At 31.5% G+C, this 239,118-nt stretch overlaps 4 protein-coding genes and 3 long non-coding RNA genes across 9 annotated transcripts; 2 read left to right on the top strand and 5 right to left on the bottom strand.

Annotated features, from left to right (window-relative positions):
- Nucleotides 1–24,243: 24,243 nt before the first annotated feature.
- On the bottom strand, nucleotides 24,244–27,008 carry LOC127703197 (uncharacterized). Its single transcript, XR_007982752.1, has 3 exons — nucleotides 26,065–27,008; nucleotides 24,554–24,623; nucleotides 24,244–24,302 (listed from the first exon to the last, which is right to left on the bottom strand). It is a non-coding gene; the product is annotated as an uncharacterized LOC127703197 (long non-coding RNA).
- A 527-nt stretch (nucleotides 27,009–27,535) lies between these two features.
- Nucleotides 27,536–30,057, bottom strand: LOC127703199 (uncharacterized). The gene is made up of 3 exons (XR_007982755.1): nucleotides 29,990–30,057; nucleotides 29,205–29,268; nucleotides 27,536–27,635 (listed from the first exon to the last, which is right to left on the bottom strand). It is a non-coding gene; the product is annotated as an uncharacterized LOC127703199 (long non-coding RNA).
- Nucleotides 30,058–30,713: 656 nt separating this feature from the next.
- On the bottom strand, nucleotides 30,714–32,079 carry LOC127703198 (uncharacterized). Its single transcript, XR_007982753.1, has 3 exons — nucleotides 32,011–32,079; nucleotides 31,589–31,652; nucleotides 30,714–31,331 (listed from the first exon to the last, which is right to left on the bottom strand). It is a non-coding gene; the product is annotated as an uncharacterized LOC127703198 (long non-coding RNA).
- A 26,569-nt stretch (nucleotides 32,080–58,648) lies between these two features.
- Nucleotides 58,649–89,234, bottom strand: LOC127703189 (CBY1-interacting BAR domain-containing protein 1-A-like). 2 transcript variants are annotated; one of them, XM_052207719.1, is made up of 8 exons: nucleotides 89,131–89,234; nucleotides 83,696–83,731; nucleotides 78,006–78,121; nucleotides 69,536–69,660; nucleotides 68,601–68,882; nucleotides 67,880–67,993; nucleotides 66,923–67,285; nucleotides 58,649–63,688 (listed from the first exon to the last, which is right to left on the bottom strand). In XM_052207719.1, the coding sequence occupies exons 1-8, from the start codon at nucleotides 89,160–89,162 to the stop codon at nucleotides 63,476–63,478; spliced, it is 1,281 nt and encodes a 426-aa protein (XP_052063679.1). In that variant the 5' UTR covers nucleotides 89,163–89,234; the 3' UTR covers nucleotides 58,649–63,475. The 2 variants fall into 2 exon arrangements, with proteins under 2 accessions (XP_052063679.1, XP_052063680.1); XM_052207720.1 differs by lacking the exon at nucleotides 83,696–83,731.
- A 44-nt stretch (nucleotides 89,235–89,278) lies between these two features.
- On the top strand, nucleotides 89,279–104,973 carry LOC127703186 (zinc finger protein 711-like). Its single transcript, XM_052207715.1, has 9 exons — nucleotides 89,279–89,409; nucleotides 92,593–93,855; nucleotides 94,516–94,737; nucleotides 97,426–97,568; nucleotides 98,201–98,274; nucleotides 99,628–99,717; nucleotides 100,246–100,343; nucleotides 100,848–101,084; nucleotides 101,771–104,973. The coding sequence occupies exons 2-9, from the start codon at nucleotides 92,608–92,610 to the stop codon at nucleotides 102,767–102,769; spliced, it is 3,111 nt and encodes a 1,036-aa protein (XP_052063675.1). The 5' UTR covers nucleotides 89,279–89,409; nucleotides 92,593–92,607; the 3' UTR covers nucleotides 102,770–104,973.
- A 2,997-nt stretch (nucleotides 104,974–107,970) lies between these two features.
- On the bottom strand, nucleotides 107,971–216,138 carry LOC127703184 (rotatin-like). The gene is made up of 47 exons (XM_052207713.1): nucleotides 216,039–216,138; nucleotides 213,824–214,011; nucleotides 213,301–213,490; nucleotides 212,333–212,494; nucleotides 211,418–211,502; nucleotides 210,814–210,928; nucleotides 209,915–210,059; nucleotides 209,173–209,323; nucleotides 207,792–208,065; nucleotides 207,275–207,448; nucleotides 206,376–206,588; nucleotides 205,025–205,137; nucleotides 204,045–204,171; nucleotides 202,106–202,231; nucleotides 200,580–200,696; nucleotides 199,791–199,930; nucleotides 196,857–197,025; nucleotides 196,364–196,463; nucleotides 195,539–195,636; nucleotides 194,157–194,277; nucleotides 193,881–193,977; nucleotides 139,822–139,875; nucleotides 138,524–138,727; nucleotides 135,991–136,212; nucleotides 135,211–135,435; nucleotides 134,388–134,459; nucleotides 133,510–133,644; nucleotides 132,717–132,792; nucleotides 131,040–131,168; nucleotides 130,274–130,378; nucleotides 129,810–129,968; nucleotides 129,114–129,221; nucleotides 128,235–128,409; nucleotides 127,635–127,675; nucleotides 126,988–127,048; nucleotides 126,380–126,563; nucleotides 125,499–125,719; nucleotides 123,489–123,629; nucleotides 122,909–123,085; nucleotides 122,303–122,488; nucleotides 121,472–121,644; nucleotides 120,542–120,668; nucleotides 117,431–117,636; nucleotides 116,915–117,062; nucleotides 113,641–113,763; nucleotides 110,326–110,429; nucleotides 107,971–109,321 (listed from the first exon to the last, which is right to left on the bottom strand). Exons 1-47 carry the CDS (start codon nucleotides 216,091–216,093, stop codon nucleotides 109,187–109,189), a joined length of 6,651 nt encoding a protein of 2,216 aa, XP_052063673.1. The 5' UTR covers nucleotides 216,094–216,138; the 3' UTR covers nucleotides 107,971–109,186.
- A 5,058-nt stretch (nucleotides 216,139–221,196) lies between these two features.
- On the top strand, nucleotides 221,197–234,195 carry LOC127703195 (glycine cleavage system H protein-like). 2 transcript variants are annotated; one of them, XM_052207729.1, is made up of 5 exons: nucleotides 221,197–221,351; nucleotides 227,450–227,529; nucleotides 229,719–229,801; nucleotides 230,472–230,603; nucleotides 232,162–234,195. In XM_052207729.1, exons 2-5 carry the CDS (start codon nucleotides 227,522–227,524, stop codon nucleotides 232,254–232,256), a joined length of 318 nt encoding a protein of 105 aa, XP_052063689.1. In that variant the 5' UTR covers nucleotides 221,197–221,351; nucleotides 227,450–227,521; the 3' UTR covers nucleotides 232,257–234,195. The 2 variants fall into 2 exon arrangements, with proteins under 2 accessions (XP_052063689.1, XP_052063688.1); XM_052207728.1 differs by having other exon boundaries at nucleotides 229,738–229,801.
- The last annotated feature ends 4,923 nt before the right edge of the window (nucleotides 234,196–239,118 follow it).

A 239,118-nucleotide genomic window follows, 5' to 3' on the forward strand; every position in this document is an offset into this window, starting at 1 on the left:
TGAGAAAAATTTGGTATGCCCAAGGAATAGAAATGTAAAAAAAATATTTTTTTTAGTAAATATCTAAACTTTCTACCCAATTTTCCTCTTAAAGTAGCACATGAAGGTTTATTCTTTATTACATTATTTTAATTGATCAGGGTAAACCATATTTTGTATACAATTTTTTTGTCAAAAAGTAACCGTGGGATTTAAATTGTATCGTATGCCCTTTATTTTAGGTGTACAATTATTACTTTATACTTTACGGTGGATACGTAACTGACGTCATTAAAATGCAATATCTATTTTTTTTTTTTGGGGGGGGGGGGGGGGAGTTAAAACTATTTATGCTGCGATTGAAGGGATAATATACAGCATGGATTTTCGTATGCCATGATCATTTAGTATGAACGTTGATATTTTCTTCAAATGTCAACAATAGGGGTATGGGGCAAAATATAGTTTTGGCACGCCACTGTTGAAAGTGGGAGGAGGTCCGGGGGGTAATTGCCGTGCATTCAAGCTTTTAAACTAGTATTGTGTATCTTTTCTTTTAATCTATCGAGTGAGCTTTATGCCTAACAATTCCTTAAAAAATGCATCTGTAATAAACCTTTTTATATCTGCATATTCTTAAAGGCAATAGAAATAAGATCTATATACAGGTTGTCTATTAGTTATAATTATCAACACTGGTTAGGGAATTTAATTAGTGGTGCATAGGGTATTGTATGGTTGTACTACAGGTATTCATTAAACATCAGATAGTTGTACCTGTATTACTGTAACAATATTATATTCCAATCTCACCTGTGCCCTCGGCAAAACCAACATCAAGGATGTACACAAAGATCTCATGAAGTAATATTACGTAATAACTATGTCAATCCCCCATGTGGCGTGACACCTGAAGCTTACAAGTTCAAACGAGACATGAAATTGCGAAATTCAATCACCTGGTACCGCACACCTGTGACCTATGATGAACTTATGGCATGGCACCCGAGACCCCAACTCTGGATTCCTTACTATATGAAAGTGGGTGGAAAGAAGTGTAGTTTGGGGTTAAAAAGTCCCATCTTTACACCTAAGTCTGCGTGCCATTCGAAGAAAAAAAGAAAATATCATTTCATTATTCTTTTTAATCATATTGTTGAATCCATCGGCATCACACGTAATCATTGTTTATCACTGACATGCGTTTTGTTGGATAATAATCGAAACTAAATTTGCGCTGTATTACCCATATGTCAATATGAATGAAAGTAACCAGTGACGTAGTAGCCTCGTTCTGAGTGACTTCCGGGATGGAACTATGCATATTTGACAGGTCGATCAATCGTTGCTTTCAAATACATATTTTTTATAAAATATTTGACACTTATATCCTTTCGATGTATTTTTGGGGGACGTTATGTATAAATAAGCATTTTGAAAAAAAAAAAAACTGAAAATCGTGTCATGTCTCCTTTAAACTGTTCTAAAAGTATTTTCCGATTGAAAGCGGAGCACGAGTAAAACAGGTAATAACGATGAAGCGACCAGGTTTCACATAATGTTTAACAAAATAATGTAGACAAGTGTAGACATAGAATATTTTATTGTTGAAATGTGCCAAGTTTATCGAGATTTATAAAAAGGATATTTACTTTCAAGTATTTTAGGTTTACAATATTCAATGATCTAATTACAGTGTTGAATTGGTAACCTTTTAGAATAAGTTTATTTAAAGGATCGACTAGTACTTAGAAGCAAACGATTCTCTCTTTATGAAAAGCCCGAGATACTTCGCAGTCTTAAAAGGAGTTTTTACAACAAGTATACAAATGTTTATGTAAATTAAAAGGGTTGTTTTTTCTTTGTGTGCATAAATGGAAATGTTGGATATACAATAAAACAGCAAATAGCCAATTAACGACACACAAAACCAAAGACATTTATATAACACGTGACTAATGCTGAATGGACGAGTATTTTTCAAATGCTAATTTGTAGTTTTAGTGAAGATTCGTTGGTCCCTTGAATTGGAAAGTTAATAAGTATATTTAGTATGGCAAGTATTAAATCTATCAAATTATAACATCACATGTTCACAACAAAAGTCAGATTTTAACTATAACAGCAACATATTTCAGTCTCCTAGTACGTATTTGTTAGTCTTTAAAATTCTTGTATTGTAGGAGAAAACTCAATCGCTTATGAAATAATGAGATGTGGTATGGTTGCCAATTAGACAACTTTCCATCAAAGACCATATGACGTAGACGTTAGCTTGCTTACGTTGCTACATTTGAGATCTCCATATTACCATTCCACTATGAACTGCTTATTCAACAAGATATTTTGTAACCAAATGATTTATAAAATAGAACATCATCATATATGCTAATATATATTTTGCTCCCTTGACAAAATGCTGGGAGCATATTGTTTTACCCGTGTCCTTCGACAGTCCGTCCCTTACTTGGTATATAGAGTTTATACGGCTGATTTTTTTAGGATTACAGTTTTAAAGCTTTAACTTTTAAATTATGTACTTGGTGTTAGTACATATACAATACGCGCATCTTGTCAGATTTTAATTTTTTTATTACAGGTTGCTGAATTTGGCATTTTGATAATATATTGCACCAAGTTTGTTTTTACCTATATTGCATGTACATTCTCAGGATCACTTTTTTATAATAATTTTCCACGAATGACAGAATGTTGAACTTTGCCTATTCAAGTGAAATTTTGCATACAGTTTGCAAGGTTTGTCTGACTAACTACGCACACAACCCACACGTTTACATCATACAGAGTATATAAGCATAATCACAATCTAAAATTTATTAAATTCCAACCAGGAGAATCACACAAGCAATTTGAAAAATCACGTGAGGTTCGCGAATTATTTTGGATAAAAAGACTTCAAACAGCTTATCCTCTCGGTCTTAATGACAAAATATTAGGACAGGGGAACATAACTAAAACTTCAATCGATGTCATTAATATTGTCGATAAACGACTTAGAAATAAAAGGTCTCATGGCAAACGCAAAAACCGTAATCAACGTATTAAACATCGTATAAATTATTCACTTGCTGATCTGTTATCTATAATAAAAAATAATGGCAGACATCAAGTATTATGCAAACTGGGTCAGATACCAATAAGTAAATTATATGCTATTTTTCTGGAGTGTGATACAATTTCTTTTTTTAGCCCAATGTATGAATACACCCGTATTATTACAGCCTTTTGTTATCATAGGCTATTTCCTAGTATCGATAAACCTGAAAATCATAAACGGCATTTTCTTAAATTAAAATATATAAATAGAGGTATTGATTTTATTAACTTATCTAGTATATTCAATGACTCTACCATCCAAAGCCAAATACCTCCATATTTTGATAATATAGAACCACCTATTATTTCGTATTCTTATAAAAAAAAAACCAGCAGAAGTTTGATTTTTAATTATACGTCAGTTACATCAGACGTCAATATAGAAAATAATGTTCCTTCCACTTGAGATTGTGAAACATCTAGTTTTAGATATGTTCCCTATGGTCATGTCCTTACAGGAGACCTCAACATCGTCGAAGACCGTGAGGTCATAACTTTTCTAAAGAAAGGACCGAAATATCGTCCTCCATCTAAACAAGATTGGAAACAGTGTCGTCAGATCATTAAAGACGCTCTGTCTGTCTACTGTAAAAATTGGTGTAAACGTGAAAAATCTTATAAAAAAATCTCTAGACAGTTATTTGAATAAAATTATGAATACTGTTAATATTCGTATATCTTATTTTGAAAACAATTCTGAAATTAGTAATAGGGTCCATGATATTCCCATTTCCAGAATAAAAAATAAACTCCAAGTACTCGCAAAGCGGTTTGTGTTCGTACCGGCAGACAAAGCAGCAAATAATGTAGTGGTGGTGTGACGCATATACTACACGGAAGTTCTCCAAAACGAAATTACAAATTCATCTACATTCAGGTCCGTACGCTCCACAGAGAGTCAAATTGTAAACAAGCATATCACTGCCACTACCCAGCTTAAAGCCTCTTCCGAACATTTGAAAGTCCCTACTATGTACTGGTTACCTAAATTGCACAAAAAACCATTTAAATTCCGTTTCATCTCCGCATCTAGTAAGTGTTCTACTACTAATCTATCAGTGCTTTTAAGTACCTCCCTTACTACTATCAAAGAACTTGTTATTAACTTTTGTAATAAAGCTTATGAAAATAATGGTATTAATTATTTTTGGAGTGTTAAAAATTCTTTAGAGGTTTTAGATACAATACATGCTTTTGATGGTCCTTTTAATTCTGTTGACAGTTATGATTTTTCTACTCTCTATACTACACTTCCACACAATCTTATCAAGAAAAAGTTTTCATATTTAATTAAATGGTCTTTTGAAAAATATCATTACAAATTTATTTGCTGTAACTCGTTTAAAGCCTTTTTCTGTAACGAAAAAGGAAAGTATGCTAGATACACTTACTGGAAATGTGAAGATATGATTGAAGATTTCAATTTTCTCCTGGACAACATATATGTACGTTTCGGCGATAGAGTGTATCGACAAGTAGTAGGTATTCCTATGAGCACTAACTGCGCCCCTTTAATAGCAGATTTATTCCTGTATTGCTATGAATCTCAGTTTATGACCAAACTCAGTAAAGACACGTCATTGTTACATTTGGTTGATACATTCAACAATACCTTCCGTTATCTAGATGATATTTTTCGTTAAATAATCCAGAGTTCTCTAAATATACTACCGAAATTTACCCAATAGAACTTACTTTAACTAAATCTAACATAAACAGCAGTAGTTGTCCTTTTCTGGATTTGGACATTTCAATCTCTAAAGGAAAACTCCATACGAAAATTTACGACAAAAGAGACGATTTTTCATTCCTATTGTTAATTTTCCTTGTTTAGACGGCGATGTTCCTTTGGCTCCATCATACGGTGTTTATATATCCCAACTCGTTCGTTATGCCCGTGTGTGTAGTGATGTCATAGATTTTAACGAACGTAATCAATGCATCACTGGTAAATTATTAAATCAAGGATTTCGTTACCATAAATTACGTAAAACTTTTGCTAAGTTCTTTCATAGATACAAAGATTTGATTAGTAAATTTGGCTGTACTTGTAGAAAACTGATTAAAAACGGTATTTCACATCCTAAATTTTACGGTAATATTGTACTTAAAGCGCGGAAATCACTATGTGACCCGTGTAAACTCATCGAACCTTTAAACAAACTTATAATTAAAGGTTATCTTACCAATAAAATTGAGAATGGAAATGGGGAATGTGTCAAAGAGACAACAACACGACCATAGAACAGACAACAGCAGAAGGTCACCAATAGGTCTTCAATGCAGCGAGAAATTCCCGCACCCGGAGGCGTCCTTCAGCTGGCCCCTAAACAAATATATATACTAGTTCAGTGATAATGAACGCCATACTAAACTCCAAATTGTACACAAGAAACTAAAATTAAAAATAATACAAGACTAACAAAGGCTAGAGGCTCCTGACTTGGGACAGGCGCAAAAATGCGGCTGGGTTAAACATGTTTATGAGATCTCAACCCTCCCCCTATACCTCTAGCCAATGTAGAAAAGTAAACGCATAACAATACGCACATTAAAAATTCAGTTCAAGAGAAGTCCGAGTCTGATGTCAGAAGATGTAACCAAAGAAAATAAACAAAATGACAATAATACATAAATAACAACAGACTACTAGTAGTTAACTGACATGCCATCTCCAGACTTCAATTAAACTGATTGAAAGATTATGTCTTCATCATATGAATATCAGGCACAATCCTTCCCGTTAGGGGTTGTAATTAGATCTTTGAATATAGTTTACATTGGCACTAATATCGATTTTGTCATCAGCAAATTAAAACATAACTAAATTTGTATTTTTTTTCAAGCGGGATGTATAAAGACACACCCACGTTCGTTTAGATCTATAAAGAGGTTAAACTCATAACTATCCTACTGTCTGTCGATACATTTATTTTTGGCATTGCACTAGTCATGTCTTCTTTGACTGTCCATGAAGTTAAAATACTAAATCCCTGGAATGTGTTTTAGTTGATTTTAGTCTCTGGTGCATGATTTTTTATTATTAATTGTTTTGTCTTTAAACTAGCTGTCAGTAACTGCGAGTACTCTCAACTCGTACTTTCTTGTTTATTTGACCTGTTGATACTAATTGTATTGCTTTTTTGTTATTTAATGTTCTTCAGGGTTATATCTGGTCTATATTATTACTGAACTAGTAAACATATTTTTTAGGGGCCAGCTGAAGGACGCCTCCGGGTGCGGGAGTTTCTCGCTGCATTGAAGACCCGTTGGTGGCCTTCGGCTGTTGTCTGCTCTATGGTCGGGTTGTTGTCTCTTTGACACATTCCCCATTTCCATTCTCAATTTTATATACCAGCTTTGATTTTTTTGTTTGGTATAACTAAAAAATTTTCACTTCGTACTATGAACATCAAAATTATTTATTTTGTAAAAATATTTCCTTTCTCTATTGGTACTGTACACGTATACCTAACAAAAAAATTATTTTCATTTACCTGTGTTTAAAGTTTTTGCAAATGACTGATATTTTTGTTCGAGCATATTGTTTTTCTTTAATTGTTTAACATTTCTTACCGATATAACATGTTACTTTTATTATTCTTCCCTTAGTTTATTTATTTTGTATTAACATTGTGTCATAGGTCAAATTTATTTGTTCAGTGTATGTTCAATGGTGTTAATATGTCCTTTGATTGAGTTAAGCTATTTCAGTTGATATTTTATAGTGTGTCTTTCTATGTTGTGATGTTACACTATTGTTTCAGAAAAAGGGTGAAGGTTTGGTACCATTAAAACGTTTAAACCCGCTGCATTTGTTTGCACCTGTCCTAAGTCAGGAATCTGATGTTCAGTAGTTGTCGTTTGTTGATGTGGTTCATAAGTGTTTCTCGTTTCTCGTTTTTTATATAGATTAGACCGTTGGTTTTCCCGTTTAAATGATTTTACACTAGTAATTTTTGGGGCCCTTTATAGCTTACTGTTCGGTGTGAGCCAAGGCTCCGTTTTGAAGACCGTACTGTGACCTATAATAGTTTACTTTTATAAATTGACTTGGATGGAGAGTTGTCTCATTGGCACTCATACCACATCTTCTTATATCTATATACTATATTTATAGAATACGTATTTTATCAGGATATTGATTTTCTTTATAATTTTAACAACTAACAGAATGTGTAATCTTTTTTGACGGCTGCATCAAATGTGTCTTTTATACATAACTTTTCAAATTGTATTGTATCGTCCTGAATATCCATGAAATGTTTGCCACTGGACGTTAAGCAACCATCAATCAATCAATTCAAATTGTACTTCAATATCACTGTTTACATAAAATTTTTGAAGCACTTTATTTTATTCATGCATGGATACATCGGTGTCATCAGCATTGTCTAGTTTGGTAGGGTTAAGTAAAGTTGAAGATTCAGTTTCGAAAGCTAAAAGTGCACCCAGTTAGGACGAAATAAGATTAACTCATTAGAATGTTATATTGAATTATTAGGAAATTTCCGACAGGGGAATGAAAATAAAATAACAAACACCATTCAGATCCCGTTACATATTTTTTTTCAATCCCTCTGAATAAAAATAACGTTATTCTGTATTCCGTAACGTCACATATTTTTGTCAATTTCTAAGCGTATCGGTCATCTTTGAAGCGATTTATCTAAAAAACAAGGATGGTGACATATGTTTTTTTTTATACATGTATGGATTTGGTGTACAATCCTGGATATTATGTTAGTTTTTAGTCTTTCTCCGTATATGAGAAAATAGCCATCCATTGAAAAATCTAGAAAAGTAAGTCGAAAAAAAGGCATTTTCCCTATATATCTATGTAAATTTGGCGCCAAAATTGACATTTACTTATCAAAATTAAAAAAAAACAAGAATGGTGACCCCCATTTTTTATTTCATATTCCGATGTTAATCGATTCAAAGTACCAGTGTGCCAAAAATTTTAGAAATCGGGAGATATGCAATTCGGTATCGTGTTACCTTAACTGAAAAAATATTTATTATTGACTTACCGTTAGTGGTAGTCCCTTTAAAGTTTTTCAATGACTTAATCTTGGGGAAGATTTATGCTAAAAGTCATCAATGAAAATGAGGTCAAATACAAATGACTTATACCAGATGGACACCCCAGAGCACTGAACAAAAAAACAAACACCTGAATCGTTCACCTGGTAAAATTTTTTCATTATAATTGATATATCGTGGTTACTAAACGTCAAGTGGCATATATTTCATGCATGTTCAAGACCAGTTAATTTTTAGATTCATTTTAAATCTATTGGGATCCGTCATGTTGGCTTTTTTAACTTCTTATTTTGCAGCATTTTAGTAGATTTCCTATTAGTGATAGTGAATTCTGTTTCTACCTATCTTTTAACGTTTTTTTTTATTGTTTTCAAGATAGTTGATAAAATCATACTTCCTGAAAGGAACCTGACGATTTCAACCATATCGTCTTTCTTGTAGATTTCACTATGCTGACTATTTTTGCTCTATAAAGTTTCTCTCTATCTACTTTATATTTTTTTCAAATGCCCCAAAATGTGTTAAAATTGCAATATAAATATGTAAATAGTTTGTTGACAATTTAGGCCAGTCAGTCTTATTTGAAGATCTTACTGTGCTGAAAACTCTCTCATTCTATTTTGGTTTCCACGTGAATACAAAAATTGGTAAAAATCTTCTTACGAGAGCAAAAACCTCTCTGCAGGGTCAATTAATTATTTCGGTCATGTTGACTTAATTATACACCATATTAAAGTAAAAAAATGTTATTGTAGACAGAACTTGTCCTACTTATCCTTTTCAGCAAGTCAGATATGCTCAAACTGTACCTTTCTTGGTCCCATACTGTGCATGCATATTCAACTGAAAGTCTTACTATTGTTGAATATGCTGCTGCTTTAACTGGTTTAGTGCAATCTTTTAAGTTTCATTTTCTTCGTATGAAGCCTAGTGTTTTGTTGCCTTTACCCACTATGTTGTCAATATGTCTGTCCAAGGTTAGTCTCGGCCTTTATATATGTTATGTATTATCACCCAAATACAACATATATTTGAATATTTAGAATGAACACGAATGTGGCCACTTCCATTTTAGCAAAAAACGTCTTAAAATTAGCACAAATGGTCAAATTGTGAAGATTTCAGTAATATTGCATGAATTTATGATGCTTTTACCTAATGCATGTGCATTGTTTTGTAAAAACAGCCCATATTTATGGATCATAAGTATTCTAATTTCCAATAAATAGCTAAGAATAACATTTTGACAAAGAGGTAGGGCCAATTTCCCCTGAATTTTTTTCACAGAAGGGCCAATTTCAAAAAGTGCTGAAAGAATAAAATTTACGATAAAAACATGAAATAAAAATGTTTTTTGGTCAACATCTCGATTTTTATGTATTATGTTATGTCTGGAAAATAGTTAATTTAACCTCCAAAAAAGGATGAAAGTCAAATATGCGGAATTTACCGTGTTTTTAGGTTGGAAAAACAGGGAATCCCCCTAGAAGGACACTTCAAACCAAAACAAAGTTATGTTTTTTGTTGCTGTTGTAATGTTTACAACTTTTCCCCTCAAAAATGAAATTGGTTTAGTGTGTCCTTGATACCTAAAAACAACTTTTTTTAATAAAAAGTGGAACATCACTAAATTTTACCTATATAGCTGCTTAATATCGACAATGTTTTCAAGAGTCGCCGTAGCTCCATCGGTAGCGCTTAAAACTGTAAGTAATGGATTGTTTTTAAGATGGGGTTCAAATCTCACGCTAATTTTTCTCATTTTTTTATGTTGAAATATTAAAATGTTATGTTTCTATCACATTTTTTCGGATGTTTGTTTAATTCAAAGAGTCACACTGAAGTAGGTACTTGTACATAACCAATAACACGAGAATTGATTATATAGCAATGAAGCCCAAATGTTGTGTGTGTTATACACATAACGAAAAAAGGCCATAGCAGAAAAATTTCAAAACAACAAAAATATTTTTTCTAAATCTTGAACAGGAACGTTTTAGAAAATGATATGATATGTAACAAATGCAGACAGTAATTTTATCGCCAATCCACCAACTGTGTAGATACTAGTACTGGCATTGTTACATTGTACCACTGTCCCTACACCGAAACCTAAGTCATCAGAAAATGAAACAACACCAAAGAAAAAATCAATTACACTACTAATCGTGACTGTAGGTAAAACATCAAGAAAGTGTTGAATCTGTATCACAACATAGGGTCGATCCATTTGGTACAATGCCATGCAGAAAAGACCAGATTACATGTGTTTGTTACGCAAGCCGTTCTAGTACCAACTGGTGTAAGCTGTTGTCCGGTTCATATAGACGGTAAACCTTAAAAGCTGGAACAGTGTATAGATATAGATACATCTAGATTGAGGAAAACAACATCCCAGTTAAATGCGTCCGATATTTTTTGGCTTCTTGGCATTAAAACAGAGACCGATCTTGAATCAGATTAGCTGATTTATATCAGATAATTAGATTATTAAATGTTTCTTGTATTTATATTTAACCCCCTTTTTATTCGCCACTTAGGGGCATTCAGTTTTTCGGTCTGTGCGTCCGTTCGTTCGTTTGTCCTTCGTTCGTCCGTCTGTTCATTCGTCCGTCTGTCCCGTTTCAGGTTAAAGTTTTTGGTCAAGGTAGTTTTTGATGAAGTGGAAGTCCAACCAACTTGAAACTTAGTACACTTGATCCCTATGATATGATCTTTCTCATTTTAATGCTAAATTACAGCTTTTATCCCAATTTCATGGTTCACTGATCATAGAAAATGATAGTACGAGTGGGGCATCCGTGTACTATGGACACATTCTTGTTAAATATTTTGTTAGTTTTAAATTAAACAAAGCTGTGAAATACATGTACGCTACAAATCACCTACCAACATTAACACGCTAACTGAAGCACCATCTTTTTTTTAATACAAAACCAATTTTGAATATCTATTAGTTGATAATTCATATTATAATGCTTCTCAGGGGCATTTACAAACAAAAGCAATATTGGTTTTGATAAACAAAAAAAAATCAATAGTCTTGGCCTTGATTATTGTAGGAATACCTGTTCAAGGTATGAAAATAGATGATGTGACGTGTTTTCATATACTATAATTAGTATCTATCGGGCTATTTAAAAACATAATTTACCTAGCTAATCAAATGAAAAAAAACTCACGGGAAAATGGCCCTACCTCTTTGTAAAAATGCTATATTTTGGGGCCAAAAACGGGTCTTACCGGGCCTACTCCTTTGCAAACATTCTAACCTCATGAATACTCATTCAGAAAATATCCACCCACCCACACCCTCTCCCCACATAGATGCCTTATTTTTATTTTGAAGAAATTAATATTATGAAAATTTAGTCTTAGACTTGAGTAAATGATGACTGCAAAAAAACTGTGTCCAATTTTTAGTAAAATACTGTAAGATGGAGAAAAAAAAAGCATTACATTTTTTTGTATTTGATTGAGATGCGTTTTTTTTTATAACTTAATCAGTGCTTTAATATATTCATATACCATTATCAAGTTTTCGTCCTGAATATGCATATAATTTCCTACTGCTTATTGAATAGTCTTTCCTCCAGTCAACCAATTTTTAATCTTGTTTATTACTCATCACCCGACAAAGATTGCCACTGAAATTAAAATTACACAGAAACACACACTGGAAGATAAACGTATTATATTCAAAATAATCATGTTACATGAAAACTTTTTGTCCTATAATATATTATTGGTGACAAGAAAAGAGAAATGTTTTCTCAGATATGTATGAATACCTTTAGGTCGGTACAAATGTAGCTATTACAAATAGTAGTACAAGAATACAGTAATGCAATGAAGTAACTGGACAGTCAATTTCTTACCTGCAATGAATTGAATGTACAATACTTTAGCTTAAGAAAGAACTTTGTGCTGCCATGGTACCTGGCCTATATTTGTGAAATATTCTTTGTATTCTTCCCGAATATCACGAGCCTTAGATGAGCTGTGGTATCCCTTGCCATTGGTGGCATTAAATTGTTAATTTCAATATTTTCAGTTTCTTGTAATCCCAGGAAACTTTCAGGTCTTAAATAAGCACAACATGCCATGGCCACATGTGTTACTTTTTTCAGATGATAATAAAATAGGGGCACGCATTACCCTGAAACGGTTGCAAAGAATACCGAATGCGTTTTCCACAATGCGTCGAGCTCTGGACAAACGATAATTAAAAAATCCTCCGCGAATAATCAAGTCCTCCTCGTTGGGGATAAGGCCTCATGATATTTTCTTTTAGTGGGAATGCCTCATCAGCAACAAAAACATATGGTGTTGGTTTATTTCGGCTTGGTAATGGTGTGGGTTCAGGAATGTTCAAGTCATTGCACTCTAAAGCCTGGTTCAATGAACAATTTTGGAAAGTACCCCCATCACTGGTTCTGCCATTGGTTCTAACATAAACGTAAATAAACCTGTAGCTTGCGTAAACAGCTGCCATAAGTACTACACTGTGTGTATTCTTATAGTTGTAGAAGTACGACCCACTATTATTTGGGGCTTGGATAACCACATGTTTTCCATCAACCGCACCAAAGCAGATAGGAAAATTTCATTTCTCATTGAAATCTTTTGCACTAGTTAACCATTCATGTGCATGCAGATGATGGAACCTATAAAACAAAACAAAAACAAGTATTTACCATGTGGAGAGTGGTCTCATTGGCAGTCACAACACATTTTTTTTATATATATAAATGACATTTATCCTAACCCCTGGTATACAAAAATGGTACAAAACATATGACGCCAAGTGACTTTTTTCCCATAAATCTGTAATTTTGTATATAAATTAATTATTTCATGAAACAGTAAAATCCGGTAGCGCCACGCATTATATATTTTTTTCTATGTTTGCTTTATATCGCAACAGTTTGCGTTAATGCAAACATAGGAAGAAATACCAAAAACTTGAATTAATGTGTGTAGCTAATACGCTTAAGTATTTATCTTTTAGATTGGTATTAATTTTTAGTCAGGTTTCATCAACTGTCTGAGAGTTAACAACAAATGTAGTTAACTATACCCCTTAATTTAGTTTATAAGATATATCTTATTTCGTTTATTAGATATCTTATTTAGCTTGAAAGATATCTCTATTAAATTAAACGATATGTTATCAATACAAGAGTGCACACGCTGAAATGTCTCGCCTTCTTTACTAATCATTGATATTATGTTGATAGTCCTAAATATAAAGCTTTATTATAACTGTCACATAAACTTAACATTAACCAAGAAAACTAAACATTGACCAATGAACCATGAAAATGAGGTCAAGGTCAGATGAACCATGCCAGGCAGACATGTACAGCTAACAATTCTTCAATACAACAAATATAGTTGACCTATTGCTTATAGTTTAAGAAAAACAGACCAAAACACAAAAACTTAACACTGAGCAATGAACCGTGAAAATGAGTTCAAGGTCAAATAAAACCTGCGCGACTGACGTATAGATCATAAAATATTTCCATACACCAAATATAGTTGACCTTTTGCATATAGTATTAAAAAAACAGACCAAAACTTAAAAACTTAACTTTGACCACTGAACCATGAAAATGAGGTCAAGGTCAGATGACACCTGCCAGCTAGACATGAGCACCTTACAATTATTCCATACACCAAATATAGAGACCTATTGCATACGGTACAAGAAAAACAGACCAAAACACAAAAACTTAACTTTAACCACTCGACCATGAAAATGAGGTCAAGGTCAGATGACACCTGCAAGCTGGACATGTACACCTTACAGTCCTTCCATACACCGAATATACGAGACCTATTGCTTATAGTATCTGAGATATGGACTTGACCACCAAAACTTAACCTTGTTCACTGATCCATGGAATGAGGTCGAGGTCAAGTGAAAACTGTCTGACGGGCATGAGGACCATGCAAGGTACGCACATACCAAATATAGTTATCCTATTACTTATAATAAGAGAGATTTTAACATTACAAAAAATCTGAACTTTTTTTTCAAGTAGTCACTGAACCATGAAAATGAGGTCAAGGACATTGGACATGTGATTGACGGAAACTTCGTAACATGAGGCATCCATATACAAAGTATGAAGCATCCAGACGTTCCACCTTCTAAAATATAAAGCTTTTAAGAAGTAAGCTAACGCCACCGTCGCCGCCGCCGCCGCCGCCGGATCACTATCCCTATGTCGAGCTTTCTGCGACAAAAGTCGCAGGCTCGACAAAAAATCTTATTATCATTCAAACGAATGTTTTTGTGTTGATTATTTAATTTAACGCGATCAACGTGCAGTGAAAATAAATTTTGTTAACGTCGGTGTTTTAATCGCCGCCATCTTGTTTACATTGGTTACGAAAACTGAGAAGTTCGGTCAACGTCGTCTATCGAAAAATAAACAACTTCAAGATCAACTACCGGAAGTCGTCTCGACCAATCATATCATCGTATTCCTTATATGCAAATCATATAAGAATTATTCAAATATAAACAGCAATTAAGTCTAAATATACATTCAGAAGTTAGTTAAAAGCAAAGGTTTATGTCCGTGTAAAATTTGAAGTGCTGTGTACTTAAATAAACAAATGCTATAAATTCTAATATCAATGCGATACTTTTAAAATATGGTAGCAGTGTTTTTCTTATGTCAATATTAGTAGTATTGTATGTTAATAAGCAGTTTTAAGGCCATTGCTTAAATTCAAATTGTTTTTGGTAACATCTTTCAAGTTTCTTAATTGGTTTTGGAAGCAAAAGTAATCAAATAAGGGTTTCATAAACAATGTCGTGATTGAATAGCTAAGTATCAAAATTATTGTTCACATATATAACATCTATTAAATTTCTTAATGAACGCATCAAAACAATATATATTCGCTATTCTCCCAACACACGCATGGAAGACTTCCTTTATTGGTAACAATGAAACTAACTTGTGCCAAAGATGAACCATACTGTACTCGTAAATCTAACCTGTACTTTTGAATCTCGTTTTTTATACAAATTAGACCGTTGGCTTTCCTGTTTGAATGGTTTAACACTAGTATTTTTGGGGGTTCTATATAGCGTGTTGTTCGGTGTGAGCCAAGGCTCCGTGTTTAAGGCCGTACTTTGATCTATAATGGTTTACTTTTAACAAATTGTTACTTTGATTGAAAGTTGTCTCATTCGAACTCATAGCCCATTTTCTTATATCTATAAATCTTTAAAATTTCTCCTTAGATAACTGCTTTCCAGTCCTCCAAAACCGTCTGACTACTTCATTGTTTCGCATTGCACATCCATTTTCAGTAGTAAACCTGCAGGTAACTACATCTAGAAATAAGTGATACGATATGTTGTTAAAATGAAAAAGTTTATTGGCAAGGCTTCTGAAAATTGAAGTACTGAAGTTCACACCGGATGACCGCAAGTTCTTGTGGATGGTCACAAGCACTTGTCTCAGAAAAAAATCATACCGCTATACCTGAAAGTGAGGTTAATGTACCGAGATATATTTTTTTCTGAGACAAGTTCGAGCGTAAATGGTGAATAAATGACAGGCAATTCAACCTCGCCGTAATAACTATTATATTGTAGTGATGCAAATCAGTATACTCTGGTTTGTTGTTATATACTAAAGTATTAATTTATATTAATATTCGTATATAATAGTTACATGTATATATAATTTTCATCCATTTGTATATCATTCTATTCTACTATTTGTCGATATTTTACACGGAGTGTTGACGTTAACTGTTGACGAAGCTACAGCTTCAATGACAAAATGTTGCAGACTTGAAAAAAATATCTAAGGAATAATATCATATGCAGTGGAAGGCAGACAAACCAATACTTTTTTTGTAGTTTAATCATATTCCAGATGTCATTTGCCGAAATATTTATCAATTGTGGACTTTTGACGAGGTCAATACGTTATATATGGACCTGTTCAGATTATTTTGACCGAGGACGAAGTCTGATTGTCAATATAATCTAACAAGGCCATATATATAACGTATTGACTGAGTGAAAGTTCTCAGTTAATTTCTATCATATTACATATGTAAATAATGTATTAGGACAAGAGTGCACACGCTGAAATGTCTCGCCTTCTTTACTAATCATTGATATTATGTTGATAGTCCTAAATATAACGCTTTATTACAACTGTCACATAAACTTAACATTAACCAAGTAAACAAAACATTGACCAATGAACCATGAAAATGAGGTCAAGGTCAGATGAACCATGCTAGGCAGGCATGTACAGCTAACAATTCTTCCATACAAGTTGACCTATTGCTTATAGTTTAAGAAAAACAGACCAAAACACAAAAACTTAACACTGAGCAATGAACCTTGAAAATGAGGTCAAGGTCAAATAAAACCTGCGTGACTGACATATAGATCATAAAATATTTCCATACACCAAATATAGTTGAACTATTGCATATAGTATTAGAAAAAAGACCAAAACTCAAAAACTTAACTTTGACCACTGAACCATGAAAATGAGGTCAAGGTCAGATGACACCTGCTAGCTAGACATGTTCACCTTATAATCATTCCATACACCAAATATAGTAGACCTATTGCATACAGTATAAGAAAAACAGACCAAAATACAAAAACTTAACCATAACTACTGAACCATGAAAATGAGGTCAAGGTCAGATGACACCTGCAAGTTGGCCATGTACACCTTACAGTCCTTCCATACACCGAATATACGAGACCTATTGCTTATAGCATCTGAGATATGGACTTGACCACCAAAACTTAACCTTGTTCTCTGATCCATGAAATGAGGTCGAGGTCAAGTGAAAACTGTCTGACGGGCATGAGGACCATGCAAGGTACGCACATACCAAATATAGTTATCCTATTACTCATCATTAGAGAGAATTTAACATTACAAAAAATCTTAACTTTTTTTTCAAGTAGTCACTGAACCATGAAAATGAGGTCAAGGACATTGGACATGTGACTGACGGAAACTTCGTAACATGAGGCATCCATATACAAAGTATGAAGCATCCAGATCTTCCACCTTCTAAAATATAAAGCTTTTAAGAAGTTAGCTAACGCCGCCGCCGCCGCCGGATCACTATCCTATGTCGAGCTTTCTGCGAAAAAAGTCGCATGCTCGACAAAAATGACGTTCAGTGTTCTTTCTGTGGATTTTTTAATTGTATTTTGCAAGACTTTTAACATGATACCGAAAACAAGGATTTGTATAGTACTATAAAAATCCTTGCTGAAAATATCATTTTTTTTATTTTTAAACTTCATAGCTTGTTGCATTAGCATTGATTCTTGTATTCTTATCGTCTGCATTTAACATAAAATTCTTGAAATCTCCTGATAAACTTGCAACTTTTCTTTTCTGATGTGGGGCTTCCTCCGTGGTTATGTGTGACGTCATGAAGTCATAAATCTAAATTGAGTAACATTTTTTTCATATTGACCACCAATATACGTATAAGGCAGCAACCCCATGATTTGATTTTCTGTTGGAAAGGGGGGGGGGGGAGGCTATGGATTTTTTTTCTGGACAAACTTTGGCGAAAAACAATATATTTTTTTGGCGACAAGTCGAAACCAATTTTTTTCTTTCAATTTTAGCATTACATATAGTGGCAGCTGAGGGTGAAACAAAAATTTTGTTTTCAAGGTCATTAACAAATTATTTTTTTTCTCCAAAATCTGGAAACAAAACTTTTTTTTCCACAAAATGGCTTTATGACTTGGTCAGAAATGATCAGGAATGTTCACAGGGAAATGTCTTGCCTGTGTAACTGATGATGGATGGGCATTATCTGCTTAAGTTCAACTGCAAATTAATATGCATATTCTAAGAATGAGAACATGTGAATCTTATATGAATATTAACCCTGCTTTGTACTAAACAGACAGGCTGAAAACTGATGAAAATTGAATTCAATGTTGAAAGACCAAAAATGCAGGTTTTAATCTAGGTATAACAGAACATTTACATTATCATTGACCCATGAATATAAGGTCAATTTCAGATAAACCCTATCAGATGCAAATATAAACCATACTACACCTTACAATCATTTTATACACTCACTATAGTTGATCATAGTTCTGACCTAATCATAATAAAATGCACTGCAGAGCACAGTTTGTTACAACCACAGAGGTTGAACCATGAACAATTGGGGCAAGTATAACACAATATTCAAGCTTGATACAGCTCTTAATTTGGATTGTGATAAAATATTTGACACAGCATAGGTTTCGGACTCCAAATGACTGTGGTCTAAGAATTCAAAAATACATTTACCTATACCCTAATATCTAAAATCTAAAATAAGTTAGAATCAGCATTTCAAAGAACTCAAAAAATTTAATTTTTAATTTTTTGATTTTGGACCCTTTGGACCTCAATTTGAACTAGTTTGTTAACAGGGCTAAAAATCCAAAATCTAAATACAGATCACAGTTACCAGTAGATTCAGCATATCAAAGAACCACAAGAATTAAAATTTTGGTTTAAATCAAACAAAGTTTAATTTTGGACCATTTGGACCTCAATGTGAACCAATTTGATAATGGGCCCAGTATCTAAATACACAGTTTGATTATATAAAAAAAAACCAAAGAATTCAATTTTGGGTTTAAATCAAACTTAGATTAATTTTGACCCTTTGGACCTGAATGTGAACCAATTCGAAAACAGAAATACACAAACATGGTAACAGATTCAGCATATTAAAAGAACCCAAAGAATACATGATTCTCATCAAAATTGAAATTGGTCAAGAAACAAATAATGTATACAAAGTATTGGTGTTTGCTTGGTTCCTAATTCATAAACAGTTTGGGCCATAATCACCAAAATCAATTCCAACTTTCCCTTTTTGGTTTGAAATCTTGTATAATAATTAATAATAAAGTATAGAAATCCATGGATTGATTCTCAAGTTATGGTCTGGAAACCCCGGAAAATCTTTTTTTTTAACCTTTATTCCTAAACTGTTAGGGCAATAACCTCAAATTCAATTCACACCTTCCTTTTGTGTAATGGGACCTTGTGGTTTTATTTCTTTGAGATCTATACACTTATACTCAAGTTATTGTCTGGAAAACATATGTCTACAGACCACAATGACGACATATCCACACCATTATAAAATGGCAAAAGTTTTGCAGTCTATAAAAACTTTATGTTGACCACACTTCAAAAAAGGGCCAAGGTCAGATGTATCTCATCAGACAATCATATTCACATTACAATCATTTGTACGCCATACATTGTTGACCTAGAGAATCTGACCGAGAACAGACCAAATCATGGAACCTAAATGATGACCAAATGGTGCAGGATAAGCTGCTCAAATTAACAAATTTTTCGTAAACCTTTTTCCTATCCCAATCCATGCAATGTGATACAAAATATATCTCTGCATGTGAGAAATAGATCACAGGCAATAACCATAAGAGAATTAAATTGTCCTTATTACACATAAAAACTGTCAAATTAATTTGAAAACAAATAATGTACACATACCCTTAAAAATGTTCATATGCCAGATTAAACCAGACCATAAGGCAACTGTATACAAGATTTGGATTAACTCATTCTTCTTCAGTCTTGATTATGAAGTTTTATATCAGGAGCATCCACTGCTAGATCTGTATCCCTGTGTTTTGTATCTGATGAGCCTTTATATAAACTAGATCATTTTAGAATTCTAGATCTATTTAAAGACTTGGCAGCCAATCAGGTAATCAGCAAGTCAAATGAACATTTCTGTCATGTAATTCCTAAGTATCATTTGTGTCAAGTCTTGTTTAAACTAGCAAAGAAGTTTCTGTGACATTTAAAACTCAAAACATGATGTTGAAAGATACCAAGAAATGGAAATATAAACTGTTGACACAGAGATATGTCTTGCGTTTTTTGGTGGTATAATGCAAATGTTGAGATTAAATTGCAATATTTAAACTTGTTATCTATGCAATGAACCATGACTGACGGTTTAGGGCAAAATAAAAACACCATGGAAATGCTAATGCTTATAAAACTGCATACCCAACACCATTGACTTATCAATTGGTTTCTTGTTAAACTGTGAAGGTTTCAAAGTCCTTGAACCATGATAAGGAAGTAGGACCAAATAATCTCTATGAAAATGAGACTTGCAAATGCCAATACAACTGCATATCAAATATCAGATATTAGTCACTCATCTTAAACTGATCTAATCACAAATCACATGTAAATAATGCAAAACATTCAGTCATTAAACCATGACTGAGGCTGGAGCTGAACAATCTCTATGGAACTGAGATTTGTCAATGCTTATACATCTGTATACCAAATATCATTGACATACCACTTATAGTTCACTTTCAATTGACCTAATCACAAACTTATACATGTAAACTAATTAAAAGTTTTAAGTCGACTATGACTGAGGAAGAGAAGCAAAATAATCTCCTTAGAAATAAGATGTTTCAATGCTTATATAACTGCAAACCAAATATCATTGATCTACCACTAGTTGTTTTCTTTAACTTGAACTTATCACAATCAAATACATTGTTGAAGCTGCTGCTTATTGAAAAAGCATGCCCAAGTCTCGCTTTTTCAACTTCGTCCATACCATACAATAAATCAGCTGTGTGTTACCCTTGACCACAGAAACCTCTTCCCCCTTTATTTGTCATTTAGACTCAAATAAAATATAAGATAGGTTTCCTCAATTAAATTTTTATTTACCTATTTATTTATATCATTATCAAGCATCATAATATAAAATACCCAAATGAAACCAGACCCATTCTGCTCCATCAAGTGTGTACAAATACCAAAGAAATTGTAATAATTATAAGTGTTTAGTCCCTTTATAAGTAAAAGGAGGAAAAGGATCTGCATCATGGGTAAGGTATCATTGGTTAAATATTACAATTATACAAAATATCTGACAGCGCTGAGGATTCTTTTTAGTTTCTTGATTCCAGTTCCCAGACTAGCTGTTTAAATAGAATTTAGAAAATCAATTCTGTTCTGAGATACATGTCTTAAATTTTAATATCCTTAGGTCTTAAAGGAATATTTTTTTTGCTCAATATTAAACTTGGTGCTTTCCAATACTTTTAAATACCAAACTTAAAATAAATTTATATAATTCCATAAAATATATGAATCCTCAGTTTGTCACATACGGCATTTACAAATAAAACAAGGAATACAATGGTAAATACTAAGATAAAAAATGCATAAAAATACATGAATCAAATTCATTTACGAGGTGTACTCAAATTTATTTACTGGGTTATTTAAATAAACTAATATCGTGATCTGTGCAAAAATTATTAGATCACCAAGGAAATAGTTAACTGCATTTCATTAAACATTTATAACCCCAAGCTCTTATATTGTATATAAAGTTTCTATATAATTCCTTCCAATTTCTAACCAAAGTCAATTCTTTATATCAAAGTACTAGTAGGATAGTTAACAATACATGTATGATATAAATATTTTTTTTTATTACTTTCTTGGAACCAGAACTTTTTGCCCAGGAAGTAATAAGTAATTATTTCATATAAAATAAAAAGAGGAGATATGATTGCCAACGAGACAACTCTCCACCAGAGACCAAATGACATAGAATTTAACAACTATCAGTCACCTACAGCCTTCAACCATGAGCAAAACCCATACCCATAGTCCATATCCTTTTGAAATGTGCCATAGTCAGAAGTATATCATCTGTTTGCTCATCCGTCTACAACTTCCAATCACAATTAAAAGGATTGAATTGTTTTTGCCTAAACTTTCAAATAATCTTCAGTATCTGTTGGCATTGTGCATATTTTTTTCACATCCAAAGGTTCCCCAATCGAAGAATGGACTTTTCCATTTATAAAATTTTATTACTCATATTGAAGGATAGGTTGGTTCAGCTGATAAGAACATAGATTTAGTTAGAGCAAGATTCTGCATTTATAAATCTTGTAATTTGGTCAATCTTCAACGATCTTCAACGACCACTTCAATATTTATGTTCATTCATTTTTCTATTTTATCCACTAAGAAGAGTTAAAAGCATAATAAATGTCTGATCTCATTATGTAAATTTATATTTTGAATAGCATGTATAAACAAAATATATAAACTCAATCATACTAAGGCTTGGTATAACAAGATATGATAGTAAAAACAAATAAAATCACATAAAAACCACTAAAATCAGATAAAACATTATAAAACACAAATCTTGTTATAGCAAAGCCTTATAAAATTTACATTTAAGCTACAGTGGTAATATATATCAGTGTGAACCCCAAATCTATTTTGAATTTAAGTCATTAAAATTTTGTCATAATGAGATCCAACTACTAAAAACATGATTAAAAATAAATATATTTGAACCAACCTATCCTTCACATGATAAAATGGTGGTATGAGAAGCTTCTTTCCCTTTTTTCAAATACTTAGGAGGTCCATTCATTACAATTGAAAACCCCAAAATTTCATTATAATAAAATAAAATACACACAGCCATTAGATACAAAAGATAATCTGAAAGTTTAAATGAAAACTTTCCAATAGTTTATAAGCTGTGGATGAGAGATGATGATGGACAAACAGACAGACAAATCTTCTTTAATAACCTTTTTATGCTCAACATGAGTGCAGATGGGCATGGGATTTGGTCCTGCCCTGGGTCATATCAAAGAATTGAAAATTGGTATTTGATGCTCCCCTGCTAAGCATTCAGCAATTAGGAGTAGGAGCAAAGACTGGTCAGCTGGAAGTCGGAATAATGTGTTCAGGTAGGGTTAGATGTCTTGTGCAGACTTTTACATTATGAACTAGCACATTAAAAAAATCTTGCATTTTTAATTATCCATCAGTCCTTCAAAATCAAAACTTCTTTTACAGGATCCTGGTTATACATGTGGAGGTGGGAGGTAATTGTTTAGAAGCTGAGTACAAGCCTCAAAAATCAAACATTAAAATATAAATAATCATAAATGAGAAAAAATATAGAAATCAATCACACAAAAATGAGAAAATATGACAAACTGCAAAAACTATGTAATTATTTTCACTTGAGTGGTCTCAGATGCTGAATAATGCATTTATAATATATAAACAAAACCAATAAATAAAACTGACAGCCATTAATTTGTATGAATGTAAAGAATGCAGAGTCAAAACAAACCATCTAACTAAACATTTTTATTTCTAGTTCATATTGCACCAAAAACTCAGTACTTAATTGTTTAATAGGGGATTTGTTTTATTCCCTTTTAGTGTTTGGCCATCAAAGTCCTACTTAATAGGTTACTAACCAGAAAAAAATCATTTCACAAAGGACTTATAATTTTTAACCAGTGTACATAACTTAAAAAATATATGTAAACTGAAGCAAGTCTTATGGGTATCTTTTGAAACCATACATCATACCCTTGGGACCTCTCAAATAACAATAATTTCAGGTTTTTTTTATATTTCTTCAATCACAAAACAATAATTGAATGCAAGAAAAAATAATGAAATAAATATTTATAATTTGAATAATAAAGCATTAAAAATTAATTGCATTTATAATTCATTCTGCTTATAAGACAAATATCTGCTGATTTTTTTTACAAAAGATAGCAACAGTTCATCCAATGGTTTGCAGGATTGTAGTCTGAGGATTTTACCATACAAGGAAGGCAGCAGAACAGCAACTCTTTGGACTGAAAAAGAAACAAAGTTAAATTTCAATTGTTGATTCTTAATTTTAAAATAATCTAATGGGAATAAAGAAAGAGACATCAGTGTATGTTAAACAATTTATTACTTATATTGATCTCAAAAATATATAGTATCAAAAATATCCGATTTTATTGTTATCTCCCCTTCATATATCTTCTTCAGATCTAGTATCTGCTTTAAAGGGTACATTATTTTAAAATGAAAAGATTGAATACTGTTTTTTTTAATTGTAAATTAAAAAAATATATATATATTGAAATCTATTTAGTGACATTCATCACACTATAACATAAACACATTAAAGTTGTATGTTGATGAATAAGTTCTCACCTTATAACAGCTTTATCCCAGCAAGTAACCCAATGGAAACCTGATGCTAACCTGGAATATAAAAGTAGTCATACTAAACTTTCCTAAAAAAAATTATTACACATGTACTAAATTTAAAATTGCACTAGGATAACAAAAAATCATGGAAAAAACATTTGGTATTTTGAATTATAAACTGTTTTATATTTACCAAAAAAATTCAACTGGTATCTCATCAGTGTAAAATTATTGTTTTGGTACTAAAGAACCTTATGAAATTGATTTCAAATATTATATTACTTAAAAGATGCTTGATTACCTACCAACATGTTAACAATATCAGACATCCAAGTCTTACTCCCAACACCATGAAAACATCATCATTATAACAACCTAAATATAAAAAAAATAAAAAAATAATTACTTATTTTACAGATCAATCTGTCTCTAAGAAGACTAACAAAATATTGCTATGTTTCATTTATTAAAACCTGTTATACATTATCATCTTCACTATATAAACTTTAAACTGCTAGAGATAGAAATTGACCTTGTGCAAGTGCACGTATATGTATAAGATAATGATTTTGGAATATTCAATTACAAAATCGGATGGTTTTGTTCTCTTTTGATGGTTCTTAAAATCATTTTCATAACAGCGTAGACAATCCCAATACTTACGTTGGTAATAATACTAACTCAATTACTGTAAATTCAGAAACTATTGCAATGTTTTTATTATTGCGAAAAATACAACATGGTTGTATTGGCAATAATTTAAACTAGCATTTTGAAATTTTTTATATGAATTAAACAGGATTTTTCTCAATATCGCAAAAATTAAAATTGCATTTTAGTCTAAAATTACAAAATCGCAATTAATGAATGGTTATTATTTATTTTGAATTTATTGAACCATAAAATTAATTTTTGACTCTTCACATTGAATAATCCACGTAGCGGATTATGTAAAATGTGAAGAGTCAAAAATTAATTTTATGGTTCAATAAATTCAAAATAAATTATAGCCATTCATTATAAATAAATTTCTATCAAAAATAAGGCTCAAAGGACTTTTTATATTATTTATATTAACCATAACGTACATGGATGTTGGCGTATGAATATACAACGTCTGAGTGGGTGTCTCGCCATAAAAATTGACAACATTGAAAATAAAAGTAATACTTTTAACCAATCAGAAGACAGTAAATACACCAAATTTATTTATTAATAATTGCACGCAATAATTTCTGAATTTACAGTACCTTTAACTTGTTTGCCATTGGCTATTGATAACAGTGATTTTACGCTCACTCAGTCTGTCAGAGGCCTTCCAATAGGGATTTAAATAGAATAAAAGAGCAAAGTACATGTAGGCACAAGAGAAGAAAAAAAGAAAATAATTATTCAACATTTAAATCAACACACAAGGCTTAGTCCTCTGCTAGTAATTCGTACTATTTGATGTAGGCATTTAGAACATTTGGCGACCCGAGTTTAAATGTCTATAATTAACACATTCTATGTGACAAGTGGGCGTTACAAACTTTCACCTTATCTGACCCAGTCAATAGATAACATAAGAGCGCCAAGAAATCGTCTTGTCCACGCTTTTATGAAAATGATTCTATATCAATTCAATATTCAAACAGTTACAGACTTTGCATAAAAATTTGTTCGACCCAAATAAGTTTACAAATTCATTGATAATAACTTGCATACAGTTGGTTTCTATCCAACACAGCTCACTTATAAGAAAAGAACCCTTAAAAAATAATGTTAAATGCCTATATATATATTACCATAAAATTTGTGGAATATATAAACTTACCACATATTTTTCATGGTAAAGCCTCAGACTTGGTGAAGATTAAATTGACCATCTCCCTTAGAGCTGCTCTCCTGGCTGACAAGGTGGCTCTCCTCATCATATTAACATCTTTTTTTTCAATATAGTTTTATACATTAAATATATCAGATGCATTTCCAATAAATCCCCTTTCTTGAAAATTTCAGCAAATCAATTGTTAATGACCCAAGATTTCTCCCACCCTGCATACTTATTATCTAGAGCTCTGCTTACATTTATTTTTTTTTATTACAGAGCTCTAAATAATAGTCAATATTAGCTAGTATACATCTGATATTAAAAAAAATGTACAAACATGAATATCCAAGTAGATGAAAATCCTAACATTGAGGGAATTTCAAGTATGTGGAGTTAAACAGGGGTATAATAAATTGCCTCCCTTTGACCCAAATTTCATCCTGTTCGGACTCCACATCGTTGTTATATTAAACAAAATAAATAAAATAGTACAATTAAAATTAAAAAAATAGAATGATAACAAAAATCTAACACATTTCAATAAAATATTTCGTACTGATCGACTTATGGTGGCAGAGTGGTCCTATAAGTAGTTCAACTACTGTATCACTAGCCTGTCAACACTGAGAACTCTCACATGAAATGTGCAACTTCATTCTTAATTTGACTAGGGTTTGCCCGTTTCCCTGATGAAGGTGATGTTTTCACCAGGCACTCTGGCTGTCTCCACAAATAAAAATTTACAGCCAAAATTATAGTAAATCATGTTAAAGTGGTGTTTAACACCAAAAATCAACCAATCCAATTTCAACAAGATGTTCTTCAACTATGCCTTTTGTAAAATTATTCTTTAAAAAATATCACCTTGGTTACAAACCAAAATCAGCTAAAAATGACAAAAAAAGTGCAAAAAATATATTTCTAACTTCTCAACTTCGTAAATTCCTCTGCACCCTTGTCACATATCTTAAAGATATTAAAATTAACATGAAAGAAAAGGTTGTAAGGGGATATATTTACTGCAGACCATTATTCATCTTTTTAGTTTACACTAGAGACGCATTTGCTATGGTAAGGTATTTTGAAACGTTGCTAAAAAAAACAAAAATAATTAAAATTTTTGCTAAGAAATTTAGTGGGAATATTCACATCGGCAGATTTAATTGCATTAACTACATGTATAAAGTAACTTGTAAAATTTGAAAGTATCTCAAATCCTAAAATAACAAAAAGATGGCAAAAATATATACATTACAATTTGCAAAAAAAAAATACATTTCAATAATTGAACATTTTTTTTCTTTTTCTTTTAGATTATCCATTCTTAAACTGCTCGAAGTGTTTTGACTAGACATGAGTATAAAAGGAAAATAGAAAGAATTTTTGTAATGTCAAATACAAGTTAACCTACAACTTCCAATCTTGTTGAAAATGGGTAATCTTTACATATTTTTTTTTTTTTTTTTTTGTAAAAAAATTATAAACATTTTCTCAAGCATACACAAAAATAGTCTGAATTACATTCTTTACTGTTGCAGTTATATCACACAACCATTTTATGCAGCCACAGTTATCTGAAAAAGAAATATACATTACTCATGAACATTGAAATAATGTTTAATGCAAAACAATTATAATTAACTGAGCATTACAATTATAATGTATAGAACATTTCTTTTTCTTTGTTATAAAGTGATTTTTTGACATAAATTTTAAAGTACCAGTAAAAATCTTAGCAATAAAAGCATGAAAAACAAGCCATTGGCTGATGTCTTGACAAATATCTTTGTAACATTGTTTTATAGCTATATATAGTATATCAGGCTATTAACATACCGTAGAAAGGCTTGTATAGTCCACGGTTTTATTCTCCAAAATTGGACCTTCCAGACGGGGTGCGGACTATAGAGTACAATAAGCAAGAAATAAGAGAAAAATTTCAATTTCGCGGTCGAGGTGGTTTGTTTACGTTCCGCCATCTTTGTTATTTCTATGGTAGAGGGCGCTCTTATCATTTTTCAAACTAATAATTTTAACTCATCCATATTAATAAGTTATTTCTATTCAATATCAAATTAATACTGATAAATATAAAAACTAAACCTTTCATTACAAATTTCTCGTTTCTTTTCAATGCATTGGTTGAAATAAACTGGTATCTGCTTGATTGAAACGATACAAACATAGTGAAAAAGACAACCATAAACCAGCTCAGAATTTGTAAACTACAAAACGTAATCGGTTATTGTTCGTTCCGTTTTGGTGTTTCATACTGACTAATATGGTTTGTATTAGCTTAAGACCCTTCATACATTAATGTGATAGATATATTAAAGACTGTTTTACAAAAGGATGGAACTGTTTTACTTTCAAAGTCGTATTATAGTGATATCTGTTATGTACGGATTTCGACTCCCACCGGTTAATTTCTTCTTTTACACGTGCTTTTTAAACTTCCTGTTTAAACATACACAAGTTTCTAAATTGTTTTTTAAGTGAATTAAACTTATTTTAACAATCATGAAGCGTTCTAGAATCATTTACAAGCAGTTTCAGCTTCTGTTTGATGATGGAAAACAGGTTTTTCCAAGAAAATACTGCAAACGACCGCACAGGATTTGAAATTACCGGAGTTTCATTAGACCTTTTCTAACAGTTACAAAAAGTTTTTTTACCTAAAATTTCGTTGGGAGAAGGGGGTGCGGACTATGTACCACTGCGAACTATACAAGCCTTTCTACGGTACTTGATTGAATTTTTAACATTTAGTCATGTTGAACCTTTATAGCTAACTATACAATATAGGTTTTGCTCATTGTTAAAGGCATAGGGTGACATTTAGTTGCATCCACATCATTTGGTCTCTTGTTGATAGCTGTCTCATTGGCATACATACCACACTTACATATTTTCATATATGGGGACAACTATAGATAAAAAAAACTTGAAATCCCAAGATTTCGCATTATACATTATACTTTTTGACTACCCTTATATATCTTTATATCTCCTTCTAAATTGTTTATTCAACTATAAGTAAAGAAGACATTAATATGTAAGATTTACATCTGTGCCTAACAAAAATCTTGGGCTTTAAAATGCTCTTGGATGAAAAGTTCATAAATCTATGTATTGATTCTTACCATAAAAGTCAGCTCCAATGCCCACTCCCAGCTTCAATCCTTACAGACAAGCTGTGATGCTAACCTGAAATATAAAATGATAATTCATTAATAAAACCCTGTAACTCGGAAACGTAAAATCTAAAATTTATAAAAATCGAAAGGGAGCTCATGTCAATAGATATAAATAATTCACCACAATTTCTTGCAAGTTGGTGAAAGCATTCTTGAGTTATTGTTCGAAAACTGGAAAACTCCCCTTTTTTTAATGAATAAAACCCCATAACTTGGAAACGTAAAATCTAAAATTTATAAAAAACAAAAGGGAGCTCACGTCAATCGATATAAACAATTCACCAAAGTTTTATGCAAATTGGTTAAAGCGTTTTTGAGTTAATGTCCAACATGTTGACGACGGACGGGCAGACAACAGTATACCATAATACGTCCCGTAAACGGGCGTATAAAAACTGTTTAAAAGGTTCTTTGTTGGTATTATGTATGTATATTGAATAGATTGAATGATTGGTTGTTGGTTGCTTAAGGTCCAGTGGCAAATCATTAAATAGAAATAGTCTTAAAATGTGTTATATATGTCAACAACATATGGATGAGACAGCAATCCAACAAGCCAACACATTTTTATGTAAACAATTCAGATCCTAAACTTTACTCTTATTTGGTTACTGATATAATAAGAGTAGATTCCTGTAAAAAATCTTTTAAGCGTTCAAATCTTGTTTTTCCATAAAATATTTATAATACATTTGAGTTTTCCAAAACAGGACTAACATACTGGTACATACCTTTGTATTAGCTATATAAGACCACCAAGTCTTATTCCCACACCATGAAAACATCTCAGAAAGAACCTGAAATGAAATTATAATCAACACATTATACATTTTGTAAATCAATTTATGTGTTACCATAACCTAAAATTTACTAAATATTATTCTGATTTCTTATTGCAGGTAGACAATTGTATAAAATCATTTTTTTTAATCAATATAAAAGATAGAAAAGTAGAAAAACGTCAGATTTAAATTTAACTGCACAAAAAATATCTGAATATTTTACAAAGTTATCTCCCATTTAATGCAAAATTGTGTTTTAAATTGTACTGGTCTTTTCTTGAAGTTTAATGACTATTTTTAGGATTTACTATTAATATTTCAATAGAAAATCTAGTTCATGTATCTTGTATCTTTAAATACTAAACTGGTAAATTAATTCATCAATGGTGTTTTAAATGCAATATTTCAGAAGGGTCTGTTATCTTAAAAGATCTGGCTAAAAAAAACTTGCCTTTTTTATTTTCATGGTAAAAAGTCAGACTTGGTTGAAGATTTAATTGACCATCTTCCTAAGAGCTGCTATCCTGGCTGACAAGGTGGTTCTTCTCAATATCTTATTGTCAATCTATGTTGTGTCCATTTGTTTTTAGAAAATAAAGTAACATACATAAAAAATATCAGATTCACTTTCAATTAATAAACATTTTGAAAAATTTCACGTAAACTAGCCTGTCAACACTCTGAACCCTCACATTGTAGGTGTGTTTAACATCAATCTTAATTGACTAGCGTTGCCAGTTTCTCTGTTGAAGGGGATGTTTTCACCAGGCTGACTCCACAAATAAAAACTGGCAGCCCAGATATAGCAAATCATGCTGAAAGTGGTGTTAAATACCAAAAATCAATCAATCTACTTTCATCAAGATATTCTTCAACTATGCTTCTTGTAAAATATTCTTAAAATAATATACCCTTCGTTATAAACTCAGCTAAAAATGACACAAAGGTGAAAAAACATTACAATTTGCAAAAATAAAAAACATTTCAATAATTGAACATTTTTTTTTTTTTTTTTTCTTTTCTTTTTTTTTTAGATTCTCCATTCTTAAACTACTGGAAGTGTTTTGCCTAGACATGAGTATGAACAGAAAATAGAAAGTAATTTTTGAAATTTCAAAGACCTATTAACCTACAACTTCCAATCTTGTTGAAAATGGAGAACCTGTACATAATTTTTTTTTTCTTTTTGTAAAAATTATAAACATTTTCTCAAACATACACAAAAATAGTCTGAATTACATTCTTTACTTTACAGTAAAATCACATAGCCCTTTTATGCAGCCACAGTTACCTGAAAAAGAAATATACAGAATTAAATGTAATTGTCAAAATCTGAAAATTGAAACAATATCAAATGCAAAATAATAAATAACTGGTCATTATAATCATGATTCATAAAACCTTTCTCTTACTTTGTTTAAAAGTGATTTGCTGATATATTTGTTGAACTACCAGTCTTATTAGCAGAAAAGGATGAAAAACAAGTCAATGGTAGATGTCTAACATATTTCTTTTTTTACATATTGTTTTTTTTGTATTGGCTCTTACCATAAAAGTCAGCTCCAATGCCCACTCCCAGCTTCAATCTTTACAGACAAGCTGTGATGCTAACCTGAAAAATAAAATGATTAGTCATTGAAGATTGTTTATAAGTATCATTTTTGATATACTGTATGTATATTCCATATTTTGAATGATTCATTTGATTGTTGGTTGCTAAATGTCCAGTGGCAAATGAAATAAGTCTATAAATTTATAATAGAAGTTGAGAACAGCAAATCAGCATCCCAACAAACTTTTACATAATCAAATCAGATAATTAAATTCACTCCTTTAAAGGCAACTAAAGAAAGCAAAGACTTCTTACCAAACTCCTACAAACCTTCACGATTAGAGCACATGCTATTTCCAAATACATTTTATAATACTTTTTCTTTTTTTCAAAACAGGACTAACATACTGGTACATACCTTCATATTAGCTGTATTAGACCACCAAGTCTTATTCCCACACCATGAAAACATATCACAGAAGAACCTAAAAAGAATTAAAAAAGACACATTATATATTTTACAAATCCATTTCTCTATAAATATAAAGTCACTATATAATGTTCTGATTTCTTACAAAATGTACATAATAGTATCAACACAAGTTTGTAAGATAAACTGTTGACAGAGATGTCTCGCCTAGCAGCGGAAAATGAAAAACATCTGATGATTAGCAACATTGCTAATTAATTTGATAATTTGTTAGTAATGCAAATAAATACAAAATGTCATTGATCTATAGCAAGGAGTAACTATTAACCTGACTAAACAGAAAACTTGACATAATAAAAATAAAACAAGTCAAAGGTTTTTGTTTGGAATTTAACTGCACAAAAGTGATGTGCAAATTTAACAGTTATATCCTATTGAATGAACAAATCTTGCTGTTAATTGTACTTGTCTCCCCTTGAAGTTTTAAATATTTTGATCGAAAATCTTGTTCAAGAAAATGGTAACTTAAATTATAAAACTCATTAAAATTAATACATCAATGGTGTTTTGCATGCAGAAGATCAGAAGGGTGCTGGCGTGTTGTCTTAATATGCACTTTTTGTCGAATATTTCTAGAAAATGTATACAAATATTTGGCTTAAATAAACTTGCCTTCTTAATTTCTTGGTAAAGCCTCAGACTTGGTTGAAGATTTATTTGACCATCTCCCTTGGAGCTGCTATCCTGGCTGATTTCAAAGGTTTTCCATCATAGTTTTTTATGCTAATCAGTCCACTGAATCCATTTTATCTAATCTTTTCCATTGTAGATTATAAAATGTACAATAGTCACCAGAATGTTCCAAGGCATCTCACATTATTTTTCCAATCATGGAAACTGAAGAAATTCTCAATTTAAAATACAAATAATTTATTAAATTCATTTAAAAAGTACTGTAAAAATACCAGACATGCTTTTAAACAGGTAACTTGTATTTTGATAATTTATGAAATGTATTCTGTACCCCACAATTTCTTCCACTCATTAAAAGTATATTTTAGAACTACATGTATGTTTACATTTTTTTTATTTACAGAGCCCTAGATAATAGCTTTTATATAAGTTACCAGACATCTGATATGAAAATACTTATACAAATGTAAGAAAAAAAGTGCAGTGTAGTAATAGTATAATAAACACATATAAATCAACATTTTAAAAATATTTTGAAGCATAGTTTAATCAAAAATATCTCATTTTCAAGGTTTACTTGAACATAGTAGTCATGTATAGTCCCAAAATTTGTAAAAGCCTCTATAGATTTGCAAACTCTCTGTAAATTCCAAAAGATATGGGTTAAAACTATTTATTTTACCTTTGATGAAAAATTACTTAGTTCCCAAGTCAGGAAAAAAATTATCAAACAATTCCATAGTACCAAGTGGACAACTTAAATATTTGTACAATCATTGTGTGAAGTTAAAAAGATTGAGATTGAAAACTTCAGGAGTTGATTACACAAAATCAGTACTATCTTTGAAAATTTTGGAAAACAATCATCAAGATCAGAATTAAGGGAAAAATGGGGGGAAATTCCTCAAACAATTTCATATAAGCAGGTACACAACTTCAAAATGTACGCAATTATTCTGTGAAGTTTCAGTGGTACAAGAAAAAGAAGCTGAAATGAAAAAATACAAATATGATGCAAAATGATATTACATGTATCAAGTATGAAATCTTTAGATTTAATATAAAAAATTTAGAAAGAAAAAATTAAGAACTCAAAGAAATGATATAAATACTGATTCTTTATAATAAAAATTAATTTCAATACTTTATAATTTAAATTAATTTCAAAACTCAAATGGCACGTAATACTTCAATAAAATAGATTTTTACTTTTTACTTTAGTTTTATACTTGAAAGAAAAATAGTAGCAAAATTTACAATTGAAAAAGTAAAATTGTTTGTTCCCAGATTATTTTTATGAAAGCATTTTTGATTGGTTATATCAAAATTTGTTTTATGTAAGATTACTTCCAATGACTTTTGTCAGAAAAAAAGGAAAATCACTGATATCTTGACAATAATGGACTGAGGCAAGGTTACTGCACTCTCCGGAATCATTGGTTCCTTAAATGGATAAGAACCAGAAGCAGTCAATATACAGACTTACAGGAATCAGCTGGGAAAAGAAAACAGATTACCAGTTAAATCTAAAATAGTCTGGTTATCTTTAACTTTTTTAGTGATTAAATCCCCAAACTCTGAAACAGGGTCTAATATAAATCTACAACTGCTTGGCTAACAGAACTGATTGTAAGCTATCGCTCAGGCAAAAATAATCACGTATATAATGCCTACCCATGTTAAAACTACAATAAAGTATAGCTTGCAACAATTATTTCTTAATCATTATGGACTAATGGAAAACTCCTTTGAACTTAATGAGGCTAAAGTTGGATCCCTGTTAAAGAGTCAAGCTCTTAGATTACTCTTTGTCTGGCCATGAGTTTCAAAAAGGATCCAATGAAGAATAGCTGCAGTCAGTTATTGATAATTGGGTTTTACTTATTTTATTTTTTTAAAGTATTTTATGATGGCAAGTGCTTTACCTATATTGTAATTACCAAATTTGAAAAAGATAGAATGTTTTGATACCAAGGAGCAAATTAATTTATGTTGTAATTCAAACGGTATGATAGGGTTAAGATCAGTCTAATACCTTTTTCAATAAAAGATCTAAATTGTATAAAATGAGCTATATTTCAACAAACTTATGATTTGAAATTTGAAAATTTTGTGTTGTATAATCTACTCCTTTTCATGTCCACATGATAAATAGAATAAAATAGACCAGTTTTCAGCTCCTTTTTTGTGATCTTGAAATGATCCTGCTCACTGTCAATACTTTTGATTGCAAAAAAGAAAAATTGTTTCAAGAAGCTGGACAAAATTATCCTTTAATATATTGATCACAGAATGGCTTGGGAAAAGATTAATTTTCTATTAAACAGGAAATTTTTACAAAGAAATGCTTAAACTCAAGACAATTTAATTTAAATTACAAATTACGATGAGCAATTGTTAAATGGGACTAACAAAGTAAAATTAAAACATTAATACCAGTTGTCAATTATGGTCTCATAATAATGAAGTTATCATTAAATGTCTGGAATCTGTGATGAAAACCTAGTGTTGAAGGCGAGAGTTGAAAATTAACCCAAGGTTGAGAAGCTTGAAGCAAAGGGAGATAACTACTGTAAGATATCAGTATTGATAAGTTAGATAACTCTTCACTTGGAGATGATGATAGTTTCAGATATCTCAAAATGAAATTTTTAGGGTATTGGAAATCATTATAAATTTCGTTGGTCATCTCAACAAGATTGATTTTCTCCCTTGAGCCGGTACCACGAAAGGGAGAAAAACAATCAAGTTGAGATGACCAATGATAATCTGTTTATCGCTATTTTGCTTATGACGACGTTGAAATTTACATTGACAATGGCATGTGCAGCTTTAGTTTCTAGAGATACTTTCCATATCTTTCTACTAGATTATGATTATAACTCTATAATAAATGTAGATTAAACATCCAAATTCTTTTTTGTATGGCTGAATTTTCGTTATGGCTTAACTGTTATAAAAATGTATTTTTACTTCTTTATTATCTTAATAGCGATCAGTGCTTTAAAGATGTAGATACCCAGAAACAATTTTGAAGAAGATAAAGTATATCTAAAAAACTTTTGGGATCATTTTCCACTGCCCCTGAATTCAACTTAATTTAGGAGAATATATTATCTAGTTTTCCATTTCCAATACATCATAATATGTCAAATACAATTTAGATTTTGATTTTGATTGAAGATATTCATTTTTAATTTTGAAAATACGAAATTAAAGAAAGTATGAAAATCGTACAGATTCAAAGTTCCAAGCAGCTTTATGCTCAAACATTTGATTATTTTTTTTACGACTAGAAATATCAAATATTTTTCATTTCAGAATTACATATATAGATTCCTTCGAATGGTAAACACCACACCCTAAATACCTCAAAACCAAAGAACCATCCAAAGAACAACTGAAACAAACAGAAGATATAACCAACCCTGCTACTTAAACACCAATAAACAACTTTGTTATATGTTAGTAAAGACACGCAGCGCTCCAAGCATAATGTATTTCTGAAATGATCATTTGATATTTGTTAAGTCTACACCAAAACTCTGAAGATAAAGAATGTATTGCTTCGGAACTTTGCATGCACTAGACTACGAGTTTAAATCAATTTCAAGTACTATGTTATTCTATAATCTGACAACTACAATGCTTTGAAAATGTAAAAATTTTAGGAAAATTATTATTTCACTATAAATCTTAAATTTTAATTTAAATGTCTTAGGAAAATTTTCATCATAAATCTGAAATTTTAATTTAAATGACATCTTTTTTTTTTTAACGAACAACCAAAAAAAATGCAATTACTCATTATCTTTTGATTTTGCCATTTGATTAGGGACTTTCCGTTTTGACTTTTCCTCAGCGTTCAGTATTTTTGTGATTTTACTTTTTTTTTCACCACAAAAAAAGCACTGATAGACCTTTAAGACAATGTTAAAAAAAACTTTCAATCATTGGATCAAATGACAGTCTGTAGTGGTGAAAATACAGAGAAATTAATCATAACCAGGATAAACCTCATCTGAAGTTATTGCAACTATCATCATCTCTGTATTGATAACTTTTAATATTAAATTAACACCCCAAATATAAAGAAGGCGTTATACCCTGGGTTAATCTCCAACTTCTATATTTTGCTTCTTATGTTGTTGCACATTAATAGATGCATAATTTAACTATTGAAAATTATGGACAAATCTTTTACTGCATTCAAGAAGAAAAGATAGACATGTTTTGCGTACAGGTACTTGGCTATCATGGATCAAATGATCATTTGGCTACTGTTGTAATAAATAACATGAAAACTTTCACAATTAAAAATTGCTCATCATAATCCTTCAGAAATATTATAAATTTAATGGTGAATATTTATAACAAATGTAAAAGAAGACTTTTTTATATAAAAATAACTAATTCAGAATTAAAGTATTTTTAACTTGGGGTGTACTGGATGACACACACAGCACATCTGTGTTAAAGAAATTTCGCCTGCAGATTAACCACATAGGAGTAGTAGTAGAAGTAAATGTGTGCATTTTCAAATCATCAAAAGTTGAGATATTTAAAAAATTACTGCATTCAAATTTTGTTCTAAATACCGGTACATATTAAGAGTAAAACTATGAAATTTAAATAATCTGAACCCAGTCATATTTTTTCAATTGATAAATACTTCACATAAATATCTAAATTTTGAGTCTGGGGGTTGGAATCCCTCCTTTTATTCTGATTCCTCTTTTTTTTTAATATGTGAAAGTTTCATGGTGTTCCTAGGTTTGGAACCCCCCTTTTTAAAATGGCTGTATCCACACATTGTACTGACTCAACTTCCCTAATGTAAAATAATATACATAAATGACTTCTCTTAGCATGGTCCCTGGGTCTTACTTTACAAATGTATAGCTCAATTGGATCATGTAGTTTAAATTCTTTCAAATTTGAGTTACCTCCCCTTCACTCAGTGAAATTTTAAAATTTTCTATCATCATAGAGGGGCATAAGGATTTTTTTACAGACTTCAAGGTTATTTATTTTTGAAGCCAAAGGGAATTCAGTATAAGGGCTTTATTTTTCGTGGGAATTTGATTCACCCTTATCAGAACTCTGGAATTAATGAGTAATTTTTCTGACTCAGTGAGTGAAAGCTTTATTCTTTTACACAAATTTTGGTTGCACCCCTTGCTAAAGCCCCTCATAATGCAAGATACCATGGTTTTCATGGAGTAAGTATGAGTCATCATTATCTTAACTTGACTCACATGAATGTTAAAATAGATAACCAATATTTTCTGTGAAAAAAAGGGTGTATCAATTTAATAAATTTTGGAGCATATTTTTTTGAAGTTAAATTGAAGTTAAAACTTTGTCAAACATGAAGATACTTCAAAATAACAAACAAAGAATAATAATTCTAAAAAACTTTATTTGAAAATTATGTGCCATCTTTATCTTGTCACATTTAAAATTTAGAACTGAAGAAATGAATGAATGAAAAAAACACCCTTGACTTTGTCAATTTGAAAATTTGTTAACATATCAATTACTTACCCACTTCTGTCCTGTCCTGGTAGTAAAAAACCCATCCTAGTAGTACTTCTGTCCTGGGTCACCTGAGTTCATCCCCTGGTCTCTGGTTGGCTTGATGTTGTACATTTTTAGTTTTCAGTTTAGTGTTTTGTAGACTTTTGTCTGTCATTTCTTTTGGTTCCAACTTCCTGGATCACCTGAGTTCATCCTTGGTCTTTGGTTGGGTTGTTGTACATTTTTAAGTTTGTGTATTGTTTTGTATATTTTTGTGTGTCCTTTCTTTTGGTTATGGGGTAGTCTGTTTTTCTTCATCCATACTTATAAAGGTATTTAACTTATTTTCTTCTGTGTGTTTTATCCCATTGACAATAATACCACATACTATTTCTTTATGACAAACTTACAAACATAGGACCAAAAAAAAATTAAAAATACGGTATACCTATATTCTCTGTATAAACTCTGTAATGGAAACAGATAATAAAGATTAGTGATGTGTTTGAGAAAATTGTTGTCAAATCCATCGAAGCAGATCTCTAATAAGCCATATTCAAGGTTTATGACTGAATCTGCCTCTGGTCCCCATCTGTAACAAACATTAAATTTACAAATTAGTAGTGTTGGGGAATGTTGGCGTCACTTCTATCAAACAGGCCCTTTAACAATCTCAGAGTAGAATGATCTTGTTACTATTGTATAGCGTTACGAGAACTATATGCTACTCTCCCTAGTCTGCTACAACGGAGTCTATCCAAGGTCTATGACTGAAACATCCTCCCAGCTGCATCTGTAACAAAAATAAAATTCATAAATTAGTAGTGTTGGAGAACGTTGGCGTCACTTCTATCAAACAGGCCCTTTAACAATCTCAGAGTAGAATGATCTTGTTACTATTGTATAGCGTTACGAGAACTATATGCTACTCTCCCTAGTCTGCTACAACGGAGTCTATCCAAGGTCTATGACTGAAACATCCTCCCAGCTGCATCTGTAACAAAAATAAAATTCATAAATTAAATGTCTGTGGTAAACCCTAAAATGAAATAAAAATACATATAAAACATTACATATAAAAACATAAAATAAAATGGATCAACCAACCTTATTTCAATTCTTTGAAGTAACTTTGCCCCCTGAAATGAAATATAAATATTTATTTTACCTCAATTATCATTTTCTATATAAAATAAGTACACAATATTTTGACTTACAAGCTTTGAACTATTGGACCGGTCAATAGTTTCCAACTATTGGACCTCGTTGAAACTACTTGACTGCAAGTTTCATTATATTTCGCAGGCTTTCCAATGCAGCTATAATGGAGGATTTTGAAAATACCGGGGAGAGTAATTTTTACCTAATGTATCTAGGGTTGACGTCTGAGTGCAAGATGTAGCCTTAGCATTTCAGAATATTTATGAAGTAAACATTATGGTTGGGTTTCTGCTTTATATATTACGATAGTTGATTTATCACAGCCATTTATTGTCTGTTATCTTTTTTTGATATAATAAAACACTTACGGACTGGATATTTGTGGAAAAGTAAGTTTATTGTCCCCTCGGATACAACTATTGCCCTCGGCTACGCCTCAGGACAATAGTTGCACCATGAGGGACAATAAACTTACTACTACATTCATACAGAGTCAATAAGTATACAATATGCATTACACATAAACATATTAAAAAAAAGAAGATTATTATATATGTAGGACTCAAATCTATGGTGGGTTCCAGATCTATGGCAGATTCCTAATCTATGGTAAATATGACATCATGCCATCCCAGATCTATGGCAGATTTGTTAAAATCCTAATCTATGGCAAGTTTTGTAATTTCCTAATCAATGAGGGATTTTTGTTGTTTCCAAATCTATGGCAGATTGTGTGCAAATGTAGAGCAAGGCAGTACATGATACAGTCACTAACTTGTCTTAAATAAGTTGAAATGTACGACAACGGGAGCATGTCTATAAACATTTGTGAAATAAAAATTTCATAATGGTCAATCAAAGCGTGATGTCAACCATAAAAAAGTGTAGAAGTGATATACCATAATACAGAAATCTGGATTAAAATTATCTTCCCTGGAAAAATAAGCATATCCTAATCTGTGCATGGTACCTGTTTAATCCATTAATTTAAACAACTAGAAAAATGGAAGTCCCTTAACAAACAAGAAAGCAGTTTTTTTTATAAAAAACAATTTAAACAGTTTGACTTTTTACATAATATTTATTTCAGCGTTAATCAATCTTTTTTAACTGGTGACGATTTAAGTCAAGGTGGTATCCTGTAATTTCATTTTCTCACTTTAAATACTTTGCCAGCCGTAGACGCTAAAATATTTACTATAACTCCATTCCAAAATATCCACTACTAAAAACAGCTGTGCCTTTCTTGATCGCGGGATTCGGACGGTACAACAATGAGTGTCCCTCCTATAGATAAAACATCACATCTTCATTTAAACCATCGGCAAATTGTTCTAGAGGGAAAGCGGAAAGTGTTTTCCTGAGTATTTTAAACTCAGGACTTCAGGAAAGTTTGGAGAGCCCACATTTTTACTGTCAGCGACAACTTATATGGCGTTATTTTATTGTGACGTTACATGTTACTCTTTTTCCCGGAAAATTACGTACTTCCTAAATCTGCCATAGATTTGGAGAAAACAAAAATCTGCCATAGATTTGATTTGTTTGGCGTTTGTAACGTCATATTTGCCATGGATTAGGAATCTGCCATAGATTTGGAACCCGCCATAGATTTGAGTCCTACATATATAAAACAACCTTTTTTTAAGTTCTTTTAAGTAACTTTAAACCTTTAAAGAAACTTGAATTATTTTTTTCAAAGTTTTTTTTATCTCACTTTACCATAAAATTTGCAGGGAATAAGACTGCTGTCAAAAAACAATATAAGATTTTTACTTTTGAAAAAAATTTCTCTCAAGCTAGTCAAAAATGGAAGCATAAAAATTTTAGTTTTACCTGTGAAAGAATATTTTATGGGGACCAAATTAGTCAGGGATGCTGTTTTTTGTGGTTGCTTCCTTTTTATTAAATTTTGACATTTTTTACTTTAAAGATCTGACCATGCTGTACATATGTGCAACCATCCACTACTATTGGTCAAATTAAATGTTGCATGCAATACAGACCAAAATGAGGTTCAATTTTCGTCTTGGAAAACAATAATATATCAGCTATGTTTTTAAGCTCAACTTTACAAAATTTACCCAAGTGGCTGCTTAAATCAAATTATTACTTCATTATTTCATTTTAATTAATGTTTAAAAAAAATCCTGTTACCCTTTAAGGGATAAATATCTTAAATGTTTTTTTTTCAAACTTTAAAAAAAGAGTGGAAGCTGGCTAAAATACACAATATAGTTAAACGCTTTTTATAACTATTTCAACCTCAAAGAAAAAGATAGTCTTTCCTAAGTGTGTCTCTAGCTTAGCTTTATAAATTTGTTTGTTAATTTTTTGTTGAGGAACAGTGACAACCTCTTGGTCCAAAAAAGTTTACTCTAGTGCATAAACCCTCAGCCTTGCTATCAAAAGTAAAAAATATAAATTAATGGAATACTGAAATCAAATCTTCTCAACACATGGAATAGATAAGCTGGGTTTTAATCAAACTCATTTAAACTCTGCAGACACTAAAAATAAGTCTACAGTCAAAGTCAATCAGATGTCAGGCAGTTGTAATGCACTGAACATTTATATGAAACTAAGGAACATATGTTTCTATGTGAGACCTCATCTAAGAGATCAAAGCACTTAAAACTACCAACAATGATAGAGTGCTTTCCACGTCCTCAAACCCGGTCGCCAATAGTGCATTCAACTCTATTGAGTACCGGTACTTATTTGTCAGAAGTCTCTGTGCATCAGTCAAAGTGCTGGTGAAATAGTCTCTACAGAGTAGAAATGAGTAAAATCTTTTAAATAAAAATTCTTTTTCACAAACTTGTATATTAACATTATTAAATAATATTTGCATTATGAAGTAGGATACACTTTTGACATGTTAGTGCGATGATGTGGGTCTCCATGCTGTGATGTTTTGTTAGAATGACATCCTACATCACTGCCTTATTTTGGTGGAAAATGAAAAAAAAATATGTGTTGATGTAAGCATGGCAAAGGGTTATGTTATATAACCAATTTCTGTAATTCTTTATCTTCAGTTATCAATTATGAATATAAAAGACATTACAAATAGGAACAATTGAGAGAAGAAATTCAGTTTCTTTGTAAAATTAAATTTTGCTTCATTTAAAAACACATAAGAAAAAGCTATCAAAGTTACCTCCCATTGATAAAAGGTGATTTTCATCAAAACAACTTCCATTCACATGTAAAAATTTGAATAAAATAAAGTACCAGAGCAATTGATAAATTAACAATGCTAAAGGCCAATGATAAAGTATTTAAAAAAATAACAGGATTGAATTTTTTCTCTTGGTGTCATCTCATAGATTTTCAAAAATGTTAGTTGCATCTGGTAGTTTTGTTTAAAAGAACATAAATTAGCAAATCTAAACTTTGAAGCCGTTCAAAAAAATAATTCTGCTTGAAATCATGTAGTTTGATTTAGGCATTGCACAAGTTTTCATATCAACAGGTCTAAAAATTTGAGCATTCTTCAATTCATTTCTAAGGGTGGGCTTTGAGATATGAAAAAAATACTTTCTTTGGGTTGCTGCTTCATTGATGTATACCTGCATCCCCTTTTTTCCTAATGAGGATCTAAGAAAAAAATTATAGTGTCCTGATGCATAATTTTTAACCAACAAAATTACTTACCATGTATAATTATAGACGAGGTTCTTACCACACTCTTTGGTAACTACAAAGATGGATATCTTACTGTACACATTGCTTACTCTTCTTCAAGGTCATTGCTCAATTTTTGGGTTCCTGAAAAATATCGGTTTTGTATATAATATTTGTAAGTGTGGTAACTTATATTATTTCTGATTCTTTAAAAAATTTCAATCTAAGACAGTCATCATGGTCATATGTTTTCTTTGATGCATCTCCTTTAATCATTGCTATCTTTCACTTAAATTCTAATACTGTAAATTTAGAAATTATTGCAATGTTTTTATTATACAGGATTTTCTCAATACCACAAATAATAAAATTGCATTTTAGTCTAAAATGACAAATTCACAATAATAAATGCACGCAACAATTTCTGAATTTACAGTACATGTATATTTATCTCAAAAAGGTATTAATATTGTCCTGTAAAAATAACCGATCAAAATTTTTTTTGCATGCAAGTATCATTAACTTTGATTATGGTTATTGTTCCATGACCTATGGCTGTTTATAAACAGAAATTGTCTCAATAGCAATTATACCACATCATCTTATTAATACCAGTATTATTAATACTGTCAAACCCTGCAGTCATTTGTTTTTTTTCTTTCTGTTCAGATTTGTTAGCTTATAGGTTGAACCTCTGTAAATATAGACAATGCAATTTCCAAAAGGAACTCCTTTTAAGGATAAAAAAAAATTACTATAAAGTTTCGTAAATAAACTGTTATCACAGAGAAATGTCTTGCTTTTTTGTAATTTCAATAATGCAAATGTTGAAATTAAAATAGCAACACTTTAACATGTAAGTTTTGCAATTATTCAAAGTAAATAAACCATGACTGAAGGTACATGGCAAAGCAATTTCCATGGAAATGAGATGTACCAAAGCTAATACAACTGCATACCAAATACCATTGACTTATCATAAGTAGTTTCCTTTAAACAAACTTAACAAAAACTAATACATGTAAACTAAGCATAATTTCAAAGTCAATAAACCATAAATGAGGGGGTGGGGTCAAATAATCTCCATGGTAATGAGATGTGCCAATGCTAGTACAACTGCATACCAAATATCATTGACCTACCACTAGTGGTTCCCCATAAACAGACCTAATAACAAACTAATACATGAAATCTAAGCAAAAGTTTAAAAGTCAATAGACCATGACTGAGGGGGCAGGGCCAAATAATCTCCATGGAAATGAGATATGCCATTGCTTATATAACTGCAGACCTATTATCATTAACCTACCACTAGTGGTTCCCCATAAACTAACCTAATCACAAACTAATACATGAAAACTAAGCAAAAATTACAAAGTCAATAGACCATAACTAAGGGGGCAGGGCCAAATAGTCTCCATGGAAATGAAATATGCCAATGCTTATACAACTGCAGACCTATTATCATTAACCTACCACTAGTGGTTCCCCATAAACTAGACCTTATCACAAACTAATACATTGTTGACGTCGCTGCAGCCGAAAACAGCATACCTGTGTCTCGCTTTTTTACTCTGTCAAGCGAGACAAAAATCATATCCTGGAATCTTAAGTTCATATGCACTATTATTCTTTACAAAGTTCAAAACACAGGGCTGTGCAGCATATTTTCAACATGTTTATGCCTTTCAAAGCCTTTTTAATAAGCAAGGTAATTAATATTGTACTTTAAAAAAAAATCATTTTAATGTTGAAAATTGATGAAGGGAAATGTAATATTCAACCAATACAAACCTTATAGATGATCACAACTTGCCGATATTCTTTTATATTGTTGTATATACTATACAGCATAGGTTTTCTGTAGGTCTTCTTTAAGTTTCTGTGGTTTAACAATTCATCAAAATGAGAATGTTGTGGATTATAGTCTTTTAAATTCTCTGAAATACAAAATTCAATTTACTTTTCCATATATATATATGCCTTTTTCAGCTGCACTGGTTTTCTTGTGATCAATTTGCTGTAATATTTTCAAAAGCATACACAAAAATATTATGATTGGTTTAAAAAAATCTTAAAAATGGAAACCAATCAATGATATAACGTTTTTTTTTTTTGTGTACAACCAATGAGATTACCCATAGTCCTTAAATTTTGAAAAGGAAAATTACATTTGTTGCGTAAACACAGCCAACTTTGCCAAATGATTATGATGAACTAAAACCAAAGGAAATTACATATAATAAGCTTTCCAAATAGATACCATGGTCCCAATTTATTATATTAGTAAACTCAAGGAGATGGTGTTTATAACCTCCTTGTTTAATTAAATGTCTTTTACTGACCTTTGTGGCATTTTAAATAACTACTGAAAGTACAATTTCTTTGAAAAATATTGATTTTAGTTGAAATGATAGGACGTTTTTTCAGTGGGAACTCACTTTTGTCCTGACTGTATATACTCTGAGTCTAGCATTGTTGAAAATCTATATAATGGCGTATAGTGTCTGGTTTTCCTATCTATTACCAATTTAGATGACTTTAAGTTCCTAGAATCCAAGAACTGAAAAGAATATTTTAATATTAAAACAAGTCAATGAAAAAATGTTATACTTCTCAAATAAATAAACCAACATGAAGAAATGGTTAAGAGTTATCATTGTGTTTCCCATCCAACCTTAATATGTATGAAAAATTTGTGAAATCTTTAATTCTTTAAAAGTAATTTTCTGGAACTAAAAGTTTGAAATCCAGAACAGAATACATTAAGGTTTATGACCCCTTCTGCAGCCATCTGAATTCGAAATTTTCAAACTGCAATAATATCAAAACAGCAAAGATAATGTACAGTAGAGATTGGCCATTTTGTACATATACCAAGGGGAAACTTCGAACAAAGCATTATTAGGTCTTTCCACTTTTCCGTGGAAAGACCTTTTGATTTTATTCTGATTATTATTATTAGGTCTTTCCACTTTTCTGTGGAAAGACCTATTGTATTTGTTCTGATTATTATTATTATTTGCTTCCGCCAAATTTTGTTCCCTTGTAAAATTTTTGTTTCGAAATATGTCGCTAAGATATTTCTTATATAGTATCATACAGTTTATGCGCTTTTTATTTTTACCCATTCTAAGCCAAACAATTTTCTTTGTAAGAGTTATCTCCCCGAACACTGTTTTCCTTGTGACTACATCTACTCCGTAACCGCAAAAGAAAGCGACAAATTTATTTTATAAAATTGCTCGTTATATCCTTCGCATGATTTGTCCTATTTTGACCGAAGCGATATGAACACTCCATATGAGAGTTATTTCCCCTTATGCATGTGATATAAGTAATATGCATTTCTAATTGGTTAACCATAAGTGATAGAGACCTAGGGTCATTTGATTTGAGGTCCTTGGTCCAAAAAAAATGAAAATTAGGTCAAGGTCAAAGGTCAAGGTCATATTCTAAATTTTGATTTTGGCTTATTTTCACTTACTTCCAAAAACCGTACAAGATATCGATAAAATATTTTTTACTAAATTGTAAGTTTCGACATGTCGTAACACATGAATTTTGGTTGAAAGGGTACGTTGACCGTAAAAGGGAGTTTTCTCCCTTTTTATATTTGAAATTACATGTATGGTGGTATAACTCATTTACCAAGTATAATAAAGACCTAGAGTAATATGATTAAAGGTCCTTGGTGTATGACCTTGAAATTGAGCTCAAGGTCAAAGTAAAATTTGATGTTCTAGATTTTGACCTTTGCTTTAACTTCATAAACACAATAAAGCCATGGGACTCTTTTTTATTAGGTTGCAATTTACATGACATTGAAAAGCCAACCGGAAGTGACCTTTTGTAAACCGGAAATAGCTTTGTTTTGTACTTATTTGATGTAAAGTGTATTGAACAATATATTTTTGGAATCAGTGTCAAGTAAACTATCAAATAAAATCCGGAAGTGACATATTTCAAACCTGAAGTAACAATGTATCTCCCTTATTTAGAAAAAAATTTATAGAAACCATATATTTTTGGAATCAGTTTACAATAAGCTATCGTTGGCGCTGGATATGATATTTCAAACTGAATTTTCATAGTTCTATATCAAAATTGATCTTTATGGGTGGAAAGACCTTTAATTGTTCTCTGAACAATTGGTTTTTAATTTTTTTTTTTTTCTTCCGCCTAATTTTTTTCTTGCGTAGTATTGTTGTTTCATAAGATGTCGCTTAGATATTTGGTATATGATATCCAACAGTTTATACGCTTTTGAAACTGACAACCGCTTAACCAAATACCTTACGATGTAAGAGTTATCTCCCATAACACTGTTTTTCTTGTGGCCACTACTCCTTCGCAACCGTAAATGATTACGACAAATTTTTTTACCAAATTGCTTGCTATATCTTCAGGATGTTGAGTTTGGTTTTCACCGAAGCGTTCTGGAGACTCCATATGAGAGTTATTTCCCCTTATGCATTTGATATAAGTGATATGCATTTCTAACTGGTAAACCATAAGTGATAGAGACCTAGGGTCTTTTGATTTGAGGTTCTTGGTCCAAAAAAAAGAAAATTTGGTCAAGGTCAAAGGTCAAGGTCATTTTCTAAATTTTGATTTGGGCTTATTTTCACTTCTTTTCAAAAACCGTATGAGATATCAACAACATATTATTACTAAATTGTTAGTTGCGACATGTTGTAACACATAAATTTTGGTTTAAAGGGTGTGCTAACATTAAATTAGTGTTTTCTCCCCTCTTGTATTTAAAAATACGTGTATGGTGATATAACTCATTATCCATATATAACTAAGACCTAGGGTCTTTTGATTTGAGGTCCTTGGTTTATGACCTTGAAATTGAGCTCAAGGTCATAGGTAATATTGACGTTCTAGATTTTGACCTTTGCTTTTACCTCATATGTATACATGATAAAGCCATGGGACTTTTTGCATTAGGTTGCAAGCCATTTGACCTTGAAAAATCCATCGGGAAGTGACCTTGTGTAAACCAGAAGTAGCTATTTTTTGTACTTATTTAATATAAAAGTATATAGAACCATATGTTTTTGGAATCAGTGTCAAGTAAACATGCAAATTATACTGGAAGAAACATTTTTCAAACCGGAAGTAACAAATTATCTCCCTTATTTAATTTTTTTTTTATAGAAACCATATATTTTTGGAATCAGCGTACAATAAGCTATCATTTAACGCTAGAAATGACATTTAAACCGAATTTTGATATTTTCATATCAAAATAGATCGTTATGGGTGGAAAGACCTTCAATTGTTCTCTGAACAATTGGTTTTTAATTATTTATAGTTTCATTGCATTCGATAGAAATGGGAATTTTGAGACAAATAAAACCAGATTTTTGTAGAAAATCCACAAACTTTAATACTGAGATTTTCGTTATAAAATTCTAAACATAGATTACTTACTTGTTTGTCCATGGTGTGCTAGCTTTTTTTGTTTACAAAAAGTCCTAAATAACCTTTTAATTCCAAAAAAACTTGTGGTGAGTGATTAAAGTCTAGCGCACCCGGGAGCGTCTTTTTACCACAGAACACACAGAATACCACAGAACACCACAGAACACCCAAAATTTACCACAGAACTTCGAAATAATAATACTTCAGACATTATTATTTTCTTTTTTATAATTTGACATTTATTATTCAAATAAATTTAATTTTTCTATTTAGGGTCGACTCACTAACGCTACGCCCCCAACTGAATGGCCAATATAAATTGGGATCATACCGAAAACCCCTAGCTATTAAAACCATAATATATTTATATTTGTGACATTTATATTTTAAATACATTTTAACCTTTTTTATAATTTTAATTCATTTTTGAAAATGTTTAGATGCATTACGTAATTATTTGTTAAATTTATTTTGTTTTACCAGGTGTTTTTTTTTGTCACTTTTTAATGAATTCTATGTTAAGAGTTGTTACAATAAATAATCAAAATGGAAAATGTGACATTTTATTGAATTTGTTGTCAACAAATAATTAAACTTTATTAAAGTGATTAATGAAGTAATTTGTTAAGCTGATATCTAGAGTTGTTCAAACAATTGGCTAATATTTGTACATCAAAGTTTTCTTCATTTATAGAGTTATATATAAAACTTCAAAACGATATGTAAAGTTGTTGTAGGACAGTAATATTTGAGTTGACTTATAACATATTATAAATGTGTCTTTTTAATTGACAATTAAAAGTTCAAGCTCGATGACTGTTTTTGAATCTTATGTTGTGTGTGTATCTTCTCCAATCATTTAACAATATTTCAAATTTTTACAAAATTTTGTATGCATTTAGAAATCGTTGAACTGAAACTTTATATCGGAAAAAAACTGGTATATGCAGCATTTACATATATATTCTATATTTTTTAGTCCAAAATTAATGTTGACCATAGCAAGTTCACCGACACAATTAAAGTACCAAAAATTTAATTAGATTAACCAATTTTGACACTTGTGGAAATCACCAATCAAGCCAATTAACATGTCATTTAAATTATCACACCTGAGACATCAAATACATTTAATTGGATTACCTTATATAATCAGGTGGCAACTAGAATCCAAACAATGAAGAATTTTGTAAATATTCAATTATTAATGATATATATATTATATTAAATAGAATGTTGAAAGCAGTCTTCCAGTTCTAATTATTGTCAAGTCATTTCAAGAATACAATTTTTATATGATAATAAAAATTCAAGATTAAAATGTGAACCGATGATCACGATCATTTTAGTTGAAAAATTAAAATTATTGTCTTATAGGTTTATTAATTTCACAGAATAAATAGTTACATATGAGAAATATTAACTCTTTCTTAATTTCACGAAAAAATATTGTAAAACAAAAGAGATATCAACACTTTTTATCGATCAGTTCAATATATTCAAAGCGTATATTGATCAGCGACTGAGAAAACCGTACTGTAATTTTAACAAAAAACTATTTTTTTAAATGTTTATTTTAGATTTTCATTATTACAATGCATTAGTTAAGTGTCTCAAAGCTCTCCAAATGTAAACAAAATATGCCAAATAACAAAAAAGTTATGATCATTTTTATCTCATCCAGTCAATCATGATGTCATTGGTGTAACCCGAATTAAAGAAATAATATAATTTGGAATTATTAGATTTGCGTTTTATAAAGTAATTTTACTGTTCTGTGGCATATTTCAGTAGTTTTGTTGTAAATTGTGTAGTTCTGTGGTACATTTTGAGTGTTCTGTGGTATTCTGTGGTGTTCTGTGGTAAAAAGACGCTCCGTAGCGCACCCTAGAAGGTGTACTTGAATAGGTCCGTATTTACATTTGTTTTAACCAATATCTTAATTTATAATTTTGTTTTAAGGAAATCATTGCTAGCACTGCATGCAATTATCGTTTATCAATCAAGCACCGAATTGTCAAATATTAGATTACAAGGGGAAAGGCTGTGGGTTTTCTATAAAATTTCCATGTTTAGCATTGAACATGTTGAATCAACAGAAGGGTACATAATCCTTAAAGTAAATAATTATTACTACATTAAATACCTTAAACTCGTTATGAAACTTTAAACTTTTTCATGTCTTCAAAAATTTTCAGGAAATAATGCAAGTCTTTGTCCAAGTAAAGATCAAACTAATTTGAATTCAAATCTTAACCTGTAAGTCACATGATCATACGTACAGGTAAAAATCTTTTCACTTGAAATCTACTCACTTCATACTTGAGTAACTGGCTGGGTAGAAAAATATAATAAATGAAACCTGACACAAGGTGTTTCACAAAATATGTAACAGAATTTTGTTCAGATAATAAAGCATTCCCCTAAAGGAAAAATGAACAGTAAAACCTAAAAACATGAGCTGTATAATTTTTGAAAGTTTTGCATGATATTGTCTAAAGCATTTAAATGAGTACATTAAAAAAGTTTTTACAATATGAACAAAGTTAATTTTGGACCCTTTGGGCCCTTATGTTGACCCATAGTAAAATGTGGCTAAAATAAAAAAAATCCAAATACACAGTTAAATTCAGCATATCAAAGAACCTCAACAATGCAATTTTTGATGACACTTTAGACCCCAATGTGGACCAAATTAAAACGGGGCCCAAAATCTGAATACAAGAGTAGATTCAGCATATTTTAAAAAGTTTGATTGATTGATTTTTGGTGTTTTGGTGTAAATATCAAGATCAGAATAATGTGATAAAGAAGAATAGTTATACACCAAACACAAATCAGAAAACGTTTTACTATCATGGGAGTCATAAGACAACTTCAAAGTCAGAGTGACCTTACTTTGGTAAATGATACACCCCAATCTACATGTTGTATCAGCATAACAAAATTGGTCTACCTAAGTTCTATGGTACAAAAATTATGAGTGACCTGACTTTTGGATATGACACATCCTTGAAGCCCATGATGCAACTGCATACCAAGTTTGGTTAACGTAAGTTGAATAGTATAAAAGTAACCTGACACAGACGGACAGACACATATTACTATATTAGATACGTGTAAGCTGTTCATCTACAGTAGAGACATTATGATCCATTATAATATCCACCAAATCTGTGACTGTTGTGTGGGACCATAATCAGTTCTTTGAATAGTTATTTCCAATATAGAAACAAAGTTGTTATTGGTTGCTTGCAGAAAAAAATCTTATATAAACTTGATGCACCTCATGATAGTGTTGGTCAATTTTTAATTCATCCCACAGTTTAGAATAAAAGTAGATGTTTGGGATGTGTTATAGAGAAAGATCATGTATTTTTAAAACCTATGGTTTCTTCTTTTAAACAAAATTCTTATTTTCATCCGTAAATGGTGTAAAGTAAAAGATAAAAAGAGTAAGACTCTTGAATGAAGATCTCTGTTACAGTCATTTCCATTGCAGTCTTGGATACAGGTTTTTTGTAATAATCTTGGAATGTCACCGACTTTATTTCTAATATTTGAGTAACAGACTCAGTTGAAATCAATTTGAAGAATTTTTTTCTCTTATAGTCACATTAATGATTTTGACATTATATAGGCATCTGTTGAAGATCATATCAAGATCTCTTCCTATTTTTTTTGTTTTGTTATGATGTGTCTCATTGGCATATACTCCACATCTCTTTTTAAACTTATTCCTTCAAGCTGTTATTTCAATATTGAAACTTAAAGGATCGTAGCAAGCATGCTCATGTACCCCATGCCCCCACATTGTCACTGGACAAACAAAATCTCACCAGAATCCTAAGTTCAAAGACTCATAACTCCTACAAAAGATAAGTTCTTGTAGATATACACATCTACATATTATGTCCTATTTAACTACAAAGTTTCATGAAATTCTGTTATGTGGATTCAGATGAGTTGCTACAACTAACTGTTGCAGTAGTATATTTAGACCAAAATTCTAAGTTCAAAGGGGCATAACTCTAAGAAGAATAAAAATTGAATCATAATTTCCTGTCATTTTGCTCATCTATTTACTATGTCCTTAACAGTAACTTACAAAGTTTGATTTTGATATGGTTTCAGAGGGGTGGGATGGCAAGAACAGGACTGATGAATAGACAGACAGACTGACAGACAGATCTACTTTCAATATTATTATTTTCTTTACACTTTCACCTCAGCATCACTTGTGCCTATCATCATCATCATCATCATCATCATCATCATCATCATCATCATCATCATCATCATCATCATCATCATCATCATCATCATCATCATCATCATCATCATCATCATCATCATCATCATCATCATCATCATCATCATCATCATCATCATCATCATCATCATCATCATCATCATCATCATCATCATCATCATCATCATCATCATCATCATCATCATCATCATCATCATCATCATCATCATCATCATCATCATCATCATCATCATCATCATCATCATCATCATCATCATCATCATCAAAAAATTAAATTGTACAGGAGACTGTTTTTATGTTTTTTCAGTTAAAATTAAGCCCCCAAGTCAAATCAAAGACTTAAAAACTGGTACTCCAAAAGGAAAAGATAGGTGTCTTACTGTGGGCATTTGTCTTGGTGAACCAGCACCTTATAGTCCAGCTTACCCATAGGCCGGCTGGCTAGTACAAGCAGACAGGTATTTTTTTTAAATACTATTTGGCATTTTTTTCATTTGGCTTTTTGCTTTTAATATTAACAATTTGGAATTTTATACCATTTGGCATTTTTCATTTACTTTTTTTCATTTTCTTCAATACACCCAAAACACTTCAAAATTAAGAGTAAAATATACACTTTTGGCATTCATAATGATTATCAATCAAAATATTATTCTATTTTCAAATTTATATTACACAATTTGACTTTCTGTAACCTTGACTGTTAATCTTTTGTATGAATGCTATGATGACCCTTATGTGTAGAAAATAAAAAAACTACATTTTTCAAAAGTGGCTCAGTATCATATATCTATATTTCATGTCAGTTACTTTTAAATTTCATTCATATTTCTAAAATCTTCTTCCATTTCTGGTACATCTTATAAAAATTGTATTCATCTACTAACCAACTTTTCTGATAGGGACTTAAGACCAAGCAGAAGGGGTATAGGTGATAGGTAGCTAAGGTTGTTATGAAAGGGTGAAAGGGTGAGGAAAGGAGGGAGAAAAAGAGTGATTGAGAGGGTGAGGGTATATGATTGAGAGTGGTATGTAGAGAGGGAGAAAAGGTGTGAGAGAATGTGATTTCATAGTAGGGGCAGGATGTACTGGTCTAATGGAAGTGCAGTTTTCTCTTTAGTCTCATTTAGTTTCTGTTTTCTTCAGTAATCTGTTAATTTTAAATAATGAAATTACTGCGGTCTAAAATTTCACAGGTTAACAGCCTTTCTTGTTACTGTTTATGTGCTGCTTATATATAAACATTGTAGCACTTCTCAGTGACTAGATAGAGTTGTAGCTTTTCATCAATTTTAGCAGCAGCTTCTGTATATATATATATCTGAATTGGAATTCATATTTAGCTGTTAGGTTTCTCTTTTAATCCTGTTTAGGCTGATCATGATTTTGAGGATGATTTACAAATTTGAGGATATCAATATACTGTTGTTCAATCACTGACAACTGTCCACCAGATTTCAAATGAAGTGGATGTAAGCAATCATAGGCCACTGTACAGCCTTCAACAATGTGAAAAATACACACTGTATAGTCAGCTATAAAAGGCCCCATCATGAAAAACAATTCAAACAAGAAAAATAACAGCCTATTTTAATATTAAGTTTCATGTTTATGTTGAGCATGCGGGTATATTATGGCTCAAACGAATGCGAAGGGTCCCTGCTACATGCCTAAATCCATACTTATTCTTAATTATGCGAATGTAAGACAAAAACAACTTTAATCAACCCCTACACCCATTCGGACAGCCAGACGCTAATATTGACCATGCCAACACTGCATCTTTTTACCCTATGGACCGCGAAGCATGTTATAGGTTAAAGGTGCCATTCTCATTGCAAAGGCCTTGGCTAACTATGAGACGCCTTTTCTTAATTAAGTAGTCGCGTCCTAAAGCTAACAACACGATAAAACAACCTAAACGGCCAGAAAACCAACCTAAAGGCAATTACACATAAGAGTGAAAATATTTTCCCAGCACCGCCAAGGCATGCCATAGGGATTTATTACGGCTCAAACGAACGCTAAGGGTCCCTGCTACATGCCTGAATCCTTACTCATTCTTAATTATGCGAACGTAAGCCAAAAGCAATTTTAATCGACCCCCATCCCCCATTCGGATAGCCAGACGCCAATATTGACGATACCAACCCCGAATCTTTTTACCCTATGGACCCAGCGGAGCATGTTATAGGTCTATACAACGTGCCATTCCAATTGCAAAGGCCTTGACTAACTATGAGACGCCTTTTCCTTATTCAGTAGGAGCGTCCTAAAGCTGACAACAGGATAAACCAACCTAATAGGGCAGAAAACCAACATGAAGGCAATTACCCATAGAGTGAAAATCTTCCCCCAGCACCGCCAAGGCATGCCATATGGGGTATATTATGGCTCAAACGAATGCTAATTGCTAAATGCCTGAATCCTTACTTACTCGTATTCTTAATTATGTGAACGTAAGCCAATAACAACTTTTATCGACCCCTATCCCCATTCGGATAGCCAGATGCCAATGTTGACCATGCCAACCCCGCATCTTTTTACCATATGGACCGATCGGAGCATGTTATAGGTCTATACAAGGTGCCATTCTCATTGCAAAGGCCTTGACTAACTATGAGACGCCTTTTCCTAATTAAACAGGTGCATCCTAAAGCTAATAACACGATAAAACAACCTAAAAGGCCAGAGAACCAACATAAAGGCAATTACCCACAAGAGTAAAAATCTTCCCCCAGTACCGCCAAGGCATGCCATAGTGGTATATTATGGCTCAAAAGAACGCTAAGGGTTCCTGCTAAATGCCTGAATCCTAATGTATTCTTAATTATGCGAACCTAAGGTAAAAACAACTTTAATCAACCCCTACCCCCATTCGGATAGCCAGACGCCAATATTGACCATGCCAACCCAGCATTGCATGCCATATGAGGTATGTTATGGCTCAAATGAACGATAAGGGTCCCTGCTAAATGCCTGAATCCTTACGTATTCTTAATTATGGGAACGTAAGCCAAAAACAACTTTAATCGACCCCTACCCCAATTCGGATAGCCAGACGCCAATATTGACCATGCCAACCCAGCATCTTTTTACCATATGGACCGAGTGGAGTATGTTATAGGTCTATACAAGGTGCCATTCTCATTGCAAAGGCCTCGGTTAACTATTAGACGCCTTTTCCTAATTAGATAGGCACGTCCTTAAGCAGAAAACACGATAAACCAACCTAAAAGGCCAGAGAACCAACATAAAGGCAATTACCCACAAGAATAAAAATCTTCCCCCAGTACCGCCAAGGCATGCCATAGTGGTATATTATGGCTCAAACGAATGCTAAGGGTCCCTGCTATATGCCTGAATGCTTACTTATTCTAAACTATGCGAACATAAGCCAAAAACAATTTTAATGGATCCCTACCCCACCTTTCGGATGGCCAGACGCCAATATTGACCATACCAACCCCGGATCTTTTTGCCCTATCAGTGGATGTGTAGACTGATAGGTACTCCAGTAACATGGGAAAGTTTTATACAGACCAGCTATCAGTGGATGTGCGGACAGATAGGTACTCCAATATCATTGGAAAGTTTTCCTGGTACAACTATTTATACCACTGGGTCGATGCCACTGCTGGTGGACGATTTGTCCCCGAGGGTATCACCAGCCCAGTAGTCAGCACTTCGGTGTTGACATGAATATCAATTATATGGTCATTTTAGTAATTTTCCTGTTGACAAAACTTTTAATTTTTCGTAAATCTAAGGATTTTCTTATCCCAGGAATAGATTACCTTAGCCGTACTTGGCACAACATTTTGGAATTTTCGGTCCTCAATGCTCTTCAACTTTGTACTGGTTTGGCTTTATAAAAGAGGGACGAAAGATACTAGAGGGACAGTCAAACTCATAGATCGAAAACAAACTGAAAACGCCATGGCCAAAAATAAAAAGACAAACAGACAAATAATAGTACAGATGACACAACATAGAAAACTAAAGACTAAGCAACACGAACCCCACAAAAAACTGGGGGTGATATCAGGTGCTCCGGAAGGGTAAGCAGATCCTGCTCCACATGTGGCACCCGTTGTGTTGCTTATGTTATTACAAATCAGGTAAATCGTCTAATTCGGTAGGTCACATTCATGAAAAGGGAAGGGTATTGTAGTTAAGACATAAGTAACATATCCGATATCATATGTGAAACGGTTATTCCATAATGGTCAACCAACTCCTGATGGCGTCCGTAAAATTTACGAAGGGATGATTTCAACTTCACCATTTGGAACTCTTGGTTTAATAACTTCCTTGTGAGCAGCAATCCTCTATCAAGGAAATCATAATAGGAAATACAAACCAGGGAATATCGTATCAATTGGGAGATATATACTCCATATGCAGGCGCTGCTGGAATATTGCTACATAGAAATGGAAAGTTCACAATTGGGACGCTGAAATCATCTCTTTTGTCGTAAAGTTTTGTTTTCAACCGACCCTCATTGTCAATTTCTAGATGTAAGTCAAGATATGAGGAAGAGTTAACTGTATCTGTAGTATCCTTTATCTCTAGTTCGATGGGATAGATTCGTTCAACATAGTTACCAAATTTTGTATTATTTAGTGAGAGAACAACATCTATATAGCGGAACGTAAAGTTAAAGGATATTGCTAACTTCTTATCGTTCTTCCTAAGAAGTTCCTGTATGAAGTCAGCCTCATAATAATAAAGGAACAAGTCGGCAATAAGAGGGGCACAATTGGTTCCCATTGGAATTCCGACAGTCTGTTGAAAAACATGTCCTCCAAATGTAACAAATATGTTGTCAATCAAGAAATCAATCATCTTGATAATGTCAGTTTCAGAAAATTTTTTGTTTGAATCAGAGTGATTCTTTACAAGGTAGGATTTATCCCTCCCCAAGACAAGATACTTGTATCTACGTTCGCCATTCTTTTTAATGAAACAAAGTAATACCAACTCTTTCAATTTGTCTTTTAGTCTGGAATGGGGAATACTTGTGTAAAGTGTAGAAAAATCAAATATTTTAATACTATTGCATGATGAGAGAGTCTTAGATTGTATGTAATTTAAAAGATCTTTGGAATTTTTTAGTATCCACATCTGATTCACGCCAACTCTAGAATAGGCAGTTTCACAATAACTTTGGAGCCCGGCTTTGATTGCTGATAAAATAGATGTTAATAATTGAAAAAAGGTTTCGTGGAAAGTTTTATACAGACCAGCTCTCAGTGGATGTTTGGACAGATAGGTATTCAAATGACATTGGAAAGTTTTTTTACAGACCAGCAATCAGTGAAGGAACTTTTAGGTAGAGATGAGGCTTGGAAAAATAGTATTAACAAAAATACCTAACTCCAAGATAAATTAAAAAAGGGGGGAGTCCAGAAAACAAGACAAAATCAAATGTTAAGACTACATCAACCAATATATAGCTACTGTAAATTCAGAATTATTGCGTGCATTTATTATTGCGATTTTGTTATTTTAGACTAAAATGCGATTTTAATTTTTGCGATATTGAGAAAAATCCTGTTTAATTTTATAAAAAATTTCAAAATGCGAGTTTAAATTATTGCGATTATAACCCTGTCGCATTTTTCGCAATAATAAAAACATTGCAATAATTTCTGAATTTACAGTATCAAGCCAATGATATAGGGTTTTGATTGCATTTTATTAAATGTTTATCTACAGAAAATCCAATGCAATTTTTTTTTATCTTTTTATTTTTAAAATGCAAACGATAACATATAAATAACCAATGTAATTACATATATATTTTGTAAGCATAGATGTCAACTTTTCAAACTTTCATAAGTAAAGATTCCCTCCAAGAAAGATATTTTAGTCTATGGAACCTATTTCATATTTTTTTTATCTTTTATATATTTTTCATATCTAACTCACTAATGTCTTAAACATTTCTTATGATCAAAATGACTCAAATTACAATGTAAACCAATCGCTAACCAGTTAAATTAGCTGAAAGAATATCAATGATACATAATAAATATTGTTTACAAAAAAAATATTTTCAAATGTTGAAAAACAACTTCTATTTAGAGAGATTGATCAGATGTGCACATGAACAAATATCTTGCATGTGCTTGTGCATTGATTGCTTTTTTTTCTTGAGGCCTTCATCATGGAACAAAATCTTGCAACTCACTGCAAATACAAGACATCCCCTAGCACTGTGTGAAATTCTTTGCTAAGATGTTGATCAGGCTACATCTGTGCTCTTAAGAATCAAATTTTGTAAATAAATCAAATGTAAAAAAAAAAGTTATCATTATAGTTTTCTGCCGGCAACTTAATGCAAAAATGTGTAATTATTAATTTGTAAGATGTGAAAAAAAAATAACAAGATGATCAATTGATTTGCTCCTCTTTCCTGCAGGGACCTTTGCTATCATTTCAATATTCCCCTGGAGTTTTTCAAATGAGATGATTTTAAAAAAGGCTATTTATTAAGGGACGGCTCCTGGAATCATGATGCCAATTAAACCATTACCAGGTTTTTCATTTTCAGTGATTTGTATGAGAGATATGATTGGAGGGATTCTTCTGTAACACTAATAAACTACTTCATCTTTTACCAACTAGAGTACATATAGCTATTTTAAAGATGACTACACGCTGCTTATGCATTTTTTGTTTCAGTCAACTATGTTTTACTGTAATTAAATTTACAGGTTTAAGAAAAAGCTACAATGCATGAAAGGTGGTATTGTGTATTCATTATTTTTGTGGGATACCAAATTTTGCGGGTATAGGTGAACTACAAATTTAAATGTTTAACATAATAAATTTTTTTCTTAAGCTTGTACACAGACTTTTGCATGTTTTGCAAAACCAGAAAATCAAATATCCACGAAAATGCACGTTTTCATCAATCTACGAAATTTGCTAGCCAAGATTGTAAATGATTCCACATTATATGGTTTTCAGAACTTGTAAAAAAAAAAAAGGCTGTACATTTTAGTGAACTTTATATGTTAACAATATAAGATAAATAACAGATCTAGATAAAAATATATAAAAATAGATATATTTTATGAATCAGATGAAAGAAAAAAACAAGATGCATACCAGTTATCATATCAAGAAATTAATGCCTAATGGGATAATATATATATATAAATGCATATAATCTGTTTTTTTGTGTGTTTTTTCATTAAACTTGTACATGAAACTTATATTATCATTAAAATAAGGATGTGGTAGGTTTGCTATAGAGACAACTAACAACCAAAGACCAAAGTACAAGGATGTGTAAGAATGTCCCTTCAAAAAAGAAAACTTTGAGAAAAATGGTGTAAATTGTGATCCAAATTTAGCTGAACAGCATTGTACCATATAAGAAAACTGTAATAAAAAAATATAATTGATATATGACAATACATTTCTTGGAAATGGACCTATTCAAAATTTAACAAAAGTCTAAAAGTGCATTACATCGTGCACCACATGTTGCTGAACAGTGCTAAACTAACTCACTAATGTCTTAAACATATCTTATGATCAAAATGACTCAAATAACGATGTAAACCAATCACTTACCAGTTAAATTAGCTAAAACAAAATCATCAATGACACATAATAAATATTGTTTACAAAAAAAAAAAAATGTTCAAATGTTGAAAAAAACCTTCTTACAACTAGTATTTAGAGAGATTGATCAGATGTGCACATGAACAAATATCTTGCATGTGCTTGTGCATTGATTGTTTTTTTTTTCTTGAAAGAAAAGTCAGAGTGAGGCCTTCATCATGGAACAAAATCTTGCAACTCACTGCAAATACAAGACATACCCTAGCACTGTGTGAAATTTCAAACAAAACTACTAAGACGTGAAGTTTGATTGATACAGTAGAATAACAACAGGTATTCTAGATATAGACTATAAGGCAAAACTTTACATCCATCATTGAAGCTCAACATTTTGGCCAAAAGTTACCCAAATTTGGCTGAAAAACTAGATGACTAGATAAAATACATCCCACAGTAAATCTATATTCCTTCACTGCATATATAGAGACCATAATAAACATAAATGTAATCTCTCAAAGAAATCTAAAAAAGTATTTTATATTTAGTAATACTCAGGAATATATATGTTTATCCAGTTTAACAAAACTAGCTTGTGGAAATTTGGATTTCAACTGCATATTCATGATTTACAAGAATAAGTATTGGTGCAAACGCTACATACAACCTACATTTTTTTTTCTTTAACAAGAAAAATTTAAAATTTGAGGAATAAATAATTCTAACTACAAATATTCACGAATGGCACAATATGGACGGATTCATAAAATTACCACATAACTGAACAATTCAACAAAAAAAACACCTGACACTGCATTTTGAAAATGTTTATAACAAACATTTATTACAATTCACCATTTTCAACAATACTGTTTGTTTAATTGTTTGGGCTTAATGCAACTCTCTAGACATACACACAATTTTATTGGTGAAGGACTCTCCATGGCCAAGATTAAGGATGTTTACTTTTCCTTTAACCTCTCTGTGTTTTTTCTTGGAAAAAATTTCCAAGCAACCATTAAAATCTCCATAATTTGATGAAATATTATCCAAAACAAACTTATAGTAAAATATTTTGAACTTCTTGTTATTTCCCTTTTTATTTGAAACATTTTAACATTCATTGCTACTGAAACATTTCATATGACAAATCAAGGCCCATCCTTCATGCCAAAAAAAATCTATTTTTCTTTAATGCTTTTATCTCAAAAACAAGCACTGATACAATTATTTCTCAAAAATCTAGATGCATTGTACATGTACATGTATTCAAAAAGATGAAATAAAATAACCAATTGAACATGTTTTGATAATGATTCAAACTTAAAGGACTCACATAATATCCTGAAACTTATCATGTACTAGGCAAAGTATGATTTAAACATACATGGAACAAAGGAAACGCATTTCGAAATCTCATCTAAGGGTGGGTGTCAAGTACAATGAAAATGTAAGTGTAAATCTAAATTTGCCTCTATAAGTGGTTACTCCATTTTGAAGTGCATTCCCTGGTACCATGTATGTTTAATGATATAGCTCTAATCAAAACATGAAACTCACAGCATAAATCATACATGTATTAAAACAATTTCTTGCAACTGATCATTCTATTCAGAATTTTTTTTGATATTGGGTTTTTAAAATTGCAGATCAATAACTTTGGCAACCGAAAGATAATATTACATCATACATGTAAAAAGCTACTGAAAAATTCTAAAATAAATTGAACATCTGCAGAAAAATTGGTTAATACATGAATGTAACAGTTTATGCTGTAAATTCACTTTTAAAGTAATACTTCTTCCTTAGCTGCATCGAAAAATATATAAAAATAATATTTTAATTTCTCAATTGCATAAGAAAAATGACATCTTCTATACATGCAAATTATCATGAAAATTTTATTAACACACACAGTAAAAAATTACTAATATCATGTGTAGTAAAATGCACTTACTCAAAAAAAGTGTGTAGAATGTGTGCCTGACATATGCAAATCGTGTTGATTATTTACTGTGTAACCATAAGTGTAAAAATATCCAACGATAATGAATCAACAAAAGACAATAATTTCATTTACACATGAACAAATAGTGAATATTTTATTTTTAATGCATTCATATAAAAATGAAAGTACCAGTATTTAGAATTTCCCATTTACTTATAAAAATAAATGAAAATAAAGATATAAAATTAAGAAAAAATTCCAAAAATAAAATGTCCATTGTATGAATTCTGAAATATTACCATGAAAAAATAGCTCATACCATCAACAATTTAATCATGCTTAATTTATAAATAACTTACATTCAACAAGGCAACAAATAATACTGTCCTTAATCTATTGTGAGGTAAATGCAAAGCATTACAACAGAATAATTCAGAAACTATGTAATTGTAGTAGAGGATTTTAATTTGAACATATAAACATCAGACAAATATGATATTCGAGGGCCAGCAGTGAAACATTCATATTGCAATGCATGATAGAAATTGTTGAAAGACTTCAAACAGTTTATGCCACTGATTGATTATTGCAGCATATGTACATTTAAAGCCATATTATCTATTAAAGAGTGCTGCTGAAGTCCAGGCTAGCGGCCAACTTGGTGCTGATCTCATGTGGGATTTGTATTGTTCATCATTAAGCCCCCCCCTCCCTCCCCAAATTTTTTTTTCTTCAAAACTATGAAGAATAAAAAATGCTCTTCCTTATACATATATACCGGTATTGGTCATTTACTACCTTAATGGGATTGTTATCTAATGAACCACCAAGATTCCAATAAACATAAAGGTATGAAAGTATTAAATATATTCATATAAACTGCACCCAACATATATAAAAGGATTGCAGCTGAGATAACAAATATATAGCTCCAACTCCTACAAAAATCACTCTTAAAGGAGGTCGTCATTTTCAATGCATCCTTAACTAAACTTTTTAGTACCATAAACTTATCTTATGTGATTGGTATTAAAACATAAAAGGGGAACTTTTCATCATAACTCCTACCCTAAATCTCTGCAGAAACAGAATGGTGTATGTCAATGCTTTGTTTTTGAATCACTCCATGTAGAGTTCATATGTAACATTTATTTACTAACTAACTATAGTTTGAACTAAATCCCTACCAGAATTACATAGTTTCTGAAATCATTCATTATTTTTTAGAATCAAATCTAGTTTTAGCATTAGGATCGTATTGTTGAACTTGTCGTACACCAGGTATAGGTTTTTCTGAACGTTCTGTTGTAGCTTCAGTTGTTTCATCATCATATTCATCATCATCGTCATCATCGTCATCTTCATCATCATCATCATCATCGTCATCATCATCATCATCATCATCTTCATCGTCGTCGTCATCTTCAATCTTAAAATAGAATGGAAAAATAAAGTATATGTCATAATAGGCAATTTAATATCCATTTAAATTTATATCTACGAATTATGTCTTATAATATTTATTGTAAATGTTGTATCTTGCTGTATAACCCTAAATGGTTTTGGTTGTTAAATATTTGGTCCTTTCTTGTTTGATGGTCCCAATTTTTTGTTTTTTTTTTTTGGGGGGGGGGGGGGGGCTTTTAGTTCCCCTTTCTTTTGGCCTGTAGCTTTCCTAACGAGGATAATTCCAGAGATATGTGTGGTGCATACCTAAATTGGAATCATTTCTCTACATGACTACTGTAAACCAATTTGCTTTCGAAGATATTTTATTTCCCATTTAGGCCTCTTAAGCCAATTTTGCAGTGATTTATATTCAGCATTTTCTAAATTTTATGATATATTCATTTAAGGGTTGATCAAAGTTTTACATACTTGCAACAATTTATTTTCTACTCACGAAAGTTGCGAAAATTAATCGCTCTCAAAAATAAGATGGTTTACAGTATTGACTCTCACCCAGTATTGCAGTTTCTTCATTATATATGTAACACTCAGAAACAAAATATATCAAAAAATACATCAAAGATTATTGTGATTTGAACTTAGAAAATTTTGTTCCTTTTGATGCATTTTCTAAAAGGATCTTGGAAAATAAGAAGTTAAAATTTGTATACAGAGATCTTGTAGATTAAATATGCATACTCCCATATGAGAAATTTTTGAAATGGGAGGATGTAACAAATTCTGAAATCTCAGAATGGTCGAAGTATTTTTCTCTTTTGAAAAGATGTTGTAGTAATACATATTTAAAGAATTTTCAATATAAAATATTACATAGAATTATACCTACTAATACATTTTTATATAGAATTAAGCAAAAGGAAACAAGTCTATGTACCTTCTGTAATGAGGAAGAGGTAACAATAGAACATTTATTTTATGATTGTAATGTTACATACAATTTTTGGTTGTCATTTTTACAGAAAATCAAATTATTTGATGAGCAATTCAGCATCAGTAAGATGGAAATTTTACTGGGATTTATTACTAAGAGTTTTGTTTATAAATTTGTTAATTATTATAGCTAAAAACTACATCTTTAGATGTAAGTTAAGAAATATAGCTCCTAGTTTTGTAGGACTTAAATCCAGAATAAAACAATACCAATCAAATGAATTTTATATTGCAAACAAAAATAATAGAGCAGCATCTTATGAAAGATTCTGGTCCCCACTACATACAATTTTTTCATGATTTATTATCGTTTATACTTTAAATTATACTATAGTGAGCAGTTGATATTTGATTTTTACTTTATATATAGACATACATGCATACTAATGGTAAGATCGCAAGGACTGTGTGTAAGTAGTGAGAGAAAGTGTGAGTGTGAGCAGCTATATTTATTTATTTATTTTTTTTTTTTTTCTTTAATAACTATATTCTTGAATTATGATAATGAATATAAATTTAAAAAAAAAATGGATAGTCTTGTATATAACTTTCAATGTTTGCCCCAAAAACCATAGTCAGGTGGTGATTGTAGGGGTATTGTAAAATCCTGACTATTGAAAACAAATAAAAGATAAAAAAAAACACTCAGAAACGTGTCCTTCCCCCCAAACGTGTCCGATTCCCCTAAACGTGTCCACATGACGTCACTGAACTGCAAAACATGTCTAAATGTAAAAGGGCGCCAAAGCGTGTCATTTGTCTAAACGCCCAAACGTGTCCATTTTTAATGAACACCCAAACGTGCCCAATCCTCAAAACGTGTCCATATCAAGCTGAATTTTTTTCTTTTACTGGAACTATCATTCGTGTCCATATTATTAATACGTCGGTTATTTGGTTATTGTTTTTTCAATAACGTATACTCATTTTACTATTTCATTAAAAAATAGAAATAAATTACTTTACTATAGTCTGGCTCAAGGGGTCCTGTCCGCCTAAAAAACAATACAACTTTTTTACTGCTATCATTTAATGTATTTGACCAAGAAATTACATTCAATAACTGTCCATCCATTCATTTTAACCTTATTTATTTATAGGTCTTTTTTTAACCGGCAGTATAACCTGGTTTAAAAGTGGGGGCGTCCGTTCGGCTATATTGGATGTAAATGTAACCAGCCATGCTCAGTTAAATTGAAGATCTTAAATCAGATACCTCGTGTAGGGAGAATGTCCCATTCTCTGCGCATTAATAAAATACTTTTGTAGCAATTCACTCTTTGATGGTGCCTTCTGTTGTATTTTGGAAGGCAACATTTTTTTTAATTTCCGCAACTTTTATTTAAAACGGCCTCTATTACATAACGGAGATTGCAGTAGTTTCTTACTGAAGTCATTAAAAAATCGGTCTTCACACGCTCTTATTTTTTTTAAGATTATAATCCCAACTAGTGTTAATCCCGAATAACCGTCAAAATTTATGCCCAATCCGAAATTCCCGGTATGATAATAGAACCTATATACAGTATTTATTGTTAACATGATGTCGTTCGAATAATGCATGAAATATTTGGCAAAGGACGTTATTTCTCTTGTTCGTGTGTCTTTAGTGATGCTCGAAACCTAAAATTTATTAGAAACCCGGAAAACCAGTATTTGATTTGAAGAGCTTTTAGAATATCAGAACTGTTGAAAAAAAGGGAAGTCAATTCTATTGAAAGCCCGCCGTCGGATTAATATAAAAGGCATCATCAGAGTTTATTAGTAAGACATAATTTACATAGTAAGCAATTAATTCAACTGCACTAGAATTATTTGTATGTTCGCTCTAAATGAGCATGAAATACTTGCAACTGGACAATATGCAATTTCAGTCAAAAATTAATTCATATGTTACATATTAAATTTGCGATTATGATAATCATTAACAACTGGCATTGAACAAACTAATGCTAATAAATGACCACTTCATCAACTGTTTCCCCCATCATAGAATTGCCGTAAACGTTATTGATTTCATTTAGGACATACATGTATTGGCGCTAAAAGATGTGAGACGTTCTGGCGTTAAATAGTAGACACGTTTTGGCGAATAACAATTATTGGACACGTTTGGGGGTTATAAAATCGGACACGTTTGGGGAATATTGAATATTACGGACACGTTTGGGGAGAATAGACACGTTTGGGGGAATCGGACACGTTTGGGGGGATGGACACGTTTGGGAGTGTTACATATATACCACAAATAAATTAAAATTACCTGTCCTCTTAAACCATTGGACACTGGAATCAGTTTTTTAGGTTGAGCATTTGGTAGTGAATTGCTTCTGGACGGAGTTGAGTGTGTTGAGGACCCATATTGTGCTGACTGTGACCTTGATGGTGACCGTAAACTAGCAGGTGATGCATGAACATGTGGTTTTGTTGGTGTCGTCTGCTGTTGCACTGGGGCAGATTGTTGCCTTTGGAGACCTCTTGGTTGTGTGGATGGTGTACCAACAACAGGAGGGGTAACTCCACCACCAGAATTATTTGTATTAGAATTCAGAGAATTGTAAGAATTAGATCTAACTAAATTCATCCTGATTGCTGAATTAGGAGGTATCAATTTGTCTCTAAATTCCTGCAATAATATATCCTTCATCATTAATAAATATTACACAATTATCAAAATACTTTCAAAATTTACATAACTGATTTAATGACGTCTATTTTTCCGTGAATTTTGAATGCTTGCCATTAGCAACTTTGTGAAAACAATGCGTTAAATTGGGATGCACTATTATCTGCCCTTGCTACTGTATCCTTTGCCCTTAAGGAGATCAACATATTGAAGGGGCATTTTACATGTATTAATTACTTTGATAACTGTCTCTTCTAAACCCTCTCCTGAATAGTTTAAATAAGTTATTAAACTAAGCTGTTGTTTATATGAGTATACAACAATCATTTTATGAACTTAAGTTATGAACTTAAAGTAATCAGAAACAGGAACTATATTTGTTCAGACTGAACTATAGCAGAGAAGATGGCTAAATTCTGTATCAGACCAATGACATCTTTCCATAAATGAAGTTAATATACCTGTGTTCTAGATATTTGCCAATAGTGTAAAGTGGTTTGATTTGCAGAAATATTTTGGATTATCTCCCCTGACAAAACCCATTCAAAGGGAACAACTTTTGAAAAGGGGTAAAATCTTTACAGCACAACATACCTCTATATCTTCATCTATGTCTATTGCAGCAACATTATTAAAGCACTGTGAATATACTTCTAACGCCTTTGCATGAAATGTCATCTCAATATTTACAAAATCCATCATTATTTTCTGAAAAAAAAAGAAAGAATTTAAAACTTGTGACCCGAGTGCTAAAACTAAAATGTTAACAGTTCAAAAATTACCTTTTTCTTTAAAACTATTTTTTTTCATTTCTCCATTGTAAAAATTTTTTTTTGCTTAAATTCTGTGTAAATTTGAGAAAATTCTTCTTTATGATTAGGCAGATAATACTTCATATCTAAAAAACAAATCAGTTTCGAATAAACTGAATATCTTACTTCTTTTGTAAAGAGTGGTATATTTAAACTGTGTAATTGTAAAAAATTCTTATACAGAATAAACAAAATTGCTAAGCCATAGCAAATTGTCCCTGCTGCTGTTTAAATGAGGAAATAAATTGTGTCACAACGTGTCATTACACATCATTACATAGCACCCACGGCAATGCCCTGATGGCAACAAAAAAAATGCAAAGCAAATTTATTGTAAAATTTGTGTATATTTTGTGTATATAATAGGTGTTTTGAAAAAAAAAATTGTGTCAATTAAATCAATATGCAGCATATTTATGGGCATTTGCCCTGATTCTTATGCTTAAGGAAAACTATTATAAACATTGTACAAAAAATTCTGTCCTGACAAAGAAAAGTCCAACCTTTATATCTCTTAACTTTTCCATTTCAAATTTATCCATTTGTTCTTGTAAAGCTTTTGATATTCTGGATGCTTCAACACTGGCTTTCTGTAAATCTGTTTCAGCAAGAGATAGTTTATTTCTGTCTCCTGGACTTTTCTGTCTTAATTGTTCTAATTTTTTCTTCTGGGATTGTTCACGATCCTGGGCAGCAAATGCAGATTTTAAGTCATTTTTTGTTTGTTTACATTTTATTCCATAGTTCATAAGGGGCTGTATAACCTTTGTGTCTAACCTCATCACCTGGAAATAAAAAAAGATAAACTGTGAACCTTGGCGAATTGTTTACTGGTTAAAATCAATTATCTTACATCAGTTATAGCTGTTTGATTTCAATTTAGAATAGACAGAATTAAATGACGCCACATTACAGATATCATAATTCATAACTCATTCCAAGATATAATTGATGAGTTGCATGAAAATAAGAAATGAATTATTTAAAAAAGTCCTTAGACTACCAAGAAAAGTATATGTAAAGAGGTTCTCTACCTCTTCACAGATACTTTAGAGCTCATTACATTTCTAATGGACACTTTTTTTTTTAAAGCCTCTAGTTAATTCAGTCCTAATATGTATTTCAAGATAAGAAATTACATTTGGTATATATGAAAATTAATATCAAGTTTTTAAAGAATTAATTTCCCTGTTTTTAGCTTCTTCAAATGTACTATAAATGTGTTCATAAAATAATCAACAATATTTACACCGCAATGAAATTCTTACATTTCAAACAATAATAAATGAATATTATAAAAAGAATTATGTTTTAAAAAATATCTGCTGATATGAAAAAAACAGTAGAAAGAAATGAATTACAGGAAATTAATTTTTTACAGTATTTCATGCTCTGTAACTTCACTCATAGGTTATCATTAAGTAAATAGTACACTTACTTCTGCCTGTCTATAATCCTGTATAGTAGATATATTTGAAGCAAATTCACTAATATTTCTAACAATACTGGGATTCATTGACTCTGCCTCAGTGTAGTCCACTAAATTCTTTGCTAACTCGTCACCTTCAAAAATTGTATATATAGCAAATAAATTTATCACAATAAACTAATACTATATTTATAAATATAAGAGAAATTTGACAGGATATATATTTAGTTTTAGTACGTCTTACTTTCCCTGCAATAAATAAATATTAAATCTTTGACAGGCGGTGTTCTCCCCAGACCCTTATAGCACCAAAAACACACAGTCCTATAATTTCTGAGCATGGTCCTATCAGTCTAAGCATGGTTATATATTTCTGGCTTGTGGTGCTATAAATTCGTGTCAAAAAATCGTCAAGTGTGGAAAATTCACATAATAAATGAAATAAATGCTGTCAGATGATCACACAAATTAAAATGTAAGCCCATATCTGTTACTTACAAAAAAACATCTTTTATTAAATATCGGACGAAATTTTGTTATAATGTGATAAACAAGTAGGAGAAGATGAACACTTTATTTTGCAATGACCTAATAACCAAAAGGTTATAAATATTCATACTGTCATAATAAAGACCATCTTATTCATGCAGGAGGTTTTGTTTCTCAAGGTTATCATACAAAATCTTGATAATCCAACCTGTTTTTCTAAGGAACCTGATATCAACGAATTTAAGAATCCACAAACATGAAACTTTTCTTCAAACCACAAAAAAATAGATATCCATGAATAAAAGTACTTTCATAGCACTAAGTTCTAACATGACTTAGATTCATGCAGATATGATACACCATGTATGAGGAGTTGAGAGGACCTTGAGAGGACAAGGTCCTCTCTGAAAAGGAAAACAGAATAAAAAATCATTCACATTGAAATGTTTGCATATAACGATCAATTATTCTATAATTTTATAGTGAATCTCAACTAGAGGCTCTCAAGAGCCTGTGTCGCTCACCTTGGTCTTTATGCATATTCAACAGAGGACACTCTCCAACATTGTAGACGAGAATAGAATTAATAAACAGCTGCGCCATGAGCGCATGATACGCCCGTCGTCTTGTGTGTGAATTTTTATGCAATAAGAATAAATAGTTTCTGACATACGGCATGACATGCGAAAACCTCCTTTTTTTTTTACAAAAAACTCAATATCTCTAAAATAAAATTTTGAATCATCACCAAAAAGTATACAGATCTTAAGGTTAATATAACTAAGAAGTGTGTAAAGTTTTAAGCAATAATCATAAACTGTTTTTGAGATATGGCACGACCTGTGAAAAACCCCTCCCCCTTTTTTAACAAATAATCAAAATCTCTAAAATAAAATTTTGAATCATCACCAAAAAGTATACAGATCTTAAGATTAATATAAATAAGAAGTGTGTAAAGTTTTAAGCAATAATCATAAATTGTTTTTGAGATACGGCGCGACATGTGAAAAAAAACACACACCTGTTTTAGTTACTTTGTCCCGTAACTCAAAAAGTTTTAATCTTATATTCACCAAAAAGTATACAGATCGTTTGACCATCATAAAAACAACTATGTTAAGTTTCATGAAATTTGGATAAGTCATTCTCAAGTTACGGTGCGACATGTTTACGCCGGACAGACAGACATACAGACGGACAGACAGACGGACGGATTTGTATACCATAATACGTCCCCATCAAAAATTGACGGGGGCGTATAATGACAAAAATCTCTGTTTTTTTTTGTATCTTATATTGCTGATCATTGAAGTCTGTTTAGTTTCTCTCTATCTTCATGATCTTATTCAGCTTTTGCTCTAAACACAAAAGAGGGTAAAAAAAACTCCTATAAAGAGCAACCAACAGTCTACTTATTATACCAGCGAAATTTGACTTGTTAGTAGGTCTCGTCTACCTTATCATTTTTGATTATTTAAGTTTCTATCTATCTATTATAATTAATATCATACAAGGAAAAATGCCAAAAAAATGGTAAAAATCATAATTAAAGGGCAATAACTGCAATAAGGAGTCGTTGGACAATTTCTGCCCTTTGTCTTAATTGTAGATTTTGTCTTGCTGATCATTTTTGTATATTTAAGTTTCTTTCTATCTATTATAAGTTTTAAGATATAAGACAAAAACGCAAAAAAAATTGTACAAATCGGCTTCAAAGGGAAATAACTCTAATAAGGAGTCAACTGATGATTTCAACCATAAGACTTAATTGAAGAACTTGTCATTCTGATCATTTTTGCAATTTAAAGTTTCTCTCTATCTTTTATAGTTTTCAAGATATGATAATAGGCAAAAATCGAAAAAAATAGTAAAATTTGTCATTTAAGGGCAATAACTCCTACAGGAAATTGTCTTACAGTTTTGACGTATATGGATAATTGGTAGAGCTCAACATTCTGAACAATTTTACCCGCATCAGATTTCCTCTTTTTATAACGGTTATCAGAATAATAGACAAAACTTGCATTTTACCCCATATGTTCTATTTTTTGCCATGTCGGCCATCTTTGTTGGCAGGCAGGGTCATCAGTAACATTTTTTAAACTGATTACCCTAATGATGATTGTGGCTAAGTTTGATTCTATTTGGCCCAGTAGTTTCAGAGGAGAAGATTTTTGTAAAAGGTTACAAAAATTTACGAAAATTGTAAAAAATTGACTATAAAGGGCAATAACTCCTTAAGGGGTCAATTGACAATTTTGGTCATGTTGCCTTATTTGTAGATCTTACTTTGCTGTACATAATTGCTGTTTACAGTTTATCTCTATCTATAATAATATTCAAGATAATAACCAAAAGCTGCAAAACTTTCTTAAAATTACCAATTCAGGGGCAGCAACCCAACAACGTTTTGCCTGATTGGTCTGAAAATTTCAGGGCAGATAGATCTTGACCTGATTAACAATTTTACCCTGTCAGATTTGCTCTAAATGCTTTGGTTTCACAGATATAAGCCAAAATCTACATTTTACCCCCAATGTTCTATTTTTAGCCATGGCGGCCATCTTGGTTGGATGGCCAGGTCACCGGACACATCTTTTAAACTAGATACCCCAATGATGATTGTGGCCAAGTTTGGTTAAATTTGGCCAAGAAGTTTCAGAGGAGAAGATTTTTGTAAAAGTTAAGGGATGACGGACGACGGACGCCAAGTGATGAGAAAAGCTCACTTGGCCCTTTGGGCCAGGTGAGCTAAAAATGGAAACAGAAGTTTGGTGCTGGACAGGGTAAAAATTTCTCAATTGAAAGGGCATATTTGTAATAAATAAATGGAGAATGTGTCCATGGGACACAGGTGATGCCCCCGCTTGCATATAACATTATAAAGGGATATTACTCCAGAACTGTAAAAGTGACGCTACCCAAATTTGTACTTGATCTGAGTTTTGTGGTAATAAGTATTGTTTATAAGTTTCATAACAATTAGTTGGGGCAAACTCAAGTTAGAGAACAGAAACAAAAATGCAGCAATTTTTCCATTTGTAAAGGTGCATAACTCTAGAACGGTAAAAGTGACGCCACCAAAATTCAAACTTGATCTGTGTTTTGTGGTAATAAACATTGTGTATAAGTTTCATAACATTTGGTTGAGGCAAACTAAAGTTAGAGAACAGAAATCAATTTTGGGACGTACGTAGGTACAGACGGACAAGGGTAAAACTTAATGCCCCCCCCCAAACTTTTTGCTACGGCGGGGGCATATAAAAACTCCTCTTTGGACCAGAACATTCAACCATTAGTGCATCTGTGAAAAAGGATCTTACAAGATGTAAGATGAGTTGCCATGAATAAGTCTGTTCTGAATAAGTCGAAATTTCTAAGGTGAAAGGGACATAATTCTGGATAAACTAAACAGAATAAAAAATTCTTCACATAGAAATGTTTGCATATAATGATTCATTATTCTACAAAGTTGAAAGTGAATCAAACAAAAATTTAGAAGTTGGGTTCTAGACAGGGTCAAAATTCTTAAAAATAGTTTAAAGGGCATAACCCTAAAAAATAAAAAAACTCTTTAGACAAGAACATCTTACGCATATGCACATCAGGATTTAACAACATATTAAGTTTCATGTAGAAATGATATACAATTGGTTGGTTCCGTCAAAATTTCTAAGATTCATGTACATGTGTAGCTCTAAAAATAAATGGAGAATGTGTCCATGGGACACAATTGATGCCCCACTTGCATATAATGTTATAAAGGCCATCGTTTCACAAAAGATCGTACGACAATTTAAGATCGTACGTCGGTTGTACGTCAAATCGTAAGTTTTTGGGCGTTTCATAAATAATTGTAAGTAGAATTTTATCGTAAGTTTGATCGTAAACTTACGAGTGTTCACAGGCAGTCGTAAGTCAAATCGTAGTGATTTAACCTGTTGACATTTTATTATAATCAACAACAATACATTATCGTACAGAAAATTAAGTTCCATTGGATGATCAGAATAAATGTGTTCATGTTATTTTGTCCCAATCATAAGTAACTGAAATTTTAAATTCCTGAAATAATCGTGGATTTACCATTTCTACGTTTGAGTTTATTTTAATTTAAATAAAACGAGCACCTTGCTTCCAAAAGTCCAAATATTAGACCATAAAAACTTAGAAGTGATTGAGCTAGCACTGCACTTAAACTTAAAGTGACATCTGCTTTTAATTCACAAAGGGGGGTCAGTACGTCTTGCATGCACCTAACTTTGTTCTAAATATTCTCAAAAAAGAAAATTATAAACGCTTATTTACTAGTTCTTAAATCTGTCATACCCTGCATTTATAACTCTCGTTTTACACAGACTTTATGAAGTTAACAATAAATATTTATGTCAAGCCAAAATTGTACCATCATCCCGTATCAATTAATGCATGTCCTGCGGTTACACACTATGTACAACGGAGGACGATGCTCTTTACTGATAGACATTTTTGTATAACTATAGTATATAATACACTACGATTATTTTAAAATAAATAACGGTCAAGAAATTGAGAAAACAATAATTTATATACATGAATGGAATGGTATGAATCCATAGTGTCAATGTAATTACACCAGTTGCCATGCGCTCTATCAGGTTCATGTTTTATTAAAGGTATAAAACATATGCTTCAACCCCGTACTCAATACCTACTTGGCCAGTCCTTTTGATTTAAAACATTTCTATAATTCTAGGTTATTTTGAAAACTATGATAATTCACTTTGCCATGATATGATTGTTTATGTTCATACTTAGTGTATAAAGTAAGAATGTTGTAGCCTGCTAAAAAACTTCAAATTTTCAAATCTTAAATATATATTCTTCATTTTCAATTTTTTTTAAGGTGACAAGATTCTTATTTTTTAAGCATTTGAGTGGATGGAAGGAAACATTAGAATTTCTCTATATTTTCAAGCTCCCCACTAGATGAACGAAAAAAAATTCAAGACCCCACTTTCAAAGGCATAAAAATTTCACAAAATATTTATATAGTATTACTAGGCAATAAATTGTACAATCATGGCAATATCTAATGCAATCATGAAAAAAATGTCAATTCTGCAAGGTATGTCGGCAAGAATAAATGCATTTTTTTTGAAATATGGTATATTGGATAGGGCAAAAATTTTGCCTTGCCATCGACCAATAACCGGCAGACCAAAAATGATGTTAAAATAAGGAATATGGAATTCGTATGCAGGAATCATCGTTTTCAATATCAAGCGGACGATGCTGTGTATTTATACATCCAGCACATTTGAACTGACGACCACTTCAACGAGGGTTTTACTTCGTGAATAGAGAGGACCAGGCAGTACAATTTTTAATTGATACCAGTCAATTCATTTGGGGTTGAAAGACATAACGTGTAGTAGTTCATATACATAAATGTAAAAGTACAAAAGTACAAAAGTATACTCCTCATGTTTGAAAAAAAAATGTTTACGGACTCCACCTATAGCACGAGACAAAATGTGTGAATATCATTCAAAGAATTTATGAGATTATGAAACAAATATAATGATGAGCTATTTCAACATAAAACCAAAGGATATATCTCGTATTCTAAAAAAGATTCTTGATGTTCGTTATGTTATATTGAGATTGATTTATTGCTGATGTTTAACAACATTTTATTAATTCAGGTCAATTAGGGTCAGAATACTGTCACGAGCAAAGTCAAAAGACTAGTCATCCTAGGCCCCTATTACGTTACATAATTCTCTTGAATACTAGTTATTTATCAATAGTTTTGTTTGCTGATAATAATGAGATTTTTGTATATCTTTGACATTTTCCTTAGAGTTTAGTATATTTACCTCATTTATCTGATAGCACCCAAATTTTAGAAAATTCTAACAATTAGAATATAAAACAATTGCCAAAAAGTATACACTTAAGTTTGTGTAATAGTTAAAAGCATATTGATGTTTAAAATTTAATGTCCTATTCATCTTTACCCCACCCACCTTATACATATTGCTACGAAAAGAATACCATTTCAATTCTCAATTTTATATAAAATAAATACTAAAGTGTCGATCATGATTTTCCATCAGTTACAACACGAAAAATTAAATGAAAATGGTGACGGGTCTTTAAAAAAACTACCATTATCGCCACTTGTCCTTATGGTTTGGACAAAGATTTCAATGGTAATTTTTCAATGAAATGTCAATTAAAGCATGTGTGAGGTTAAATTTTTGTTTCAGGTACTTTGAGATCCCAGCAAAATGAAACTTGGTGCGCATGTTCATTATACAGAGAACTGTTTAACAAATATGCAAAATTAACATGGATACGTAATAGTGCGAGCTGGGATTGGTGTCCTATGGACACATATCCATGCACCGATTCTTGTTAATGCATGATCGATTTATTTATTTAACAAATGATTAGCAACAAATTTCTGACTGGTCCTGTAACTAAAAACAAAGTTATACAAGAGTCTGAATGGAGTTTAGATAATATTATAGAATATAATAATATCAAGGGCAAACATTACAGAAAATGGATTAAAAAATGGAAGAACTGAGATAAATAGGCCAAAATAAAAAGGATAAAGATTAATTTACAGAATAAAGAATAATGTGCAAAATTTATAAAGAATATAGAAAAATGATTAAAAAAATTAAAGAAAACAGATTAGAAGGGAACCCCGCCAAGACGCTCTTATATTCTTGATATCTCTTTTTATAGTTACATATTGAATTCACGACCATAGCGCATCCATAAAGAAATAGAGGAAAAGGGGAGCATGTGAATCAGCGGGACTTAAGAATCGCCCTTTATAGATACACAAATAAAAAATTCAAATGGATTCTCGTCATTAACATGACTCAAATGACTCAAATGAAAAGAAATTTGGGAAAACTACAACCCCCAGATACCCCTCCCCCCCCAAAAAAAATTAAATAAATAAAAAATATGTAGACATTTATGCATCTATTTTTTCAATCTCCCGATGACCATTATGATTTTGGTTGACACAGTAGCAAATGCATAGCATAGCATTAAAAAATATAAAATGAAAATATGCATATACTTTTTACATGTCCAAGTCTTAATGTTGTCTTGCCATGCTCTTAAGAAAAGAAACCTGCCTAGACACACATCAGAAACTATCACAATTTATGCTTGACGAATTTTTTACCAGTTCATATTTAACATTTAAAGATACGTAAAATTTTATGTAAACAATTTATAAATTCATTTCGATTTGGATTTAAGAAATGTCAAAGTCCCAATGAATTTGCCTTTTTATTATGACTTCATCATTCTTCAACAATACTAACAAAAACAGACTACGCTTGAAAAAAAAATTCCACCACCAGCCCATATTTTTTAATAAAACCAAAGCAGAAAAATATTTTAAAACTAGACGGGACACTTACCATGCTACCTCACAAAACCTATTTGACATACAAACAAAAAACAACTGATAACCATTTCAAACTACGATGATATAAATTTTCTTCCTGATTTTGAAAGAAAGATTCTTTTTTTAGACATGAACGTACGTTTACGTTATGTTTGCGATCACCTTTGTGAAACACTCCCAGGTAAAATCTTAAGCCCAACGTAAGTTTAATCGTAAACGTAAATTGTACAATTTTTTGTGAAACGCTAGCCAGGATCTAACAATGTACCAACTTTTAAGTAGATAAGAAACAAACCATGTAAGAGGAATTGGGATGACGAGGTCAGTTCTATAAAGTCTAAAATGATAGGGGCATAATTCTGGATAAACTTAACAGAATAGAAAAAAATACACATGTTGATGTTTGCATATAACAATCAATTTTTCTACAAAGTTTAAAGTGAATCAAACAAAGGATACAGAAGTTGCAATTGTTGTAGCAGATACTGACTAGCTGTGTGAGTGAAGCTGATCCTACATAACCCTTTAACTTTGTTAGTGGGGTATATAAAGATATCATATAATTACCTTTATCCCTAAGTCTGGCACACTTTCTAGTTATTGATGACATTGTGTCACACAAATGTCCAAAATGTTTTTCTACAAAGCTTACTCGGTCTTGGATCATTTTGGACTGTTGTTCACTGAAAAATCAAAGTTCATAATAAAAATGGTTCATTGAAATCAAATTGATTGTTTTCAATATCTGTTCTGAAAGCATGAATCAAATAAGACAAAAAGTATAAATGTTATAAACTTATAATTATCGAGAAAAAAAAATCTTTTAATGTCAAGCATTTGCATTTAAATTAAAAAAAATTTAAAAACAAAATGGTTTTTCATTTATTCAAGATATTACAAAGCCAATAAACCGTGTTTAACTAGATGAAAGATAAATGCACACAATGACATAGTTTGAATTACATAATTCGACAATTTTGAACCAATCTGGATAAATATTAATCTTAATATATTTGTTTAATTCCCCATGAACAAAAACAACATGCATCTAATTTAAAATAAGATGTAAAACATAAATGTAACCGTGTTTACAGAAACTTTCTCTGCATAAGCAACATCTGTGTGTTAATCCTTCTTTTCACAGGTAGCTTTTGAATCGACTTGACGGCCCATGGTGTTTAATATGACAAGTATAAAGTCATTATCTCCATAAATGGTATGATGTCCATTATCAGGCATAGATCCATCAAATTAGAAAAATGGATACCACACTTTTTGACATACTTTTTGTAGTAATGAGCTTTGTCCAGTGCAAAATAATGGATTACTGCTTATCTTATACATTTGCACAACACAATGAATAACAGTTACTTTTTTGTGAAATAGAAGGTGTGAATGTGATAATAATAATTTTTGAATTTTTTAAGACCTCACATCATTATCAGTCAGAAATAGATCGTTTTATCTATGGAAAATGATATGTGTCATTTATTATAGAACAGGTCTTTTTGGCCCCTTTATCTCCTAATTCTTTGTCTAGTCCTTAACTACAAAATTCACAACTAACCTCAAACTTATAGTTTACTAGAATGAATTTTTAACTTGAATAATTCAGCCACAAAACTAGGCAATTTAAATTTGGGGCTCTAATTTTTAAATGTTAGTACAGTTAATCAGGTTATTCGAATTCCATATTAGTAATTATTTAGCACAAATGCTGTCTTTTCTATATGAATTGGATTTTGCATAAAAGTTATTCACCTGAAGAAAACATTTAAAATTGATATTCATAGAACAAAATGACATATGCAATGTCAAGAAAAGACTAAAATTGATATTCACTGTGCTAAATGACACATGCAACCTGAAGAAAAGTTTGCTAATTGGTATTCACCACTCTAAATGCCACGTGTTTTACACATGTAATAATGGCAATGTATTTGATGCAGAATTAGTTTTGGTAAATAGTTGTCAGTTAATACATATGTGGTTTAATTGACTTTTGAAAAACTGATACACATTTTGGCAGCATTGGCCTTATGATCAGTAAATAGAAAATGTAAAATAGAAGATGAGAATGTGATAATAATAATTTAAAAAATTTTGAAAACCTCACATCCTTATCAGTCGGAGCGAGATCATTTTAACCATGGAAGTTAAATGTCAATACTTCCATGTTTTAACTATGAAAAAAAGATATTTGTCATTATTCTAGAAAGGTCGTTTTCAAATTCTTTGTCTAGTCGGAAGTCCTTAACTACATATTGATATAATTCACAGTTTACCCTTCATCTGATATCTTACAAGTATAAATTTTAAACTTTTATTATTCAGCCACAAAACTATGCAATTTAAATTTGGGGTTCTTTATTTTTTTTAAATGTTATTTCTGTAAAACGAATTATTCCATATCAGTAATATTTTATTACAAATGCTGTCTTTTCTGTATGAATTGGAATTTGCATAAAAACAGATTCAGCAGAAGAAAACATCAAAATTTAATATTCATAGAACAAAATGACATATGCAATCTCCAGAAAAGACTAAAATTGATATTCACTATGCTAAATGACATGTGCAACCTGAAGAAAGTTTGCTAATTGGTATTCACCACTCTAAATGCCATGTGTTTTACACGTGTAATGATGGCAAAGTATTTAATACACAATTAGGTTTGATAAATAACTTGTCAGTTTACACATATTTTGGAATATATTAGTATCATGTAAATAATGCCTAAGTTTCTAAGTCAATAGACCATGACTGAGGGGACATTGCCAAATACTCTACATGGTGCCAATGCTTATACAACTGCATACCAAATATCATTTAACATTAGTGGTTCTCCTAATTCTGACAAAATTACACACTTTAACAAACTGTTGAAACTGCCGCCGCATACCTATAACTCTCGCTTTTCAAAACATTCCATGATGACTAATTTGAAAAAGGCAAACATTTAACTCAATTTTAATAGATTTAATAATTTACACAAAACATATCTAGAAGTTCCAAACAAGAATTCCTATTTATGTCCAAACAAATTAATTTTTAATTTTGTATGGCCTTATAAGCCAGAAATTAAATTTTACATTAATACCAACACCGAGCTTTGATTTAAGTATTATCTATATCAGTATCTTTATAATAGAAAATTCCTTTTTAAGATGAAACTATAATGCTACAAGATAAAACAGCCATTTATATGAAAATATAGTTCAGAAACTAAAATTCAAATGCCTTACAATCTTTATTTTACAAATCAATAATAAACAGTGAAATCAAACTTTCACCTAATCATGTGATATAAAAAAAAAAAAAACTGATTGAAAGTTTCAAGAGTACACAATTTTTTTTTAACTCAGAACAAAGAATATCTATAAATAAAACACTACTTAGTATGCAGAGCATAATTTTGACACTGTTTATAAGTACACCACAAAGACATATGTCTTGGGTCAATTGTAACTGAACTGGTCCAGCTGTTCCCAATTTTGATTTTTACAGTACCAAGTCACATCTCATGTTCAGTGATGTTGAACTTGCTATACATTTGTAGGTGTACAAGTAATCTATACTAATCATTAAATTTAAGAATTAATTAACATCTTTTTGTGGAAGTCGCAAACAAAGCCTTACGTCCACATATTTCACTGTAATTGACAGTAATTTCTTAAAATTAAAGAAAATTATTTATTTATTTTCAATTTGTATTTTGGCTTCAATTTTAAAGTCATAAGTTGCACTGTATTGTATTATTGTGGAGCTTGCTGCAACAATTTGAAGCTGCTTGATATTGGATAGACTAACTTGAATAAACTTGAACTTTGAAACTTTTAAAAATAGTGCAGGTAAGTAATTTGACAATATATTTTGGACTTTGGGTACTAATGATATAAGTAATACTGTATTTTAACAACTGTTACAGGCGTTAGAAATTTAATCAATTTTCAAACGAAATATATTTTATATACTTAAAACTTCCCCAATTCATTAACCGATTTTAGACTATATTTTGTATAATGTATTTTATTACTGTAACAGTGAATTTTCAAAACTTAAATGGTTTACACCCAATTTTAGACAATATTTCATATAAATTGATAATAACTGCAAACTTCTCTGATTATTTTTTACCTTGTGTTTCAATTCACAGTTTTCAAAAAAGGATTTTTTTTCTGCATAAAATATTTTATAAAAAAAAATTAACATGTATACTAATTTTTTAATATTTGTAAAGGCAATTTTTACAAATGAAAAAAAAAAATGAATAAGTAAAGATTGAATGAGCGGAGCAGTCTGAAATATCAAAATTTATTTACTGACTTTTAAACTTTAAAATAACAAATAGCTTCCACCTGTAAGATACTTTAAAAATTTGTTTTATCAGCGATTTATTTAACAAACAAAAATTGCTAAATCCCCCCATAAAATTAAAATATATGTAAATTTAATTAACATATGTTCAAATTTCATGCAAAGGTAGACAGAACAGTTAATCTGAAAAGAATTAAAAAAAAAAAATGGTCAAATTCATACAAACCGCTTTTTAAAATTTAAAGTACTGCTAAAAGAATATATGTAAATTAAACTCAAATTATTTTTGCTACGCATACACCAGTACAAAAATATTCATAAATAGTTATTTAAAGAAATCAGAAATAATTTATGGAAATTTTGTAGACTTTATTTACAACTTTCAAAGATCCCGGACAATTAAAAGATAGACATTTTGTTTAGACACCTGTCTATTAATAGGGAATGTAAGTTGCCTCTTGACGTCTTTTTGGTTATTTTTGTTGTCGTGTTACTGTCTTATTGAGGTATACTCAAAATCTCCATTTATTCATATTAAAAATGAAAATAAGTTGGATGATTTTTCTAATTTTCTGATAGGACATGAAATTTGTACTTACATACATATATATATATATACGGGGTATATGTAAGTCTGAATTGAAAACAACATTCAAACCTATGATTGCGTTGGATAAAAACCGCAATTTTTATACGTGTGCATATATATAAATTATATAATTCAATACATACACACTCAGTAGAATTAATACATGTATGAAAATATATTCTGTAACATGTAACGAATAAAATAAATTTTTGAAACATATTTTCTTTAAGTTCATGAAATTTAAAACAAAATTAGCTGATAAGTACATGAAGGATAAATAAAAATTAAGCTGATAGTACATATGAATATTTCAAAGCAACAATTACATACATAAATACTCAACTAAAAGCAGCTACAAGACAACGATTCTATGCAGAATTGCATGGTTATGCCTTTAATCAATATATATAATCAAATGAATGCACAAAAATGTAAAAGTAAAAAAGGATTAAAGAATGAAAAATGACTAAATAATTAGAATAAGCAGCTGATATTTCAAATGCCTATAAAGACTAAATTTGACTTAAAATCTGAGAAAAGAAAAGGTGCTTAATTCTATTTTCCATATGATTATATTGAAGAACATGACTGCTTAGAATTATTATTCCAAATGAAAAAATATGTAAAAGGTTAACTTATTTACTAATTCATACCATGCCTACTGTAATGATTAACCTGATTTTTTTTTAAAAAGAAAATACATTTTTACCAATGATAAAGAATGATAGAAGAAAATATTTATTTCCAAATTAAACTTTGAAGAAGAAAAAATGCATTTGAAATGAGAAAGCAGTATTTGTACCAGAGGTGGAAAATAATTGTAGTCAAATCAAAGGAATCTTTTATGAATCAATATTTTCGGAAGATTGGTTGTTCTCTCCATGCAATCAGGGTTCCTCCGCCAATAAAAACTGACTGCCACGAAATAGCCAATAGTGCTAAAAATGGTGTTAAACACCAATCAATTAATCAGAGACCTTATCCTTTTGTACATTTAAGTATCCTGTCTTTTTCAAAATTTAATATCCCATATTCCAATCATGGCAATTCCGATATTAATAATAATTTTTTGGCAAATATTCACAGCAATCGGATTTCAAAACAGACATGCAATTCATAGTCACATGGTCTTGATAATTGTTAGTAAAATAGTTGTTTTCAAAACACTCTTATAATTCAGAATAATAGTTAATATTACTGTAATATTTTTCTCTGCAATTCAAGTTGTCTTTCTGAGAATAACAGTATTAGAACCAAAGGAACTACAGATAATAATTTTCCACCTCTGTTGGTACATAGATAAAAAAAAAATATATACATTTAGCTTCCAACAAACCGACATGCATCATACCTCATTCTGACATTCTGAATAACTTGTGGTTGTGGCCTATATCATAACGGAAATTTTTTTATTATTTTGATGCGGTGAAACTTGAAATTCTTAAAATTTGGATGTGTTTTATTACTACTATTTGACTTAAGACATGCTAGATTAGAAACTTAAACTAAAATTTTCATTTTTTTTACAGATTACATTTCCGTATTATTACATCAAGGCTGTACAAATTGTACATACAATACATAATACATTTTTTTGTACCACTGTTTGTCCACCAATCTGCACATCAGGCATTCCTTTAAATTAAGAAAATCGCAGATACAACAGTTCAAAATGATTGATGCATGACATTAAGTTTTGCAAAACATGCAAAATGTTACAAAATTTCAAGTTAAGCCTCTAGAATTCTTCCAAATCCTAATATAGACTATATTCAATAATTTATCTAATCTTTTGAGATTCTTACTCATGTATAATCAACCAAAGGTGTTGGTTACATTTTGTACCTTATCGTTTTTTCGTTTATGCATTTGGAGAAAAAAATATTAAGCAGGATAAAAAAAAATATATATGAATATTTTATGTACAAATATATAACATTTGTAAAGTGGACCATGATAATTGATTCATATAAAATTTACAAATATTGATTCATAATAAAGTTTAAAATCTGGAAAATTAGTTTGTGTACCTTTAAATTTCTAAAAAATATTCTGTTCAATTGATTTTTTTGAAATTACTTATTTTCTTAAACTTTTTATTTGGCCCATCACAACATTCTTATAAAAATAACAACACACTAAGCTTTTCCAGTCAAAATAAAAATTTCTCATTCTGACAACAGGAGTGTTTGGTGTAATTATATATGTATAAGAAGTTTTTGCCCATTTCATAATCTAGATAAGACCCTGCTTAATTTATTTCTAAATTTCCCAGAACATTAGAAAAAATTTATCTAATACTCACAACAGACGCAGAAAGCAACTATAAATATCTAATAACTATCATCATGACCATAGGGTCTGTGATCATAACATAATATGGGAGTGGGTTTTAATGGTATTATATAATAGAATATTTGCATGCAGCTGTATATTTCAGTTGCATACACTATACATATATAAATCTATTGGCACATGCGTTCACTGTTATGAAACGAAAGGAGATTAATGTGAACACAGTCTGCATCAATTTTTCTTTTACAATCTAAATATATATGCATTGTATATGAACATATCCAGAGAAGCTAAATCAGAAAATCTTTTTTATTTGGCCAAACATATACATCCTGTTCATGTAAATTCTTAAACATTAAAACCTCTTCCTATACATGCAATAAATATCTAAATTTGCCATTCGACATTAAAAATACCAATCAAAAGACCAATCTTATTTAACCCCTGTGCAAAGGTCAATTGATTAACAAAATGATTAAAGCTGCAGACTGTGTGCATGAATTGTGTTCTCTATCTTTTCTTCATTCTTAAAATTTAACAAAGTAAGATATATCTTTTCTGACATTTGTCTTACCATAGAAAAATTCCAAACAGAACACCAGAACAAATAATTAAAATTCAACAGAAATTCCTAGCTAAAGAGGTTTACATTTAAAAAATTAACACATTTTCAAATATTTCTCAAAGAAAGAGTTAATTTCTGTAATAATTTCCTTTCAAATCATATCATCTTTCCATCAATTTAATTTTATCATTTCATTTAGCATGTTTAGTATGCAAAAAGAATTATAAGTCAATTGAACAAAATTATTCAGGCATGTACATAACTGGTAATCTAATGGCATGCTTAACTGACTTTTACCTTTGCTTCCTGTTTTCAAAATAAATAATATCCATAATTAAACACATAAGCATGTTCTATTTATAAGACAATATCAGATAATCACGGCACAATTACAACCCTTGGGTTAACTGACTGTGGTTAGAAAAATGTTTTTCTGCACTTATATATATAATCCAATCATACAGTTAAACCAATGCTTAAAGTTTTATATTGTTAGGCTGATACATTTGTAGCTAGGGATGCATAAATGTGCAGCCATGTAAGAGGACAGTAAATTTGATGCCTAATGCATTCTTCATGATAAACTTTTGAATCTACAGGCCCAACGCTAAATTTTACCAAAATTTTAGTTAGATTCTATTGGCCTGTAGAGATGATTTTTACAGGCCTGACAGCATATTATATATTTCCTGCCCTTAATCCTAGTCAACTCAATTTGCACAACCTATCTATTGGATTTATTTTTTGTTTATTCTCCTCCAGAATATTCATAAAATATTTGACACTGGGCATTAAGCAGCAAAAATTAATCAATCTAATAATAAGAGAGAACTGGATTATTTTGGATAACACTGGAATGACTAGATAGCTCTCAGACAATTTGGATAAACAAGAATAAAAACAGACAACTTTCAAATAATTGCTGATAATAACCTCCAGTAAAACCACTGAATGATTCCCAGGTACATGTAGTTACTGATATATTTGAATTTCAGATAAAACTGTTAGTTAATACAAGTTCCCCATACAAACACCTTCAGTTTGTCCCTGACAAAGATAGAAACTGGGAATGGATTGGGTTAGGCTAATTTGTTAAAAACAGGCCTTATCTACTCCTAGACAGAGGAGAACAATGTATTTGTTCATTAGTAACCATGCTATTGAAAAAATATTTTAACTAAGCTAGAATGCATAAAGAAATATAATTTGTATAATTCTTTTAATCGCTTGATTAAAAGTCAGGCTGCACAGGATCTCTCAGTAATAACATCATGTTCATAGATATAGGAAGATGTGGTATGAGTGCCAATGAGACAACTCTCCATCCAAGTAACAATTTATAAAAGTAAACTATTATAGGTTAAGGTACGGCCTTCAACACGGAGCATTGGCTCACACCGAACAGCAAAGCTATAAAGGGCCCCAAAAATTACTAGTGTAAAACCATTCAAATGGGAAAACCAACAGTCTAATCTATATAAAAACGTGAAACACGTATGAACTACATAAACAGACGACAACTACTGTACATCAGATTCCTGACTTAGGACAGGTGCAAAAATTTGCAGCGGGATTAAACGTTTTAATAGTACCAAACCTTCTCCTGTATATTTGTATTACCAAACACTGAAACTCAGTTTTAATACAATAAACAAATTATTATTCAAACAGATAAATCATTGTTTTCTTGTGTCACATTTGCACTGCAACTAATTATAATAGTGCAGTAATTTTCAGTTAACATCCATGTGGCTTTCTTTGTTTCTAAATGCATATTGTTTGTCCATTTAGGGATCATGAAAGCAGAAGTTAAAAAATCTTTAGTGAATTATTTTGTAACCTACAATGTATATAGAATAGAGTAGATTCAGAGCTTGACATACATGTACAATTACTATATAGACAATGTATATACATGTATATTGTTAAATATCACATGTTGACAAGCAAATGATTTAATTGTATTTCGTAAGTGTTGTACATCTACATTTGTTGCTGTTTCATTAACATAAACCAAAATCTACTTTTTTTTAAATTATAATCAATAGCTAGGGGAATTAAATATTACAATGTATAAGGAAGTACATGTAATACACTGTAACATCAGGTGTAATGATGTTGCACATGCATATGGCACACACCAACATTATCTGTTATAAGTGGTAGAAAATTGATTTTTCAAATAATTTTTTTGGGGAAAAACTACTTTTAAACAATTGTGACAATGAACATCATAAAAGTTTATCTAGCTAGAAACATAATAAATGTATAATGCATTTTCAAGAGAAAATCCAAAAAGGAAGTACGAAGTGGACACAAAGTACTTTTACCAGTTTCTTTATTGAAATACTATAGGCATTCTTCTTTTCGTTATTCAAATAAATAACAAACTTGACAACATTTGCTTCAGTGCCGATTTCAGGACCTGAACACACCAATCTAATCAGGGAAACTTATCGACCAATAAAAGTTTAGCAGTATTTGATTATTTTTATTTGATAACTCATATGCATTCATTTTAGGGAACTCTACCAAAATGAAAATTAGGAAATGTTAACACGATTTTCAAAACCCGGACCACTCCTTTACCCAGTAAGCCACACCTCTTCTAACAACTTATACATTGTAATATTTAATTCCCCTTTGGGTCAGTTTAAAAGTTTGGTTGGTAATTGGGAGGGCAGTTCGTGTCAGTGTTCCTCCTGCAGATCTCAGTGAGTTGTAGATCATTCATTTATTTATTTATTTATCTTATATACTCTGGCTTTTATATTTTGATGCACAACTTTTTATTTGTGTTTTAAATGCTTGAATTACTTTTAGTACTTTATATAATAGCTATTGCATGAATGTTAGTTTATCTGCATTTTATGTTTGCTTTATATGCTTTAATTTTGCTTACAAATTGCTGTGCTTGAAAACATTATAAGGGGACGAAGTCCCCTATTACAGTAGAAAAATCAATATAAAAAAAAAAAAAAAAAAAAATCGGGAAAATTTCCCGAAATTTTCATTGTACTAATGAACTCAAAATCGTTAACTTTTTTTTTGTAACTTTTTTTAATTTCCCGCATTTGCGCAGAAATCTACTTCCTTCTTTCGGTCTCGTTTGACATGAGACTTTGAGTGAAATATATATTTATCAGTCCAGTAAAATATAGGATGGAACACAATAACAATTTCATTTCTAATTATTCTTTGATATGAAAAAACGTTACCTGATGATAGCGTTTCTTTGTTTACATTGAATATGACGTCATAACTAAAATAAAGTCACAACTAAAATCCCTAACAACAGAACCAAAATCGGAAACGTTACGGTATTTCCGTTTCTTTTTTAACAGATTTAGAACTTAAAATATGTTTGAATTAAAAAAAATAATTTATATAGACTTCGTCCCCTTTCACAGGTAATGCCTGCCTTATATTATTTATGCTTTGCATGATGACATTGATGTGCTTACTGTTTGATGTGTTTTATGTATTGTGCTTGTCATATATGTATGTCGGATAAAAGCTCCACAGAGCTCATGTTGTATTGTTATATGTATAACCGACTCTAAATAAATCTTTTATGCTCTTTTATGCTTATGCTAACTGGGCTAACAACAAACTTCTCTAGCACATTGACTGGAGAGCCTTCATTCAAAGGGAATGGGTTTTCAAAATGATCCAAAGAAAGATTTATAGAGCATATTGACTGAAAATGAAGCATATAAAATTAAGGTTAAAAAATCTTACATTTACTTTTGGAGATACATAGAAGACAGCACTGTGACACCAAAGGAAAAAATGTGGACATCGAAAAGTTTGAAGTGTAAACAGCAAAGATGCAAGTTTGGTCATGTTGCATCGGTATTTTCAACATTTTCAATATCTTATCGATTCGTGATTTTGCCTTATTTAAAGCTTTGTTAAATACACACCTTGCTCGTATTTCTGCCCCCGATCGATTCATTTTAGGGTAAAAAAAACTGGGTGAAATATTCACATTCTAGATTATTTTTTTTTTCACTTTGAACCTTTTCTGTTTTCAACACAAAAGAGTAAGTGATATTCTAAATTCGGACCAATGCCGGAAATGTCATTTGGAAGATAAACATCATGAACATGAAGTTTATAATGATAGTTATATTGTTGCTGTTGAATTCTTTCTGTAACGATTGAATTTGATACAATATCAAACTATTCTATTTTATATCCAGGTTCGTACTGAATATTTGAATATTGTACATAATCCCTTGTAAACAGAAAAGACACGAACACTAAAAGTAACACTAACAGACAAACTGCTGTAACTTATTGACAATAAACATTACATAAAACTATGACAGAGATAGAACTTGGATATATGTTACAGCTACCACTAACATATGTAATGAAACTAGCAAAGAAATAAAGTTTGATCTGTCATTTCTAGACCAATAATGAATGTAGAACTTGATTAGGGTTAAACAGCTAGTAACAAGCATCTGTCCAATTGTTTTACAACCTGAACATGGCCATTATTAAACAGTCATTAATTATGTAGCGGTCTGGCTAAAATGATTTGACAGGCACAACTGTCTGCAAGAGTGCAAGATGGCGGCATAGAGATTCCTGGAAATGTATTTTTTGCTTCATTAAAATACAATTTAAGCTTAATTTCATAGCCCTAATTAATATATTTATATTTGGCAATCACCATTGGCAGTCAGCAGGGTTTAAGAACATTTGTTGTTCGACCTGTTAGTCAAATGCGTTTTGTTAAAATATACTTTTTCACTTTTTTGGTCTTTTGGAAAATGTTGTTTGAGCTGTATTTAGACCCCTTTAACAAGAAATTTGTTTTGCATGCACACATATAAAAATTGCGGTTTTTATCCAGCGCAATCATAGGTTTGAACTTTTTGAACTTTGTTTTCAATTTAAACTTGATATATATATATACAAGTCTAAATTGACAACAATGTTCAAACCTATGATTGCGTTGGATATATATATATATATAGATTCTTACATTGATACCAGTTGATTTAGCGCATTTATCCAATCGAGATAGTTAAATTATCAATTTTAAAGTTTGAGCCTTGGTGAGGACTTTAAAATTTATAGTTAAACTATAGTGATTGGATAAATCCGATAATTCACGAGTAACTATGTACATGATGTAAGAATCGGTTTCTCTAATGATTAAAAAATACATTTTCATTTTTGTCGAGCCTTCGACTTTTGTCGAAAAAGCGAGACATAGCGATCCTACATTCCGTCGTCGTCGTTGGCGGCGTCCACAAATATTCACTCTGTGGTTAAAGTTTTTGAAAATTTAATAACTTTCTTAAACTATCCTGGATTTCTACCAAACTTGGACAGAAGCTTGTTTATGATCATAAGATAATATTCAAAAGTAAATTTTGTAAAAAAAAAATTCCATTTTTTCCTTATTTTACTTATAAATGGACTTAGTTTTTCTGCCAGGAAACATTACATTCACTCTGTGGTTAAAGTTTTTGAAAATTTAATAACTTTCTTAAACTATCCTGGATTTCTACCAAACTTGGACAGAAGCTTGTTTATGATCATAAGATAGTATCCAGAAGTAAATTTTGTAAAAAAAAAATTCCATTTTTTCCGTATTTAACTTATAAATGGACTTAGTTTTTCTGCCAGTTAACATTACATTCACTCTGTGGTTAAAAGTTTTTAAATTATAACAACTTTCTTAAACTATCCAGGATTTGAACCATACTTGGACAGAAGCTTGTTTATGATTAAAAGCTAGTATCTAGAAGGGAATTTTTCAAAATTTTGTTCCATTTTTTCCGTATTTTACTTATAAATGGACTTAGTTTTTCTTCCAGTTAACATTACATACAGTCTGCAGTTTAAGTTTTTTAAACATTTTATTAGATTCATAAACAATCCTGGATTTTTACCAAAATTGGACAATAGCTACTTACAATCAAACGATAGTATATAGAGGAATATTTTTTTTCGGAAATTTCCTCATTTTTGTTGAGCCTGCGATTAACAGCAAAAGTAGGCGAGACACTGAGTTCCGCTGAACCTTTACAAATTTTTTGTTATACCAAAACCCCCTTCGAGTGCCTTCCACATTTCACAAAGTTGTCAATTTCATTAACACCTGTTAGAATATTTTGAGCTGATAAAGGTTATGACCCTTAAATTCATCCAATCATCTTCTGAGATCACCGGCAACCACACGTTGATTAAATTTTTTTATACAATGAATGCAGAAAGGTATAAATTGTCAAAGAATTAGAGAAATATATATATATATATAAACAAGTCTAAATTGAAAACAAGGTTCAAACCAATGATTGCATTGGATAAAAACCGCAATTTTTGCCCTTGCAAACCCTAACATAACAAATTGAAAGCCAGAAATGTATAAATATGTCGACACATTAGGAGCTTTATGACCAAAAGGGACCCAAAAAGAATAGCTAAATTCATCTAAGGGCAAATTTTCCTGAGGGAGTACTTTCTTCAGGGGTAGACCTTTTGAAAAGGGGGAGGGGCATAATTCCTTAAAACAGAATATATGCTGAACATTTTTTTGGACAATTTTATGCTAAAATATATAAATTGTGAAAAACATGATTATTTTTTTGGCAATCAAAGGTGGGCTTATTGTTAATAATTTCCTAAGTTATAAACATGCCTTTTACAGATGATAATGTTCTCATAAAGACTGATCCATCTGTTAATACCTTCTGGACAACAGTATTGAACAGTTTCATGATTGAAATATGTACAATGTATGAGGGCCATTTAAATATATTTACAGCTTTTTTATTTTGCCCCTTTCCTACATACTTTCATTTTCCATTGGCAGTCCGAATATCCCACCCTTCAACCCTGTCAACTGAACCATCAGAAATTATCAAATGTATAACATTTTTGTAGTAGCTGATTTGTTCTTGTCTTGAACATATATGAAATATTGGCCACTGGAAGTGAAACAAGCAACTATTGATCAATCATTCAGGATTGCATACTTTTCATGGATTACTGCCCTTGGAATTTGGCAGCAGACATGGTCATTTGTGTGTATTCTAAGCACATCAAGAATCAATTATTTTGATATGTATATAAAATTTTTCATTTTTGTATTACATGCACCTCTTCAATTATTTTATTTATACTAATGATACATAAAACTAACAATTGTATATGATTATTTATTAACTATGTGTAAACATTAGTTTTTGACTGTATCATATAGCTGAGGGCCTCATTGTAACTAATTGTGTTTGCCATTTGAAATAAGTAATGTATTGTTATTATTATTATAATCATGATTGAAACAAAAAAATTATGGCGACAACATCTTTTGTCAAAACATTTTCTTACTTCATGTTTGAAATAAAATAAAATCTTTGCAGATAACATCCAAGAAAATGGCATTGACAACCTTAAGTGTTCCGTCCATGATGTGTGGTGTATCTGAGACTTTATATCAGTTCCAGCAAGAGCGTTACTTATGTGATGTGCTGATTTTCACATCAGATGGATACATCCCTGCACACAGAGTTGTACTAGTAGCTGCTAGCAAACACTTCAGGGAGATTGAGTCCAGCAGAAACATTCATACAACTCCGGAAGCTAATTTTTATCTTACAAAGGAGAAAAGTGAAGATATGCTAAAAATTGTTCAGTTGATATACACGGGGGAACTGAGCATATCAGGTGATAATATGAAACGAATTCATAACCTGTGTCTGACCCTTGCTTTGGATGATGCAGTTAAAGAATGTGAAACTTTTATAATTGAAAACAGAGACCATATATGTATTGAACAAAATAAAGACGAACATGACACACAAGAATCAAAAACTGCAGAAAGTGATTTAAGTTTAAAGCAGTTAGAAGCAGCAGTTATTGATCAGCTAGAACAGTCAAGGTCAAATAATAATAATGTTGCTATGGATACAAAGGTCGATGCTGCTAATGAAAAAGAAAAAGATAGTACTAGCATCTCAGATGCATCAACCAACTGTCACATTGATATTGCTATGGTAACAAATGATATAAACATTGACAAAAAATCAAAATCTAAAGGACAGAAGAGTAAAAATAAAAAGGCTGAAGTTTCTGAAAATAACAGTCAAGAACAAAAAATTGAAGAGACTAGTATAAATGAAAAAATGATTAATTGTGCCTTATGCAAAGAGAAATTTCAAGACAAGAAACAGTTGTTAGAACACAGAAGGAAAAAACACCAAAATAAGAGAAAACCCATGCATACCAAAAGATATATTCCAAGTACAAATGACTCTTTAACTGATAACGAAGACCAAGACCAATTAGAGGAAACTATATCTAACGATACTTTGTCTGAAAAAACTGACGATGACGAGGTTTTGTCAACAAGACAGGGTACAAAGAGGAGAGCAGCAGACAGGTTAACTAAACAGAAGAAGGCAGGGAAATTTGTTTGTAGACTCTGTAAAGACGAATTTTCAAAAAATGAGTTGTTACAAGAACATCGTAAATTGATTCATCCTGGTGGTAAACGAGAAAATTTAACATGTACATTATGTGACAAAGTTTTGAGCACATGGCTTAATCTGATAGAACATAAATATAAGAAACATAATATTGGATATGATGTAGAAAAGTACCAGGTTCTTATGTGTGATATGCCAGTAAGTATATAGACATAGGTAATTTATATATACATAAATTTGTACTTTGAAAGAATTTTTATTCTGTGGAACCAATATTAGTAATTTTATATAATTTCTTACATATATTTACAAGTATCATGAGAATTGTACTACTTAAATTGCCATTTAAAGACATTTAATATTCGGATGGACTTCATACTTGTAGCACAAAAAACAGTGATCATGGTAATGATAACAGCAATGTATGTGGGCCAAACATGGTCAAATCCAACCTGCTACCTTTGGGGGGTTTTGTGGGCGACATTGCTTGCTGACTTTTCATTTAGAATGACATGTAACCTGTGACCTTTAAAATTGTTCAAATCTTAAATTTGCTGAAAAATTGACCTGGTTACCTGAGGCAATTTTAAACACAAACCTTATGACTTAAAGGAGGGTACCCTACTGGACTGGAGCCTGCTACATATTTAATTGAAGAGGCAAGTACCATGTGTAGAATATAAGAGATTAAAAAAGTTCACTACCCTGTGAAATCCACAAAAAATGCAAAATATGAAGATGTTAACTTTTCTTGTTTATTTTTACCAATGAATGCTTATATGTTTTTATATTACTTATGTAAATGTATTCTATATATGAGTAAGGAAATGTGGAGTAAATTTTAATGATAATTTTCAGAATTGTGATTTTTCAACAATCGTTGAATACAAGATGAGGACCCATTACAGTGATGTACATGGAGAAGTTGGATCATATGTGTGTGACTTGTGTAATAAAGGTTGTAAATCTGCACCTCAGCTCAAATACCACATGAAAACAGTTCATCCTGATGATAAAACACAAATGCATTACAAGTGTACTGAATGTAGTAAAACATTCAGACATTCATGTAATTTGAAGGTAAGTTTTATATATTTATATGCATACAAATTTGGTTTACATGTCATTCATGGATACATAAGGTGACCTATAGTTGTTTACTTCTATGTCATTTGGTCTCTGGTGGAAAGTTGCATCATTGGAAATCATGCCACATCTTCTTAATTTTATATAGATAAAGAAAAAGAGAAAATGCATTAAAAGTAGCTCTGACAGGGCCATAACTACATTGAGGCAAATGAGGCAAATGCCTCCTGTTGGAAATTTAAAAAAAAAAAAGAAGTTGAAACAAGAGCTTGTCTTCATATCAAATTGATTTCACGGCATGTGTCTTGTAAGAAGCAAGTTTTGTTCACCCTCTGACGTCGCCCCTGTTTTTTCGGGATCCAGGTTTCTCATTTAATTTTTAGTTTTCATTGTTGATTGTCTATTGTTTGTCTTTATGTGTCTTATCTGTTCCAGGGTTTGTCTTTTGTTGATTGATTGCCATTCTTTATGACTATTCTCTTTGTGTTGAATTTCATTTGTAAATTAGTAATTTTGTTTTAAACTTTGTTTTATTTATTTGAGGACCTTTTGTCTAATTTTAAAAACTACTTTAAATGGAAAAAATATTTGAAATTAGCTCTCGCCTTTTTGTTCTGAGGCGGCGTTAAATGAACACCAATCAATCAATTAATCTTTATGACTAAGGCTTCAGTTGTCTATTATTCCTTTGATAATTGTATATGGCAGATTATAGTGTTGATAATTTTAAATAATAGTTTGTTGCAATGTATGGCTAACATTGTCCATATTTACACAGTCAATAGCCCAAGCCTATTCACTTGCGCAAGCCCCGATTATGATTTATTTCATCTCATATATATATATTTTTTCTCGTAAACCAAAGTACAACGGTATAGAGACATATACAAATAAATTAACATACAAAGTATAAAATTTATGTACAAATGTAAAAGAGGGACGAAAGAGACCAGAGGGACTGTCAAACACATAGATCGAAAACAAACTGACAATGCCATGGCCAAAAATAAAAAGACAAACAGACAAATAATAGTACAGACGACACAACATAGAAAACTAAAACCTAAGCAACACGAACCCCACCAAAAATTGGGGGTGATCTCAGGTGCTCCGAAAGGGTAAGCAGATCCTGCTCCACATGTGGCACCCGTCGTGTTGCTTATTTTATTACAAATCCGGTAAATAGTCTAATTTGGTAAAGTAGTGACTTAGTTTTAACGGTTTGAACACAGACAAGATGTCATTGGAAAATTGGTTAAAGACTGGTTCTTGGTTCTTCCCGTAACATCTGTATATTGTGAACGTTCATTCTCTGCTTTGCATAGACTTAAGATTTGGGAAAGATCTACGATGATGGGTTAACTGTTGTGTGGTTTGGCAATATGACATGTCTACCGATGTCCAGATATTGTTCAAGAAAGTGTTTTGAGAAGATACAATGCTACCGGACATAGAAAATTGGTAGTTTTTTTCAAGGAAAATTAAAACTTTATATTAAAGAATATAAAACTGGCTCTGTTTTCTGTAAATAAAACTAAAAGGCTGACATGGGTTAAGTTAAAGTGAGACAACCAATCTCCCGGAATCAAATTATTCAAAGAGAAAAATTAAGTTATTGCCATATGACCTTTTACATAGAAGGGCTAAACTTGCATTAAGCCATGTTCAGGCCCTTGTATAGAAAATAAACGGATATGGAGTAAATGTGCAAGGGTCAAAATCGCACACAATACATAGAATAAAATACAAATTATCAATGAACAGGGCTTTTATTCCTGTTCTTCATCTTGACAGTCTCTGAAGGGTCTTCAACAATGAATGAATCATTCATACCCTACAACAAGGTCAAGACGATCCCTAGCGTTGACTTAAGCAGCACTTAACATGCTTAAAGTATTGTACTATGAATAAATTTCAAAGTCACAAAAAAATTACACCAAAGTCTAAACACAATACAAGACCAGAACAGCAAGATCTGACATTAATCAGCCAGTCTAATATTAAAACAGCACAAAAATGTAGCAATGAGGTCTAAGAACAGGTTTCCTGAGTGTACCCTTTTATCCCAGTTAGGAACTACATCAAGTTGTAATTGAAATGTGTTATAAAAACCGAATTGACATAGTTATACATGTATCAATGATAATCAGCCCCATCTTAACTTAATTTGAAAAAACTGAATTGACAGGTATAATACGTTTTTCTGCAAGCCGAAACACAATAACAAAAAAAAACATAAAAAACAGCAGCCACACACGTAACTATGTGAATTACAATTTTTGCTTTATCCTACATATCGGTCTTTTGATGTCGTCCCTAAAAACTAAAAGTCTTACACTGGATCTATATATTTTGCTTTGAGACCAGAATATTAATTGTTGAAAAAATAATTAAAACAAAAGTTGCGTTTCAGATTAAGAAAGGGTCAGGGAAACACTCAGAATGCACAATTTTGCATCATTTTTTCCAGACCTCTCTGCGAATAAATTTTGCCTCACTTTTAAAAGAGGCTAGATGTTTGTCGACTATATATACATGTATATGTAAATTTTCAACTAAAGATATCGAAACATCATAAAACAGTTATTTAAGAAATATGACTGTATCTTAGATTTAATCAAACAATATTGTCTTTGATTTAATCTTTAAAACGATAAATTATTATTTTTTTGTTTGTTTCAGAAACACATAGATTATGTACATTTGAAGATATCAGATAAGAAGTACTTATGTCATTTGTGTACTTATAAATGTATGAGTAAAACTGACTTAAACAATCACCTGCTGAAGATACACGATATACCATTACCAAAATCTTGTAAAGTGTAAGTATGCCAATTTCTAACAAAATAAACTTTGCATTACATATTTTTTTTTAGAACCTCTAGACTGTTTAATTATGTCCAATTCTTTGTAAAGTAAAGATTTAAAATGACTGCTCAAACCTCAACTTTTTTTTTTAAGAATCTCTAGACTGTTTAATGATGTTCAATTCTTTGTAAAGTAAACTCAACTTATGAATGAACTAAGTGAAAAATGTTTTCTAGATTAAAGTTTCCTGGTACAATGTAGTTAACTTGTATTCTATTGAACATTTAAATTTGTGGTTAACCTTTAACCTGTAACAACAAAATCCACTTAATTAGTAGTAATCCTAGAATAATAATATATTTGCAGAATAACATTGCCAAAATTTATATTAACAGTATATGCTTTCTTGCTTATTCTAAATATGCATGAAATATTTGCTATTGGGTGTAAAACAAGCAAAAATCAATCTTTACCTTGCAACTCATGAACTGCTTGAATCTGTTAAGAATGTTCCAGGGCCTTTAAAAAAAAGTGTTGAAATGATTGGTTTGTAAGGTTAAAATTTTTTAAAACTTGAAGTGTTATTAAAATAAAAACATTTATTAATGGTATTTCTATAATGTTCTTTTAAATATTTTTTGTGCAGGTATAAATGTGAGAAATGTGATTACTTCACACTGACTAGATCTTGTTATGACAGACATCAACAGTTGCATCAAGGTATAGTATCCTGGCAGATAGATTGTTCCTATTTAAATGTTACAAGAAAGTACAGGTTTGAATTCCTGCCTGACAATTCTTACTGAATACCATAGCCCTTTCAAGAAACTCTTTTCCAGAATCATTAATTTAACTGTAGGGGCCTTGGTGGTCGAGTGGTCTAAGTAGTCAAACTACTGTATCACTAGCCTGTCAACACTGAAGTTGTGAATTTGAATCCAGCACGTGGCAGGTGCACTCGATTCCAATCTTAATTGACTAGGATTGTCAGTTTTCCTACTGAAGGTCGGTGGTTCCCACTAGACACACCAGCTACCTCCATCAATACAAACTGACCACCATAAAATAGCACAATAGTGCTGAAAGAGGCGTTAATCAACAACCAATTAATCAGTCAATTTAACTCTAAAATTATAATTTGAAGCAGTTTATTTTCCTTGTTGGAAAGTAGAACTGCTTTGCAGCAATGAAGCTCAATGAAGAGTCAATGATAGGCAGTTTTTAATCCCTGTTGATTAAAAGATAACATTTGGTTTATACAAATAAAAAAAAAATATCAAGGGTCTTTTACCTTTCCAACATAACTGGATATTAAAGCTGAAAATGGTTGTCAATTAAAGTAACAGATTGTTTTCTCACAATAAATTGTATTCAATTGTAATTTTAAAATCAGATTTTGGCTTTTGGAAAGTTTCTTGAAAGTCCAATAAACATTGAACTAATCGGTAATAACAAAGGAAAAAGATTTAAAAGGCAATATCCTAAATATAAATAAGAAGATGTGGTATGAGTGCCAATGAGACAACACTCCATCCAAGTCACAATGTGTAAAAAGTTAACAATTATAGGTCAAAGTACGGCCGTCAACATGGGGCCTTTGCTACCTTAAAAAATATTAAAGTTTGCTACAAGTCTTCAATGAGCTAGGTACTACACCCATAATATAGTAAGCGTTGAGCTGTTTTTATTATGCCCTGCCTACATCAGTAGGGGGGGGGGGCAATATGTTTTCTGGTCGATGTGGTTGTCCTTCTGTCTATTAGACCATCCTGTTTCAAGTTATGGTTTTAAGGTAGATTTGAATGTTTGGTCACAAAAACTAAAAATATTGAACATTTTTGTTATGATGTGAACTTTTTAAAATGTATGCTAAATTAGGGTATCGACACAGCCTTTGTGGTTCACTTAGCAAAACAGGAAATCACATTATGGAAGAGTTATAGAATAACAAAAACAAAATGTTTTTAACAATTTATTTTTAATTTTCTGAGCTGTCAGGGAACTTATTATTAGGATTACTATAGTAATTATACCAATAACAAGAGGTAAAATCAGAAATATTCTTTTTTCCAGAGGATGGTTTACAGAAAAGTTTTATGTGTTCAACTTGTGGTAAAGGTTTTTACAACATACAGAATGTTAAAGCTCATGAGAAAAGACACAGTAAGTAAAAAAAATATGGACTGAAATGGTTAGAAATCTATCTAGATACTGCGAATTCATTATTATTCTGATACCAATTTTCGTTAATTTCGTGGGTTCAGGTGAACCACTAATTTAGAGTTCAATGTAATATGAATTTTGTATAGGCGTCTATGTAGACTTTGGCAAAACCATGAAATTAAAATATTCACATGATCCATGAAAATGTAAGTTTTCCTAAAATCATGAAAATTGGTGCCCATGAAAATAAATGAATCCACATTATAAATTAATATAATTTTGAATCTGTAGAGATATGTTTGTAGAAAATTGCTTAAAGTAGATATTTATAAGTAATTTGTTGAATTGTAATTTTTTTTTGATTAAAATAGAAATTACAAAAATGAATATTTCTATGAAATTTATAGGTTCTTTTTTCTCCTCATAATAGTAAAGAAATTTTACAAATTTGTAGAAAAAATGTTAAACCTAGTCAAACTTGAAATAAGACAATCAGAAAGTATGTAATATGATTTATATTTTATTCAGAATCAGAAATTATAGTGTGTCCATTTGAGGGATGTGGATATTCTACCAAGTTTAAACACACCATGAAGAACCATATAGCAGGCATGCATACACATAAGGTAAGATTACTTAACAATGTAACAGGAAATACAAATCAGGCCTGTAGGTAAGATGTCTTGTGGGGGTGGGGGCTATGATGCTCTGACTTGAATAGTCAATCTCCAATCTGATTCTTGATTTTAAAAGTCCTTACTTCCTTTGAGACCTTTGTAATTTTCTATTCATTTTGTAGCATAAACTTTTATGCATTATAACCAGCTGTTTCTTAAAAAAATATTGAGTGATTTTTATTAAGGTGAATAATGGGACTGGGTGAGTATCCCAATAATAAGAACTTGAATTCTGGTATCTGATACAAATATCTTCATGCAGATTTTTCTGAAATCGTAAAAAATGATCTTGCATTTTTGTCTATTCTTCAAAAAAGGTGATAATAAAAGCATGCAATATTTCTGAATTTACAGTAGTATACGTATTGTGAAAACAGTTGCTGACCATATGATTAAAGCATGTAACTGTTTGTAGCATATTCATTTTAGTTAATGTATCTTATTTTTTTGTAGAATTTGAGACCGTATCAGTGCCATCTTTGTGAATATTCTTGCAAGTTGAAAGGAAATTTAGACAAACATTTAAGAGGCAAACATGGTGTTGAAGTCATGACTATACCTAAACTTCGACAAAAAGCGATAGAAACTGGAAAAGGATTCAGTGATATTGTATTCCCACCTCGAAACTGTAATGAACTACCAGCTAAGATTGCTGACAAACATCACCTCCAGATTACTCAGAAATCACAGGTAGAAAATACAAAGATGTCCAGACAGGGATTAATTGGTTATGATTTATTGAATTGGAATTATTCCTGTTAAAGTTTAAGGAAGTTGAATATAGGATTTGACGAAATATTTCTGAGCCTTTTTTTGCTAGATTTATTTTTCTGCTTTTTTTCTCGTCCTAAATATGCATGAAATAATTACCACTTGAGGTTTAGTAAGCCTCAATCAGTCGATTGTTTTTGTAGATTTTCCATGGGCAACATGATGGGTGTCACTCATTGGTGGAGCAGGATCTGCTTACCTTTTAATAGAAACTGAGTCCCCCTGGTTTTAAGTGGGGTTTATGTTGTCAAGTCTAGTTTATTGTGTTGTGTTTTGTTGATTGATGTTTAACTATTTGTCTTTTTCATTTTGGCCATGGTGGTGTATTATGGTTTGGTTGCCCCCTAGGTATCTTCTTTGCCCAGTTTTAAAGTACCCTTAGTTAATATAAGCAATATATTTCAACTATATATTTAATCTGTAAATTCATTTTAAAGGGTAAAGTTATTAAACTGCTATGGGAAAGACCAAAATTTCATAAACTGTCAATAAGATTGAAACAGATGCATTATTTGTTGAGACATTCTGTGTGTCCACACTAATATATGTGAACAACTTTTTTATGTTACCTCAAAGAAGTGGTTAAAACTTGTGTTTTTTTGCAGGAATTGCAGGATGTAAGTTTTCCAGAACTGTTGGAAATGGCTAAGCAAGCATCCAGAGAAGCACAGTTAGAAAAATCACGCAATGGTGAAATGATTGATTTGAGTTCAGCAGGAAACCAGTCATCACATAAAGACAATGAATTATCATACCAAACATCACAAAATCCTGCAATTATTGTTGAAATGCAACAGTATCAGGAACCAGTCACACCCATTGCTATGGAAACAGAAGGATCAAGTTATCAACAAGAACAAGAAGTTGCCTTATCAAATCTTAACCCAGTACCAATAACTCTCCATGCAAATAAACATTCTAAAGATATCTTATTTTCTAATCCTAACGATTTACTAACTTCCTATGCAGAACAGAATTCATTATATTTAAATGATCATGCCGATTATTCATCAAGACCATTACCGGCACACTTATCACAATTTAATTCAGCAGAATCTTATGCAGCTATGTTGTCATCATTTCTAAGCAACTCCAAAAATGGAGGTCAACAGTCATTGCCAAGCTTGTTGCCACTCACTGTGCAAAATTATCAGTCACATGGCCAGAACCGTCCAATATTGAATCATTTATTGACACATATGGACGAAGCTGGATGTTCAACAAATCAAAGACCAACATCTGTTCCAGCTGAAGAATCAATAAATTTTACAGCACAGTTGCGACCTCATTCAGTGCATTCAGTTGACAATGTGTCCTATAGGAACACAGCTTATCAAGGTCAAGGTCATTATGATACAAATTTGTCACCTTCTGATAATTCTGTACCATATCAACAGGACATAAGATATTCATCTTCCTTACAACATCATTCTCCTGATATCATTATAGAGGGTGCCACAAGACATTCTGGGTCAAGGTCACAAAATAATGGACATTCTCCAGAATTAAACAGCTCTCCAGATAAATTATCAGACAGGGAAAATCATAACAGAAATCAAGAGAATTATCAAGACATTGGTCAACTATCATATAATCAGTCATGATAATATTTATATGATAACTATATCTACTGTGGATTTATTTATTTTCGTGGTTACCAATTTTCGTAGACTGAGGAAAATTTTGCATTTTTGTGGATATTTGATTTCATGGTTTTGCAAAAGTCTGCATACAACCCTATAGAAAATTTGTCTTTCTTTGAACATTTAAATGTGGTTAATATGTACTCATGAAATCCACCAAAATTGGTATCCCATGAATAATAATGAATCCACAGTATATTTGATATTATACTGTTCTATTTAGAGGAATAATGGGTCTTTAAAATTCAGAAATGAAACTAGTCAGTAACAAAAACATTATAAATGATTTTTTTCTGTCTTAAACACACATAGAAAGAATTGGAATTTGAAAAGCAATACCTATAAGTTGTTAGTTCATATGAATAGGATTTCTGTATATGTAGGTGGCTAAGTAGTCGAGGTAGTTAATTTACAGTGATCACTAGCCTGCCAACACTAAGGTTATGCTTTCAAATTTGCTCATGGCAAGGTGCTTTAAATACTAGTCCTAATTGACTACGATTGACAGTTTTCCTGCTGAGAGTTGTGGTTCTCTCCAGGCACTCTTGCCTCCACAACAAAATAGCCTAGCATGCTGAAAATGGTGTATAACACCAACACTCAATCAATTTTTTTGTGATATGGGAAATCAATCAGTTATATGTCTTTAGAATACTTCAAAGTGAATTGTTATTTTATGAGATTGGGTCTACTTCATATTTATCTTCTACAACGACACTAAAAGAGCATCTGCATTTAGTTTCTTTCAATGTTCTAGTCCTTGTAAGATGTTCTATTTTAGCAAGATTATTGTTTTAATTATGTTTGACCCTAAACTGATCTGCTGAAGTGTCTGTCTGGTAGTTTTTATGTGAAATATTTTAATATTATATAAGAGTTTTTTTTATATCTTTGTTTAAATTGTTTGTTGATGTCTTTGTTAAGTTATACACCACTAATATTTTATGCATGTTATTAGATGTGGCAGATCTAGGTGATAGGGGGCGTACCCTTTGATTGCCATGTTTTCACAATTTATATGATTTTTTTAGCATAAAATCCTTTGTCGAATATATTCTGTTTTCTGGAACAATGCCACCCCCTTCTTCCTAAAATCCTTGATCTGCCCCTACATAGTGAACCACTAGTTTTTATGCATATTAATAGACACAGGGGACCAGTCATCAAATACCTTGGATTGATTGATTGATGTTTAACGCCACTTTCAACACTACTGTGCTATTTCGTGGCGGTCAGTTTTTATTGGTGGAGGAAGCCGGAGAGAACCATCGACCTTCGGTAGAAAAACTGACAATCCTAGTCAATTAAGATTGGAGTCGAGTGCACCTGCCCCCTGCGGGATTCGAACTCAAATCCTTAGTGTTGACTGGCTAGTGATACAGTATTTCGACTACTTAGACCACTCGGCCACCAAGGCCTCCCAAATACCTTGGATAAAGGTGATGAAATGGAAGTAACTTCCTTGTTATACCCAACAAGTAAAAATAGGGTGTTTAGAAATCATAATCACAGCAATAAAAGTACTGTTCCTTTGCTTATGGTCTTGTGTGCACAGAGGCAGATTTAGGGAGTGGGAGTGGGTCTCATGGGGCTACCCCCCTTTTTCAAAATACTGGATCCACATATTGTGTATGTAGTCATTCGTTAATACACCTTATCTATTCTATTCCATGAAGGATGATAATTCTTGTTTAATATATTAAGTGAAGTTAAAGAGACTTTGTAGTGCTTGATCAGGCATACCTTTCAAATGAAATCTTATCATGAAAGCTACTTGTTATTCGTAAAGAATTTATATAAATTAACATTCAATTTTATTCAAGATTTTTTGTGTGAAATATTGGCTATAAATGGAGGGAGAGAAAGTAAACTTGGCATATCAATTCCTGGCAACAGAACATTGCAGCTTTCAGTTGAAAAGGCATTAAGATACCATCCAAACAGGAATATAATCAATAAGATTGGTAAATTGTGTCATAAGTAGTGAAAGAGTTTAGTATCTGTATATTTGAATATAAACAATCTGATTGGTAAACTGTGTTATGAATAGTGTTATAGAGTTTGTCACCTGTATATTTAATTACAACTGAAAGTTATGTTACAAATTGATTATTGATGTAATGTAGATAAGGAGCATGAAATCAAAATAAAATATAAGTAATAATTATTCAAACTTTTTTTAAGGAATATATATGGATATATATATATATAAATGATCTTCCAACTGATGCTTAATCCTGAAAAAAAATGACGTCACAAAACAAAACAGTAAATATTTTAACATCACAATATCCTACAACTCGTTTTCCCCGTAATTGACCCAGTTCAATAGTGGCTGTTCATTTTAAAATCGAAAATTGGAAACTCATCTATTATAAACAAATGTCCAACCTTCACCAAAATTTGTTGGAAAATATCCTTTGGGATGAACAAGACCCCCATTGAAATTTGGGTCAGTATTTCAAAGGTCATCATCACAGATCTTATAAAAGCTTGAAAACACTTTTATGCCTTCTCAAACTTTGTTGTATGATATGACTTAAGGTGAATAAGACCCTATTGATTTTGAGGTCAATGTTCAGCAGCAATTGATATGTTGAAATTAGGCAAATTATTTATTGTTTTCCATCATTTGATATAAAAAGTCAACATACTTTACATTCTCGATCAAGTCCTTCTCCACCACCCCCTGGCAAAAAAAAAAAAAATCCGGTAAAAATATTAATTTCTTCTTCCACAAATTCATTAAAAATATTACTTGTTTAATACATTCATGGTGCTCCTGCTGTTTTTATATGACCGCAAAAAACTTTGATTGCTCTGAAATTGTACCACAATGTTCAATACCACTAGTAGAAGGTTGGGATTCATTTTGGGGGTAATTGCCCAAACCGTTCAGGAATTAGGGGTCTAAAAGGGTCTAAAACAAGCAGTTTTCTAGTTTTCAGACAATAACTTGTGTTTAAGTGTATGGATGTCTCTTAATTTGTACATTTTACAAAAATAAATTTCTTCAAAATTATTTTTTTTGGAAAGGGGGGGGGGGGGGCAATTTTTTTTCCTAAAAAGAAAATTCTCTTCAAATATTATTTTTTTTTCCTCAAGATTTAAGAAATTGTCAATTTTCCAAAGAAAAAATTGGGGGTCACAATTTATTTTTCTAATTCGTTTGTATATAGTCTGAAAACAGATTTACTAAGTATTGCACAATAGCACAGTGTATTGCATAAAAGCAAGAAATCTTCAATTGAATATAAATTCAAATCATACAACCAATTTCAAGTTCTTTGACTACATTTATTCTGTGTCAGAAACCTATATTTAATTACAATCCAAATTCAAATATTATTTTTTTTTCCTCAAGATTTAAGAAATTGTCAATTTTCCAAAGAAAAAATTGGGGGTCACAATTTATTTTTCTAATTCGTTTGTATATAGTCTGAAAACAGATTTACTAAGTATTGCACAATAGCACAGTGTATTGCATAAAAGCAAGAAATCTTCAATTGAATATAAATTCAAATCATACAACCAATTTCAAGTTCTTTGACTACATTTATTCTGTGTCAGAAACCTATATTTAATTACAATCCAAATTCAGACCTGTATCAAGCTTGAATATTGTGTCTATTTTTGCCCAAACTGTTCAGGGTTGGACCTCTGCAGTCGTATCCAGCTGCGCTCAGCAAAGCAGTTTATTTTTTTAACTTTTGTCATAAAATGTAAAGACAAATTATGAAATAGTCTTAATAATGCATGCAGAACTGATATTTGCATGCTTTTACAATTACTTTGTGATCATTTTTTTTTTTTATCATTAATTCAATATTAAGTAACCATATTTGTATATATTAGAATTTTTAGTGTACTTGCAGCATTATTTCTTCCCATCTAAGATATATACTTTTCACTGTAATTTTATTTTAGTTTTCTGTTTTATATTATATATCTTTAAATCTAATTGCTTTTTAATAAAATGTGTCATGACCAATGACTATTGTTATATACAAAACTGATTGTGCATGTTTTATGATGTACATTTAGTAATAAACAAATAAACTGTGTATTGATGTTACCTCTTTTTTTACCCGCCTCCTTATGGTAGAAATCTTTTCTTTTGTTTGGTACATTTTTAGCCATGCGTAGGGGTCATAAAGGTTTACCTTTGTACATCCATACATATGTCCGGAAATTGGTTTCTGTTCTCTTCACTTTAATTTGCCTCAACCAAATGTCATGAAACTTTCACCGTTCTCAAGTTATGTCCTTTCATAAATGGAAAAATTACTGAATTTGCAGTTTCTGCATTCTAACCTTACTTTGCCACAACCCAATGTTCTAAACCTTCTACACAATGCTTATTACCACTAACACCCATCTTGTGTTATGCCCCTTTATAACAGACGATCAAGGTGAATGTATTAAATCACGGAGTGTGTGAGTGGGTGTATGGAAAAGTTGATAAAAATATACAACTAGACAACTATAGCATGAGAATGCATTTGTTCCGGTTGATTGGCTCATTAATTACAGAAAACATGCCTAATAAGGTCATAGATAGAAACAAGAATACATGCATTGTCATGCTGAGCATCCCCCACTAGTTATTCTTAGTATCAGAAAATAGAACTGTGTGTCTGACAGATCAAAAAATTACTCGCACAATACAACTCAAGCTGCTGACCAAATATGAAGTCATTATGTTCATTCAGTAGTAACTGAAAAAAGTGTGACGGACATACTTGCTCGGCTAAAGGACAAACTGATGGATAGACAAAAGGATGAATGGAAGGACAGACATGTTGAATTCAATATAGCCCCTCTCCCTCTTAGAGTTGGGGTATAATATTTTCAGTAGTGGCGTACCTTTTTGATTATTGGAGGATGTAAATTAGGAATACAGCCATCTGAAAAACATACCATCCTAAAACTAGCGATAATAGATGACAGCAATATTTAATCAAATATTTGCCCATTTTTTTCTAGAAATATCCACTTATTATTAAAAGTTGGAATCATTTGTGGAGGTCCTCTGAGTGGAAGGGAAACATAATAGGCTATACTGGAGGAAATAAAATAAGTTAAATATGTATTTTGTTTTATTTTAATGTTACTGAAAAACATCATATTTATAATAAATATGCGTCTTTAGGCTCTTTTATACATATATAATATACAAATAAATATAAAATAATTCTATAACATTACAAAAGTTTATAAATAAGTAATTGGACGGTATAGTTAACATAAGTGATACAGAAATAGTTTAATTCAATTAATTTCATATGCTGAACAACACAACATAAAACGTTCTTGGGAGAGAAAAAAAAATCCTTATTCTCAATAATTCAAAACAACTGGACAAAATCAAAAAGCCTGGTTTCAAAATATTTGTTGATTGTATGCATCATTGATAAATGAAAATGCTTAATCAGACTTTATTGATTATTTGGTGTTTAATGCCACTTTCAGCACTATTGGTGATTTCGTTGCAGACAGTTTTTATTGGTGGAGGAAGCTGGAGTGCCCGTAGAGAACCATGACAAAACTAGTCAATTTAGATTGGAGTCGTACCCACCTGCCATCAGACTTGACATTTATCACTTATGAATATTCATAAATCAGTAGGCAGCACCATCCTCTATAATATATAGATAATAGAAGATTAGCTGACTTTAAAATCTACTAGTATGAAAAAGAAATCCTAGTGAGGAACCAATCTTTGAAGACAATTCAAAAAATTAATTCAACAACTAAAACACTTATGTGTTATTCCAATTTTTGTGCAAATGGTCAGTTAAATTTAATTCCCATCCAAAGCTATTTCTTAAACAACTAAGAGATATTGAAATCAATGTTCTCAAGTGAAACAGCTAATTTGGTATGATTTTATCTTCAGATTAACTCAGTCCCACTTTCTAATTTGTTTAAATTTATATAAAACCAATACCCTGTTTTGACCTGCATTGCTGCATGCAATTTATTGAGGTAACATGTATACTGAAGCATAACTGATCATTCCCTAAAGTCATTGAAGCCAAGAAAATTTTGATGGAAGTTTTCCTTGTACAACAAGTAGTGTAAAATTTTAAACTATTGACAAACAGGAAGTGGCTGAATGGCAGATGTGAAAATTGCTTATACACCTCAGCTACACATTATCATGATGAAGACCAAATATAAAATCATTCCTTTTTCATAGAAAACTTTGAGGAACATTTTTTACCCAAAGTCTTTCGTAGAGTCCAAATCTAGCAGTTACTAGACCAACTACTTAGATAAACTGAAACTGAAAATAACCACTTGCATAAAAATAGGTTAACACATCAATATTTCTGTTGTAATGAATATTTTTAAAAACATAAAGTTGTCCCAATGTTATTCTGACACAGCTTCTATGACACACTGTAAGTCTGTTAAACATTTTTCTGGTAATGCCTGTTGGTTATACATATTATTCATCTTCTCCTGAAGTTTGGGTAACAAATTGGCATTCTTCATCATAACTTTGGCCTGGAAAAGAGTAATATAACATTACAAAAACTATTATAAAAACATAGTTATAAAACTACTGTAGACCGGGAAATTTTTACGATTTACCAACTGAATTTTATTTCACGTCGTTTTGAATTTATGATTTGTAGGAGGCCTGTACAAAATTTAGTATATGATCTTGAAACAGCACATTTGTACATGTATCTTAAAGCAATTGTTTAAAATCGATCAAAAAACCTTTGTGTCTAAACAAAGTGAACAGTTTTCGTCGGATCATTAATGATCATCATACCACATCACCTTATTTTTATAATGTAGATTTCATGTTAATTATAAGTTGACTTATATTAAGTATAATTAAACTGCTGCATTTATGTTTACTTGTAAAAACACATACACGATTAACATAAAAGAATAGCTTTAGTAAGAGTAAATTAGAAGCTGCAAGGTTTACGACTAATTAATTAATTAATCTTTAGATCATATTTTAAAATCAGTGTTGCAGATACAATGTGGTAATCAAATTCAAAAATGATTGAAGATGTTAGGAGTGTTGTTTATTTAACAATATCAATAATTTCCGCTTGATAGAAATAGATTTTATTTTAATTCGACTGTCATGAGTTGAAAGTTTTGGTTTCTAACACTGCCTTTCATTTAGAAAATAAAGTTTGAATTTGTGAAATAGATCTGTTGTCTGGAAAATTGTTGTTATAAATTGGCCCTGTACATAATTCTATTGGTATATTTAAAAAAATGGTCATCTTTCTTTGAATCAGTATTCCTTGAAATATCCGCGGAAGTTTTATTTCTTGCGTTTCCACTCCTACTACTTTTCTGAAACTTTTTGTTTTTGATTGCAATTTTCCACATTTTTAAAACCTAAACGAAAGCTTTGTTCTATAAAAGTCAAAAAAGTAAATATTTATTTCAAAACATTAAAACCTGTGATGACTTAGATAGTAAAGATAAGGTAATCTTCAGTGTAAAGTTTTCTATATAAAACTTATATACAAACTAACCTTTTGGTTATTGTACACAAGTGCCCAGAGGGCTGAAATGGCAACTCTCTGTAAGGGATCTATTCCACCATCTACACATTTCATTATTTCTGGTAATAATTTATCTGCAAGGATAAAAGGTATATAATTGTGAAATAGAATATATTATATAAAAATAAGATGTGGTATGGTTGCCAATGGGACAACTATCCATCAGAGTTCAAATGATGTGGATATTAGCAATTATAGGTCACCATACTTCAACAATGAGAAAAACACTCTCTGTATAGTAAGCTATAAAATGCCCTGACATAAAAAATTTGAAACAATTCAAACGAGTAAACTAACCGCCTAATTTACAACAGTACAATTTACGAAAAACAACTGTTGTGTTGACTTTTTGGAGCATTTTAAGGTATTTTTCCTCTTTTCTCTTTCATTACTGAGGGAATTATTGTAGAGGATTGTATTGGTATCAGGAATTCATGATCTATCATAAAAAAACAAGAATGTGTCCATAGTACACGGATGCCACACTCGCACTATCATTTTCTATGTTCAGTGGATCGTGAAATTGGGGTCAAAACTCTAATTTGGCATTAAAATTAAAAAGATCATATCATTGGGAACATGTGTACTAAGTGTCAAAATGATTGGACTTCAACTTAATCAAAAACTACCTTGACCAAAAACTTTAACCTGAAGCGGGACAGACGGACAAATGGATGAACAGATCGAAAAACATAATGCCCCTAGGTGGGGCATAAAAAACAATGATAAAGTATACTGAATTGATCATTATTAATGAAAGATGTTTTTAATATTATTTTCAATGTAAAATTTCTTCAGGATCTGAATGAAACAATTTGAACCCCATTTAAATGGCAATTTTTACATTTGTTTATTTTACTTCTGTCTAACATTTGCTTTAATTTTAAACCATACATTCATAACAACACTTTGAAAGTGAAATTTTAGATTATTTTCTATAAAATTGACCAAGAATCTGCAGGAAACCACATTTACATTGTTATTTTAATATTTCTATTGTAACTTTTGTTGAAACATTTTTTTTAATGTTAAACAACATATAACAACAATCCTTTAAAGCTTCTGAGTGATACAAAAAACATATTCTATTTTAGTATAACAAATGTTTCAACATACATGACATAAAAAAAATATGATGTTAACAGTGAAAGAAGGATTACCGTTGAAATATCTCACTATTGATTAAAAAAAACACAATTTAAGTAACAAATGTTTCAACATTAAACAAGGTATTTAGTTCCAACAGTGAGAAAATGATTACCTTTAAAAATTTCACTTTCATAACATTACAATATTATTGATTTGTCTAGTTGTAAATGATTTTAATGTATACAGTAGGATTTTATATCCATGTTTTATGTTTTTAAGTCAAATTGTACATCTAGAATTGTATTTAGTTTTAATTTCTAATAAAATCTGATATGAAACTTGCCTACATGTAAAGATTTGTGTGAATTCTGTCCTCAATTGAAGTTTTACGAGAGATTTGGAACATTCTACTGCTGTATTGTCAATTTGGTGATTTTTTTTAGGTCTTGAGTGGTAGTATTCATCCAACATTAGTGGCTATCGTAGAAGAAATATAGATTCCACCACTGCATCAAGTGTGTTACGATGTTTCTCCACTTGAGACAGTTAAATTTTAATGTTTAAAGCGCGAGGCTTGCCAAGCTTTTAAATGATTAAAATTTAACTGTTGAGAGTGGAGAAATATCGTAATACACGAGTTATAGTGGTGGAATCTGTTTCTCTAATGATTTCTTAGACAATATCTAAACAAAGTTTATCCTTCCTTTTCAAAGATTTGCAGAAAGATGTGTTCTTTTTATGTGACGTCATCAGGCATGGTCGCCTTTTTTCATGACGTCACAATAGGAAATTCAGAAGAAACCAAGAAAATTCGACGTCATAATTAAATTTCGACCAATCATTTGCTGAGAACAAAGTTTTCTGTAGAGATGAGAAATGTTTTTCTTACACCGATCGAGAAATGTGAAAAAAACTTGAAATTAGGGGAAAAAAACAACACATTTTGACCCTACATTCCAAATTACATGGCATCTTTTGTTCAAATTAAGTGGTTAACCAGTTATGAACTTAAGAATGGACATATGGATGGAAAAGGTGATTGCAGTGTACTCCCCCACTCTCAGTGGGTGTGTAGTACTGATGGCAGAATATGGTTCGCAATAATGAAAACTTGTATTCATACTTTTACTAGCACTTTTCCTTCACATAAATATTTGCAATCACATTAATCAGATCTTGCATTTTTATCAGTAATCAGTGATTAGTGATAAAAAATGCACGCATTAATTTCTGAATTTACAGTAAAATATTATATGTAGTTTATGGGGATTATAAGCTCATTTCCTTTTTCTCTCTTATTACTGAGTGGTATTAGTATATGGATCTCCTTTCACAAAAATATCCTTCAGGTTGGGATCCAATAGGAATACTTTTTATCATTTTACTATGAAAATGACTTCAGAATCTGACAAAAACCATTTAAACTTCACTTTAATGGCTATTTTTATATTGTGTTGTAACTTCTGCATTTCATTTATTTACATTTTAAACCATACATTTGTAACAATCTGTTGCCTGCAATTGCAAAAAAAAAAAAAAACTTATTCAAGACTTTCATAATTAGGTTAATTTTATAGATAAATAAACAGGTTAATATAATCTTGACACTTTAGTGCAGAAAGGTCACTTGGTGATTTCACGCTTAGTTTTTGGTCAAAATGTATATGAGGAACAGCTTTACCCCAAAACTTATTTTACACACTTTAACCTCTTTTTAAGAATACATGTTGTAGAAAACTATCTTTTTTGGTAAAGCTGTTGCACATATCTAAATATTAATGACAAGATCTCAAAAAGAGGCTATTTATGGCAGTTTTTGCTGTTTTGTACTAAATGACAGACGTTTGAAGCTCTACTGCTAATCGGAAAGACAAAATTCAAAAATATAAATACGGATATATATCTGACACACTCATGTCTTATGAACATTGGAAGGATATCATTTGGTAGATTTTATAATACTTTTTGATTTTCTATTCAATAGGCCAGAAAAGTGGCCTTATACATTTTCCTATCTTTATTATTTTCTGATTCTGATGATCAATGAAGCACTTACCCTAGTTGAAAGTTGAAAGTTTTAGTTTATAACTGGACTAACCAAACAATTGTCTAGTCATCAATCGTGCGCTTACCATTGGCTAACAGTTTGGGTCTGGAATGACGAAACAAGTTTCTGATGACCAATATTGTACTTACCATTGGCTAAAAGTTTTGGTTTATTACTGGAATGACAACACAAGTTTCTGATAATAAGTGTTGATACTTCTGCTGGTTTTCCCTGACTACATTCCATAAAGTCTAGTAATAAATCTACTGATTCTAAAAATTAAAAAGGATATTATGAGTTTAAAGGTCCCACTTATATCAGCTAAAAAAAATTGGCATATTTTTTTAAAAGAATTTTAAGATCGTTAACTAGTACACTGGTCAAAAAGGCAAATTTTGTTGGAAAAAGCCTTGATTCCCCGAATCTTCTTTAAAGTCATTCTTTTTTTAAAATAAAATGCATGTACTCATGTGTATGCTCTTTTATAATTTGTGTATTTCATGAATATAAAGGACAATAACAATTTACACAATAAATCAATACATTAGGTTCTGCATACATGGCTGTTTGAGAGGAAAGCAAACAAGAGGCACACATGTTCCTGTATTGCTTACCTTGTGAAAAAATCTTTAGTTTTTTAATTAGGACTTTAAACAAGGAATTATCTTAATTTGTTCATAATTGTACATTTGTAGTTGAATCTATTTTTATAACAGATTCATACACTGTAAAGAATTAGAGGATTATGACCATTTCTTTCTAAAATGCTCATATTTTGAATCCTTTTGGAAGTAAGTACAACAAATTCTTGAAAATTTATACATTGGAAGACATGCTATTAATCCGAAAAGTATAGTTTTTGGATATAAAGTATATGATAAAGAATATTATGAACTCAATTTACTTCTAACCTTAACTAGTTACACTATATATAAAGTATACTATATGTCAGACAAAAAAATCAAAAATATACAGTCACTCAAGATATTTAGACACGAAATCAGAAATTATATTGAGACAAGAAACTTTTTAGGATACAAGATTGGTAAGTTATTAAGGAGGGTAAGTTATTTAATCAACTAAAAAAAACAAAGTAATTTAAAATAAAAATATGAGGAAAGTGGTATGAACTTGATTTATATAATGAGATAAACTTGCTATTTTGATAAAATAACATTTCTTTCAGATATAGATTGTATTACTGTAATATCTATATATTTACTTACTTAATAATTTTTGTATAGAGCTTTGATTATATTTTTCTACAACTAGTTTTATTCTTGTTATGTTATATTACTAGTTTCCTTTTTTTGTTGTCAACTAACCATTCACTGGTACAATGATATTCAAGATAAGCTATCTAATATGACAAGAAAACTTAGTAAATGAATATTACCTTCAATTGAATCATCTGATAAAATACTATCCAATTTTACCGTGGATAATATATTTTTAAAACACATATGAATTTCAATCAAACAATTAACACAGAATAACATGACGTTATAACAGAATTTCTGCAAAACAAATATGTAGAAAAATTCCATCGTTAATCCACTTGATCAGATATATTCCATAGCACTACACATGTTCATCAAGCTAATTGTAAACAAAACAATTAATAATATAAAAGAACAAAGTTCCAATGTCCCCCGCGCAGCACATATTCTATTTATCCAAGATACAAGGGCAGTAACTAGAAAGAAGCACTTTTTTTTGTTCTTTAAAACTTTTTATTAATATCTTAGAGAAATAAAGGCTTCAGAGCAAATGCAATATGATTTTCATTATAATTAATATTTCCAAGGGGCATATCTCTTTAAAAATATTTGATCAGCACTTATTTTCAAAAGTGTCAAAGACATTGCTGATATAAACCTATGATTAAAGTGCTATAAAATTCTAGCAATAATTGTACACATGAGAACGCTGACAATGTAATTTTTCATATAATCAATATTTCCAAGGGGCCTAACTCTTTTAAAAATAATTGATCTGCACTGATTTTTAAACTCGTCAAAGACATTGATGATATAAACCTATAACATAAATTTCATAACAATCTGGCAAGAATTGTACAAATTAGAGCGTTGCGCGCGGAATGAAAAAAATCATTCAGGGGTAGACGCAAGTTATATCCGAATTAATGAAAATTTGTGTACTTACACAACTAACCATAACATATGCTCTGTACTAATGTTAACAAGGCCAGATAAGGTAACGGCACTTGATGTATCTATTAACATATGTAAATGTTTATAAAATTTTGTTTTAAGAAAAAAAAAGAAAAAGAAAGAAAAAAAAACATTTCAGGGGCAAAAATGGTGGGCCGATTTTTCCAAAATTTCATGGTAGACCTTGTTGTGTGAACAGCCAAACCCCTATGTTCTATTTGTAAATAATGCGACCCTGTTGGCATTCTTCCGACCAGTCATCAGTTTTAACATTCAAATTTTGTAGTATTCCCCTATTTCACAACCTTATCAAAGGAAGCAATTCAACTTATAAGGACAGTTTCATCTTAGAATAAATTTGTAATTCAACACACTCAAATAACACCTTTTTTTCATTAGGCTAAATTTCTTCTTTGTTGATTAAGGATGTACACCTCTGAGGAGCCAAAAATTTGTAGAATTAAACTTTTTTTCTTAAACTGAGCTTTGGTTTTATATGACTGTAAAAAAATAATTGGTGAAGAAAAAATCATATGGTGGTGCACTTCTTTTTTTGCTACAGCCATTTGAAAGTACCCAATTTTGATGATTTTCCAATTTTTCATCAATTTTTACCCATTTTTGGGCTATTATCATGAAAAAAATCACAGTTTCACAATTTCATACTTTCGCTTAAGATGAAGTGGACCAATCTGAATAAATTTAACTTAAAAAAACTATGGGTAGGTGTTAATATAAGAAAGTTTTATAAAATTTTGTTGCTTTTTCGTGTCAAATTTACCATGTTGTCAATTGTCAAAATTTGGGATTTTTCTCTTTTTTGAGAACAAAAAGCATATTATTGCAACTTCTTTGTTATAAATGATTGTAAAAATACATATCTAAGAAATTTGAAAAGAAAAAATTGATATGGGATGTACATGTATCTGGTAAAATCATTTCTTGTACCCCTTACCCATTTTTTCAACATTTTGGCTAATGAGACTGACTTGATTGGTTATAAAATTTGAAAATTTTATTACTCAAAAACTACTTATTGTAAATACACAATTTTTTCACAGAATTAAGTTTAATTGTAATATTTTTTAAATTCATTGATATTTTCCACTTGTATCACATTTTTCGGAAATAATTCCAGAACGAGATTTCAACGAAACTGAAACGTCAGAAGAATACATCCTTAAACTTTAAGAAGTGTAAGGGAGACTACTGAGATGTCTACTGTGTATATTTTACTGTATAAAATTACCTTTTATTTTCAAGATCATTTGTTGTCCTTCAACGGAAAAAGATAAATTAAGAAGCAGTTCTAACCAACAGACTTCTAGAAACTGTTGTTTTTTGGTTTTCTTGGTCTTTCTAGGGTTCATCTCAGCAAATTCACTTAAGAAATTACTCTAAAAGAAAAAAAAACATATTTTATATATTACTGAAAAGAGATGTAGGCGAAAACCAACAACAGCAACTTAATCACAAAAAAAAAAAAAAAAAACATAGAAAATGAAGCTGTTTTCATATTTGGTATTTAAAACTGACTGCTTTTTTAAAATTTCTATCTAAGCCATTCTAATAAAATGGACGTCATGTTAATAACTAATGTTCCTTTCTTGTAAAAAAAAATTAATGTGAGTTCTTAATTCTAACAAATGTACCATTATTTGAGCAAAATCTGCTTCCTAGCATTAGCAACAAATTTACAGCTGTCAAGAATTATTCCTTAAGAAATATGCCTCAATATGTCTTTAAAGCACTTCAAGAAACATACCTTAAACATGATATTCCTACACTCTGATGACAAAGTCAGCGTGGCCAGTAAGGAGAAGACCATTTTGAGTTGCGATTCCTTCATGTTATCTTTAGATACTAGTTTGATCAGACAATGGACCAATGAGTTTGTACTTAGTTGTTGTGTCTTAGGAGCTGTAGTAACTGTAGTTGCAGAAGGACTAGAGTATGCCAATGAACTTGTGGCTGAAAAAAAGAAAACCAAGATTTACTGTGGATTCGTGGGTATCATTTTTTGTAGATTTAGGAAAAATTGTATTTTTGTGGATATTTGATTTCCTGGTTTTGCCGAAGTCTACACACAAGCCTAGACTTTTTTTGGCTTTTTGTCTGATCTCTTTGTCCAGAAAATTTTCTGTATTTTACATTAAAAGGGTAAAATGGTTCTGTACAATTTCTACACAGGGAATGAATTCTGTCACAAATAGGTTATTCGTCATTATCATATAATGTTAGTAGATGATTTTCATTTACTTTCTGCACTCAGTATATAAATGATTTTCATTCTCTACATGTTTTTGGCATTTTTTTTTTAAAATACATACATTTTCTGAACTGTACTTATTGCCATGTAATAAAAATATGCTTTTCATAAAATCAACTTTTTGGGGGAATGTGGGACACATGGTTTAGTAAATACTGTAATAAAATGTTAGATGAAAAAAATAAAAAATAAGGCAACATCTTACATAGTACAAATATGATAATTTATTAAAGTTAAATATTTTTAGGTTGACCTATTAAGTACATTTTTTGGCTTGGTGTGTTCTTATATGCCTTGTTATCACCATCTGTCATACAAAATGTTACTTTCAAAAACATATCTATATTGTATTGTACTACATGAAATGACATAAATTATAGGACAGAATGTGTACCTGGCCTCGAGGTCATCAAAATTTGGAATTAAGTTTATCGAATGTTGACTCAGAATTCAACTAATCAAACTATTGTATATTTGGTGTTTCGATCACGAACTTTGTAATCCAATTACTGATAAGTTTTATGACCGTAGGCCTGGTATACCCATAAAATAACTAGCACTGTATGCACATTTCCAGCCATTTGACCAAATCAAAAAAAAGTTATAGTAAACAAGCATTCTGAGAGTATTGCATGGCAATACATAGTCCCCTACCGGTTAAAAAGTCATTGTATTGGAACAAAATGCTAACTTGATCTATAACTTGTCATGGTGTAAACTATTGTGGATCCACGAATTTAAATGTTCAACGAATTACAAATGTTTTATTGCTTTGTACACTGACATTGGCAAATCCACGAAATCAAATATCCACGAAAATGCTAGTTTCCCTCAATCCACGAAAATTGGTACCCACGATAATAAATGAATCCACAGTATATAACAAATATCAAGTCAATATCTTCAAGCATGATGAAAAAAAGTGAGGAAAACTGATTATTTGAGTGAATTTTCTAAGTCCAAGGACCATAACTCTGCACAAAATCATCACACCGGAACAAAATTCGAACTTGATCTGTAACTTGTCATGATAAAATTATATACCAAATATCAAATCAATATCTTCAAGCATGAAGAAAAAAAATGCGGAAAACTGATTATTTGAGTGAATTTTCTAAGTCCAAGGACCATAACTCTGCACAAAATCATCACACCGGAACAAAATTCGAACTTGATCTTTAACTTGTCATGATAAAATTATATACCAAATATCAAATCAATATCTTCTAGCATGAAGAAAAAAAATGCGGAAAACTGATTATTTGAGTGAATTTTCTAAGTCCCAGGACCATAACTCTGCACAAAATCATCACACCGGAACAAAATTTGAACTTGATCTGTAACTTGTCATGATAAAACAATATACCAAATGTCAAATCTATATCTTCAAGCATGACGAAAAAAAGAGCAGAAAACTGATTATTTGAGTGAATTGAGTATTAACATTTAATAAAGATGCCAAATCTAGTGTTGTGAAACTGAAATGATATTTGAACAAACCTCGATCATTCCTTTCATATTATCTAAGTTTGCCCAATTTGTGTAAAGGTATGACAGACCTGATAAAGCACATTTTAGTCTCGTTTCATTTATTAATCAACGTTTTCAGTAGAATTTACTGTGTTGACACATTTTCCGCCAAACCGTAGTTCCATGTTTTGTGCAAGAGTTGTCGTTCTTATCACAACAAAGAAGTTATTTCTGAAAAATGGGATTTAATTCCGGGTGTGCTTATTGAAGTATTGTTATTATGGAATAAAACTTTTAATTGTATATAATTTATGGTCATGCATATTTGTCAGTGTAATGATCGCGTATACGAGATCCGAGAAATGTAAGTAATTACAGGAAATATTCCATGATAATGACATCTTGGTTTCGAACGTAAACAACTTGGTAAGTTGAAATTTAACTGTCCCAGAGAAAGGCTGCTTTTCGTTCTCCTAACCTATTTATTTCACGTTTGGCTTTGTGAATTTATGTAAGAAGTTAAGTTAAGCTATTTTAGCATGTAATTACACATCTTCAGGTATTATTTGTGTAAAAAGACAGTGAATTCCGTTACACATTGTACTTGACGGTGGTGTTTTTGCTGTGAAACATTTTTAGCCCAACCCTGGCCTAAATTTGGAATTGTTCGATTTTTATTGAAACATATATTTATTGATATTCGTTATTTTTGTCTAAACACTGACATTATGCAGGTTCTTTGACTTGATTTAAATTGTGTGAATTAGTTGTATCTGAACGTATTGAAATTAATAATCCTGCATAATAAATTATTTTATTTAGAACTCTTTGTTAATTTGCAGCTTTTCTACTATTCCGCTCGGTAGTTAACATTTTTACAATACTTACAATAAAAGTGCACGTTATGAAACTAATATATTTTTTCTATTCTTTTCTAAAATTAACTTGGGTTGAGACCTATATAATATCAGTAAGTTTTGGTAGTAAAAAATGATATCCTGCTGCACGTTTTCAGCAGTGCCTTTAATATTAAGGGTTGCAGTCTACTGTTAAACATGAGAGGGACCCTTGATTAACAGTCTCATGGACATGCCTGTTAGTCAAGGACTGACTGGATAAGTTTTAAAAAATACCAACCCGTTGGACACTTAGCGACAAAAGTTGTCAGCAGTGCTAAAGATGATGACAAAAGATTGGAGTCCAATAAGCACCAGGTCCATAATCTGTGCACCATGTTGTGTAGTCCACTGTAAAAACAGGCCATCTGCATGAGAAAAGAACAATGTTATGTTTACTAAATGAACAAAATATGATATAAGGGAGGCAACTCTGTAAATATATTTCTTTTTTAATTTCAGACACAAATTAAAGTTATTACATACTTACTAACTTACTTTTAAATAACTTTTTTTTATAGAATTCGATACATACAAATAGGCAAGAATAAATATAAAAGCATATTCTGTGTTAAAAATCTGTCATTGGACAATTTCTATTTTAATAAAAAATAAATCATTTCTTGAATCAAGAAAGTTTAGATTGATATAATATTTTAAGGAACAGAAGGGCCCATTTACCTTTAATTGCAGTCTAATTTAAACCTAAAATTTCATATGATAAAAATCACTTATTACATTGGTTGCAATGGAATACAGTGGTTTCCTAAGTAAATGAAAACCGATAATTTTACATGTGAAATAAATCCGATAATTTCACTCCTCTAGATTATACAACTATGGGTGTTCTCATGACACTGTCAAAGACGTTGCATCAAAACAAATTGGGAATGAGTAGAAAAAGATATAGTTCCTTGTATTTTATATACTATTTCCATTAAAAAGCCCACGGTAAATGTAATAAAAAGAATAACCAATCCAGGAATTTAAATACCAAAAAATCTTCAGTTTGTCACAGAAAAACACTGATAATTAACTGATGCGCTACACAGCTTAGTGAATTAATGTGTTGTTTGATCACTCATTGAATATTATTCTTTATTTGAATTTTTCAATCAGTTATTCTATATGAGAGCCAATTACATACACTTTAAAAAGATAATACACAAACCTTAGCATCTAAACTCTTGAATATAAAGTTGCGTAGCAGGTCAAAGGTCAAAATTAGTTCCTGTACATGAGATTCTTCCTTCTTTTTGTTCGCTTTATTAATTTGTAGAGATTCTAGGTTTAATTTGGCATGTGTCTGTTTTACATGTTCTATAATGTTCTCTACCAAACCCACTGAAAATAGATACATAATCATGATTAGAAATATCTTTCTGTAAGCATATAAATTATGCTGAGTTTTGATTTGAAAAACTATTAAGCATTGAAGTACAAACATGTTTTATGAAAAAAGTAATGAATGTAAAATTTTGATTACTGGTAATTGATTGATCTTCGGTGATTAACATCACTTTCAGCACTATTGGCTATTTCTTGGCAGCCATTTTTTTATTTGTGGACGAAGCAGGTGAGCCTGTAGAGAACAAGGACCTTCTGTAGGAAAACTGACACCTGTAAATTCAGAAATTATTACGAGGTTTTTAAGGCGAATAAGGCAACTAGTCGAGTATCGCAATAATAAGAACTCGCATTCTGATATCTGATACATATATCTGTGTGCAGATTTTCATGAAATCGCAATAATTAATCTCTCATTTTTGTCCTTTCTTCAAAAATCACATTAATAAATAAATGCACGCAATAATTTCTGAATTTACAGTATCTTAATTAATTAAGATTAGAGTACAACGCACCTACCACTTGCGGGGTTCCCACTGACAGCCCCAATTTTGATAGGCTAGTGATACAGTAGTTGAAGTACATAGACGACTAGGCCAGCGATACATAATGTAAACTTAAAACTTTTGTTAGCACAAGCATAAAATCAACTTACTATCAAGAGCAGTACTTTTGGCGGTGACACATATAGCCAGAAGGTTCCGGAGAGCTGTCGCAGAATGTATTCTATCTGGACTTTTGTAATCGTTAGATTTCAGTATAGAATAGTCAAACACTTTAGTCAAAGCTTTACAGAGACGACACCCTGTTGTTATAGAAACTTCATCCTTATCTTCAGAATCTGGAAAAAAGATTACATAAGTATATGTAGTAAATAACAGATGAAATTAATTCAATGTTAAAATATATAATACAGCAATATACCATGTAACTGTGGAAATAAAGTAAAATAAGCTTAGTAGCTAATAGATTATTATTAAATATTATAAAACATTTATAATACCAAATAAATTACAGATAAACAACCCTATCAGGATAAAGCATTAAAATTCAGAGAACATTCTGAAAAAAATTAGCCCAAATGTAAAACTAAGCCCTACCTGATGGTCTTTGTTGACTAAGAATGGATTAACAACACTTTTATCTATACAACAATTTAACAAATGTGAATTGAATTGAATTGGAAACCAGCAAATTAAGACATGAGTTTTTCATAATTTCAATGATATTTTATTATTCCAACATGAATCCGATGTTTTACCTGGATTAACTTTTTCATTTAACAGTTGAGTAATAGTTAGTGTTGACTTGGACAACTCTGGTTGTCTCCCCTGAAGTTTTCCCTCTTCACTGAAGAGAACAGAAAGAAACTGTAAACATGTGATGTACAAATTCCTGCTGTAGTCCAGTCTCTCATCTAATATCTTCTGAACATTCTCTGAAAAATCACACAGATATAAAATATTACATAAAATATTTAAATGAGTTTATAGATCTAACAGCTAAAGCAGATTTCATTTAGAGGTGCTGAGATTTGATAAATCAGAAAACTGAATTAATTGCTGAAACATTGGTTTTAGCCATATGGACAACACAATTTACATGAGAAAAGACCAAATAACTACACAGAGTCTTTGTAATGGAAAAGTAAGTGTCCAAAAGTTCAGTAGCCTCAACATAATACTGACCTGTACCGGTAAGTTGACTAAAAAAATCAAGCCTTTCAGTCATAAAACTTCACTCAGTACTTGGAGAACAAAATTTAAGCTTGAACCATCAAATCCAGTATTTTAATTGGTTGATTTATGAGTCTGAGTACCACAATGGTACTAGAAATTTACCTGAAAGTGGATCCCATACATTAGGTACAGCCTGTGTAATGGACTCCAGCGCTGAGGCTCCCTGGACCTGTAACAGCATAGACAGGAATTGGAAAACTGATATCCACAATTCATGACAAGTGGAAGTCACATCTGTAGATCCTGCAAAATAAATATAAAATATCAACTGTAAGATAAATCAGGAATTAATAAAAGATTTATAGATACAATAAGTGTACAAAAACAAGGTTATTTATATCAGAAATATAATTTTATATTTATATATATAGAATTTCAAAGTAAGCCATACTAACATTAAATTGTCAAATATACTATGTAGAGTGTAAACAAAAGCAATGTTTTAACAAAAAGAAAACGTTGATTTATATTATTTTGAAGAAGTCCTGGGCTAGTACAGTGTTCTCCCCAGACCTTTTTAGCGTCGCGGTACCGAGACGCTATATTTTTTTCCCGTGATGCTATAATAATTTCCTCGACGCTATAATTATTTTGAGGATGCTATTTTACTTGTCTCTATATCGCAAAACAATGTCCTAAATTTTGAACTTTCATCTAATTACCGCTTGTGATCATAAAAATTATATCACCTTTAATTGTAATCCCTTCAAGTCGGACAAAAGAGGCAATTTAGAGTGATTAAATAGGTGTTAATTGCCCTTTGGGTGATAACTGTTTGGATACGAATACCCCAAGCTGACACTTGTGACATGACTTATACCATGTGGTCCAATCACAAATTTCGACATGGAGAAAATGTAATCAGAAAATCATAAAACAATTCCGAAACTTACGTTTGCATAGTGGAAATTCATAGATACAAACGATTTACCTCTTCAGAAATGAGGTTTGGTCGTATATTTTTACAATTTTCAAAAAAATTACTTTCTTTCCCTTCTGGTTCTTCTTGTTCATCGAGAGCGTATATTAAACATTTTTATTTTGAGCTAAATAAGTTTGATACTTCTTTAGAAAGTGATCATAATTGGCTTTAGTTAATTGATCATCCATTTAATGCATTAAAAGCGTCATATTCAATCCCAATCTATTGTCAAACATTGTTTTTTTTTATGTTAATTTTGCTTCGGCCGCCATTGAAATATTTATGTAAAATACGGATCGGAACTGGACCAGATATGACAAAAATCCACATTTTTATGATAATAACTACAGATGCACAAATGGCACAGTAGACAGAAAAAATGATTCCAAAAGAGAAAACTACGCATTCTACAAGCATTAACAGACTATTTGTTAGATCTCCTTGCTAAATGTAACCTTTTTGAAAATGCATTGTTTCAATATACTGATTAAAGTAGCTTAACTTCGTTAAAAATATTCATCATTTTGAAATAAAGAAACAACTGGGACTAATTCATTGAATACCATGAAACAATGAATTTCATAGCCATGATAAAGAAAAAAGTTTTTTAATTGAAATTTTATTGCTATATGTCATACTTTCTTCTCCTTTTTTGAATAAAAAAACAGTTCTTTTTTTTTTTACTAGATATTTAGTATTGTATATTTACAGGTTGCACTATAATAAACCATTCATTCATTCATTTAGTTTGGTAGATAGGGTGGCTGGAACCACACATATATTTTTATTTGGCCCAAGAGGAAAAAAATAATACTGTAACTGTAAATGAATATAGAAAACATAAACTGAAACAACTGTTATCATGGTTATAGTTTAATTGTATTCTCAGGTATGAATTGAACAATATAAACATATATATCATAAAGGAAATAGAGCATCCATCGCCGCATCACGACAAATGACATTGAAAAAAATACAGTTTATTTTTATTACGCCAAATGTGATGCTATCCAAAATTTCTGGGGAGAGCACAGCTAGTATCTCAGAGTGGTTAGTATGAATAAAACAAGGCAAGGTAAAAATTACATCTAATTTCAATTTAGAAAATGTAAAAAAAAACTGTAATATTTTCATCAAGGCCAGGTTCCCAAAAGTCTGTAGCTCACAATTCTGAACACTGCTATACTAACCTGAGTATGTAATGGTCAGCAATGACAGGGTAGCCAGTAGAAAATTGTTGTTACTGAGTATATCTTGTCTAATGGGTGTGTCATAGATAACACATGCTCTGAGCAAGTCTAATACACTGGCATACATTTGAAGTAGGTCACAGAATACTAATTCATACTGATCTAAACAACTCTCCTCCATCTCTTTCATGTAGGCCTCTAAAAGGTTGGTATTTATTAAGCTGAAATGGTAATATACTTTTAAATTTCATTTTTAAAAATAAAGCATATACTTCATTTCCTACCTTTGGGATTTTTTTCAGTTAAATTTAAGAGATGTAGGAATTTATTATTTACAGGCTTCAATTTCCAAAATATTCAGTTAGCAAAGTGCAAAATTCTGATGAAAGTGCACTAATGCCTGCATAAGCAGTTGTAAGAGTTGAGGCTCCATCATAAGATAATTTATAAAAGGTCTATCATATTTTTATAAGCTCTAATAACAAATATTGTAATGTCTGATTTCACACATATCTATGTTTTGAGCTGCCTTATTCTTATATCATGCTTTGGATCTTATTTTTTTTTGTCTTCCTTTGATCACAGTTGATAAGGTAATTTTTCTTTACTTTAAGAAAAGGTAGTTCTTAAATGAAGGAAACCTAACCAAAAAGACATATAATCAATGCACACGTCACCCCCTCAAAAATAATTCCACATGTCTGATTCTCTAATGATCAAACACATCCAATATTTTGATAATAGTAACCTTTTTCAATATGTAGAGAATATGGCAGGACACAATATTGATATGCATGCAATAACAATGTGTTAGACACACTGACAGTCAGACAAGTAAAAAACAAACCAGTTCAACCTCAAGATGTATATATTGAACTTACTTAGTAAATATCTGTATAAAATTGTCTTTCTTTAAACAGGTAAAAGTATCCTGTGGCGCCAATACTACAATGTTTTTGATGAATTGACACACAGATGACACAAGAGATGGTGTAACAATGATTGGATATTCTACATCTCCCTGAACTATTGAACTGGCAGTACTGTCACCCTGTTGAACATGAGCTGTAAAAAAGATAAATTTTTCTCAAGAAAATATGTAGGTTCTACACTGACTGAAACTGTGATGTATTTCATTTGTAAGGTATTTTGCATTTATGGCATATCTGAAAAATTACAGAGTTAAAATTGAATTTCAAAACACATAAAAATTTTCAAGAATGTTTCATTACCTTTATAATTTTTATACTTATAAAGTTTGTCTTGCTAAAGAAGAGCTATCATATCAATTTAAATGGAACCATAACATATTTATCATATTACTTTTGAACCATTGTTTCCTTATTACAATGAAATGTTTTAAAATTACACTGGAATGTATAGATACCAATAATTCAGAACAACTTTTAAAAAAAGACCATAAGAGACAGAAAATGAGGGCAGAAGTCTTCTTTAAGTGAGAGTAATGTTGAACAAATATATTTATTACCACTATGTTGAGTTCTGCTACTACTTGTTGTTGACATGGTGAGTTGTCTTCTGTCTGTGAACTATTTAATAAAGATTTTTATGTTTAAAAGCTAATAAATCATTGACTGTTACAAACATCTTGCTCTATAGTACTACTACTTCCATCAATTCTGTTTTATCACCTATTGAATGACAATAACAATAAAAGGATGTATAGAAATTCTTTGTGTCATTTTCATAATATCAATGAAGTGGAGTTAAAGTCTAATAGGATTGTAAGTATGCTTTATATTATCACCTTACACTTTAACATCATCGACTGTGGTTTTCTACAGCAGTTCGTTAAAATCTCTGACCAGTTGAACAGTTTGGTTTGATAAAACATTTGCAATTTAGTCAGAATTTTGAATAAACTGCAATAAGTGGAGGCAACACTTACAGTCAAGTCACAGTAATATAATAAAAAAAATATTCTAATGAATTTGTTTAACATATAATTTGTGATTTCTGTCATTCATACAATAAATGCATAACCATAGTTACTGTGCAAATGTTTTTTTTTTAAAGATATTTCAATTCATTTGGATATTAAATGTTATATTTTATTTTTCTAAGATCCACTTTCAAAAATGAGTATTATAAAACTTACATTGTTAACCCACCTACCTGTGTACTACTGTGTTGTTGACTGTCAGACAAAACATCACCTGTAAATAATAATCAGATCGTAAGTTACTGTAGATCTTTTTTAAATCAAAGTTTACAACTTCATGTATATTCCCTGCATAGGTGTCTCATGGCAGCATATTGCCTGGAGTTCGGAAAATCATGGTTTCGAACCGCAGCCGGGTCAAACCAAGGACTTTAAAATAGGTATTTTCTGCTTTTCCACTACGCATGCAGCATTGAGGAGTAAGAGCAAAGACTGGTCGACTCAGAGTTGGATTAATGTGTGAGGGTAGGGTGACATGTCTTTCTGTGGACTGTTACCTTGTAAACTAACACATCAAAAATCCTACTCAGCTTGTTGGTCAAGTACAAAGAAGGGTTAATATTCATATCTTGTTAACATGTTCTTGTCCAGAATTCCAGAATATGCATTTAATTTGTCACTGGACATCCATCCATCATCTATAGTTTGTCTCATATTCTTTATGAACACAGTATGATACATTTCAGTGCTTTTGGAATACTTTGGATATATTCATAACTTACAATTCCTAGGTGCCAATTTTTGCAAATTTACCACATGAAAATGAAACTTACCAACAGAGGAAAAAGTGGATTCAGAACTTCTTGGACTTTGTTGAGATGTCTGCATCCAAATATCTGGCTGGATGACTGGTTGTGCATAGAAGTTAGATAACATCACTAACACTTCAGAATAAAACTGACTATGGTGAAGTAGGGCTAACAGTGCACTCAGTCCTACCAATGATACCTGAAATTACATTCAAGTGTTGTTCATCTTTTAAATATAAAAAAAAGATCAGTGTTTCACCAATAGTTTTGTACAGGTTTTATAGCTAGTCTGTTTCTCTTCTTTAGAAATAAACAGGTAACTTTACCATGTAATTTAATTTAAACATATTTTGTTGGTCAGAAACTAAACAAATGGATGAAACACAAGTTTTATTACTGGGAATCTTGAAACAATTCCTTTTCAGAATACTATTACACAAATTTCCAGAAACTCTGTTTTAAATTTAATAATGCTACTACTATAGGGGGTGTTTAACAACCTTGACTTCCCGTGAGGGTCTATAAAATAATGCAAGAAATTATTTTAAAAACATAACTATGTCACAGTTTTTATTGAGGTTTTAGTTGTGTTTTAAAGTGAGAAGGAAACATCTGGTAATTACATGAAATCAAACATATAGAAAAGGTGGCCTAGTCTAAATTTATAAATATTTGGTAAAAATATCTCTAGCACATAATATAGACATTTATTTAATTATTAAGATTATTAATGAATTGTATCATCATATGTTAAATTTACAACTGCACCACCACAGAGTATGGATATATTGTTAATGACATACAAAAAATATATATCTATTTACTTTTATGACTTTTAAGGCACTGATTTCCTTCAAAAATACACCATAACCTGGACTGTACAGACACAGAGGTAATACTAACCTCAAATTCAGTATCAGTAACAATAGGTCCCTGCCATGCATCACTTTGTAATTCTACTGTCCCACAAGGCATACTCTGTGAAGTCAAGTTCACCAACAGTAATGCTGCCTGTAAAAATAAAAAATACCACATGTTTTTTATCATTAACTAAATAAGGTACAAAATACTTTTAATTCAGAAATCATTGTGAGGTTTTTATCAGTGCGACTGGAAAAGTATCGCAATAAAAAGAACTGGCATTCTGATATCTGATATATGAAGCTGTTTGCAGATATTCCTGAAATCGAAATAATTATTCTTACATTTTTGTCCATACTTCAAAAATCACAATAATAAATGCATACAATAATTCCTTAATTCACAGTATTTTAAATGTAAAGCACTTTGTGATCATTATATAGTTTATATTTGTTTCAAAGTTGACCATTCAGAAACTACTAAAAGGTCATACATATGAAATTTTATTCCACCTGGTTGGTAATAACAGACTATTATAATGTTATTTGTATATTGTTGAAGACTATATGTCAACCTCAAGTTGTCTTTTGATTTTTGTGTTGTTGGACTGCTGTCTCATTAATGTATACCATACCGAAATTTACTTATATTTGTGTGCTTAATTTCCAGCAAGCAGGAATTGATTTACTTGCTTTACAACCTTATATTTTTTTTCAAATTATAACAAAATCTTCTGACCTGTTGTCTGACCATGCTGCATTCTGTATGGTCCAGGAGTATACTTAAAGCTGCTCCCCAGATGCCTCCTGGGATATGTTTACAGTTCAAGGTCATCATTATTCTTCCTGCTTCTGTAGAGGTCAAAGCCACAGCTATACCAAGACCTGCTGTCCTCACCTGATAAAATATCAACAATCAAAATGATTTTCCTTAGAAAATAAAAAAACAATGGTGTCTTTAAAGGATAAAAAACGTTTTGCTGAAATCCAGATTTTGTTTTAAAATTTCAGAAATAAACAGTTTCACTAATAAAATCACCATCAATTTCGATATACATTACACAATGTTTGTCTATTTCCTACATTTGTAATGGTATTTGATGAATACAAATTTAAAAAAAAATATTTTGCACTCAAGTATAGAATTTTGAAACAATCATTCTGTTGCTGAAAACAGCCAATATACTATAAAATTCAATTTACCTCAGGGTCTCTATATGCCCAGAGTGTTAACATCCAGTTAAGTCCATTCTCTAAACCACTTGATCCTGTTCGGTTTTGTTTGTGACCCCACTGTTTAGGCCAATCCTAAAATGATATGAAAACAAATATTAAATTTAAATTGCTTCCTACATGGTACATGTGTCTCTCATAAGTCAATAATTTTGTCTGGTTGTCTATAGTTAAATCTTTATTCGTTTTTCTTGATAAAGAGAATTCAATATTTATGGAAGATCTTAGTCTTTGTTAAATTTATATACAACTTTTCTAGACTGGGCATTGTAGAGCTCCACACTTTGAGTAGACACTTCTCTATTGTGGCAGACCTTTGTTACATTTTTGTGTGTGGTTTGAGTGCTTTTCATCTATCCACTTTTTTAAAACTAGTATTGTGTACAGACATTTAGTAAAACTTCAATTGATTTCATGTACCAACCAATTAATTCATGGGTTATTTCCCTTAGATAAGAACAGTAATCTTCATCACAATAATTTCTACAATAACTAATAAAATTGAGAATGGAAATGGGGAATGTGTCAAAGAGACAACAACCCGACCATAGAGCAGACAACAGCCGAAGGCCACCAATGGGTCTTCAATGCAGCGAGAAACTTCCGCACCTGGAGGCGTCCTTCAGCTGGCCCCTTAACAAATATGTATACTAGTTCAGTGATAATGGACGTCATACTAAACTCCAAATTATACACAAGAAACTAAAATTAAAAATGATAAGAACATTAAGATTACCTTATCCTCTGAGAGTGTAGCCATTTCATATGACAAATGTCTCAAACATAGTGTAGCTGCTTTGGTAACACCTTTCCCCATGTATGACATAGATGTACCACCACGACCAATGTGGAATGCTGATACTACCTTCATTAAGTAAATAAAATAAACTAAACATCAGAGATTATGCAAAACTAAAAGGTGAAATCTATAATTTACTCTTTTCATACCTATTCATCCTGACTATTAAATGGATCTTTTATTTTTGAAAAAGGGCAAAGTACCCATCATTGAAAAATATGCCTTATAATGCCCCTTAATCTCCAAATACTTTTATACATGTATTTATCTATATCTGCAGGTGAAGGAAGTTAGCATAAAGTACCTTTTTCTACAAAGAAAGTAGTGTAAAAAAGTAACATAAACCATTAGACATCATGTATTGTGAATAAAGGTTGTGTACTGGTACATAAAAAGGTCATAGAGATCCATTAGGCCATTAGGCATTAGGCAAGTTTTTGATGTTCATAGTTGAATAATTACATTACTTGTATGTTTCATAAATTTATAATACATTATTTTGATTGGCTAACTGCATCATTCTGAAATCAACCTTCATTTCAAAATGAAATGTAATATTCATGATCACACGAGCTTCCACAACAAAGTGCACAGGTAAATAAAAGAAAAACTTGATAGCAATCATGTTTTCATGATCCTAGCAAAAAAAATGTAATTATAAGTATTGAATGCTTCTTTTAGTAATTTTATAGGGTTGTAAAAGCCACACTTCATACAAAATGTACTTCGGTCAACGCTTTTATACCACAATAAATTTACCCAAAGAAGCATTTAATTCTTAATTGAATAAAATGTTCCTCTCAACCACAAATATAAAATTTCAACAGTGTAACTTTTATCTAGGGTTGTATGCAGACTAGGCAGACTATGAATCAAATATCTAAGAAAATACATAAATTCCTCAATCCACGAAAATTAGTACCCACTAAAACAAATGAATCCAGTACTTGAAATGGATGTCATGCAAAACAAAGTTAAAAGGGGAGATCTCCACAAAACACTTCCAAAAGGTTAATAGGTATGTAACTTATCTGCAAAATTTTAAACCTTAACCATAATCAGTACTAGATAACACCCGCGACATCGCGGATCCGTGACTCAATTAAAGTACCTAAGCCTTATTTATAGCCTTGATTATAATTCACTTGCACTAATAGGTGTAAATAGTATTCAATTACGGTTTTTACATTTCTGTAAATTTTTAGGACAATAATATTTTATTGTTTTAGTATTTTAATTCTTAATTTTTGATTTTTTAATAAGTAGTATTAAAATTAAGGGCTTTTAATACCATGTGACACAGGTCACGTCACCGTCACTCACAGCCCCGATAACAGAGGAATTTACTAAGACGACCCAGAACTTGTTAATTATTGGTAATATTTATTATGTGGAAAACAAAAAGGCCTGGAATGGTGTAATTTTTAATCAACACCATTGTCATATATTAGTTATATATAAAGTTGAATTCTTTGATTCTGCGTTATTACGTAATGCCAGCTAACAAATTGGACCTCGTTATTCGAGATGTATAGATTTGCAAATGGAATAAAAATCACTCAATGATGTTTTTTTTTTTGTCTCAATTTTATAATGATTTATGTTATAAATTACCTCCAATAAACAGTTCAGTACTCTAACACACAATGTGTAACTCTCTAAATCTGTACTTTCTTGGCTCCAACCAGGTCTAAATATTTTAATAAAAAACCAGTATATAAAATTTTATCATCAAACCTGTATTTTAAATAATTTGTTTGATGACTTTTCTTCAGATTCTGAGAATGAAATATTCATTTATTGATACACCCATTATGTTCTCCAACAAAAAGAAATTTATAACCATTTTTAAGTAAACAATATTTTTCAATTAAAACATAGTTCATTCTATATGTGCTTGTCCCAAGTCAGGAGCCTGTAATAGATTGGTAGCCATTTATCATATTTATTTTTTGTTTATTGTTTTGTATAGTTATTTTTCGTTTACTTTTTTTTACAGTTTGTTTGTGTGTTGTGTTGTTGCATTACTGTCCAAGGTTAGGTGGAAGGGTTGGGCGCCCACTAACATGTTTAACAATGCCACATTATGTATGTGCATGTCACAAGTTAGGAGCCTGTAATTCAGTGGTTGTCATTTGTTACTGTATACCATATTTGTTTTTCGTTTATTGTTTTGTACATAAATCAGGCTGTTAGTTTCTGGTTTGAATTGTTTTACATTTGTCATTTCGGGGCTTTTTAGCTTGCTATGATTTATGGGTATTGCTTATTGTTGAAGGCCTTACGGCGGTTTATAGTTGCTTACTTATACACCATTTGGTCTCTGGTGCAGAGTTGTCTCATTGTCAATCATACCACATATTCTCATTCTAGTATTAAAGTAAAATCACTGTTTAAATGTTCATACCTTGCAGTGATATGCATTAAACACTGAAGAGTTCCTTCAAGGGAGGCAAGATTGTAAAAATGTGGAGCATCTGTAACATTTAACCTCTGTACTAACTGATTCACTAGGTCTCCTCTTAACTGTTGGATTTTTAACCTGAAAAATATATTTACAAATTTTGGTATTATAATTGTCATATTTCTTCATTCACTCTTACAATTACAACTTTTTATTGAGAATTTTCATGAATGTAAACATTACCAATGTAGCTAACATATTTTCTACAAAACAAATGTTTTCTGAAAGTTTCAATGACTGAATACAACACATAAGGTAAAATCTTCATTCAAACTCTGAATTTATCATTTATAAATATGGATAACAATTCCCATTGATTTTAAGTGGAATAAATTTATCTTTTTTCGATATAAAATCAATCATAGAAAGGAAAATTTTAGTTACTTAAGAAATGGCTACAAATTTTTAAGAAACATCAAAGTTTGTTCCATTTAATTTTGTTAAAACAAAGTCTGTGATTTGAGTCAGCGAGGAAATTGAGCAAACAACTTCAACCCATTATGATTAGCAAACTAAAGCAGTATTCAGTATTCCAACCAAAAAACCATGTATCCATTAGACTATTCAAATAAAGTCAATAACAAAGTGTCATTTTTGGTTTGGACATAGGTTCAGGGTTATAAATGGTTGATGCCCATTTGATGTCTTTAAAATCAAAGAAACTCAAAATGTTGGGTTTTGTTTGTCTTTTTTTTGGGGGGGGGGGGGGGGGGGGGGCATTGGAAGTCAGTCCCTTCCTACCCTCCCACGTCCATTTATTAAATGGAATAGACCTTATATTCATTTTTAATTTTTTAGTTTCTTCAAATTCAGTACCTTACCTTCTACATAACAAATATGGTAGTTTGCTGTTGTATGTTGATATGAATGAGAGAAGTTCTTTGTCAAGGGTTCTGGAATAAAAATAAAAAGTACATTTTCATCAATCAATTAAGAACCAATAAATCAAGAAATTACTATTCATTATATGTACTATAACCATCCAATGATATGTTCCTGGTCTCATATTAGTCCTAAATCTACTGATTCATTTGAATAAGTCATTAACTTTTAAGCCTTAGGTAGTTATATGCAGTCAAGAAATTTAGATGACAATCTATATTTTGAGCTATAGTCATATCCTGTCTTTCTATGAAATCAGGTGTAACTGTTAGTGACGTAAATGCATATTTGTTTGAAGTCTAAATATTCCAGATATGAATTCTAATAAATACTCAATATCATTTGTTGTGTGTGCATCCATGATGCAACAGTTTGTGTCCATAAACAGTGAAAATTTGCGAAATGAGGTTTTAATTTCTTGTTACTAATTAACATAATTGAAACAAGCCCTTCTGTAAGCATGATTTTAACATATAAAGTTACTATGTTTTTAAAATATAAACTCATGACTTGTGACTTTGTACAATTTTCAGGATAAATTTTGCAGCCACAAACTCTACGCTATATTAAAAAAAAAATTTGTACAGATTTTATTGGTTTGTAGAAAAAATTCATACAGGCCTGAAATAAGCCAGAGTGTGAAGACTGTAAATTTTTTTCTAAAAGTGATTCAGGAGCAAAGTAACATACAGGTTGCAGTAGTGTTTGAGTAAGAACAGTAAGTTTAATGTACCAAAACTTTTCTTTAAACATCTCAAATACCTCTTAATGTTGACATTTTCAGGAACATCTCTAGTTTCTCCTCTGACTGCTGCTCTGTGTAACAACCCAATCAGAGGGCCTGATGTTTGATACAACAATTCTCCTATCAACTGTAAAGTGTTATCTGGTATCTGATTGGCCATTCTTAACGCCATGGAAACAAAGCTTAAAACTTCTTGCAACAAGGATTCATCAGTAGTATTTGAAGGTGTGACTTTCAAAAACCTGAAGTGAAAAGTAACTGAATTAGAATAGTTCATTTGAAAAAGCTATCATTTGGAATAGCTATCATTTTGTCTATAATATTAAATGATGTAAGAATTAAAACTATAGTGGTCTTTCAACACTCCAGAACAAGTACCAAGCTAGTGTAAAGATAAAAATCGAACTACTAATATATAATTATCAACTAAAGAGTACTGCATCTCCAACTGGCATGTCTGTCCCACACCAGATGATTTCAATTACATCTATCAAGAACAGTTCATTATAAACATATATTCAAGACCATAAACATCTGTTTGTTACTGTATCTAATAGCAACAGACAATGTTGACTGTTAAGGACTGTTCTTCATGGATTGTTCAAACAGTAGAATTTTTGACAGTCCTAAAGTGGACATTTTGTTTTCAATGTTTTATTCATAATCTTAGAGAAACCAGGTATAAGTGGCATTCATAGTTGACAACAGATATATTTCAATAAAAGATGACAGCCTTTCAGCAGAAGGTTAATATCTTGATTTCTATTGTCAATGCTTAAATAAAATGTTACAATTACCTTCCAATACTATTGAACCATTCCATGGAAAAGAACATGTCTGATCCACCAAAACCAAATGCTGCCATTATATAGCTGAGCAGACGATGTAACGACTGACTGACACCACTGTGGGATGTGGCATTGCATACAGTGTATATTGCCTGCTGTAGTCCTTCTTTCAGATGACTGGCTTGCAATAACATTTTGTCTTTATAACTTAGATGCAGTTTTGCAGAAAACCTTAAAAGAAATGATAAATGTAGTGATTAAATAATTTATCACATAATTTGTTTATTTTACTAACCAACTTATATTACCAAGCCATTAATTTCTATAACCTTCTCAAGTAGAAATATGACGCAATTATAAATAGTCGCAAATATGTTGATTGTCTCTTATACAAACAAGAGGCTCTCAAGAGCCTGAATCGCTCACCTGTATTTTAGAGGAGAAGATTTTTAAATGTTAGCAAACTTGATGAACAAATTGTGTAAAATTATCTTTAAAGGGCAATAACTCCTTAAGGGGTCAATTGACAATTTTGGTCAGATTAACTTTTTTGTAGATCTTACTTTGCTGAACATTATTGCAGCTTACAGTTTATATCTATCTATAATAATATTCAAGATAATAACAAAAAACTGCAAAATTTTGTTAAAACTACCAATTTGGTGGCAGAAACCCAACAATGGGTTGTTCGATTCGTCTGATAATTTCAGGGCCGATAGATCTTGACCAATTGAACAATTTTACCCTATGTCAGATTTGCTCTAAAAGCTTTAGTTTTTGAGATATAAGCCAAAAACTGCATTTGACCCTTATGTTCTATTTTTAGCCATGGCGGCCATGTTTGTCTATGGATCAAAACTTCGGATACATATTATAAACAAGATACCCTAAGTAACATTTAGTTAAAGTTTGAAGGTAATTGGCCAAGTAGTTTCAGAGGAGGAGATTTTTAAATGTTAGCAAACTTCATGAACAAATTGTGTAAAATTGTCTTTAAAGGGCAATAACTCCTTAAGGGGTCAATTGACAATTATGGTCTTATTAACATTTTTGTAGATCTTACTTTGCTGAACATTATTGCTGTTTACAGTTTATATCTATCTATAATAATATTCAAGATAACAAAAAACTGCAAAATTTCCTTAAAACTACCAATTTAGATAAAATTGAAAATGGAAATAGGGAATGTGTCAAAGAGACAACAACCCGACCATAGAGCAGACAACAGCCGAAGGCCACCAATGGGTCTTCAATGCAGCGAGAAACTCCCGCACCCAGAGGCGTCCTTCAGCTGGCCCCTAAACAAATATGTATACTAGTTCAGTGATAATGGACGTCATACTAAACTCCAAATTATACACAAGAAACTAAAATTAAAAATGATACAAGACTAACAAAGGCCAGAGGCTCCCGACTTGGGACAGGCGCAAAAATGCGGCGGGGTTAAACATGTTTTTTGAGATCTCAACCCTCCCCCTATACCTCTAGCCAATGTAGAAAAAACAAACGTACAACAGTACGCACAGTAAAACTCAGTTTAAGAGAAGTCCCAGTCCGATGTCAGAATAGGAAACAAAAGAAAATAAACAAAATGACAATAATACATAAATAACAACAGACTACTAGCAGTTACTGACATGCCAGCTCCAGATACTTAGATACCCTAAGGAACATTTAGTTAAAGTTTGAAGGTATTTGGCCCAGTAGTTTCAGAGGAGAAGATTTTTGAAATAGTTTACGACGATAGACGACGACGGACGCCAAGTGATGGCATAAGCTCACATGGGGCCCTTCGGGCCTCGGTGAGCTAAAAATTAGAAAGTCTCAAAAATAAAATGAAATCTGCTAAATTCAAATAAGTTTTAACAGAAATTTTGCAAAATCAACTCTTTGTAAAATTTTTTTTAGTTACAAACCTGTTAAATCTGATGAACTACTTCGAAAGAATAGATTGATGAGTTAAGGAATCCATACTATAATTGATCATGTGATCACTAAAAAGACCAGGATGATAAGAATAAAATTTTATAACACAATTTCCATTAACTACCAATTTCCTAAATGAACTTCAGAAACACCATACAATTAGTATATGTAGGCGTAGAATGTTTACAAATGCATCTATTTAGTTTATTGAAAGTGATGAGAGATGTTCAAACATTGAAGATATTTAAGATAATTTTCAATGTGAATAGGATATAAAAGAGAGCAAGAATATTTTGAAATTTTTAACTGATCTGGGATTACTGTGGATTCATTTATTTTCGTGGTACCAAATTTGATGGATTAAGGAAAAATAGTATATTCGTGGATATTTGATTTCATGGTTTTAAAAAAGTCTGCATACAGGCCTATAGAAAATTTGTACATTAATCAACATTTGAATTCATGGTTCACCTATACTCACGAAATCCACAAAAACTGGTACCCCACCAATAATAATGAATCCACAGTAGTTGTAATCTGGTTTACCAAATTTCCTGGCTTAGGTTATAAAATCTCAGACTATATAGTGACCTTGTACAGTATAAAACAAACTTACTCTGGTAAATTTCCATCAGATTTATTTTTGTTTTGCCTCAAATTTTTAAGCAGATTTTCCATCCCATTGTGCCATGATACATGCCATGCTACTTTCAACATTTCTGCAGGAGCATCACTCAGTAAAGGATCTGGTTCTGAAGCAAGAGGAGTTACATTGGGACTTGTTTCATGATGGCAGTTTGGTCTGAATGGCTGTCTAAATCTGAAATCAATAAAATGATTAGATCAATTCAGGCAAATCACTGACACCAAGGATAATAATAGATTGATGAATCATATCCAGTGGGTTATTACTCTCAACCATATTGATAATGAAACCTGCTTTGTACAACGCAGACAAAAAGTGCTAGAACAGATGGAAAGAGTCCACAAGAAGACATGCCAACCACTTAGAGATCTTATTCTTTAATAGAATAAACCATTTATTATTTTTGATTACGCAACTTGATTAGCAGAAAAGTAGCAAATGACAATTTGTCTTGTTTAAGTAGGCCAGTGATCAAGATTTTGACCTCTAGCTGTCTGCATATCCATTTTTTTGTATATTGGTATCTATGATGAGTTTATTCCATAATATTAATCTAAATTTTGTGATTTAACAATTATACCCGTGTCTTTTTTTTTTAGAACCTTTCTTCCCTATTATTACAGCTAACATTTAAATGTCTTTTCATATAACAATACCTAAGGTAAACAATTGGTATGAAAAAGCTTCGTGGCTTACGTTATTGAAATAAGTTATTTTACTAGTGCCTTACAGGCTTACTGATTATTATGTATTTTCTCATCATCTTTTGTTATTCCAATGATTTAGATAAAAGGGCAAGTCAACTTTTTAAACCCTATCAAAGGCTAATTGATTGATTGATTGGTGTTTTAACACCACTTTCAGCACTATTGTGCTATTTTTTGGCAGTCAGTTTTTATTGGTGGAGGAAACCAGAGTCCCCGGAGAGAACCACTGACCGTCGGTAGGAAAACTGACAATCCTAGCACAGGCTAATTTGCCTAGTCCAAAAAAGCTTCCTTAATTTATCAGTGTTTATTTTAAAGTCTTACAGAGCTTTGTTCATTAAGAAATGTTGAGTTATGTCAAAGCTTTGAAAGTCTCTACTGAATTCATTCTAAACTTGTCTATAGGCTTCTAGTGATTGATACTTGGACATATGGTACTGATACTGTTATCAAAGACTAGAAAGTGACATTAAAATATTAATGTTATTGCTATCTTATTGAAGAATACACAGCATTTCATTTTTATTCATATTACTTATACATGTAGTAAGAAACACATACCTTTTCTTAAGCACATGTGGAATAGAAAATGTTACCACTGGAGTTTGGCCACCTCTACAATAAAAATAATGGAATATTTAAATGAAATTGTACGAATAAATGAAGTATCCTTACTTGGTCAACAGCTATTAAATAATAAATAAAGTTTACAAAATATGTATTTCTTTATCCTAGCCCCCATTTGTTCAAGTTTTATTTTTTCTCCCTTCAAAAGAAAAAAAAATCATTTTCAACTGAATCCAGTTCAATTTGTACACATGAAAAATATTTGCCTCACTTACCAGCTCACTAAAGGACAGAAAAAGGTTGAACAAAAGAAACAAGTTAAAATTTATAGAAATATATGTCCTGAGAGCTGCATTATAGAAAGAGTTACAAAAGTATTCCCCTTAATTACTGGTAATATATATGTAATGGAAGAAATAAATTTGTGTATAGAATATCACAAGTAATTTATGCCGTACAATTGTGTTACTGATATATGAGGATGTGGACAGGGGGTCCCTGATTCCCACTTCCTTACCCTCAGCTCCCACTTTCCTCCCTCCTTACTCCCAGACAAAAATAGGTCAAAAAAATGTTCCCAGAATATCCTCCACCCATTCTCATGTTCTTTCACCCCCGTCAACCTCTCATATATATACACCTCAATACTTATGTAATATGTTTACTACATGTGCTCATTTTATGAAATACCCTTTAAGATCATCTGACAATGGAAACCTATTTGTTCAGATAGTTCAGTTAAGTTTTATGAAGAAATCTCTTTTATACAGAAACTTACATGAAGTTGTAGTTAGCAGCAATGGGTAATGAAGATGATTTTGAGTAGAAGAAACGGGCCAAGAATTATTCAGATCTAGAATTATTTTGTGATTCTGAAGAAAACAAAACCTTTCATTCTAAATTTCACTGCAAATGACTATTTATAACTCTTTATTAAACAGATAACACTTGTTTGTGCACATTTGTACTGATAGATTAATTAACAATAGATAAACACTGACAAAAAGGAAGTAAACATAGATAAACACCAATGAAAATTATAGTTATTTAAGTATGGTTGACTCATGGTTTGACATTTTGCTGAAAATTTCAAAAGATTGCTGAATCTTGTAGTGTGCAAGGCTATTTTTTATTACAGCAATGTGATGGCTGAATACAATGAAAACAATTACCAGTACTTAGGAGCACAAGAACACATCAATCTGCCGTCACATAAGCTTCAGACTATCGCCTGCCTAAGTCACCCAACTTATAATTTGATACTATTTTGTCGTGAGTGCAATGGCTTAATTTGTTCAAAATGTCTAACCAATTCCCACCAGTGTCATTCTATGTGTAATATAGATCTTATTCATCATGAAAAGCTTGAAATTTTAAGCAATCAAAGAGAAATAATAAACAACAAATATTTTCCATTTGTTTTGTCAGAAAAGTCAAAGTTTGAAGACATGCTTTCCTTGCATACAGTGAGTTATAAAATTGAAAGGGAGAAAATAATCGAAAAAGATAGGAAACTGAAGGATGAAATTTCTAAACTGACTAATATACTTCTCAGTGAAAAGGAAAAAGAATACTTGAAGATTAAAGAAAATATAGAAAAAAACATCACCAAAATAGAGCAAGAAAGTAACGATTTGAAAAGCAGTGCTACTCTCGTAGAAGAATTTATAAAAAGCAACAATATTAAAGATGTATGTCATATATCTGATGCAGTCCAGAATTATGTTGAAGGATTTGTAATTGAAAGACGTCCATTACCATTTCAAACTTTGATATTTATAGAAGAAAGTGACAATGCTTATGAATTACAAAAAATAGTTGGAAAACTAGAGCTAGATTTTCTCAGAGATGCAGACCATGTTGAATTTGCCTCAGAAAAATCAAGTTATACAACAAATCTAAATCTCATAGGAAAAATATCAACTGGAGAAAATACAATTTGGATAAAGAACAATAAAAACAGCATTTTACAAGAGATTAAACTAGCATATGAAATTGCCATCGAAGAGAAAGTCAAAGATATACAAGTAAGAGATATGGTAGCCTCAAAATCAGGTGAACTACTGCTTGTACTAAAAAACGATCCTACCATCAAGATCATTAAAAAAGGAGAAGAGAAAATGGAGAATTTTCATAAATTTAACAAATTTTGGCTTTCTGCAAAAGTGCTTCCAACAGCAATACATGTCCTTCATAACAACAAAGTGGTTGTGGGTACAGCAGGAGTCAAGGACGAATTGGAGAGAGAAATACCAGGTCAGGTTGTGGTCCTGACAGAAAATGGCAAAACATATCAGATTTATGAATTTGATTCAAATAAAGAGGCCCTTTTCACTGTTCCTCATAGAATAACATCAAATACAAACAGAGATATAATTGTCCTTGATAGGCCGCCTAATAGAAGTGTTAGACTTAGATCACTAGACAATGAAGGAAACATTAAGTGGGATTATACAGGCTTGCCAATTCTGAACCAAAATCATTATTTTGATCCCTGGGATCTAGTAACTACATCACATGACAGTTTAATTACATGTGACTTTTCAAATGACAACCTACATATACTGAATTCCAAGGGTGATCTCATTAACTGCATCAGGCTCAAAACTTTTGATATTAGCAGGCCAGTTAGTATGGCTATAATCAAGAATGAGACATTGCTTATTGGATGTGGGTCGACCACAGATAATGCAAAGATTCATAAACTACAAATTAAATCTAAAGAACGACAATCCTAATTCAATTTGTGTGTACAGTTGTAATTATTTCTCATTTGCTTTCAGCTATAAAGAGCCTGAAGCTCTTATCACAAAAAATCTTAAGATTGATCGTAAATTATACTGAATTGTTCATGACTTATGAGTACTTTTTCTAGTAAGAGTCGCAGTTATCTGATGATTCAAATAAAAATTGTACTGTACAAAATGGTTTTACTGTTTCTCTTTTATACATTTTCCATTACTTGTAGTTTGGTGAAACTCTTGCTTTTATATTGCATGATATATAAAAAATACAGAGTAGAGTTTTATGTAAGCTATTTTAAAATACAAATGTAATACATTACAAAACGAAAAAGCTTACAGAAAAAAATTGGGTGTTTTTTCACACAGTCAAATCATGCATATAACTAAGAAATGGTAAAAGTGAACTAGACCATCAATATAGCCTCTGATCACCTTTTTTACTATGCTTTCCTTGTACGTATAAATACTCATGCATAATCATTGTCGAGCCTTCGACTTTTGTCGAGAAAGCGAGACATAGCGATCCTACATTCCGTCGGCGTCGGCGTCGTCGTCGTCATCGTCATCGTCGGCGGCGTCCACAAATATTCACTCTGTGGTTAAAGTTTTTGAAATTTTAATAACTTTCTTAAACTATCCTGGATTTCTACCAAACTTTGACAGAAGCTTGTTTATGATCATAAGATAATATTCAAAAGTAAATTTTGTAAAAAAAAAATTCCATTTCTTCTGTATTTTACTTATAAATGGACTTAGTTTTTCTGCCAAGAAACATTACATTCACTCTGTGGTTAAAGTTTTTGAAATTTTAATAACTTTCTTAAACTATCCTGGATTTCTACCAAACATGGAAAGAAGCTTGTTTATGATCATAAGATAGTATCCAGAGGTAAATTTTGTGAAAAAAAAAATCCATTTTTTCCGTATTTTACTTATAAATGGACTTAGTTTTTCTGCCAGTTAACATTACATTCACTCAGTGGTTAAAGTTTTTAAAATTTTAACAACTTTCTTAAACTATCCTGGATTTGTACCAAACTTGGACAGAAACTTGTTTATGATTAAAAGCTAGTATCTAGAAGGAAATTTTGTTAAAATTTTGTTTGATTTTTTCCAGATTTTACTTATAAATGGACTTTGTTTTTCTTCCAGTTAACATTACATACAGTCTGCAGTTTAAGTTTTTAAAACATTTATTAGATTCATAAACTATCCTGGATTTTTACCAAACTTGGACAGAAGCTACTTACAATCAAAAGATAGTATAGAGAGGAATATTTTTATTTATTTTTTTCCTCATTTTTGTTGAGCCTGCGATTAACAGCAAAAGTAGGCGAGACACTGGGTTCCGCGGAACCCTTACGAATTTTTTTTTAATACTGAACTAATGTGATATAAATTTTGTAAAAAAAATATGAACTCTGACATGGCTAAAAAAGAGATATAATCAATCTCATCAAAGATACCAGTCTTATAGTTTTGTAAGCCAGACACATGTTTTGTCTACAAAAGACTTATCAGTGATGCTCTAATAAAACTAGAGGCTCTCAAGAGCCTGTGTCGCTCACCTGTATTTACTGATGCTTTGGAAATCATGTAAAATAAGGTTAAAATCATAATTAATAGTATTAGATATTATAATGATATCTAAGATAATAACAAAAAACTGCAAAATTTCTGTAAAATTATTAACTCAGGGTCAGCAACCCAACAACGGGTTGTCGGATTCGTCTGAAAATTTTAGGGCAGATAAATCTAAATCTGATGAACATTTTTGCCACCTGTCAGATTTGCTCTAAATGCTTTAGTTTCAGAGATATAAACCAATCAAAGAGCTGAAAGCTCTAAGTAAAAATGACGCCATTGTCTCTCATATTGGGATATTTTTGATACAAGTCTTGATTTTTGTCGAGCCTTCGACTTTTGTCGAAAAAGCGAGACATAGCGATCCTACATTCCGTCGGCGTTGTCGTCGGCGGCGTCCACAAATATTCACTCTGAGGTTAAAGTTTTTAAAATTTAAATAACTTTCTTAAACTATCCTGGATTTCTACCAAACTTGGACAGAAGCTTGTTTATGATCATAAGATAGTATCCAGAAGTAAATTTTGTAAAAAAAAAATTCCTGTTTTTCCGTATTTTACTTATAAATGGACTTAGTTTTTCTGCCAGGAAACATTACATTCACTCTGTGGTTAAAGTTTTTAAAATTTTAATAACTTTCTCAAACTATCCTGGATTTCTACCAAACTTGGACAGAAGCTTGTTTATGATCATTAGATAGTATAAAGAAGTAAATTTTGAAAAATAAAAAATCCTGTTTTTCTGTATTTTACTTATAAATGGACTTAGTTTTTCTACCAGGAAACATTACATTCACTCTGTGGTTAAAGCTTTTAAAATTTTAATAACTTTCTCAAACTATCCTGGATTTCTACCAAACTTGGACAGAAGCTTGTTTATGATCATAAGATAGTATCCAGAAGTAAATTTTGTGAAAAAAAAAATCCTGTTTTTCCGTATTTTACTTATAAATGGACTTAGTTTTTCTACCAGGAAACATTACATTCACTCTGTGGTTAAAGTTTTGAAAATTTTATTAACTTTCTTAAACTATCCTGGATTTGTACCAAACATGGACAGAAGTTTGTTTATGATCAAAAGCTAGTATCTAGAAGGAAATTTTTATTAAAATTTTGTACTTGTTTATCCATATTTTACTTATAAATGGACTTAGTTTTTCTTCCAGTTAACATTACATACAGTCTGCAGTTAAATTTTTTAAAACATTTATTAGATTTATAAACTATCCTAGATTTTTACCAAACTTGGACAGAAGCTTCTTACAATAAAAAAATTGTATCGAGAGGAATATTTTTATTAAATTTTATCCTCATCTCATTTTTGTTGAGCCTGCGATTAACAGCAAAAGTAGGCGAGACACTGGGTTCTGTGGAACCTATGAATTTTTACTTAATTTACCTACTGAATCTTAGGCGACGTTTCAATTTATGGTAGGTAGGGTGACTGATAGAATAGATATGAATTGTTTCCACAATCTATAGCGTTTTTATTTGTTTGTCAAGATATATATATATGTGTGTGAAGTGAAAATAACTACTAGTTGTTCTGCTGTACAAAGAAATAGCTCAAGACTACATGAACAATCTACAATATTCAAAGTAATATGTGAATGTGTTTCCCTTATTTGTAGAATTATTCAACAAAATGATTATAAAGAGCCTGTAGTAAGAAAGCTCTTATACCCAACATAGTCCTTATTCAAGAGATAAGTTACAGGTGACCTAGTGACAAAATCACATTGTTATTTCAGTTACCTAAACATGATCAATTTCTGTAGATTTAGACAATAGTATTGTTATACTAGTTTCACAATTATAAACAAAGTGACACCATCTATACAACTTAATTTCATTGTGAAGAGGCTGTAGTAAGCAAGCTTACACTGAAATCTTAAAATGACAACATAAATTATTGCAAAATTATTTTTTTTCAAATGATTTAATGTTGAGTACCGTAGTCATTTATTTCAAATAATTGACCCTTAATATAATAAGGAGATGGGGTGTGATTGCCAATGAGATAACAGTCTGATGTACTATCTACCAGAGTCCAAATAATGTGGCTGTTGGCAGTTATAAGTCACTTTCAGACCTCAACAAAGTACCAAACCGGTTTATTGTTTTCAGGTACCACAGGAAAAAGAGGAGTTGTGGCCAGGTGCTGCCAGGATTTAAAACTATTAGAATTACAGTATTGTCTGCATTCAGAGAAAATTTCATGCTGTAAACACAGCCATTTTTGTTGGTGTATATTACTATTAGATGAACCTTAAAGGTGGATTATCAGATTATTGGTCACAGGAATATTAAAGTGATTGTTGACTTTTCAAATATAAAAATATGCACAAAGAAGGAAATATATCTGATTCCTTGTGAAAATTAAAAGATAAAACATTGTACTTTAATTGATTTGGTAATTTAATTTCAAGAATGACAACATGTATGATCTGTTACCATAAGTGTAAAATTTGTCCATTAGCTACTGTTTATTATGTTTATGGTTGAACTGTATATTTGAACTTTGTCAATCAGTCATGATTTACTTCTTAAGCTGTGTAAGAACCTTCTTGTAATTGAAATTGGTCTGCCATGATCACGATTTCTACAATATTCTGAGTTCCTAACAAGTTCAAAATTTAGCGCATTTGCAGTTTACAATACCCAAAGATCAGGAGAAACAACGATTTTGATTGGCTGATCACAGCTGTCTCCCTTGGGAAAAGTTTGAGGAAAGTTCGAAATATTTAACATAATCGTGGTTTAGAGGGTTTTACACGATCACAATCGTGCAATCGTAACAAGGGGTCAAAATCAAGTATTTCACGCCTGAATCGTGCAAGTTGGCAGGTATGACAGGTTAAGAAATTAAAGAATGAAAATTACAAATTTAATTCTGTTCCAGTTGTATTTCCAATAATATGATTGAAAATTGTCCGACGGTCACGAAGGTTAATGACCTCCATTTTGTACACAACAAGACATATTGAAGGGAGACAACACCATCTGTTATTTTAAAATGTACATTTGCAACACTGGAGTTGTCTTTCTTTTACCAATGTATGAGCATACTAACATTCACTTTAAGTATGTAAAATACGGAACCGAGTTCGGAATGCGGGTTGGAAGTCTGGTCAATGGTAAAAGAAAATTGACTGTGTCATTTTCTAAAAACTGCATTTTACCCCTATGTTATATTTTTAACCATGTCGGCCATGATGGTTGGAAGGCGGGGTCATCGGACAAATTTTTTAAACTAGATACCCTAATAATGATTAAGGCCAAGTATGGTTTAATTTGTCTCAGTAGTTTCAGAGAAGAAGTTTTTTGTAAAAGATTACAAAAATTTACAAAAAATTGTTAAAAATTGACTATAAAGGGCAATAACTCCTAAAGGGGTCGACTGACAATTTTGGTCATGACGACTTATTTGTAGATCTTACTTTGCTGAACATTATTGCTGTTTACAGTTTATCTCTATCTATAATAATATTCTAGATAATAACCAAAAACTGCAAAATTTCCTTAAAATTACCAGTTCAAGGGCAGCAACCAACAACGGGTTGTTAGATTTGTCTGAAAGTTTCAGGGCAGATAGATCTTGACCTGATAATCAGTTTACCCTATGTCTGATTTACTCTAAATGCTTTGGTTTCAGAGATATAAGCCAAAATCTACATTTTACCCCTATGTTCTATTTTTAGCCATGGTGGCCATCTTGATTGGTTGGCGGGGTCATCAGACACTTTTTTTTTAAACTAGATACCTTAATGATGATTGTGGCCAAGTTTGGTTAAATTAGGCCCAGTGGTTTCAGAGGAGAAGATTTTTGTAAAAGCTAACGACGACGACGGACGACGGACGCCAAGTGATGAGAAAAGCTCACTTGACCCTTCGGGCCAGGTGAGCTAAAAAGTAATAAAAGGCCAAGTATGTAGTTGAACAGCATTAAGGACCAAAATTTCTGAAAGGTTTTGCCAAATAAAGCAATTAAGGTAATCTTTTCCTGGGATAGAAAATCCTTAGTGATTTATTAATATTACCATATCAATGATATTTAATGTCAACACAGAAGTGAAGCAACTTTGCAGTTTGGTTATTGTTTTTTTGTAAAATGTATGTGGGTTACTTCTGCAAGAATTAAACCACAGACCAAATGGAAATTAGACTGACGTGAATGCAATGAAAACAGAAATACAAAGATGAAAATTAAAAAAAAAATAAAAACGTAAACTATTGCACAAAATTTATTCAAATGTTAACAAACTCAGTATATACATATGGACTTTGTTTTTATCTTTTCCTGTACAACCATTTGATTTAGGTATATGTATTTACTGATATGAAAGTCAGTTCAGCATGTTTTAATTACATAACCTAAATGTACATCAGGAACAGTGCTCAAGTAGTCATAGTATTGCAGAAGGTCTTGGTTTTCTCCTGGCACTCTGGCTTTCTCAACCAATAAAAACAGACAGTCACAATATGGCCAATAGTACTGAAAGTGGTGTTCAACACCAACAATCAATCAATCAAAATAACGTTACTATATATAAAGCCTGAATTCACATTCAAAACTCTAATCCTTATTTCATTTAAATCATACAAAATTTGCTAATCAAAATGATAATAAAAGATAAGTTAAATCTACAAACAGGTACAAAACGTTTTCAGATACCATATTAGTGATTTAATATAATTTGAATTTGATGACAGTTGATAAATCAAGGTACAAAAATCACAGTAAACATTTAATTGTCATCAGAAGTTCAATAACAATGCAAAGATAAGTTTTGGTTAGAGTGATAGCAAATTATAGAATTATCTCCCCTTAAATGTTAATTTATAGTGCATTTTAACCAAATTGTATCTTCTATTACTAGAACAGGAAACGGAAACCGAAAAAAAAGTTATTTTCGTGCATTACTACCTATTATGAACTTTATCTTAGATAATCCATATTTGCCATATTAGCAACCCATTTTGGTTTAAAAGCCTTTTCACTTATTAAATAGCACCTGGTAAAATTAAAAGAAAATAAACCAATCACAAGAAACATGGTCAACACATGCCCTGATTTAGTTTTAGTATATATTTTTCTGTGTAAGGTCAAGTGAAGCATTTCAATACCATATTCTTTAATTCTTTCTGTACAAGGTGTGAATGTTTTAGATTCCTCTTTTTGTTGGATATTTTCTCTCCCACTGTTATACATGTTTAATGTCAAATGATATCCTTTGTTCATTATTTAATTAATGCAAATTTTTCTAATTTTTTTTTAATTTCTCTCCAAGATACAAGTTTGAAATGTTCTTAGACAGAATTCATCTATTTTTGACACACAATACAATACAACAGTATCATACAGAACCATATTAGTTCCTGATGCTTTTCTCCTAATTCATCTTTCTGTTTTCAAATGAAATGCTATGATGATTTGGTTCTGGTGAATTTAATATGATGCAATCTTGAAAGTTGTGATGATTTTATATGAAACTGTTGCTAGGCTAAAAAGTATATTCATCAGTTAAAAACTATTTCATTTGGTTTCCACTTGTACAAGACAATGGCAGATGTGTAATTTATACACCACACTGTCAAAATATGGTAAATAAAATAAATTCATATACATTTAAACCAGGGTTGGCAAAGTATTACCCGGGCGGGAAAACCCAGGTGGGAAAATCCGGGTTTTCCCGGGCTGGGCAATACTCCCAGATATGGGTAATACTGGGCAATACTAGGTAATATGATTTTTCAAGCTTATTTTTACACAAAATAGTAAAGACTTGTTGTAGTTTAATAGTATTATAGCTAAATATATACATTTTATACAGATAACCATTGAGAGTCATTCCTGAAGATTGAAAATTCAATTTCTTCCTTTTCTTCCTTCAATAATTCTATGTAGGCAGAATATAAGTTTTGCACATTTCAGGATACCTTGTTAATTAATTTCCAAGCTTTGTTTCAATAATCCAATTTCAAACTTTGAAAAAATGCATTTTATTGTAGTGTTTCAGTGAATTGTAAATTTGAATTGTTATACAATCCTATTGCTAAATAAACACCCTAAGGGGACAGGTCATGAACACTTATAGAAATCAAAAGGCTGATTATTATTATATAAACAAATCTGTGTTTGAATAATTACTTATCAATTAGTGATGTACATAAGCATATATATGCTAAAACTTAGTCAACATTTTTAGTAATGATCAAAAAATGTTTAAAAGTAATTTTCCTTACATATAATTGTTAATTCTTAATATTAGTTATATTTATTTCTAAAAAGAATTGAGTTCTTCGACTTTAAGCCAACACTTTGTCCAATCTGGACAGAATGGCGATTAGATAGATATATAGGAGGATTATTAAGAAAAGCTTGTCTTATGTGTCTTCCTGTACATTTGTCTTCGAGTTCCTGGACAATTAATATTTTCTCAGATTTATACACTTTACATTAAGAGCCTCAAAGAAGTGAAAATACTGTATCTTATTTTTTATAAAAATCTTTAATGTATTGCATTTGTGATTAATCCTCTTCAAAATTTAGGCCAGTATTTCAAATTACCCAGTATTGCCCAGTATTACCCGGTAAGACCCAGTAAAACCCGGGTTTTCCCAGTATTTCCCACTGGGCTGGGCAATACTCATAAAATTCTGGTTTTTGCCAACCCTGTTTTAAACAAATCTCATTTTTCAGTCATGCTTTTTTTCAACAATATCACTGCCACCTCCTTCAAATGTGAACTACAGAAGATTTTAAAATAAAGAAAAAAAATCCAACCACGAGTCAGAAGTTTTATTTAATAAACATTAAACTCATGTAATATGGCTTTTTAATTTATTCACATACTTTTTCTTGCAATTTGTAATATTTTTCATAAACATGCACCAGCTTTCCTGGCTATTTATTGATATGCATGTATATACCTATCAGTGTAAACAAATAAATTCTTATAAACTGTTAACTAGGGATGTCAACTCCGTGAAGATTTACTAATTGATTACTCGTTGGATTTACCGAGCGATACTCGAGTACTCGCTTGGTAAAACATTTACAAAATGGAAACACAAAATTATACCATTTTATGTATTGTAGGTCGTTGTTTTATTATCGTAAAATCCTTAAAATCATTACCTAGGGCTAGATAACAGTCCAAGGAATTTTATACCATAATTAATAGCTCATTTACTACATGTACTAATTATGTAAACGGTAATAATCTAATCAAGTAATTAATTAATATCTATAGAAAAATTATTACTCAAACAACAGTACTAGTATTTGGAAACCGCAAAAAAACACATGTAATGATCAACAAAGGGGTGATAATTATTACTTAATGATGGCATTAATCATTAATTTTTCTGAGGGTCGATACAGGGTGCAACAAATTTGTTCTTATTTAAAAATATTATCTTGTCAACTTTTCTGGAACGTAGCGATTTCTCAAATTTGTTAGGTAACTAACAGTCCTGCTGATGAAAATATGTGCTCTGACGGTACAGAGGTGGGGGAGTGACTAAGATTAGCTAAAAGTGTCAGCCATGGAAAAATGCTCGTGTTCATATATCCTACATATACCTCTGTTTTGAGGAATTTAAATGACAAACATTCGAATCGTTAACTTTCATTAATTCTAAATAATATATAATGTCCCGGGAGGTGCTCTCAATAAAAACATTTTTTGTTTATACTTAAGAAAGCAACAACAATCTAACAGGAAACCGAGCAGTCGAGTATCATTTTGGTAATCGATACTCGGTACTACCAAGCGATACTCGAGTACTTGAGTACTCGTTGACATCCCTACTGTTAACAAAAGAGATATGTCTACCCGTTTTGTTATTTAGATACCGTAAGTAAAATACAAATGTTGAAATCAAAATAGCAATACTTTAACTTGTAAGTTATGCAAAATATTCAAAGTCAATGAACCATTAATGAAGGTACAGGGCCAAACAATCTCCATGGAAATGAAATGTGCCAATGCCTATACCACTGCATATCAAATATCATTGACCTACAACTAGTTATTCCCCATAAAATGACCTAATCACAAACTAATACATGTAAACCAAGCAAAAGTTTCAAAGTCAATAGACCATGACAAAGGGGGTGGGGCCAAATAATCTCCATGGAAATGAGATGTGCCAATGTAATACATCTGCATACCAAATATCATTGATCTACCACAAGTGGTTCCCCATAAACTGATCTAATCACAAACAAATACATTGTTAACAACGACAACGCCGCCAAAAAAACTATGTCTCGCTTTTTGACTCCATCAGATATTTTCTATCTTTAACAGTTTTCAAGATAATAGACAAACATTGCATTTTACCCCTATGTTCTATTTTTAGCCATGTCGGCCATGTTGGTTTGGCAGCAGAGTCATCGGACGCATTTTTTAAACTACATACCCCAATGAAGATTGGTTCTATTTGGTCCAGTAGTTTCAGAGAAGATTTTTGTAAAAAATAACAGAGCAGACGGATAACAGATGCCAAGTGATGAGAAAAGCTCAGTTGATCTAAAAAGCAAAAAACAACACACATACAATATGTACAATATATGCTCAGCTGGGGCAATACACAATTAAAAATATAATGTTATAAATTTAGACCTATATGTAATCATGTAAGTCATGGTTATATAAAAACTCATCAAAGATACCAAGCTTATAACTGGGTATGCTTCATTGTACATATTGCTGAACAATAAAACAAGCATCACAAGCAAAACGAATTAATAAAGTACAAAAACTTTTATTTCTCAAGTTGATATTTAATTGTGAGTATGTCTAATAAATAGAACTATCTGATTAAAAACATATATGGCATACAACAGATTGAAAAATTTGATTGGTTGATAAATAATATCATGTCAGGTCCAGTACTAAACAACACTTTAAACTTAATATAGGTTATTAAATAGATACAAAGTACAGAAAATTTAAAATGTGCATGATAACGCTTAAAAACTATTAAGCATGGCAGAGTTTGATGAACAAGTAAACATGTCACAGGAAACAAGCCAAGAACTTGGTGCTCAAGATATTGTGGAAAAGAAGCAAGATGTTGTTGGAAAGAAGTTGGCAACACATAGGTGTTCCATTCACCCTAGTATAGACTTAAGTATTTTTTGTCGTCAGTGTAATAGACTAATCTGTCCAGTTTGTTTAACACAAGAACATCAGCAACACATGATGTGTGATATTGAGACAATTCACCATGAAAAGCTTGGAATACTTAACGATAAGAACCATATAATTACAAATGAATTTATGCCATTCTTTAGAGAAGAAAATTCAAAATTGGATAAGATTTTAGTTACTCATCAAAAACATTGTGAGAAAATGAAACTTGAAATTGTGGAACAGGATCGGCAGCTTAAAGAAGAAATAACAAAACAGACAAATGCTCTCTTGCAAACATTTGAAAATTATTTACATACAACTGATGAGGAAATAAAAAACCGAAAATCCAAACTAGAGGACAAACTATCTATTTTGAAGATTAATCATGAAATTATCAATCAAATTAAGGAAAGTGATGATATTCGAAAAATCTGCAAAACTGCTGATGATATGTTTGAATATGTCAACAATGTCAATATTTCATCTTTTCCCTTGCCGCGCAAAAACAAGGAATACAAAGAAGGGAACATAAACACAGGAATAATTTCTTCACTGATTGGATTGCTACAACCTATAACATTACCAGATACTGCTAAAGTCATATTCAAAGTCTTGAAATCTTATGTGACTGACTTGAATGCCATTGGAAAAGTAACATCTGGGGATAAAACTTGGATAAAGAATAGTACCAGCTCAGTTTTGCGAGAAATTGATTTGAATGATGAACTGTTGGTTTTAGGAGAAACAAACAATATAAAAGTCAGGGACATGGCTGCTAACAAGTCTGGAGATATTTTTCTAGCAATAGACAATAAACCAAAAATAAAAATGGTTAGGAATGGAGAAAAAGAAATGACTGATTTTCATCAGTTTCCCATACCCTGGATTGACAAACCACAAGTCCCTGTGGCCTTGCACTGGTACAAGGCTGATCAAATAATTGCAGGTACAGTTGAAAAAGGTATAAGTATGGACACAGTTCCAGACAATGTTAAAAGACAATTAGTTTGTTTATCAGAAGATAAGCAACAACTTAAAGTTTATGAGCATGATCAAGATGGAAAGCCACTGTTCATGTATCCACACAGGATCACTTCCGACACTGATGGTAACATTATTATCCTTGACAAATTCAGTAACAAATCTGGAAGAATAATAACCATTACAACAGAAGGAACTATAAAATGGACCTATGATGGCCCTAAAGACACAAAACAAAACCAACTGTTTGATCCATGGGATATAGTTGTAACTTCTCATGACAATGTAATAATATGTGATATGAGAAATAATGCATTACATGTCCTGGACTGTGATGGACAAATCATGACATGTCAGAAGACAGATTCATTAGGGATTAAATATCCTGCTAGTATGGACATAAATAAAAATGGACAACTGATACTAGGCTGTGGAACAGAATATGAACAGAGAGCAAAACTTCATACCGTGGAATTTAAAGGATGTTGACAAGTGAAACTGATTCATTTATAAATAATATGTACATTCTCAACTCATGAGCAAAACATGGATTACAAAAACAAAAAAAATTCACATCTTGACTTCAGTTATTTAGTATGTACTGAATTTTACAAGAATAAAAGTTCACACTGATGACTTTTAAATACAATTATCAGAACAGATATATGGCTCGTTTTATATGAATCATTGATCATTTGAGTTTTGAGAACAGTTTTTATAGTTATTATACACAGTATTGGGTCACCTTCCAAGATAATTTGGCTGCAGAAAAGGTTATAGCTGCAGAATCATGGCTCTTAGATCCTGTGCTGAAATACAAGCCTCACATTTATAAAATATATTGCACAGACTAATAATAAGAGCTTAGGTACTGCATCTTAGTATACATGTGGCAGGTTTAAATGAAATCAAATCAAAACGATTTTGATTTAGATTAGAAGAGTTAATTATTAAGTACTTTTTTTGTAGAAATACTATATTTTCAACTGATTACATCAGGTGTTTTTATAAGGAGCTCACTCTTTATATCAGGTCGAAGTTCTATTGTAACAGTGGTTTGATTCCGCCAGTGTACTTTATCTGGAGGAAGAAAATCCCAAGTGATTTTTATCCACCAACAAAAATTCACTAGGTGTTTCTATCCGGGTCCAGTGTAAAACATCCACCAGTCATTATAAGGTTCTAAAAAGGGTTTTTTGAAGGGGAACTATATATAAAATGTGGCTTAATAGTTTTCAGTGTATTTGAAACTTAGCTGATTTATATAAAAAGTGGAGAGTTTTCATCCATGGATGTTCACACTAGTGTTTCTGAACCAGAAATGATTACACTAGTGATTTTGTACTGGAATGATTGCACTAGTTATTTTATACCGGGATTAATTACACAAGTGCTTTAGATCCATACATTGATCAGAGACATATATACACATATGTATATATGTCTCTGCATTGATGAAGCGATTAGTACTCATTTTGAACAATCGATAACACAATAAAGCTTATTAACGAATAAGATTTAAATAATTTTTCTATGCAAATCTATAAAATCATATGCTTTTAAATTGTCACTAATTGTAATATTTATATTGTTTTGGATGCCGAAGTTTTTCTGTGTATTTGCTCTTCGGTCTACTTGGGATATAAAATCATATCTTCTTTGTCAATATCAAAGGATGCTTCTATAATTGAAACTTTATGTAAGAGCAAATCTGCTCTTTAAATTTGGTTTATATCAAGTTCAATGTCCTGATCATTGATAAAGTATTTTGAGTTATAAAAATATCCTCCTCGTCATCATCGATATTATTTACTAGATTGACTCAGATTAATTAAACTGGTTCCTTGAAAATTATTTTAATTTTAACCCATTTATTTATGTAAACAATAAACCGGTCTAATATAAACAAAACAACAATATCAAGTCGACGCTTTCACACTATTACATCCAATATTCTCTAGTGAAAAACAGTACCCGGAATAAATACACGACAGAATGAAAGTACGCTAACACTATGACCTGTAAAGTTACCAATTGTGTCGTATTCCTTGTTGTGACATTTTTGACAAAGTCTGGATTGGGATGTGATTTTATACAAGCATCACAGGAGATGTCTACCTTTGATGGATGTACCAAATTTTGCTCAGTTTGGAATTTATGCAATTCCATTATGTAATTCTCTTGGTTTGTGCAACTAAAATGTCTTGTCAGTGTTAAACACAGCAAATTGTAGGTCCATAATGATTAACACCAAAATCTGGCAATCGTTGTCCCTGAACACATGATAACAATAAATAATAATGAAGTTGTGAAGTGTCATACTAAAACCAAACTTTCTGAGGAGAATATATGGTCTATTACATACAAGGTGTCTCATACACAAAACTGCCAAAAATAGATTAAAGAAAAAGTCAATAAAGTCTATTACAAGTGTACAAGACTTATCTAGCTACCCTTAGTGGATCACCTTCAACTAGATGCATGCTGATACTAATTGACATTCAAATAGTATTGGAGAACTATACACCCCAATACTTAGTTACACTACTATGTTAAGGGCCTAATTGTAACAATTAATACTATCAAGCAGTTGCAAGACCAAAATTCATGTTATCAATGTCCAAGGTTCCTTCCTGTAAAGATGTATTTTTAGATTCTGAGGTAAACCTATCACATGTGCATGAAGGTGTCAGAAGATAAAAACCTTATCAACAAGGAAGCAGATATACAGATAAACTCTTGTCATTACCAAATCATGTTAAAAGTTCTACAATATTGGCTTACACTTAGAACTTTTAATACAGTGTCTGAAATTTACTGCTTTCTTAGTTTTATGGAAGTCATTTAACTAACAATAAAAATCCAGAAAATTTGACCTAGAATGGTTTCGTCTGTTCTTTCAGAGCTGTGTTAATTCAGTTCACCCAAGTGCACTCAGTATCTGTGTAAGTACTTTATTTGTTGATAGTAATTTTCATGTATAGCTGGCATACCTTTAATTATCAAAAATACAATGTGTGTAATGTTAACCCCGCCACATTCTGTATGTGCCTGTCCCAAGTCAGGAGCCTGTAATTCAGTGGTTGTCTTTTTTTGCTGTGTTACTTATTTGTATTTTGCTTATTATTTTGTACATAAATTGGCCATTAGTTTTCTCGTTTGAAATGTTTTACTTTTGTCATTTTGGGGCTGCATGACTATGCGGTACTAGCCTTGCTCATTGTTGAAGTCCGTACAGCGACCTATAGTTTCTGTGTCACTTGGTCTCTTGTGGAGAATTGTCTCATTGGCAATCGTACCACATCTTCTTATTTTTATATGGAATAGTGTAAACCATTATGAAGTTTCCTTTCTGTTGGGTATTTAGTTTATTGGTTTAGTGAAACCATCCCATCTAAGGAAAATAGTACTTATACACAGCAATATAAAAATAATATGAGTTTATAGTAATAAGATTTCACCAAGCATAAACCTAGGTATAATTGTCCTTGATAGACCAATTTATGTAAGCGGTAAACTTAAATCATCAAACACATCAAAAGGGTTTATACTTGCAAACCAATTCTGAATCTAAACAAATATTTGTTTGATCCATGGCATTTACTCCTTTACATCAAAAAAGAAAAAGATACAGTTGGGGCAAACAAGAACTAAAAGTCAATGCTTAACAGACACAATATGCTTCTAGCCTATAAAGCTTTTTATAATTTGTAGGTTACACAACCTTCTGTAGAGCATTAAGGTGATGTTTATTCATTATAAATGGGATCATGCTTAACTGCTTAACTGACCATTGTATCAGTAATTATAAATATCTAAATAAAATTAATGTACAAACAAAGCTGCTGTAAAAAATATATCAAAAAAGAAAAGTGTGTTCTACTACACAAAATTTCTTTTGATGCTAACAGACTTAATGCAGACACTAGGACTTTGATTTTGTCTGATTCAGCTTTGTTTGTACATCCATTTTATTTAGGGTAACACAAACTTCACAAATCTGGAAACCTGGTGTGGAAATCTTGCTTGGTGAGACCTGATCTGTAATTTGATTTTTTAAGGACAATAGGGACTGAACTGAGCCATGGGTAGCACTGTAAAGAAGAAGAATGAAATAGATATATCTAAATTAGACCATAACTTAGTTTTAACCACATAATGAGCATATCGTCAGGCTATGGTAATCTACAAGTTTCTGAATTACTTTACTATCATCAAAATAAAGGTAAGGGAATACAGTACAGAAAATTTAATGACTCCAATGATAACAAATTGTACTCCTGTCCTATCATATATACTGTTAATATAGTGAACACAAATTTTATTGGTTGATAAATAATACTTCTCTGGGACATAACTAAATATATCTGATATACTAACACTTTTAGATTACTAGTAGTATATATGTTGTATAATAGATAAAGGCAACAGTAGTATACCACTGTTCAATAGTCACAAATCGATTTAACTGAAACAAATCCGGGATAATAGGTTATCTTATAGATGCAAAATACGGGTGGGGGGTGGGGGGCGGGGGGCTTAAGGTGATAACAGAAAACAAATTGTGTATGATAGAATTTTAAATATTATAAATCAGGACAGAGACTGTTGAACATATAAAAATGTCACAAGAAACAATTATATATAACAGAGTCAACACAGAGACTGTTGAACATATGAAGATGTCACAGGAAACAATCATATATAACAGAGTCAACAGAGGAGCTCAAGATGAAGTTGAAAAGATTAAGGCAGTGACAACTGCTGAATGTTCCATGCACCCTAGTATTGACTTAAGTATTTTTTGTCGTCAGTGTAATAAATTCATATGTCCCGTTTGTTTAACACAAGAACATCAGCAACACATGATGGGTGATATTCAGACCATTCACCATGAAAAGCTTGGAATACTTGGAATACTTGCCAATAAGGATCATGCAATCACAAATGAATTCTCTACAGAAGAAAACTGGATAAGATTTTAGTTACTCATTAGTAACACTGTGAGAAAATGAAACTTAAAATTGAGGAACATGACAGAAAGCTAAAAGGAGAAATAACAAAACAAACAAATGCTCTTCGGCAAAAATTTGATAATTATTTACATACAACAAATGAGAAGTGAAAAACAGAAAATCCAAACTTGAGGACAAACTTTTTATTTTGAAGAAAAATCATGACATTATTGATCAATCAAGGAAAGTGATGATATTCGAAAAATCTGCAAAACTGCTGATGATATGCTTGATTATGTCAACAATGAAAATATTTCATCTTCTCCATTGCCACGCAAAAACAAGGAATACAAAGAAGGAAACATAAACACAGGAACAATTTCTTCACTGATTGGATCACTACAACCTATAACATTACCAGATACTACTGAAGTCCAATTCAAAGTCTTGCAATTTTATGTGACTGACTTGAATGTCATTGGGAAAGTAACATCAGGGGAGAAAACATGGATAAAGAATAGTTCCAGCTCAGTTTTGCGGGAAATTGATTTAAGTGATGAATTGTTGGTTTTAGGAGAAACAAACAATGTAAAAGTCAGGGACATGACTGTTAACAGTTCTGGAGATCTTTTTCCTGCAATAGAAAATAAAGAAAAAAGATGGTTAAGCATGGAGAAAAAGAAATGAATAATTTTCATCAGTTTTCTGTAAAATGGATTGACAAACGACAAGTCCCTGTGGCCCTGCACTGGTACAAGACAAGTTAAATAATTTCAGGAACAGTTGAAAAGGGACAATGATGGTAACATCATCATCCTTGACAATTCAGTAACAAATCTGGGAGAATCATATTCATATCAACAGAAGGAACTATAAAATGAACTTATAATGGCCATAATGACACTAAACAAAACCAACTTTTTGATCCTTGGGATATAGTTGTGACTTCTCATGACAATGTAATAATATGTGATATGAGAAATAATGCATTACATGTCCTGGACTCTGATTAACAAATCATGACGTGTCAGAAGACAGATTCATTAGGGATTAAATATCCTGCTAGTATGGACATAAATAAATATGGACAACTGATACTAGGCTGTGGAACAGAATATGAACAGACAGCAAAACTTCATACTGTGGAATTTAAAGGATGCTGACAAAAAAACTGATTCATTTATAAATATAATGAACATTCTCAACTCAAAAGCAAAACATGGATTACAAAAACAAAATAATTCACATTTTGTCTTTGGTAGGAATAACAAAAATTAGTGTATGTACTGAATTTAACATGAGTAAAAGCTCACAATAATGGTTTTTCAGTATAACTATCAGTACAGATATAAGCATTGACCAAAATTGTTTTTCAGAACAATTTTTTTTGTAATTACAGGGTTTCTGGTCACAATCCAAAATAATATGGCTGCAAAAAGCATTATAGCTGCAGAATCATTGCTAAAAGGTTCTGCACATTTATAAAATACATCACAAGGACTTAAAATAAGAGCTCAAGTAAGAAATCAAATAAGAATATTTTGGTATTTATATTAAAAGTTGACCATGTATTAGGAAATTCTCGTTCACTACTTTCCTTGCAGAAATACTACAATATTTTCTACAGCTCTTTTCACGTGTTTGGCATTTAATTTTTTTTTCATAAGGAGCTCATTATAAGTATTAAATTTTAATCCCTCCGATCTGTAAAGTTACCAACATTGTCTTATTCCCTTAAAGGACATGTTTGCCTTAGTCTTGATTCAGAGGTAAGGTGGCAAGCATCACAGGAGATGCCGACCCTGTAGATGTACCAAATCTTGCTCATATTGGAGTTCATGTAATTCTCTTGGTTTGAATATTCAAAATGGTTAACAACTGTTGTTTCTAATTTATACTTTCTGATGACTAGAGGTATTCCACAGTATTCCTCAAATTTTCATTTATCTATCTTTATCTTACAAATGAACAGCTGATTGAATTGAGTGTTTAGTATGGTTAATTTTCATGTTTTTATTTGAACTGCAATAAATTCAAATAAATAGTTTTGGTTTGAGGTGTCAAATTAAAGTATAAAAACAAAAACAAAAATGTGCTGTCAGTGTTGACACAGCAAATCCAGGACCATACTTATTTCATACCAAAAGCTTGACTCATCATTGGAAGAAGACAATCATCATTGGTCTGAACATCACAATAAAGTTTGGGAATTTGCACACTAAAACCAGATCTTCACAGGAGAAGGGGGAATTACATGTACAAAAGTATTACAAAAATACAGAACTCCAAGGTAAATTAAAAAAAAATGAGAACTTCATAAAAAAGAACAAAATCAAACGTTAGACTTTATCAACTAACAGAATGAATGGAGAACTACTGTCATATTCCTGACTCAGTACAGGTGTTTTCTTCAGGATTAAACCTGGTTTCATAGCTAGCTTAACCTCTCACTTGTATGACAGTTGTTTAAAGTTCTGTTATACCGACATCTCCATACCATATATATAATATGGTCTATTACATACAAAGTGGTCTAATGCAAAAAATCTGCCACATAAAAAAGTCAATGAAGTCAAATACAAGTGTACAAGATTTATCTAACTACACTTGAACTCATAGTGGAACAACTTCAACTAGATGCATGCTGATACTAAGTGACATTCAAATAGTATTGGAGAACTCTGCACCCAAATACTCAGTTACACTACTATGTTCAGACCCAAACTGTAACAATACTATCGAGCAGTTGCAAGACCACTTTATCAATGTCCAAGGTTCCTTGCTATAAATGTTTTCAGTCCCTTAATAGGTGTATTTTTAGATTCTGAGGCAAAATAATATAATATATGTAAGCCTCAAATCTATGTCCGGCCTCAAATCTATGTCCTTTCCTCAAATATGTGTTCTTTTTTATTTTGCGTCATAGACCTCCCAAATCTATGTCCCCCGTTTCTTTCTTCACATTGGTGTCTTTTAAAAAAACTATTGACTTAAGAATTAACAACACATCTTTAAGTTCAAGTATATTTGTTGCTATTGCGGAAAACCAATGATGGCGGAGCAGGAAACTATCGTAGACAAGGGATACATTATATCACTCACCAGTAAAAAAGAAGTGTAATAAAGTCCTGTTTTTGGAAACACCCACATTAATAAAGAAATCATCTGCAAAGGAAGAGGGTGGTAACATGCTTGTTGGTAAAAATATATATTTAATTTCCTGGCAGTGTATGCTTACAGGTTTCTGACATTTAATAAATATTATAGCACAAGAATTAGGGACACATTAGGACAGATAATTGAATTGTGGGTAAGGCGGTTAGAGGACATAGATTTGAGGCCAAACTTTTTACACGAACATAAATTTGTGAATGACATAACTACGATATACACTGACTTAAGAATGGAAGACAGATTTGAGGCCGTACTTTTTTAGACGGACATAGATTTGTGAATGACATAACAATTGGAAACAGATTTGAGAAAAGGACATAGATTTGAGATTTACATATATACCTATCACATGTGCATCAACGTGTCATATATATGATAAAGATGTCTTAGATAAAAATCCTTATCAAGAAGGAAGTACAACTAAAGCAGATATACAGATAGACTCTTTTCATTACCAACTCCTACAATATTGGCCTACTATTAGAACTTTCAATACATTAAGACTAAAATATTCTGCATAGTATCATTGAAGTCATTTTACTAACAATAAGGATCCAGAAAATTTGACCTTCAATGGTTTTAGTTTTTTTTTTTGGTGTTGGGGGGGGGGGGGGGGGGGGGGAGATGGTGTTAATTCAGTTCTCATAATTGCACTCAATACCTGTGTAAGTACTTTATTTGTTGATAGTACAGTACAGGTATTTAATTATCAAAAATACAATGCTTGTATTTTGTTGGATATTTAGTTTATTGATTTAGTCAAACCTTAATATCAAAGGAAAACAGTTCTCATACACAGCTGAGTAATAGAAAAATAGTAATAGGATTACACCAAGCCTGAACAGAGATATAATTGTCCTTTGACCACCTTAGGTTAATGGAAAACTTACATCATTAGACAACTAAGGACACACCAAATGGGATTATACTTGAAAACCAATTCTGAATCTAAAAAAAATATTGCTTTGATCGATGAAATCTAGTTCTCCACATAGAAAAAGGAAAAGATACAATTGAGGCAAATAAAATGTCAAGGCTAAATAGACACACACAGTTTTTAGTCCATAAAGCTTTATTTACCCCTGTTAATTAAGTAAAATGCTGTCCAGCCACTTTAGTTCTATATAACCCCCATTTAATGCATGATATACTTTAAGTTTTTCATTTAGGTCCATTTTTGTAAATTCTTCAGTATATTTGAAAATTTATCTGCATAGTCCTCTAAAACAGTAAAGATATAGCCTGCAACATTAAGGGCAATTTAATTAGAACATGTACATTTTCTGTTTCAGAGGTTTCTGTTAAGGTTTATGTTTCGTTCTCTGCAACCTACAGTATATAAACAGCTACATAAAATAGATGTACAAACAAAGCTAATGAAAAAAAAAACAACAACAAATTGGAAAAGTGTGTATAACTACACACACTTTATTTTGATGCAAACAGATTGAGTGCAGAGACAGGGACTTTGATTTTTTTAATTAGTCAGCTTTGTTTGTACATCAATTTTATTTAGGGAACACAAACTTTGCTTTGATGCATTTTTATATTAAAATAAAAATCTTAGGGTGAAAACATGCTCATTTTGCCTGGTTTGGTGAGCTCTAATCTTTAATTTGATTTCATCAGGAAATAGGGACCAAATTGAAACATGGGAAGCATTTTAAAGAAGAATGAAATTAGTATCTAAATTAGACCTCAGCTAAATTTTAACCACAAAATGAACATAATTATGATAGCTATGGTAATCTACAAGATTAGAATTACTGTACAATCATCATAATTAAGATATAGGAATACAGTACAGAAAGTTTAGCTAATGCGATGATACCAAATTGTATACCTCTCCTTTAAGATATACTTATAACATATTGAAAACAAGAATGTGTCCATAGTACATGGATGCCCCACTCGCACTATCATTTTCTATGTTCAGTGGACCGTGAAATTGGGGTCAAAACTCTAATTTTGCATTAAAATTAGAAGGATCATATCATAGGGTACATGTGTACTAAGTTTCAAGTTGATTGGACTTCAACTTCATCAAAAACTATCTGATCAAAAAATTTAACCTGAAGCGGGACGGACAGAGGAACGGACGCACAGACAGAAAAACATAATGCCCCTTGGTGGGGCATAAATAAATTGATTTGTTGATAAATAATACTGATAATACTCTGGTACATTACTTAATATATCTGATAAACTAACACCTTTAGATAATTATGTTGTTTAATCGGTTATCATGCATATAGGCGCAAAGTAGAGAAGCTTAATGTGAAAACAAAAAATGTGTATGATAAAGAGTTTTTAAAAATATTTTATGCATGACAGAAACTGATGAACATATGAAGATGTCACAGGGGTGGGGGGGGGGATCATATATAATAGAGGTGCACTAGAATTCATTAAAAAGGTATTGACAATTCATAAATGTTCTTCTTACCATCAAAGTAACTCACTATTTTTTGTAAAAGCTGAAACAAACTGATCTGTCCTGAATGCTGAACACAAAATATCATATCATAGGGTACATGTGTACTAAGTTTCAAGTTGATTGGACTTCAACTTCATCAAAAACTATCTGATCAAAAACTTTAACCTGAAGCGGGACAGACAGACAGACAAATGGACGGACAGACGAACGGACGCACAGACAGAAAAACATAATGCCCCTTGGTGGGGCATAAAAAAATTGATTTGTTGATAAATAATACTGATAATACTCTGGTACATTACTTAATATATCTGATAAACTAACACCTTTAGATAATTATGTTGTTTAATCGGTTATCATGCATATAGACGCAAAGTAGAGAAGCTTAATGTGAAAACAAAAAATATGTATGATAAAGAGTTTTTAAAAATATTTTATGCATGACAGAAACTGATGAACATATGAAGATGTCACAGGGGGGGAAATCATATATAATAGAGGTGCACTAGAATTCATTAAAAAGGTATTGACAATTCATAAATGTTCTTCTTACCATCAAAGTAACTCACTATTTTTTGTAAAAGCTGAAACAAACTGATCTGTCCTGAATGCTGAACACAAAAACATCAGCAATACATCATGTGTGATATTCAGACAATACACAAAGAAAAGCTGATAATGCTTTCTGATAATAATTGTATCAGCACAAATGAAATTGAACCATTCTTTACAGTACAAAAAAAAAACCACAAAATGTACTAATGTAAGTCATGGTTATATACATTTAGCTGAACAATAACATAGCATTACAAGAAAAATGAAAGAATAAAAGTAAAAATTACTATGGTGGATATATAATTGGGATAATGTGTAATAAATAGAACTATCTAGATGAAAATATATATGACTTACAATAGATAAATTGACAAACTTGATTGGTTGATAATTTATATCTTTTCTAATAAAGTACTAAACAACACTTCAATTTAATATGCGTTGTTAAATAATTGCAAAGTACAGACTACTAAACATGTGAATGATAAAGTTTGATATACTCTGAAGCATGACAGAATCTGAAGAACCAGTAACCATGTCACTTGAAACAAACCAAAACCAAAGTTACATTGGTGCTCAAGATGTTTTTGGAAAGAAGTTGGCAACACATAGATGTTCCATTCACCCTAGTATTGACTTAAGTATTTTTTGTCGTCAATGTAATAAACTAATCTGTCCGGTTTGTATAACACACGAACACCAGCAACACATAATGTGTGATGTGGAGACCATTCATCATGAAAAGCTTGGAATACTTGCCGATAAGGATCATATAATCACAAACGAATTTATACCATTCTATACAGAGGAAAATTCCAAACTGGATAAGATTTTAGTTACTCATCAGAAACACTGTGAAAAAATGAAACTAAAAATTGAGGAACATGATCGAAAGTTTAAAGAAGAAATAACAAAACGGACAAATGCTCTTCTGCAAACATTTGAAAATTATTTACATACAACAAATGAGGAAGTAAAAAACCGAAAATCCAAACTTGAGAACAAACTATCAATTTTAAAGAAAAATCATGAAATTATTGATCAAATTAAAGAAAGTGATGATATTCGAAAAATATGCAAAACTGCTGATGATATGTTTGATTATGTCAGCAATGTAAATATTTCATCTGCTCCTTTGCCACGCAAAAACAAGGAATACAAAGAAGGAAACATAAACTCAGGAATCATTTCTTCCCTGATTGGATCATTACAATCTATAACATTACCTGATACAGCTGAAGTCCACTTCAAAGTCTTGAAAACTTATGTGACTGACTTGGATGCCATTGGAAAAGTCATATCTGGGGAGAAAACTTGGATAAAGACTAGTACCAGCTCAGTTTTGAGAAAAATTGATTTACAAGATGAACTTAGGCCTCTATGGGAAAATGAAATAAAAGTAAGTGACATGGCCATAAATAGCTTTGGAGATGTTTTTCTTGCGATAGAAAACAATCCACAACTTAAAATTGTTAGGAATGGAGAAAATGAAATCAAGGATTTTTATAAGTTCCCAAAACCTAGATTTTTTGGAAAACGTCAAGTGCCTGTGGCTCTGCATTGGTACAAGGAAAACCAAATACTAGCAGGTACAATTGATAAAGAGGCAAATACAGAAAAACTTGCAGATAATGTTCAAAGACAACTAGTCTGTTTATCAGAAGAAAAGCAACAACTTAAAGTTTATGAGTATGATCAAGATGGAAAAAAGGCTGTTTAACATTCCTTTCAGAATTACTTCTGACTCAAACGGTGACATTGTTTTTCTTGACAAATTAAGTAACCAGTCTGGAAGAATTGTATCCATGACAACAGAAGGAACTATAAAATGGGCTTATAATCCCATTAATGGCACAAGATCAGGCTATCTCTTCGATCCGTGGGACATTGTTGTAACTTCTCATGACAATGTAATTATATGTGACACAAGAAATAATGCATTTCATGTGCTAAACTGTGATGGACAAATCATGATATGTCAGAAGACAGATTCATTAGGGATTAAATATCTTGCTAGTATGGATATAAATAAAAATGGACTTCTGATACTAGGCTGTGGAACAGAATATGAACAGACAGCAAAACTTCATACCTTGGAATTTAAAGGATGTTAACAAGAAACTGATACATTTAATAAATAACAAGAGGCTCTCAAGAGCCTGAATCGCTCACCTGTAATTTTTTACTTTAATCTTTCATCAATGATTATTTTTGCTTTTTAATATATATTAATGAGTGGCTTAAAAATTCCATTGAGATGTTCTTTGTATCTGTCATATTTTCTTCAAAAGCAAAGAAATACATTTTACCCCTATGTTCCATTTTAGCCATAGTGGCTATGTTTCTTGACATAAAAGAAAATAAAATACAAAATTTATACTAGATACTCTGAAACTCATTCAGCCCAAGTCTGGCTGAAATTGATTCAGCAGATTCAAAGGAGAAGATTTTTTTAAAGTAAGCAAACTAGATGAACAAATTGTGAAAAATTGTCTTTAAAGGGCAATAACTCCTTAAGAACGCATTTGACAATTTTGGTCATTTTAACTTATTTGTAGATCTTACTTTGCTGAACATTTTTGCTGTTCACAGTTCATCTTTATCATTAATAATATTTAAGATAATAACCAAAAACTGCAAAATTCCTTAAAATTACCAATTTAGTGGCAGCAACCCAACAATGGACTATTAGATTCGTCTGAAAATTTCATGGCTGATAGAACTTGGCCTAATGAACATTTTAACCTCTCATCAGATTTGCTCTAATTGCTTAAGTGTTTGAGATATATTAGCCAAAAACTGCATTTCTAATTTGTTCTAATTTTAACCATGGCGGCCATGTTTTTTGACGAAACAGAAAATAAAACACTAACTTTATTCTAGATACCCTAAGGATCATTCAGCTTAAGTTTGGTTGGAATTGGTTAAGTAGTTTCAGAGGAGAAGATTTTTTAAAGTTAGAAAACATGATAAACAAATTTTGTAAAATTGTCCTCAAAGGGCAATACTCCTTAAGGAGTCAATTGACAATTTTGGTCATATAAAACTTATTTGTAGATCTTACTTTGCTGAACATATTTGCTGTTTACAGTTTATCTTTATCATTAATACTATTCAAGATAATAACCAAAAACTGAAAAATTTCCTTAAAATTACCAATTTAGTGGCAGCAACCCAACAATGGGTTCTTAGATTCATCTGAAAATTTCAGGGCTGATAGAACTTCACCTAATGAACACTTTTACCCTATGTCAGATTTGTTCTAACTCCTTTGGTTTTTTAGATATAAGCCAAAAACTGCATTTTACCCTATATGTTCTATTTTTAGCCATTTAGGCCATGTTTTTTGACGAAACAGAAAACTAAAGGCTCTCCAGAGCCTGTGTCGCTCACCTGACTCTACTTTGGTTTTAGAAATCATGTAAAGATAGATAAAAATCATAACAGATACCCAAATAATGATTGAGGCCAAATTTGGATTAATATTGGTCCCGTTATTTAATAAAATATCCTGGTGGCCATCTTGAACAGTAAATCGGCAACAAAGTAGCAACACTTGGTCAGCACCTCATAAGGAACATTCATGCCATATTTGGTTTCATTCCATTCAGTAAACTCTAAAAGAAGACATTTGTATGTATTTCCCATAGGGTCCTATGTTAAACTAAGCTCCCCTCCCCCCCCCACTAGCGGCCATCTTGGATGATGGATCGGCTGCAAAGTAACAACACTTGGTCAGCACCTCATAAGGAACATTCATGCCATGTTTGGTTCCATTCTATTCAGTGGTTTTCTAAAAGAAGACATTTGTATGTATTTCCCATAGGGTCCTATGTTAAACTAAGCTCCCCCCCCCCCCCCCCCCCCCCCCACTAGCGTCCATCTTGGATGAAGGACCGACTGCAAAGTAACGACCATCTTGGATGAAGGACCGACTGCAAAGTAACAACACTTGGTCAGCACCTCATAAGGAACATTCATGCCATGTTTGGTTTCATTCCATTCAGTGGTTCTCTGAAAGAAGACATTTGTATGTATTTCCCATAGGGTCCTATGTTAAACTAAGTCCCCCGCTGGCGGCCATCTTGGATGATGGATCGGCTGCAAAGAAACAACACTTGGTCAACACCTCATAAGAAACATTCATGCCATGTTTGGTTCCATTCCATTCAGTGGTTCTCTAAAAGAAGACATTTTGTATGTATTTACCGTAGGGTCCTATGTTAAACTAAGTCACCCACTGGCAGCCATCTTGGATGATGGATCGGCTGCAAAGTAACAACACTTGGTCAGCACCTTATAAGGAACATTCATGCCATGTTTGGTTTCATTCCATTCACTGGTTCTCTAAGAGAAGACATTTGTATGTATTTCCCATAGGGTCCTATGTTAAACTAAGTCCCCAGCTTTTGGCCATCTTGGATGATGGACTGACTGCAAAGTTACAACACTTGGTCAGCACCTTATAAGGAACATTCTTGCCATGTTTGGTTTCATTCCATTCAGTGGTTCTCTAAAAGAAGACATTTTTATGTATTTCCCATAGGGTTCTATGTTAAACTAAGTCCCCCGCTGGCGGCCATCTTGGATGATGGATCGGCTGCAAAGTAACAACACTTGGTCAGCACCTCATAAGGAACATTCATGCCATGTTTGGTTTCATTCCTTTCAGTGGTTCTCTAAAAGAAAACATTTGTATGTATTCCCATAGGGTCCTATCACTACAAACCAGTAAAAGTCTGAAATGGCCTATATCTGTACTCGACTGTACTGATTTTTACTCGACCAGTCTGAATTGGTCTGAATTTTACTCGACATTACTCGACCCCAGTCTTAACCATACTCGACCGTACTGATTTGTACTTGACCCTTATCTTTGCCATTGAAAATAGTCTGAACTATTACTCGACCAGTCTGAAACAGTCTTATCCCATTCTCGACCTGTACTCGACCAATTTTTTTCAGTCTTAACCATACTCAACCAAAAGTCTGAACAATACTGGACCAGTCTGAACTATACTTGACCAAAAAACCTATACTTTTTTTTTTAAAATTTTAGCTGTTAAAATTAATTTCTTTTTATCTGACATGACAACTACAATAAAATAAAGATATATATCAAAACATATTTTTACATCCTTACATGATTCTCAGATTTATCAAATAGAGATAGTTAAATAAAATTATCTGATATAATAATTTATTATATTAATTTTAAAGTTTTAGAGTTTTGTTAAAAAAAAAAGTTTTTTTTAACTAAAAACCACACCTTTACTGAGGGTAATAAAACCTTATTAAGGTGCTTCTTGTTTGGCATGTGTGTGTTTTTTTGTTTATTTTAAACTTAATTTTCCCAAATTCCTAAAGAAAAACTACATAGGTTTCATGGTTACATACAATAGTTATATAATTATCTTTTTAATGAGGTAACAACAGCCAAAAAATTCGTAAGGGTTCCGCGGAACCCAGTGTCTCACTTACTTTTGCTGTTAATCGCAGGCTCAACAAAAATGAGGAAAAAAATCAATAAAAATATTCCTTTAGATACTATCTTTTGATTGTTAGAAGCTTCTGTCAAAATTTGGTATAAATCCAGGATAGTTTATGAATCTAATAAATGTTTTAAAAACTTTAACTGCAGACTGTATTTAATGTTAACTGGAAGAAATCAAAGCACTGTAAGCGCTGTAGGCAGTTAACCAAAAACCAAGGCAAACGTAATTATGAAAACTGTGGCAGTGTTGCTTCAATTTTTTTTTTAAGACTTGAAAGAACAAACATTAAACATTCGTATATTGTACATTTATGTTCATTAAATGAATTGATTATTAAGGCAAATCAATTAATATTTCATCAAGGTTTTCAAAAGCAACTCATATATCAATGTAAATGACCCCCATCTTCACCCCCAAGTGCATGATGTTACTCCATACCAAGTTTGGAATAAAATGACAGGTGATTATAAAACAGTTGGTCAAACATTCTCGGGCTTTACACTGCTTGAAAGATTTATGTTTTCTTTAAAATGAGCCATAAATGAAAATTATTATAGGCCCAGAAATAATTTAATAAATAATTAAAGTAAATTCAATTAACCTAGACTCATTGTTTGCATCAATAAAATTTTATAATAAACAAGAATTAATTGTAACAGGATGCCGTTACGAAGTCTCCCAAACAAAGCCCCCATAATTCGTCATTCCCATGGTCTCCTGATATTGGGCAAAGTCCAGTTCATATTGGTTTGGTCTAGTAAAGTGATATGCATATGTGACACCTAGGATATTGACCCTGTATGTCATTCAAATCTTTTTGAAATGATTAACAGGAATAAATATGGTTTAGGTGTGGGTATCTCGACCGTTTACAAGTTCTCAAACAGGAGGGGGTGGGGTGACACCAGGGACTCCCCCTATATTTCATTTGATTTGTTATATTGTCCCATACATGAATACATATGGTTTAGGGGTGGGGATCTCGACCATTTCCAAGTTTTCAAACAAGAGGGGGTGGGGTGACCCCAGGGACTCCCCAAATATTTCATTTGATTTGTTATATTGTCCCATACATGAATATATATGGTTTAGGGGTGGGGATCTTGACTGTTTACAAGTTCTCAAACAGGAGGGGATGGGTGTCCCCAGGGACTCCCCCTATATTTCATTTGATTTGTTTTATTGTCCCATACATGAATGTATATGGTTTAGGGGTGGGGATCTTAACCATTTCCAAGTTCTCAAACAGGAGGGGTTGGGGTGACTCCAGGGACTCCCCATATATTTCATTTGATTTGTTAAATTGTCCCATACATGAATATTTATGGTTTAGGGGTGGGGATCTCGACCGTTTACAAGTTCTCAAATAACAGGGGGTGGGGTGACCCCAGGGACTCCCCCTATATTTCATTTGATTTCTTTTATTGTCCCATACAAGTATATATATTGTTTAGGGGTGGGGATCGCGACGGTTTACAAGATAAAAGTACATTTTCAAATTGAAGAGGGTTGTGATGACCCCTAGGGACTCGTCCTATATTTTGGTTGATTTTTTTCATTGTCCTGTTCTCATTACTGAAGACTGCATGTGTCTATCACTTACTGTTTTCGAGAAATAGTCATTTGAAAATTTAAAAAAATAAAATTCCATAGGGTTCTATAGTAAACTCCTCCCTTCTTCAGGCCCCTCCCAATACCCCTAAATAGACCCGAATGCACAAACAAAAGATTAATGGCTCCGCTAGACATGTTAGTCTAATATTTTATGAAACCCTAAGTAAATTTGACAAACGGTCAAAGTTGTTTTCTTAGACGATTTGAGTGGATTCGGTCCGACTTGTCTCGGGGACGAGTTGTCCACATTACTTAAAACATCCCATCAACATCGATTTCCACATCTGTTTCATGACGCCGTTTCATGACCTCGTTTCATTCATAAAATAACAACAACCTTATTTGGCAAGATAGGTTAAAAATTACCGCCCACTTATATAACTTTATTTCCTCTATCATAGAGATTTGTTGTACATGAACAATATTCCTGCGCATTTTGCGCTTTGGGAAATATAAACGACTTGTAATTACCAATTTTCGGCGATGAAATATTTCATACAATTGTTCTGTGACATCGTAGCCAAAAGCACAGGGGATAATAAACTACGTACGGATTTCTATTGAGCACTACTTCCTATGTGCAACTTCAAAAGTTTTGGGTAGTTCGACGATCATTTAAGGTTTTTCTGGTCATATTTTTTGTATTCCAGAAATAAAAGTATTAAAAAAATGTTCAATTAGTTATAAATAACATAATAGCCAGCTAGATAATAACAAATGCACGTATTTCAGCATTTATTGGGTAGAACACAAATCTAGGGTGCTCACATAAGGCAGCTTAACTGCCTAAAAACTAAGTCCATTTATAAGTAAAATATGGAAAAAATGAAATTTTTTTTTAACAAATTTACTTCTGGATACTATCTTATGAACAAACAAGCTTCTGTCCAAGTTTGGTACAAATCCAGGATAGTTTAAGAAAGTTATTAAAATTTTAAAAACTTTAACCACAGAGTGAATGTAATGTTTCCTAGCAGAAAAACTAAGTCCATTTACAAGTAAAATACGGATAAACAGGAATTTTATTTTTACAAAATTTACTTCTGGATACTATTTTATGATCATAAACAAGCTTCTGTCCAAGTTTGGTACAAATCCAGGATAGTTTAAGAAAGTTATTAAAATTTTAAAAACTTTAACCACAGAGTGAATGTAATGTTTCCTGGCAGAAAAACTAAGTCCATTTACAAGTAAAATACGGAAAAACAGGAATTTTATTTTTACAAAATTTACTTCTGGATACTATCTTATGATCATAAACAAGCTTCTGTCTAAGTTTGGTACAAATCCAGGATAGTTTAAGAAAGTTATTAAAATTTCAAAAACTTTAACCACAGAGTGAATATTTGTGGACGCCGCCGACGACGGAATGTAGGATCGCTATGTCTCGCTTTTTCGACTAAAGTCGAAGGCTCGACAAAAATCACTGAAATTGTTTAACCTTATATTAGAAATATATCTATTCTTATTATTATTTGGGATATATTATATATATCAATAAAATGCTTCGCTGGACGCAGCTTGATACGACCGCAGAGGTCGAACCCTGAACAGTTGGGGCAAGTATGGACACAACATTCAAGCTTGATACAGCTCTGAATTTGGATTGTGATTAAATATTTGACACAGCATAGGTTTCTGACACAGAAAGAATGTGGTCTAAGAACTTCAATTTTTTTAATTTACCTATTATGGTCCAATGTCCAAAATCAAAATACATGGTTAGATTCAGCATATCAAAGAACCCCATATATTCAATTTTTGTTGAAATCAAACAAAGTTTAATTTTGGACCCCAACTTGGACAAACTTGAAAACTGGTCCCATAATCAAAAATCTAAACACATGTTTAGATTCAGCATATCAAAGTACCCGAAGAATTCAATTTTTGTTAAAATCAAACTAAGTTTAATTTTGGACCCTTTGGACCTTAATGTAGACAAATTTAAAAAACGGGACCCTAAATTAAAAATCTAAAAACACAGTTAGATTTGGCACATCAAAGAACCCCATATATTCAATTTTTGATGAAATCAAACAAAGTTTAATTTTGGACCCTTTTGACCTCAATATGAACCAATTTGATAGTGGGCCCACAAATAAAAAATCTAAATACATGGTAAGATTCAGCATATCAAAGAACCCCATATATTCAATTTTTGTTGAAATCAAACAAAGTTTAATTTTGGACCCCAATTTGGACCAACTTGAAAACTGGGCCAAAAATCTAAAATCTAAATACATGTTTAGATTCAGCATATCAAAGAACCCCATATATTCAATTTTTGTTGAAATCAAACAAAGTTTAATTTTGGACCCCAACTTGGACCAACTTGAAAACTGGTCCCATAATCAAAAATCTAAACACATGTTTAGATTCAGCATATCAAAGAACCCCAAAAATTCAATTTTTGTTAAAATCAAACTAAGTTTAATTTTAGACCCTTTGGACCTTAATGTAGACCAATTTAAAAAACAGGACCCAAAATTAAAAATCTAAATACACGGTTAGATTTGGCATATCAAAGAACCCCAATAATTCAATTTTTGATGAAATCAAACAAAGTTTAATTTTGGACCCTTTTGACCTCAATATGAACCAATTTGATAGCGAGCCCACAAATAAAAAATCTAAATACATGGTAAGATTCAGCATATCAAAGAACCCCATATATTCAATTTTTGTTGAAATCAAACAAAGTTTAATTTTGGACCCCAATTTGGACCAACTTGAAAACTGGGCCAAAAATCTAAAATCTAAATACATGTTTAGATTCAGCATATCAAAGAACCCCATATATTCAATTTTTGTTGAAATCAAACAAAGTTTAATTTTGGACCCCAACTTGGACCAACTTGAAAACTGGGCCCATAATCAAAAATCTAAACACATGTTTAGATTCAGCATATCAAAGTACCCTAAGAATTCAATTTTTGTTAAAATCAAACTAAGTTTAATTTTGGACCCTTTGGACCTTAATGTAGACAAATTTAAAAAACGGGACCCAAAATTAAAAATCTAAATACACGGTTAGATTCGGCATATCAAAGAACCCCAATAATTCAATTTTTGATGAAATCAAACAAAGTTTAATTTTGGACCCTTTGGACCTCAATGTGGACCAATTTAAAAACGGGGCCCAAAATCCAAAAACTTAATACACGGTTAGATTCAGCATATTAAAGAACCCCAAGAATTCAAGAATAAAACCCCATTGAAATTGATCAAGAAATAAGCAATTTATACGAAGTATCTTCTTTTGCACAAAACTGTGCAATTGAATATTTCTTGCTATTGCGCAATACTGTACAATTGACAATTTCTTGCTATTGCGCAATATTGTGCTATTGGATATTTCTTGCTATTGCGCAATACTGTTAAATTGTATTGTGCTATTGGATATTTCTTGCTATTGCGCAATACTGTTAAATTGAAGATTTCTTGCTATTGCGCAATACTGTGCAATTGAAGATTTCTTGCTATTGTGCAATACTGTGCAATTGAAAATTTCTTGCTATTGCACAATACTTATTATATAATAATTTACACATCCTGTTTGGTGTGTATCTCCTACCATATCATTATTATTTGCTTTTAAATATAAATCAGAAATAACCAACTTAAAATGGAAAATTTTAAAAGAAAAAAAAAAGGAAAAAAAGAAAAAAAAAAAAAAAAAAAATCCCCCCCCCCAATTTTTTGAACCCCCTTATGATTCATCACCCCCAATCTCAATCCCAGCCTTCCCTTTGTGGTATGGTACCTTGCAGTACAATTTCAGAGAGATCCATACACTTGAACATAAGTTATTGTCTGGAAACTAGAAAAATGCTTATTTTTGGCCCCTTTTTGGCCCCCAATTCCTAAACGTTTCGGGCAATTACCCCCAAACTCAATTCCAGCTTTCCCTTTGTGATATGGAACCTTGTAGTACAATTTCATAAATATCCAAACACTTACACACAAGTTATTGTCATGAAACTAGAAAAATGCTTGTTTTTTGCCCCTTTTTTGGCCCCTAATTCCTAAAATTTTGAGGCAATTACCCCCAAAATCAATTACAGCCTTCCCTTTGTGATATGGAACCTTGTGGTACAATGTCAGAGAGATCCATACACTTACACACAAGTTATTGTCTGAAAGTTACAAAAATGCTTATTTTTGGCCCCTTTTTGGCCCCTAATTCCTTAACTGTTGGTACCATAACCCCCAAAATCAATCCCAACCTTTCTTTTGTGGTATTGAACCGTATGGTGAAATTTCATGGAGATCCATTCACTTAAACTAAAGTTAGAGTGCGAAAACCAATGTGTCTTCGGACGACGCCGGACGACGCCGGACGACGACGACGACGACGACGACGACAACGACGACGACGACGACGACGACGACGCCAACGTCATACCAATATACGACCAAAAAATTTTTAATTTTTGCGGTCGTATAAAAAGGGATAAAAAAAATGAAAAAATTGATAAAATTTTTCTTCTGATTAGTGGTTAAGTATAAAGTAATACCTCCTGCTTGGGGCAAACTCATTAAAAAGATCACACCTGGTCAGAGAGTATTAATTTCTAATTAACATTCATTAAAAATTGCAACATCCTGTAAAACTTGAATCACAAGGCCTTTTGAATTCACTAGATAAGTAATACACGAGTTTAAGAAAAAAAGGGCTTTCTTTTTACCTGTAAAATAAAGATAAAAACCAAAAACTGCAAAATTTCCTCAAAATTACCAATTTAGTGGCTGCAACCCAACAATGGGTTATTAGATTCATCTGAAAATTTCAGGGCTGATAGAACTTTACCTTATGAATACTTTTACCCCAAGTCAGATTTGCTCCAACTGCTTTGGTTTTTGAGATATAAGCCAATAACTGCATTTTACCCCTATGTTCTATTTTCAGCCATGGTGGCCATGTTTTTTGACGAAATAGAAAATAAAACACAAACTTTATTCTAGATACCCTAAGGATCATTCAGCTTAAGTTTGGTTGGAATTGGTTCAGTAATTTCAGAGGAGACAATTTTACAAATAGTTTACACCAGACAGACAACGACGACGGACGACGATGGACACCAAGTGATGGCTAAAGCTCACCGTTCCTTGGGATTCTACCAGGTGTTTGGTATTTTTATATTTTTTTTTTTTATTAGGAGCTCACTCTCAATATCAGATTTAAAGTCCTCTGATCTGTATAGTTACAAATTTAAACTAAGTCTGGATTCTATGTGAGTTGATGTATCACAGGAGATGCCCAACCGGTAGAGGCACCACATTTTTGCGCAGTTTCGAGTTCATGCCCTTCCTTCATGTTAATAACCTTGGTTTGTGTATTCAAAATGAATTTACAAATTTTGAACATTGGTTAAAAACTGTTGCCTCTGATTTGAGCTTCCTAATGATTACAGATATGATATAGTATTCTTCAAATTTTTGTTTATACCTGTTTTTATCTTGCAAATGTACAGGTGATTGGATTGGGTGTTAAGTGTGGTTAATTTTCATGCTTTCATTTGTACATTTGTACTGTAAAAAAAAAGTCTGCAATTGATACAACTGAATAGTTGTTTTGTGGAGATTAACCTTTCAAAAACAAAAACAAATGCTGTCTGTGTAAACACATCAAGTTGCAGGTCCATACAGATTAAAACTGAAAGCTGCAAATCATTATCCCTTAACTCATCATAGAAAGATGACAATCATAATTTGTCTGAACAGCATAATAAAGTTGTGAAATTTGAACGCTGAAACCAGACCTTCATAGGAGAATAGAATTTCTAGTTAATCTCTATACCAAATATGGTATACGTATACCTGACAACAAAATTATTTTCATTTACCTGTGTTTAAAGTTATTGCAAATGGATTGTATTTTTGTTCGAGCATATTGTTTTTCTTTAATTGTTTAACATTTCTTACTGATATAACATGTTACTTTTATTATTCTTCCCTTAGTTTATTTATTTTGTATTCAAAATTATTTATTTTGTAAAAATATTTCCTTTCTCTATTGGTACTGTACAGGTATACCTAACAACAAAATTATTTTCATTAACCTGTGTTTAAAGTTATTGCAAATGGATGGTATTTTTGTTCGAGCATATTGTTTTTATTTAATTGTTTAACATTTCTTACCGATATAACATGTTACTTTTATTATTCTTCCCTTAGTTTATTTATTTTGTATTTACATTGTGTCATAGGTCAAATTTATTTGTTCAGTGTATGTTCAATGGTGTAAATATGTCCTTTGATTGAGTTAAGCTATTTCAGTTGATATTTTATAGTGTGTCTTTCTATGTTGTGATGTTACACTATTGTTTCAGAAAAAGGGTGAAGGTTTGGTACCATTAAAACGTTTAAACCCACTGCATTTGTTTGCACCTGTCCTAAGTCAGGAATCTGATGTTCAGTAGTTGTCGTTTGTTTATGTGGTTCATAAGTGTTTCTTGTTTCTCGTTTTTTATATAGATTAGACTGTTGGTTTTCCGGTTTGAATGGTTTTACACTAGTAATTTTTTGGGGCCCTTTATAGCTTACTGTTCGGTGTGAGCCAAGGCTCAGTGTTGAAGACCGTACTGTGACCTATAATGGATTACTTTTATAAATTTTGACTTGGATGGAGAGTTGTCTCATTGGCCCTCATACCACATCTTCTTATATCTATATAAGCCAAAAACTGCATTTTACCTCTATGTTCTATTTTTAGCCATGTTGGCCATGTGGGTTGGCAGGCAGGGTCATCGGACACATTTTTTAAACTAGATACCCTAATGATGATTGTGGCCAAGTTTGGTTAAATTTGTCTCAGTAGTTTCAGAGAAGAAGATTTTTGTAAAAGATTACAAAAATTTACAAAAATTGGTTAAAAATTGACTTTCAAGGGCAATAACTCCTTAAGGGGTAAACTGACCATTTTGGTTATGTTGACTTATTTGTAAATCTTACTTTGCTGAACATTATTGCTGTTTACAGTTTATCTGTATCTATAATAATATTAAATAACAAATAAATTGCTCCTCTGGGCGCAGCTTGATACGACCACAGAGGTCGAACCCTGAACAGTTGGGGCAAGTATGGACACAACATTCAAGCTTGATACAGCACTGAATTAGGATTGTGATTAAATATTTGACACAGCATAGGTTTCTGACACAGAATGAATGTGGTCTAAGAAATTTTCTTTTAAATTTACCTATTGAAACCATATCATTATTATTTGCTTTTATATATAAATCAGAAATAACCAATTTAAAATGGAAAATTTTAAAGAAAAAAAAAGAAAAAAGGAAAAAAAAATCCCCCCCCCCCCAAATTTTTTGAACTCCCTTATGATTCATCACCCCAAAACTCAATCCCAGCCTTCCCTTTGTGGTATGGTATCTTGCAGTACAATTTCAGAGAGATCCATACACTTGAACACAAGTTATTGTCTGGAAACTAGAAAAATGCTTGTTTTTGGCCCCTTTTTGGACCCAAATTCCTAAACGTTTAGGACAATTACCCCCAAACTCAAACCAAGCTTTCCCTTTGTGATATGGAACCTTGTAGCACAATTTCATAAAGATCCATACACTTACATACAAGTTATTGTCTGGAAACTAGAAAAATGCTTATTTTTGGCCCTTTTTGGCCCCTAATTCCTAAAATTTTGAGGCAATTACCCCAAAATCAATCCCAGCCTTCCCTTTGTGGAATGGTACCTTGCAGTACAATTTCAGAGAGATCCATACACTTGAATACAAGTTATTGTCTGGAAACTAGAAAAATGCTTATTTTTGGCCCCTTATTCCTAAACGTTTTGGGCGATTACCCCCAAACTCAATTCCAGCTTTTCCTTTGTGAAATGGAACCTTGTAGTACAATTTCAGAAAGATCCATACACTTACACACAAGTTATTGTCATGAAACTAGAAAAATGCTTTACCCTTTTTTGGCCCCTAATTCCTAAAATTTGGAGGTAATTAACCCCAAAATCAATCCCAGCATTCCCTTTGTGATATGGAACCTTGTGGTACAATGTCAGAGAGATCCATACACTAACACACAAGTTATGTTTGCAAGTAACAAAAATGCTTATTTTTGGCCCCTAATTCCTTTACTGTTGGTACCATAACCCCCAAAATCAATCCCAACCTTCCTTTTGTGGTATTGAACCTTATGGTAAAATTTCATAGAGATCCATTCACTTAAACTAAAGTTAGAGTGCAAAAACCAATGTGTCTTCAGACAACGACGATGAAGACAAAGACGCCAACGTCATACCAATATACGACCGCAAAAATTTTTTGCAGTCGTATAAAAACTGCAAAATTTCGTTAAAATTACCAATTCAGGAGCAGCAACCCAACAATGCGGTCTGATTCGTCTGAAAATTTCAGGGCAGATAGATCTTGACCTGATGAACAATTTTACGCCATATCAGATTTGCTCTAAATGCTTAGGTTTCAGAGATAATAGCCGAAATCTACATTTTACCCTCCTGTTCTATTTTTCACTATGGCTGCCATTTTGGTTAGCAGGCTGGGTCATCAGACACATATTTTAAACTAGATACCCCAATGATGATTGTGGCCAAGTGTGGTTAAATTTGGCCAAGTAGTTTCAGAGGAGAAGATTTTTGTAAAAGTTAACGACGACGGAGGCCAGACGCCAAGTGATGTGAAAAGCTCACTTGGCCCTGTGGGCCAGGTGAGCAAAAAATTTAAAGGTGACTATCTGAATTTAGTCCAAACTGAAAATTCTAGCTTATTTTAACCTATCAATTAAATCCTTTAATTTAACAGCAATACACCAAACTACCAAACAACATGGCATTCTGTAAGATCAATATATAATTGAGATAACTGTAAAGTTTGATGAAAATCCAAGTTGATTTGAAAAAGTTATAAAAAAATTTAAAGGTGACTATCTGAATTAAGTCAAAACTGAAAATTCTAGCTTTTTTTATCTATTAATTAAATCCTTAATTTTGACAGCAATAAATCAAAACTACCAAACAACCTGGCATTCTCTAAGCTCAATGTATAATTGAGATAGCTGTAAAGTTTGATGAAAATCTAAGTTGATTTGAAAAAGTTATAGAAATAATCAAAAGTGACTATCTGAATTCAATCAAAACTGAAAATTCTACCTTTTTTTTCCTATTAATTAAATCCTTTAATGAACCAAACTACCAAATAACCTGGAATTTTGTAAGATCAATATATAATTGAGTTAGATGGGCTGATTTAGACCAGTCTAAACTAAATTTAAAGGTCAAGACTCGTCGAGACATGTCGAGACATGTCGAGACTGAGTCAAGACTGGTAGAGACAGGTTGAGACTCTGTGCTGTTTGTAGTGCTATGTTTTGCATTTAGATCCATTTTTGTAAATTTTTCAGTGTGTTTAAAAATTTATCTGCATAGTCCTCTTGTATAGAAATGCTATCGTCAACAACATTAAGGTCACTATGTCCAATAAATATAAATTTTCTGTTTATTAGGTTTTTGTTACTTTTTATGTTAGGTTCCTTTCTCTGGACCTATAGTATATAAATAGCTAAATTAAATGGATGTACCAACAAAGCTAAGGAAAAAATACAAAAAAGTAGAAAAAGTGTGTATAACTGCACACAATTTATTTTGATGATAACAGACTGATTGCAGAGACTAGGACTTTGATTTTTATCTTAGTCAGCTTTGTTTGTACAACAATATTATTTAGGGCAACACAAACTTTGCTTTGATGCATTTTTAAATCAATATCTGGAATCTTAGTGTGCAAATCTTGCTCATTTTGCCTGGTTTGGTTAGCCCTTATCTGTCATTTGATTTCATCAAGAAAAAGGGACTAAATTGAAACATGGGTAGCAGTGTAAAGAAGAAGAATGAAATAAGTATCTATAAATAGGAACTCAGCTAAATTTTAATCACAAAATGAACATATGATAGCTATGGTAATCTACAAGTTAAGTAAAGATATAGAAATAGAGTACAGAAAGTTTAATTACTGCAATGATATCAAATTGTACTTCTGTCCTATAAAAATATACAAGTACTTATAATATATTTAAAAACAAATATGATTGGTTGATAAATAATACTTGTCTGGTACATTACTAAATATATCTGATAAACCTTTAGATAATTATGTTGTTTAATCGGTTATCATAAAGAAGATTTAAGTGAAAACAAAAAAAAGAGTGTATAATAGAGTTTTAAATATTTTATGCATGACAGAAAATGATAGATAGATCTCACAGGAAAAAAATCATATATGACAGAGGTGCTCATGAAGTATTTGAAAAGGTATTGACAATTCATAAATGTTCTTGCTACCCTCGAAGTAACTCATTATTATTTGTCAAGGCTGTAATAAACTGATCTGTCCTGAATGCTGAACACAAAACCATCAGCAACACATCATGTGTGTTATTCAAACCATACACAAAGAAAAAGCTTTCTGATAATGATTGTATAAGCACTAATGAATTTGAACCATTCTTTACAGAACAAAAAAAAAACACAACATGTACTAATGCAAGTCATGGCTATATACATTTTGCTGAACAATAACATAGCATTACAAGAAAAATAAAGGGAATCAAAGTAAAAAAAACTTTTTAAATTAATGTGGTTGATATCTAATTGGGATAATGTCAAATAAATAGAACTTTCTGGACAAATATGTATATATCTCATACAACAGATAAATTGACAAATTTGATTGGTTGATAACTTATATCTTTTCTAGTAAAGTACTAAACAACAATTCAATTTAATATGCGTTGTTAAATACATGCAATGTACAGACTACTAAATATGTGCATGATAAAGTTTGAAATACTTTAAACAATGACAGAATCTGAAGAACCAGTAACCATGTCACTTAAAACAAACCAAGAACAAAATGACATTGGTGCTCAGGATGTTGTAAGAAAGAAATTGGCAACACATCGATGTTCCATTCACCCTAGTATTGACTTAAGTATTTTTTGTCGTCAGTGTAATAAACTTATCTGTCCTGTTTGTTTAACACAAGAACATCAGCAACACATGATGTGTGATATCCAGACCATTCACCATGAAAAGCTTGGAATACTTGCCAATAAGGACCATGTAATCACAAATGAACTGATGCCATTCTTTACAGAAGAAACTCTCAAACTGGATAAGATTTTAGTTACTCATCAGGAGCACTGTGAAAGAATGAATCTTAAAATTGAAGAACAGGATCGAAAGCTTAAAGAGGAAATAACAAAACAGACAAATGCTCTCCTCCAAACTTTTGAAAATAGTTTACAATCAGCCAAGGAGGAAGTAATAAATAGAAAATCTAAACTTGATGATAGACTATTTATTTTGAAGAAAAATCATGAGACTATTGATGAAATTAAGAAAAGTCATGATATTCGAAAAATATGCAAAACTGCTGATGATATGTTTGATTATGTCAGCAATGTAAATATTTTATCTGCTCCTTTGCCGCGTAACAACAATGAATACACAGAAGGTAACATAAACACAGGAATAATTTCTTCACTGATTGGATCACTACAAGCTATAACATTATCTGATACTGCTGAAGTCCACTTCAAAGTCTTGAAATCTTATGTGACTGACTTGAATGCCATTGGAAAAGTCATATCTGGGGAGAAAACTTGGATAAAGACTAGTATCAGCTCAGTTTTGAGAAAAATTGATTTAAATGATGAACTTAGGCCTTTATGGGAAAAGAAAATAAAAGTAAGAGACATGGCCATCAACAGCTTTGGAGATCTTTTTCTTGCTATAGAAAACAATCCACAACTTAAAATTGTTAGAAATGGAGAAAATGAAATCAATGATTTTTATAAGTTCCCAAAACCTAGCTTTTTTGGAAAACCTCAAGTTCCTGTGGCTCTGCATTGGTACAAGGATAATCAAATACTTGCAGGTACAATTGAAAAGGAGGCAAACACAGAAACACTAACAAACAATGTTCAAAGACAACTAGTCCGTTTATCAGAAGATCAGCAACAACTTAAAGTTCATGAGTATGATCAAGATGGAAAAAGGCTTTTCAACATTCCTTTCAGGATCACTTCAGACTCAAACGGTGACATTGTCTTTCTTGACAAATTAAGTAACCAATCTGGAAGAATTGTATCCATGACAACAGAAGGAACTATAAAATGGGCTTATAATCCCCTTAAGGACACAAGATCAGGCCCACTGTTTGATCCGTGGGACATTGTTATAACTTCTCATGACAATGTAATTATATGTGATATGATAAATAATGCATTACATATACTGAACTGTGATGGACAAATCATGATATGTCAAAAGACAGATTCATTAGGGATTAGATATCCTGCTAGTATGGGCATAGATAAAAATGGTCATTTGATACTAGGATGTGGATCTTTATCTGAAGAAAAAGTAAAACTTCTTATCTTGGAATTTAAAGGATGTTGAAAAAGAAACTGAATCATTTATAAAAGAAAATGTATATATAATACCTAATAAACTCTTAATGCAAAACATGGATTACAGATACAAAATAATTCACATACTGACTTCTATAAGGATAACAGTAATTAATGTATGAGCTGAATTTTGCATAAATCAAAGCTCATCATGATGGGTTTTTTTAATACAATTCTCAGAACAGATATATAGCTTATTTTAAATCAAGCATAGACCATAAGTGTTTTTTAGAACAGTTTTTTTTTTTGTAACTACACAGTTTTTTTTTACACCTTCCAAGATAATATGGCTGAATATAGCATTATAGCTGAATTATGGTTCCTAAGTGAGTGAGTCATGTGTTGGATGAAAGTCTGAACATTTATAAAATATATCCCTAGGATATCATTTATAAATGATCGGTACTGCAGCTCAGCATACATGTGGCAGGCTTTTGGAATCAAATAAAAAAAATTGGAATTCAGATTAGTAGATTTCTTTATTTAATACTTTCTTTTTTGTTGTTGTTTGTTGGTTGCTTAAAATCCAGTGGCAAATATTTCATGCATTTTAAAGACGATACTTTCTTTGAAGAAATACTACAATATTTTCAACTGATTTTATCAGGTGCTTGGCTTAAAAAAATTTATTAAGAGTTCACTCTTAAATCAGATTCAAAGTCCTCTGTTCTGTAAAGTTACCAATTTGGACTAAGTATGGATTCAGATGTAAGTTGATGCATCATCGGAGATGCCTAGCTTGTAGATGCAACAAATTGTCTCAGTTTTGAATTCCTGCCATTCCTTCATGTATAAAACTTGGTTTGTGTATTCAAAAATGAATTTACAAATTCTAACATTATGAAACAACTGTTGCCTCTAATATATACTTCCAGATAATAACATATATGTCATCATATTCCTGTAAGGTTTTGTTTATCTGTCTTTATCTTGCAAAAGATACCAAATAAATATTTACATGTGATTGGATTGGGTGTTTAGTATGGTTAATATTTTTTGAGCATTAAGTGTACAGCAATCGATAAAAGTCAATCTTTTCATTTTCAAGAAAAAAGATTGATCTTTAGAAAAAAATGTGCTGTCAGTGTTAATCACAGCAAATTTCAGGCACATACTTATTCATATCAAAAGCTGGTAATCATTATCCCGTAACCCATCATAGGAAGAAGACATATAATTGGTCTGAACAGCATAATAAAGTTGTGAAATTTGCATACTTTAAACAGATCATCAGATGAATTAGAATAAAATGTAAATCTCAATAATATATATATATATGCATGTATATATAATTCGTCTATATATATCTATATACCGTCTATTATATATAAGTGGTCTCATACAAAAACAGTCACACACAAATTTAAAAGAAAACAAGAACATGTTCATAGTACACTGATGCCCCCCTTGCACTATCATTTTCTATGTTCAGTGGACCGTGAAATTGGGGTCAAATCTCTAATTTGGCATTAAAATTAGAAAGATCATATCATAGGGAATATGTGTACTAAGTTTCAAGTTGATTGGACTTCAAATTCATCAAAAACTACCTTGACCGAAAACTTTAACCTGAAGTGGGACAGAGAGACGGTCGGACGAACGGACGGACGAATGGACGGACAAATAGATGCACAAACAGAAAAACATAATGCCCCTCTACTATCGTAGGTGGGGCATAAAAATAGTCCAATACCAGTGTACAAGACTTATCTAACTACTCCTTATAGGACAACCTCAACTAGATGCATCGTGATACTAAGGGACATTCAAATAGTATCTGAGAGCCATGCATCCAAATACTTAGTTACACTACTATGTTAAAACTGTAATAATACTATCACGCAGTTGCATGACCAAAATTAACTTTATCAATATCCAAGGTTCCTTACTGTTAAGTTTTCAGTCCCTGTATCAGTTGTATATTTTTGCAATATTACATAATATAAACCTATCACATGTGCATGAGTACATCATGAGATAAAAATTCAGTCCACAAATAACATGCAAAAAATCTAAAGTTTAAGTGAACTCCACCAAAAAATGGAAACGAACTCAGATGTTCAAAAATTACCAGCAGATCCTGCTTTACTTGTGACACCCACACTGTTACTTATGTTAAATATGCTAATGAGTCAAAAATGTGATAATAATAATGAATAATGTGACATGGTTGAATAAGTTAGATCTATGTAATTGCAGTATATTTGCAGTTCAGAAAGTTTTCTTCTTCAAAACTTCCAATAAAAGCTTGACCAGTCTGAATGCACATGACTCATGAATAAGCTATTAAAACTAAAAGAAAATAACCAGTTTGGACTACAGCACAACATTTACTTTTTAAACAAATTCAGTATATACATCTGGACTTTGTTTTTATCTGATCAAGCTATTCTTATATAGACATTTATGTTTACTGATATGATAGTAAGTTGAGAACAATCCAGTTGGTAACACATAAACACAAGCTGAATGTAAATAAAAAAGGCATACACTAGAGAAATGCATGAGTAGTCACAATACATTTGCACTAGTAAAAGTCTGCTTTGTGTGTATGTGAATAATTATTTTGAATTTATAGTATTACTTTAAATTTCTAAGAAAGGAATCTGAGCAAAAATCTTAAGTCTCTCAGACAGAAGGTGTACATTTGAAGGTCATAAAGGCCTTAATAGAGTAAACTAGTGTTTTACTACCAGTAAACAAAAGGACTATATTGGTTAAATATTGAAATTCCATACTACTAAAGATTTATCACCAATGGAGCTAAATGCAAAACTTGGCACAACAAAAATACAATTTCTTTGATTTTATTCTTCATGTTTAAAACATGAAATCAAAGTGAAAGAATAGACAACATCTGTATTAAAGGATGATAGACATTTTAATTTGTTTTTGGTTTAATGAATATAGCCCATTATGTTTTTTTCTTCAGTTTTTTCTGCGCAAAAAATATGGAAGGGTCATGCTTTATGCAAAAAGAAGAAATAAAATAAGATAAATATGACTATGTGCCATAAAAATACTGGTACTAAAAGTTGCATTTACATTTAAAACTTCAACCATATTTGATTAAAACATACAAATCTTATTATCATGAAGATAACAAAAATATGTCCAAATTACAAACAGGTTCATAAATTTACAGATTATTTATTGGCGACTGTCACCTAAAGTTGGTGTCAGTTGATAATACAGGTACAAAAACCACAGTAATATTGTAACACACAATGGAAATCTACAGTAAATTTACTTCATCCTCAATACTAACTCTTTAAATCTCATTTATGTAGTAAATGCTTGCACCCGTTCTTCATTACTTCAATACCATACATGTTTTGATTATCTATTTGAAATTCGTCAATACAATTTTAATGTTATATTCACCTATTTAATCATTTGATATGCTTTAAAATTAATGCTTGCTTCCTTTCAAACTTTTTTCATGACGCACCTTCTGGTAATGGTGAACACTCGTACCAAGCATCCACAATAACTCCTAAGTAGTACTCACGCAAACATACAGACTGACCATTACCAAGGAACTACAGTAGACTCCACCTAATCCGATATCGGCTAAATTAATATATCGGCTATTGTAATATTATTAGAAAACACCAAACCCTTCCCTATATGTTTAATGTTAATTTTATCATGTAATCGAATATCGGATATAAGAATATATCGGCAAATCGGATAAGAATATTCAGGAAATTTGGTTCAAAACCATGCACAATCAGATATTTTCAATGTTATTCTGACAGGAAATGGTCCATTAATGTAAGTTACGAAATTACTATCTTGCAGACAAGAAAATTAATTTTTTTACTAAATAAAAAGGAAATATTTCTTAATAAATTGTTGTCTCTATTCATTGTCTTCCTTTTTTATGTGAATAGGATGCCCTTTTACTTCAAATGGTTTGAATTTATTTATAAAATATACAAGAACAGTACGTTGCTGTTTGGAGAATTTTGATAAAACTCTAAATGCTTACAGAATCAGAAATATAATTTAAACTGAATGTACCTCCTTCTGAATAATTTATTGCAATATAAATATAAATCCTTTTTGACAAGAAAAATTTGGTTTTTGTCAGATATAATTTTGTTACATGTGCATAAGTAACCACATGTCATGGACGCCATTTTGGTTTGTTTACAAATTGTGAGGAAGCCTCTAGAACCATGACCTAAACATAATCAAAGAGCTGATTGCTCTGAGGTGGAAGAAGATGCATAAAAGGTAACTTGAATTACAATAAAAGCTTCCCCCCACCAACCCAGCCTGCTTTGTCCCATTATTGCTTTCGACGTAATTTTTCTTCCAAAAATAATAATACTCATAACTCAACCAAAACTCACTATACTTAACATAAAAATCTGCAAATACTATTGATTCAAATTAACTTTTCTATAACTAAATTCCATACATTCGTCTCAGCATGGTCAACTTGATGCAATGCAATTTCGCCAAGCAATTATAACAGTAATTGATTTGGTTTCACTTGAAAGTATTCTGTCAAAGGTAGATAGTTAACTTTAAAAAAACTGGCCACTAAGATTTTAATCAACTTTGCTTAAACTAGGGTTTTTCATTATAAACATATATTGAAAAATTCTAAATATATCCAATGCAGATATGTGTCAGGCAAAGGATTGACTGGACATGACTGGTGATGACCTTGCTATGTTATTGCGATAATTTAAAGTCAAGCGCACACGTGAATCTGCTGGTGTTTTACACATCAAACGATGCACCGTCAGTTGACAGAATCACGTGTGCGCTTGACTCTTTTAGCATTTCAAACCCGTTCATTGAAAGTGCTTGACCCATATATATCATATTTGTTTTTCGTCTAATATTTTTACACTAAAGTATGAGGGTAGGAATGGCATTTTCCGTCAGGAGTCACACAGCCCTTTTCTGAAATTTTTCATGAAAATAAAACTATTGACAGCAACGAATTCATGACTGGTTCCGTACTCGAGCCTCGATAATGTGTGTACCTTAATGACGAATAACGATAAAGAGCTGGACTATTCAGTTGTTAAATCCCATTTTTTATCACTTCTAAAACTTTGAAACGTATTAAGGCAATAAAGGCAATCATTTGGGACATTCTGACAATGAACGTCATGAAAACTACGTACTTTCGAAATGAAATCCGTCAACAGACATTAGTTTGTACATTGATATTTCTGTCAACAGACAGTGCATTGTTTGATGTTTAAAACACCAGCCGATTCACGTGTGCGCTTGACTCTTTATTATCGCAATAACATACTTAAATATTCTAACTTTCGTTTTAAAAAACACATGTTGTCTAAAACTGGAATATGTCTTAATTGATTGCATTAAAGAACTGAACGCAGACGGAACAAATTAATCCCTGTATTTTTTCAAGCATCAATGATTTGAAGTCGTACTCTCCACGTATATACTTGACTTTAACTCAAGATGGATTGTATGAATATATGACAATTCTGTTTATCATTATTTTGAAACTTTCAGATGCACAATTAAATTTCCCATTTGTGCACATGCGCTGATACGTAATCAATGTGGTTCTGAATTTCGAGAATTTATACCATATAAATATCCGAATAAGTTTATTAAACTTTAATACCCATAATATTACTAATTATTGCAAGGACGTATAAAACGTCCTTGATAAAAGCAGTCAATATAATACTTCCACCATAAAAGTAAGGAGAAGGAACTCAGGCAGGGTGAATGTACTCTATGGGGACGAACTCAGGGCGAACGGACCAAGGTCGAACATGTAATCAGGGCAACCGACCCGATACCAAATTCACGCACGCGTACTACAAACTCTACTTTAAAGACATCCGGTTACAAGTAAATAAATAACGTTCATGTAAGATGAGATGAAATCTAATAATTAACATAAATAAAAGGGTTGATATTACTACATTAAAACATGAGAAATTATAACATTAACGATAGTGATCGTTTTTCAAGCCTAACTTATAAATTAAATGATGCAGATTGGATCATGTGTAAACATCGGTGTCAAGATATGGCACTGAAGTTGTTATGAAATTGTAAAGCACAGAAAGGGATACGGCATACGTCCTGGTGACGGTTCAATGATTTTACAGCCGGCAGTAAAGGCTTTCAGAAGACTTGAAGTCTTCTTCCACCAAAAAGTCTTCAGAAAACTTAAACTTGATGCAATAATATTTTATCAATCATGATTATCTTCATAAATTAAAATATGATTATTTAAAGAAATAAAATATATAACAAATACGATTTTAGTTTAGAGACTTCACAGACCATGCTTTTATCTATTTATAGCCAATTAGTTTACCTGTGATAATGTAAATAATGGATATTAATTTGTTTAGAAAACAAATGAAGACACAAACTATGGATGGTAGATATATTCACATAATTATTTCAGTACATTTGATTTATTTTAATAAATAAAGGATTTAAAAACTGCAAACAAATTTGAGCATTACACATACATGTGAACCTCCCGATGGGAGTACAATAATCCCATTTTCAGGTGTCTCCACCCGTCCTCCCGTTCAAGAGAAAAAAATCCCTTGTATGAAATAATTCATGAATGAAAACTTTCAGCCGCCATATCCGGTGTAACTGACATTACCTGAAGTTAAATTTTACCTGTAAATCAATTAACATGCATAATTATATGGCTTCACTTGCCAGCTTGGGTGTCAAACATACTGGTAATCAACGATTTTTACCTCAGGCTTACTGCCGTTGTGTAATAAAAACTTTGTGTATTTAAAAATAATTCAAATAAATTTTGGGTTACTTCCCTTATTTCATTCTTTTTAAGTTACTTTCCTTTAAATAATGTAAATTGTTAAAAGAATATAAATGAAATATAAATTGAACAAATAATCATAAAAGGATGGTAATTAAATGATTTCAAATGTCTTACGACAAATAAAAAAATAATAATTTGGAAACAATTTGAGGGTTCTATACTTCTTTTCAAGGCTTAAATTAAAATTTATATAATAAGTATGACCTTAATAATTAGTTCATGAGTGGATATGTTTCTAGCATGATTGAAAGTTCGATTTGCAGTGATTGAGTTGAATAAAGGTAAAAAAAAAAAAAAGAAATTGAAGAATTTTAAAGAAAAAATAAGAAGATTGTTAGATTTATTAAATACAAGGAAAATTTACATGTACAAGGGTACTATAAACATATTAAATTCGGATGGAAAGTTGAAGAAAAAACACTTTAAAAGACAATTTCTACATCACACGGTTACATTTACGACAAAACTTCTGTCGATAAAACACCTCCTGATCTGAGTCCTAATCTCCTGACCAAAATTTCCCAATCTCCTGATCTGAGTTTCACAGTCCATCACATATATGATTACATAACCTGCTGATAATTTTTTACACAAACATCGTGGTGATATAACTGATAAAAATCACTCCAGCCCATTCACATATATAGCAATGGTCAGGGTAGGTAACATCTCAGGATTAGGTCTACTCATTTTTGCAGAATATTCAATGAATATACATTTATCGTCTAATTGAATATATTGGATAATGGGATATTTTAAGCTGACATTTTGGGTATCCAATTTGCCGGAGTCTACTGTACCATATATGGTAGTCTGTGTTTTAAAGTTCAATAACTTCTCAATGACATTTCAGAAATTTATGAAAAACTAAAGGGAGTTATTTTAATAGATATAAACCAGTCACCAAAGTTTCATGAAAACTGCTCAAAGCACTTTAAAGATATTGTCCGAAAACTGAAAAAATCACCCCCTTTTTATGAATAAAATCCCATAACTCAGAAACGTAAAATCTAAAATTTATAAAATTCGAAAGGGAGCTTATGTCAATAGATATAAACAATTCACCAAACTTTCATGAAAATTGCTGAAAGCATTTTTGTGTTATTGTCCGAAAACTGGAAAATCCCCCTTTTTTCAATGAATAATACCCCATAACTCGGAAACGTAAATTCTAAAATTTATAAAAATCAAAAGGGAGCTCATGTCAATAGATATAAACAATTCACCAAAGTTTCTTGCAAATTGGTGAAAGTGTTTTTGAGTTATTGTCCGAAAACTGGAAAATCCCCCTTTTTTAATGAATAAAACCCCATAACTCGGAAACTTAAAATCTAAAATTTATAAAAAACAAAAGGGAGCTCAAGTCAATAAACAATTCAGCAAAGTTTCATGCAGATTGGTTAAAGCGTTTTTGAGTTATTGTCCGACATGTTGACGATGGACTGACAGACTGACAGACAGACGGACGGACAGACGGACAATAGTATATCATAATACGTCCCGTAAACAGGCGTATAAAAATAAGGAGATGAGATATGATTGCCAATAAGGCAACTATCCACCAAAGTTCAAATAAAGTGGATGTAAGCAATTATTTATCTATATTAGTTTTCAAGAAAATGAATCATGACTCAAATGGACAGGTTGTACAGAGTTTCTTAAACAACTGAAACTAGTATATAGTCAACATCAATAAGTGTACAAACTCTCTGTGAAGTTTCACGCATTTGGATTGTTAATCTTTAACAATGGGAAACAACCCATCCTTCCTAGGTAGGGTTGAAATAATTTCCACAATTATTAGTAAAACTAGTCTCATTTCAAATGAATCAATCTTTTTCACCCCCATTTTTTTTAATGACAGTTCAACTACTAATGCACTCAATGAAACAGGTAAATAATTCATTCAAATGTCCCTTAGTGTAACAATTTGTTAAATCATTTGATATGACAATATTCACAGTGACAGTGTACAAGGGACACCCGTACATACTGTGAATTCAACTATCTAAAATATCTTGTTCATGGGAGTTAAATGTACTAGATCTTTTATAAATTAGATGGTAAGTAAAGAAGTAAAAACTTACCCAAGATCAAATTTGGCCACTTCATCAAACAGAAACAGAACAAACAGATGTGCCACATCATAACATAGTCTCTCATCGTTCTGATTGAGGAAGGCAACTGAAGAAAAAAATCATTTGAATTAGTGACAAGACCGATATTGATGTGCTGCTTGAACAGTATACAAAATGAGATTCACACATGCCACTTAAAAAACATCCAGGTCTAAGTTTTCAGTTCACTGAATGCTTTGAGAAAATAAGCAGACACACATATCAGATATGACTTATTTAACTAACCTCTAAGTAGATTCATATATATTTCTGTGTCATGAGCCAACTTGTGTCTAAGAACATAATCATGATGTACAAGATATCTCAATACTGTTACACAGGATGGAACAAATGGCAGGCTTTCATTCTAAAAATAAACAAACAAGATATCTCAATACTGTTACACAGGATTGAACACATGGCAGGCTCTCACTCTAAAAATAAACAAACAAAATATCTCAGTACTGTTACACCGGATGGAATATATGGCAGGCTTTCGTTCTAAAAATAAACAAACAAGATATCTTAATACTGTTACACAGGATTGAACACATTTGCAGGCTTTCATTCTAAAAAATAAACAAACAAGATATCTCAATACTGTTACACAAGATGGAAGATATAGCAGGCTTTCGTTCTAAATATAAACAAACAAGATATCTTAATAATGTTACACAGGATTGAACAAATGGCAGGTTTTCATTCTAAAAATAAACAAACAAGATATCTCAACACTGTTACATAGGATGGAAAATATGGGAGGCTCTCATTCTAAAAATAAAAACAAGATATCTCAATACTGTTACACAGGATGGAACATATGGCAGGCTCTCATTCTAAAATCAAAAAGAAGATATCTCAGTTTTGTTACACAGGATGGAACATATGGCAGACTTTCATTCTAGAAAATAAACAAACACGATATCTCAATACTGTTACACAAGATGGAACAAATGGCAGGTTCTCATTCTAAAAATAAAAACAACATATCTCAGTACTGTTACATAGGACCAAACAGATGGCAGGCTCTCATTCTAAAATCAAAAACAAGATATATCAGTATTGATACACAGGATGGAACATAAAGTAGGCTCTCATTCTAAAAATAAAAACAAGATATTTCAGTATTTGTTCAAAGCATGGAACTGCTAGAAAGGCAGTTTGTTTACTAAATATGTTTGTGTTTTCCATCCTTTTGTAATGGAATCACACCTGACAGGAGATTATATTGATTGAGGTCAGATGATATACCTCATCATTAAATTTCTTTTCAGAAAATTTTAAGACTTGAAACTTTTATATCAAAATTCAATTACGTATAAAAAAAACATTTTAACGAGTCCAACATTTGCTTTTAATCATTATGCAATACATATTATGCAGCAATAAACAACCCATCAATTTTTGAACATACACAAAAGCTAATATTGACATACAACAGAGTAAAAATATATGCCTCACATCCTCTCAATGAGTGCTTAATAATTACATAATTCAGATATGAGATGATAAGTTTAAAAGCGAAACAATAAACAGAAAAATTACATTTTTCATTTAAATTTCTAAAGAAATGGATTTTAATTATATTTGTGATAAATCATATAAAGGGTAATGGTTTATACACATACCTTTGTATTTTCATCTGGTTTCATTATACCCAGTTTTATATATTTTATAATTTCCTTTACTCCTCCATCATTTTTGAATGGAGAATGTAAGTTATGGTCTGAAAATATAAGTAAGATTATTTTACATATTTTGTGAGACTCAATTACCTTCATTGTTTTTTCTTTATAGCTTGTTAAATGATATGATTGATTGTGTGTGTTTTAACGTCACTTTAAAGCGCCACTTTTGGGCTAGTTTGTGGTGGCTAGTTTTTATTGGTGGAGGAAGCCACAGTGCCCAGAGAAAACCATCAACCTTCAATAGGAAAACTGACAATCCTAGTCAATTAAGATTGGAGTCGAATGCACCCACACGAGCGGGGTTCGAACTCACAACCTCAGTGTTGACTGGCTAGTGATTACAGTAGTAACTACTTAGATCACTCGGCCACAGAGGCCCCTTAAATATGCATAGTGAACTATTTTATTGAATGTTTATTACCTTCACTTACCTTAATACATACCACAAACATATTACAAATTGTTTTATTCTCTTAAGGAAAATACCTCAACAGAACAACAGAAAAATAAATCATTGAAGCAGAGAAGAATGTTTTTTGTTTTTATCATATTGAAATTGGTCAAGAATGTAATAATAATTTTGCATTAAAGATTCATTTTCAGCATAAATATTATTGAACTTTAAGCTGGAACATGTCTGATATCAAAACTTATAAAGCATATAGATAAGAATTGTTGATATGAATAGTTGTAATAACTTGCAGGTAATTCTAACTTGATGATTTTTTTTTATATTTTACAAGCTAACAACCATTTAGTACAAACCTTGTAATATAATGGCAAGCTGGTCTACTGCAGATTTCTTCACTCCAGGGTCAACTGAATCTGACTTAAATATCTCATAAACCTTTCTTAAACCATCAACCTGCAAGGTAATTAAATTACACCATACACATTTGAAAAATATTTACTCTAACATTGTCAAAACATGAAATAAGATTTTCTTTTTCTAAATTGTTATTCTTGTAATAGAGAAAACTACATATACTTAAACAATCTAATTAAATTAAATTCAGTCCATTTATGAATGTTTTAAAATATTTAGTGTTAAAATATATTGATATCTTTAGAATTATAAAACTCAGTCCATTTATTAACAATTTAAGATATTCAATGTTAAATACATGTATACACTAATTCATACACATCCAACATCATAATAGCCTCCTCCCTTAATACAACTTCCATTTCTTACTTATTTCCATCCATAAAGATCTCTAATCTAAAAAAACTGTTTGTTAATTATTATTTAAATTACCTGGAAGACAGATCGACCATAGTCTTCATCTAAAGATCTTTGTGTTTCCACAATAAATATATTGGTAAGATTAGCTACATCTAAAGAGGAAAATGCTGGTTGTTTGTTCTGGCTATTCTCTTCATTGGATAGGAACCAGGCTAATCTCTTCAAAGCTTCAGCTCTACACCTACAGTATAAATCAATATAAATTGCAAACGTTTTGAATCTCAAGGGAAAAAAATGTAGTAGAACTATGCAACTTATTTTTTATGTGATCCTGTGTGTCACACAATTTATGGATATTCATTTATTGAAGAGTGACTAGTGATACTCATTTTTCTAATTAGATATATAATTAATTTCTTTATACCAATGTATCATAACTGCAGAACAAATTTATTCTATGCACCACCTTTTTGACCACATTAAATATGGTAAACAATTTTTATCATTAGGAGAAACTTTTGTAATGCTTTAAACCATAAATGGATGTCTGCAGTTTTTTCTAGATAGAAACTAATGTTCTTTGTCACAAAGACAATAAAAAAATTTAATCAATGATGAATAACCCTAAATATTTACAACCAGCAATGAATACTGCTGAATAATCTTTTAAGGTTCTTGATTTGTACCAGAGTTATCTCCCATTAAAACGATGTCACAGAGGTATGTAAACAAAATGGCAACAGCCAGGTTAAAAGTCCATCAAGTGACATGGAAATAAGATCAAACAAGGCTTGGAAATTCATCTAGTGGGGATAATATCTCTTGTAAATAGCTCTTTTCAGTACCATTAATAAATTTACTGAAAGAGTCAACCATGGATGTACATATGAGACATTCTTAGACACAAAATAATTTTCTAATATTTTGACAATCTGTTACTAAATAAGGCAAGTGCTTTTTCAATGGTTTAAAATACCCTTCCACTGTTAGTTTGGTATAATAAAACATTGTTGCCCCTTAGAAATGGAGAATCAAAATTGTCAACCCTAAATATTTATTTTACTGACATAGATTTCATGTTTTTCATCAGCAGGATGCTAAAAATGTACATTTTAATTAATAAATTAAAACAACTTCTAAGTAATACTAATAAGTATGTGTTATTAGTTCATAATATGAATGAAAAACTTCTTCAGAGTAAAATAGTGCCTTGATTATACCAAATATTATCTAATTTCTTCAAATCTTAAAATTAGAAGGATTTTAGATTTAGAATCCTATAGAAAAGACCAGCATCTATCTGAAACAAACAAAATCATCATAAGACAGATTAAACAAAGATCTTCCAAATGTTACCAAGATACACAATAAATCTGCACTGAAAACCCTAACCACTTTTTGTTTAAGTGATAATTGCCTGATTGTAAAATGGAGATATTCTGTTTATTTCAGTAATTGAATAGGAAGTTTTTTTCTTTTAAGGCTTATATATTTTAATAATCAATTTATAATAAGTGTGCACAGGCTATACAAATTCTGGTTCAGATCATGAGAACTCTGTATTTAAAACCATCTAATGTTCCATCTGGAGTTCAGGCAAATATGCCTAGGACAAAGTATTGTTTAAAAAAATAAATGTGGATAGTGTCCACATGTGGACACAGATGATGCCCCCGCTTGCATACCATATAGTTATAAAGGGACATAACTGAAGAACGGTAAAAGTGATGCTACCCAAATTTGAACTTGATCTGAGTTTTGTGGTAATAAGCATTGTGTATAAGTCTCATAACATTTGGTTGAGGCTAACTTAAGTTGAGAACAATAACTAAAAATTCAGCAATTTTTCTATTTGTAAACATGCATAACTCTAGAACGGTTGTGCATAAGTTTTATAACATTTGGTTGAGACAAACTACAGTTAGAGAACGGAAACGAAAAATTCAGCAATTTTTATGTTTATAAAGGGACATAACTCAAGAATGGTAAAAGTGTCGCCACCAAATTTCATACTTAATCTGTATTATGTAGTAATAAGCATTGTGTATAAGTTTCATTACATTTGGTGGAGGCAAACTAAAGTTAGAAAACGGAAACAAAAAATTTGTACTTGATCTTAGTTTTGTGGTAATGAATATTGTGTATAGGTTTCATAATGTTTGGTTGGGGAAAACTTAAGTTACAGAATGGAAACTAAAAATTTTGCAATCTTTCGATTTATAAAGGGGCATAACTCAATAATGGTTAAAGTGACACTACCCAAATTCAACTTGATCTGTGTTTTATCAGTGGAAGTCAAAATTAAACATTGCATTGTATAAAGCATTGATTGTAGTTGATTCAACTATAATCATGGACAAAGGAAGATAACTCCAATTTTAAAAATTACTTGATATTTAGAAGAAAATAAAAATTTTGCAATTTTTCCATTTATAAAGGGGTATAACTCTAGAACGGTTAAAGTGACGCCACTAAAATTCAAACTTGATCTGTGTTTTGTGGTAATAAGCATTGTGTATAAGTTTCATAACATTTGGTTGAAGAAAACTTAAGTTAGAGAACGGAAACTAAAAATTTTGCAATTTTTCCATTTATAAAGGGGCATAACTCTAGAACGGTTAAAGTGACGCCACCAAAATTCAAACTTGGTCTGTATTTTGTGGTAATAAGCATTGTGTATAAGTTTCATAACATTTGGTTGAGGCAAACTAAAGTTAGAGAACGGAAACCAATTTTGGGACAGACGGACGTACAGACGGATGTACAGATGGACAAGGATAAAGCTTAATGCCCCCTCCTCTACAGCGGGGGCATAAAAAAACATTGTATAACATTCTATCTTTTTTGGTATTCAGTTTTATAGTAACAGGCATAGTCTCATATCTTTGCAAAATGAATGAACTTCAAACATAAAACATATTTGATAACAGATGTAAACATAAATCCCCCTTATAGTGCCTCGGTTCTCTCTAGTTATAGAAATTGTTCAATAGATTTAATACATACCTTATGTCCGATGTAAACATGACCCTTAAGGTGCCTCTAAGTTTTTCCAGGTATGGCAGTTGTCCAGGACATGTTGAGATCAAAGGATCTATCATGGACATTATACATTTACCCAAAGTACTGTCACTATCAGCATAGGACTGAAAATAAACAATCATCTGATGAACCCAAAAATGATTCAAATAATTTCAAGTTATATAACTATTTCTGACAGCTATACTCATATATTTGAAACTATGCATCTCAGCTTGTCTGCTGATTACAGCAAATACCATTCACAGGTTACACATTTTCATGCAAATGATCACAATTCTTAATAAAGAGAACTATTGAAAACTGGGAGCTGATGTGATTAGTTTATCCAGAACTTGCGGAATCTAAGGTAATGACATCTTCTTACTAACAAGGATCATGAATAAAAGGAGACGTGGACTATAGAAAACCAGTTTAGGTCAACAGGATACCATTCTGTTTCACCTGAGTAATTTATATTTCAAATACCAATAATGTTGAATAGCTTAAGTTACAATTTTAAATAGAATTTACCATTTGTGAAAAAAAAACGAATTTAATGTTCATTGGTATAAATTGGAATTTGAAACCTTTTATTTAAATTTTTTTTTGTTAGAAACTTTAGATATATATTCAGGTAAGATGTTCCCAATTTTTTAATATATGGCAATACAAATAAAAATGTTACAAATTATTCAAAGAAAAACATTATTAATTTTACTCCAAAGGAATATTCAACATTCCTGTTGAAATTCAAATCTATGTGTAAATAAGTACCTGTATGATGGGTAATGACTTGTGTAAATTGGTCAAGAACTCTGTCCATAATTCTTCTGTCATAAATAACTGACTGTCCAGCAGATGGCATACTAAATCATTAGATGTCTTAGATACCTGAAATTGTCATGGAAAAAATAAACTGCTTCACAGTAAATATCCATTGAAAAAAAAATACAAGATCAACATTGTTTGAAAAAGACACATGTTGCAAATACATAAAATCGGTTTTTGATGCGTTATGATTGTATGCCTTATTTGAAGGTTGAAGCAAAAATATAAAACGTTCATATTTTAATGCCTAAAGTATATTATAAGTTCTCTTTCTACAGTCAAGGATATAACTCTATAGGGTTATTAGAGAAAAATAACATACATTTGTTATTGTGGACTAAAAAATCAAAGACCAGTGATAACACATGTATGTTACATGTTTCAAAGGGACAATATACATCATTAGTTTTGTTAAAATGTGTACAAGTTTTATTGATATTACTGTTGTCTTTATGTATACTTAACTATAGAAAGATATAGCAGTTCATAGTTTGCCAATCATGCATAGTACACCTATGTTATTACAGAAAAAATATGCCTGTAATAACTAAAGGGTGTTATTACAGCTTCTCTTTATCACTCCAAAGCATTTGCTCAGACATACATCATGTTTAATTACAATATATTTCAATTCATTGTAAGAAATAATGATCAGAGCATGTAATGAGGTTCTGCTGAAGCTTCCCAGTAATTCCCAAGTGCTTTATATAATAAGTTACATGCCATTAATAACTAAGCCTTGTTATTACAGCTAAGATTATCACTTAAAAGCCTTGTCTCATTTATTTACCATGGTTAATGATAAATGTATTAATTTAATTCAAAAATTAGTTATCAAGGCTATGCATTTAGTTTCTGCGCAAAGTTTCAAGAGTTCCCTAGAGTCCACTAAAAATTAAAATGTTGATGATTTATTTTACAAATAACAAACATATGTTATTACAGATTTAGAAAATTTAAGGATTAAAGAGTAGACAACTCATAAAAATATCTGTAATAACACATGTAAGATATTTTCTGTAATAACCCTATAGAGTTATATCCCTGACTGTTCTATAGCTTGATAAAAGTGTACAACTGAATATAATATTTCAAGCAGATTTAACATCAGCTAAAGATGTTTCTTACAATTCAAGAGTCTCTGCATTATTTAAGAAACGATTATCTAAAAATTGTAAATCCTGTTTGTAAACTTTCACCGGTATTATATATTTTTCTACCAATTATTCAACATGCTTGGTTAAGTTTATGTAACATTTCAATACATTCTCTGATATATTGCTATGTGTTGGACTGTTCCAGAAATAACAGATATTTCATATTTCCTTTAATTGTTCAGGCTATCTCTCTAAAATAATCAACACCCATCAAATATTTATAGAAGTGCCTTTGGACCATGTATAGAATCAATTCTGGAACAGCCCTAATTATATCCTCAAGTGAATGTTTCTCATACTTATTTTTCAAGGTACCTTTGTATCTTTATCATTGAGACCAAACACTGAGATTTCATACAGTATATCAGGATCCAGTAGAAACCTTGACAACATACAGGCATCAGAATTAGGGTCAGATGCTTCATCTACACTTAAACAACCCTGAAAGATAAAGTTTAATCAATATTACTAATCTTATTATCATAATTACAACCTTGCTTTACTACCAGCCGATATTCAAAATGTAATGTGTCTTTGAAGTGTTTATCTTTTAATTCAACTAAAATCTAGACACCGTGAAACCATTTATAATTTTGGATAACAAAATATCCTTTGTTTTGAAAAAAAAGCATATGTTCTTAAGCTGTAAATTGTAGTACTTCATGTTACAATGTACTAAATAATATGACACCATCTCCATGTTTCATGCCCAAACTTCTAAAAGTTTGTCAACTTCCTTTTATTTATATTAAACAATCTATCATTTTGACTTTAGAACCTTGTCCACAAAACTTTGTGGGACAAAAATCTGCTAACACAAACAATGAGAGTAAAAAAAGTACAATTTCAAATCATTCATGTGAAATACTTTGCAAATTTGCATTAGAAATTTCAGATAACTAGACTTTTGAATTCACCATTTCAGAATCTAATGCATTCTGATTAATATTTTCAAAAGTGTATACCAAAATGTTGTGATTGGCTAACAACGTCCTAAACAATGGGAATTCATCCAATGGTGTGATATTATCTTCATTTTGGGGTACGAACAATGAAATTACCCATAATCCTTTAGATTACAAAATGGGGAATTCTATCTAAGACCACACCAATTTAATTTCTTGTTCTGCAGATTTTTCCACTCCAGAAATTGGAGCTAGCGAGCGATTTGAAAATTTTAATAAAAAAAAATTTAATTTGCTGTACATTTTTGAGGCGAAGCTTGAAAAGTAAAGGCGAGCAATTATATTTTTTTTTTGTAAACATAAAATCATAGTTTCTGACAATATTGATCAAAACAAGATGGTATGAAACTTGATTTACCACTTTAATTTGACAAGTTTCTTTAATTTATCAGCTGCTGAAGTGTTTTTTTCCCCTGTTCACCACGACATGTAATGCCCACTTTTAATTGCAGCATATTTATGACTTCTTATATTACTGTTACTTTCTGAGGACATCAGATCTTGAACTGAATAATTGAATAATTATTTCAACTGCCTTAAATGATCTCCATTCAATTGTCATAGATGTCTTTCCTCCTTCACCGGACCTGAATTATAACTAGCAAAACAGCGGTTGTCTTGCAAGAAGCAAGAACTGCTTATCCTCCTGGGAACATCTTTTAGTGTTCTCAGTTTTGTTCTTCGTCTTTTTAGCACTTTGTATATAAATAAGATGTGGTATGAGTGACTCTCCATACAAGTCACAATGTATTTAAAGTTAACAAGTATAGTTCAAAGTACGGCCTTCAACACAGAGCCTTGACTCACACCGAACAGCAAGCTGTAAATAGCCCCAAAATGACTAGTGTAAAACAATTCAAACAGGAAAACCAACGGTCTGATCTATATATAAAACGAGAAACACCTATGAACTACACCAACAAACGACAACTACCGTAAAACAGGCTCCTGACTTAGGACATGTGCATTCAAATGCAGCGGGTATGCATAGTTTTGCTTAAAGTTTTGTGAAGAATTGTCCTTGACTTTGATAAGAAATCTGTGTTAATGCTCGAAACAGTTTAAAGGATCGCGAATTGACATTGACTTAAACGCTTTGGCGATCGCTTTTTTTTTTTTCAATGTTTACAAAAAACCGGCGTGGGAAATAGGCTGTTTACTTTTTCACATGCGGGAAGCGGGAATATTAAACAAAATTTTTTTGGTTTAGAAAAAAATATGTGCGAGCTAGTCCGTCAAACAAGGCCTAATGCCAAGTAAACACACTTGATTTGTGTACCTTTACATACCTTTATGACTTGGAAGATCGTACTGTATGTTTGAAGTCTAACTTTGGGCAGAGGATGAGCTAAAAACCTCAAAAGAACACTTCTACAGTTTATCTGGAGATCTGTATTTTTTTCTGATCTAGCACAACTGTAATAAAACAAGTGTAAAAATGTATGCAATATATTTCAACAAATTCATGTTAGATTAAAAAGCCTTGCAAAACAGCATACTTATTTTAAAAAGTTATTTTTTCTGAAAACTCCATGCTTATGGACTATTAAAAATGTTAAAATTTTGCATACATAGTTATTAACAAGAGTGGACACATTGAAGTGTCTTGCCTGCTTTACTGACCATTGATTTTATGTTGAAAGTCTTAAAGATAAAAATTTTACTACAAGCATCACATTAACTTAACTTTTTTAAAGATATATGAAAATGAGGTCCAGGTCAGATGATACCTGCCAGACAGACATGTACACCTTACAATTATTACATACACCAAAAATATATGACCTATTGCTATTAGTATTTGAAAAACAGACCAAGACACAACAACTTAACATTGACCAATGAACCATGAAAATGAGCTTATAGTATCTGAGAAACAGACCTATTCAAGTAACTTTAACCTTGATCCCTGATCCATGAAATGAGGTCGAGGTCAGGTGAACCCTGTCTAACAGACAAGACATTGCAAGGAACACAAATACCAAATATAGTTATCCTATTACTCATAATAGGTGAGAAATTCCATGACAAAAAAACTGTAATTTTTTTTCAAGCAGTTGCTGAACCATGAAAATGAGGTCAAGGACAATGGAAATATGACAGACAAAAACTTTGTAACATAAGGTATTTGCATAGTATGAAGCAGCCAGGTCTTCTATCTTCTGAAATATAAAGCTTTATACAAATAGTTTACATGGCTGCTGCCACTGCCGCCGAATAGTAATCCCTTTGTCTTTGTCGCAGACGAGACAATAAAATGTGTACTTACACAGACGATGATAATTTAACAAACTCTGATACCAGGGTAAGATGTAGATGGTAAGGTAGACTGTGTATAGATTCATCTGCTAACTCTGCCAACTCACAACTTCCTTGGTAAGCCTACAATTTATTGATTTTTTTATAAATATGTTCTGAAATAATTTATTTTGTAGTAAATCAGGAAAAAAAATATCTGAACTATACACCTTTCATTATCAAAAAGACAATATTTATCAAATCAGAATATCTATCAAAAATTTTTAAAATGTGCAACCATAAAAAAGGAACTATTTGCAACTATTGAAAGCTGTTTATAGCCTACTGTGGATTTATTTTTATAAAGTAGCCAGATACCAGTTTTCATGGCTTTCTTCAATAAAAGAAAACCACTATTGAAATGTTCAACCAAGTCCAAATTTTCTATAGACTTGTAGGCAGATTTTGGTAAAACCACAAAATCAAATATCCTCTTAAACACAATTTTTCATCAATCCTTGAAAATTGGATGTACTAGTAATTTAAAAGTTTCTGAGTCCTGTTGATTCACTTATTAATGATTTAAGAAGATAACATCTACTTCGTTTGGTCTCTGGTGGATAGTTGTCTCATTTGCAATTCTTAATTAAAATTATTAAGATGTTGTTTCCAGATTTCACTGATTTGTCATTTCTTTACATTTAAGATGTTAAATGAACATAATTTGTCATTTCTTTATATTTAAGATGTTAAATGAACATAATTTGTCAATTCTTTACTTATATGAAATGAACAAACTAGTATGCATTCCATTAAGAAATTTCAACCCAAACCATCCTATTAACAAATCAAGGTAATGCGACCTGAATCAATATGTTTCATTTCAGCATATTGCTTGAGTTTTACCACTCACAATTGTTTAAAGCGTTTCTGTGGAATAATGTAAAAAGAATCAACCACTTGTATAAAGCTGGATTCACAAATAAATTTAAAGGCCTAAAATGTGTTGTTTCTTCTTATAATTCATAAGCTTCTGTATATTGAATAAGAATACAATAACACTGTTTTAAATAACCATAATCAACTTATATTGTTAGGCTGCTGTCTAATTGACATTTATCTTACATCTTTTTTCATTCATACTGTGGATTCATTATTATTCATGTGGATTTCATGGGTACAGTTGAACCACAAATTTAAATTTTCAACTACATGTAAAAACAAATTTTCTATAGGCTTGTATGCAAACTTTAGCAATACCGCACAATCAAATATTTATGAACACATCATTTTTCCTCAATCCGTGAAAATTGGTAAACACGAAAATAAATGAATCCACAGTAAATGAATCCACATGAAATTGAACAAGCTGTTCCACATACCTCTTGTTGACAAAGCATTAGGAATTTACATGTTTTCTGCATTGATTGACACACTCTTGAAGCTGAGACATAAACATTGTATTTCTCTCTATCTACTTGTTCTAAGTAAGCCAGCAGCTTTATCTGTACATCAGAATAACTTTGAGAAAGCCCCTCATCAAACACAACTATTCCTATAGCTGATACAAGCTGTGTTGGAAGTATATTTCTTGCCTGAAAAATAAGAACGTAACATTTGTATGCTTAGTATAATTGTGACATGGATTGTGAAATAACTTTCACAACAGGCAACTAACATTTTTTGTCCTCAATATACATAAAATATTTACCACTTTATGATAAACAATCAACTTACACATGTCTGTTTTCACAGTCTTTTATCATTTGTAATAATAATCTTAAAACTTCAGGCTTTAATATATTTGAAATGTTCTCATTGCCAAAATTGTTCCATACCACTGAAACATAGATCAAAAGATATAATTCATATCTCTAGCTATTGCTAAGCTTTTCTGAATTTGCCATTTCCAATCACATCAATAAAGTTTAGCCTCACCATTATTTGAGCATTCAAGTCATAATGTTTCTCAACATTGAAATATTATATATAAAGTTATCTGTGTTCCAGGTCACTATGTTCTATTAACATTGAAATAGTTCATTTAAAATTAGTTGCATATGCTTCTCAACTACCTTTCTATCACAGAACCACTAATGTGTTTAGCTAATAATAAGCTCTACACAAAATAATGAGGTTTTAATAATTAAGACACAAAGGAATTGCACCTCTTGACACAAACTTGAGTTGTCTGTGCTCACTTGCCAAAGAAATTTTAGAACAGTAACTCAACACTTTACAACACCTGATTACACGCTCAAAGATGTATGAATTTACTAACCATTTTATATGGAACAAATTCCTGGAGTAGCCTGGCAAGGAAACAACAGATTCCAATATATGCCAATCTGTGTTGAATAAGGTCATTGCTTTCATTGTCATGGTCATTATTACGATAGTGATGATATAAAATCAAATTTCCAAGAGTCTCAAAACTGTTAGATAGTTTTTCCACCTGAAAAATATGAAAACATGAAATCAGGTCAGCAGAGATTACCTTTTTGAATATTCTTTACTCAGTGTATTAATGTTCAATACAGGATGTTTTTGAATAGCTCTTGACAAATATTACAGTAAAAAAGATATTATTCTTTGCTAAATAAAATTAAACACAAGTATGATTCTGGTTGAAATATATAACATACTGTAGCAAGAGAACACTTCATGCATGATGTCAAATCTTGACTTTAAACAATAGTATGTGGGACTGACATTTTACTTATATAAATATCGTTTATTTTGAAACAGTTATGGCTTTTTACAATATAACAAGGCTGCATTATGACACTTCTACTCACAATTTCTCTGGCAGGAGATGACACATCATTCCACACTTCCAATGTAATAACAGATGATAAAATATCTAATATCTGATTAACAAGATATAATAATTGTGTAACAACATTTTCATTGCCTGTCTTCAGAAGTGGCAGAGCTTTGTCTAAAACACAGCCACAAAACTGGGGAACTGTCATCTGAACGTATTGTAATGACTGCATGTCCTCTAAATCTGTTTCTTCTTGTTGTACAATGTCACCGCCTAAATCTAAACTGGAAGCTCGAGATGAAGATCTGAAACAATTGAAAAATCTTTTGATTAAATTCCTTTTAGTCTCCAAATCTATTACTTCTTGTACTATATGACCTCCTTATTCTATACCCAAAATATGTCATGGACATCTCTAACAAATCTTTGCCACTTCCTTTTTTATTACTGTTCGAAATATAATAATTGTATTGCTACTTTGAGGAGAAGCATGTTGTCGAGCATTAAAAAAACAACAAAAACAAACAAACTAGGAATTGTTTTTGTCAATGTTACATATTTGTATTATTTATTGTTTATTTGTGTTATTTAGTAACAATCCTATACACCTTATCGCTATTTGTCCGCCATTTCTGGACATCACACAAGTTCCCGTAAAATTTTGACGTCATAATAGAAAATATCTGACGCCACAATGGAAAAGTGATTGTTGTATGACGTAAAAGTTCGAGCGGGACTGATTCTCGGGTCAAGCGGGATTAGCGATAAGGTGTATTGTTTGGATTTTATACTTATAAAATATCTTATCTCCTTATCTAACAAATGAGAAATGAATTCAATCATCTAATTAGTGTATCTTCAAATCAATTTTTGTTCATTAAATCAATTACTATAACTGAACTTAATTTTTTTACACAAGATTCTGAAACAAAGAGAAAGTGATATTTTGATCAAACCTTAATAGGAATTTCTTCAACACCTTTTTTTCTTCTATATTGAATGTATGGGTTATTTGATATGAATCTGAAAAAAATTTATTTATTGAATCTCCATCAACAAAATTTTTGTTCCTCCCTCAGTGGGATTTGAACCTTTGCTTCTGTGACATCGTGGCAACACCGCCTGCACTGTGTCCTGCACCCTAGTATATATATATATATATATACAATCTACTATTTCAGCCGTACATAATAATTTATAGGTAATATCCTATATTATCTTGATCTCTGACTTTTGAATAAAAATATATTGATTTAACAGATATTTATATATTATATTATTATTATATGTGTCAAAGTGAAACCAAGGCCTTAACTGGGAAAAATACCAATACAGTTACCAAATTGTAAATTGATCGTCTATTTTAAATGTATTTTCTGTCAAAACTACCTGCTACATGTTGCCAAACCTACCTGCTAGATGTGGATGAGTCACCATCTCTCCCATCACCTCTGGGTCTTGGATCTGTCCAACCAGCAAATGAATTTCTGTCTGGAGGTGCAGAATGATTTGATAATGAACTCGGCGAATTCGAAAATGGTGATGAACTTGGTGAACAGAAATCTGAAATAAATATCAATATGCTATAACATACATTTCTATGCAAATTTTTAATACATTTGATTCAGTTGGGATCAAAACACTACATTAGTTGATGAACAGACATCAAACTTTAACTTCAACAATGTTGTCAAAAATGCATCAGAAATTTCAAATAGCATTGTGATTACAAGATGAAATTGAACTATAATTCTTTATTTAATTGCCAAATTTCTTGAAAAGGAATTGATCATTGACTACAATAGATTTTGAATTTTTTTACTTATAGGACAAGTCTGCTGTGTCCTCACACCTAAGACTTTTGGCTCACTTTGGCAAACTCATAAAACCAATAAGATAATATTTTGTGAACAAGTTCATGAAATCTATTATGACTAAACCCCTAAGATTTTGAATAATGTGTCTCTAAATTTAGGAAAATAGTTCTTCAAATGTTTGGTGATTTTGCACATTCCTTCTAAAAAAAGTTATCATTGAACAAAATAAAAATTTATACCACAAAATACTGTTGAGTTTGAACCACAGACTGCAAAGGATACGTATCAAAAATAAATTCATTTTGATAAAATTTGCCTAAAATACAGTAATTCAAACCTTGTTTTGGCGTATATAATGACGGATCTTGGTAATATCTTATGCGTGACATTAAACAAGCTGCCAGATCTCCCAGTGTTTTGGCAGCATGTATCGTTAGCTGTACATTCTGATTAGATGTTGATCCAAGTAGTGAAAGTAAATTCTGTAAAATACAATCAACATAATTGTATAATTCCCATTACAGACAAGACCATTGTTTGGAGGGATTCATAACCAATCAAAACATTTGGTGTACACTTTTGAAAATATTACCCAAAATGCATTAGATTCTGAAACAGAGAATTCCGAGACAAAATTACTGTTTTACATTTCTTATGTAAAAAATTATATTTTGTTCATTTTAAGGAGGGTGAATGCCAGGTACCACCCCCTCACCCTTGTCTTGTCTTTATAATATAGTCTAGCTTTCAACATTAATAAGATAGGTTCTTAAGAAAATAGCACATTACATTTAATGCAGTTAAGTCCTACAAAGGGAACTGATAATATTAAAAGTATTATCATGAAATTAAGCAACTTGTTAATACAAACTTAAATTCTCAAAGCTGACAACTTCTGTTTTAGCTGTATGATTGGTCTTAGAGAAAATTATATAAGTATAAATGTTAATACAATTTTGAAATGTGTTCAGTTGATATTTGACTGTCTTAACAATTTGTATATCAACCAAACTGTTTGCACTTGATTATTCTCTTTTAGTTAGTGGACTTTCATAACTGGGATGGGTTAACATTTATTTTTGAAGATAATAGTCACCTTAAGATGTTAAAATTCTTGACTTGTGTTCTTTAATGAGTAGCAACCTCATTGACAAATGTTTTATAATTTTCAGCATTGTTTATTTGTATATATAATCAATTTTCAATTCATATTTAGTGAAAAAATCTGAGAATTACCTTTACTATATTTGGTCTTTGTAAAAATATCTCAGAAGGAAAATCTCTAAAGACAACATCACTTAAAAATTCACAGGAACTTGCTAACAAATGTGACTCTCTGCTCTGTAAGGATCTGAAATAAATTACTTTTAAAAATTATAAAAATACTCAAATTCATTTAAACTGAACATATATCTTTGGAAATATTTGAGAGAACTTCAAACTTTATTAATAAGACATCCCCTCATACATACATAGTGCTAGTTTTACTTTAACTGTAGATTGTCACTATTTTTCTAACATATGTACACATGTGGTGAATTGTTTGATAATTTTTTTGACGAAAACATGAAACAAATAAAAAGAGATGAAGTCAATTTTTAAATAACATTAATCTTAATTCATGAATGTAATCATTTTTTACTCTGTTGTAAAAAAAAAATGGGATACACATATGTATCATTACTTACTCTATTCTTTTTTTAAACCTCGACAAAGTTGAAGTTTTGGAGTTTATGATTAAGATCTTCTTTTTTTGCATTGTTGTTTTTGTGTTTAATTTGACTTACATAATATAACAATAAAATTAAGGAAAATCCAATTCATTTTCTAAAATACTTACGAGTTTGTTGATAAGATGACATGTCTGTCGGTTGATGTGAGAGCCAACCATGGGAAGGTTGTCAAAATAAAACTACTAGCTGTTTCTAAAATACGAAGATTCACATAATGTTAAAAACAATTCACAAGGAATTGATTACCTTTTTTTAAGTTTCACATTAAAAACTACTATTGTTTAATAACAAGATGTAACTTTTTTATTTAAATGAATGAAAATTTCATTTTTTCAATTCAAATAAATGTACTTTAAAAAATAAATAGCAATTTTCAAGTTATAAAGTGACATAGCTCTAGAACAGTAAGTGACTCACTGCCCAAATTTAATTCTGTCTGTGAGTTTTGGTTCTTAGCATTGTGTATGAGTTTCCTAAAATTTGCATGAAGCAAAGTTAAGTTAGAGTGTGGAAACAGAAATGGGTCGGACAGGTTGACGAACAGTCAATGGTAACACATTATGCCTCCTTCATCTACGACGGGGGCATGAAAATACAGATATTTAACAAATACCCCTCCGTAAAGGAAAATCTTGATTTGAATTTATGTCTGCAAGTACAATGTATGATCTGATCAACAGGATATGCAACACTTGTTATAAATCATGTAAATCCAGGTTGTCTCCCCTTGGTTGATTTCCCATCTGTTTTTATTGAGTTGAACATCAGTTTTCTTGAAATCTTAACACTGTCCTGTCAGATTTGGGTATTATTTATAGTTCCTTTTTTCGTCATATAGCTCTTCAACAGTTCAGTTCTTATACATCTTGGCTTTCAAATATTCTGCTTTTTGCGTTCCTGGTGAAGGTAAATCCAGAAAAAGCGCTTCAGACGCATGAAATTTATAAAGTGTTGTTTTCTTTTTTTTCTTCAGATATCATGAGTTGACTGTACTACATGTACAAACAAAATAAACTATTTACCATTGTTTTGTTGATACTGCTGCTGTTGTTGCACTGATTCTATAGCATCTCTGTTAAAATAACCAACATTATCATCCCTGGTTCCAGCTATATAGGGTGTGTCTTGATTGGCAGGAGGTAGGGAGGATTGTAGTGTGTCTACTGTTGTTTCGGCTTTAAATCCTTTTAAAAACAAACACATTTTAACAACATTTTTTAAAACTCTATCGTTTTTGTGATTTGAACTTTCCTGTTCCACCAAAATTCGATTTATGAGAGGAATTTATATAAAGTGCCTAGGAAAAAAATATCTTATCCTTGCATTGTATTGCTGTTAGGGTTACTGAATTTGTTTTATGAATAAAGTATTGTTCATACTAAAATTCAATTCAATGTTTCCATCTTTGTTTGTATAATAGCCTAGAGAATAGAAAGGTGAATTTATCCCATTCATACAATAGTTGATGTATCTGGCTTCATGCACAGGAAAAATTCAACTCACCAATAAAATCTATCATTAATATAACATATCTGTATCATCACCCATTATTTTAAGATCATTATTTGAATTTCAAATGTATTTAATTGTAATTTAACATTTGAAAAGAAAATGAAGTATCATTTGGGTCACGTGACGATTTTCAATTTCACCCAGAATCATCCATAAATTTATTAAGAAAGTGAAGTGAGCTGTAAACTGCAGTTATAGAGAGCTACATAAAGGGTTTCTATTTTACAGTGACCTTAATATCTTTTACTGGAAATTAACACAAAGCTTCAGAAATAGAATTTATTCCAATTCATTACAAATGACTGTACAGTCTCCAACATGGTCATGATTAAGTGTTGAGCCATAGTCTTTATGTACTATGATTTGTCATGGTTTAGGGTTGAGTTTACTGTTTTTTTAAAATGCTTCAACTTTGGAGGACTTTTATACAAAAAATGTTGATATGACTAATGATAAATCTTCTTTAAGGAATTTTTACCTGTCTGGTTTTCCTGTTTTTGGTAAATGCATTCTGGTGCATGGTCCTGATGTTTTATTTCTGGCAGTCTCATGGTATTCTCTAAAATCTGGTCAATTAAAGGCTGTAGAGAGCTGGAAACATCTTTTCTCAACTGACTCAAAAATTCAATTCCGCCAATATCCTGAAGAATTTCAGCAGCAGGGGAATGCTGTTAAGATAAATTATATGAATCAGATTTTTAAAAACATTTATTATCTCATTATTCTGAGTTTCAACAATTTTTTTTACTGAATGGTTAAGAATTTTTTGAGAAAATGACCTAAGCATGAAAACTAAATGTTCACTTCATCAATTAATTTAACCGTAAAAATGCAACCATGGTCATGTACTAGGTAGAACCGTGTGACCATTTATTTACATATATAATCTTAATACATACTACCATAGTTGACCCAAAAAAACAATCATACATATACATATGTATTTCTCGTCTTCATGGCAGGCATGATTATATGCATGTTTGTTCTTCATAGTTTCCTACCTGTGTCAGTCTGAGTAAAAGTTTAAGGACATCTGCATTACTTGTACTGTTTGGAAAATTAAACCATTCCACTATTCTAATCAGGAGATGACGTTCATGGATCAGGTCTGCATCACAAATTAATTTATGTTCTAATTTAGACAGTAAATTTTCAAGGGCACGAATTCTGATCTCCTCCAAATCATGACCTGAAAATGTATATTTAATCATCTCTACATTATTAAGTAAACCAAAGTATATGTGTATTGTATCACCAGAAAAAAATTTGAAGATTTGTTTTCATCATCATGTAAAACTATTAAGATTAACATGATTAAAGTGTTAAAGTGTTGAAAATATAAAATCATCACATCTAAAGTTTCATAACCTGAAAAACTGATGATTACTGAACTAGCTCAAAAAGTGCTATTTTTGTTTACATAAATTCAATACCAGTATGAAATCATATCAGAACCAACATCTGTGTTTATAGGATGACCTGTCATGTTAGGCGATGACCTTGTACTGAATCTGGGATAATGACATGAAAATCACTTTAAAAGTATCATACCTCTATTTTCTTCCAAAAAATCACTTCTTTAAGTATCATTATCTTATTTACCCCCACTAATTTCAACACCCCCAAACAGTATAAAATTTACAGATGAAAGATTGCATCAAAAGCATAAACCTTGCTGCTTTTAAGAACCAAAAGGTTCATTTTTTTCAATTTTACTACCCGTTTTCAATTTTACTACCTGTATGTTTAAAATTTTGGTAAAACTACAAAATCACAGAATTTCTAACTTGCTACTTAAATGAGTGATTTATAAATCACTTATTTCAGTAACTTCCCTGACTGCTAGGTATGGGGCCAGGGTGTCAGGTTTGTTCGCTTCCATAACACGTTCCCAACCTACATGTTCGCACCCCATTTTTATTCAGGTTATATTATTAGATGTTTTTAAGATTTATATATCAAAATATTTATATTTTCATGATTAAAAAATTAGTGAATTTTTTAAATGAAGTATGAAGTTGTTAGATGATTAATCATTGTTAATTATTTATGATTACTGTTAATTGGTATATACAAAGCTAATTTGGTATTATTGTTATGAGTTAGAAAATCATGATTGTTGTTACAGCTAGCTTTCAGGCTTTGGTGTAGTTAGCCTAAAAATTTTAGAGCTCATTTTGATTCGGAACAGTGCATGATTTGAATGATTATGTGAGCTGAAAGTTAATTAGTGAGACCCCCAAATAAGCCTATTTACATAAATGCATATATGTTGGTACATACATTTATCTTCTTAACATTTTTCAATTCGTCAAAAATAATTCTCAAAACACTAATAGAAACCCATTTTCGGTTTTAGAGTATTTCTTTCTTTTGACACAATAAAAAAAAGTATTATCTTGATTTTATAGCAATACACTAACTAAAACACGATTAACAAATTATTCACCACAAAACCTTTAAAAAGGGTGTGAATGTGTGGGGTGCGAATGTGAATGGGAGCGAAAGTGATTTTGGGCGAAGGACACAGATTTGGTATGGGGAGGTATGGCTACATTCTTAAGAGAGAATTTAAGAATTGTATGGTATCATACCTGCCAACTTTTTTAAATCTCCATGGTGGATTTTAATTGCAAGAGGACCTAATGCTCCTCTTATATTGTCAAGAGTTTTTAATCGACTACTATATTGTTTGAACGAGTATGTATGTGCCTAAATGCCTGTTTTGAGGTGTTAAGTTAATTATAATAAAGAATTTCAAAATTCAGGTCAACACCTCTCATAGCCATAGGGGATATCTCCCATAAATCAGAATAGTTTGCATGTCTATGGTATGAATCATATCAATACTATAGCATGAACTACTGAGCTGACAGTACTCTCACGGACTAATAGTTGACAGCAGTGGTATCAACCCATAGATTATAATTTAGAGAAAATAATTGTTGGGTCCAGTATCCCAGGCTACTTCATTTTGGGCTGCGTCCCTAAATTTCAGCTGAAAATGTTGGCTTATGTTAATCTTGGATATCATGGCAGGTTGGGCTTCTAGATGGACATTGGTAGTTTTCCCCCTGTAACTTGTAAATATGCAGCATCACCAGTCACAGGAGTATCATAGTTCTATGAGGTGATGCTCAATGATTTTATTGTTAGTCAGTTTTCATCATTTCGCCATTCATCGAAAAAAGGAAGACATCCCCGTGTAAGACTAACCTAATTTTTTAAATAAAGCTTGAAAATTAATATCTTGTCTTAGGTTTGTTGTCATTTTTGATAAAATTCGTGCTGTCCGAACATGTTTCAAAACATCCGCTCTGATTTTCAAGGGAGGTAATACCATTGCTTAAGGTTTATCTAAAAAACGTCACCCTTACTCCGATTAGCGGTTTCCCTAATTAGAGACAATATAATTTTAGCGACAAGAAGCGACAAAAAGAAGAAAAAAGGCGACAAAAGTTTATAGAATTTATAAATTTACATTAAAAGTGGATTAATTACAGTTTATTTATTGTTGTTTTATATAGATTCTACCACTGCATCGAGTGTGATACGATATTTATCCACTCGAGACAGTTAAATTTTTTAATTTAAAACGCGAGGCTTGCCGAGCGTTTTAAATATTTAAAATTTAACTGTCGAGAGTGGATAAATATCGTATTACACGAGATTTGGTGGTGGAATCTGTTTCTCTAATGATTTTCAAACAATATGCAGGCAAATTTATTCCGTCTTTTCGAATGATCTGTAAAAAGATGTGTTCTTTCTATGTGACGTCATCAGGCATGGTCGCCTTTTTTCATGCCGTCACAATAGGAAATTAAGAGGAAAGCAAGTAAATTAGACGTCATAATCGGATTTTAACCAATGAAGAACTGAGATCAAACGAACCACACGTTGATTCAATTTTTTTATACAATGGGTGCAGAAAGGGATAAATTGACGAAGAATTAGAGAAATAAAGTTACAAATTGTCTTATGTGTCTCTGATAATATCAGATTATTGGAGGATTAGCAGGCTCCTCGCGTATGTGTTTATATCTATATTTAGAGTAATTGCTTGTGTTATATTTAGTAGCACCAAGGATTTGTATAGTATACCAATCCTTGGTAGCACTACAGTCTTGTAATGCATTTTTTATTAGCGATATTTTTTTTTTATTATACAGTATCGTTTTTAAGTATGTATCAAGCTGAACATTTTGTAACAATCTCCCAGAAGTATCATAATGTCACAACAGGGAGCCTTTGTACTCATTTATAATAGAATTGTAAAATAAAAGCACATACCAATTACTCTAAATACAGATATAAACACATACGTGAGGAGCTAATCCTCCAATAATCTGATATTATCAGAGACACATAAGACAATAAAGACAATAATAATTGTGTATCATATGTCTCTGATTATACTCATGATCTGTCTATAAATTAAAGAATAGAGAAAATGACCTAAAAATTTAATTATAAAGAAATGACCCCCCCCCCCCCCCTTTTCCATCAAAACACTCGTATATACCTTATAATTTTTAACTATAATTTATTATGCATGCAGGGGCGGATCCAGTCATTTTTTAAAGGGGATAAAGGGGGATAAAGGGGGGTTCCAACTATATGTCCCCATTCAAATGCATTGATGCAACCCCCGGAACCCCCCTCTGGATCCGCCACTGTATTATGTAAATATTTTAACATTTTGTTGTGGAGGAAGTTAAGAATCAGATCTACCCTTAAATGATTAGGTTGATCTCCGCAGCACTTTATATATGTATATATATAAATAACATATAGAACATTTTAAGTCTGAAATAAATGCATTTTTCTATATCTATTTATTTGAAATAATAAGTATTTGATTTTTTTGCGCTAAAATTGTTTTTTCAGTCGCTATATTAGTCTTCTTGCCTCTAAATTATTCTTCTTGTCGCTTTTTGACGCTTCTTGTCTCTAATTAGTGAGACCCCATACTTTAGTATGGCTAATTTGACTGCAAGACATTATTTTAAAAAAAAAAACTCCTTCAGGCAAAGTTGACCTATGCTGAATTTGGTGTTCTTTTAATATCCCTTTTAGTCATTCATTTCTAGGTATTTATACATCTCAGGTTTTGAAATATTTTTATCCCAGCGTTCCCAATGAGCGTACCAGTGTATCCAGAAAAGCTGAAATTAATAAAGTGTTACAGTATTTTCATTCAATGAACAGTACAGCTCTGAGACATCTACTTAAATAAAACAGCATATTTTTCAATTTCTTTAAAAAAAAAACTCAGCTTTTGCATGGGGTTTTCAATGAAAGATCAACATAAAATTTTTACTACTGAAATTTCATCCTTAGAATTTAAGATAATTGTTGGCTTAAAATTATATCATCGCCATAATGTCACATACAGTCATGGACTTCCATTGCTACATTAGCAAACAATAGTGTTTGGTGATCTTAGTTCTTTATGAATAAAATCATTTTCCATTCTGCAGACAATCTGTCTTAAGATCAACACTTCTGTCTCGTGAAACTCATGAGACAAAACGATACAACTATTGATAAAATGTTATCATTCACTATATCAACTTGATTTTCCGGCAATTATTATTTAGGAGACGACCATCATAGTTTGAAATTCGATGGGGATGGAGTATGTGGGCAAAAGTTGTTGTCTGTCGACATAATATTCATTTTAACCATGTTAACCTCTTTTGCAAGCCTGTTTCGCTTTTTTTAATGGCATTTATTATCTTTATACCTATTTCCTGCCGTTTGTTTTGCAAAATATTCATTTCCACCCTGTTATGAGCAAGGTTCTTTTTTTCAATTCTTCCCTGGGCAAAATACGCCTCCCCCTCCCCTTCCAAACTCCAATATCAAATGGTCATCAACTTAGAAAAACAATGTTGGTATTTGTCATACTCACTTTTGTAGAAGGGATGCTATAAATACTTATTCTGGCAGGGTATAAAACAATGAACTAGAATTGAGAATGGAAATGGGGAACGTGTCAACGAGACAGCAACCCGACCAAAGAACAGAAGTGACTACTTTAATTATTGTACTTTTCCCCTTATGATTGTCTACTTAAACTCCAACAAACTGTGTGAAAGTTTTTATAGCGTTTGGCTATATTTATCCGTGCTGAAATTTTAAGATTTCAATGCTTTAAAACGTTAAGACACAACATCGAACAAGAGTTCAATAATAAATTGACTATTAGAGCTATTATAAATGTTTGCTCAAGCATTGTAATTAAGATTGACATCTGCAATCAATAGATAGGCGTGACTTCAACTTGTATACATTATACTTAAATGTTATTGGATGTTAAGTATAAAGCAAAGTATAATGTGTACAAGCTGAAGCCTATCTGTTGATTGCAGATGCCAATCTTAATTACAATGCTTGGGCAATCATTTATACAAACAAAGCTAGCAAGCCAACCAAACCTTTAAACTACAAGCATTAGGGAAACAGCTCTATAATAGTCACGGTATTGACTTGACTTATTAACGAAATAAAGATATAAGGTATAGACATGAGATAAATGTGAGGCCCTGTATATTACTTTTCTGTTTCTTGTCCAATCCTTATATTCTTATTTTTCCCGATCAATGCACTATTGTTGTCTTCACACTGCAATCTAAAACTGCATGCAAATTCATAAATATTTGTATAATCATTTTTTATAAAACAATTTCAAAACTACTTGTAAAGGTTTACGCTTGAAAAGGACTTTTACTTTGTGACAAATTAAAGCTGTTGAAACCTGTATGAAAAAAAAGTCGAAGATAGACTGACAACGCCATAAGGCAAAAATAAAACTAACAATGTCCTCTCACCAAAAGATTGAAAGTTTGGTGATTACTAGTATGTTGATCGCACTGAATTGCTGCGACATACGGATATGGAAAGAACACAATTGGGAAGCCGAAATCACCCCTTTTGTTGTTAACTTTTGTTCTCAAGCGACCCTCATTGTCAATTTTTAGATCATGGAAAGTCAATTTATGAGACAGTCTTGCTATCCATTATTTCAAGTTCGATGGGATACGTGCGCTCAACATAATAGTAATCACAAAACTTTCAATCTTTTGGTGAGAGGACATCATCTATATAGCGGAATGTGAAGATACTGGATTATGCTAGCTTCTTTTCTTTCTTACCGAGTCTCATATGAATAAAAAGACAATTCGACAAGAAGAGGAGCACAGTTGGTGCTCATTGAAATGTCGATTGTGTGTCGTTCCTCAAACCGGTTACAAATATGTAATAAAAATATCAAGCATCTGGATGATGTAACTTTCAGAGAATTTTTTGTTTGTTTGAGTCAGAGTGTGTTTTTTTCGCACAAAGTATGATTTGTCCCTTTCTTAAATAAGATATTTAAATATCTACGTTTGCTATTCTTTTTTATGAAACAAAGTTGAATATTTTTTACAATCTGTCTTTAAGTTTAGAATGGGGAATATTAGTGTACAGGGTAGAGAAGTCAAATGGTTAATTGTTATAATATTGTAACAGGAAGACATTTGGATTGTACATGTATGTACTCTAGTTTGGAACTTTTAAGTATCCACGTCTCATTCACGCCGCCCCTATGCACAGTAGGTAGTTTCAAATATTTCTGAAGCCTAATTTTCACTGTTGATTAATATTTAATAGACTATCTGTATTTTGACGACTTTCTACTATACAAATCCTTGGTCCCAGCTATAACACAATATAGACGATTATAATAGTTTCATGTAATGTAGGTACGCGCATATATGTATTGTGACAGATATTTGACATAAACTTTGGATTGATGACGTTACAATTATTAATTTAATTTTATTGTAATAAGAAGTACGTTGATATTCGCGTAATGTTACATAGTCTGCTTAATGTTCTTTTCCCTCAGACTCTCAGCAGAAGAAATACTGTGAGAGCTGATTCGTAGGTCGATCTTTACATGTAGGGGTAAACTAGCCGCGAACAATGCCTAGGATGGTGTAGATGTAAAGGCAGGCCGGGCGTTGTTATCGATGTAGAGGCAGGCCGGGATCGACTGACACCTATTATAGTTTCAAAATTCAAACTTTGACGTCTCAAAGCAGAATTTCTACTTATATAGCAATCATTTATTTGATGGTATGCCAACATGACTTTCTTTGTCAGCAAATGTGGTTATTGTCCGAAATATAGTAAGATTTACTGTATAAATCCTTGGTATACCATCATGACCAAATTTTCTATTTTTCGATTTTTATTGTGGTGACTTTATTTCCTGTGACTTTTTATCCGTTGCTATTTTCCTGTGACTTTATCTTACATTCGTGCTTAGAATTGTTTGGTTCGGGATTGACCTACGGATTATAGATATTCAAAGGGAAATCAACACTGTACACATGCGCTCTTCATTTTTCAGAATGGCAACTGGGGTACTCGGACGTATTGCTCTTCGTCGTGCTTGTTTACTTGCAAGAGATGCACAGAAAACGCCACATATATGGAAGCATTTAAGAACAATCAGCGTATCTGCAAAACTCTACGCTCGTATGTAATTTGAAATGAATGAAATAGTTTCAATGCAAATTCAAAATAAGAAATACTATAATTTCTTTCTGATGAAACTGGTTACTACAGGCTTATAATTATATCCAGAGACATATATACTAAATGCTATGACATTTTAATTATCCGGCTATTAATCACTGACACGTACTGAAATCATGAGATTTTATAAAAAGTTGACCTGTCACATTTTCATGTACCTGTTCTAATTCTGTAACCTCGTCACTATTCTTGTACGAAAAATGTAGCATCAGCAGATTAAAAGATTACCAGATACATGTAATTAACAGTTTGGAAAAGTTGTTCTCCATTCTGCTAATTAAATCATGGTGTCACTCCAGGAAATTTAGATATTCATCCATAAGGTTCATGTTAACATTTAACAGTTTAAGCTAAATTGGCTGCCTCTATACAACAAAATTTACTCTTGAGTGCAGACAAACCTGTATGTCTGGAAAAAAATTTTGGGCATGCAGGCAAGACCAAATTTCTATTTCAGATAATTAAGAACTTAACTTGATGTTGCTGTGTTCTTAGAGATTTTGCAATGTGTTAAAAACTTTTCTAGATGCACAGGTTTGTCTATTTACTCTAAGTAAATTTTATATTGTATATGGTTTTTAGGGGTATCAGGTCCGTTGGCCCTGGGTCCTTTGCCCCGAGTCCGTCCGCCCTACTTTTGAAAAATAATATGTCGGTATTAAGGTTTAATAAACTTATTCAGATATCTTTATGATCAATATTAAAGAAAATATATATATTCTCTAAATTCATGAAAAAACATGGAAATGTTTAAAAATTAAAAGCTTGTTTTGGAGCATTAGGGAGCTATCATTTGATTTTTATTGGGGGGCTAGGATGAAATTTGAAAAAAATAGGCAGGACAGGAGTTTTGAGTAAAAAAAAAGGCAGGATGAGACACTTGCAAAAAAAAAAAGTCAGGATGACAATTTAGGTAAAAAAAATCGGGATAAACTTTAAAAAAAAAAGGCAGGACCGAATAGAGTGAAAAATAAAAAGGCAGGACAGAGATTACAACTAAAAAAAAAGGCAGGACAAAATTTTTCATTCTAGCTCCCCCCCCATAAAAATCAAATGGTAGTTCCCTTAATGGGCTTCATTCTTACATAAAATTTGTTTTATTTAGAATTTATTTTTTTAAATGACTTGATTGTACTTTAGAATGCTGATTAGGTATAATTATGATGTCCTTCAGCTCACTTATTTTTTGTGTTAATTGTTTTTGTTGGATTAATAATGAAATTAACAATTTAAAAAAAAAATAAACTAGTCTGAATAGTAGTAGTAGTCAGCTTGGAATGAGTAAAAACAACAATGTACGAATTGTAAGACATACACAGGAATTTTCTTTCGCACGCAGCTTGGCTTCTTTGATCTCAAGTTCCTTTTGACACATTTCCTATATATGTGCTCTTTAAAATAATAGTGTAAATAATTAAGGACATAACTGGTGTGTGATGCAAAGTTCGAATTGGATCTTGATATAACTGTTTATGATTGTTTTGAAATTGTTTAAAAAATTTATCAATAAAGATAAATACATGCAGATAACATGGTCTTCAGTTGTTTTATATTAAATACCTTGTATTGCGGGTACTCTACAGTGCAGGTTAAAGGAAAATAATTATTTGGTAGCAGCAATACAACATAAAATTTTTTAACAAACTTTGGCATACTCTTTCCAAATAATAAGCAGTATACAACAAGACAACAAAATAAAATAAAAATCAGAGCGAAAGGACCCAGGGCGAACGGACCCAGTTTCATTTTTAGGTAGGGTTCCTCTGACTTTGACCTCATTTTTATGGTTCTTTGATCAAAGTTACATTAATTTTTTTGGTGGTTACATGTAGGTCTGCTTCTCAGATACTTGAACCAATAGATGAAACATATTCGGTGTGTGAATAATAGTAAAACATCATGTCTGTTTGGCAAAGTTTATTTGACCTTGACCTCATTTAAATGGATCATTGGTAATGTTAAGTTAACATCAAACTTGTAGTAAACCTTTCTCTGAAAGACTTTCAACATAAATTTACAGTTCATGGTTAGTAAAGAAGAAAAGACATCAAGTATGTGCACTCTTGTTTTCTTTTTAAAATATATTGTAGGGTGTGCTGAGACACTGGAAAATTCACAAAATTAAACACGAAATTTTACCACAAGGTTCTTTATTTCTAAATGAAGGTTGGGATTGATTTTGGGGTCATGGCCCATACTGTTTAGGAATTAGGGGCCGAAAAGGAGAAAAAAAACTAGGATTTTCTGGACAGTAACTTGAGAATAAGTCTATGGATTGCTATTAAATTGTACCACAAGGTTTCAAACCGTAAAAGGAAAGTTGGGATTAATTATGGGGGTTATGACCCTAACCGTTTAGGAAAAAGGGGCCAAAAACAATATTTTTGTAATACTTTGTATAAATAGCTTATTTCTTGAATAATTTCAATGGAGCTTAACTCAAAGTTTTAAATTATTGGGGTTCTTTAATATGCTGAATCTAACAGTGTATTTAACATTTGGATTTTGGGCCCTGTTTTTGAATTGGTCCATTTATAGGTCTAAAGGGGCCAAAATTAAACTATGTTTGATTTCATCAAAAATTAAATTGTTGGGGTTCTTTGATATGCTGAATCTAACCGTGTATTTAGATTTTTGATTTAGGGGCCTGTCTTCAAATTTATCCACATTTAGGTCCAAATGGTCCAAAATTAAACATTTTGATTAAAAAAAAAAATTGAATTCAATGGGTTCTTTGATATGCTGAATCTAACTGTGTATTTCAATTTTTGATTTTGGGACCGGTTTTCAAAAATGGGCCAAATTGGGGTCCAAAATTAAACTTTGTTTGATTTCAGCAAAAATTGAATATATGGAGTTCTTTGATATGTTGAATCTAACCCTGCATTTAGATTTTGGATTTTAGGCCCTGTTATCAAATTGGTCCACATTGTGTTCCAAAGGGTCCAAAATTTAACTTTGTTTGATTTCGTCAAAAATTAAATTATTGGGGTTCTTTGATATGCTGAATCTAACCGTGTATTTAGATTTTTAATTTTGGGGCCTGTTATCAAATTGGTCCACATTAATGTCTAAAGGGTCCAAAATTAAACTTTGTTTAATTTCACCAAAAATGGAGTTCTATGAATCTAACTGTGTATTTAGATTTTGAATATTAGACCATAATCGGTAAAAGTCAAATTTAAAATATTTCAGTTCTATGACCACATTTAGTCTGTGTCAGAAACCTATGATGTGTCAAATACTTGATCACAATCCAAATTCATAACTGTATCAAGTTTGAAAGTAGTGTCCATACTTTTCCCAACCGTTCAGGGTTCGACCTCTGCAATCATATCAAGCTGCGCCCTGCTGAGCATTTTATTTCAGTCTGTTATTATACATTTTTTAGGTTACTAGTTGTTTTGAAATATTCAAAGTGCTCTGTTTTTCAATAGTTGCTAATAAACATGATAAACACAAGATCACAATTGGTTTCAACTATAAAAGTTTACAATTGTATTGAGAAAATGTTCAGAGGTTGGAAGAGGTTGTTTCCTACATCTGCAGATTTTCTAAAGACCCTAGTGGCAAAAGGAAGTGGTGCTTTTGTGTATCAAAATGCTTGCGAATCAAGAGTTAATTAATAGTTTATTGTAAATTAAAGAAAATCACAGAGCCCCGAATTCTCATATCTGCACCCTGTATTACTCACATATTTACATTAATTTCCATCTTGCTCTGAAAGTGATATAAATTAGACATTGAAAATGTCTTGAAACTTCTTGCTGAGCCTGTTCACAATCAGCATCAGCAGAAACCAATCCATCTGTCATGCCATGTGGAAAGAGTATATTGTGTAAATACCCTCCATAAGCAAGACTGACTTCCAGCACTTTTCAGACTTTTTTACAGAACATAATTTTCCCTTAGCATGATGATGTTCTAAAATTAGCAAAATAGGCAACTGTGGAATTTACTTGCAGAAGTAAGTAAGTGATACTTAAATGAATGATTTTAAGACCAAAAAATTGACACATGTCTTTCACACTTTTCATAATGAAGGTTGGCAACTGCAGCTCCATTTTTAATTTGAAAATTTTTGATCCAGAGTTTTTATACTTTATTTGATATAAAGTCCACAGTTTGAAGCATGTCCCATGAAAACTTAGACCGTTGGTTTTCCTGTTTGAATTGTTTTACACTAATCATTTTGGGGCCCTTTATAGCTTGCTGTTCGGTGTGAGCCAAGACTTTGTGTTGAAGGCCATACTTTGACCTATAATTGTTACCTTTTATACGACGGCAAGTCGTATATTGGTATGACGTTGGCGTCATTGTCGTCAGAAGACACATTGGTTTTCGCACAATAACTTTAGTTTAAGTGAATGGATCTCTATGAAATTTTACCATAAGGTTCAATACCACAAAAGAAAGGTTGAGATTGATTTTGGGGGTTATGGTACCAACCATTAGGGATTAGGGGCCAAAAATAAGCATTTTTGTAACTTCCAGACATAACTAGTGTGTTAGTGTATAGATCTCTCTGACATTGTACCACAAGGTTCCATATCACAAAGAGAATGCTGGGATTGATTTTGGGGGTAATTGCCACAACATTTTAGGAATTAGGGACCAAAAAAGGGGGAAAAACAAGCATTTTTCTAGTTTCATGACAATAACTTGTGTGTAAGTGTATGGATCTTTCTGAAATTGTACTACAAGGTTCCATATCACAAAGGAAAAGCTGGAATTGAGTTTGGGGGTAATTGCCCAAAACGTTTAGGAATAAGGGGCCAAAAATAAGCATTTTTCTAGTTTCCAGACAATAACTTGTGTTCAAGTGTATGGATCTCTCTGAAATTGTACTGCAAGGTACCATACCACAAAGGGAAGGCTGGGATTGATTTTGGGGTTAATTGCCTCATAAGTTTAGGAATTAGGGGCCAAAAAGTGTGAAAAAACAAGCATTTTTCTAGTTTCAGGACAATAACTTGTAAGAATATGGATCTTTATGAAATTGTACTACAAGGTTCCATGTCACAAAGGGAAAGCTTGGTTTGAGTTTGGGGGTAATTGCCCTAAATGTTTAGGAATTTGGGGCCAAAAAACAAGAATTTTTCTAGTTTCCAGACAATAACTTGTGTTCAAGTGTATGGATCTCTCTGAAATTGTACTGCAAGGTACCATACCACAAAGGGATGGCTGGGATTGAGTTTGGGGGTGATGAATCATAAGGGGGTTCAAAAAATTGGGGGGGAGGATTTTTTTCCCTTTTTTTCCTTTTTTTTTCTTTAAAATTTTCCATTTTAAATTGGTTATTTCTGATTTATATATAAAAACAAATAATAATGATATGGTTTGAATAGGTTAATTAAAATTTTTTAAGTTCTTAGACCACATTCATTCTGTGTCAGATATTTAATCACAATCCAAATTCAGTGCTGTATCAAGCTTGAATGTTGTGTCCATACTTGCCCCAACTGTTCAGGGTTCAACCTCTGCGGTCGTATCAAACTGTGCCCAGCGGAGCATTTTATTACACATTGCGACTTGGATGGAGAGTTGTCTCATTGGCACTCATACCACATCTTATTTCTATTGACAATATATTCTGATTGAGCTTATGTCTCCTGAGATCCTAGTTTTACTTTGTTTTGCTTGTTTGTAAAGATCAGTAGATATCAAATTTCCTATTAACATTCAGATAGAACATGTAGAAGCTCCCTAAAGCATATAAAATCATTACAGTTCATATGACATTTATAAAAAACAAATAAATATTGCAACTAGGTCAATGAGAGTATGACCCTTTTCCAGATTGGTTATATGAGGATCATATGCAAACTAGGTATAAGTTTTCTGAACTCTGCCCTCAATATATTAAATTTTATTTCTTTATAATATACTGTATATTAATATAGTGTTTGAAAATAAACCTCGTTTTATCTTTCATCAAATTGCTGGTGTCAATTGGAGAAAGAAATCATGTATTTATCTTTGAAATAAGTTACTTTAACTAACTATTGATAATTGATAAATCTTTTATATATTTCCAGAGAGATATTTCACAGAGAAGCACGAATGGGTTGATGAAGAAAATGGTAATGGAAAAGTAGGAATAACAGACTATGCACAGGTAAATAGTTGGTGTTTTATATAGTAGTTTGACTTGTCAGGTTATGAGTCCTTCTATTTAATACTGTTTAATATTTAAAACAGTCGTATGAATATCATATTGTCATGTAAGGCATATTTTACATTTTTAGTTAACCTGAGAATGCTTAATCTTTGTTTTTATATGAAGATAATGTGATACTTCTTTTTTTATCATACTTGCTGAAACATTGTGAGATACTAATACCAAAGTATTTTTAATGCAGTTTTTCTCATAAATTTATATTAGCTGTCAAAAATTACAAAAATTAATTTGTCTGAAGTACTGAAATATAGCTGTTTAATTGTGGGTAACAGATTCCCAGCTAGAGATTCGACTGCAACAATGCAATACATTATACACAAAATACCTAGTACAGTATTTTCACCCATGTTGTCTGCCCATAAACAAAATTAAGAGAAGATAGTTTTTATGATTTTTATGCCCCACCTATGTTAGTAGTAGGGGCATTATGTTTTCTGGTCTGTGCGTCCGTATGTTCGGCAGTCCGTCCTTCTGTCCAGCTTCAGGTTAAAGTTTTTGGTCAAGGTAGTTTTTGATGAAGTTGAAGTCTAATCAACTTGAAACTTAGTACACATGTTCCCTATGACATGATCTTTCTAAATTTAATGCCAAATTAGAGTTTTGACCCCAATTTCACAGTCCACTGAACATAGAAAATGATAGTGCGAGTGGGGCATCTGTGTACTAGGGACACATTCTTGTTCTAGTATGATTTCAAAATTACATGTAAGGTCAATCTGAGGTCAATGGTTTACTTATTTAAACATCAAGAGTCAATGTCACAAAAAATGTTGTTTACATCATAACAATGAGTAAAAGAAATTCTACTGCTTTTCAAGGTCAATGCCAAGCTAAGGGTTTTAAAGAGTATACTAGAATATAGCCATATCAACTATATATTGTTTGGAAGGTGTTGAATCATGTGCTGGTTTGCAATGTTCTTTTAACATCTTTATTGATATTAAACCATCTCTAGTGAAGAAAGTAAACTCTTTTATCGCTATTTTACAAATCTTTCCTTTGATCTTGCTGACTGATAATTTCCGTTCTCAGCGGAGTCGAGTGATATGAAAATTATCGCTAGAAACTAAGGGAACACATGCCGTTGTCAAGGAAATTAACAACGTCTTCATAGGTAAAATAGCAATAAACAGATTATCATTGGTCATCTCAACTCGATTGCTTTTCTCGCTTTCGCCGTACCGGCTCAAGCGAGAAAATCAATCTTGTTGAGATAACCAACGATAATCTATAAGTATAACGAGACATTTTGTATGATATGGGTCATGTGACAGTTGAGAAAGAACACTGTAGATATGAAGGTTAGGTGTTATCTGTATTTCAGGGATGAAAGTAAACTCTTGTTTAAAGAGACATTTTGTATGATATGGGTCATGTGACAGTTGAGAAAGAAAACTGTAGATATGAAGGTTAGGATGAAGGTTAGGTGTTATCTGGTGACAGTTGAGAAGAGAACACTGTAGATATGAAGGTTAGGATGAAGGTTAGGTGTTATCTGGTGACAGTTGAGAAGAGAACACTGTAGATATGATGGTTAGGATGAAGGTTAGGTGTTATCTGGTGACAGTTGAGAAGAGAAAACTGTAGATATGAAGGTTAGGATGAAGGTTAGGTGTTATCTGGTGACAGTTGAGAAGAGAACACTGTAGATATGAAGGTTAGGATGAAGGTTAGGTGTTATCTGGTGACAGTTGAGAAGAGAACACTGTAGATATGATGGTTAGGATGAAGGTTAGGTGTTATCTGGTGACAGTTGAGAAGAGAACACTGTAGATGTGATGGTTAGCATGAAGGTTAGGTGTTATCTGGTGACAGTTGAGAAGAGAACACTGTAGATATGAAGGTTAGGATGAAGGTTAGGTATTATCTGGTGACAGTTGAGAAGAGAACACTGTAGATATGATGGTTAGGATGAAGGTTAGGTGTTATCTGGTGACAGTTGAGAAGAGAACACTGTAGATATGAAGGTTAGGATGAAGGTTAGGTATTATCTGGTGACAGTTGAGAAGAGAACACTGTAGATATGATGGTTAGGATGAAGGTTAGGTGTTATCTGGTGACAGTTGAGAAGAGAACACTGTAGATATGATGGTTAGGATGAAGGTTAGGTGTTATCTGTATTTCAGGATGTTTGGTTTGTTTCAGGATAAACTAGGAGAAGTAGTATATGTACAGTTACCAGAAATTGGAACAGAAGTAGAATTGGATGGTAAATATAAAATTAAGGAGATGTGGTATGATTGCCAATGAGACAACTATTCACTGGAGTTCACATAATGAAGACTTTATGAAATACTTTTGATTTTATTGTTTATCATCTAACAGATTGTATTTTACCTTATTATGCAATTCACCAGTATGAGATTAAGTGGAGTCGATTATTGCTAACACAATTATAGGTTGAAGTAATTTGTTGACAATTTTAATTTTTTATTGCTTTGATTTAATCTCTTAAATACAAATTGATTAAAAAAAAATTCTTACCGTTCAACAACTAGAGGTACCCTCTATGTTCATTATGTAATGCTTAATACATTTGAAAGACTCTTTTGATGAAGGTGAGATTGATATAATCAGTTTGAAATTTGTCTTTCAAAATATTGCCAGTACCAATACAATAAAACATTATCTGTGGTATGGCTTTTATTAAACAAATCAAATATGCACCGTCAATACCAATGAAATGAAAAAGTGACGATTAGATTATCAGTTATTTGCTCATTACTTTTTACCATGTGTTGGTTTTTCTTCAGATCAACAGGGATGAAAATAGTCAAATTTGTGACAGAAACAATTTATCTGTAAAACTTGTCCTATCTTCATTGTAAACACTAACATCATTTAGGTTGTTAAATATATAAACTTGACTATAACTACAGGTGAAGCAGGTATATTAGAAAGTGTGAAAGCTGCTAGCGAAGTGTATACACCAGTGTCAGGGGAAGTTATAGAAGGAAACAATGCTGTAGTAGATAATCCTAAACTTATAAATGAATCTCCTTTTGATGAAGGTTAGTGTTCTTCTCTCACCTGTTCAAACTATACACCTTATCGCTATCCCCGCTTGACCCGAGAATCTGTCCCGCTCGAACTTTTGACGTCATACAACAATCACTTTTCTATTGTGGCGTCAGACATTTTCTATTATGACGTCAAAATTTTACGGGAACTTGTGTGATGTCCAGTAATGGCGGACAAATAGCGATAAGGTGTATTGTCATTTAATATTGTTATGAATATAAGGAGATGTATCAATGAGACAACAAACAAACAACACAAATACTTGAAATATAAACACAACAATTATCAATGAGATACATGTAAGGTTCTTTTCTTAAGGTACATGTAGCTAGGGTGTCTAAATCTTTGATTTTTCTTAAACTTCTGTAAAAGACCTCTGAGTCAATGTACTTTCAAATTTCAATATAAAAGCTCGGGGTCACTGACCTTATTTTTTCGTTAAATTCATTGAAATTAACGAAATCACAGTTATGTTATATGGGTAAAATAGAGGGAAACTTAAGTTTTCCTTAATGCAGAAACATTAAATGATAGAATTGGTAAATATTCAATGATTGAATTGCTTTTCTTGAAAAATCAAAAAAATATAAATTGTCCTATCAAATTCAGTTTAATTATCTGCTCTTGATTTTAAAAGGATTTTTTTCTGAAAATTTTAAATATACTTTACAACAGTTGAATTTTTGATAGTTTATCTTAAATTTCAAGTTTTAGATGTTTCTGTTGTTTATTAAATGATATTTGGTAAAATATTTTTAAACCAAAAGAGTATTTCATTAAACATGCCCATAAGAGATGCACAAAAAAAGACACCCAATCTACCTTAACATCAGATTTTTAGAATTCAATTTAGTTTATTTTGAATATGAATGCTGACAAAAGGGAATGTCAAACAGTAAAATGTGAATAAAAGGAGATCAGGGGGGGGGTATGTAAATTTTGCAGGAACCCAACAACACAAATAAGAAAAAAACAAAGAAGCAACATAGTCCAACAATCTACATGATTTGAGTATGAGTTATTTCCCTTTATTGTCATGTTGGAAATCAGCCAATTTTTCAAAAGTTATTTTCTGAACAAATTTAATTTGCATAAATCTTGTATAGTTTGTGACTGCAATCTAGAAAGAAACTTTTATCAGTCTTGCTTGTAGTGCACGTTTTATTTTGTTTAAACCAAATAAGAAATTAACCAACTTTCCCTTCAACATGGTGTCCAAGGGAAACTGCAACTTAAATTCCGTCATATTGAGAACTATCTCTACTTTAGTGATAGAACCTGATGAAGTCTAGTTTTATATAAATATTGAAGATATGAAAGTGTGCAGAGTTCTTGAAATCTTTTTTTCCTTGGTTGCCCTTGGAAGAAAATCTCTGGTCCATACTACCAGTATTATTTCTATTGCAAAATACCAAAATTGTGTCGGTCCTTTGCAAAGTTTGGTGGTCAAAACCTTCTGACCAACGCTTTTCAAGAATTCTTGAGTTTCCTGTTATTATTGGTCAGAAGAAACAGGAAATCAAAATACTTGTTATTATATTATTACAGGTTGGTTATTTAAAGTCAGACTAAGTCGACCAGAAGAATTAGAAGCTTTGATGAATGAATCTTCATACAAAAAATATTGTGAGACATTGGAATGATATTGTCAAATAGTAGAAACCATGTTATGTACAGATCTAAGGAAAAATTGTGCTTTATACTTTGTTACACATTGAATATTTTTATGAACCATTACTGGACGATTTATAATCTTGTTTATTTTGAAATATATGTACTTTCTGAATTATGAGATAGCACTGACAGTTCCAACATAACTTGCCTATCTTTATATCAATATTAACATCTTAATTTGAATATATTAAACGAATTATCCTTTTGAGGAACAAAGCTATAAAATAAAATTTAAATTTGGTTTAACCACTGACAACTCTGTATTGTTTCAATTTGTCCAAGTAAACATTTATTTTTGTAGGTATAAAATATGTGGTTTTATGAAAAATTGTATTTTTGAGGATATTTGATTTTCTTGTTTAAACTTGTGTACATGACCATAGGAAATTGTATTTTGTTGATTATTTAACTGTATGGTTAACTTTTGCTCACAAAGTCCATGAAAATTAATACCCCACTATTTATGATACATTGACAGGAGTCACTTTGGTTTTACATAAGCAAGGAAAATAATTTCTTCAAACCCCACGTTTCTGTTAAATGAAACTGTAAGTTTTACCCTTGTCTGTCTGTACGTATGTCCCAAAATTGGTTTCCGTTCTCTAACTTTAGTTTTCCTCAACCAAATGTTATTAAACTTATACACAATGCTTATTACCACAAGACACAGATCAAGTTTGAATTTTGGTGGCATCACTTTTACTGTTCTAGAGTTATGCCCCTTTACAAATGGAAAAATTGCTGATTTTATTGTTTTCGTTCTCTTAAGTTTGCCTCAACCAAATGTTATGAAACTTATACATAATGCTTATTACCAGAAAACTCAGATCAAATACAAATTAGGGTAGCATCACTTTTACCTTTCTTGAGTTATGTCCCTTTATAACATTGTAATGCAAGCGGGGGCATCATCTGTGTCCATGTGGACACATTCCCCATTTATTTTGATATGTTCCAAAATATATCAATGTGTAAAGCAATAATTTCTTTTCATTCCAGGAGGATAATTAATTTATTTTCTCATTGTTTTTTCTTGAATGAACCCTCTTCTACTCTCAAAGAGGTCACAATGATATAAATGAAAGTGTTGACCTCAAGTCGATACACCATACATCATGTGATGTAACTTTATAATATTTTTTATGTCTTGTATTTTTTTCTTCAATACACATCTAGAGGCTTACTTCATCTTTCTATAGGGATGTGAAAAATGGAAGTCAATTAAAAATACTTGGTACTGCAGGTTTCAGATAAGAGTCTGTATCTCATATGAATAAATCACTGTGTGAATTAGTGTACTTTATATAACTATATTATTTTGTTCATGGTTTATGGAATCATCATGATTTATATGGGCATTAGACAATTTTCAGTGGTATTTTGATAAAAAAAAAATGTATGCATTAAATTTTATAACATTAAAACTGAGCAATGGGACTATACAACATTTAGGATAGTTTTAGAAATGTCTTTGAGTTAGCTAAATCATCTGCAAGTTTTATTTAACAAAATGTGTCCTGCGGTACCTCATCCTATCATGATCTATCATATTTGATATTGGGTGGTTCGAATTTTAAGAATAACTTGATTTTGTTTTTATATTTAACCATGAAACTTGCTTAGAGTTTCTTTTGACCATAGTTGTCACTAGTCCATGTGATTGTAATTAAATGCATGAATTGTTACAAAGATGAGTGAAGAACTACAAAATATACAAGAAAGAAGTGCCATTGTTTTATTTGTCCAAATATATCTATAATATTTGCTGCTGCATTTAAACAACTACCAATAAATCTGTCATTGTTTTACATCTTTTGCATGTGTACCAATTCCATTTTTGTTATAGTGTGAGTATATGATATTAAAATAGAAGAATGTGTTGGAGAAATAAAGTGACATTTTTAAATATTTCTATTTTAGCTTTTCATCTTTTCATGACTTTCTACTGAAAGACTAAAATTTGCACTGTTATTCAAAATATTAAAAAAATATAAATAATACATTTGCGATCCCTTTCAAGTTTTATTGCCTATGAGAACTAGATACTCCCATCTCAGAACTGTTGAGTGACACTCGATCTCTACAACCACTATTGGAGTTATTGCGATGAAGCTTTTTAAAACTCGGATTATATTTCTGATTTGATTAGTAATTGCAGGAATGTTCCAAGACAATTGACTTTCAATTTTACATCTGTTTAATCCATCTGGTATCTAGTACAGCAACCATCCTAAAACATAGTTTGTTTTGCTTGCGATAAATGTAGTGGAATGGAAAATTGCAAGTCACCATTCTGAGGGAGGACCTTAAAGGCTAAAACTACTTGTATAAATTAAAGCTGTATTTCATATATATGGTTCACCTGACTTTGAACCTAACTTTATGGTTCATATATTAATGATTGTCAGTTTCTTAGTTGCCTAGAGATATCTGTCATCTATCTATGATCTTTATAATTATGTTTTATCCTGTCACCCGACCGTGGTCTCATTTTCAGGGTTCATCTCTCAATGTTTTAGTTTTCTTGATTAGTTCAATTTATTAGTTAAAAATCTTTGTGTGATCATCGTTAAGTGCACAAGCCCAATTAATGGTGTTCACCTGACTAAGACTTTATTTCATTGTTCATTCAGATGAATTAAGTTTTTAATGATTACAACAATATAGGTTAGTTCAAACATAAATAAAACACAGGTAATTTTAAATGAGATGCAGGTCGCAAGGTTGCCTCTAAACCCCTCAAATTCGCAGGTCCCATTTAAGGTAGCACAATACAAAGATTTTTTCACCCCCAATCAGACAACTTTAAACTGATGTAATTTCTTTCATCCAGCTTTAAATTTTATAAATGAGGTACCAAAAGAAAGATTAATCTTTCAAATGGTGATTATTTCATTATGACATGATTATTACATAATTAATTATTATGTAATTAGTTGCTATATTGTGATGTCCACACTTGAATGAAATTAGCTTCTTTGTTATTCATACCGTCCCAAAATATTTTATAGATTCTTGTGCAACACAGTTTGACCTCCAAAAGGGTGTCTCAGATTTTTCCTATTTTATTTCATTCTCTCATAAACCTTCAATGAAGTTTGCAACCTCAATTCATAAGAGATCACTAAATTAAATTGGGTATAAAATTTGTTCTATTGATGTTTTTGGAAATCTGAGACACTCTTTTGAAGATAACTGGTCAAGGAACAACGTGTGAAAATCAAGCATATAGAGGCACCCATCTAGGAGCTAATTTCATTTAAAACTACATTTTCATGACAAAATGAATGTGTCACAATTGAATAAATAAGGATTTTCCTACTTGTACCCCATTAACTTCAATATAATTCACACATATATCATGGGGATACTTCAGGATTGGCCTTTAATCATAAACCAATTAGGTTTTGACCAGTAAGAAAGCATTCCAATTCAGCATTTCTAAATATATAAAGAAAATGCACACCCTATGCATCAACAATCAGATCTGGCGGGAGATGTTATATCATTATTGACCTTGCTGTAAGTCAGTTGCTACTGATATGGTCAAAACTCCGCCCACCATGATAAACCTTTACTATTAATGATCTCAGAAGTTTAATTACACATTGCATTTACTTTTTTCAATATGGATTTTATTCTTTTAGTACATAAAATGGTATATTTTGATTTTTGCATTGTTACAAAAAGTAAGCTATGCATGTGTTCACAAAATGATCAGTTGGTCAGTCTTGAGGATCCTCATGGGGGATTTCAAGAATTATAATTGTATACAATGACAATATGGTGTTTTACACAAAGTAGTTTTTTTTCATTTTTTGCAGTTTGAAAATGAAGTATTTAATTTGTATTTTCTTTTAAAAAGAATTCATATTTAAACATTCTCCTCAAGAAATTCTAGTATAAACATCAGCAACATTTATTGTTGTACAATTATAATTGTTTAATATCTGTACATTTATATTTTGATTCCCTCTTTAGCTCCAAATAGTTGTTTTGTTTTTTCTCCTGACATCTCCAATACAGAAATGTATTTTTATTTGGAATTCATTATCTTTCATTTTTCCATAAATCCCTAATCCACCTCTTTTTCATAACTGTTATTTTTATTGCTGGTCAGTGGTTGTAAAGCTATCATATGATTCTATTGATTAACCACATAGTACTGCCCACATGTTCTTATCTTGTATCAGTCAGACACGTGCATTTGTTTATAAAACTAATTATCATCAAAACTCATTAACACTGCAAGATATGTAAATATTTTTTTCTTCTGTGGTTTTTGAATATTAAGAAGTATTAAAAACAGCCGAAAATGAAATTTTGATAAAATTTAGTTGCTTTTGTATTGTGCTACCTTAAACCAAGATCACCTGACCTTGGTCTCATTTTCATGGTTTGTTGATCAGTGTTAAGTTATTGTTGCGATTAGTTCAGTTTCTCATTTAGAATGAGTAATAGTTAAATTATCTTTGTCCTGTGGAATCATTGTGAGTTGTTTAAAGTCTATCTACTAGTACAGGGTTCACTTGACCTTGACCTAATTAAACAGATCATAAATTGAAGTAAAGTTTTGATAGTAAGTATAAAATAAGGAGATGAGACAACTATCCAATAGACTCCAAATGACATTTAAGCAATTAAAATCACCGTATAATCGGCTATAAACAGGACTGACATGACAAAATGTGAAAAAATTCAAACAACAAAACCAAAGTCCTGATTTATGACAAAGCAATAAACAAATAACAGACAGCAACCAACCACAGAATTACAGGCTCAGGATTAGGGACAAGAACATACAGAATGTGGTGGCTTTAACATGTATGTGAGCCCTCAACCCTTCCCCTAACCTGAGACAATGCCATAGTGTAAGAGCGCAACATAGAACAAATTGCAAAAATATGTCGGAAATGACATAACTCATCTTATAGACACAAAGCACAAAAAACAACTAGCTTAAAGACAAAAGACGCAAATTACCAGTCTAAGAGTACTAGCTAATTCAAAGCCAATAACAACTAATAGATAAATCATGTTCTCCCAGACTAGAGTATTAGTTGGAACACATCCACCTGATTTGTTAAGATGTCAGAAAGAGTTTGAGAAAAGCATGATCTTGTGCCATGCCAAAGTGTAAGTACATAATATCAACACAGATGTGGATCCAGGATTTTGAAAAAAGGGGTAACTGGTGAAAAGTCGATTAACAATAAATATAGCTTAATAAGGGTCCCCCAAATCTGGTTCTGAAACAAAGGATCATGGTTGAGTTTTTCAGTGACTAAGAAGTCGAGCTTTTGCCATCACTTGTTGTCATAAATTTTTTTAAAGCTCTGAAACTACTGAACTGATTTCAACCAAACTGTAGGTGAATTATCCTTATGGTATTGAGTAGAAATTTTGTGTTTTTTTATTTCAGTAAATCAACAAACATGGAAACCATGGTTTAAAATAGAACATATTGGTAATATGAAGTTTTTGGTTTATAACTGAAAAACTAGAGCAGTCTGAGCAAAACTGACATCCAGGTCAAGATCTTTAAGCACGAAAATTTTTAGATGAATTGGACAACACAATTTGGAGTCATTGCCTCTGAAATAATAATTTTTATCTTGAAAACTATTACAATGTATAGATAAAGAGAAATTGTCAATTAATTCCTTATTGGAGTTATTACCCTTCCATTTTTTTTTTTGGCAGAAACTATGATAGATAGAATCTTCAAAAAGCAAAAATTTTCAGCAAAGTAAGACCTACAAATAAGTCAAACATGTTATTGCATCTGAAAGACTATTTGTGTTAAAAAGCAGACATAGCGATCCTAGATTCCGTCAGCAGAGTCAACATTTAGGTTCAGAATTTTTAATACATCAATAACTTTGTCAAACCTTCATGGGAATTTAATGAAATTTTGACAGAAGCTTGTTTATGAGCAAATACAGTATCCAGGGCAACATTTTGAAAATGTTTATTTTTATTTTTCTGTATTTTACTGATAAAATTTTTTATGGACTTAGTTTTTTTACAATTAACATTCAGATTAAGTCTGAGGTTAAAGTTTGTTTCACATCAAATACTTTGTCCAACCTTCATAAAATTTTATGAAATCTGTGAGTCCATCCATCCGGACTTGTTAGCACTCTCACATGTACAATTCTTGGCCAATTTTTATAAAACTTGTATCATAGGTTTATATCAGCAATGTCTTGGAGGAGTTGAAAATCAGTGCTGATCAATTATTTTTAAAAGAGTTATGCCCCTTAGAAATATTAGTTACATGGAAAATTGCATCGATAGCGCTCTCATGTGTACAATTCTTGTCAGATTTTTATGAAACTTATATTGTAGGTTTATATCAACAATGTCTTGGACAAGTTCGAAAATCAGTATCGATCAATTATTTTAAAAAGAGTTAAGCCCCTTGGAGACATTAATTATATGAAAAATTGCATCATTAGCGCTCTTGTTTGTACAACTCTGGCCAGATTTTTATGAAACTTATATCATAGGTTTATATCAGCAATGTCTTAGACGAGTTCGAAAATCAGTGCCGATCAATTATTTTTAAAAGAGTTATGCCCCTTGGAAACTAACTATATGGAAAATTGCATCGTTAGTACTTTCATGTATACAATTCTTGCCAGATATTTATGAAACTTATATTGTAGGTTTTTATTAGTGATGTTTTAGATGAGTTGGAAAATCTGTGCTGATCAATTTTTTTAAAAAAGAGTTATACCCTTGGAAATGTTAATTATATGGAAAATTGCCTTGTGAACGCTCTCATGTGTACAATTCTTGCCAGATTTTTATGAAATTTATTTTATA

Source organism: Mytilus californianus, unplaced genomic scaffold (assembly GCF_021869535.1).
Source record: "Mytilus californianus isolate M0D057914Y unplaced genomic scaffold, xbMytCali1.0.p SCAF_5, whole genome shotgun sequence".
Taxonomy (NCBI): Eukaryota; Metazoa; Mollusca; class Bivalvia; order Mytilida; family Mytilidae; genus Mytilus; species Mytilus californianus.

Bases quoted from the DNA above. Each gene is read 5' to 3' on its own strand.
- LOC127703195 (XM_052207728.1), top strand. From the start codon at position 221,204: ATGCGCTCTTCATTTTTCAGAATGGCAACTGGGGTACTCGGACGTATT. The intron at 221,352-227,449 runs GTATGTAATTTG...ATATATTTCCAG, and splicing joins ATCTGCAAAACTCTACGCTC to AGAGATATTTCACAGAGAAG. The intron at 229,802-230,471 runs GTAAATATAAAA...CTATAACTACAG, and splicing joins AACAGAAGTAGAATTGGATG to GTGAAGCAGGTATATTAGAA.
- LOC127703184 (XM_052207713.1), bottom strand. From the start codon at position 216,093: ATGACAACAAACCTAAGACAAGATATTAATTTTCAAGCTTTATTTAAA. The intron at 209,324-209,914 runs GTTTGAATTACT...TATTTATTTCAG, and splicing joins ATTATATACGCCAAAACAAG to ATTTCTGTTCACCAAGTTCA. The intron at 132,793-133,509 runs GTATGAACATTT...TAAAATATTTAG, and splicing joins TTAATGCATATCACTGCAAG to ACCTGGTTGGAGCCAAGAAA.
- LOC127703186 (XM_052207715.1), top strand. From the start codon at position 92,608: ATGGCATTGACAACCTTAAGTGTTCCGTCCATGATGTGTGGTGTATCT. The intron at 97,569-98,200 runs GTAAGTATGCCA...TTTTTTGTGCAG, and splicing joins TTACCAAAATCTTGTAAAGT to GTATAAATGTGAGAAATGTG. The intron at 99,718-100,245 runs GTAAGTAAAAAA...TATTTTATTCAG, and splicing joins AGCTCATGAGAAAAGACACA to AATCAGAAATTATAGTGTGT.
- LOC127703189 (XM_052207719.1), bottom strand. From the start codon at position 89,162: ATGAATCGATCGGGGGCAGAAATACGAGCAAG. The intron at 69,661-78,005 runs GTAATTATATGA...CAATTTTTGAAG, and splicing joins TGCCAGACTTAGGGATAAAG to GTGACGAGTTAGCAAAGAAT. The intron at 63,689-66,922 runs GTAATTTTAATT...TTCTATTTTAAG, and splicing joins CCAATGGTTTAAGAGGACAG to ATTGAAGATGACGACGACGA.